This window comes from Acinonyx jubatus, chromosome B3, assembly GCF_027475565.1.
Source record: "Acinonyx jubatus isolate Ajub_Pintada_27869175 chromosome B3, VMU_Ajub_asm_v1.0, whole genome shotgun sequence".
NCBI classification, from domain to species: domain Eukaryota; kingdom Metazoa; phylum Chordata; class Mammalia; order Carnivora; family Felidae; genus Acinonyx; species Acinonyx jubatus.
Window position 1 is genome coordinate 41,085,175 of NC_069386.1, and position 225,888 is coordinate 41,311,062.

The 225,888-nt window shown below is 45.7% G+C and overlaps 1 protein-coding gene and 1 long non-coding RNA gene across 29 annotated transcripts; both read right to left on the bottom strand.

Moving 5' to 3' along the window:
• Nucleotides 1–32,812: 32,812 nt before the first annotated feature.
• On the bottom strand, nucleotides 32,813–60,641 carry TPM1 (tropomyosin 1). Of its 28 annotated transcripts, none has more exons than XM_027067434.2 (10): nucleotides 60,391–60,624; nucleotides 59,468–59,593; nucleotides 59,141–59,266; nucleotides 47,137–47,270; nucleotides 44,933–45,050; nucleotides 43,549–43,619; nucleotides 42,711–42,786; nucleotides 42,205–42,267; nucleotides 41,854–41,923; nucleotides 32,813–33,663 (listed from the first exon to the last, which is right to left on the bottom strand). In XM_027067434.2, the coding sequence occupies exons 1-10, from the start codon at nucleotides 60,502–60,504 to the stop codon at nucleotides 33,581–33,583; spliced, it is 981 nt and encodes a 326-aa protein (XP_026923235.1). In that variant the 5' UTR covers nucleotides 60,505–60,624; the 3' UTR covers nucleotides 32,813–33,580. The 28 variants fall into 28 exon arrangements, with proteins under 28 accessions (XP_026923235.1, XP_026923232.1, XP_026923229.1 ...); XM_053223926.1 differs by lacking the exons at nucleotides 32,813–33,663; nucleotides 42,711–42,786; nucleotides 59,468–59,593 and adding exons at nucleotides 38,752–38,943; nucleotides 40,365–40,443; nucleotides 43,217–43,292 and having other exon boundaries at nucleotides 60,391–60,619; XM_027067424.2 differs by lacking the exons at nucleotides 32,813–33,663; nucleotides 59,468–59,593 and adding exons at nucleotides 38,752–38,943; nucleotides 40,365–40,443 and having other exon boundaries at nucleotides 60,391–60,608.
• A 19,758-nt stretch (nucleotides 60,642–80,399) lies between these two features.
• LOC128315922 (uncharacterized) lies at nucleotides 80,400–209,548 on the bottom strand. Its single transcript, XR_008299131.1, has 5 exons — nucleotides 209,461–209,548; nucleotides 207,575–207,747; nucleotides 97,296–97,407; nucleotides 87,046–87,267; nucleotides 80,400–86,145 (listed from the first exon to the last, which is right to left on the bottom strand). It is a non-coding gene; the product is annotated as an uncharacterized LOC128315922 (long non-coding RNA).
• Between the last annotated feature and the right edge of the window lie 16,340 nt (nucleotides 209,549–225,888).

Consider the following 225,888-nt stretch of genomic DNA (forward strand, 5'->3'; position numbering starts at 1 on the left):
CAGAACAATCTCTGCCTCATTGTTTCAGATTAAATATCTCAGAATCCTCGCCCTTCTCCCTCTTCAAATACAGCATATTTTCTGGTGCAATGAGAATTTGCATAACATTTTTTTTCTCAATATGCTTTTCTATAACAAAGCATTTGGTTGCTTCATTGGGAGAGAATTTCCAAGATTTCAAATGTGAGTGTCTGGTCCTAAGTATCCTGGTGGCACTACTTGGAGGTCCCAGTTAAAGTCACTTGTTAAAGGGAACAGGCGCTTTTGGAACAAACATCCTCTCGGGTTCTGCTATCTAAGGGTCAGAGCCCTGGCCTCCCGGCTCAGCAGAGAGGCAGTGGGGGAGGGGAGAGTGCACCCTGGCATGAACACTGAAGGCTCCCAAACAGGGAACATGGCCAGTGGGCTCCAAACAGGGCCATTACTTTTGTTCAATTACGCATTATGAAAAGGGTAAGAAATGAGGGAAGCAAATTAAAACTCAGTAACTATTGCATCCAACACATAACTAAGGCTCTAAAATCTCATAGTTGAGATCTATGCACAACTGAGCCCTGACTCCTACCAAACCCCATACTTCATCATTAACATCTGTGACTCTCACTGGTACTTGAATCACGGGGGGTTGGGTTGAGGGGTGTGGGATGAGGGTGTTAAAAAACAAATTAATGCCTTTGGTAATGATTTCATTCATTACCACACAATATGTAAGTCATCCCAACTCACTCTATTTGTGGCCTCCGCCTTATCTGATGGCCAATAGGGCAAGCTGTGGCCACTTCTGTTCCGTCATCTGTTCTGCCTGTCCAGGACACTCTTTCCCCCAGTAAGGCACACACATATGTTTCCTATTTGAGCCCAGTCCCTATACCCTCTCTTAGCACTGAAACCTTGTAGTGTTTAAGAACATGTTTAAGAACATGAACACTCACTCACCCCTCTGGTTCTCTCCTTTCTGGCCTCCTCTAATTCTGGCTTCTAGGAACCAGATCTTGGCTCTGACCTGCTTGGTCAGTGCCTACAGTGGCCATTGGGGATTGTGGGGCAGATACTTAGATCCTCATAAGCAATCTATGAAGTAGAAATATTCCCCATTTTACAGCTGGAGAAATTAATGCCCAGAAAGGTTAAGTGATCCAAATAAGACCACCCAGCTCTGGACCTTACTGTTTTTGATTCTATAAGCCAAATAATCTATTATTCTAAGTTTCAGCTGGAAAACAGAAAAAAATTATTAGCCACATATTGGGTGGCAAGCATTAAAGAGATAGAGATGTGAAATTAGTGAAACCAGCATAAATACGGCTGGAGTCATTGGGAATCAACTGAAGAAACTCTGGGCATGAAACATTACCCCAAGTATTTTGTATTAGTCAGCTCTGGCTTTCATAACAGAATATCATAGACTGGGTGGCTTAAACAATAGAAATTTGTTTTTTCACGATTCTGGAGTTGGAAGTCTGAGATCAGGGTGCCAGCAAGGTCAGGATCTGGTGACGACCCTCTTCTTGGCTCAATTACATACATGGTGGACCTCTTGTGTCTCTTCTTATAAAGACACCAATCCCATGGTATCAGATCCTTACTCTTGTGACCTCAGTTAATCTTAATTACAGGCCCTTCCATAAAATACAGTCACACTGGGATTTGAGCCTCAACTTACAAATTTTGGGGGAAATAATTTAGTTCATAGCATGCTCCTAAAGGAATCACTAAATCTTGGAAATAACACACAGTCATTCTTTTCCGGCACATTCCTTCCCCGAAACTCATTGCTCCGCCCAGCCTCCTTTCCTGAGGTAGGGTGGAGGGAGGGGCACCTTTCCGTCTATATTCTACGCTCAGGCTCCAGGAAAGGTTATCCAAACAGACTTTAATTGTTTCTTTTGAAGGTTTTTCCTGCCCTTGGGTTGCTTAGTCACATAAATACATCAGGGATTCCTAGAGAAAGCCCCCAAATTCTAAGAAGCTGGTTTCTACCTGGATTCAATGTTTTGTTCCAAAGTTCACTCAGCCAATCTTTCTATTTTAAGGAAAGGGAAAAACTAAACTGTAGGGCAGATTTTCTTATTTCCAGAGTCATTTTAACCTTTTAGGTAAAAGAGGATGTTAGAAAACAATACCTAGGGTAGGCTTGAAGGACTCATACTAATGACAGTTAAGACTTCCAAAAGCATCCTCCAGGTTACAAAGACAAGCTTCTCTCGGAAAGATCTTAACTTCCCATTTTTCTCCTGAGGCTTTTTCTTATTAAGTTGTTAGAAGCTGTTAGAATCTGGACTCACTGAGAAAATCTTAAGAGGCCCTTGCTGTGATACTTAACCAGAAGTTTAAGTGAAGCTCTAACAGGGCACTCCTGTGAAAGAAAAGTTAGAACATTTTAGTATGTCAGGGACTTCAATCACAATTAGGAAAATCAGTTGGGAAATTTCTAGAACAGGTTGGGAAATCTCTCAGAGACCTATACTATCTGAATGCAGTAAAGGGGTAAGAACCCATAGGAGAGAAGACCCACCCATGGTCCCTCTTTTTCAGAGGATCCACTTCAGCTTCAGCTGGCAGACCAGAGGGTAAATCCCCTCTCTGTCGCTTACCATTTTGTTGCCAAGTTCCGTGTGTGGGTCTCATTTTTCCTGAGCATAAGACTAAGAGGGAGTGCCTCCTTAATTTTGTGTTCTATGTGCTTCCTTAATTTTGAACCTTAAATGCCTCACTCCCCTCACCCTAGTCCCACCCTGGATGATCATATCTGCCTCACAGGGCTTTGTGAAGATGAAATTACGGATTGCATGAAAAGTACCTGGCACAAGGTGTCCATTCACTAACTGCCAGTTTTTTTCTTGTCCTCCTTCTAAAAATATCATTGTAGAAGGGACTATACCCTTACTTATCACCTAAAATCTGACTAATGATAACCAACATTTATTTAGCTCTTAGGCGCCGAGCATTATGCTAGTAATAATAATTTACTGATTACTTTCAAGTGCTTTATATCCCATATTCTAAACTGTCCATTCAATACTCTTATGAGGTAGAGATTATAATCATCTCCAGTTTACAGATGAGGAATCTGAAGTGAGAGAGTAAAAGATTTGTTTAAGGTCAAATCTGTAGGCAAGGGTAGAACTAAGAGTTTGGCTCCAGGGCCAACCCTGAGAACAAAATTAGGGAATGAGACAGTTCTTGAAAGGGGAGAGAGAAGAACGAAAAGAGTGACATGCTTTTTTAAAATCTTCTTTTAGAAATCAAAAATGGCTGCATGCATTCTTCTCCAAGTGAACATCTGTATTAGATAGGTAGGCACACTCTTATTTTGCAGAGGAGCTCAGAGAAGTAAATTTCTTGTCTAGAGGCACCTAAAATTTCTCAGCAGGTGGCCACATGTCCATGTGGGTTTTCCACTGATAACAATGGCATTGTCGGGGTCTGTGGGTTCGTGAATTTTATACCACTCTCAGCCACAAGTCAAGTGCTAATTTTCTGCTCATACTTGTCTTTCTTGGGTCAGGAATTCTTCATAGTGCTGTAGATGCAGGTATGTATTATCTTGGTTTTGTGGCTCTGTACATATTCAATATGTTTTGTATTTATAGCTGTGTAATAGCATAAGGAGTTTATACATAATTCCATGCTAGTATATATGTAAGTAGCATTCAAATAAAATTAGTTTTGGTAAGCCTAGAGGTCTACAAGATATTTCCCTTGCAATGTATGTAACATTGAACCCCAAATAATTCAATGGGGGAGAGGGAGGGGGAGAGAACAGAGAGAGACAGAGAGAGAGAGAATCTTAAGTAAGCATCACTCCCAGTATGCAGCCGGACTCAGCGCTTGATCTCATGATTACAAGATCATGACCTGAACTGAAATCATGAGTCAGACGCTCAACCGACTAAGCCACCCACATGCCCTGACATTAATTTAAAGATGTTTTGCTAAACAAGTGATTTGCTACTAGTAACATGAATGTGATAATGATGCTGATGATGGTAAAAGTTGAGTTTGCTAAAGGACAATTTTGAAAAAAGTTAAAATCATGACTCATGCAAATATAAATAAACATATGTCAAAGATTTTACTGAATTCATCAATTAATGAGGGAAACAGGAAGATGTAAAGACCAGTCTAGAACGTGTTTGAGAAGCTATGTATTTATCAGTAATTTAATAAAAGAATGTTAGGATATAATTTCTAGGTTAGATACAGGACTGGTTAATGTCCCATATGGCAATAAATTACAACACTTGGAGTTCCCTTTTCTACTAAGCAAAAATCATTTGCATCTCTCCTAGGAAAAAAATCTGTAAGCTAACATGTAATTTTTCAAAGTCTGGGAACATTATTTTACTTTATTTTTAGTAATCTCTAGACCCAATGTGGGGCTTGAACATTAGTACAAGGGATCAAGAGTCACATGCTCCGCTGACTAAGCCAGTCAGGTGCCCCTCCGTCTGGGAACTTTATTAAAAACTGAGTCCAATTAAGTACACTACTCTAGTTCAGTGGTTCTCAAATCTGGTCCATGAGACTCCCCCTGCCCAGGTCTGAGAGAAGCTTTTAGGGATCTATGTGTTCAAAATTATTTTCATCATCATCATCATCATCATCATCATCATCATCATCATAACATTATATATCTTTCTCATGGTGTTAACAGTTTCATTGATGGGGCAGGAGAAATGGTGGCTGACACTGCTGTCACTGTCACACAGATCAAGGCAGTGGCAGCGAACTGAACTAGTTGGTGTATTCTTCACCACGCACTCCTAGAGAAAAGAAAGTGTTTCACTTAAGAATGTCCTCATGGGGCGCCTGGGTGACGCAGTCGGTTAAGCGTCCGACTTCAGCCAGGTCACGATCTCGCGGTCTGTGAGTTCGAGCCCCGCGTCAGGCTCTGGGCTGATGGCTCAGAGCCTGGAGCCTGTTTCCGATTCTGTGTTTCCCTCTCTCTCTGCCCCTCCCCCGTTCATGCTCTGTCTCTCTCTGTCCCAAAAATAAATAAACGTTGAAAAAAAAATGTTAAAAAAAGAATGTCCTCAGTGAAGCCATAGAAATTTCTTCTATTAAACCTTGCCCACTGAGTAGAACTCAATTTTAATATTTGGTGTGACAAAACGGGAAGTGTTCATGAAGTATGATCAGTTGCCTTGAGGAGAGAAAGTCATAGAGGTGAACTGTGAGCTGAATTAGTCACTTTTTAATGAAATACCATTTTTACCTAAAAGGATGGTGGACAACTTCTTCTAACTTGGGAGTTTGGCAGACATTTTCTTAAAAATGAGCCAGGTAAGCCTGTCACTTCAAATAAATCCTATAACAGTATTTGTTGCCAATGGTAAATCTTGAGTTTTCAAGTGAAAATTAGAATTTTGGTAGGCTTATATCTGACACCACAAGCTTGACAGCTTTCTAGTACCCTGAGATTCATTGAGACCTTAATGAAGTTGGTATCGTATAATGAAATACGCTGACATTTGGAAGATCTATACAAACATGATGTTAGGAAATTCAAAATGCAACACGAACCAGTGGATTTTAATATAACCAAATATGAAAAGTTCATTGCTATGGTTCCAGATTCTACCTTGCAGTTAATGTTTAAGAAACTACCACTTGTTCAATTTTGATGTATTATCAAAGAAAATGTCCACAACCACCTGAAAGTCTATTAAAATAGTCTTCCCTTTCCAACAAAATATATGTGTGAGGTCATATTTTGTTCACATCTGTCAACCAATATATCAAAATGGGCTAAATACATAAGCAAGTATGAGAATCCAGCTGTCTTCTGTTTAGCCAGACATTAAATGGATTTGCAAAAATGTAAAATAATGCTACTCTTCTCGCTATAATTTTATTTTGCAAGATATATTTTCATTGATAATGTTAGATGTTAATCTATAATGGGGTTTTTATTATCATTTAAAAATAAATTAGTAAACAAATCTCAGTTTTTAATTTCTAATACATAAACATTGATAGATACAACTCATATAAACAAAAGCTTTTGGGGAGCCTGGGTGGCTCAGCAGTTAAGTGTCTGACTCTTGACATTGAGTCAGGTCACGATCTCACAGTTCACGAGTTTGAGCCCACTGTGTTGGGCTCTGCACTGACAGTGTGGAGGTTGCTTGGGATTCTCTGTGTCTCCTGCCCCCTCTCTCTGCTCCTTCCCAGCTTACTTTCTTTCTCTCTCTCAAAATAAATAAACTTAAAAAAAAAAAAGGATTTTTGGGATTCTCAATAATTTTGAAGATTATAAATGGATCCTGAAACCTGAAAGAACATCCTTGGGCAGGCCTTCAGTCCTGTATGCTCTGGAAGGAACGTGTTGCCCACCTTTTTTGGGTATCTTCTCTTGACAGAGTTCTTATGTATTTGGTGTGGCTATACATAACGAGTTGTGTAATAACTTTGCATACCCACCAGTTTTCAGGTTGAACAACTGGGAAAGTTTTCTTTTCTTTTTTTTTAAATTTTAAAAAATGTTTTTATTTTATTTTTGATTGTTTGATTTTTGAGTGAGACAGTGTGCCGGCAGGGGAGGGGCAGAGAGAGAGAGGGAGACACAGAATCCGAAGCAGGCTCAAAATCACCAAGCGTGATATCATGACCTGAGCCGAAGTTGGACATTTAACCGACTGAGCCAATCCAGATGCCGCTGGGAAAGTTTTCTTCATACAATGTTCTGTGATGTCCTTGGCCTCTAGTTGTTTAGATGTTATGTAGATCTCTATTCTTTTCTTCCTCCAGTTATGACAATTCTCATAGCATTTTTTGGCCCCAATACTATCTTACACAGTGCCCATGTAGATACTGAAGTCATGTTATGGTATTCAGTGGCTGTCTAGATGACCCAGAATCTGCAAACATTAGTATTATTTTAAATAGGCATCAAATGACAAGACCTGAAAGTCCTCATGGAGCATTCACAGATGCCTGAAGGTGAGTGTACAGCTCCCGGCTCGAGAAGCCCGAGCCAGTTGAATGAACCTCAGAGACACTGGAAATGCTGCTGTTCTCAGCACCAATTACATAGTTACTTAGCAGTTTCTTAAAAGCTATCTCTAAATGCCATTTGAAGAGTTGTTCTTCTTATTTCTATGCCCCAGAACTCACTTCGAAATGTTTTCCTCTTAGCTTGTTGATTACCCACAGACCAAAAATCTATGTCCAGGTCCACCCTTAGTTCTTCCTCCCAAAGTTCCCATCAGACATGTCATATGCCTTGTCTCCCTCTCACACATGCCTCCTTGTTGTGGGTACAGAGGTCCTGAGTCACCTTCCTTCCACAGCTCCATGCTCTGGCTCCCCCACTTTGCTATGAAGCTCTCCTACAGGCCATTGTGCATATTTCCCAGGCACACTAAGCACTAAGCACAAAATGTGCTACGGGCCATTTTATATGCTCCTATGGGTGTTAACTGCAGAATAGTATTAAACTCTTGTCAGATACTATATTTAAATAATATATTTAATTAAAAACTGGCAATAAGGCAGCAGAGGAAAGGGTCTATATCTGCAGGCAGCCTGACCTAGGATGAAACAAAGCATTCCTAAGCTTTTTGTGTGGAAAAGCAAAGGACTGTCCATAGGTGCTTTGAAGTGACAAAAAATACACTAGTGCCCATTGTGGGCACCTTCAAACATTCTGAAAAATCACTGATTTCTGCCAAATACCGTGGCCTGAAACTGAACATCTGAGCATGGGAGACGATCACCCACGATTCTGCAGTGGGAGAGAGTGAGAACCTTTGGCTTAGTTGTGATCATGTGATGTTTGGCATCACGTACTACTTGTATTGCAAGACATCACTTATTTATCAAGTTAGAATTTATTAGAAATGTTTGCTGGTCCTGCGGAACCCTCACAGAACAAGTTACTCGCAGTCCAAGGTTTTTCTGTATTTAGTTCCCACTCTTCCACTTACTAACTGTGTGAACTGGACAAATCACTTAACCTTCTGAGCCTCGGTGTCCCCAACCACAAAGTGGTAATGATAGGCCATACACTGCCCGTTGTGTGGAGTTTTGATAATGAAGGATGTGAAAGTATTTTGAAAATTGTAAAGTGCTAGTCAAAGGCAAGCTGAAGAACTGATCCATGTCAGCAAAGTCACAGGATATAGAATCAATGCACAGAAATCGGTTGCATTCCTATACACCAATAATGAAGCAACAGAAAGAGAAACCAAGGAATCACTCCCATTTACAGTTGCACCAAAACCCATAAAATACCTAGAAATAAACATAACAAAGAGGTGAAAAATCTATACACTGAAAACTATAGAAAGCTTATGAAAGAAACTGAAGACACACACACACACAAATGGAAAAATATTCCATGCTCCTGGATTGGAAGAACAGTGTTAAAATGTTGATACTACCCAAAGCAATCTACATATTCAATGCAATCCTTATCAAAATAACACCAGCATTCTTCACAGAACTAGAACAAACCATCCTAAAATGTGTACGGAACCAGAAAAGACCCCAAATAGCCAAAGCAATCCTGAAAAAGAAAACCTAGTTTGGAGGCATCACAATTCTGGACTTCAAGATGTATTACAAAGCTGTAATCATCAAGGTAGTATGGTACTGGCACAAAAACAGACACCCAGATCAATGGAACAGAATAGAGAACCTGGAAATGGACCCACAAACATATGGCCAACTAATCTTTGACAAAGCAGGAAAGAATATCCAATGGAATAAAGACAGTCTCTTCAGCAAGTGGTGCTGGGAAAACTGGACAGCGACATGCAGAAGAATGAACCTGGACCACTTTCTTACACCATACACAAAAATAAACTCAAAATGGATGAAAGACCTCAATGTAAGACAGGAAGCCATCAAAATCCTCGAGGAGAAGGCAGGCAAAAACCTCTTTGACCTTGGCTGCAGCAACTTCTTACTCAACACATCTCTGGCAGCAAGAGAAACAAAAGCAAAAACGAACTATTGGGACTTCATCAAAATAAAAACTTCTGCACAGCGAAGGAAACAATCAGCAAAACTAAAAGGCAACTGATGGAATGGGAGAAGATATTTGCAAATGACATATCAGATAAAGGGTTAGTATCCAAAATCTATAGAGAATTTACCAAACTCAACACCCAAAAAACAAATAATCCAGTGAAGAAATGGGCAAAAGACATGAATAGACATTTCTCCAAAGAAGACATCCAGATGGCCACCTAACACATGAAAAAATGCTCAACATCATTCATCATCAGGGAAAATCACAATCAGATACCACCTCACACCTGTCAGAATGGCTAACATGAACAACTCAGGCAACAACAGATGTTGGCGAGGATGCAGAGAAAGAGGATCTCTTTTGCATGCTGGTGGGAATGCAGGCTGGTGCAGCCACTCTGGAAAACAGTATGGAGGTTCCTCAAAAAATTAAAAATAGAACTGCCCTAGGACCCAGCAATTGCACTACTAGGTATTTATCCAAGGAATACAAGTGTGCTGTTTCAAAGGGGTTCATGCACCCCGATGTTTATAGCAGTGCTATCAACAATAGTCAAAGTATGGAAAGAGCCCAAATGTCCATCGACAGATAAATGGATAAAGAAGGTGTGGTATATACAATGTAGTATGACTCGGCAATCAAAAAGAATGAAATCTTGCCATTTGCAACTACGTGGATGGAACTGGAAGGTATTACGCTAAGTGAAATTAGTCAGAGAAAGCATATATCATATGACTTCACTCATATGAGGACTTTAAGACAAAACAGATGAACACAAGGGAAGGTTCAAACATAAGGACAAGACATAAAAGACTCTTAAATACAGAGAACAAACAGAGGGATGCTGGAGGGGTTGTGGGAGGGGGGATGGGCTAAATGGGTAAGGGGCATTAAGGAATCTACTCCTGAAGTCATCGTTGCACTATTTGCTAACTAACTTGGATGTAAATTAAATATTGTAAATAATAAATGTAAATTAAATAATAAACAAATAAAACAAAGGCAAGTTGGTAGTAAGACCAACATTGACATATTTAATAGCCACTTTATGATTCCTCCCATTGAGGCTGGACAAGCATGTCATCTCAGCCCAATTAACATACTGAGGATGTAGGAACACAAGATTCTTAAAGACAGGATTTTTTTTTTTTCCCTGCAAGATGTTTGCTTCTTCTAGTTGCAGTATATCATGTTTGAATGTTGTGGTGCTTGATGAAATTTTTTGGCAACCTGTGACTGATGGAAATGAGAAATCACTTGCCTCTCCAAGTAGATCATAACTGCCTCCTTGTTCCAAAAAGAGGTGCTCTGTAGAGTAAATAGTTTCAACTTAAAAATAGAACATCTGGGGGTGCCTGGGTGGCTCAGTCGGTTAAGCGTCTGACTTCAGCTCAGGTCATGATCTCGAGGTCCGTGAGTTCGAGCCCCACGTCGGGCTCTGTGCTGACCGCTCAGAGCCTGGAGCCTGTTTCAGATTCTGTGTCTCCCTCTCTCTCTGACCCTCCCCCATTCATGCTCTGTCTCTCTCTGTCTCAAAAATAAATAAACGTTAAAAAAAAAAATAGAACATCTGCACCCTGAAAGGCCAGGCTTCTTCTTATAATGTAACCATATTTAAGACAACTTGGAAATAAATAAAAATAATCCAGAATCCTACTATCTGAATACAACTTTTTGTGTATTTGCCCATTACTGTCCAGTTGTCATCCTGAAACACAGATAGCTTAAGATAGCTGTAATTATAATGTACACACCATTTGGTATTCTACCCTTTTTCATTATCATTATAGCAAACATTTGTCCATGTTTCTACATAGCCTCCATGTTTATCACTGTAATGGCAAAATAATATCCCATGAAATTAGTTAATCATAATCCCCTTTGGGTCAGAATTTACATTGTCTCCAGGTTTTTCTTTTGCTACTGTTAATAATGCTGCAATGGAGAGCTTCTTAAACATAGCTTTTTGCCTAATTGAAAAATAAATTCTCACGGGTAGAACTATTTCCTCAAAGGGTATGAAAAATCTTTAGGATTCTTGCAAATATATTTTTATTGCTTTCCAAAAGGATTTCCCTATTTATAATGCCAATAGATGTATTTGATTTCATTGCAAACATTTCAGGATTGAGCAATTTATTATAAAATTTTACCAATTTAAGAGGTATAAAATGCTCTCTTAGAGTTGATTTACTTTTATCAATTAAAAAAAATTTTTAGTTAACATACAGTGCAATATTGGCTTCAAGAGTAGAATTCAGTGATTCATCACTTGCATACAACACCCAGTGCGCATCATAAGTACCCTCCTTAGTACCCATCACCCATCTAGCCCATCTCCCACCCACCTCCTTCCATCAACCTTCAGTTTGTTCTCTATCTTTAAGAGTCTCTTGTGGTTTGCTTCCCTTTTTTTCTCACCTCCCCCATATGTTCATCTGTTTTGTTTCTTAAATTCCACATATGAGTGAAATCACATGGTATTTAAAGGAAAGACAATTTTCAAGGACTGCTTTTTAATTTTTTTAACATTTATTTATTTTTGAGAGACAGAGCACAAACAGGGGAGGTGCAGAGAGAGAGGGAGACACAGAATCAGAAGCAGGCTCCAGGCTCTGAGCTGTCAGCACAGAGCCCGACGCGGAGCATGAACTCATGAACCATGAGATAATGACCTGAGGGGAAGTCAGGCGCTTAACCGACTGAGCCACCTAGGCACCCTTAAAGGACTACTTTTTAGAGGAGAAAATTTGGGTACCAAGAAGAGAAATCCAGGAAGCAGACAGTACCTTTCTTTAACACTTTGCCCACCCCAAGAAGGTGAGAAAATGAGCTGGTTCCCAACCTCTGCTTCAGAGGATGAGACCAGCCGGGCCTGCCCTGGAACCCACATCACATTTGGGCTTCCGGTATGTCATAAAGGAACAGTCCTGCAATAGTTTACATACTTGCTGGAACTCACCAACAGAGGGTTTCAGTTTCCTGGAACTTCAAAACCAGCAAATACAAGTTACAAATATTCCAGGAAGGGATATAGGTTTGGCAATGTGAAAGTTGATTATCACCCAAATACTGGCATCTAGACCTAGTCAGAAGGAATTTTCAGGCAAACAGAATCTGGTGTGATGTTTATTGCTGCTTAGAGGGAGCCAGGCCTCCTAGCTTTGCTACTTGCACAAATTCCCAAGAGAACTTGGGGGTGGCAAAAGCCTACTGTAGTTTTCTCAGTTTCACTTTGCCCATTTGCTAAATGCATTGCCTGAGAGAAGTGCTCTGAAACATGTGAAATGGAATCTTGGAAATAACTCTGACGGTCTCAGACAGAAGTGACAATTTTAATTATGAAAGCTTGCTCCATTAAAGAAAAATCAGATACCTTTTTACTATTTCATATGCTGGCTGAGATATTCTTTTTTTAAGTTTATTTTTATTTATGTTGAGAGAGAAATAGAGAGGAAGTAGTGGAAGGGCAGAAAGTGAAAGAGAGAGAGAGAGAGAGACAGAGAATCTCAAGGAGGTTCCGTGCTGTCAGTGCAGAGCCCAATGAGGGGCTCAAACTCATGAACCATGAGACCTAAGCCGAAACCAAGAGTCAGATGCTTAACGAACTGAGCCACCCAGGTGCCCATCTGGTTCAGATATTCTTCACAAAACACACAAAAAATGACTTGAGCCTTAATTTTGATAAATTCAAAAGCAGTAGCAAAATATAAAGGGGAACACTTTACTAAAAAAAAATTCTTTTAATTGTTAAAAATGTTAAGGTAAGCAGAGGTGATTTCATGCATGTAGAGGTGTTTCCTTTTCCCTGGTTTGCCCTTTACATATTTAATTTTTTTTCTCATCAGGTAGATTATAGAGGGAAAAAAATCTTATTTCACCTTAAAAACAACTGTGTGAAGCAGGTATTGTCTTCATTTTATAGATGAGGACACGGATGCACAGAAGAGCAGGGCCTTGCCTCCGAGGTCACACAGCTCAGAGTGTGCCTCTACTCTCCTATTCGAGCCCTTCTGCTTCAGCTGAGGGTTTGCTCTCCCTGCATTTGAAATTGAGCAAAGGCTGATGTTCTTCTACCCAGGTTATAAAGGAGGTCTGGGAAAGACAGCAATGAAGATCCTGAGAAACTGCACCAAGGTGGGGAGAAGCCCTCGGGTGGAGAATGTGTGAACAGCAGGTGGCAGCAGCGTCCTTGGAGTTGTGGTTATTCTCTGAGTCCTTGGAAAGCAAGGTCAATGCACACCATGGAAGGCATGGATCTAATGCCTGACCTCTGCTCTCTGATCTGTCTCCCGTCCTTCATCCACCTCCTGCTAAGCCAAGCGGACTGTCTGACACCTATTAAGATGTTTCCCTTTCTCTGCAGTGTATCCCTGAGGAACCAGGGGAGGAAGACTGGGGAAAATGACCCAGAAGTCATTTGTAATGGAAAGGCTCCATCCAGATAATTAATGTCATGTACAGTTGTATGATGGCGGCATGTTGCCCTCTCTGATCCTTGACATCCTGTTTGAAAAATGGGGATAATAATGGCCACCTGTCTCACAGGGTCATTGATTGAAGAAATATGATATGTGGAAATCTTTCGAACAGTACAGTGCATACAACACATGCTGCTCATTAGTACTATTCTTTGTAGATGGCTTTCTCATTTGCAAGGGCTTTCGTACCTATCATTCCATTCCATCCTCCCTCCATACTCTGAGATGCAGATATTATGTCCGTTTAACACAGAAGGACTCAGGTTGAGTCAGAGGAAGTAAAAGTTAGCATGAACTTTGAAGTCAGACAGAGGAAGTCAGATTCCTCTGAAGTGTGGGAACACATGCAAGTTAATGAATGCTTCAGAGCCTCGGTTTCTTTGTCTGTATAATGGTGATAATATCATCTACCTTCTGTGTTTGTTATGAGGGTTAAATAAAATAACATATGTGAAGCTCTCTGGTGTAGTTCCTCTTACATAAGGAACACTTAAAATTATTAGAACTATGCCTTAGGGTCAAACATACAGAAGGCACCCCTCACAATCCCACCACCCAGAATTAACTCTGTTATTATTGCGGTGTGTTGTTTTTCCCCTCAGGGCTTATATGTAACATGGCTGAGATCACATCACGTATGGAGATGCAACCTGTCCCTAAGCAAGTGGCAGAGCTGGGCTGGCTCCAGGTCCAAGCTGTCCTGTGTAATCACTGCTCTACACTGCCTCTCTGATGTTAAGGCTTATTACATGGCTTTGGAGAAACTGATGAAAAAATGTTTAAATGTTTTAAGTTTGAAAGTACACACTTAGATTCAAAAGCACGTAAAGAAGCCAGAAGTAGCCAGAACAGTCCTATCATATGATTAAAGGCTAGAATTTTGCCCGGAAAAGTTGTGTTTGATGTGGAAAAAAATTAACGTCTGCATATTTCTGTTTAGCCAACATGTTGTTAAAATATTACTGCTGTGTCGTTACAATTACAATGAATAAATTTGGTAAAACTAATAAAGCAGTCATCTGACAACACTGATTAAACTGACAAGTTGAGTGAATTGATCATTCAACAGATTGAGTTTTGGGGTACACTGACTTTTGGCAAATTGGCTTGCATCTATCGGTCATGGAGTAGTATTGTTGAGTAACGAACATCTGAATGAATGAATGAATGCACTGAGTCTTGCTATAAACGAAATGATCTTCCCTTCTAAAACTCAGTGACTTTTCAGTGCACAGATTCCATACAATCCCTCTCAAAATACCAATGACATTTTTCACAAAACTAGAACAAATAATACTAAAATTTGTATGGAACCACAAAAGATCCTGAACAGCCAAAGCAGTCTTGAGAAAGAAGAACAAAGCTGGAGGTATCACGATCCCAGATTTCAAGATAAACTACAGAGCTGTAGTAATCAAAATAGTACGATACTAGCACAAAAAATAGACACATAGATCAATGGAACAGAGAGACCCCAGAAATAAACCCACGACTGTATAGTCAGTTAATCTATGACAAAGGAGGCAAGAATATACATGGGGAATATACAATGGGGAAAAGACAGTCTTTTCAATAAATGGTGCTGGGGAAAGTGGATACCTACATGCAAAAGAATGAAACTGAGCCATTTTCTAACACCATACACAAAAAACAAACTCAAAATGAATTAGAGACCTAAATATGAGACCTGATACTGTAAAAATCCTAGAAGAGAAGAGAACACAGGGAGTAATTTCTCTGACACTGGCCAGAGCAATTTTTCTAGATATCTCTCCTAAGGCAAAGGAAATAGAAGCTAAAATAAACTATTGGGGCTATATCAAAATCAAAAGCTTTTGCACAGCAAAGGAAATCATCAACAAAGCCAAAAGACGACCTACTGAATGGGAGAAGATATTTGCTAGTGATATTTATGATAAGGAGTTAATATCCAAAATATATAAGGAACTTACACAACTCAGCACACACACACACAGAAAAAAAAAAACAATCCAATGAAAAAGAGCAGAGGACCTGAATAGACATTTTTCCAAAGAAGACATACAGGTGGCCAGTAGACACATGAAAAGATGCTCGACATCACTAATCATCAGGGAAATACAAATCAAAGCCACAATGAGAGATCACTTTACATCAGTTAAAATGCTACAATAAAAAGGCAAGAAATAACATGTTGGCAAAGATGTGGAGAAAAAGGAACCCTTGTGAAAGGTTGGTAGGAACATAAATTGGTACAGTCACTGTGGAAAACAGTATGGAGGTTCTTGAAAAAATTAAAAATAGGAATACCATATGATCCAGTAATTCCATTATTGGGTATTTACCCAGGGAAAACAAAAACAGTAACTTGAAAAGATAATATGCACCCCTATGTTTATTGCAGCATTATTTACAATAGCCAAGACGTGGAAGAGTCCATGAACAGATGAATGGACAGGGAAAATGTGACACACACACACACACACACACACACACACACACACACACAATGTAATATTACACAGCCATACAGAGGATGAGAGCATGCCATCTGAGACAATATGGAGGGACCTAGTGGGTATTATAGAAAGTAAAATAAGTAAGACGGAGAAAGACAAATATCATATGATTCCACTCATAAGTGGAATGTAAAAAAGAAAGCCTAATGAATAAACAAAAAGCAGGATCATAACAAACTAATGGTTCCTAGAGGGTAGGGTTTGGGGGGGTTGGGCCAAATGGGTAAAGGGGAGAGGGAGATACAGGCCTCCATTTACCGAATGACTAAGTCTTGGGAATAAAAGCACAGCATAAGGAATATGGTCAGTGATCTTGTAAAAGTGACGTAATGGGACAGATGGTAGCTATACTTGGGGTGAACATAGCATCATGTATATATTTGTCAAATCACTAGGCTGTACACGTGAAACTAATGTAACATTATGTGTCAACTATTCTCATATTAGAAGAGAGAGAGAGAGAGAGAGAGAGAGAGAGATCAGATTTGTGGTCACCAGAGGTGGAAGAAGGAGAGAGACAATAGGATGGTGGTCAGAAGGTCCAAACTCCCAGTAATTGGATAAGCAAGTACGGGAGACGTAACGTACAAAACGATGACTAGAGCTAACAGTGCTGTATGATGTACAGGAAAGTTGTTAAGAGAATAAAGCCTAAGAGTTCTTGTCACAAGGGGGAAATTTTTTCCTTTCGTCTTTTTTTCTTATTGTATTGATATGAGAAGATGGACACTAGCTGAACCTACTATGGTGATCATTTCACAATACATGTGAATCAAATCAACATGCTATACATGTTAGACTTACACGGTGACGTATGTCAATTATTTCTCAATAAAAGTGGAAAATAAAAAAATAATAAAATGGCACACACACACACACACACACACACACACACACACACACATTCAATGAGTTTAAATGATGTCAGCATTTTAAGAGCCTTGAAAGTTTCCTGAGACAGAAATTCTGGTTCTAGAATCATGTTGTGTGCACTTCTGCTCCAAATCCATGCCGATGGCCTTGGTTGGTTGCTCAGCATCCACCAGTGTTTCCCGGTGGTTCAGGGTAGAAGCCCACACACTGTGGGCTTGGAGTCAGAGGAACCAGGTTCCGACCTCATTCGGCTCACCCAGAGCCAGCCCCAGAACACTGGCCAGCCAGCTCATCCTTGAACTGTTTCCTCATCTGTAAAATGGGCATAGTTCTGAAGCCTGCACCCTTCTCTTGTTCCTGGCATGACTGTCAAAATCAAACGAAATATTTAAATGTTCTCTGGGAGCAGGGAAGTGCTAGGTGGATGTGAGTTCGTTATTGTGAAGCAATTAGACCTCAGGGTCCAAAGTGCACTGGTGTGGTGAGGAAGGGGTAGGATCTTCCTGGGGAAGGAGGGCCTGGCCTGCTCTCTCCTTTGCTCTTTGGCCTTGCCCTTCTGGTCACTGACACCCGGGACAGAGAGACACATAGACCGATTAAACGGCCCCCCACAGGTCACCTGCCTGTGAAGAGCAGACAAACAGCAGCGGCCTCATAACCAGCGCCTCTCCCCTGGACACTTCAGGCTGAGGTTGTCTGTGCAGAGCCACTGCAGGAGGGGTGAGGAGAGCAGCCTGGCCTCTCCCACAGTCACTCCTGGGCCCGCAAGGGCTGCTGATGCCCCCCTGGTCTGGCCTTTCCCTCTCACCACAGCGCTGAAGCCAGCCTGTCAGTGTTCCGAGCTAACGTCCACCGGCCACCTTTGCTGACTCACAGAAAGAAACCTGCAGTCAAGGACACCTCACTGGGGAGGGCCGAGGAAGGGACAGAACACAGCTGGGAGTGCCAAGAGAGCCTGGGAACACCAAAGACAAAAGAATGGTAGTGGGGGGGGTGTGGGGGGAGAAGTCTAGAAAGCACTGTTTTCTTGTCTCCTCCCTTTTCTCAAGTGAAAGAGTGAAAAAGGAGAGGAAGGGCATTCTTCAAAGGGAAAAGCAACCAGGGTCGGGTTTCAGTGCTTGCATGGGTGACAGTACACAGGCACTACCATCAGGAGACCTACCATCGCTCAGTGAGGCTGCGGGCTGGCCGGTTCAGGCCAGAGGCCCTCCAGCAGCTTCTCGCCTCACAGCCAGTCCGGCTGACCTGCGCAGGCCTCTTGCCAGCAGCCAACCAGTAACGTATCACCCACTCATTCTGGTTTACTTTCTCTTTCCTGACTTGTATCAGCCCTAGCATAGGCTCAATGTAGCCGTTCACTATATGTGTAAGGTACTTCTTTCCAAAAAGCGTCACATCCACCATCTGAAAGCTCGTACACTGGAGGTCACAGGGTTTAAAGCACTTCAGTACAGATGGACTGTGAACTGAAAGGTTCTGAGGTTACTCACTGCAGTGATTATCTCGTATCAGCTGGGACCTCCATCTTACCCCTTGGAGATCTGGTTCGACTTGTCCTGAACCCCAGTTCCAAGGCCTGTGACCAGCGTGAGTTTTCGACTATAATAGGCCCCAGGCCCTTTCAATTAATTTTGGAATTCACATTCCACATCATAGCAAACACGTTAGAATAAATCCATATTTCACATTAAATACAAAATGTTTGCTAGGCAAAAAAAAAAAAAAATCAAAATGAGTTTTGTTTTCGAAATTATTTAGCTACTAGTCATTCATTTACTATATGATTATGATATCTAGGCTGTCATCAGACATGCATAGGAAATTTTATAGGGTGAGAATATCAAACCATAGTATTACTTTCAAATACAAAGGATTTATAAATACAAAATTTAAAACTGCAGTTGACATAATTACATGTTTTATAGATGTTTAAATAAAATGCTTTACTTTCAATTTTATACTTTTCTCCTGTGTTTAGACCCGTTTGTTGTTTTTCTCATATGTTTTTATGGGCCTTTGAAGACCGTACATCTCCAGAGGCCCTGTACCAATGGGGGCTGCAGACCAGGCCTTGCGGGAGGTTGCTAAAAGCCTTCTCAAGATTTTGGCCTGCCCCTCACCTCATTTCTAGCATCCTTCTGATTCCTTTCTCCTGTATAGCTGCTCATGCTTTGGTTTCGGCTGGTACCAAAACCGGTCACAAAGCTCCTTCAATGTCTCCTATAAAATACCTCTTGGCATTTTTTGGTATTCGGTATTCACCTCTTGGTGGAATCCTGGATCAGGGCTGGTCACCAGAAAGACTGAGGATAATCTGAAGCTTGGATCGTTCAGCCTCAAAGCCCTTTCTCTGAAGAGGGCAGGGGGCTGGAAATGGAGTTAATAATCAACCATGCCTACATGATGAAGCCTCCATAAAAATGCCTATAATACCAGGTTTGGGGTTTGGGGGACTTCTGTGTTGTTGAACACACCTACATGCTGAGATGGTGCCCTACTCCACCTCCTTCCTCCTCAGGAGCCCTCTGGATCTTGTCTTATGCATCTCCTCCTCTGCCTCTTCACTCATTACTTTTACTATGTCGTTTATCATAAACTGGTAAAACCTAACTCCTTCCCTGATTTCTGTGAGCTATTCTAGCAAATTATTGAAGCCAAGGAGGGGATCATGGGAGCTCTATTTCTAGCCAGTTGGTCAGAAGTACAGGTAACAGCCTAGGAGTTAGGATTGGCACTTTAAGTGGGCTCAGTCTCGCGGGATTGAGCCCTTCACCTATGGGAGCTGATGCCAACTCCAGGTAGATAGTGTCAGAACTGAACTGAATTGTAGGACACCCGGCTAGCGTCAGAGAATTGCCCGAAGTGTGGAAAACCCACACGTCTGGTGTCAGAAGAGTTGCAAGCATGGTAGTGCGTTGATTTGATCATTTTGGACAGATTCAAAGTTTCTTCACATCAGGAAAAGATTGGGGATTCTTTGTGTAAGGGTATTTCACGACATATAACACATTACACTATGAAAACAGGGAGATGGAAAAGTTTACCGAGGCAGGCAGAATGAAAACAAGCCGTTTCCCATTAAGTCTCTTCAGTTCGCATCCTGAAGGTGGAGCTGACTTTTAAACTTGCCCACCAGCAATGCAGAGTGTGGCTGGAAGGCGCCCATGCTGCTACCGCCTGTGGGTTCTCATACGGTACTCGGTGCTCGGCTGTGACACTCTAAGGTAAGAAGGGAGAATGGAGCTTCAAGGCTCATACTGGTGAGACCAACGAAATCCCTCTGGCAAATCCAGGAAAATCTAGAATTCCAGAGGGCCAGGGGGAAATCACAACTTTCAGACTGGGATCAAACTTCATCAACTTTCATAACTGGGAGATGATGTCTAACTTGCAAATCCCTGTGCTGCCAAATGAAGCCAAGTTCACTTTCCTTGAGGTTGACCAACTGCAAAATAGAAGTATGGGGAGAGAGTACATGTGGGGATGTGGGGGCCAGAATAACAATCCCATCTTTTCTGGTAAGCTTGAAGGGGGGGTGGTTGGGAGACGATGAGAGAAATACCCATTCTAGAATTCCTATTCTTGTTTGTTCCTGTCCTGTCCTCCCCACCTCCCTCCTCCCTCCCAACACACACACACACACACACACACACACACACACACACACTCCTTGCAGCATGGAAACCATTTAGCCGCAGACAGATGACTTCCCAGGCATACTGTTGGGAGTACCTGGAGTAAATCACTTCCTTCTCTATCCCCGGGAAAGGTCTCTCTCTTGCTTGAATCATAATTCAAACAGTCCGCCTCCAGTGAGCTGAGACTGAGATAAAGTGCACCAGCACCAAATGCCTGAGCTCCAAGAATTAGGAACAAGACAAGATAAAGAGAAGGTGCCTTTGCGGTAATGCAGTGCCTGCTTCAGACAAACCTGACCATCAAAACTGAGAGAGAACGTTTTCACTTTTCTAAACCTAAATAATTATTTTAAGTAGAAATATAAAAAAATATTTTAAAATATGATTTTATGGGGCACCTGGGTGGCTCAGTTGGTTAAGTGTCCGGCTCTGGATTTTGGCTCAGGTCATGATCTCATGATTCGTGGGATCGAGCCCCGGATCGGGCTTTGCACTGAAAGCACAGAGCCTGCTTGCGATTCTCTCTCTCTCTGCCCCTTCCCTGCTTGCTCTCTCTCAAAAAAATATAAACTTTAAAAATATGATTTTATTTATAAGATTTCTATTTACACAAAACTTTCTAGGAATCTACGTATCACATGAGTGTCATTTCCTCACTAAAATTAGATTATATCTAGTGATTTTTATAAAAACTATTGGAACAAGCTGACTGGATAAGGATAAGAGCCTTCCTTTAGAGCAGACAGGCAGCAAACTTGTCCTGTAAAAAGCCAGATAGTAAATATTTTAGACTTTTGGAACATAAGTCTCTGTTACAACTACTCAACTCCATAGCTGTAGCACAAAAGCGGCCCTAGACATCACATCAATGAAGGGATGTGAGTGTTCCAGTAAAACTATAAACACCGACATGTGAATCTCATATACTTTTCACATATCATGAACTATCATTCTTCCTGTGAATTTTTTTCAGCCATTAAAAAATTTAAAAATCATTCTCAGTTCTCAGGTTGTACAGAAATAGGTGGTGGGTTGAATTTGGCCCATAGGTGATACTATGCCTTGTTTATAAAATTCCCAGGACACAAATATAATGAAGGTAATGTTTTGTTTTTGGTTAATGTAATCTGTTCCCTATGGTTCTGGTATTTTAAAATAAGACAAGTGGTAAGCAAAAAGAAAGTTAAAGGAATAAATTATTAATACAGGAATTTCAAGAAGAAAAGTATTTTCAAGAAGGTTCCTCATTTGACACTTTGTAAAACAAGTATTGACTTTTCCTTCAGACAGGATGGATTTCACCTCTATCAAGTTAAATAGACTTTTATTGACCTCTGTTATATTTCAGATAAAGACAATGAAAAAAACAGTTCCTGCCTTTTGACAAGGGGCAACTGCTAGTAAATAATCAAATAAATAATCAAGTAAATCATCAAGGGGCAACTGCTAGTAAATAATCAAATAAGTCCTTTCTGTTTAGTAATAGTATCCAACCATTCATTGAACAAAGCACGTGTTGAACACCTACTTCGTGCTAGGTCTTGGGTTAGGTGCCAGAAATTCCAAGATAAATAAATTCCAAAGATGTTTATTGCAAGTGACTTTCTTCCTCACTTCACTTAGTTCTTATCTTATTTTCTTGAGGAAAACCAGAGGCAGGAGGCATGGAGGGTCTAGCTGGCTGTCCCAGATGGAGTATCAAAGTGGGAAACCAGAGCGTGACTAGTACCTGCCTTAGCAGGGCTGGGACTAGCGTGAGGTGAGTGAGACCTCGAGGGTATAAAGGTCAAGGCAGCCTCACACTCAAGTGCTGCATGACCTTGAGAATGAGCACCTCCTTACATCTTGCACCCAGGGCCTCTCAGTTGCCTCACCCTAGTCCCGGCTTGTGCTTTAGCTCCCTCAAAGCCCTGCTGTGGTCCTGGGAGGGCTGGAATATAGGCCTTGGTGGGTTTGGGCTACCTCATGTTCACGTCCCCTTCCTAAGATGTCCCAATCTCCTCATGAGGAAATCCTTCTTTTTCAAGGTAGTCTTGTGGAAGCCTCCCCCCGCCACCCCGCGCCCCAGCCTCACCTTCGGGGCCTAGGCTGGTGTGAGGGTCTGAGCATGGTGTGGGCATCGCGTCCTCCCTTCCCGGACTGTGACTTCTGAGCTGAATGAGTTGTTTTCTGTTTTCTTCTCACCACCCACATGACATCTACAGCCTTTCTGAGTGATGCCAATGTCACATTCCAAGCCACACCTCGGAGCCCTGCTGTTCCAACTGTGGTCCACAGACCAGCCGTGCTGGCATCACCTGGAGCTGGTGAGAAATACAGATCCTCTAGCCTGCCCCAGACCACAGTCAGAATCTGCACTTTGACAAGATTCCAGGTGATTCCTGTGCTCATTTAAAAGTGGGAAATCTATTGTATAACTTTCCCCCACCTTCCTCGCCTTGGGTTTCACAGCCACAGGGGCCTGGGAAAGGGCCTTCCTGGGAAGTGCACAGCTTGCTGAAACTCAAGAAGGCTCAGCGCTGGCTCTCCCCTTCCTAGATGGGCTTGCTCTCTGAGGAATCCTCAGCCTAGGGCTCCTTAGACCCACTCATCCGGTCTCCACTGGATGGTTGACACTAAAATAAAAATATAGGCATTGACTTCAGAAAATGGTGACAGTACCACCCTTTGAATCAGCCTCTCTCCAGAGATGCTCCGCCCCTTTAAAAGTTTGGGGTGGTGAGGGGGGCTTTGGTGGCTCAGTTGGTTAAGCGTCCAACTTCGGCTCAGGTCATGATCTCACGGTTCGTGAGTTCGAGCCCCGCATTGGGTTCCGTACTGACAGAGTCTGGAGCCTGCTTTGGATTCTGTGTCTCCCTCTCTCTCTGCCCCTACCCGATCCACACTCTGTCTCTCTCTCAAAAATAAATAAACATTAAAAAAAAGGTTTGGGGTGGTGGGTGCAGGAGACTCAGGAAGCTACTTCAAAGGGTGAAGTTTCCCTATAAGGTCCCTGAGACTGACACAGGATGGTGGATGGTGTTGGTTCTCTTAGAGAAGGGGCCTGCTCTGTCTTCCTTTCAGAATGGGCCAGGGGTGAAGAAAGGGCATTAACAACCCTACTATTTCCTGATAGCCTGCCATGGACCAGGCCTGGACAAATTTGACCTTTCATTCTTTAACACAACCACAAAGGACAGGCTTTCACAGAAGAGGAAAGTGAAATTCACAGAGCCCAAGTAACTTGCCTCAAATTTCCCAGTTGTTAGCTGGGGAGAACTCCAGGGATAGAACAGGTTTTATCAGTGGTGCAGACTCACAAAAACACATGAAACATAACACATAAGATGTAACTGTGGTTGCCATTTGCCCCATGTGGGTAGTGATGACGACTCTGGGTATGGGTGTGTGTGAACGTGCATTGGGGGAAGGTGGGATGGGGTCCTCAGGAGAGTCAAAGGCACAGGTGAGAAGCTTGGAGAGGAACCCAGCTCCTCGTGATGGTGGGCCATGGCATTGGTGAGATACGTAGTTGGCTTCAGATACCGTTCACACATTTATAATTCAAAATAAAATATCACTATAAAATAAGTGGCAATAGACCAAGGATATTCAAATTTTTCCAAAGATGACTGCATCAATGCTTTTTTGGGAGAGATATAAAATATTAAATTCTACCTTTTTTTTCCTTTCTTTTGGGTGCGCTTCTTTTGCTGATGCCCTCAGTGCCCATGCTTATAGGACCCATCTTAACACCAGCTCTGAAGCCAAGAGACACTCGCCCAGCTATTTGGAAGTGGTGGTAACACCCTTCACTTGGAAGACCAGTGGTATGCCTCATTGTTAGGGAGGTGGGGAGGCCGAAAACTTTAGTGAGTCACTGCTCTAAGGATTTTGGAGTACTTGTTCTCCCCATTCCTGGGCTCTGAGTCAAGAATGTAACTGAAGCCCCAGACAATGGAGTGTGAAAGAAAAGATGTTCCCTAGTGTCAGATACCCTAGCCAACCGGACCCAAAAGCACAGAACAGGTGCTTGGCTTTAGTTCCTGGTGCTGGCTGGGTCCCTGCACCCTGCCCCACACCCCACACCTCTCTAGACAAAAGTCACAGTTAAGAAGCATGGGCTCCTGCCTCCTCCAGCGTATCTAGGATCTGCTCCAACTGAGAATAGCCTATTCCTCCTGCCAACCCATTCTTTCAAGGCTAAAGACACAGAAGGCAGGAGCCACAACCCAACAGAGGACACCAAGAAGCAGGACCTTACATGTAGGGATTTCACCAGAGGAGGATGAGAGTACTTTATGGTCTGAAGAAAACTTTCGTGTGGCCTAGGTAACCTTCCAGTGTTCGGGGGAATAAGATCAGCAACGAGGCAAGCTGGGTTTTCACAGTGTTATTGGGAAGTCCCCAGGAAACCAAACCCTGCAGGCAAACCCCCATCATGCTCTGGTGAAGACACAGGAACCGGGTACACAATTTTGGATGCCACGGAAGAGGTGACTCACTGGAAAGCTGGCGATGGTTGGTCATTCCCTTGGTCACTGAGGGTCTACTCAGGCCCTTCTCCTCCTCACTGGAGAGGGGCTGTTTACACTATTTACCAACCCTGGCTTTGAGTCCTGAAGGGACGTGAATCCTTGCCTCCTTGTGATGTCAGAGGGAAGATCCCACTGAACTATCTGGCCCTGTACCATCCTGGTGAACATCAGAGGTGCCTCATAGGTAAGTATGGAAGGGACAAGGGCAGCCTTTTCTTTGAAGCCTGAGGAGAATGGCTATAAGGGCTGACCACAAGGACACAAGACTCAGGTGTATTTAAGAGATACTAATACAACAAAAGAAGTTGTCCATCATGGAGTTTTTTGGTATCAGGCACTGTACTGAAAACTTGACATGCATTATCGTATTTAGTCATCACCTTAATGCAGTTACTGTTAGTGTCACCCCCATTTTGCAGATAGAGACGTTAAGTAGCTTACTCAAAGTCACACAACCCGAGATGGCTTTCAAATTCTGCTCTAACTCCAAAGCCTGAGATTGTAACTGCTGTCCTAGGCTGGGTTCTCTGTAGTGTAGCTTAAGTTAACTTATTGCTGCTGCTACCCTCTGTCACTGTTCATTACCAGTGATGAAGGGTCTTCCTAAAACTGAGGCAAGAATGGCCCTGGACAGGGCCTCTGGGCCCACACACCCATTATTCACTTTTATCAATTCTGGGTCTAGACCGGGGTATAGGAGAGAGGGTAAGTGCTGTAAAAGCACTGCTTAAAATCCAAGTTTCTGTGTTTTTGTTGGTCTGTGGAGATTGGGGAGAAACAGAGATAACATGTAGAGCTGGATTTCTTAAAAACCTCTATTTTAACCAGTTTGGGAAGCGTTTGTTTTGTTTCTTTTTTAAGAACCCAAAGGCTGGAACTCAAATGGGCTGTCTAGTCCTGGCTAGAGCAGGAATCACTACATAGTTAAAAAAACAAACAGCTTAACACACATGCCTGCACTTAAAAAGAAATAGCTTTGTTTGTTGTTGTTTTTTTTAAGTGTCTGTTTCCATGTCCTATGTATGGGAAATATCCTATCACAATGGGATAATGGGAAATATCCAAATCACAATGAATCTCTACCAGTTCTAGTTATGAAAGCAAAAAAAAAAAAAAAAATCAGAAACATTCCAAATGATCAAAAATAGGAGAATAATACATCATGGCACACTAACCAGATGGAAAATCATATTAGTAATATCATAAAGGCTAGGTTAGCAACATAGAAAGATACCTATGCAACATTTTTTGAATAAATAATATAAAGTTTTGAAGAAAAAGCCCTAAATATATACACAGGTAAAACATACGAAAATATTATTTTTAAAAATGGAGGTGAGATTATGAGTGACTTTTCCTTTGCTGATTTTTTCTATAGTTTTAATAACATGTAACAAATGAAAAACTCACAGGGTATACAATTATATTGTGGTTTGGACCTTATGAATACATTTTGGCTTATTTACTTCACAACCTGGTCTCCAAATCCGGCAGAGCTTTTCATTTGAACTTGCAAATTGCTGCATGAAATTTACATATTCCTTTAACTACATAATAAGTATCTATCCCTGTTATACAAATTGGGGCTAATTCTTCAGGTTAGAGTCTTTGTCATCCAAATTTAATTATGCCATATTTATCCATAGTGCTTATCGTTTGGGGGTAGGAACCAAAACTAGAAAAGCAAAAGAAGAGTTCCTATCAATACACAGTGAAACTCAATTTTCTCACATACACCACCTCACTTTTCATCTTTGCATGAAAGCTGGAAAATGAATTATCCGGAGACCCCCAGGGCCCCTAACCTATTAGGAAGGCTGAAGTCTGGCAACCCCAGCAGGTCAGGTTGCTATCTTCTCTAAAGGCCACAAGAAAGAGCACTGGGGAATGGTCCCAGGGGAGAATGGAGTGTTCATGGCATCTCCCATCCATTTGCTTATCCACAAATCAAAGGCTCCCTGCAAATTTCCTTACTGGCATAGAAAGCTGAGTTTATAGTCTCTAAGAGTCTATGCAAAGATTGAGAGATGCTCTAGGATAAAAGCAAAGGTGTGGTAAGACCCCAAAAATGTAATAATTTAAAACGAGTTAAAATAGCCTAAGACAAAGAATAAGAAGGTGGGTAAGAAGGGAGAATTTTTCAGTTAAAATCTGGCAGAACAAAACTACAATGAAAAAAAACTTGGTGGCCTGAGTAAAGAGCAAAACCAAAGCATTTTATAAAGGAGCAGAGGTCTCGTTTCTAAGGTTTGAAAGGTAAGGGTGAATCGGGAACTGCCTGTAGCTGGAGTACTTCTGAGAAAACGATGCAGCACGCCCAGGAGGGCCTTTTCCACCGGTTTCAGGTGGTTAGCAATCTTTCAGGAAGGAGGCATGATGCCTGTGTTTTCAATGCACTCCTATAACATTTACTCTCAATTTTCCATGCAACCAAATCCTACCGTTTTTATTTATTTTTTAATGTTTATTTATTTTTGAGAGAGAGAGAGAGAGAGAGAGAGAGAGAGAGAGAGAGAGAGAGAGAGAGAGAAAGCACGTGTGGGCATGTGGGGGAGGGGCAGAGAGAGAGGGAGGGAGACGAGCAGGTTCTGCACTGACAGGGCTCGAACTCACAAACTGTACAAACCATGACATCATGACCTGAGCTGAAGTTGGATGCTTAATTGAGCCACCCAGGTGCCCATTATTTATTTTTAAATGTTTGTGTGTGTGTGTGTGTGTGTGTGTGTGTGTGTGTGAGAGAGAGAGAGAGAGAGAGAGAGAGAGAGAGAGATCGAATGGGGCTCTATCTCAGGAACTGCGAGACCATGACCTGAGCTGAAATCAAGAGTCGGACACTTAACCAACTGAGCCACCCAGGTGCCCCCATATCCTCCCATTTTTCCAAGTCTGTGCACTTCTTCTGTAGACACTGAGGGCAAGAAGTCTATTTTATGCTTTTTCCTTATCGTCCTACAAACCCCAACCTATATAGTTCCTAAAATAATGTGCATGCTTCTTAGGTGAAAATGGAATTTCTTCGTTCTATAGGCTAAATCATGTATAATTTCCGTATATTCTCTAGATACTAGAGGACAATATGGAAGTCCTTTCTGTGTTTAAGGGAAAGTGAACAAAACAAGAGATTGGAGTAGTAAAAAATTGTAACCGGAGAGGGAAGAGAGATCACAAGCCAGAAACAGACAGAAGCTTTCAAGTATAGAATTAGTAACTGAAGAGATGTTTTGCCTGAACAGTTTTGCCAGGATTTGAGTCTAGAAACACTTCACTGAGGCACATTTTCTTTACGTTTCTTATATTTCTATTCCTAGACAAATTGTTCTTTTTCGTTTTTAATTTCTTGGGAAGGTGCTAAGGCAGACAATTCTGGAGTACTCTGGAAAGGAGTACTTGGTGAAAACAGGAAGAAGACAAATCATGGGAAAGGCAGTCTTCAAGCTGAATAAACCAGTAATTCATCACTTCTCAGCTGGGTTCTGAGAGGTACGACATAGGAGTCCCTATGAAACCATCACCCACCTGAATTAAGAACAAAAATGAAAAACCCTACTGCCCATGTGCTGGCTCACATTTCTAACACACTCTCTGGGCTTTTTAGCACCGGTACTAAACCCTTTTGGGATAGTGACAGGGCTCGCTTCAGATAATGGTGTCCTTGACCACAACATGATTCGAGCAGTTCTTTGGCAAACTGTTTTAGTGTGAAACATGGTTTTCACAGAGCAAGTGGGCATGGGGCAGGGTAGAGTGTGGGGCTGCTGATGCAGAATGTAGTCAGCTGATCAAACCTGGCTCATTGGAAGGCCACAGGGCTATACTATTCTACTGCATGTACCCGAGAGTTTAATATCCGATTTAGGAGTCTAAGAAATAAGAATTCCAGTGGAAAGGCAGCATTGCAAATCCAGAGTACCTCCAGAGTTGAAAACAGATCAGGACTCACCAGGATGCAGTGTGCTTCCTTCTTCCCCCCCGACCACACCCCCCCCCCCCCCAACCCCATGCAACATACACCCAGAGGAACTTTGGCTCAGACAGACCCAGGAGGCCCCTTGGGAGACAGGACCGACAATCCTGCTCTGCAACCCCCCCTGCCCCGCCCACCACACACGGCTTGTTTTGCCATCACCAGCTTTCGTCTGGAGATGTGGATTCCCAAGCGGTCCTGCCCAGCGGCTCCTCAAGAACGAACCAGGGGCAGTATTCCCACTGCTTTCCTACTCACTAGCACATCCAAATGCAGTTTGAGAAGCCAGAAACAAAAAACTGACTTTCAAAGGCCAGTGTTGTTGCTTAAAAAATGAAATCTCAATTTATTGCTTTGAAGCATTTTTTACCGGGGTGCCTGGGTGGCTCAGTCAGTTAAGTGTCCAACTTCGGCTCAGGTCATGGTCTCACAGTTCTTGAGTTCGAGCCCTGCGTGAGGCTCTGTGCTGACAACTCAGAGCCTGAAACCTGCTTCAGATTCTGTGTCTCCCTTTCTGTCTCTCTGCCCCTCCCGTGCTAGCGCTTTGCGTCTCTTTCTCTCAAAAATAAACATCAAAAAAATTAAAAAAAAAATTCTTAACCTTCTGTGCATAGATGGTTAATGACTCTGTAACTGTTACTTGAGCGTTTGTGTCTGGCCATTTGTCCAATCAAGAAACGCATTTTGAATGGCTCTTAGGTGTGAGGTGCTGATTCACTGCAACGAGTGGCCTCCAGGGGAATGGTCCTGGAGGTTTTCACTCCAAAAGGAAAGAAGGTATTTTCCGTTTTCCTAAGGACCCCAAGGAAGGAGGAAAGGGGCTCCAGCTGAGGAGCAGAGATGGGACTGGAGGTGGCGGGAGCATCATCACAATCCACCTTGGTTAGTTCCCAGGCTCACGGGGAAGTGCAGAAGCATGGGAAGGAACAAACCCTCTCCCTTAAGGATGAAGAAACGACTGCTCAAATGGTGAAATTAACCTAGCTCACACAGTGAGCGGTGGGGCGGGTTTCAGAGCTTTGCCCATTTGCTTTCCAGGCCCTGCGGGAGAGCTGAACTCCATGGGATTGAACTCAAGCAGCTGAGCGGCCTTGGCCAAGCCAATGAACCTCTCTAGGCCTCCTTCCGGCTCTGAATCAGCATTGCGGTTAGGGCATCAGCCTTGGCAGGCCCTGATAAGGCTGTGACTTGACTCTTTGTTCTCCACGGCCTTGATAACAGATGGAAATAAAACTCTCACAGGCGGCAGGCACCGGTCTTATCCTCCAGGTCGATGCCCATTTGTCAAAAATTCCGCAAAAGTTGCATTCCTATTAGCGGGCCCTCAACATAGCTTCATTCATTGTTTGACACACAAAATTTACGACATCTGTTGGAGGAACAGAGCTCTGAAAACCCTCAATGTCAAAAAGTATACATAATGGAAGGTACACTTCTTGCACCGCCTGACATCTCGAATATTTTCCCAAAACCTCCTGTCTCCAATTCTGGAAATGATGGCTCCCTGAACACCCCGGGACTTTTTGTTTTGATTGGAGAATTCAGACTTTTTTCCTCCCCCTGTATGTACATCTGACTGCAGATTTTAAAACAAAATCACATCTACAAATAGTGTTGACAAGTTGAAAAAATGGCTAACATGCACTCAAATGTTTGTTCAATTAAAAAGCCTTTTTTTCCCCCCCTGGAGGGGGAAAAAAAAAAATCAGGCCCAAAGTATTAAACTCTGGAGGATACATACCAGCATACTCAAAAATTAGATTTTCTTTCTGCTAAGGACATCTCCAGGAGCAGTAATAAGTAGAGGAATTGTTCTCTTCAATGCCAGCCTCAAAAAGCTCAGACTGTGTCCAGAAAGCAACAGTTTGCACAACTCTCATTGTAACTTTAAACATTTTTGGGAGATGCTTATTTCTTACTTGTAGCCCTTTTTCTGTGGAGAGCCACCTTGCTTTACCTGAACAAGGCACGTTTTCCAACTTCTCATTCTGAAATCCGGGCCTGTTAATGGAATTTAGGGTATGAATCTTGAACTATTTCTCCGTACTTCGTGGTTTTCTAAGCAGTGACCATACTGGCTTCCAGCCTCGGTGTGTCCACACTGAAGAGCCCTCATTTTTCTCCTGACCTCACAGGGGTGGCGTGTTCCGGGATTATCACATTGGAACAGACCCAAGGTGAGTGCCATGTGGAGACAGGGTGTTCCCCCCTATCAGAAAGATCAGGTGATAATTCTTTGAATTGGTGAATAAGTTGAATAATTAATGCCTCATTAATTATTTCAGCCGATCCCTGAAAGCCAGGAAGTTAGGCAGTAAACCACTCACTAGGGGTCGTGTCGGCCAGAGAGCTGACCCCGCATACACCTTCCCCGTATCCTCCTTCCCCAACCGTATTTGCGGCTTCGTCTGTTTCTAGCTACGTCTGGCAGTTGATCTTCTTCTGCCCTAAAGCATCTAAAACAAGTGGAAGAATCCAAACAGGGCTCTGGAGTCACACAGGCCCGAATCTGAAGCCAGGACCCCCTCCTTGTGAGCTATGGGACCGTGTGTAGTTTCATGGACTCTCCAAGCCTCGGGTTTTGTGTAAATAAAGCAGGGACCGATGTGAAGCTGAAGTAACACTCAGAAGGCACGTTAGTACAGGTTCTGGCAAGCGGTATCTTAGAAAGGAATTAGTAACCATCACCATCTGGAGCAAAGTTTAGCGTTGCCCCAGCCTTACCAAGTCCGGTATCAAATCTGCTCTGCGGTGGTCCCTGGAGCACATGTGGCATGACTAGGGCGGCAGCGGCTAATGGTTATCAAGCACGTCCTGCATTCTGTGTTACGTACTTTACTACAAAGGTGACACATTCCAGTCCCATGTAATATCCTAGGAGCTAGGTGAGACTCTCTACTCCACTTGATTGATGAAGAATCTCAGATTTAGGGACTTGACGAGGCTAGGCAGCTAGGAAAGGTCAAGCCAGACCTGGCTCCCAAAGTGAAAGGGTGCTGGGTTCAGGAAAGGCCGCTGGGACTACAGTGAGGCAGAGAGGCCTTCTTGGTCTTGCTGAGGATGGGCAGGGGTGAGCCTAGGGGCGGTGAAGACGAGGGGAATTTGAGACCCAAAGAGTTTCTTTGCCTTACACACCCTTTCTGTGGAGAGAAAATACCTGATCAAAGAACTTGAAAGAAGAGCTACAGATACACTTCATACTTTTCAATGAAAATATAATCTGTCATCCAAATCCGTTTCCGTTTATTTCCATCCTCCCATGTTTGCTTTCCAAGAGAACGTCCTTTTCCGCCCTGCAGCACAAGTTTGGCCAACTAATAGTGTTCGTAATCTTTCGTTTGCTGTGAGTCTTCAGGAGCGACCTGTGATATTTTCAGTTTCCAAGTCCAAAATGACGAAGATGTATTGGAGTTTAGAACTCAAGACAAGTGAGAAAGCAGAAAATCACAAAGACCCTTTACAGCAATATTTTTTCGAGTCACACTGCTGGGGGACAAGGGCACACTTGGTGCATTCACTCACTATGTGCTGGTGTATGTGCCATCGCTAGGGACTTAGCTAAGACTTGAGGAAAACCCCCTGAACCACTACAGTCACTGCAAAAGCCTTTATGTATGTGCAGACATATGACCACATCATGGAGGAAGCCTTTTCTGGATGGGGTCTTTCCTGCTGGGTTCTAACTCTAACAGACCAAAAGGATGCTGCCTCGAGAGCTTCTGGAAGGGTAACACTCAGAATTTGGTTTCCCCCAATCTTTGGGATACTGTTTTACGAAACCATTCATGAGGGAAGGTAGGTCGACCACACCATCTAAAGTTCACCCAGTAAAAACATACAAATGACAGGACCACCAAATTTAGAAAATGTCCTACAATGTGCATTTTATTCCATACCATTATACAATGTTTACATATAGTTATAACTCTTAAGAAAATGATTTTTCTTTACCAATTGTACGTAGTGCCTAAATCTTTCACTTGAACATGGAGAAATGGAGAGTGGAAGTCCACATCGAATGCTATCCTACAAGTTGTAATGAGCCGCAGGTGTGCCAATGAGAAGGCCCTAGAAGTCTTAAAAGAGCAGCGTGCCTTACAAACCCTTGGCGTTAGTGAATTCAGGCATACCGGATCCGCAGTCTCATCTCATAATAAAACTCAAGACAAAATAAATTAGTGTCGGACAGGATTCTAAATTGTACAATATTGAACGAAAGACCACAGTGGGACCTTTTGTTTAAAGTAGCACCAATCCACACCTGATTGCGTTTTCAACATTAACCTTCCTGTTGATACATCGTTGGCACTTTGAGTGGAAATCTTTCTGCTTTAGTGAGGATTCCTAGACTGGCTGAGTATACTGTGTTGCAAAACTCTCTACTAAGTGTGGCAACGTCAACCCGGGAAATGGCACATTTAAGTCATTACGGCCCTGCCATGGGCTCGCCTTGTCTGTGTGTATGTGTGTGTTTTCCCCACCCCCTGACCTAGCTGGTATCTTGTGGATGTTTCTGTGACAGTGTAAAAGTAAATAAAAATGCGTTTAAGGGGTTTCATGGTAAGCGTGGTGTTTCAAAACAACAACAAAACGACATGAAAGAGTGTGGTCGCAGCTAAGGAGGGTTCACATGTTGTTTAACTCCAGTAAAGTCTGATCCAGCATCTGGTGCATACTAAGGTTTTCTTCTTTGGCATGAGCCACTTTCTCTGTGATGGGATTAGAAAATTAAGTCATGAATAGTTGCACTTTGGACACAGAGGCGGTTTGTACATTTAGGCAGGCAAACATCAGTCACAAACAAAGATGAGATGATTAGGACAAGGCATGCTTGTAAGATACTGCTCATTTCCAGACAAGGACCTACAAAGGGAGAAGACATCTCTGACCGAAAGGGACTAGAGGCACAGCAGGTTCTCACAGAGCAGTCAGGGGAACCTCCACCAACAGGCCACTCTGAACAGAGCATGGGTGGGGCTTGGTGAAGGTCCCCCGGCCATATGCCACGGGGACAGCGACGGTGCTTGCAGCACTCAAGTTACTTATGGCAGACATTTCTGAGTTACAGGCAGTTAAAGATCTGGGAGCTGTGTTTAACACAGAAGACAGAGATGATATAAGTAGATATTCTGACAACTTTTAAAATGATTTATTTCTGTTGCTCATTAAAAAAAAATATCCAAGTTTCATGCACACTTCAGTAGGACATTCTCTTACTATTCTTATATTTATTATTAGCATGACATTCTCACCAGATTCCAACAACACCATTAGACGGAATAAAAGCATACCTTTTAGACAATCAGGGACTTCTGACATGAGCTCCTGTTTTCAAAAGCTATTTTGCCCAAGCATAGGTACATTTAATCAAACGCTATACCAGATATTAAGAAGTTAGGAATATGAATATGTAATAGCAATATATATATTATATATTGCATCATATATAATATGTATACGTATATAGTTACACACTCCTTGGCTTTGGCTTTCTAACTTAGGCAGAACTCATACTCTGTGGGAAACAGAAAACAATTTTTGGTCCCCATTCTGTATCAGTTCAAACAAGAACTGCGATTGCTGAATTGATTGTTATAAATATTTGATCCATATACATACACATAACTTTACCATAAAAGCAGTTTTGGGTCTAAAGAGAACTTAATTATTCCAGATTATAAGAGGAAGAAAGACGCAGATGAAGCCAGCCTTTCTGCTAACTCCCTCCATGTACGATTCTGCAGAGAGCAAGTGCTGTCGGCCCTATTAGTTGAAGGCATGGCAATCCTGGACTTCCTGCCCATGGGCTCCATTCCTAGAATTCAGCCCAAGTTCTTTCCCACTTAAGTTTAATCCTCATTCAGGGCCAGCTTTAGTTGGTTAGTTAGGCGGCGGTTTTGCTCAAGTTGCTGGTAGAGTTGATCTGTACAGGTCAGCAAGCAGGTTAGCAGAAGAGAAGAGGCAGAAGGAAGACAGGTTAGCCAGACGTGGTGAAAGAGTTAACAGAGATCCCTCAGGTCACCTGCCGAGCAGCTCACCCTTACGCGGTGGTGGTCGTCTGTCCCGTGCTCAGGAAGGATGGGTGGGAAAGGCCTGATAGACTCAGAACGAGCCAGGATTTCTCTCTTGGTGGCCAGGGAGGGAAAGGGAGTGACAGGGGCAAGAAAGAGAGAGGGGGAATGTTCCTCTTGCAACTTACTAAAACCCCTAGGTGAACGGAGCTGAATGCAGTTCCTGGCAACAGCCTGAGGAGCCAAGGCAGGGGGTCATGGTGGAGATCTTACAGTGAAACTTGAACCCGCCCATTTTGCCCACCTCTTTCTGGAACCCCTTTCACTTGTGCTCCAGGGACTGGCTCTCCTTTCAGGCAGAACCAGGAGGGCGGCCCCCCCCCCCCCGCCCCCCCCCCCCCCCGCTGCCTGTGCACTCAGCTCTTAAAATGCAGAACTAAGCTCCCTGCCGGTCCCCCAATCACCACCATACAGGGTGCACTCTGACCTCTCGTTGTTTTGACACAGGGTGCTACACTACTCAAACAGCACAACAACAAACCCGTGTCTCCACGCACAAGTGACGTAAAATTCATTTGCCGACTTCTTGAAGAGAATGGTGTTCGTGTGTGGCGCGAGATGGAGGCGTACAGCACGGACAAGACCTCAAACATCCACCAGGCCACCGGCACAGCATCAGTTTTACACACTGGCGTCTAATCTGCTCATGCGCTAGGGAGGCCAACTACAGGTGTCAGTCTGTATCTGATGGCCCAGGGGATGCCCCCAAAATGACAAGAACCTGGCATTTACCATGAAAAGTTGGAGGAGATACGACTGGTTCGAATGACAGTGACAACCTGGACCCAGAAATTCTACCGACCGATCTCGAAAAGCTGACAATCCTAACCCCAGGGAGAATGAACCCATCCAGCCTCTGGGAGTGTCGGGAAATTAATCAGTTCTTATGTCAGCTTTCTCTGAGAAGTGACAGAAGATGGGGAAGATGCTAGGTTGCACTATGCTTTCTAGCTTAGAGTGTCTGCTACTTTGTCCTCTTTGCTCATCCTCATTTTCTGGATATTCAAAACCCCGGTCAAATGTCACCTCCTCCAGGTAGCTCCAAACATACACCATCTAGGAGTTTGGGCTCTCTTCACTCCTCTACCTTCCAGCAAAATGGCCAGCTCATCGAGGGCAAAGAACATTTTGGGCTCAGCTCTTCACCACCTCTCCGCTGCCTTCCACAGTGTCCTGCAAAGGACACATGCTTGGGGGTTGCAAATTTAAACCCCACTGGCAATATTACTGCTAATGCAGGGGGGCAATCGCCACGGGCAGGCAGGTTTGGCCAAGCTGGAATAAAAGAACTTTGGAGAAACCCTAGAGAATCCAGAAGGTCAATGTAAATTCAGCTTAAATGACAGCTGTCCCTCCACATCCCCCTCTGGGCCTGCTCCACTTCAGCTGTCATGGAGCTGCCATGCCTGGGTAGACTGGGGGCAGGAACCAGAAGTGGTTTTACATTCGCAAGTATTTTCTGCTCCTGTCCTACCTCCCAGATGTCTGGAGCCTCTAGTGCCCAGACTCAGGAATGCTTTCTGTTTGGTCCAACCAGGTTCTTGAAGCGGCTGCAGCTATGGCCTGACTCTTTGAACTAGAAACCTGGACGCCGGCAATTTCTTGACAGAATCAAGGTGCTATTTCTCCTTTCGTGCACCCCTACCTCCTGGGGCTACTCCAGATTTGCCTTCCCAATGCATCATTTTCCCGTTTCTCCTTGTAGAATGTGCTTACACAAAGTATGAAAGTCTCTGCAAAGTTTCCCCCCCACCCCCAAAACAGATGTGCCTCCAGAATTAACTACACATCTGCTCAGCAGAACTTGGAGACCTGTCATTTTGTCTATAGCAGGGAGTAGGGGCACTCAGAGAAGGGCCCCCTTCTATTACTAGGAAGTTAAAAAAATATATGACAGGAATCACGGTCAAAAGCAGACCCAAGGAGCTTTAGGGGGAAAAATCCACGAAATTATAGGCGGCTTTTTTACACTCTCAAGGGAGAGACACTGACTTCCAGATTCCAAATTTTAAAAAGTCTACTACACCAGTATTAAAATGTTTTAATTTATGGCCCTCTTAAAGAGTATTTTTTCTCTACTCTGATGTCTTTGTGGAGCAATTGACAATGTTTTCAGTTTGTCTACATTTGAGTATAGGGGTATATGTCAACACTCTCAGGCTAACAAAAACAGATCAAGATCACTCACGTTTAAAACACAGGAGAAATAGAGCCAGACTGCTGAGCTGCAGAAATGTTGGGAATTAAGAAACAAAAATCCACATCATTTTAAAGTTCTAATTTTGCAATTTCTTTTAAAATCACTTAACCATTGGCACGCCTGGGTGGCTCAGTTGGTTGGGCCACCAACTTCAGCTAAGGTCATGATCTCTCAGATTTTGAGTTTGAGCCACGTGTTGGCTTTGTGCTGACAGCTCAGGGCCTGGAGCCTGCTTCAGGTTCTGTCTCTCCCCCTCTCTCTACGCCTCCCCTGCTCACGCTCTTTATCTGTCTGAGCATTTTTTAAAAGTCCAGTGAGGAACTAGTGCTTTACCAACTTTTAACATTCATGTTCAGAATGAAAAAAAAAAAAAAGGGTAGCAGCCAAAACTAAGCCTCCTATTTATTATTTATAATAAATAAACGTTAAAAAAAAACTTTAATCACTTAACCATTGTTTTTAAAGTAAAAATAGCGAAGCCTAAATAAAATATAACTGTATTCTGGGGCACCTGGGTGGCTCAGTCAGTTAAGCGTCTCTTGATTTCAGCGCAGGTTATGATCTCACCGTTCGTGAGTCCCAGCCCTGCGCTGGGCTCTGTGCTAACAGCATGGAGCCTGCTTGGGATATTCTCTCTCTCTCTCTGTCTCTCCCCATTCCCCACTCACACTCTCTCAAAATAAATAAACTTAAAAAAAAAAAAAACAACTGTATTCTGAACAATTTCCACTAACTACACTGGCAAAAAAAGAACCAACCCTAATGGTTATACTTTAATAACAACTACAAATGAAAAAAAAAAAACTGCTATTATCACAAAGATTATGTATGCACTACTCCTCCTAAAGAATACAAGAGGTCCTTACGGGCACAAAAATGAATCTTGACTTAAATGTAACCATATGTAGAAAACTTAAGATGTCATCTCGTGATCTAAATGAAGGTGGCTAAGTAATGAATATACTTTTTAAAATCTTTAACTGTTCTTTGTGCTGTAAAGGAGGATCAACAATAATCTCAATAACATCGGCTCCAAGCTCCAGTATGTGAAGTCCCAGCAGTGTGGGACGGCTGTGGAGCCTTCGGCAGAGCCTTGTGTTAGTTAGCTGCAGCCCCACGAACAGGGCCAACTCAGCACTGACACATCTAACTACACCTCTGGCAGAGGAAGGCACGGCTCAAGGCACACCTGCCACTCCAACAAGCAATGTCCCCCGGCGGGTTCTCAGTGAGGACTACACACCAGCACCACCACCATCTCAACAAAACAAAACACCCCACTCTTTAATCTTTGGAAACCAAAACTCTGAGAGGGACCCATGCTTGAGCATTTTTTAAAAGCCCAGGGAGGAACTAGTGCTTTACCAACTTTTAACATTCATGCTCAGAATGAAAAAAAAAAAAGGGTAGCAGCCAAAACTAAGCCTCCTATGTGTGAAGCAGATTTGTAGCTTTATTTACCATTTAGTTTTGTTGAAACTGAAATGTCAATAAATAAGAAGTAAAAAGAATAGCAAACAGAAATAGCTTACACAGTGTTTATTTTACACTGAAATGAGGAGCTTCTGTACAATGGAAAGCAGTGTGCCTGGCTCTCAGGCAGGATGCTAAAAGAATGAGCCAGGTCAGATGGAGAACAGACAAACCGCAGAGCTCAGAGAGGTGGGACAGCCAGCTTGATGAAGGGGTCTCAGGAGAAGTGAAGCAAAGAAACTTATCTGCATGAGGAGAAAAGGTGGGAGAAAAAGAAAAAAAGTGGCACAATGGAAAAAAGGAAAAGCAAACTAACAGATGAGAGCAGCGCTTGAAACCCAGGCAGGAAGCAGACATGCAAAACCCACTGCCAGCCGCACCTGCAGGAGGATGTCCCTCCTCGCCCACCCGTGTCTGGACCCAAGGCCAGCACAGGCCCCTCTGGGTGACGGTCCATCGTCAAGAAGGCCCATGAGTAGAATTCAAAAACAGGTTTTAAGCTAACTCACCTTTCAGAATATTTGAGCATTCTTGATGCCACAAATTTTCCCTATAGAATCACCACATTTTAGCACCAGAAAAGACCTCGAGACAGATGTGCTGATTCACCCCCGCATTTACAAACGAAGGAAGAGAGGATGGAATTCTCTCTGCTTTCCACGGTGACAGTCACGTCTCTAATGGTGATGTGGAAATTCTATAGCCTGTAAGGCAGCAGGCACATGCCACACTCTTTACGCCACCATGTTCGTACACGGGTGGGTCTGAAATTTCCAGCTTATGTGGAATTCAGCGCTATATTATTAGAATGAAGAGAACGCTCTGTGGAACACTCCAAGTTAGAATTTAGAGAGGCAGAAGAAGTGTAACGCTTAGGTTGGGTTAGCAATACGTGGATTAGTTGTGTATGATCGAAGTTCGCATGTGAACAAGGTATCTACTCTCTCACTGCCTCACACAGTTAAAGGTGAGCCATTAACTGCTTAACTCATACTGTGTAATCGGTGTCTTGTATCCCAGTTCTTTGACACCAGCTGTGGTGTTCACTGTGAATATTTCAATGCCTTTTATTTAAACACAGAGAATTAAAGCCTCGGTTATTCAGCAGATGAACCATTTCTCTCCAGAATTCTTACAGGTGAGGAAGAGATCATCTCTCAACCATTCCCTAGGCTGTACTGGATCAATCTCCTCTCAGATCCTCAGTAACCAGACACTTGAGGGTTCCTTAAGTGTACATTTCTTTTACCAAAAATGATCCTATTGTATTTAATCGAATCTCGGGAAACCGATCTTTGATATTTCCGGGGAAGCTCCTGCACCACTGCGTAGCCTTCTAGTTTTACTTGAGCCTAGTTTAATTTCCTAAAAGGGTAGTGCTCAAGCCATTCGTATTTCAGTTCACTGCTTGGTGGGGACAATCTAGCTCAGAGATCATGAAATAAACACATTCTGATGGGAAAATGATGTGTATAGACTGACTTAATCTACTCGGCTCTTCTATTAGTAGAATGTGAGCAGACAATAACTATCCTAGATTATGCAGAGAGAGCAAACAGAAAGGTGTGAAGATGGAGATTCTGGAGGTACAGAAGGCAGCAGTGGTGAGTTTATCATATTAGCGTGAGGGCACGGATGTGAGCAGGCAGGGTGGATCAACATTTACATGGAAGTCATATCGTTGAGAGCGTGGTCCAGCTCCTCGCTGATGGCTTTGTACTTCAGTTTCTGAGCGTACAGCTCGTCTATGACCAGGAAGTGGAAGGCAGAGGTGCAAGGGCATGGAGAGTGATCAAGAGATGGAGGGTGAGCGAGGGTGGCATGGACACCATCCCCACACAGCAGCAAGAAAAGGGCAATGCATGAAGGAAGTGATGCCGCAGCAGGTGGCCAATGCAGGAGGCGTGCGTTTTGTTTTTAAATGAATTGAAACAAAAACAAAAAGAACAAAACCCATTAGAAAATAAAACAAGAAAGACTCAATACGAAAAATCATAACAAACAGGATTGGTTTCTCAGTAAACCATGTTATACCCTGAATACAACCACAGAAGACCGTCTCCTGGGTAGGTAATAGAATAGCTTTCCTTTCTATAGCTATATTTTAATTCCACTGGAGTGGTCAGCCATCTGCAACTCTCAACAGTGGAAAAAATTCCCAAGGGCAGTGTTTTGGAAGAACAATTTGTGACTCTGTAATCCTTATCTGGCTCCGCCTTCAAGCCACTGACTTCCTGACCAAACCAGACCACTGGGATGTCGGTTTCTTAGTGTCCTATGAGCTACTCCTTTGGTCTTTTCACTAAGCTACCCTGTTACTGGCCCACGAGGTTTGAAAAGCGAGGACAGCCACACCTTTATGGTGGGGCTCTTGCCAAGTCTGCAATTTAGTTTTTGTAGTGATGAAGGTTTCACACTTTGCTGCACTTTGGCAGACTATTTTACAACCACCTGTCATTCTCTCTTCTCCACTAGCCTGGATGCTTTTGCCAGCCCCTTCTGCCTTTCTTGTATATTCTATGCATTCTCCTTTCTTTCCTTTTCATAGCTGACCTTGCACGAGCCTCAGAGTTCAACATTTAGGATTTCCGTGAGACAAAGGCAGGTGTTACTAAAACAAAAACCTAAATATCTTAGGAGAGAAAGGCTTGAACATAATCTCAAAAAACAATGTCCTATTACCCCCACCCCCCCTTTCAGAATATAGAGCATTTACCAAGATATTAAGGACTTAAAACCACAAGAACCCAACTGTTACATTGAATTCACACTTGGAAGACGAGTTGTGTCTAAAAACGAATCCATGCCACTCTGACAATTAGGAGGTATCAATAAGCAGAGAATACACTAAGTCATTCTCACCTAACAACAACAAATAAACCTGCCCCACTTCTGCACAGTGTGAAGGAAAGCTGGATGGCATCTGCCCTTACAAAGAGACGTGCCTCATCTGGTGGCTAACAGTCATCTGGAGAGCAGAGGACTCAGGTCCAAGAGTTTAAGAGCCACAGAATGGAAACCCCAAAGGACAGGCAGGAAGAATGTGCAAGAGCAAAGAAGTATATCCAGGAGGATGCACTTGGATTGGCGAAGTGTTCCGCCAGGTCAGTTTTCAACCATAAGGACTAAATTAAAAACAAAACTTAAGATCTTACCTTCTAAGTCATCAATGCTTTTCTCCAATTTAGTTACTGACCTCTCCGCAAACTCAGCCCGAGTCTCAGCCTGTAATGATTCCATTTATTTTAGTCAAAATCGGGAGGTTTTACATTTCTGGGAGCTACAAATACAGGGAAAACTAGAGAATCAAAATCAAGCATAGCACCCATAAAACGGGTCTGAACACTTCAGTCAGTCACTAGCACAGCGCACTAACTCCAACACCACCTTTGAATATTCCTGACTTGGATCACCATACTTTTGAAATGAAGAAGCCCTGACCAGCTTTATACAAATGGACTCATTTAAAATCCAGTTGGCTTCATCTAAAACACTCATAGTATTACCTCCTTCAGCTTGTCAGAAAGGACCTTGATCTCTTCCTCGTATTTGTCTTCCTTCTGCGAGTACTGTAATTAGAAAGAGCATTCCAGATGTCAGGCTACAGCTCACTCTATACTCAGGTCTTCTAATACAAAGAAAGCGCCAGCCCAGCCAACAGATGTTGAGGATCCCTTAGGAGGTAACGGAGCCTCTGGTATCAAATGGCACACTACAATACATTCTCTGTTTTCTTGCCTATTGTTTTACATGGGATAAGAACAAGATAACTTAGCCATGTGGCACTTGGTTTAAATTGAATTGTTATAGACGAGTCACATACTCAACATAAAAGATGTTCTCTATTAAAAATGAGAATCTGTTATCCAATAACCATCAGGAAATCACCTCAAAATCATGCCATTTGCTAAACAATATGCTTTCGTCAGCAGGGCCTCAGAAGAGAAAAAGGATGGGTCTTTCAAGCAGCTCTTAAAAGATGCTTCTCCCCCACACCATGCTCCTGGCCTACCTTCTCAGCCTGAGCCTCCAGTGACTTCAAGTTGTTCGTCACAGTTTTCAATTCTTCTTCAAGCTCGGCACATTTGCTAATGTTTTCGATCAGAGGCAGAAAGGGTGGGAGACAAGCCCAAGGAAGGAGGAGAGAAAAAGGAGAGGGATGGGAAAAAATGAAAACCGAGTCCCAGAGAACAAAGGGCTGCCTTAAAGTAGCCAAATCATCAGGTATTAAGGAACTCAATTGTGCTGAGGACACTGCCTCCTTAAACTTGCACCAGCAGAAAGGCAGGGTGACAAAAATCCAGTAATTTTGGAGTATGATAATTTGGCTTCTTTTTGGCTGCACCAAAGAGCATTTTGAAGGAAAAACAAAGGAGTTTAAAGGACCCAAAGAAAGCACTTAAAGCAAGACAGAAGACAGCAGAGGGTGTCGTTATACCGAACGAACCAGTAGACACTGGAAGCTGAAAGGCGTCTGGGTTGCAGTTAAACCTAAAACCATACATGAGCCATCAGTACCTTATCCTCTGCAGCCATTAATGCTTTCAAGGTCTGATCCATTATTCTTAATTGTTCTTCCAGCTGTCGAACTTGGCTGTTAGTGGACACAGGAAATGCACAAGGCCATTCTCAAAATCAGTGTGCAGGTAAGGCATGCAGTGATACACGCATTCATACAGACACCCCACACAAGTCCTCCGTGTTCCGTGCTCGCAGCTCATCCATGTCAGATGAGCACAGGAGGAGCCTGGAGCTGAAACAGGTCAATGTGCAGCTGCCAGAAGGTCATGCTGTTTAGTCACTGCTCTGTAGCACCCCACACACAGCAGACCGGCACCGGGCCCGCTTACCTTTCTGAGAGCTCAGCCCGCTCCTCCGCACGTTCCAGGTCACTCTCAATGATGACCAGCTTACGGGCCACCTGTAGCAGGACAAACACAACACACACACACACACACATACCATGGGGCCAGCAAGCTTTGAGTATGGGGGCAGGACACGGAGGTGGGTACTGGCCCCACCGGCCCCTAGAAGTTCTTATCGACAAATGAGATGACCCTCTTTCCCGTGGATGGTAGAGAAGCAACTCGCTACCCGGAGGGCCAGGGGAGAGCAGACCAGAGGCTTCTGCTCACAAAGACTCAGAGTCGCTCGTTTGGGGGAGGCAGTCTGATTTTAAGTCTGACTCAGGTGAAGTCCATTTAATTATAGGGCAGCCAGCCCAAGTGTGGAGGAAGGGAGAGAGAGGAAATTCACCATCTTGAAAATAGCAGAATGGTGAGACGAGATGCATCCGATGCTGTGAAGGTGGGGGCTGCCAAAAACCACTGAAAATAATCCTGAGAACTCTATCAATTTAGAGCTCTGTACCTCAACCTCCTCTTTGTGGAGGAGGTTAAAAATGACAACAGGATACCAAGAGAAGCTAACTTGAGATGAGCTGGTAAGATGACTAATGGAGTCAACTCTGTATTTAGCAGAGGAAAGAACCTGAGAGCTTCAAAGGGATCCTTTGAAGCATTTCAAAAGTAGCAGGCATAGTGTAACCTGGAAGTAATAATAGTAATAACGATGGTGGTAAATAACAATAATAGAAAAAAGGTGTGTCAATGCCATTTCAAGACAGCCGTGACACATTAAGATAAAACTAAGGCAACAGTCATGTTAGCTCTGTTATCACAGGAAGTTGTTCTCATGGAGACATGACCAGAAACTGATTCACCTGTGAACCTATCTTGATAACAGGATTCTACCACCTTGAAAAGAGAGGACACATTGAAAAGGGCCTCTTGAATCTACGCGGACTTTAGTGCATGGACTGTGTCCCTATGCTGCCTGAACTGGATCATGTTAGGTGAATCACACCAGGAAGAGCCGCCTGCACGGTGACAGTATGAGAGGTTCTTTCCACAAGTGAGGCCCAACTCTCCTCTCTCCTGGCCAAAGGTCTTTTGTCCTTGCCTGAGGGCTGCACAGCTGGGATATCACAGGGGAAGCTTTGGTCTTTCTCAGTGCTTTCTCAGCCCGGCTTCATGATAAAGACTGGGATGCCTTAGCAGGATCAAATAAGAACTGTTTTCTGGAGACAAAGGGAATCTGCTTCTCAAAACCACCCATTTCCACCAAGGAAGCAGATCGTTTCACTAAAGAACGCGAGGCTGTAAGCACTGCTTCCTGGCCCCCACCAAGGCCAATGCAGGGGAGTCTGTGAGGCTTTGGGCCCCAAGATCTGACCTCTTCATACTTGCGGTCGGCATCTTCAGCAATGTGCTTGGCCTCTTTCAGTTGGATCTCCTGAATTTCCATTTTCTCCTCATCCTTTTGGGCTCGACTTTCAATGACTTTCATGCCTCTGAAAAGGAAGACAAGCAGAAGACCCAAGGTTTAGAGGAGACCTCCGTGAACCCACACTGCGCTGCACTGGTCTGTGAGGCTTGGTGTAACTGGCAGACCAAAATAGAGCACAGGGTAGCTTTTATTTTCCAAACCATGAAGCAAGAGTTTCCAGAGCTGAAGGAAGGAAAAGACATACACTTCTCTGTTTGTTGTGAACGAAACCTCACACTTTCGATACTGGTGAAGCTATCCAGGGATCTAACGTTAAATGAAAGGTACCACGTCAGGATCCTGCTTGAAACTGGGAAGCATGGAAACAGGAAAAGCCAACATGCTTTACTTGCTATATAAATAATGAGATTTCTTCCTAGTTAGAACAAAAACAAATCTGTCTTCGCGTACTTCTTCCTACAAAGAAGGTAGCTGTTCTCACCCCATCAGTCACAAACGTAAACATTAGACCGAACCATGTGACGCTGCTGACACTTGACTATGTCAGACCTACAAAAATGACAACTTCATATGGGTCGACCTAATACTTTAGATGAAAAACTGTGAGTTTTGCCTTTAAGAGAATTCTTACATAATAGAGGTGTTGACAGAGAGATTGATGCCATCGTCCGTGCTGTCTCTGGATCTCACAGTGTTAAGTTTTCGAAAATGTAAATTGTTGTGGGATGTATTACAGTTTTATGGAATAAGTCATCTTAAAATGGGATTCATTAAAAAAATAAAAATAAAATAAAATAAAATAAAATGGGATTCGTTTACCAAAATCTAAGTAAGCAGTTCAGATGATGAAGTACTACAGTGTGTATCAGAAGACTAAAATTCTTGGCTTGTCTATAAATCCGCCGTGAGACTTTGGGCAGGCCACATCAACTTCTGAGCCCTCGTCTTCTCATTTGTAAAAAGAGGGGAGTGGGGTAAGTGATCTCTGAATTCCTTTTTTTCCCTACAAAGTCTAACATTGCCAGATTGCTTTTTACGTTTACTGGCAAGTATATTTTAGGAAGAATCAGCCACAAAACCACTGACATGTGTGCACGGTAAAAGATGATGAGTCATCTTAAGGAATTCCAAAACTCTTGGTTAGGGAAGAAACAATAAGCAGCAGTGAATAAGGAGCTGGAAACTTCAACTTAAATGCTTCTTTAATCTTCAAGGCTGAAATCACTCTTTACCCATGGTGGCAGGGTGCTCACTTCTATCGGAGTGAGTGGACAGAAACTCACTTCTATCGGAGAAGGAGAAATGGAAAGAATGACGGATTGCCTTCACCTGCCCAGGCCACAGCACCGATGCACACTCCCAGTGTTCTGAGCCACCACATTACTCTGTCATGCTTCCAAGCAGGAGAACTCTCCAGTTCAGTCTTTCTTGGAACGCTTCTGTGCAATATGAATACATTAACTTGAGCAGTTGAACAACTTCTAGAATACACGGAGTTGTGCTGGGCTATATGGCCATGGTATTCCTTTACTACCACAAAACTGAATCTTGGAGTAATAATCAGGTGGAGCCAGGTTACAGGGAGTGGGTTCTGAATACACGAGTATCCGACTATATTTACATGTGCACCAGTATCTTACCAACATTACTAAGTCCAAAACAATTTACTTTTGAAGATAATATTTCTGTTTTATCTGTGCTTCCTCTTCCACCAATTTGCTGGGTTACTTGACAACTGATAGTCCATGGTTCATTTATCTGGGCCCAGTCTCCTTGGCTTATTTTAAATAAAGTTTATCTTTTGGAAATGTCTAACTGCTCTGCAGTCAGCAAGAATGAAAGAACCAATAGTCATCCCTAGAATTTCTCATTTAAAGGTCCATCTCCCTCTCTGGACGATGAGCTCTATGAAGGCAGGAATAGGAGCTCTTTCTTCTTTGTAACCTTGGGATTTCAAACAGTGCTTTGTACACAGGGGCTCCACTAACGTTAAAGGAACAAACCTAGTAAAGTTATACCTGGGATCAACTGAGGAGACGATCCCACCAAGGCACTGTAAAATTGTGAAGCCCCAAAGATCAGAGAAGCCCTCCTGTTCCACCCGGAGGAGAGGCCTGTGCAGAAAGGTGGACTGGGAGAGGCACCCTCACCTCTCACTCTCATCTGCTGCCTTCTCGGCCTCCTCCAGCTTCTGCAAAGCTGTTGCCAGTCGCTCCTGGGCACGATCCAACTCTTCCTCAACCAGCTGGATGCGTCTGTTCAGAGAAGCTACATCGGCTTCAGCCTAGGCAGAGACAGTGAAAGGCATTTCAGACTGGGAGAGAAAGTGAGGGCACTGCCTACAGGAAGTGGCTGAGTCAGAAACACCGATTTCTGACAGGAAGCCTGGCCGTGTGGTGAGCTACCTCTAAGTGCATTACACACCCTGGTCAAGTCCAGAGTTCTCGAAGACACTGCTACATTGATTTATATAGTGAACGTCCACACTCGCGTGTGTTAAGTCCACACGCACCATTCTCAGTGGAGAGAGGGACCGTTACCAAGTGCTCTCTCACTTGGTTCCTTTCTTCCACAGAACTCCACAGTGGGTCCCCATGACTGCTAAAGGGGCGCTTCATTACGGCCACCTCACTCACGGGGGCTCAAGCACTGGGCAGAGACAAGACCCACCCAGGCTCCGCCACATAGGACAAGAGCAGTCCAGCCGGAAACCAGACTCAGGAGTCTGCATTCTCCTTCCTCCTGGCTACTTTCTCAAAGGAGTCTTAAAAGGAACTAAAGTATTTAAAAAGTCAGCCGTTCTAAAATATATGCCATACAGACACAACCGCCCCTCCCCCACTCCCGTTTCAGTAACCCCTTTAGGAGAACTCGGTCATATGCTGGAACAGGGCCAAGACAAATTTCCCAAGTGTTCTTGAGATAAGCTTACTGGCATTTCTTGCAAGGTTGTTACAAGAAAAGTTTCAAACTCCTTAGGAGAAAGCAGTACAGATACTATTTTTATTTAGTATCTGTATCTAAATTAGAGATGTTACTTTTTGGGGATGCAATGATTAGCTGCTATCATAAGCACTTTTTACTGTGAGCCTCAGAACACTTGCAAGTCTATGATGATCCGTTACATACACTTGCATTGGTGTTTGTTTCAATATTATGCCTGGAAGTCAAAGAGAGAACTTACTAATCAGGTACCATTTCCTCATCTGCAGCCACTGTGAATGTGTGCTTATCATGGGGTGAGAGAGAAGGTTTTCAGGACACCACTTTAGAGTTTTCTAAAAATTACCATACATACTTAAGGCGTGCCAGTTCTATCCATATTTCTGTGTGCTTTACTCAGTTGGAAGCTTCCTACATGTAAGGAATCATAGTTCTCTGCACAGAAAGAATATGGGCTCAGTAAATGTCTACTGAATAAAATAAGACCGACATAATTTAAACAAAAGCAACTTTCTTAGCTCATGGACTCCTGATGTACACAGTCTGAAAGGCACATGTAGTGAGAGGCTGTGATTATGGCCTTGAATGAAATGAATACGAGAACGTTCAGCTCTTTGCTCCTCTGGATTTGTAAAATTTTAAACGCCAAGTTTTGTCTGGGGAAGAGAAGTTATTAGGGCATCTCCAACCACGGTGAAGGACTCTTTATAAAAAATTCAAATACACTTTTATCTCGACAAAAATTAACTATGTAGTAGTAACAGGCTGACGGAGACAGGGAATAGGAGAAATGGGAAATGACTCTGAGGAGGACAATTTGCATCCACATAGGCCCACAAAGTAAATCCTTAGGGGTGCACAGCTAGTAATGGGTTCTGCTAAGTCTGACCGGCCAATGAGTATGTTTTTTTTCTAGAGGAGGAGAGAGGGTAATAGGGACAATGCATTTCTTACATGAAAGGAACTGTCGTTCTAGCCCTATTTCTTAAAAATTGGAAGGAACTATATACATTAAGGTCAGGTCAGCTTTGTTCACTTTTTTTGTATTTTCCATTTCTAACACAATTCTATTCCTTTTATGAATGGGGCATGGTGGTGGGGGGTTGTCAGGAAACAAGCAACTCCGAAAGCTGAAAACAAAAACGAAGAGCAAAAACAAAAATACCTTAGTAGAATGTCTAGGTCATACACTTGAAAGTATTCCTCACCTTTCGTTATTATTTTGAATATGAAGGCAAGTATCTTCATTACAGGTGCTATGGCCAGAGAAATGTCAACACGATTTTCAAAATGTTTTACACTCTAAGGTTCTGCTCTGTGTTTCACCTGGGCCCCAACCCTGAGGACTTTGTACTCACAGAAAGAACAGGGTTTATGCTCTGAGGAAAGGACCTTCCGGGTGGCAGGGCAGTCTAGGTCCCCAGCTTGTCATGTGGCCAGGGCATGGAGAGTAAGGAGACCATGCCCCCATGCTCATTCCTGCCTCTGTACACAAGATCTCCCTGCCTAAGCGGCCCCCGTCAATCTGTAGCTTCCTTTTTATTGCCCCTCACTCTAACCACTCCTTCCTTTAGCTCTGGACCATGATATGTAAACGTCACTAACTCTTTCCTAGGAGCGTGTCGTAGAACCTTCGACTTCTTGGCACTATATACGGCCTCATACAGGGCCCCCAAGCAACAACTGGGAACGGAGGTCCATTCTAGGAGCCAGGACCGTGCACACAGCAGACCTGTGGCTGGTTCACAAAATGGGGTCTCAACTGTTTATCTGGAAGAGTCTCTAGGCATCATCCAGCAGTTCCCACAACTGGCTGTCAGAATCCCCTAGAAGAGGCGTATTAATAATGCAAACTTCCAGGCCCCATCTCCAGAAATTCTGATTCAGGAGGTCAGAGGGGAGGGCAGACATCTGCAACATAAATACGCAACCTGTTCCATCCCTCCACCTTCCCGGCCCCACCATCCAAAGAAGCTGGCAAATCCTGTGGGAACCACTCTTCCAGCTCTCCTTTCAAAAGAAAGGAGAGAGGGAGCTTTGACCCACAGTGCTGACCCTGCTCGGGCCTACAGACATCAGTGGGAGACAAGACTAAAACCCCAGTTGCCTGGGTCCTCGTGTGTGGGCTCGGCCACTTCTCATGGCCTCCAGGGATCTCACAGCAGCCCTGGAATTGGTGGTTCTTACCTCTTACTTCTCTCTTCCTATGTTAGAGTGGCAAGTCCCCTACAGCCTCTCTCAACACAACTCCCCATGTGACAGAGAGGCTTTGATGACAGGCCTAGGAGAACAATTACTGTACTGCATAGCATCCACTAAACAAGCCCTCTCTGTCCCTTCAGAGATAAGGTATGGTATTCCACTGAAAACTTCACCAAGTAGCACTCATGAGTGACACCTCACAGGTAGACACAGAGTATCTGCCCTCAAGCTGGGAAGCCAACACCCGCTGTCCCTGAGCTTTCACAGCAGCACGGGCAAAGGTGCTTGTAGGCTACAGCTGGGACCTGGGAGCAGTGTCTGGGGTACGTCTATCTGCACGTAAGCTTTCCCTGGGAAAAACCTGGACTCCCACTGGCTTCTCAGGCCGTTCCACACTGGGATGGCCGCAATTTTGTTTCAGTCCCTGCAACTCAAGTTTAAGTCCATAAATTAATTAAGGAAACTTCTTACTCTTATTTTTACTTGTGTGTATATGAGAGAGAGAGAGAGAGAGAGAGGGAGGGAGAGGGAGACAGAGAGAGAGAGAATATGAATGATTGAATGAATATATGTGTGTGTTTTGGATTACGCTCTGTTCAAAAGGCCTCTAGCTCTTACCTTCACTAGCCTTTTATTTCTGGTATGTGTTTTCTAAGTTCTGAAGTTTATTTAGGTATTCTCTAAGGTTCCTTGATCACAGAACCTGGGTAGTCTACTTAAGATTTAACCTGCGGTTACCTCTGCCAGTACAAGTCCCCAGCCACATGAGTATCTGTTATTTAAAAAGCACATATAAACAACAAGGAGTGTGGGAAGGGTCAAGACTCCAGACGCAAATCATTTCCAGGCATGGAAATCACCCTTAGTGCGCTGGGTTGGCTTCTTCTAAAAATGTGTTGATAACTGCTGGTGGAGTCTTTCAGTTTGGGATGCTAGTTTCTTTTACTTCAAAAGTGCTATTGTGTCCCAACATGTAATGAGCTACTCAGAAGAGAGACTGCTATATTAGTAAAGGCTACCAATTATCTTCCTGCAGATCTGTTGTTAAACAGCCAGCAGGCACTTTGCAGTTGGGCCTGGCCTGTCCCTGCACCCAACCCAAAGGTACCAGCTACCTACACGGAAAACAAGGGTAGGCACACCGCTCTCCCAACCTCAACAAGGTACTATACAGAATCAAGGGTAGCAGGGCCACTTCAACATAGCAAACTATTACTCCAAATCAGATTTGACAGCAAACTTTTATGATGCCTACATTTTCATGAAATCCAGATGTTTTGGCCAATATAACTAAATATATATATATACATATATGTGTGTGTGTATGTATGTGTGTGTATATATATATATATATATATATATAGCAATGGTTTTTACTTTAAAAAAGTATTCTAGTTTAAACAGTCAAGAAAATAGTAACTAGGAGAGTAACATTATATCCTAAAAAATGATCCTCTGGAATATGTTTTCAAAGTCCTGCCTGAACCAGAGGGGAACATGGGATGACCAAAGGTCAGGCATTTTTATTTCATGCAAACTGTAGTTATACGGCGAAGGTTTCACCCAACTTGCTGTGTAAGACCAAGTGACTACAGCCAAGTTAAACTTCTGCCCTTATATGGTAAGGAAAGGGGAAAAAACCACTGATGACATTAAGGGGCACTCCCATGGATAATAGATAAACACAACCTCCTCTATCTGTGCCAAGGCCTATAATTTATGAGGCATATTTGTATAATGAGGGAGAGCGGACATGAACAGGGCATTGTAGTGCCCTTGCCTTGCCTACATATGAAGACAGAAATCATGAGTGTATATTCCAGTCATTGCCAGCCTGGGGTTGCCAATGTGAACACAAAGCGCACTCTTTTGAGTTTCCTGGTCTCAGAGCTATTTACCAACTTGAAAGTGGGAGAGGGTAGGGGATTTCTGTTAATTGGTTATTTCCCACGATTTAATAAAATTACTAGTTGAGAACCTACAGGGATACATCTTTAAGTCTCGTTGTTTGCTGGATACCACCCAGAAAGGAGGAAAGACTGGCTCCTTCTTGCTACTCTTTCCTTTGATAATAACAAAAAACACACAAAACCCTAGTGTGTCACAAGACCTAGAGTCAATCATTATATCAAGCAAAGTATCCTCATTCCAACATTTTGAAGGGCCCACACACCTTGGAAAAACAAACCAGTAGGAAATAAGGGATAACCAAGTTTTCCAAGGTAGTGCTAGCCTAAGAGGGCCAATTAACTACAGTACGTCTGAACTTTTCAGAATCAGAATTTAGGGCCAACTCTCCAGTCAAGTATTTCTTGCAGCGGCTCATGATTTTGTCACTAAACCTGTATCCTTGTAGCTAAGAGAAACTGACTGCTAGTTTAACTCACAGCTATGTCTGACAACTACCAAGAGACCACCTTAAATTAACTCCCTCTAAATTACAGTTGCAGAAGTTAGGAACAACTCTCAATCTGCAATGGTCTCTTCTGACTCAGTCCTCAAACTGCTATCTTTAAAGGTTCTGGGGTGCCTGGGTGGCTCAGTCAATTAGGCACCCGACTCTTAATTTCAGCTCAGGTCATGATCTCATGGTTGTGAGATCGAGTTCTTGTGTCACCAGACTCTGCCCCGGGCGTGGAGTCTGCTTAAGATTCTTTCTTTCTCTTTCTCTCCCTCCCTCTCAAAAAAAAAAAAAAAAAAAAAAAAAAAAAAAAAAAAGTTCTGTGTCCAATCAACCTGGATAGAGTGTTTTGAAAATTACTTCCAAAAAATTCAAACTATTTAAACCACTTTAAACACAAAGCTTTGAAAAGAATGAAAGCATCATCTTTAGCCAGCAGGCCCAGGAAGACTACCGTTAGAAAAATGATGTACAAAAGAGAAGACATGTATAAAAGTAACAATATGCCCTTCATAAAATTAATCTTCTGTGTCTAACATCAAACACTAGGACAGGAGTCTATAGAAGGCTCTCCTGCAGAGGACTACATGTTCCCTTTCTGAGGAGGGTGAGGGGAGTTCTATCTACTCACTTCAACCAAACATTTCCTCCAGTCTGCCCACATCCTCTCTCCATCAAATTCCCAAAAGACAAAAAAAATATCGGTTAAAGCATTTATATGCAGTGCTTTGACATGTAGTGAAAAGAGTAGGCCATTTTCAAGACCCTTTGAATAGGTGGTGAACTGAAGGCAAAGGAGCAAAGAACAAAGCCAAGTGCTGTGCAGTTTTAATACCAGCTGACATTTAGCACTTACTCTGTTGTGTCAAACACTGCTGTAGTTTCTTTACACATACTAACTCCTTTGGCCACCTCAACAGGTAGGCATTATTATTATCCACATTTTAGAGTTAGGGATCTGAAAGAACGAGAAGTTATTCTGCCCAGCATCTCACAGGGAGTAAGTAGCAGAAGCCAGAATTCAGATCCTGGCAGTCTGGGTCCAGAGTTCTCATTCTTATCCATCATGTTCTATTAGTTCTAATGGTTCAAGGACAGCTGTTAGCCAGGCAGAGAGAGAACTGGAATCATTTTATTGCCCTGTCAAATTCAGACACATCAATGGGATCTTTGCTGACTTGTTCTCAAGAAAACTGTCTTTCTTATTAATTTCCTGATTCCTGTCTGTATTTTCCGCCAAATTTCCTCTAGTTAGGCCTTCCTCCTAAGAGGACCCATTTGTTTCTATGTATTTTATGCAAAACAGGTATTGAAGTTTCTGCAGCCAGCCATATTGCCATTACAAACACCTAACCGGTAGGATTTACTCAACTCAGAAGAATGGGTCCGTATTAAGCACAGCTGGACACCATATTATGCTTGTCATAAAACTCCCAAGGTGTTTGAGTATCCTGATTTAAAACACACACTCAAAAATCAACAAATAGCAAATGCCTGAGCTACCTCTGAAATCCTGTTCCTGTATGTTGGATACATTTGCCTTAGGAGAAAGGAAGGAAACCAGGTATTACATTCAACATGGGGGAGGGGGAAGCCGGCAAGAGAATACACCCAATGATCGTTGACATGTAGCCAACTCTTCTCAATACTCGGTAACAAAGGAATATCTGTATAAGACCACTAGGGAGGAGAGATGGTTAATACAAAGGGAAAGGTAAGCGGGTCTCATACTATGCATGTCATATGTATGTCAGAGCCCGGCGCTGTCAATGTCTCAACCACCACAAAGAAAACCAATGGTCAACGGGGATGGTGGAGTTTAGCATCCCCCGGCCCTAAAGTCTGGCAGTGCCCCAGACTTTCCCTGTCAGCGCCCCTTTCCAAAGGAACGGATTTCCAAAAGGATTTCCCTCTTCCCTCCCCACCCTTCGAGTAAATAATGCCAGCAGCGCAAAGTGCACATCCCGAGGGACCCGAGACACCCGGGCCGAACGCAAATAACCCCAAAATAGAGCCCTTTCTGGGAAAGCGCTGCTTCCAGAACCTTCTCAACACCACTCCTGCTTCCCCTCGGGGCTTTTACTTTAAACCAGCGAAGATGGAAAGGAAGGGCTGAAAGGAACAGGCAGGGCCCCTCCCTAGAGTCCGACGCCAGCTGCCCCAGGTGCGCCAGGTGCGCCCCTGGAGGCGTGGGGGCAGGGGTAGGTGGGCTCTGGAGGGCCCTGCACCGCTCTGTGGGCCCAACTGGGGCGGAGGCGCCTCTGGGTGGGGGTGGGTGGGCAATGGGTGGGTCCCTTACGGTCTCCCTCAGCTTCCTCTCGTAGTCCAGCTCGCGTTGCAGGCTGCCCGCGCGCTCCTCCGCGGCGTCCGCCTGCTCCTGCAGGCTTCGGATTTTCCTCCGCACCGCCTCCAGCGAGCTGCTCCCGGCCATCGCGCGGGGCGGCGGCAGGCTGGCCGGCGGACTGCGGTGAGAGACCGGCTGCTGCGCTCCAGCCGCCGCTGCCGCAGCCGCACTCCTGAGCGCCCGGCCGCCCCGCCCAGGCCGCGCCGCGCAACGGCGGCGCCCCCAGCGGCCCAGGACCAGCCCGGAAGTGGCGGTCTCCCGGGCGGCGCAGGCGAACCGCAGGCGGGTGCGCGAGCGCCGGGGGCGGGCACAGAGGGCGGGGCGCGCGCCGCGGACCCCGGGAATATGCAACCCGCGTGAGACACTGCGCATGCTCGCGGCACCGGGGCTGTCGGAGGTGGTGGACTCGCTTTGGGACACCTGGAGAGATGGGCCCGGCCGGGAGGGAGGCCAGCGCGCCAGGGATTTTACTGCGATTCCTAGCGCCCCTCCTTGGCTCCGTGGTGACCCCGGGTAACGGACCTGGTTGCTAAGGGCGGTGGTGCCGCCTACTGGCGGCGGGAGTTCGCACTCGGGAGTTCAGAATTCCCAAGCCCAAGAGAGAAGCTGAGTGGAGGAGTTTGGGCCCTGAGTGTGTCCCCAGGACCTTTCCTCGTTATAAAGAACTACATCACACAAGATCCTAATCACAACAACTTTCCTCTTTCACTAAACTCACGAAGTGAAAACCACTAACATATTGCATTAACCTTGATTAAACCTAACATATTGATTAAACCTTTCTAAATGCAGCGTTCCTAGGTAGGTTAGAATCCGGCTCCTAGAATCTCTCCTGGATGTTGGCTTTGGCCAAGTAACTTGACTCTTCTGGGCTTCATCTATAAAAGTGGAATGAATAGCAGTACTTCCCTCATGGGGCTGTGGAGGATTATGAAATAAAACAAAGTGCCTAGCACAACACATTGTACATACTTAACTCAAATGATAGCTTTAGTGAATAAATATGCAGGCACTGCCTTAAGAGTCAGGTGGGGGTCCATCACGGGCTGTGTTCTCAGGGCCACGAACCTCTTTGGGGCTCACTTCCCTTTCCATAAAAACAATCATCTCACGGGTCCCTTATAACTTACAAGCTTCTCTGGTTTTAGATCAGCCTCAGAGATCTTCTGGAATCTGACCAATTCTGGGCTGGACTGAGATGCCTTTAAAAGGCACAGCCATGAAGGCTATAGAACACTATGAGAGCCTTTGGCTACAGCTGGATGAAAACCCAATCTCTGGGAACCGTCCTCTGCCAATTCTCCCATTTGGGCTGCGTTTTTAAATGCCTTCCAAATCTCATGGCTTTCTTCCTCACCTTTCTCACAGGAGGCCCTTCAAGTCAATTCCTGATGTATTTAAGTGTGGGAATAATGAAGAACAAAAACATACTTGACAACCTCGTCCTCCTTCTCCAAAGCCCTAACAGGGAACCTCCTTTGCTTTCCTGATTCATTTTCTATGGACTTTGTCACAGTCTCCGCTGAGACTCTCACAAACCTCAGCATGTGCCCTCACGCCCTGTAGGTGGAGCCTCTCGCTTTGTTTCCACACAGTTCATCTGGTCATGCGGGAGGTTACAACTCCTCCCCCAGAGGAGTCCAGACAGTGGGCTCCAACTTTGAAGGTGGAGGAAGGGGGCGCCAGGGAAACTACTGGACACTTGCAAGTGCTCTAAAGCAGCCAACTAATGACTTAATGTCCTGCTTTTCAAATACCTGGGAAAGACAGTTTTAGGTGAGTTCATGTTAATGCTGATGTCATTATACAAGAGTTTAGGACAGTTCTCAACCTTGGGTGCACATTTAAAAAATACTAATGCATGGGTTCCACTCCCAGAGATTCTGATTTAATTGGCCTGGGGTGCAGTCTGGATTTGGGCTTTTAAAACCTCCCTAGGAGATTCTGTTTACATAAGGTTGAGAATCACTGATTTAGGAAGCAAAGACCTGCAAGGAATAAAGACTCACATGCTGCAAATATCAGATACATCACAATATTGGCGAAGGGGTTGGGGGCCAGAGAAAAAATGGAGCCCTTGATCCCATTCAGCCTCATTTAGGTGGAACACCAAAAGTTTCAAAAGAAAAGCATCAGGATGCTTGCTACCTTGTGAATTACAATCTTTTAAGCTAGGAAGACACTTCTTTTGGAATAAAATTTGTAAAGTATTGGTAAATATGTAGGAAAAGTTTTTAAGTAGTAGGAAAATGTAAAAATGTTTTTAAATTGGTGAGTAATGACAGTGAAATGTCCTAATTCCAAATGTAATATGATTCTACCTCAGGAAGCTGACCTCCTATCTCCCGCTTTCTTTAGTGATATCGGTCTCTTCCTCCTTAACTCTTGATTATTTTCGTTAGGAAATCACTTTAAATATAGCATTTCTTTGCAAATGTTCTTCTTCAACATCCCTACACATTCCAAACAATCTACAATATCTTAAAAGTTCAATGATCAATCTACTATTAAAAAAAAAAAGTACCATATTAGGGACAGTTTTCCAGTAGGAAACCAAAACACAGTTTCAAAAAGCTCCCTCCCTTGCTAACCCCGCCTCCACCAAGGTGGCTTTAAATATCCTCATCCACTTCTGCCCCACTTCATTCCAAAGCTCCCTTAAACAAGACTTTTCAATAAAGACATGATAGCACTACATAGTTACAATAATTATGATCTTTTTTTTTCCCTTTAAGAATTGTAGTCGCTTCTTTCTCCTTCAGTCTTACTAGGCTATTTTCAAATTCTCTGCATTCTTTTCCTTATAAGGAATATCTCTCCTTGATCTATCAGCGGCTCTTTTGAAAAAGCTAAATAAACGTCCTGCTGGAGAATTTGGGGGAGACAGACATCCTCCATGTAGTCTTACACGAAGCAGACATATGATCTACATTATACAAAGCAGACACAGAGTTACATGTGTTTTTTGGCTCTTTTTCTAAAGCCAGGTAGTTTGTAGCTTTAATGTTTTAGCTAAGTCAGTGCTTCTGTGAACCCCGTTTCCAGTAATCTTGATGTTCATTGAAAAAAGAATTTTTTTTTTTTTGGTCGATTCTAAATGTGCTATGTCTGGATTTCCCATTTGCAAAGCATGCTTGGAGATTACATTTTAAGCCTTTCACACCACAAAAAGCCATTACTGGTTTCAAGGCCCAAGACCCTCCAGCAATTTGCATTTTACTCTCATACAAAAAATTCTGCCATTGTGCTTGGTAGTTCAACTTCTGGGCACAGCTTTCCCCGGTGCTCATACATTCTTGGAATTGTTACTAACTTCGCAAGGAATTCTTTCCTAATAGGGCCTCTAGCCTTAATGAGCTTCTACAATGGAATCCAACAGTGTGAAAAGAAGTCGTTCCTTTGGAAATCTAATGCTTGGCTTGACTTATGGAGCAGAAGAGACAAGCTCTTCAGCTAAAAAGATTCCAAAGGGCAATGGACAAAGTGCTGGTAGAGTTTTTGCAGTGTGTGCATCACCCCTGAAACTATGTGGTGGTTGTCAGAAGGCTGACAGGTGGGGGTGGGGCAAGCAGGAGGGGCAGGGGGCAGTTAGCTCACTATACCATATAAAGCACTGAGCTATATATAACTCCCAGGGTACTTTCAGGATCTAGTGCTGTCAGACTGCAGACCCAAGCAAGTATCATCTTCCCAGGCAGATCTTAAGGGCTGGATTAAGGCTTCCCTAGTGAGCAAGGAGGCCTCAAGTGTCTCTGCACCCCAACATCAAGCTCGGCCTTCTAAGTAAAAGTAGCACCATGTCATTCCTTCAATTTAGAGACCAGGCCCTCTGTACCCTGACTAGACTCACCATTGAAAACCAGGCATTCCCACCCACCAGAGGCTGCAAAGGAAAGAAAGTAAACTAGGCATTCTGTTTGCACAAACCTTGGTGATGACACCGCAGAGGTTTTCTGCCACCAGGGAGGCAAGGTTCACCTCCAGCATCCAATTTCAGCCACTCCACTCCCAGCTTCTCACCCACCCACCTCCACCCCCAGGAGTGGGGGAAAGAAGGAGAAAAAGAGAGAGGAGTGGATGAAGTATAAATGAACGTGTGCAATAGAAGTCTGAGGCAGCATCCAGTGCTCTGGGCCATGTCAGGGCTGTGTGCGGGTGTCCAGCAGGAAGAGGTGACCCTCCTCCATTGCCCCTTGGCCATTGTGGTGACCTCAGAGTGGCCACTGGGCAGGAGTTGAGGGAGATACTGTGTGCGTGCACTTACGTCAGTGGCCTTTTTCTCCGCCAGCTCCAACTTCTCCTGGGCATCTTTGAGAGCCTCGGAGTATTTGTCCAGTTCATCTTCGGTGCCCTTGAGTTTCTTTTGCAGCGACACCAGCTCATCTTCCAGCTGGGAGTTGGCCGTGAGGGACGGGGAGGGGTGGGGGTGGGGTGCAGCAGGCAGCGTGATCCCGCGGGGGAGGGGTGTGGGTGCACAGAACCAGAAGGACAGGGACAGCAGAGAGAGAGAGGGAAAGACAGGGAGGGAGAGAGAAAGAGAGAGACAGAGTTAGCCATTCGTGCGCCGTGCTGCGCCGCGCGCCCCGGGTACCTTGGCGGCGGCCTCATCCGCGGCCAGGAGGCTGTCCTCGGCCTTGTGCAGCTCCTCCAGCACCCGGTCCCGCTCGTCCTCCGACGCCCGCAGCAGCTTCTCCTTCGCCGCGATGTCGTCCTCCAGCTGGGGGGCAGCGGCGGGCGGGCGCGGGCGGCCGGCACGGACCGGGTGTTAGACACACACAACACACGAGCGCCTGGTTGGCTGCGGCCCCTCGGCTTGGGGCGCTGCCGACTCGGGGTTCAAGGGTCTCTAAGTAACCTCTTCTCTCCTGAATATGGAACCGCACTGTGGCCCACCCTGCACCCCCACCTCCCGCGGGACGAGAATCCTGCCGAGGTCCCAGCGCGCTCAAGTCCACCACTGGGGGTGCAGAAAAACGCCCCAGTCTCCCTGGCTTTCGGGCCGTACTCTCCATTCTGTTCCATCTTTGTTCTTAGGAAAAAACTTCATGACTCGACCCCCCCCCCCCCGCCCCCACCTCCACCTCCCTGCCCCTTCCCCCCGCTCAGGCTCTACCCCAGTTGAAGGTTTTATTCTTTCCAGTCAAAAGTCCAGAAGAACTTCTAACACTTTCTGGACTCGATTCACCCTAACCTACTCGCCCCCCCACTCCGGTCCAACATTGATCCCCGATCCTGAGAGTCAAGTGTCTCTAGGGGTTGAGAAGACCTCGCGGGCTCTGGGAAGCCGAGGAGGGAAATAAACGTCCCCGGACTAGACCAAAAAGTTAGCGTAAGCCTGAGTCTTGCTCTTCCCCTCCCCCTTCTCAGCTGCGCGTCCCCAGCCTCCCAGGAGTGGCGGGGTGGGGAGTGGCGCCCCTTGTCCTCGGGGTGAGCGGCCGGGAAGGGGTGCCAGGCGCTCAGGGCCCGGGGGCGCCGTGAAGGGCGGGGGGAGCGCAGGGCCGGGGAGGCGCAGACCTGCTTGCTCCTGTCCTCCGCCGCCTTCTTATCGGCCTCCGCCTGCTCCGCTCGATCCAAGGCGTTCTCCTTGTCGAGCTTCAGCATCTGCATCTTCTTCTTGATGGCGTCCATGGTGGCGGCGGCGAGGGGCCCTGGGGCTGCGGCGGGAGCGGAGAGGCGAGTGCGCGGTGGGGCGGCCGAGCCGAAGTGCGAGCGCGGAGCCGCCTGCTGCTCCCAGATATGTACTTTCCCAAGGGGGCGACCGCATTCCTCGAGACAGCCAATACTTTTTTGGAAAAGCTTTTTTCTCCTGCCCCCTTTCCCCCTCTCCTCCCTCCGCCCCCTGCCCCCGCCCCGCTCCTTCCCGCGGGGGCCGCGCGCCCATTCGCTGCCGCCTGCCGGCCTCCCAGTTGACGGTGGATATGACTATATATGGGGACCGGAGCCGCCAAGGCGGCGGCCGGGCGAGGCCGCCCTGTTCCCAAACCTGCGCGCCAGGGAGAGGGCGTCCAGGCCTCGCTGGGGCCGAGCCGGGCCGGGTCCCTGACCTGTGCCCTGTGCCCTCCGCGCCCCCTCCTCCCGGAGCCCGTGCCCTGCCGTCGGGGTCCCGAGCCGGGCCCGCCAGAGCCCCAGGAGGCCGGGGGAGCGTGGGTCAGGTAGTGGGCGCGCGTGGCCCCGGGGAGACGCCAGACCCCGGCGCTCTCAGCATCCCGCCCCGGGGGCCCCCGGAGCAGCGGCCGCGCGGGGCCCGGCCTGCGAGTTCCCCGCACCCGCGCCGGCCCCGTGCTTCCCTGGCGGCTCTCAGCTCGCCAGGTGTTATCTGGACGCTCCCTTTCTCGGAAACTCAACTGGTGCACAGAAAAGGAGAGTTGAGAGGAAGGCCCTGGGGCCGCTCCCGAGACTTCCTGCTGGTGCGGGTCAGGGTGTCTGCGAATCTGTCTTCTGTGTGTCCTTCTTCCCAGGGGAGGGGCAGTCAAAGACTTCAGGGACACAGGACTCAGTTGGCTTAGTTGTGCGTGCGCCTGTGTGCGGTGCTATGGCCAAGGGTAGGAAGGCGTGAGTCGGTGTGTAGGTGGGTGGTTGGGAGTTTAAGCGGAAAGAACATTGAGTTTAGACTCGGGCACCTTGGTCTTGGTTCTCCATCACCAGCAGCTGTGTGACCTTGACAAGTAGCTTCAGTGCTGCAGTTTCCTCATCTTTTCATATCCAGGGTGGGGGAGATGATCCCTGAGGTGCCTCCAGATCTAGCTTTTTGTCATTCTTCTTGCACTGATTTTAGGGTGTCAGCCTCTTTCCATGTTTAGGTGCTCAGACACCAGGTTGCCGACACATGGGCTGAGTGTCATAGTGAAGTCCTTGTACACACAGCCATATCCCTGAGGAGGGACCAGATCCAGCTCTGTAGAGTGATCTCTGCTTGGAGGCAGGAGGATTTCCTCTCCATCTCCTACACCTCCCGGCTCCCAAGGGGGAAAAGCCTGTTTTTTTCAGAGCTTTGGTGGGAGAGGAGGAAAGGGGGCTGCCCCAGGGCCCTGTCTGAGACTGGCTGTGATGGAGTTGGTGAGGGTCTTGTTAACAGTCCCCACGGAGCAATTCACAACCTGTACTACATGGATACCGAATATTCCCCAGACAGTGCCTGAGCAGATTAGGCAGGCCAAACAACTTGTAAGTCCTTCAGAGAATGATCAAGTTCCTCTCCAGGATTTTATCAGGTTTCTTCCACTAGCCCAACTGCCCAGGCAGGAAAAAATACCCTGACCTAATGGTCAGAATGTTAGACCTGTGTACATAGGAGCTGTGTGGCACAAAAATGCACCACAACCCTTAAATCACCATGTGTCAACCCAGCCACTCGAACACAGAAAAGTTCAAGGCCTCTGGGCAATATACAGATGCATGGACCATAAGGAGCTGACTCCCTACCTTGGAGCTCTGCATAGGGGGCAAGAGTCTCAGGAGTCAGACTCTAGGATCCAAAACCGGCCTGGCTACCTTCTTGCAATGTGGCCTTAGCCAGGTTACAATCTCTTTGAGCCTCAGTTTTCTCTTCTGGAAAGTAGGTATAAAAAGTCTTCCTAGGGTTGTTCCAAGGGTGAAAATGAGATAAAGAGTGAAAAGCATTTTTTTTTTCTAGCACATAGCAAAGAGCTCAGTAGATAGTGGCTGCTTGGGTGGCAAAGGGCAAATCATTCCTCCTCTCTTGGCCTCAATGTTCTCATCTGTGAAACTAGGCAACTGAACTAGAGAAACTCCTGGAGAGATCATATATTACTAACTTTTCTCCACTGTGCCTAATATAGCAGAGGAACTTGTTAAAGTTTCCTTAAATGTCCAATGCTACAGACCGTTCATTAAACACCCCATCGGTGAGCAACTGCTACATACTAGGCAGGCACTAAGCTCTGGGATTCCAAAGTGAATCCGGCCTGTCCGTGTCCTCCGGGTGTTCAGCATGAGCAGAGGTTTTAGAATTCAGAGGAGGAAGACCTAGAAGTGACCAGGTCATGGCAGACAGAAAAAACACTTTTCTGGAAAGTGGTGATTTTTAGACTGATTTTAGAGGAAGGGTAGCAGTCAGAGAGGAGGGTATTGGAGGAGCCAAGGGAAGAAAAAGGCATGTTTGATGGTGGTTGGATAGTAGGCTTATTTGGGGGTGAACAGGAGACTGTGACATGAGACTGGAAAGATAGATGGGGGAATATGGGACTTGAATTTCAGGTTCACACATTCAGGTCTTCTCATGTGGGTTGAAGTCATCCAGTTCTGTTACCCTCTCTGCTCCTCCCACCTAGGTCCATATTCAGAGGAGGAAGATTGTGGTGTCCAAGGGTGGAAAAAGAGCTGCATAGAGCCAATTTTTTAAATCCTTTAGTGCGCCATCATTGATCCTACACTGATGGGTTAACGTAGCAGGTCCCTGGGCTCCCTCATTTCCATCTCACCACTGTTGAGCGTTTGTCCCATAAATAGCCTCATGGCCAGACCCCACCTAGCTTGATGGACTGCACCGTCTATGACCTGCCACCAAGGGCTAGGACAAGCGAACATCATGACTTAACTCAAACAACAATTTCTTCCACACTGGACATATCTTCTGGTGGCTGGAGAGGATTAAGAGGTGTGGGCTGGACAGCCATGGGCGTGGGCTGGACAGACAGTGCATACGCCTGTCCCCAGATGATTGGCCATAACTTAAGGACAGATCCATGGGCTAACCAGGGACATAGGTTGCAGCCTGTCAGGCCAAGACGGACTGGGCCACTCAGCTTTTCTCTCACTGCAGTTTGAATGAAGGAACATGGAAAATATGAATCATTAGCTGTGGCTGCTGAAACAAAAGGGGTTTGCAGTCTTGGGCTGAAGACGCCTTGCACGAGGGTGATTAAGGGTATTTATACATATTTTGGCTTTCTCTCCAGTCAGGGCCTTGGTAGGATTGCACATCCCCACTCAATTAAGTTAGTTGTGGTCATTGACTTGCTTTGGCCAAGGAAATGTGAGTGGAAGTGATGTATGGTGGACACTTTAAGAGCATGTGCCTCCTCATGTTCCCTTTTCAAGATTATTGCTGCTCTGTCATTCTAGGTTCCCAAGTGGCTGTGATAAGAGGAGCTCCCCCCTCTCCCAACTAACCCTTGGTGAGCAAGTGCTCAAGTGAGACATAAACCTTTGTTATTTTAGGTCACTGAGATGGAGGCTGTTTTTACTGAAGCATAACTAGCTTCTCTTGACTAATATACTACAATAGGTCATGCATCATCTAAATTTTGAGGAAGCAGAGAAGTCTGGTTATGGAGAAGGAATGGAGTAGACATATCAAGATAAACAGAAGCACCAGTGAGAGAGAGAGACTGGTAGAATATGATCATATTTCAGTTCTGAGTGTCCTTATAATAACTCCCTTTCTTTCCTGGGGTAACATGAGAGAGTCTGTGTTCTTTGAAAGTAAAAAGCTGACCAAATCATGGCGTTGCAGAAGCCTGCACAACACCTTGGCCCTTAGGTTCTCTGTGAACACTAAGAATGTCTGTGGAATTTCCAGATTTCTCCAGTGCTTAGTTTTCAGTCATTTCTCAATCAATGTTTGTTGAATGACTATTCAATGGCTACAGGTAAGCAGGAGAAACAGGACTGGGAAGGGAAGATACCAAAACTAGTCTCCAAAGATTTATTTCTATTGAAAACATGGGCTTGATGGTTTATTTTCTGAAGAATAAATGTAAGTATTGTGACAGGGTAGGACAGACGTCCTTCAAATATATATTGAATGCTTGCAGTATGCAAGGCATTTAACTAGAGTTTATGGGATCACGGATGGTGAATAGGAGACGTGGATCTTTTCCTCCAGGAAAATCTGTATGTTGAGGATAAAACCCTCTCTCTAGGGGTCACTTAATGTGTATTTCCAACAGTGTTACTATCATTGTCCCAGATGCTGTCTGTGCCTCCTATAGCTATGAGGATCACATATCTCAGGTTTTCTAGGAGAGCTCTAGTATTAAAAATACTGTCCCTTTACTCCCACAAGAGCACCCATACCGGCCACACTACATTTCCCAATATTTGGTTAGAAAAGAGACTTAACATAAGCAAAGCTTATGTTACATCAGTGACACCTTTAACAGGAGCACTTACCTGAATATGTACGTGAGGGTTTGTTTGTTTAAAAAACCAAACCAACCGAAAACCTCATTACCTGATAGTCGCACCTTGTTCGACAGCAGTATCTCTACCTGTGTATGGTGACTGCCCCGGAGTCAACAGTGCTGACTCAAGCAATTAAGGGAAAGTGAAGAATCTATAATTAAACCTAGAGACAATTGCTTCTTCCACTGGGTTTTGGAATGCAGCGTGTTATTATGCTCATGGCTCACTGTCTCACGGAACAAGATACAGCATGTTCTCCTCGTACACAAGGGAGTTTTCTTTCTCAAGGGCTTGTGATGCTACCACCAAGGACCCAACGAAAATAGGCTCTGTTTCAAGGAAGGGTTCAGAGCCTTGAGAAAAGTCTTGAGGCTATGTGGATGCCTTCCTCCATTGTTCAGCGACACACGGCTGGTCCCATATTCCGCTGCGAGTCACCCGAGTGTGCTTGCGACCTGGAGGGTTGGCACGGGCAAAATGGTTCTCCCAGTATGAAAAGAGGCATATGGCTTTTCCTGCCTGACAAATCTCTTCTTACGACAGCAGCAGCTACGTATAGGTTTAATCAAGCCTGACTTGTGGAATTTAGCAGCCTCAAGAGTGGCCATAGTCCCTAAGGACGTACGGTTTAAAAAGCACTTTCAAGTTTATTACCTCCTCCTTACAACTTGTGACAGCATCAGGATGAGGACTGTTATTCCCCCTCTAAAGATTAGAATGCCAAGGGCAGTGGCTGGCTCCAGATCACCTAGCTGGGAGGTGGGAGTGCAAAGATAGGAATGTGGATGTCCCAGCTCCCAGCAACGGTGTTCTTTCCATTAACCCTTCTGCAGTCGTGTTTATATTAATATTTGATTTCATATTGAAAAGTAACACATTATAAGGTGAGGAGGAGACAACTCAGGACCACCAGAAGTCATTTATCCATACGAACATGGTGAAAAAGTGACAGTAATGAGGCTGGGACTGAAAGGGTGTCTTACCTTGTACAGGCCATCTCTGTACTACCACCCCGGTTCCTAAACCCCACCGCCCTCGGCTATTGGGATAACCTGGTGAGAAAGCGTGTTTGGACCAATGAGACCTATCTCTGTGTTTATGGCTCAAGATGGGAAAAGAAGGACATCTTCATGAAGAGAGAAAGGCAGGCACATTAATTTTGTTCCTAGTAGCTTCAAGGGAGAGTTTGAGGCAAATGTTAGAAATCTACACCTGCTAAAAAAAAAAAAAAAAAAAAAAAAAAAAAAAGAAATCTACACCTGCTAAAACCGTCGGGTTGGCGAAAGAATGAGCCACCAATCAATCCAGGTAGTATGTTTGGGGGAAAACGAAGACAAGATATGAGGCCAGCATAGCAGCTTCCTCAAGACCCAGACTGTGCAGAAATGAAAGCGTCCACAGACTTTGCAGTCCAGAGACTTGAGCCAGCCTCGGGGGCCACATTTAAGCTTTGGAATGGTTTTAATCATTACTTCCCGGCAAACCCCACATTCTTTTCGCATTGGATGCCACCTGTTCATTTTTATATTTTTATACTTGGTTCTCAAGTTTCCACTGATGTCCTTAACAGGAACATATGTGAAAGTGACCTTTGAAGCCTCCTGAGTGGCAGGCAGAACCCCACTCTTGCTCTGCAGATGTGAAACCTGACACAGAAATGCCCTTGGACGTGGGCTAGCCTGAGCCTCACGCTCGAGCTGACATCTAGCTACCACCCATCCAGGCTCTCGGAGGACCGCTGTGTTCGGCATGTGCAAACCTGGGATTTCTAGAACTTTGTTCCTGCGACTTTGCCAGACCACTGCCAACAGCTCAATTTTCAGTGGCGATTATTTGGGTTGGAGGCCTATGGGTGGGCCCAGGTTACTGAAAATAAGCAGTGGACTTCCTTGTTTTCGTAAAGACCCTTTCTTGGCGGTCTAGCAAAACCCTTCTCCGTCAGCACTTTCTACTGGGACCCTGGCTTCTCCTTAAGAGAGCCCGTTTTCTTGCTTTAATCGAAATTGCTATTTCTCAGTAGAAATGCTTCTTTGAGAGTATTTTCTCCAGAGGACCATTTCCACATCAATGACTGCAGAGGAGGAAAGAGCCAGGCCTTTCCTACTGCTTGAGGTGGAGGAAACTCTGCTCTTTTTCTGAGGTGCTGCCGCTTGAGGAGGGAGCTCCCAGCAGCAGGCAGAGTTCCAGAAGAGGCTGGTTATTTTTAGCATGGCCTTCTTTCCTTCCCAGCACCTGCCATGATCTGTGACCCAAGGGGCTGCTTAAATGCTAGCAAGATGACTGAGGACAAGGCAGCCTGAGCTCATGTCCTAAAATACCACCCAAGGGAGGCTTTTCTTACAGGAGCCATTTCATTTCCAGCTCTGTTCCTTGTTCCTCCCCAAACTGTGGGGCTGCTACAGATGCTAGCTGAGACGTGTGACATCTGCCTTGGGAAGAGGTTGGAGAAAAACCACTGGATCTGTCTATCTAGATGCCAGCCAGCTGAGTTATAATGACTCTATTCCTGGCTCCCAGCTTCCATTTCACCCTCTACTGTTTGTGCTAGATAGAGGGAATACGAGAATCTCAGTCCACATTTCCCTGAAGCAAGATCCTCTTTTGCCGTCCACGAAAATATGCGAAGAGACAAAGTCCAGCTGTTTAGTTCAGATGACAATGGTAGGGATGCAAACCTCTTTCTCAATGCAGATATAATTTATTGAATTCATTAGCCCCTAAAGGTGGTACAAGCTGGAAATAGAAATATGTTCTCAAGGAGCCAGATACCTTTGTGGAGGACAGATGCATCATGGGTCATGAAGGATAAAGGGAATCTCTTAGGAGATGTCTAATCCTGGAGTTTGACATCAGTTCATGTTATCCACCACATTCCTCAGTGCCACTGTCACATGTGAGGTGCTGCGCTGATAAATTCGAGGGCTAGCCCGTGGGGAAGTTCTTCTGTGCATCTGCTGACTTCTCTGGCTCCTCTAAATTCTCCCAAATGCCATGGAAGGGCTATGGGAGTCCTATGACATCAAGAGCTTATTTTCAAAGGAAGTTAACCGGCACTTAAATATGTAAATGGGTCTTGTCCCCCTTAAAGAAGTCAGTTTTAATTTACCTGACTGAAAAAATGTAAGCAGTGAATCATACATATAGTGATACAATTTAGTAAAAAATGATACGTATGCTTTATATATGTCATATATTATGTATATACACACATACACAAACATACAATAATTGGCTAGTGCATATCAATATGATAACTGAATTCATTTCCTCTAAGGAGTTGGGGGGTGGGTGGGTAGGATTGAATATGGTGGTCAAAAGGGAGTATAGCCATATATTTAAGGTTTAATTTTATAACTGGAACATTTTTATGAATTGAATAATTAAAGTGTTAACAATCTCTTATTTCCCCTTTGCTCTTCTTTCAAAATATATTCTTGAGTATATTATGGAAAATTCTGGAGGGTTTATAATCTCTTGAGTCTCCTAGAGGAAGGAATGCTAGCCAAAGCCACACAGCAATTAACAATCAATTAAAACATAAAGTGGTTGATCTCCTTCATGGTACCCGACTGTTTCTAAGTGCCTATTACTTGTCAGGAATAACATTTTTAACTTCGGGTGCCCAGAAGTTAAAAATGAACAACTCAGCATTCTGGCCCTGAAATCTTTTTATTTATTTATTTATTTATTTAATTTATTTATTAAAAAATTTTTTTTCTTTAACGTTTGTTTATTTTTGAGACAGAAAGAGACAGAGCATGAATGGGGGAGGGGGAGAGAGAGAGGGAGACACAGAATCTGAAACAGGCTCCAGGCTCTGAGCGGTTAGCACAGAGCCCTACGCGGGGCTTGAACTCACAAACTGCGAGATCGTGACCTGAGCCGAAGTCGGACGCTTAACCGACTGAGCCACCCAGGCGCCCCTTTTTATTTTTTATTTAAACAATTTTTTTAAATGTTTACTTTTAAGAGAGAGACAGAGCATGAGTGGGGGAGGGGAAGAGAGAGAGAGGGAGTCACAGTATCTGAAACAGTTCCAGGCTCTGAGCTGTCAGCACAGAACCCAACGCAGGGCTCGAAGCCATGAACCACAAGATCATGACCTGAGTTGAAGTTGGATGCTTAACTGACTGAAACACCCAGGTGCCCTGGAGACCTTTTATTTCTAAGTCTCTGCTTATGCAAAGTGAAATTTCAAGCAACTCACTGGAACTGTCTTTAGAGCTATTTGACAAGCCACCCAATAAAATTAGTTTCATTACTCTATCATCTTGCGTTTGGACCCAAAGCAACGTGCCCATGGCTTGATCACATCAAATTTGCCACACCTGGTTCCTGACGACTTGTGAATGTTTCTAACATACAACCTACCTTCAAAGGATAAAGATCTGTCTCACTAGGCAAAGTCAAAAGAATGTGCTACAGAGTCTAAGGGAATAGAAGCTCCAAATGTGGAGCTCAAAAATACTTCTGGAAAAAACTCAAAAGAACATATGCACAATATTGACTATAGTTGCTTCGATGATGGAATTTTGAGACATTTCTGAAATGCTTTCTGTACTTTCCAAAGTTAAAAAATGAATATGAGGGTGCCTGGCTGGCTTAGTCAGTGGAGCATGTGACTGTTGATCTTGGGGTTGTGAATTAGAGCTCCACGTTGAGGGTGGACATGACTTTAAAAAAGAGTAAAAAATGTTTTACTTGTATTATAATGATAAATTAATAAATGTTAAGAAGCTCCTTTAACTCTCAGCAACAATGCTTTATATGTAAATATGAGGCTTCCCCAAGGAACAATTTTGAAAGAGACACTGCTTACAATTCTCAGTTGCCTATTAGGTTACTTGTCATATTCTGCATGTTTCCTATTTCACAATCGTGGGCTATTTGTGTCCTTGTCTTAATGCCTCTCCTAGCAGGAACACTCCTTGAGTACTCTCCCTCTCCTGACAAGCACCCAGCTTCCACTGAGTAATCACACGAGTAATAACAGCAGCAGACTCTCACTGGACCGGGCCTGAACAAGGTTAGGACTTGAACCCATTTCAGACCGCCACAGAATTCCCTTTCTTGACTGCCAGACTGCATCACGCGTCCTAATGTTTGATGGAAATAGGCCCACATCATACGTTTATTGAGTGAACGAATGTCCCATGTGTGAATTAAAAGAGTAGCAGTCACAATATCTTGCAGTTACATAGCATTAACAGCAACAGGAAAGCCCACAGCCAGAATCTTCTCAGCTAAGGAAAGAGAGAAAGCAAAGCTCACCATAGCTTGTTTTCACCTCCACTCACTCTCTGTCAGCCTTGAAGTCTGAGCAAGGATGGTGAGCTCATAGCTGGAAATGATGTACTTTTCCCAGGTGTGCTGTTAGCGGGGAAGCTGTTACTTAACGTCCTTCTCTTCTCTGGGGAAGCTGGCATGGCTTGTGACTTTTTAGTCATCAGCCAAATTCCTCCAAGGCATGAGTGTTGGTGGTGCTCTCTGGGTTCCTCCTTTCCAGGGAACCCATCGTGGGTGTGCTCCTTGGCATGATCACTTTTTCTTGGTGCTTGCTGACCTATTGGGCCTGGGTGCCCTGGTATTGCTAAGGGACAAATAGAAGTCCCGAGAAGTAACCGCCCAGTCACTGAGCACACCTGATCTAGCACAAGGCCAGGCCACACATGAGTCCTCCTGTCCAATCCAACAGTCTAGAGGGTCCAGTTAAGAGGCCAACACAAGCATGTAGGCTGCCATATTTGGGAGTAAAAATGCCTTCTTGGGCTTTGGAGTAATCCAGGCAAGAGTCTGAACGGGGATGAAGGTCCTTCATCTCTTCCCGCCTCACTTTCTTCTGCACACTAGAGATAAAAATACCCACCTCATAAAATTGTTGGGAGAAGCATGATTACAGAACTGCTGCATCTATTGCTTCCCTTCCAACTTTCACATATGGAAAAATGACCAGCAAATTAATGATTTCCTATTTACCCCTTGAAACAAACAAGCTCACTTGTCTTGCTACCAGATGTGCCTTCAGTGTAAACCATTGATGAATGAAACTGAGTATTTACATTTTACATGGAGAAGTCAAGTGTACAAACCTCTGTTTATAACTTTTTGGGGGGCTGGGAAGTATTCTTTAAAAATATAGGTTTTGGGGGCGACTGGGTGGCCCAGTTTGTTGAGCGTCCAATTCTATCTTGGTTCAGGTCATGATCTCATGGTTGGAGAGGTTGAGCCCCACGTTGGGCTCTGTGCTGACAGCATGGAGCCTGTTTGGTATTCTCTCTCTCTCTGCCCCTCCCCCATGTGCTCATGCACTCTCTCTCTCTCAAAATAAACATTTAAAAAATATATAAGTTTTGGAATCAGACCAACCTGATTTTGTCATTTATTTGCTTTCTGACATTAGTCACGTCACTAAAACTTCTCTGTGCCTCAGTTCCCTCATCTGAAAAATGAGGATAAATAGTAATGCTCACTTCATCGGGTTGTTGTGATCATTGAACTATTTAAGGAATGTAAACCACAAGTCCCTGCCACGTAGAAAGTTTCAGTAAGATTGATTTATATAATTGTTCTGAATTTATCAAAAGGCCCAAGGCATGTGAACATATGCTCACACCCATACGTTTGTTTGTTGGTTTGTGTATAAAACGTTAGCCCAAACACAATGTTATTACACCATTTGGGGTTGGTCTCCTAGCAATGAGCCCTTCTCCACCCCGAACTCTTTTCAGAACAAGGCTGCTCTTCTGGGACTTGGCCCTCGGATTCCTAAGCTTTTCCAGGCTGCTTCGGTTAGTTATTTTAACCAGATATCACATGTATGGAAATGCTAGGGAGGTGGATCCTTGAACTCCTACCAGCACTGCATCAGGTAGGCTCTGGGGATGAGTTAAGACCTGACCCTTATTTGTTTTATTTAAAAATTTTTATCGACATGTACCACACATACAGAGCTGTACATACGTCGCAAACATACAGCTCACTGAAGTCTCCCAAACTCAACAGACCTGTGTAGCCAGCACCCAGAATGAGAATCAGAACATTCCTGAAGCCCCTTGTGCCCCTTCTACATACTCTCTAAGGGTAACCACTATTCTGATGAGTCGTTTCCTGTTTTTGAACTGCAGATAAATCTGGCTCCTGATTTTGAGCAGCTCAGGGCCTCTTTGTTTCTTCCCCAGATCGACACTGACTAGGTTTTCACCTGTTTTTGATTATTAATTCAAGTGTCAACAAGCTTTTATTCAGCAGCAACTGCATGCAAGACACTGTGTTAATTAACTAAAGCAATGAGGCAAAAGAAGTTGAAAGTCTCTGGTGAGTGACTTTGGCGATCCTCGTCGCATAGGGCTGCCTCCCTGGAAACAGGTCCAAGTTCCCAATACTCTTCTCTCTTGTCTGCCTTCTGCTCTCTCTTCTATCCATAGAAGTGACCTTGGCAAAGGTCCCCAAAGAAACCCACCAGCGTGTCTGATTTCCAACTCCAGAATTCCAAGAAGAGTATCTGATTGACCTGGCCTGGCCCACTCTTGGTCATATCAACTGTGGCTAGAGGGTTAGGGACACAGGGTGCTGAAGGGCTGTGGACCCCTCCCCCTGAAAAGTGGGGAGGCTGTTGAGGAAGGCAGAGGGACTTGGCTTGGAGGTTCTCAGCAAGGACCGTGGTCCAAACTGGCCCCTTCTAGCTCGATAGTCTCTGATTTCTTTTCCATCTCACATACAGATCCTCGACCCAAAGTCTAAACTGATATATTCACTCTGTGCCAAATTTGTACTGAAGCACTTCGGAGATAACAGTGCTTATGGAGGACTAAGGCCAATGCTCTACGAACTGCCATTTGAGGGGCACTTCTGGCTCTGATGCAGCGGCCAGACATGCAGGATGGCGGCTCTTTCATCTCACACTGAGGATCAGCTGTGGTTTTATAGGCACACGTGCTCTGCAGTCCCTCCTCTGAGGGTGAGGGCACGTTCCGTCGCAGCCAGACCTGGCCTCTAAAAACTAATTTCCTAGACTCAGGGACCACCAACTGTTTATGATGATGATGATTATTACAGAGCATTGGAATTCCTGCCCAGATTCCAAAAATCAGCCTTGTGGACGAGTGTTTGCAAAGGCGTCCTGAATCCTGCACAACCTCGTGGTCTGAGTAAAGAGCATATTGCTGGGTTTGTGGTCCCAGCCCTGCTGATATCATGTGTGGGTCAGAGATGGAGGCAGGGAACTGCTCACTTTGCTTTACGTACGTGAGCCCATTTAATCCTTGCTGCGAATCCCAAAGGGACACACTGTTACTACTACTCATTTTTATGAATTTGCAAATTGAGGCAGAGAGTGGTTAAGCAGGGCACAAGTGAAGCCTCTTATCATTCACAAAATGCTTTTCTCCTTATTATCTCATTTCATCATCAAGAAAACCCATTTTATGGGTGAATTTCTTTTGGCTCAGTTCCCCAATTTTGCACAGGTCATAGGTGGCAGAGGTTGGACACAGATTCAGAGCTCTGACTTCAATCCCCGATAGCAAATCCAGAAAAGACTATAATAAGAAGCAGATGGTGAAGCGTGCCTTCAAACGATGCTGGTGTTTCCGAGACTGGCATGCTAGCATACGGAGGGACGAAACTGAGGAAGGATTGATGGAGAGGTAATATCTCGACTAAGTTCTTGTCAGTGGGGTGCAGTGGACAAGCATAATTTGAAGGGAGGGTTCTCCAGGAGGGATGGACGCGAGCAAGAGCCTGAGAAGGAGAAATAGTGGGAATATTCTCTTTGACAGGTGGGAACACACGGGACAACCTACAGGTGGAGGTCTGTGATCGCTGATTCCCCTGACCCTTTTCCTCATCCTCACTGGGTGCCTGTGGTTAGGGACGGGGTGGGGGCAGGGGTGGCAGTACCCTATTATTTACAAGTGCTGGGGAGATCCAGCAACTTTCTAAAAGAAGGAACAATAAAACTTTTATAGACTATTGCAGAGTCAGTTGCACCATAAGGTAGAGCCAGGTTGTGTGTATATGTGTTGGGAAGTTTGCAGGCCAGGGAGGGTGGGGAGCAAGCTAGCAATGAGTGGGGGTGGCGGAGGGGGGGGTGTAACAGCTCCTCTGGTCCCATGTTAGTTTACACCGCCAGAAGCACGGTTTATGGGAGGACAGGATCCCTTTTCTGAACCTCAGTTTCCTCATCTACAAAACAGGAGGTCATAATACCACTCAGGATCACTGCAAGAAATCAATGAGATGGGCTAAATTGTCTTGTGACATTACTTTCCTTGTTATTTTATACTATTATTAAGCTGAAACTTTCTCACGGGTGCATACCTTCCCAATGAGAAAATCAAAGTCATGGGAGTAGGGGCTATGTCATCTTTTTCTTATAATCTTCAACAGGACCTAACACACAACAAATCGTTTCAACAAATAAAATAGACAAATCCTTAGTGAGGCATATTGACCCATGGGACGAACCAGTCCCTGAGTGTAGTCTTTTTGGAGCCTTACCTTAGTTCCCGAGATTGTAACAAGCCAGATGGCAGCTGAAAAAAGCAAGGTGGAGGGGTGCCTGGGTGGCTCAGTTGTTTTAAGCATCCGACACTTGAATTCTGCTCAGGTGCTGATCGTGAAGCCTACTTAAGATTCTCTCTCCCTCTGCCCTTTTTAGGCACATGTTCTCTCTCCCCCTCCCCTTCCCCTCCCCTCACCCTTCCCCTCCTTCCCACTCTCTCTCTTAAGGAAATGCAAGGTGGATTTCACACAATCTTTCAGTACTCATAGGCAAAGCTGTCTGGAGCCCCTGTTGGGTGCCTGGACATGAATGAGTTCTATTACATTGGATTTCTCCAAAAAAACTAGATTATTTTATTTTTTCAAAGCTTCTTCTTCTTCTTCTTTTTTAAAGTTTATTTATTTATTGAAAGAGAGAGAGAGAGAGGGATGGAGGGAGGGAGGGAGAGAGAGAGAACGAGCAGGGAAGGGGCAGAGAGAGAGGGAGAGAAAGAGAATCCCAAGCAGGCTCTGCACTGTCAGAGCAGAACCCAACCAGGGGCTCGAACTCATGGACCATGAGATCATGACCTGAGCCAAAACCAGGGGTTGGATGCTTAACTGACTGAGCCACTCAGGCATACCAAAAGTAGATTATTTTAGAATCAAGAACATGAAATGTGTTTAGGTGAAGATAAATTAATGATCAAGTTATTGAAAAATGAGGGTTTTGTCCTTCTTGCTGCTGCAGGCTCATCAGCAGAAGAACAGAGGTAATCCTCCCTGAGCCTCATGTGCAGGGCACCAGCCTTCCTGGTTTCGAGTCCTGCACAACTTGCCCTGCGGAATGGGGTGGAGGGCTGGTAATGGACAGCTTTTTGTGCATGTGATTGCAGGAAGGAGAGGAAAAGCATCAGAGCTTTTTTTTCTGTAAAGTCTAGGCCCAGCTAGGAGAAAGGCTTGATTGTCCTAGAGGAGAAGGGATCAGGCTTGGGGCTTGGGTGGGAAAGAGGACAGGAGACCTTCATTCCTGAGGGTGGCAGGAACCCAGGGTGGGCTGGTGGATGCTTAAGGACCATACCTATGGAGCTTTGGCTTCCGTTCCGTGGCTGAGCTTGGTATGGTGGTCATGGGTATGTTTGTGGCGCAGTCCCCACAGGCTTGGACCAGGGATTCTAACTGACCACAACCAGAGAACTTGCTCCTATTTTCTCATGGATCATGAAAACCTCAGGGAAGGGACAAGGGAGCCTCCCCCCCCCCCCCCGCCAATGACCAACATGAGCTTTCACATTGAGGTTAGTTTAATCAGGCATTGGAACCCGATTTGATTTAATTCAGAAACATTTCAGTAGTAACAATTCTTACAGCTCAAGCAAGGAATAAAAAGTTAAGCCAGTTAAGCGAGCAATGGTGAACATCGTGTTGAGAAATTGCTGTAGAAAAACACTCCTGGGACCTGAACATTGTGTGTAGAGGGTGGGATTGGGCAGAGATTGATATGGAAGAGCACAGCATCAATCCACCTACTTTTTGGGTGATAAACTTTTTTTTGGAGAGTTTACTTTTGGGATGAATGCCTGGAAAATGTGTGTCTTTGACATAGTTGAGAAACGAGGAGATGCTTCAAAACCACAGGTAGTTTCTACAGTGTTAGGAGGGAGTTTGCATTTAAGCTTGACATTTCACATTGTGTTATATGTTTGTGGTTTGAGTACCCAGCTTCAGGAGAAAGCAAGGATATTTGGAGAAGTGAGAGCCTTACTTTGCTTGCTCTGTATTTTGTTTCTGTTCATTTATCCCCAGAGCTCCTACGCTAGGTCCTTCTTTGTCAGTGAAGTTTCCTGCTTTGGTCCCCCACCAGACTCTCACAATCTGGTGTCACCACTCGATTTTCAGTGCCACCTATTTTGGGGACATGGTCTATTGCCCCAGAAGCCCAGGGACTACAAAAGGAAAACTGTGAAGGTATGGTTATGGAGAGACAGCTTCTCCTGATTTTGATATGGAAGGACTGTATTTCAGTCCCCTATCCCAAATCAAGATGAATTCAGACTTAGGAGCCAGATATCTTTGAGGTGGGTATGGTGGGAGCTCTACCAGCAGGAAGGCAAGATGGTCTGGCTAAGAAGGTCCAATGCAGGTGAGCAGAGGGAAGGGTGTTCCTTAGGGCAGCTGCTCAAGGGTGTTTTGTCAGGGTGAGGATGAAGAATCTTAGTGGGAGGTGGTCAAAGCCAAAACCAAGGGCACCCTAACAAGTGTCAAATCCCAAAGATGGCTGAGGTGGAAGAGGAGGAGGAGCAGAAGGGTGAGGGGCAGTTAGAGGAAGAAGCTGGGCTGAACAGTCAGGTCCAGATCTGTGAAGGCAGATGGTGTGCTAGCACACCCATGACCCTCAGTGGCTGGCTCATTCCCCAGACGGGAGTGCTGATCGTCAGGGGTCAGAAGCTGAACATTCACCCTAGTTCCTTGAGAATCTATGGAACTCCCCTTCATGCCTATGTGCTTTTCTTAGCCAGTTTGCTGCCTACACTCTGCTCTCTGAATGTTTGGATCCATGTATCTACCTGACCGTCCATCCCAAAGTGACCAGGGAGAAGGGAGCACAGAGAAAGCACAAGAGTCCACTTGGCCGCCAACCAGTAAAATAACAAAAGAACAGTTTTGATGGAGGATCAGAGGTTGAAACAAGCAAGCATTTCAACTTGTGGTTTGCTTTATGTCTCCTTGGCTGTCTCTACTCTGAGGAAAGGGATCTAGAAGTACACACCATCCGGACCCCTCTCCCAAACTGCAGATGAATCTGATGTCTGCCCACTCTTCTCTCTCCACTTCACCTGACAGGAGCCTCTTTAACTGTCTCCTCTGCACACTGTCCTATGTTCTGGGCTTCAGGGCCAAGCTAGATCTTAGACAGGGAGAACGGCAGGGGCCTGGAGCTGCCCTTCTGTGGATACCTACTGAGTCAGCTTGGCAGCTGGTCCTTCGGTAACCTTGCTGCACCCCTCAGCTCTCCCTGGGCCTGAGCTCCAGGTTTGGGCTTCTGACTTGCTTACCCTTTCTACCTTGATTCCCTAAGTCTCTGACATTGGGATCCTCCACCTAGACCCCCTTACCTTACCTCAAAGCCTTGGTCTGAAGTTTTGGCCTGCAGTCTCCATACCCATCCTTTGCCTTTCCTTCAAATTATACTTACCTGATATTTTCCTCCCTCCAGTCCAGATGTTCCAGCCTGGATCCACTTGAATGTTGTGTTCTGACAGGCCACAAGATGTCCACTGGTTACCCCCAAGCTTTCCTTAGGCCAGCCCACCTCTGTGGACTTCCAGGATTACCTGTCACTGAGACCATCCTCAAATACCTGCCATGCCTTGGTGGGTCTGCCTTGGTACTGGCCAACCATCTCTCTTCTGTGACCTATCCCCTGCCCTGTAAGCCATAGTTGTGCTCAGAGGTTCTAAAATCAATAATTCAGCAGCCAACAAATAATTCTTTATGGTACAGGCTACATGGTTGGTGCTATGGGAGTAAGGTTCCTCCAACAAGTAATGATTGAGAGGCAACAAATAGCAATTTATAGTGCTATGAGATCATTTAACCTTTCAGGAGAATTATTTGATGAAGTATTAATTAGATATTGCTACATAACAAGTTATTGCAAAATATAATAAAACAAGAAGAAATACTTACCTGCCACAGTTTTTACGGGTCAGGTATTAAGAAGTGGTCTAGCTGGGCAACTGTGGCTTGGGGCTTCTCATCTGCTTGTCGTTAAGACGTCAGCTGGACAGCAGCTATGTGAAGGCTTGTCTGGTCCTGAAGCGTTCACTTCCAAAGTAAGGCATGCCTGGTGATTTGGTACTGGATTCTGAGAGAGCACCACTTTTATTCCCACAAGCCTCTCCATAGCTTCATAAATGCCCCCATGACATGGTGGCTGGCTTGCTCTGGGGCAACTCAGCTAGAAGACCAAGGATGAAGCAGTAATGTAATTAATGACCTAACCTTGGAAGTCACAGAGTATCACTTCTATACTCCATTGGTCACTTAGGTCAGGGTCAATGTGGTCGGGACGTATTCCATAACAAAGGCAAGGATCCCTGGGAGCATCTTGAAGACTGGCCACATCAAAGAACCATTCAACTTAAAGTCAGAAAGAAAATCAATTTTACATATAGAAAGATAATAATATTTGTTTAATGCTTTACTTTAATGCGGGAATAGTGCCTAGCATATGGTAGGTGCTCAGTAAACATTCGTTGGACGTGTGACTGTTTGAACAATATTCATTGCTTTCAGGAAGTGCTTTGTAGTTTATAAAGTACTATTCCATATCTTATACAATTTGATCCTCACCACTGTGAGGTAGATAGGGCTAGTATTATCAATACTATTTTATAGAAGTATTAATAGTATTATTAATACAATTTTATTTCAGATACATAAAGTATCATCCAATCAGATGGGACACAGTCCCAAATCTGATGCTCTTTCCCCCATGCTCCTCATATACAAAATCAGGATGTGACCCCTGTTCACCAGGCTGTGTTCAGGTGCATGGGCTGTGAGGTAGGTATCTTGAATTAGAGGTGAAATGACCCTTGAGAGGCTGGGCCAAACCCACTTTCTGGTTGACAGGGCGATTTACTATGCAGCTAGTGACACTTAGGCTGGTCACTTGCATGGGCCCTTCCAAGGCAATTCCAAACATTCTGGCAAGTGAAAGCCATCTGTCTGTGACACAAATTCTAGAAGATGGTTGCCCACTCTTAACAACATTCACGGTCGCCCTGACAACACAGCTCCAAGCATGCTGGAAAAGCATCATGGGCTCTCAGAATAAGTGACATGTCCAGCTGATTTCCTCTGTCTCACAGGAGAAATCTCTCTTCCATGGTACCTGAAGCTGTTGATATTTTCAGTGTTTTCCATCAGTTGCCTCTTTTCTTTTGCAGTTTTGTCTCATAGATGGGATACATAAAATATAAAACTAGTTTTCCTTTAGCTAAGTGAGAGAAAATCAGATTAAAAAAATGGATTATGAAATTGATGAAATGGACATAAATCATTCTGATATGAAGAAACAAATTGTAACAATGAAATTTCATGTCAAAGGCACTTATTAAGAAGTACATTTTGAAGATGAATAACAAATAGAGTCTTAGACTTGTGACAATCCCATCTTTAGGGAGGGGCTCATCTGGGTAAAGGGAGGTTACCCCTGAAGATATGTCTTTTTCTCAACCAAGGTCTATGTGGTGCAGCTCCTGATGGTCTTGGCCAAACAGGGGACCCCTGGGAGCCTGGGCTCCTGCAGGCTTATGACCACCCAGCTCCTCCTATGACCTAGGTGACCCAGCCTCTCTTTAATGAGCTAGTTAGGGGTTCTTGGGCATGAGCAAATAAGAAGAAACCCAGAAGAAACGTTCTGTATGTAGTTAAAGTAAATATTTGCTCCCCCTGACTCCCCTATCCTTCTCCAGTTTCAGAAGAATCTTTGTCTCTGGATTAGTCCAGCTGAAGTTATTTTTCTTACCATCTGTAAGGAGGATTTTCCATTTTTTTTCCAGCAAGAAAATAACCCGTGGGCCAAAGGAACTGTGAAAATGTTTAGTCTTCAGACAGGCACGCAGACTCTCGGGGTGGCGGAATCCCTGCAACTCAACTCTGGAGAGTGCCATTATGTCATTTAGGAAATGACCTCTCTTGCTTTTGCTTTGTGCCACCCAGGTGCTCTGAGGGCTTACCTTTAAATCTTGTATTTCGGGGCACCTGGGTGGCTCAGTCAGTTGAGTCCGACTTTGGCTCAGGTCACGATCTCGTAGTTCCTGAGTTTGAGCCCCGCATTGGGCTCTGTGCTGACAGCTCAGAGCCTCGAGCCTGTTTCATGTTCTGTGTCCCCCTCCCTCTTTGCCCCTCCCCCGCTCGTACTCTGTCTCTCTCTCTCAAAAACAAATACACATTAAAAAAAAATAAAGCATGAATTTGTATTAGGGAACTGCATCAGGCCATGCCAATGGATGTTGGGGGGGTACTTGTTGGGGAGGAAGCTGGGATTGTGACTACCAAAGCAGACTGATGAGGACCAGGCTCAGGAGGACAGTGCCTGAAGCTATCTGTTGAGGTAGACCAGGAAGCCAGGTGAATAATTAGGTACCAGGAGACAGTCAGAAGACCAAGGTCAAAGCCAGACAAGAAACTGAGAAGTATATATAGCAGCAACTAAACTGGCTTGCAACTGAGGCCCTTCCTGCCTTAGCCAGAGAGGCTTTTATATTCTTCCTGCTGAACCAGGGCTGATGAGGAGATCACACTGGCCAAGCCCCTGTTTGCTGGTCCAGGAAGGGTCCCATGGGAGATAAGGGAGTGTGGCTGGAGTGGGGAGTGAACCCATCTAATGTTTGCAAGTGACTAAATATTTATGCAAATAAATAAGCAGAGCAATCTACTGAAATTAAAAGAGAAAGTATCAATGATAATAAATTCGTATCAGCTTTAAAAAATCAACATTTAGATAAAAGTTGTTATTTAATCTTTTGAAAATATAATTAAATCTTTAAAAACACTCTTATAAAAATAAAACTGTTTACAATTCTCGCTTTCAGTGTCTGCCTGGGGTCACCACAAAGAATTAGTATCATGCTTCCTGTGTGTTACAGATAGGCCGGCAAATAAACAAACTAAAAGTATCGTGATTTGGTCTCCACTAGAAAATATTCTCTAGCCATCATGCATGACTGTTGTGAACACTGCATTAATTTTTGAGTGCCTTTAGAAAGCACATTAGAACACAGAAGAAATGGACACTCGCACTACTAGGAAAAGATACTTCACTGGGCATGAATCTGTTGTGTTCGAATCAGAGAGGGAGAATACAATAAGTTAATTAATTTGTCTTTACCCGTATGTGTGTCCACTGCTCAAAGCTTGCCCACCCTCTGAAGGGAAGGGTCCATTTCCAAAGCTTCAGCAGCACAACCCACAGGTCATGGCTTTTGGGCACAATTTCCTTTTGATGCACAGACCAAGAGAGGTGGAGAAGTTTCCCTGGGGCCTGAATGGTGTTACTCATGAGAGTGGATGGTTAGGGTTATCGGTTGTGCTGTGCCAGTGCCAAGTTCAGGATCCTGAATGACAGAGGCACTCTTGTGTCCTTTCATACATTAACTTATCCGGTGTTGGTGATGTAGGAGACCCGGTGAAGCAAGGGCTCAGAGACGCGGCCCCTTTTGCCTGGGTCTTGCCCAGATGATTGGATGATTCAGTTAACAGATGCCAGGGTGGGTGAATGATGGCTAAAGATCACACATTCAAAGTAGGAAAGAAACGGAACCATAGGCAAAGAAAGTTTCGGCTTTTCGAGTGTCCTTTTGCGAAGCTTTCCCTAATCCGTCTTCTTCCCTTATAGATGGAATTAATTACCATCCTTTGAACCACACCTGTACCTATTTTTTAATGCTTACAAATGTCACATTGTAATAAGTAATTAAAAAAATATGTTAATATTGGTTTCCTTGGCGAGGCTGAACACGTGGGAATCAAGTTGGTATCTTCATTGTCCCCGTGTTTCCTGTGTGGAGCATGGCGACTGATGTATCATAGGCGTGTGGGCACTAGACTGTGAGTGTGAAGAACTTGTGCTTTAGAGCTAGGCACTCTTGAATCTGAATCCTGGTCTCGCCACTTCAGAAGTTTCTTAACGCCCCTGAGCTTCAGTTTACTCCTCTGAAAATGGGGACAGTGGCATTCCTACCTCCTATGGTTATCCTGAGGCTTACTTACCATGATTATTTATAAAATATTTCGTATGTTAGCTGTGGTAGTCGTGCCCACTATCGATCCAGGCCGAAGCATCTCCTTGTTTAGCCTCACGATGCTGACATGCAAATACACCAGGCAGTGCATACTGGGGCACGCACTTGGAAGGATATTGCAAGGAGGCGTTATCGTTAGGTCCATTTCTAATCTTAAAAGGGACACTGAGTGTGTGGAAAGTCTCCAGGTCTTTGAGCCCACTGGGAAGGAGGGAGGATTAAGGAATCTATCTAAGCTAAAATAGTCCTGGAACAAATGAAATGTAGATCTTCAGTTGTCATTCTCCTCCTGGACGGTGACGCTCTCTGGCAAATATTTCTTGCACTGATGGGGTGGTGGTGATGGCCCTGTCCTGAGGCAGCTCCCGTCAAAGGCTGGGGAGCTGGAGAGCGGGGTGTAACCTGAGACCCCACTACCGCAGGCCTGAAATCTCAGCTGGGATAGCACCAGCTTTCCCCGCAGCAGCAGACTTGCTGGGGCTCAGCTCTGTTTCAGGGATGGTCGTGTCCTGCTGGTCAGGCACAGGACCCATCCTGTCTCTGCAACCTGGAAAAACACACAGGCCATCGAGGGCTGGTGTTCCCATCTGTCAGCTGACTTGCCCTGAGAGATGCCTTGGCCTCCCATTGCTCCACTGACCACAGTATTTACTCTTTGGGGCTCTGGGGGTGGGGAGGGGGTGATATGTGCAGGGCCCGCAGTCTGTGCTCTACTCCCTCAACGGAGTAGCCGCTGAAACATTTCTAAGCCCTGATTCATCTCCAGGCACAATGCCAGGGGACAGGAAGAACGTAAGAAGGCTCCCCGTTCCCAGCAGCTTATACTCTAGTTGGAGAAAGATAATGGGGGGCTGGTCAGCTACAACTGAGGTTTCTTGCCACATCAGGCTGATTCCCTGACCTTGCAGTTGCCCATTTATCTTCAGTGCCCACATAACCAGTATAGGTGGCATCACCCAGTTGCCAGGATTTGGGGTGCGGGGCAGAAGAGAGGGATCGGACTCTTGCTCAGACTGGGTATAAGATTAGAATCAGAGAAGCCTGGGATGAGACTTGCAAATCACTTCTCATGAACACCCTAGGCTCAGGATAATCCTTAGGAAAGGCGACACACCGTGTTACAGCTCCCCTCAGCTCAAAGAAGGGATGGAAGAGGAAAGGGCCGCTGCTCAAATAGAGTATCTCGGAGTGTGGCTTTCCATCCAGGATATGTCTCTAGCAGCCACGGGGTTACATCAGGCAGGGGGCCTGGGCCAAAGTTCTGGTTGACCTGGTACCAGACTGCAAGGACCACCATGGGACATGAAGTAACATGCCCATCTTGGATGCTCTAGGACCTCAGCACAGGCCACAAAGAGTCCCGTTTGCAAAGCATTGCAGATGGGAGCGGGGATGGAGGAGGGTTGTCTCTTGATCATGGTCTGGATCAGTCTCCGGGGGACTTTAGCAAGTTCCTTGTTAGAAGGGTCTGTTCAACTTCACAAGTGGGGCCAGCTTTGAGAGTTCTAAAGGGCAGTTATTATTGAGAGACCAGGCCATTCAAGGTAGTTTGAAAGACCTGTCATCAGATGGGAGCAACTATGCCTCTTTGTGAACCCCTGAAAGGTGTTCATGTAAGGAGGAGCCATAGCCCATGTCCACCATCGTCATCATCATCACCATTGTCATTTGTTATGTAAGAGCAGTCATTGAGCACCAGTGATGTGTCAGGCACAGTGCTAGGTGCTGATCCTCATAGCAATCTCGCGAGCTAACGGTTACTTTCTGCAATTTACGGGGGAAGTAACTCAAGTTCAGAGATGTTAAGTAATTTGTTGGAAATTAACTTGTTGCATTAAAGTGGCAGAGATGTAGTGGCTTTGGCACCAGGTGAACTTCCTCTAAGTATAGCTCATTTAAACAGCAAATGGGTTTATTGGAGAATTAGAGGGTAAATCAAATACTGACAGAAAGACTGAAGAACCAGGCATGAACCTGCCCCTACTAAGACTCACACATGGGAAATTCCTCTGGGAAAGTATTTGGACGCTGGGAAGCCAAAAAAGAACGATAAGGATTTACTACAGACTTCTAGAAATGACAGAACATCAAGGATGGTGGTTTTGGAACCCCACTGAAAATTTGTGGTCAAATGTAGCTAAAACTCATAACCATTGGTACCTGAGCCTTGGTGCCTCAAGACTGAGGGCCTAAGGTCACTTATATAGATTTGAACAGGTGATAGTGTCCCGTCTATTTGCTCCTCCTCACCAAACTTAAGTGGGTAAGCTTTCGTTGTAGTGATCACTCTAGTGTGGTGCTAACCTCAAGACCCACTCACTCCACCCAGCCTTCAAGATGGCCCCCAATGATTCTTGCCTCCTGGTATTGTCCCTCCCACATTGAATCAGGGCTGACCTACATGAACAATAGAATACAGTATATATGACCACGTGTGACTTCCAGAGCTAGGTCATAGAGGCACTATAGCTTCTCCCCCCCACCCCGGTCTCCTGGATAGGCGGCTGTGGGGTAAGCCAGTTGCCATGTTGTGAGGACACTCAAGGAGCCTCATGCCAGCCATGTGAGTTAGCCATTAAGTTTTGAAGCAATTTTCTATACAACAAAAATTAGAGGTGGGAAAGAAAGTACGTAATCTGCCTGAAAGCAATAACCAATTAAGGTACATAGTCTTTCCTGGGGCTAAAAGGGACCTTCCAGCAGGTATGGATGTCTTCTCAATAATAGCTGTGACAGGTACTCAGATTCTCAGCAAACCTTGAGCTCCCTTATCTGTTTTTCCTATGTAGTTGTGTTTGTAACAGATGTCAAATATTTTGGCCTCCTGGTACAAGGTTAAGGCAATCACTGGGGCCCAGGGATGGGCAGTTCAGGAATGGCCTTCCCTCTATGAGTAATGTCCTTCCATCTCTGCAAGCCTGTCAGAGCAAAGACCTTCCAGGATTGTGTTTTCCCTCTGTGTAAACCAGGGATTACACACTATGACCCATGAATCACTCACCAGTTTTTATAAATAAAGCTTTATCAGAGTTTGCCTGTTCATTTGTGTATTGTCTAATGCTGGTTTTGCACTACAATAGCAGAGTTGAATAACTGTAGCAAATATCATATGTGGCCTGCAAAGCCTAAAATACTTTCTCTCTGGCCTTTTAAGGAACACTGTGCTGACTCCTGGTAAAAACAGTCAAAGCATTGTCAGCTAGCACACCTAAGGGCTAGAGGGGCAGCATCATTGTCTAGTCTCTATTCCTGGCTCCACAGCAGACAGAGAGGCACTGTGGCTTCTCTTTACCTTTCTCAAGATGAAGGACTTTCCAGGGTACCTGGGTGGCCCAATTGGTTGAGCGTCCGACTTTGGCTTAGGTCATGATCTCACGGTTTGTGAGTTTGAGCCCTGCATCGGGCTCTGTGCTGACAGTGTGGAGCCTGGAGCCTACTTCAAGTTCTGCATCTCCCTTTCTCTCTCTGCCCTTCCCTTACTCATCCTCTGTCTCTGTCTCTGTCGCTCGCTCTCTCAAAAATAAATAAACGTTAAAAAAAAAAAAAGATGAAGGACTTTCCAAGAGTAGAAATGTCAAGGAGAATCTCACCAAATCCTGATACGTGAGCCAGTTAGAGGTCTGCACACCTGTATTAGTTACCTGTTGCTGTTTAAAAAGTATCCCAAAATGTGATGCCTGAAAACAATAAACAGTTATTATCTCTCACAGTTTCTGTAGGTCAGGAATCTAGGAATGGCTTAGCTCGGTTGTTCTGACAGTTCTAGGTGGTTTCACTGTAAGCCACAAGCATTTTTGCCAGATAACTCATTGGTTGCTGGGCAACTTTCCTGTAAAGGAAAAAAATAACTGGTTGACAGTTTGTTTTGACAGTTTGTTAGTTTCATCTCTGGTGGACAGTTTGGTTTCATTTCCCCGTTGACGCCACTACTCCTGTTTTCACATTATGTAAATCTCCGCCTTTGTAATACTTTATGCAGTGGCACAGAGTTTTGAACTGACATTTCCCATAGAACTTTGGAATGTCAATCAATGGACATGTGACCGTTGCAAGCAAACAAGAGTGTAGAAGGCTGTCCCAAACAATTCAAAACTCGAATACAGACACACATCCTAGTATTTGGAAACTGGTACCTCTCTTAATGAAGAAGGAGATTTTAGCAAGAAATAGAAAGTGTGTGGTGAATAAGGAGGAGGATCAACAACTAAAAAAACAAAAAAGTAACACATTATAAATGAAAGACATTGAAGATAAGGGCTTAGATAAAATCCGTAAAATAAAACCTTTTTTTTTTTTTTTTTTGCACAGATTTGATATAAACCTATATGCATTTTAAATGTATTTAACTATTTTGCGTTTCACAATGAAGCTTTAAAATTTTTGTTGGGACACCTGGGTGGCTCAGTTGGTTGAGCGTCCAACTTTGGCTCAGGTCACAATTTCACTGTTCGTGAGTTTGAGCCCCCCATTGGGCTGGCTCTCTGCTATCATTCGGAGCCCGCTTTGAATCCTTTGTCTCGTTCTCTGCCCCTCCCCTACTCATGCTTTTTTTCTCTCTCTCTCAAAAATAAATACACGTTAAAAAAATTTTGTTATTCATTTTTCATGTTTCATTATGTCCTTTTAACGACTGTCCCTCTTTTATTTTCTGTGATGTAATCTTTTACATTAAAATTGCTTTACGTCTAATTAGTTATGTGGCAAAAATGGTCATAGCCAAGATACTTACGGTGAAAATACCAGACAAGGGCTCTGGCTTGGGGTCTTTGAGGAGGTCAAGATGTTGGGGCTGCAGGACCTGAAGCCTTGACTGGGGCTGGAAGATGTGGTTTCACGGTGGCTCACTCAGATGGCTGCCGAGTCAGTGCTGGTGGTTGACAGGTGGTTTTAGTTCCACTCCACGTGGGCCTTTCCGTAGGTTGAATGTCCCTACAACATGGTAGCTGGCTTCCTTGAGAGAAAGCACACTGTTACTTGTATAACATCCTATTAGCTTCCCACAGGGGGAATACCTAGGCACGAGATTCACCGTGAACTCTGTTGGAGGCTGGATACCACACATCTCACCCCAAATAAGAGTAGTCATACATGGTGGGAAAGGTCCTTTGGATAGAGGAAGAGACAGATGCTCCAAGTGGCCTCTGCAAGGTGGGATGGAGAGAAATGTGGGATGGCACTCAGGAGACTCTGACCTTTTGAGTGTCCTAGGATGGGTCATGTCCCCTGCTGGAGCTGCAGTTTTCTCATCTCTGAATAAGAAAGTCTTTGGAACCCAGGTGACTGTGGCACAGGGGTCAAGTCCCCACCACTTAGCCAGTTCCTCATTTCTGTGGACCTCAATTTTCTCATCCATAAAAGCAAGAGTGAGGATATCACCTCTCTAAGCTTCTGTGGAGAATAAATGAGCCGGGCCATGTAATATGCCTTGCACACAGTAGGTGCCCAATAAATGTTAGCTATTATTATTTGCAGCAGAAATAGCAGTATCACCTCTAGCTTCAAGATCTTTGATTCCACAGTCTGCTGTGAGCCCTGAGAACGAGGGGCTTCTGTATGTTCCCTCCTGTCAGTCCAGACCCCCTTGTGTGTGCCTCTGGGGGCGGCTTCAGGTGGCTGTGCTCAGACCTTGGGGAAGGACAGGGTACCCATTTCCTTTCTCAGCATTTTGTGGTCAAGGCACTTGCACACCTGGTAGAGCTAGCTGCAATTAGAGACCGAGCAATGAGAACAGCCTCAAGTTCAGAGCTGGGGGTCTGTCCTTGGGACATGTGTGAAGCATGAGATCAAAGAGTGGCAGAGACGGGCTGCACCGCAGGACTCATCCAGGCCCTTGTCGGGCCACGCCTCCAGCCTGTGGGGTCACCATCCCTTCTCCCAAGTCTGGTTGAAGCAGAGGTCTGAAGAATACCACCCACTGAGCAAGGCCCATGGAAGCAGCTCTTAGATAATTGCTGGGTCGAGGCTGGCCTGCCCAGACCCACGCTGTGGCCAAGTCATTGCATGAAGCTCTCAGCTTCAAGTCCTCACCCCACTATGAGACCACAGGGATGACATAATCATATCCATCCCCATTCTCCACGGTCTCAGCTGGCAGCCCAGGCCTCTTCCTGTACCCACCGGCTCCCAGACTCCATCCACACACTACTCTGTTCATCTTCTCACTGTCCTCAGTCCCCGTCTTATTCCCCTTTATCCCCTAACTGCTCCGTGACAGCAAATCCTCTGTACCCTCAGTCTTTTTCTGGAATGTTCCCTTCTCTCAGCCTGTTGTCCTCTCAGGTGGGGACTGCCATTCTCATATATACCTTCCTCAGAGTCATGGGATCAGTCTGCAATCTTCCTGGCTCCCCAGGCTATTCCTGCACTCTCTTTCATCTTGTGAAAGTCCCTGCTCCTTTAGAATCACACCATTCAGCTCCCTCCCCTTCCTTGATGTTCTCCAGCCTTCCTGGTCAACCTACTCCATCACCAACCACCTTGGCTCCTGGGCTCCTAGACGCCCTTTCCACCCCAACTCCCTCATAATCCTTGGGCCTTCATCATTCACAAGGATGACTTTTCCAGGTTCCCAGTCTGGACCTCATTGCCAAGACCACTTTCATACCTCAGCTACCCACTCACTTCCCAATACCCAAAAGGGCATAACCTCCCAAATAGCAAACCCAGCACCTCACTCTCTGACCATCATTTCCCATACATACAGAAGCTTACTTCCTCAAGCCTTCCTACAATAATTCTTTGTTTTCATCACAAACCCAGACCTATTGGTCCACTCCTTTCTTGCTATCCATCAGTGTCTTCCTGGCTTCATTTCCCTTCCTTTCTGTCTTAGATTCCATGGTTCTTCACTATCATCACTCCCTTGCACATACCTCTAACTCCCTTGCTCCCCCAGTCCTCCTTGTACTTTACCCAACTTGTAATGATGCTCGGTCTAAGTACAAGGCTCTTCATAGTACGTAGAGCTTTGGAAATTACATGATTTCACTTAGACATTTTGGTGGTCATATACGATGTAGGGCAGGTATTCATGTTTTTGTTTTTACAGAAGAGGAACTAATCCCAAAGAGGTTACGTTTCCAGTGTTGCCCAAAGCTGAGCCCCCCACCTGCACCTCCTGGCCCCAAGTCCACCTCACCTATTGAAAGCAGCCCTTCTAGAATAGATTGGTATTGGGATTCCTGGTGATGGGAGTGTGAGTGGGGGCAGGGCACCCCAGCAGAGGGGACACTGTTCCTTATGGTGGGGATAGGAAAGGGGGTGGTCCAGAGAGGAATGTGGTGTTCCTCACAGGCCCCTTAGAGGCTGAGAAATCCTCTCCTGCAGGCTGCCTTGCAGAGGTGTGCTGGTTGCGAAATGCCAAAACAGATGCCACTGGAAAAGCATACTGTCTGACACAGAATTCCTCCAGCTTCCCGGCCTTCTGCAAATCTCATGTCTTTCCTTGTTGGGGCTCAGGGGGCTGAGGGCTCCGCATCACCCTACACATCAAAGACACCGCCAGGTTTCCCAGCATAGCCCTCAGAGGCTTCTAACCGGCCTCTGACAATAAAATCACTTTTATATAAAAACCGAGACTCAATATTTGGCAGAAAAGGGATTAACAGGATCAGTGGTGCAGGGGATGGCATCATGCTATTTTTGTTGGCACTTCCCCAGCTGAAGTGTGAGGAGTCTGGGCATGGAAGGAGGATATATATTTTTTTCTTTTCAACTGACTTGGCCGCTCTAGGTCTGGAAAATCCAGGGAGCTGGAGGGAGCTGGCACGTCTGGGGGTGACCTTCAGCAAGGTCAGGGCATCTGCTAGCCTGAGGAGATGAGCACATTGGGCCTGCGAGGCTAGAGCAGGAACTACAGAGTCATTCTCCTGGGGCCTCGGGCAATAGCAGAAGAAAGGCTCTCTTTGGGGATCAGGTCCTGAACTCCAAAGGGGACAAAACGTCCCGGTCCAACCAGCAGCAGAGACAGACTGACCTAGAGAAGCATGGTCTGGCCCTGCCACGCACAGACCTCTGCATCTTGGCCACTGGCAATGCCCACAAGGATACGGCAGTGAGGGCCTTAGAGGACACCGCTCCAGTGGGAGCCAAACTTGTTCTGTTTTTTAGGTAAGGAACTCTTGCTTTGAATGAGACACTGAAGGTACCTTCTGCATACAGAGGACCGGAGGAGGAAGTGCTGCTTAGGCCTGGCGCCTCCCCGGCTCCTGAGGCTGCCTCGGAATCTGACACTGGAAGTACAAATTGAAAATCACATCACTCATTAGATGAACACTTACTGAGTGTCTGCCCCATTCCTGGCACTTCTGCAGGCACAGGGGGAACGCTGGTGAGCAAAACCAGGCACAGCCCGCCTGTGGGGCTTACGGGGTAGTGCGAGAGAGAGACATTAATTGAATAATGACACAAGTAAATGTTCACTCCCTCCAATGAAGAAACTGATTTGTGAAGTGCCAGATTCTGAGCTGGGCACTCAAGGCTCTGGGCTACAGAACCTCAAGCTGCCTTTCCAGCATTGTACCACTTTACTCTCCCACCCAACCCAGAGCACCACCCATACCCTTGATGCATTTCCCCGGGTATAACTTGTCTTTTCCAGCCTCCAGATTCCCCTGGGCTGCCTCATTTCCCCTTTCCTACTTTCTTGCCTCCAGCCACCTCCACCACCCCAGGAGAGCCCCGCGACAATACCACAGGTCTGCAAAGTCTCCTTGGATGAAGGGGATCCTGCCAGCATTTCTGCCTGGTCCAGAGGGCAGGGGGTGGGGGGAGTGGCCAGCACTGGTGAAGGAGCAAGGAGCCTGGGCAGAATCCTCATCCTGCTCCTGAGACCTTAGGTGAGTCACCCAACCTCACAGAGATGCCCACGAACTCATCTTGGATTCGTCTGATCTCCTCCGGTGGACACAGTTCCTTTCACAGTAGAAGACAGTGGAAACGCCCTGTCTTCTCCCGGTACCAAGTTCAGTGCCTTGGGCTCATTAGGGGCCAAACATGACATTTGTTCATTGACTAGTACATTTGGTTGTGAGCTCCTGGGTCAGCGTCTCTCATTTGCTTATGTCTGCCTCATGGCTGGTTCTGGTCCAGCGGTTCTGGGTTTTCTTCTCATAAGAAGACTGAAGAAGGCACTTCCTTCGGGAATCTCACTAATACCTTCAAACATATATTGACTACCTACTGCATACCAAGTCTGTGCTAGGAATGACATTTTCTCTTCCCTTCAAAGAGTGTAAGATCTAAGAAAGGAAGCAGACAAGGACAGCAACAATGGTATTGTGTGCTAGGTAGAGTCAGAGATGCTATGCAGACATGGGGGTCCCTCCCACATCCTTCAGAAGGCAGTGTCCAATAATCTACAGGAGTGGGCAGAAGGTTGGGTTATCTGTCTGTCCTCTCAGAGCCTCCCCTGGTATTCGTGTCTCTGCCTCCATGAACCCTGAGTCGTTCCCTGGATGCTTGGGAAGCTAATGGTTCCTCTTCTCTGAGGCCAGTGACTAGATGAATATTCCTTTGCTACTCCATCTAGCTGGGCTTCCTAAAATAGCCACATGAGGCTGAACAGGCATGACCTGAGTTCTGTACTGAAGGGTTCCAAACTTGGAATTATGACATATGGAAAGAAAAGCCAAGTTTCTTGTTAAACTTTCCCTCAAATCTTTTTTAAAAATGTTTATTTATTTTTGAGAGAGAGAGAGAGAGAGAGAGAGAGAGAGAGAGAGAGAGAACAAGCAGGGGAGGGGCAGTGAGAGAGGGAGAGGGAATCCCAAACAGGCTCTGTGATGTCAGCACAGAGCCCGATGTGGGGCTCGATCCCACAGACTATGAGATCATGACCTGAGCCCAAATCAAAAGTTGGATGCTTAACCAACTGAGCTACTCAGGTGCCCCAAGTTTCCCTTGAATCTTAAAGGAAAGGCACTTAAAAATAAGCCTATCACTGACACCCCCTTAAACCTGACCTGGTTTGTCAAACCCTGAATTTCTCCCACACTTTGGCAAGTCCAGGTCTTCAAATCTCCACCCAACACCTTTGGGAATCCTCTCTCCCTCCCCACTAGAAGTTTCTAACTTCCATCTTCTTTTAAAAATTTTTTTAAAGTTTATTTTGAGGGAAAGAGAGAGAAGCAGGGGAGGGACAGAGAAGGGACAGGCAGAATTCGAAGCAGGCTCCATGTGCTGTCAGAGAAGAAGCCCGATGCGGGGCTCCATCCCACAAACCATGAGATCATGACCTGAGCCAAAATCAAGAGTTGGATGTTTAACAGACTGAGCCACCCAGGCGCCCCTAACTTCCATCCTTCTGATACCCCTGCCCTAGGACATTCATTCTGGAGTATTGCCCATTCAGCCATCTTCTCTTCCCCAATCCCTGTCAGGGCCACTCAAGTCCTAGAGACAAACCAGGACCACAGAGGGAGAAGTTCTAAGTCCTGCAGCCCATAGTTGGCAGTGAGTAAGGATCCTTCTCTTTGGGTTTCTTTTTTTCTTTTTAAGTGTTTTTTTTTTCTTTTTTGAGAGAGTGTGAGAGAAATAGAGAGAGAGTGAGAGAGAGCAAGTCGGGGAGGGGCAGAGAGAGAGAGAGAGAAAATCCCAGGCAGGTTCTTTGCTGTCAGCACAGAGTCTGACATGGGGCTCGAACTCACGAATGGTGAGATCACGACCTGAGCTGAAATCAAGCGTCGGAAGCCCCACCAACTGAGCCACCCAGGCGCCCCTCTTTGGATTTCTTTTTAATATTCCCATCAGTGTGAGCCCCATAGGTACGGGTTCTACGATCTAGCAGTGACATTAAATTATGACTATACATTTCTCCCTGACACAACAATTAATTTTGGGAGACAGTGTTGTTTAAACCATGCAAGAAAAATCCAGCTATTCAGTGGTGTGCCGGAGGTAGCCCATCCTGGCTTATAAGAGCTGACTGATACATGTTTAGGAATTTTGCAAGCCGCTTGTTAAGCGTTGCCATTAAGAAGTAGCAAACTGTATAAAATAAGCAAATATATCAAACTGAAGACAAATACTAAAAATTCAGTACTTTCTAATTGTTTTACTCTAGTATCGTCTACGTTCTTGAAGTAACTTCCATCTATTGATTCTGTGCGGCCGACTACCGGATGTGTATTACTGAGTATCATTGTCCAACTCCATGCTTAGTGACATCACACTGGTAGCTTGACCTTGGCCATGGTGGGCATCTTTACACTACGGACACTGGCAAACCTCACAAATCATGGCTCCCCCGCCCGCACCCAGAGCTGGCTGATAAACCTTTAGCAGCTCTTCACTGAGAAACACCATGTTTCTTTAGTGGGCGGGTCATTCTTCCACCTTCCTCATGGTGTCACATCATTTTGCAGGGCAGCACTTGGCTTCTTGCCTGCTCTGCCTGGCGCCTTTTGGAACTAACAGCTCTTTAGGGCAGCTGCCTGAATTACTCAAGGAAGGACTGAGTCACCATCTTGAGGGATGGGAGAGTTGACAGTTCTTCTGGAAATGAGAGGTGTTGAAGGCTTGGTGAGCACAGGCTCCTAGCTCAGCCAGGTGGAGCAGACTTAAGGCAGGTTCGCCTGAGGAAGCAATGCTGGGACTAAGGGGGGCTTCATATTCCTGGAGGGTGTGGGGCTTGCGTGGTGGGCTGGGTGAAGTCAGAGGATAAGCCTGGTGCCTCTCGCTAGAGCATCAGTTTACTCGGTGGTAAGTAATTAAAAATATTGTTTTAACAACCAAACATACATGAAAGTACTATGTAGAAGAGGATAAAATATGGATGAAATTTTTTTAAAGTTTACTTATTTTGAGAAAGAGAGAGAACACGAGCAGGGGAGGGGAAAGAGAGGAGAGACGGGTTCCTAAGCAGGCTTCACGTTCCTTGCTGAGGACGCGGGGCTCGATCTCACGACCATGAGATCATGACCTGAGCCAAAATTAAGACACGCTTAACCAACTGAGCCACACAGATGCCCCTTGGGTGAATTTTTAAAAACAAGAGACTGTAAAGAGATTTTTCCTACATGACAGGTTCAAGGGTATGGCTCCAGACCCCAGGAGCACCTATTCCTTGTCCTCAGACATTAAGTCTTTTGACAGAAAAATTTGAGCACCCCGAAGCTATAGGCCTCTGAGATATCCATAGGAAGGAACTGAACAGAGGCTGGGAGGAAGTGGCTAGGGCATTCTAGAAAGTAGAGTTCAACAGAAAAGAACAAGGGCTTGGATCAAATTCCTTGAGTTTGAATTCTTGCTCCGCTACTTATTAGCTGTGAGATCTCGGGTAGGTTACTCAACTGCTCTGTGCCTGCACTTCCCACGGCTCTCGACTGAGGGTAGTAACAGGACCCATCTAACAGGTTGTTTCAAAGATGAAATCAGATGTGCGTGCAGCGTTTGGAGCCGTGTTAGAACTTGTTCTTTCCAGTCATTTCAAGCAGAAGGAACAGCATGAGCGAAGGCCAAAGCCTGGACAGGCTGCTCCAGCTGGTGAGGGCAGAGTGTACCTATGGTAGAGGGTGAGGTTGAAGCGCTTTCTTGGCTCATGGCTTTCACGGCTCTCCACTCAGCTGACCTCTCTAGTCTTCCCCACACAGGGAGGGGAGGGAGCTTGCCGACCACCAAGATCCGTCTGGTGCCCACAGCCTACGTCTTCTTTCATCTTTTCTCTCTTTTCTTTCTGAATAACAGAACATTCAGGTCCCCACTGTTTAGTGATTTAACATGCTTCTATGGTGCTCACCAGTTAGTTACTTTATGAGTTAGTTTTCCCATCCCCAAACGACAAAGAAAAGTATATATTTGATATGAAAAGTTAAGGGGGAGAGAAAATCCAGTTTTAGAGTTATCTTTTTTTTTTTTTAAACCAATTCATTTTGCTAATTTCATGGCAACGCATGGCACAATACGTGAAAACGGAAAAACTCTATGGTCTGTGGAGTCAGAGCGATCTGGGTTCAAATCCTGACCCAGAAATTATTTACCAGAAGTTATTTCTTCTTTTACCATTAGTTTCCATGTGTCTGAAATGGGCTGCTGATAATAGTACCTGCCTCACAGGGCTGCTGTGAAAATTAAATGGCCTAAGTTATGTCAAATTCTGAGAGGGCAAGGCTACCTTCCCTTTGTCCCTGTGGATCCTGCACAGGAATGAGGCTGAGGGCAGGCTCCTTGCTTGTTGGGCACCATCAGTAAGTTGCTTCCCTTGATCCCAAGTCACAGCCCAGGGAGCTCTGTGCCATCTACCCTGGGGTACTGCATTCTCCTTTGTGGGTCCCCCCACTTGGCCACACATTTACAAATAGCCCCTTTATTCAACTCTCCTCAAATGACCTGCTTAGAGTGTTCAGCTTGCTTCTGATGGGGCCTGGCCAACAAATTTAGCATAGTACTTGGTCCATAGTTAAGTGCTCAACAAATGGAAACAATTATTATTTAAAAAAAATTTTTTTTAAGTTTTTATTTATTTTTGAGACAGAGAGAGACAGAGCACGAGCAGGGGAGGGGCAGAGAGAGAGGGAGATACAGAATCCGAAGCAGGCTCCAGGCTTCGAGCTGTCAGCACAGAGCCTGACATGGGATTCAAACTCACAGACTGTGAGATCGTGCCCTGAGCTGAAGTCGGATGCTTAACCGACTGAGCCGCCCAGGTGCCCCTGGAAGCAATTGTTTACATGCAGAATAGAACACTCTGTGCTCTGGGGTGCCTGGGTGGCTCAGTTGGTTAAGGGTCCAACTCTTGATTTCGGCTAACGTCATGATCGCATGATTCGTGGGTTCAAGGCCTGCATTGGGAGCACAGAGCCTGCTTGGGATTCTTGGCCTCACTCTCTCTCTGCCCCTCCCCAATGCATGTACATGCTCTCTCTCGCTCCGTCTCTCGAAATAAATAAACTTAAAAAAAAAAAAGATAACTCTGTGCCCTATTAAAGGAATGCTTAGCGATATTTATCCACCAACATTCATTGATTCAACAAGTACTGAGCATACATGATTTATGCAGTGTATCTTTCATTTACGATGAAACATCCTGTGGCAGTTGGCAGCACCTTTGGGGGATTAACTTCTTGCCCCTTGGTTTCAGCAGGAGGAGGGAACTCTCTGGCATTTTCCCTCTTAGGCCAACCGTTGAGCAAACTCACCAGTCTCAGGATGATGAACCAGTCGGAGCTCTTACCTGCAACTGGGCAGTAAGTCATTCTTAGGAGAAGTAGGCTCCACTCACCGAGTGCTCTTTGGGAAGGACATGTGCACAGTGGGGTAAGGGGCCTGGTCAAAATGGGCCTTTCTCTGGTCCTAACCTAGATGTAAAGTTGCACATCCAAGGCTTGGAGGATTTCCTAAAGTGAGGGAAGACCCCCTGGATGGGGGTCAGGGCACTGGTTCTGGCCCCTGTTGAGCTGCTACATTTCAGGTCATGCTGCTCTGAAATTTCTAGGAGAGAGTCCTTCCTTGCCTTCAGCCCCCGGTGGCTCCTGGCATTTCTTGACATATGGTAGCATAACTCCGATCTCTGCTTCCAACTCCACAAGGCCTTCTTCCCTGTGTCTTAGCGTGTCCTCCCCTCTTCCTGTAAGGACACTGGTCGTTGGATTTGGCACCCACCCTCATTGAGATCCTTAACTAATTACATGTGCAAAGACCTCATTTCTTTTCTTCTTAAAAATTTTTTAATGTTTATTTTTGAGAGAGAGAGAGAGAGAGAGAGAGAGAGAGCACGAGTGGGAGAGGAGCAGAGAGAGAGGGAGACACAGAATCCGAAGCAGGCTCCAGGCTCCGAGAGAGCCCGATGCGGGGCTCGAACCCACGGACTGTGCCATCTTTCCCTGGGCCGAAGTTGGTGCTTAAACTAATTGAGCCACCCAGGTGCCCCAAGACCTCATTTCTAAATCAGGTCACATTCTGAGGTTCAGGTGGACATGAGTTTTGCAGGGGGACACTATTCAGCCCACTACAGTTGGGGTATAGGTTCTCAATAGTATTTACCCGTCCCAGCCCTTTGGAAGTCAGGGGGTACATAGAATTCCCTTGCCAGGCACCTCTTTCTTTCTGGGACTCCTTCGGTAGAGATTGGGAGAGGCAGGATGTCCTCTGAGCCCTGTGATGGAGAGCCAAGAATTATCTGGGTGGTAAGACCACCAGCGGGACTGTCACTACTCAATACTGTATCACATCCTCCTCTTCTTCCCTCCCCGCTGTCACCACTTGACATGTCTCCGCCCCTCCCCCCCCCCCCCCCCCCCCCAGCTCTTACTTACTGGCCTCTGTTGCAGTCTGTCTGTGCGCTGGCCACCGAGCTAGATACCCCCGTCCCTTCCCTTTCTCCCACTGGTACTATGAAATTAGTAGTGTCACTCTTCCCATCGAAAGTTACAAAATTGGGCACGGAGTGGTGGAACCAGGATCTGAAGCTCACGCTCTTGCCACACACCTGGATGTTTCAGCAGCAGAAACAGGTCCCAGCTCTGGCACAGTTTGACAACACTTGTGTTCAAGGCCAGATTGCAAAACCGTCTGATTGGTTTACAAAACTTCCTTCCGAATCGCCTGTTTTTGTCTCTTCCTCCCTCCCCATGCCTGAAATCCCCGTGGTGGAGTCTGGTACCCTCACGTCTGCCCCGGTCACTTCACTTTCTCAGATCCCTCATTTCCATCAAGGGCATCGTGCCTGGTAACAACACAAAATGCTGCTTTTACTTCACTCTCAGCCCTCCAAGGGTCTCTGCATGTTATTGGCATGTGGGCCTATGGGTGGAAACCAATTTTCCCCACTCGCTTTTCCTTCCTTCACCATTGTCCTAAGGGCACGGCTGGGCTCGGCCTGTTTGACCAGGGTGGGGATTCCTATGCCACTGTCACAGCATCTGTCCTAACAGGGTACTGCTGAACTCTTAGGACATAGTCGTTTTACTTCAACCCAACACACTGAAGACAGACAAACAGAACTGAAACACATATTTTAACCAGGTCCTTAATAACGACATTTACAGAAACATGGATGGTTTGGTATGTCGGTTTTGCCAATACGTGAAAAAAAACTTTGATCGTGCATATCCTAATGTCACCTCCTGTCCTCGGCAGTATGGGAGTGACACTGATGGAGGAGTCCGTGTTCTGCTGCTTAATTGAGGCATCCTCTAAGGATGCTGGGATTTGGGGGGGGGGGACCAAAGTTTGGGGGTTTACACACCGGTATAAGTCTCTTGGCAATTAGTTTGGTAATACGTATCAAGAGGCTTACAACATTTAAACTTACATTTCTAGAAAATAAATCCTGAAATTACTGCCAAAGCAGAGAAAGCTTGATTTATTTCGTAATGCCATTTACAAGTGTTTACAGATTTATAAAAGCCATAGCAAATGTTTGGGCAGTCATCTAGGGTTCCGGTGATTGGGGTAAATAAATCATGGCGTGTCCTTCTTTACGGAATATTAAGTGACTTTTAAAATGATGCTTACTCTGTGCAATTAAATGGAAGAAGCAGGGCATATACACATGGCTATTAAGTACGTGGACGATAATTACTGTGTAAAATATGTATTAGAGAAAGACTTGTGAGAGGTGTTGCTAAATGCTAGCAAAGGTTTTCAGAGAGTAGAACTATAGTTTTTCCATTTTCTCCCTGTTTATTATTTCTAAGTTTTTTTTTAAATTTTTTTAACGTTTATTTATTTTTGAGACCGAGAGAGACAGAGCATGAACGGGGAGGGGCAGAGAGAGAGGGAGACACAGAATCTGAAATGGGCTCCAGGCTCTGAGCGGTCAGCACAGAGCCTGACGCGGGGCTCGAACTCACGGACCATGAGATCATGACCTGGGCCGAAGTCGGACGCTCAACCGACTGAGCCATCCAGGCACCCCTCTAAGTTTTAAAAAGTAAGCTTAAGGGTGGGGGATTAAACCATCGACAAGATCATTTATCTACCCTCTGGGCAGAGTTACTGCCATTGCAGTGATGGCCCCGGGTCTTTCAGTCCTGGCCACAGTCTCCAAAAAAGATGAGGCATAATGGGGTTCAGAGGCCTGTCATGTGGGTGTCTACTGAGGAACACTACAGATGGACAGGGGGTTCCCAGGAAAGGGAGACCCAAACATAGTCACCGAGCGTCCAGGCGCAGCCTGCACACTGTCGCCCTGTCAGTGCTTGAAAACACATTGTCCTTTGAGAGAAATGTCCAGCCTGACATCTCAAATTACTTCTCAGGGCTGGGGGGGGGGGGGGCGGGAGGAAGAGGACAGAGATTCCCCAGGGGTGGGGTGCCTCCTCCTGGATGTCTTCAGGACAGTCCCTTCGGCCATGGAGGTTCTGTGAGGCCCTGGCCAGCAAGCACCATGAGAGCCCTGGGGTAGGCACTGATCTAGGCACTATGGAACCAGGAAACAAGGGTCGAGATGGCGTGAATTCATGAGAACAGAATGACCATCACAACAAAATAGCTTCTCTTTACTGAGTGCCTAAATGCATGTGCCTACACTGATACATGAATTTTATCCTATTTAACACTTATAACCGCCCTGGGGAGAGGTTTACAGCTCCCATTTTTGTGGATGAGGAAACAGACTCAGAGAGGTTTAGGAATCTCTGCAAGGTCACAGAGCTAAGATTCACACTCAGGTCTTGCTGATGCCAACACTTCAACTTTTTCGGTGATGCTCCCTGGCTGTCCGCGGACAGGATCTAATGCTGTTCGTGCCCCTGCCCCCCTGCTTTACCAGGTGTGTTAAAGCACTGGGTAATTGGGGATGTGATAATAAATCAAGCAGTGGCTCCTGCAAGAGACAAGCCACAAGGGCTGCTTCCATTTGCTTAGGTCAAGTTCATCTTAGCCTTCTTTGGGGCTGCCACGGTGCTTAGCCACAGAGAGTGCCAGGATGCACAGGAGGTGCTGAGATGCTGATGTGTACATGTGTGATCTGGTGTGGCCTCACAGACCGGGTTATATAATATGGGTTATATTTTACTAGGCAGTCATGTTGATTACGTTCATATTAATAAGGAAAAGTATCGTTAGGAGCCCTTCTTTCTCCCTGGCTCCCTATCACTCATCAGGTTTCAGCCTGGGGCACATATTTGTGCTTAAAGCATTAACCCCTAAAACAGGATAGCATGAGCCCCTAACACACACACACACACACACACACTCCTTCACGCCATAGCAATTTGCTGAAAATGCTGACTAAATCATATTAACCTAATTGCTAGGTTGAAATAATGGTAATGATGATGATAGTAATAATAAAAGAGGGGCGCCTGGGTGGCTCAGTCTGTTAAGCGGCCGACTTCGGCTCAGGTCATGATCTCGCGGTCCGTGGGTTCGAGCCCCGCGTCGGGCTCTGTGCTGACAGCTCCGAGCTTGGAGCCTGTTTCGGATTCTGTGTCTCCCTCTCTCTGACCCTCCCCCATTCATGCTCTGTCTCTCTCTGTCTCAAAAATAAATAAACGTTAAAAAAAAATTAAAAAAAAATAATAAAAGAATGGCTCTCAAATTATTCTGAGCGATGTTGCAACATCAGCTGCCATACTCATTCTCCAAGAAAGAATTTGCATTTTCGGACTCGGTTCACAACAGGCAAGTGGCTCCCCGGGGAGATAAATGACAGCCCTTAATGAGGTTTTCCCTTGCCCAAAGTGACATCTTACTTCTTTCTCCAAAAGCAGGTGAGTACCAATTTCTAGACAGAATTTGGGCAAATGTCCAAATTTACAGACTTCCAGGAGGCATATTAGAATATGGAATCTGCCAAAAATCCTGGGCTCTCCTTCCAAGTGGTCTCCTTCAGGGTGGCATTGCATTTAGCTGTGAGGGCCGTTACCTGGTAGGAATGTGGCTCTCTGGCTCTCTCTGGCACAGAAATGTTGGGGCCTTCTGTGGAACACTTCTGGAAACCAGAATGGGGGTCTTTGTGGCAGGCAAGCCACCGTCTGAAATGCCCCAGCTAAAGACATAAAGACATAGGTCAGACCTAAAGACATAGGTCAGAGATGAAGACCCTAAGGGACTCTCCACAAATACTTACTGAGTGCCCACCGTGTGTGGCTCTACATAGGGGAAGATGTCTAGGATACAGCCCTTGCTGTCTAGAATGTAATAGCTAGTAAAGGAGAAACACATACACAGATAACTACCTGTGATCAAAACGTGGTCTAGAAAGGTGATGCTTTGGGAGCCAAGGGTAAGCTGAGTCTGTGACAATGACAATGATAATTGAACTGGGTCTTCAAGTATGAAAAAGAATTCACCAGATGAGGGGTGGGATGTGGAGGCAGGTTGGAGGGTAAGCGGGGGAGGAAAGGCCTTTGAGACAGACAGCAAAATGAGCAAAAGCAGGAAGGAGAACAAAGTATTGAGAAATAAGCTTGTCCAGCACTACTCTACCTCTCCTGTTTACCTGCCCTAGTTTTCAGGGCTTCCATCTGCTGCCTTAACCCCTTTGGAATACCCCTGTGCTTTGAAGATGCCCATGGGGGCAATAACCATATTTGTGTTGCTCTATGCTGTATCATATTTTATCATCATTCAGTGATAAAATCTTTTTACTCCATGAGTATTCTTTCCTTCACCCATTATTTAGAAGCATATTTAGAAATTTTCTTAATGCATGGGTTTTGTGTGGAAATGGTTCATTTACTGACTTAGAATTTTATTGCACTGACATCACAGAATGTGACCTGTATAAAAGCAATTCTTTAGTGTCTTTTGATATTTCCTTTGTGGCCTTGGGTACATGATTAATTCCTGTAAGTATGTACTGGAAAAGTTGTTTATTTATGAGACACAAGATGAATAACTGTGGTTAAAATCTTCTATATCCTTTCTATTTTTTTCTGTCTCACTTTCTGGGAGAAGGGATTAAAATCTACCACTATGATTGTGGCTTGTCCATATCTCTTTATAATGTTGTAGGTTTGTGCTTTATGTAGTTTGAGGCTATACTGTAATGTGCATATAGGTTCAGGATAGTTTTTTTTGTCATCTGTTCCCTTTGTCAAAGAACTTCTTTCTTGCCAAGTTTCTGCCTCAAGGCCTATTTTGTTTCAAATTAATATTGCTAAATCAGCCTTTAGTTAGTATTTACCTAGTACATGTCTTCCTAGTATATTAATTCCTTTATTTTGTTTTCAACCCTTTTCTGTCTCTGGTTTTAGATGTGTCTTTTGTGAATAGCTTTTAGATGGATTCCAGGGCCTAGATCAGTGCCTAGAACATAGTAGGCACTCGGTAATTATTTCTTGAGTTAATGAATGGAAAAAATAAAATCTAATCTGAATATTTGCCCTTCAGCAGATGAGTTTAATGTGTTTATATTTGTTATGATTACTAATATATTTGATTGACTTATACCACTTTGTTTTCTAATTATATGGAACTTTATAAATGCTCAACATCACTCATCATCAGGGAAATGCAAATCAAAACCACGGTGAGATACCACCTCACACCCTTCAGAACGGCTAACATTAACAACTCAGGCAACAACAGATGTTGGTGAGGATTTGGAGAAAGAGGGTCTCTTTTGCATTGCTGGTGGGAATGCAAACTGGTGCAGTCACTCTGGGAAACAGTGTGGAGGTTCCTCAAAAAACTAAAAACAGAACTACCCTGCGACCCAGCAATTGCACTACTAGGCATTTATCTATGGGATACAGGTGTGCTGTTTTCAAAGGGCACATGTACCCCAATGTTTACAGCAGTGCTATCGACAATACCCAAAGAATGGAAAGAGCCCAAATGTCTATCGACTGATGAATGGATAAAAAAGATGTGCTGTACACACACACACATGCGCGCACACACACACACACACACACACACACACACACACACACCCCTCAGTGGAATATTACTCAGCAATCAAACAGAATGAAATCTTGCCATTTGCAACTACGTGGATGGAACTAGAGGGTATTATGCTAAGCGAAAATAGTCAGAAAAAGACAAATATCATATGACTTCACTAATATGTGGGATTTAAGATACAAAACAGATGAACATAAGGGAAGGGAAGCAAAAATAATACAAAAACAAGGAGGGGTACAAAGCATAAGAGACTCTTAAATACAGAGAACAAACTGAGGGTTTCTGGAAGAGTTGTGGGTAGGGAGATGGGCTAAATGGGTAAGGGGCATTAAGGAAGACACTTGTTGGGATGAGCACTGGGTGTTATACATAGGGTATGAATCACTAGAATCTACTCCTGAAATCATTATTGCACTATATGCTAACTAACTTAGATATAAATTAAAACATAAATAAGTAAATAAATATAATTTTACAAAAAGAAAGAAATATTCAGTTACGAAAAATAAAACAAGTTAATTAAAAAATGTATCTTTTTCTCTTTCTCTGCTTTATTGCCTTCTGCTAGATTGGTCAAATATACTTTATTTCCCTCTCTTCTAGCCTAAAAGCAATTCCTCTTCTTTTCTTTAGTTCAATAACGGCACAATCACTTTCACTATGTCCTTTGATCAGCACAAAGCCCTGTAAATTCAATGTGAGTATCCCCAATTTGCAGATAGGAAAACTGAGACTCAGAGTTAAAAGTAACCTAAGGGCCCACAGCTAGTGACCAGCAGATCTGGGATTAGAACCAGTTCTGTGTGATCTGGAGGTCATGTATTTTCCACTGTGGGCCACACTGCTAACAAAGGTCAACTTCCGATTGCTGAAAGACAGTTATCACGGACCTTCTTAGTCCCCAGAGTCATACTGTGATCAGCAGACCTTGTTATCTCTGTGTCCTAGTGATAACTCGGAAATGGAAATGAATGGACACAGGCCTGGGTACAGAGAAAGTTGAAAGCTGAGAAGTAAACAGAGCTCTTAAAATTCTCCCAAATGAAATCCTCCTCAAGCTGGATGACTGGATGACAGCTTTTTAAGAAATGATATCTCAGATCTGACCACTTAACTATTTTGGGGGATGCTTTCTCTTTTCCCAGCAGATAGCTGTCCACAGCCAGAGCCCTTCAATAAGCAATAACTGCGGTTCTTTTTTTTGATACATTTTTTTTTAACATAGGAAGAGAGCAGGAGTGGAGGAGGGACAGAGACAGAGAGGGGGGGAAACACAGAATCCAAAGCAGGCTCAGGCTCTGAGTTGTCAGTACAGAGCCCGAAGCGGGGCTTGAACCCACAAACCGTGAGATCATGACCGGAGTCGATGTTGGATGCTTAAAACCGACTGAGCCAACCCGGCGCCCCACAGTAACTACAGTTCTTGCCACTGTCTCTACACACTGCTTTCAAAATACTTGTTCTTTCTTCACACAGGTTGCTCTGCTTTGATTTCCCTCTTCTGGAAGGGGTCTGAGGATGGGGATGGGTGAGAGGCAGAGACATAGGGCCACATAGTCGCCTTTGTAGGAAAGGAAGGACAGAAGCTTCTGAGGCAGTATTAACCTGCATGAGGCTTTGATGATGTCACCCATGGAGGAGGCAGGTGTTATGAGTAAGATTACCCACAATCCCCCTAGCTTCCAGGGTTCCTACTGCAGTAAACAACGCCCAGTGGAATGATAATCCTGGTGTTAAATGTCCCGCTGATTTTGTAGGGGTACAGGTGTATTTTTGGCTGAAAGAATGGCATTCATTTTCAGGATGGGAGTTTGAAAGAATGTGACTAAATTCCTGAGATACCACTAAGGGACCGCAGCCATGCCCGGTAACTGCACCAGCATGGGTGTTTCTCAGTGCAGTTCAGTGTGGGCCAGAGGGCTTTGCTGGGTCCTTCTCAGGATTTCATCTCTATGTGGAGGCACCCGAGGGAGACGGGCTCTTGAGAGGCGTTTTTCAAAGTGCACTAACTGAATTAGAATCACCTGGTGGGGGGAGGGGGCGGGGGGCAGGGGAAGAGACATGCTTGTTAAAATGGTAATTCAGGGCCCCACCCTAAACTTATTGAATTGGAACCTAATAGGGGGCCCCAGGAATCCCCATTTTTAATTAGTGGCCCAGGTGATTTTGGCGCCGAGTCTAAATTGTTCTTTAAGGGTTCTGCAGGTGTCTGAAACTTCCTGCAGGGTAGACAAGCCCATGTGAGGAGGCACATGGGAAGCAGCCAGGAGACCTGAGCCCCAACCTTGCCTTTGGCTGGCTGTGTGCTCTGGAGCAAGTCACTTCACCACCCTGGGCTTCATTTCTTTGCGAAACAAGAGCTTCCAGAGTTTCTTAATGGCGGAGCCAGGCCAGAGTCCCAGACTCAGGTCTGGTGAAGTGAGAGCAGGACTTCCGAAAGGAGATAGAAACTGTAGCAAATTTTGTGGTGTGTATGGTGTGCCAGGCACTGCACAGATGTGCAGATCAAGGCAGCTGAGGTCATTTTCTTTCTGCCATTGCCCTATGAGTTCGGCACTCTCCTCTTCCCATCCTGCAGATTAAGGAATTGAGGCAAAGGAAAGTTAAGGGCACAGAGGCGGTAAGAAGTAAAACCGGGTTCCGAACTCACACTCCAGAGCTCTTGTTCTTAACCCCGAAAATACAGTATCTCTCGCCCATAAAGGTCCTGCTGGCAATCGGAAATGCCAGACACAGCTAAGAGGTTGGATCATCCGGCAAATGTGGCAGATCCCTAAATAGAGGTGACAGGTGGGAAGCTAGGGGAGTGTGTAAGGAGCAGAGCTAGAGCGCCAATAAATACCTGCTGACTTAGCCAACCCAAGGTAACACAGTCCTACCCACTTGGAGAGGATCGTAAATGGGACGCAGATGGCGGAGTTCAAAGTGTCAGGACAGGTGGGTGGGGGAAACCTTGGGGCGGGGGAGCAAAGGTCCACTTGAGAGGCCCCTCCCTGCCTGCCCAGCTCGCTCTGGGGATAATGGGCTGTAAACCATACCCCTTCCTTCATCGAGATCTGCAGACAGAAATAGGTCCCTGCTTTTCCCCAAGCTTTGAAGATCCCTTCAGGAAGTTCTAAACCGACCATGAAACCACACTTCCTTCACCAGAGGACACTTGTCTAGCAGATAACACCAGGGCCTAATTTGGCCTCAGGCAGAGACTGGGTCAGAATTTGACGGTGGGTAAGGCAGGTCACGGCATGACGCGCAGTTACAGGGCTCACCGCCCCCTGCTCCTGCATGGGTGGGGGGTTGGCTTTCCCATGGAAGTGAAGACCCCCCCTCGTCACCGTGTGCTCTCCCTGGCAATGGGGGTGTTCCGCCCCAGCATCAACTCCCTCCTTAGTGATAGAGACTCTCAATGTCTGCGTCTAGTCTGGGCCTTTTTGTGGAGCCCCAGACTGTTATACCCAACGGCCTCCTGGACATCTCAAAATCTCAAACCAAATTCAGGCTGTTTGTCCTGCCCCCTGCCCTCTTTTGCTCTCCTTTTAGAGCCAGTTCACCAAGTCCTTGAAGTCCAGACTCTTGGGGTGAAACTCAGGGATCTCTGGGAGCCAGACCCACCTCCCTGCCCAGCCCATGCCCAGTCCTTTGCATTCTGGCCACACCTGTGCCCTTTGACACCCGGGTGTCTTTCCTCCAACTAGTTTTTTTGTTTTAAATTAGAACATCAGTTTCTTGGTCTGGTAGTCTGATTGCACTTTCTTCCTTCAAGACCTGGCTCAACTCCTTTGAGAAGCCTTCCAAGATTGCAATAACTACCCCCCACCCCCACCCCAGGAGAGTTCCTTTCTCCTTGGAGTTTCCCATGGCCCTTGTTGCATACCATTGGCACACTTTTGTCACTGCATTGTTAATATCTGTTCACATGCCCTTCCCTCTGGACACCAAGCCTCTGAGCTTAGCCATGGAGAGGGCTGTCACAGACACACTTATTCAACTATATTCTCAATGCCGATGAGTGCTCAGGAGATGTGGTTGAATAAATGAATACATGATTCAATAACTAGTTCAGAATTTCTGGGCAAATGGAACCTGTAGTCTTTTAGAACCTCAAGATTTTACCCAAAGCATAAAAAGGTGGTCTAACAAAGCGCAGAAGCCTGGAGAGATTGGCTAGGGGCTGTACAGCCTAGGACCGAAGCTGTGTGATTCTTGATGCGGTGCCAGGCTCCAGCCATGTGTGTGACCGCTCGGCACCCGTGGCCCCTTCCACCCCTGCTGACCTGACCCTGCAACAACTCACCGCCTTCTTGTCTGTGAGCCCAGCACACTCCCTTTGTTCTGGTTCTTCTGGAAACCACCTCCCTCCCCGCTTCACCCACCTCTTCTAGGGAGCTTCTCCTGAGGAAATGGGATGGGAAACACAATATGAGCCTTCCCAAAGCTCCGAATTCAAGCAGTCTCCCGTCCTCGGCACTTCAGGTTAACGGGCAGAGTGAGCACTGGAAAGCACAGGGGAGCCCAGGTGAGCACCTGGTCCCTAAACTCCTCATTAGGATCACTTGGGCTGCTTGTTACACTTATAGGTCACATGCTCCACCCAGGACTTGCTGAATTAGAATCTTCAGGTCAGGAGCCCAATCTCTATTAAAAAAAAAACAACCACTTATATTATATTATATTATATTATATTATATTATATTATATTATATTATATTATATTATATTATATTATATCATATCATATCGTATCATATTGTATTATATTAATTTTAAAGTTTATTTATTTTGACAGAGAGAGAGAGCACAGGTGGGGTAGGGGCAGAGAGAGAGGGAGAGAGAATTCCAAGCAGGTTCCACACTGACACAGTACAGAGCCTGATACAGGGCTCGAACTCACAAACCATAAGATCCTGACCCGAGTCAAAATTAAGAGTTGGACGCCTAACCGACTGAGCCACCCAAGCGCCCCAGAATCTCTATTTTTAACAAGTGCCTTGGCTAGTTTTTTTTTTTTTTTTTAAATCATTAGACAAGTTAGGGAAACACTATATATGGTTTGGATGCCAAACAAGTAAGCTTCTGTGGGATCATTTTGTGAGAATGCTGTGTAATAATCATCCTCACTGTGAAAATTTATTGGGCACATACTATGTGCTTGGCACAATTTTAAGCCTTTTATAGATGTTAATTCATTTGTTCTCTATTACAACCCTGTGAGGTAGGTACTATTATTAACTATTCACAACCAATGGGGCATAGAGAAGTTACTTACCCAAGGTCACCAGCTAGGATGAAAATCTAAATCGGTCTGGATCCTGAGTTTCTGCTCTTAACCCACGACCCACAGAAGATTACCATCACTAGAGCTGGGGCATGCTGTTGCATGCTGTAGACAATGAGTAAATCTTCACTGAAAGGAGAAATTGGAAACAGACCTGATGGGAGCGTTTGCTTCATTAGCCTCTCCACTCAGACACTGCCAGTTCTTTGCCATCAGTAACCTGTTCACTTTTACAGCATCCTGGGGGAGCAGCCCCGGGGTCAGCAGTGCTCTTTTGGTTCTGCAGTTGCAGAAATGAGGCCAAGAAGGTCACAGGCAGATGTCAGTAGACATGCACACCTCTATCTGGCTGATGGCTGGGGAAGTCACTGTCTAATGCTCTACACCTCCAGTCAGGGCTTCATGGATGGGTCCCGGTCCAGCCTATTCCACGGACTTAAGGCTACAGGGATCGAATGCAGCAAATCACTCATGGAAACACATAAATTGGATAACAGTAGTGATAATCAACCTGGGATGATTATTTGGGATGACAGCCTAAAGCTGGCTTCTGGTGCCATAACACCTCACTCTCAGTGGCTTAATCAGATGGCATCAGGTCAGCCGGACTGCCCTGCTGTGGGACCTCAGGTGGATGCCCTCGTCCACCTCATCTCCCGTGCCCTGGTGAGTCCAGATGAATTCTGGAACACATTCCGGTTGCTGCTGGCTGGAGAGAATCGCCCACTCTCAGGGACTTGGGGTAGGGCAGGCTGACCTCTCAAAGGCCCAAACACCAGCAGAGTTTTGAGGGCGTGCACTTCTGTTCCTTCTCTGGATCACTGAGAAAGCAGCTGAGCCATGGTGAGGGGTGGGGAGGATGCTGAGTGGTGGGTCAGTTCCCCAGCAGTGTTGGTAGCTTCTGCTCCAGGCCCCAGCCTCCCTTGGGCTGTGCCCCTGAGCCACTCTGGCCATGGGCAAGAAGCAGGATAGGAGCCTTTCCTCATTCTCCTGACAACTTTGAGGCGGTGAGGGGGGAGAATGGGAGTGGTCTCATCCGTGAGAGCTGGCCTACCTCTGTGCACCCGACATTCAACCCCACAGGCAGCTGCCTCTGTGGTGTGACTGAACAGAGTCCTGGAGGCCCATCGCACTCTGGCTCTTTGCTTTAGCCCACCATTATCGCCACAGAGTCATTCCTTACAAGGCCCCTTCTAAATACTACTTTGGGATCTGAGAGGAAGAAGTTAAGCCTTTAGTGGGGACGAACCCAGGAGCTGTTGGGTAGCTGGGGTGAAGAAGATGTGGGCACTCAGAGAACAGGACCAGGAGAGGGTAATTTCAGGGACAGAGGAGGGGAGGCAAAGGAAAAAGAAGAAACAAAATTAGAACTTCACAACTGTGTCCCCATACCTCCCCAATCTTTCAGTCAGGACTGGTTTGCTACGTTGACTGCATATCAGAATCACGTGGGACACTTTCAAGTGTGCCCATGACTGCCCCCTTCCACCCAAACCCAGATTCTGCCATGGTGAGGGGTGGGGCGGATGGGGCAGGGGTGGGGTGGTCTGGGGCAGGCCTGGCACTAGTATTTTTCATGTGTTCCCAGGTGCTTCCCTCATAAGCCCGGGTGGAACCCCATCCCACTCCCCACTTAAAAAAATTTTTTTTTGTAATGTTTACTTTTGAGAGAGAGAGAGTATGAGTGGGGGAGGAGCAGAGAGAGAATGGGAGACACCGAATCCGAAGCAGGCTCCAGGCTCTGAGCTGTCAGCACAGAGCCCAACGTGGGGCTCGAACCCATGACCTGAGCGGAAGTCGGCCCCTTAACCGACTGAGCCACCCAGGCACCCTGATCCCCATCCCCTTGAGAGCACCTGCAGGCCTCCTGCCTGGGCTGCTGCATCATCTACTCCTATCCTTGCAGCTTCGGTCTATGGAAAAAAACCCGATTTCTTTAGCTCTTTCATGAATTGCTGAGCTAAAGACCGCTTGCTACACAGGGAGAATTTATACCCCTGAAGTACGGTGAATCTAGCCTGTAAGCTCAGGAGGGCAGAAACCACACCTGACTCATTTTCCTGGGACCTCAGCACTTGGTAAGAATGTGTGGTGTCAGTGTTAAAACAGCTACTCATGTTTTCCTGAAATATTTTGAGTTGGGAAAGCTCATTGCTACAGGGGATCCTTAGCTTCCTCAACAGTTCTACGAAGTTTACCTTCAACGTATTGTAAAGATCAAGTGGGGTTGGTATGTGAAAGAGCTTTGGCAAGTCTAATTCAACTGCTGGTTGAATTAGTTGCATTGCTCCCTTGCTCTGCCGCTTGAGCTCCTACTCATCCTTTAAAACCTGGTTCATGTTTTGGCTCCCTCCCTCCCTAACCTCTTTTTTTTCTTTTTCTTTTTCTTTTTTTTTTTCCATCCTCTCCCCACAAACATAAGAGACTCTTAAAAACTGAGAACAAACTGAGGGTTGATGGGGGGTGGGAGGGAGGGGAGGGTGGGTGATGGGTATTGAGGAGGTCACCCGTTGGAATGAGCACTGGGTGTTGTATGGAAACCAATTTGACAATAAATTTCATATTAAAAAAAATAAAAATAAAATCTTAAAAAAAATTAAAAGAATAAACTTAAAAAAAAATAAAAACCTGGTTCAAATGTCACTCCTCTGTGAATTCTTCAGAAGAAGAATTCTGTACTGTACCCATAACTCTACTATGGCACCTACCCCTCTATGTTCAACATGGCGGCCAATGGCTACTAAGCTCTTCCTCTGCCAGGCACTGTGCCAGAGCTTTACTGCAATGATTAGATACTCACTCATCTATCTCATGAGAATCTGAGCTCCTCGAGGGTGGAGGCTTTAAGGTAAACTAGTATATTCCCCATGATGCCTCGAAGGACTTTGCTTCTGGGAACTTCTTCCCGCAACTAAGAGAATGTCAGTGTTTGTGTTTCTTTCTTCTTCTTCTTTTTTAATTTATTGTCAAGTTAGCTAACAAAAAAGTGTATACAGTGTGCTCTTGGTTTCAGGGGTAGATTCCCATGATTCACTGCTTACATACAACACGCAGTGCTCATCCCAACAAGTGCCCTCCTCAATGCCCATCACCCCTTTTTCCCTCTCTCCCACTCTCCACCCCCATCAACCCTCAGTTTGTTCTCTGTATTTAAGACTCTTATGGGTTTGCCTTCCTCTCTGTAACTATTTTTTTTTACCACTCCCTTCCCCCAAGGTCTTCTGTTAAGTTTCTCAAGTTCCACATATGAGTGGAAACATATGATACCTGTCTTTCTCTGACTGACTTATTTCACTTAGCGTAATACCCTCCGGTTCCATCCACGTTGCTGCAAATGGCAGGATTTCATTCTTTCTCACTGCCAAGTAGTATTCCATTGAATATATAAACCACATCTTCTTTATCCATTCATCAGTTGATGGACATTTAGGCTCTTTCCATGATTTGGCTATTGTTGAAAGTGCTACTATAAACAGTGGGGTACATGTGCCCCTATGAATCAGCTCAGTGCTTATGTTTCTGAGTCTTGAGTAACTATTAGGGATTTGAGAAAAATGGGATTTTGGAGTTGGGAGGATAAGAATGAGCAAAGGGCATGGTGAGGGGGAACAGATGGCTTTAGAATGCCAGGGGATGGAGGGAAGGTCACCTGGGCACAACAAGGGCACTTGGAGTTGGAGAGTCAGGCTGCTTGGGATGAGGACATTGCCAGTAGATGGCCAGGGCCATACAGCCTCAGGAACTGGAGAGGACAGAAGAAGATCTACTCAAGCATGGTAGGAAGGTTAAATCAAGATAGCCCCGAGCTGAATCCTGAAGATTCAGGAATTTTTCTGAAGGCTCAGAGTTTTTCAGCATCCTTGAGATCCCAAAGGGACCCGGTGGGTGAGACAGTATCTCAGAACCATGAAACTGAAAGGCATAAACCTAGGTTGGAAGGTGGCTTCAGAAAACAGGGAGTATCTTACTGTGGAGGGTAGCAGCAGTAGGGTATAACTGATTACAAGACTTTTTTTAGAACTTCAGAGAAGGGAGAGGCTCTCTGGTGAAAGCCTCTGATGTGATTCTGAAACCCACACTGACAAAGACAGTATTTTCATGTGCATGCCTCAGGCATGAACTCTGCGAGATGTTAATAGGAATTATGTCAAATAGGACTCCGTGGCCATCATTTTGGGAATGCTGGATTATATAAATTTAAGCACAAATTTCTCTTTTTCTTTTTTAAACTCTAGCTTGTCTCCGAATCTTTAAAATGGGAATGTACCTGGTGAATCTCCAAGAGGAATATGTATTTTCCAAACCAATTTCAACATAGAACTTCCCTTCCTTCCCTCCCTTCCCCTCCCCTCCCCTCCCCTCCCCTCCCTCCCTTCTCCTCCCCTCCCCTCCCCTCCCATCCCCTTTTCCCCTTTCTTTTCTTTTTCCTTTTCTGGTAGCATAACTCATAGCAATGGTATTTCTTAGGACACACTTTGGGACATGCTGCTATAAACTAATCTTACAAATGTGTAGAGTGGTTGTAAGAATCCTAAGCAGTTGTAAGAATCAACTTCAACAGTACATTAAAAAAAATTTTTTTTAACATTTATTTATTTTTGAGAGACAGAAAGAGAGACAGAGCACGACGGGGGGAAGGGCAGAGAGAGAAGGAGACACAGAACCCGAAGCAGGCTTCAGTCTCTGAGCTGTCAGCACAGAGCCTGATGCGAGGCTCGAACCCACAAACTGTGAGATCATGGCCTGGGCTGAAGTCGGATGCTTAACCAATGGAGCCAGCCACCCAGGCGCCCCAAATAGTACATTTAAAAATGTCACCAAGGAAAGGTGGGTTTGATTCTAGAAATGTAAAGATAATTTAGTATTAGGAAATTATGAAGGTAATTTCTAACATCAACAGGTAAAAAAAAAAAATGATAATCTCAACAGATAATGAAAATGCATCTGATAAGTTTCAATATCCATTCCTGATTTAAAGGTCTAAAAACTAAGATTAGAAAAATATCTCCTTAATGGGATAAAAATAATCCATAGTAAATTAAGAGGTCACTGATTTTACTGCTATTGTTTAACATGGTTCTTGATGTCGTACAGTGACTCACAAAACAAAATTATACATATAAAGGAGATAAAATTATCATTATTTGCAGATGGTATAATTATTTTCCTAGGAAAAAGAGGGATTGAAATTGAAAAAGTATTCAGAGTAAGATAAGAGTCAGTCGCAGGATACACTTTCCAAATCAATAATTCAAATTGGAAGCATTTAGAGAAAAAAGGTCCAATTCCCAATTTAAAATAATGAAATAAAAACCTCAACAAGAAGGTATAGGACCCATTTGAAGGAAATCTTTTTACTTGATTAGGAGATATTAAAGAAGATCTGACTAAATAGGTAGGCATACAATATTTCTGGATAGAAATTTGAACATTCCAAAGATGCTGATTTTATCCAATTGACTTATAAATGTAATGAACTTGCAATCCTGCAAAACAATGGGCTTATTTGTGTTTTTTTCCCTTAATGTTTATTTATTTTTGACAGAGAGAGAGAGAGAGAGAGAGAGAGAGAGAGAGAGCACGAGCAGGGGAGGGGCCGAGAGAGGGAGACACAGAATCCGAAGCAGGCTCCAGGCTCTGAGTGGTCAGCACAGAGACGCGGGGCTCGAACTCACAAACCACAAGATTGTGACCGGAGCCGATGTCAGACGCTTAACCAGCTGAGCCACCCAATCGCTCCTGGGCTTATTTGTTTATCACAATGAATCTAAAATTCATTAGGAAAAAGAAATAGTTGGGAATCATTTTTTAAATGCCGAGAAAAAACGATGAGGGAGGATCTCACCCATTAGGGATTAAAGTCTATTATAAAACAATGATAATGTGAGCACTGTGGTAAGGGGTGTTGGCAGGCATAGTAATGAAACCATACAGCCCTCAAACAGACCTTAGCGCGTATGTGTGTGTGTGTGTGTGTACATATATGAATGATATCCACATATACGTGTGCACACATACACGCTAAGAAAAGAACTGAAAGGAAATACATTAAAGAGTTAGTGGAGCTTTCTCTGGCCGGTGGGGTTATGGGTTTTGTACTTCTTCGTATTTTCTGTGCCTTTCGGATTTTCTATGTTGGGCATGTATAATAGACACATTAAACGTTGGGTGTGTGTGCGCATGGGCACGTGTGCGTGCTTAAAGGATGCACTCGCCTCAATATGGCACTCCCCTGGGAAACATTACCCTTTTGCTGCCATACTGATCTCTTCCTGAGCTGCTGTGGCTAAAGAGAGGGTGGTAATGCGAGGGATGGGGGTGGAGTTGAGGATGATGGGGCTTCTGAAGGCGGAAAGGGTGCAGAACAGAGAGGCATCCAGGGCGGTGGGAACGCGCGCCGCCAGCTTCACACACGGTTTTGCCCTGAGCTGGGAATTATGAGGCCAGAAAACACAGAAGGTTCCGAGTTATTTTCCTTGGCAGAGGAGCTTTGCGCTGAGGTTGTAACGCTGCCCGGAGGTTAGGCGATGGTGAGTGGAGAGAGGAGAGATTACCAAGATTGGGTCTGCAAAATGTGCACCCTGTGATTTCAATAAAACCCCAGACTGGTGAGATTTAGGGGGATATTTGTAGAAGCTGGCCCTGAACCCGGGGTGGGGATAGCAGTTGCTGGTGAACCCGTGGGGGCTGCCCCAGCCCCCCTGTCTGAGGAATTGCTCTGGGAAACGGCGGGACGGGAAGGGAGAGACCCTACTGCTTGTTACCATGCCAACTGCTCCAGAGCCTCACCCCTCCATCCGCCAGCTGAGGGGCGGGGCGCTGTGGAAGCAGGTGGAACTGCATTCAGGGCCTGCCTTCTCCGCTGGCTGAGTGACCTTGTGCAAGTCACTTAACCTTTGCCGCCTGTGGTGTCTTCCTCTGTGGCACGGAAATAGCAACCTCTATTTCTCTTTAACAACTCCCTTTGCCCTCGACTGGGACTTTCTGAAACAATAGTTAGCAATTCAAGTTTGGACCAGAGGAGAAGGAATAAAAAGGGAAAGCATAAGTAGCCTTTGAGCAATAGTTCCCTCTGTGAAACCCAAACAGCCTTTGTTTGGGTTTGTTAAGTTATAATTTCTGGAATGGCGTCCTGGAGGTGGTGGCCAGGCAGTCATCTGAGAGTGGCGGTGCGTAAGAAGGAAACCCTAGGGACGCTACTGCAGGTTCAGAGGACGTGGGGCTTTGCTGCCCTTTGGTTAGAGAATCACAGGTTCAGAACTGGAAGAGGTCTCAGTTTAGCAGGAAGGGGCCAGAAGCCAACTAACTAGCACCTCAGGTCGTGCGGCAGATTCTCAAATAAGGGCCCAGCGTAGGGATCTTTGCCTGGCCCACCCTGTCTGACTTTGAATGGGTCTGGAAAAGTCAGTTAAAGGTGCTGGCATCACAATGTGGCTTCTTATTTCTTTCTCTTGGTTGCTTGGGGCTATTCGTTTTAAAAAAAACTCAGGAGAATGTTGAATCTTCCTTGGTTTTCGTTTTCATTTAAAACTCAATTTCAGGGAACTACTGAAGTCAAGATGGCTTCGAGGGATGATTCTTTCAGGATCCTCCATTCTCTAAATATCGAGCAAAGAAAGACTAGAAATGAAAGAAAACCCCAAACACCCAGGAATACTTAGATGCAAGATAAACCTCCCAGGGTACGATACACAATATAAGACACAGACCTACAAGAGGGGGTAGACGAGGCTGGGGCTGCCTGGCTCGGGGTCTGAGAGCCGGCAGGGAACGCTGGCCATTTCAGCTCCTCTTGACATAATGGGGAGTTAAAGGACCCCGATTTGCAGGAGGACTAGCTCCAGTGCGCCATGTGGGACAAGAGAGGGTCAGGGCTCCCTTACGGGTGCAGGGACACTGAAGGAAGGTAGCTCCAGCACCAGAGGCACCTGTGAACCGGAATTCCAAACCAGGAGGCAAAGGGGGCCAGGAAAGATGGTCAACAAAACTGACAGCCAGGGGAAGGTTTTGAAAGAGAAAAAAACCTTGAAAACCCAAGATATTCGAAAAACAAAGAGCAGGCAGATATGAGGCATGACCAGATGGGTATGAAGAAGAGCGAGTTATAAATCCTGTGAATGAAAATACAGGCACGGATGAGAGGGGCAGGGAGAGAGAGAGAGAGAGAGAGAGAGAGAGAGAGAGAATTCCAAGTGGGCTCTGTGCTCTCAGCACAGGGACCAAAGTGGGGCTCGAACCCACAAACTGTGAGATCATGACATGAGCTGAAATCAAGAGTCGGATGCTTAACCGACTGAGCCACCCAGGCGCCGCAGAGTTCACCCTTTCCCGCAGTGCCAGGTTTACAGCTGGGTGTTGCACGCACTATCTCATTTAATGCCCACAACCACCTTCTGGGATAGATGTGGCGATTCATGTTTGCACATGAGGAACCTGGGAGACCAGGCTGGGCAGGCTTGCCTGATGTCTCACGGTCACAAGTGGTGAAGCTGAGTTTCCATCTCAGGCAGAATCTCCAAGTCAAGACAGGGTTCCCAACTCACCAGGAGGCCCAGGACTTTCCTGGTTTTAGCACCGAACATCCCGTGTGTTATGGAGGCCTGCAGTCCTCGGCGAAGTGGGATAATTGGTCACCCTGGGTCAAGGGCATGGACTTTGACGGACTTCAGTCCAAGTTGCATTTCTGCCTTTCCTGTGTGTCCCTGGACAAATTATTTAACCATTCTAAACCTCATCTTTTTTAATCTGAAAAATGGTAACCACAGAGCCAGTGTGTGCATTAAATGGTGATTCATTTAAAGCTCTTAGTCTATGCCTGGCTCCTGGCATGTACCCAGTAAATGTCACCTGTTGTTATTTATATCATTCCTACACAATTTGTTTCCCACTATGAGGCCTCACCGGTGTAGAGTCGGGGCTGCTCCCAGAGGCCTTGAGTGCCAGGATTAAAGGTATGGCCGTCATCCTTTAGGCCAGTGGTTCCAAAACCTGACTGCACATCAGGATCAGCTGGGAGCTCTGTTGCAAACCGATCTTCCCAGGACACAGCCTCTCAAATTCTGATTCAGCTTGCCTGGAGAAGGGTCTGCTACTCTGCAATAAGAAGTCTCTGAAAATTGTTTATATACCGCTGAAACTTTAGAACACATCATAATCAGTGTGTTGGGCAGTTTTGCTGTGTCTGAATGTTTTGAGTTGTGGCAGGCCTTTGCTGCAAGTCAGAACGTCAATGTCGACTCAAGGTTAAGCCCTCTCCTAACCAGGAGCCCATTGTTTGTTTGTTTGTTTTCCTTGAGGCTTCAGCCTGCAGGGGGGTGAAACTATGAAAGTCCTTGTTGAGACCCCCAAGGAGGTCTAACGTGCAGGGCAAGGGCAGGACTCATTTTCCTTCCTCTGAGGGCCCCTGCTTCTCACCCCTGGCGGCTGTCCCAGGCTCCCACCTCTGCTGAGAAAGGCATTCCCTCCCCATGACCTCATCACAAACTGTCCCCTCCTCAGGCCAGAACTTTCCACCACAAATTCTTCATCAACAGCCGCCCCTCCGGCAAACTGAGAGTAGGCTCCCCACAGTACTACAGCGGGCGCTCTCTGAGTCACAAAGGGGACCCTGCTTCGGGGCATGCGTTATCTCCAGAAGCAGTCTGGCTCAGAGCAGGCTTCTTAAATGTTTGCAGATTGCAAAACAGCAAACAATATATTTTTATCTGAAACACCTGTGAGCATTTTCTTAAATTAGCTGAAAAAAAAAAAGGCAAAAGAATTCCAACCCTTCCCCTTGGAACTGACGTAGCCAACAAAAACAAAAAGGAACCCATTAACTCGGACCTTGCTGCAGTGAAGAGATGGCGTCTTACCTTGTTTTACTGAGAACATATGTAACCTCAAATTATTCTCTCATGTCATAAAGTGCATTGTTCGGGGAACAGTTTCTGCTAAATGATAATTTAGGAACATTGCAAAGATGAGAAAAAAATGGGACGTTGGTCTGGGTTTGTCACAGATGGGTTCAATGAATTCTATTTGGGTCCAGGTTCCTCCTCTGTTGATAGGTGGCCGTGTGAGGTCTGGGGTGTGGGGGTGACAAGGATGGGTGTGGATGGGATTAGTTTAGGGCTATGTTGTCCAATGTCATAGCCACTAGCCACACATGGCTATGTAAGTGTTAATTAGGGGCCTCTGGGAGGCTCAGTCCTTTAAGCATCCTGCTCCTGATTTTGGCTCCGGTCATGATCTCACGGGTTTGTGAGTTCGGGCCCCGCGTTGGGCTCTGCACTGATTGTGCAGAGCCTGCTTGGGATTCTCTCTCCCTCCTCTCTCTCTCTCTGCCCCTCCCCTGCTTGTGTAAGTTCTCTCTCTCAAATAAATAAGTGAACTTAAAAAATGTAAATTGGGGTGCCTGGGTGGCTCAGTTGGTTAAGCGTCTGATTTTGGCTCAGGCCATGATCTCACGGTTCGTGGGTTCGAGCCCCGCATCGGGCTCTGTGCTGACAGCTCTGAGCCTGGAGCCTGCTTCAGCTTCTGTGTCTCCCTCTTTCTCTACCCCTCTCCCTCTTGTGCTCTGTCTGTATGTCTGTCTCTCAAAAAAATTTTTTTAATGTAAATTAATTAAACAGAATTAAAAATTCAAATTTCAGTTGCACCAGCCACACTTTAAGGGTTCATAAGCCACGTGTGGCTGGTGGCCACCACGTGGGATGGTGCATATAAAATATTTGCATCAATGCACAAAGCAGTATTTGCAGCAGGGGGCCTAGACTGGAGAGTACAGGTAACCCCCCCCTTTTCTGAAGTTCGAGTCTTGCCACTTCGCTTTCACAAAAGACCTACGTTAGTATCTGTTTTTGAAAGAAACTGAAAGAAATCCAAAGAGGATTTTCACTTTTATGAAAAAAGGCACTCAGCGTTTGTTTTGCAGAGGAGGAGCCAAGAGTGGCATCGCCGAGTTCCTTCCCTGGGTGCTACACTCAGTGTCTCAGCCTCCAGCCGCCATAGCTTTCACCTGTGCCTACGAGCATCTGGGCTTCAGCTTGATTCGTTTTGTGCTTGCGTTAACAAGATGTGTCCTAAGGTATTAGAAAAGCCTAGGAGAGTTATTTTTGGGTCTGGGAATGCTCACCAAATTTTCCATATAAATTAATGCTAATTGCTTCTTTGCTCTACACCATGTCAGCTTGCAAAAGTTTTCATAGGAATGGTCTCCTTCCAGATAGTGGGGGAAACCTGTGATTACGCTCTCCCACTCTTCTCCATAGTGTGCCCATGACAGACATCGCTAATCAATTACTGTGTTCTTTCCTGCTGCCCCCTGGTGTGTCTGCACTATTTTTTTTCGGAGATCCTGGGATATGTGTGTGAGACAAACCACGTACTTCCAGGGAGCAGACCTGAGTTCTTGTCCTTTTTTTGTGCTGTGGACCCCCTTTGGCAGTCTGGGGAAACCTATAGATTCCCTTTTCAGAAAAATGTTTTCAAATGCATAAAACAAAATACTAAGGATTATAAAAGGAACCAATTATGTTGATATTGCTTTCAATACAATTGAAAGAGAATAAATGCTTGATATAATAATAGACCTGCTTCATTACTAATGCATCAGCTAACAAGATCTGCTGGCGGGTAGTTTTTTATAATGCTGTAATTTTACTATAATTTTAAAATAGTGTTGGAAGTAAAAAGCATCTTGAGATTTTCATAATCGCTATAATGACATATAAAAATGAGTATGATCTCTTTGGTGAAAAAAGTCACAGGTACTGCCCAAGTAATTATAGTGTGTTGCTTTCATTCATAATTGAAGGAAGTGCAAAACATTAGTAGTTATTGAAAATAAGGATGCAATCTTTTTCCATCCAAATTCATGGACTCATTCATTTCTACAGACAGATGGCATAGAGTTGCAGGGACCCTGGTGAGGATCCTTGAAGTAAATGATCTGTGAAGTCTCAGATTTGCCATTTTGTGACCACATAAAATACATTTCTCCCGTTTGTTCATCTGCTATGGAACATCAGTGTGCCAAGACTGATCCCCATCCTTTAAGAATGCCCCATGTAGTTGAGAAGACATGGTGTGCGGGGATGGGAAGGTCTGCTGGAATGGGGAGGGCAGAGGGAAGGGAGAATGAAGAAGGGGATGAGAAGAAGTCTCTGCCGTGTCTGTGGTGACAAATGCAAAATGACTGTCACCCTCTGCAGTGGAGATGGGAGGAGAGGGGTTAATCGTCACTGCTGACCACAGAAGACCACAAAGTCATTCCCTCCACAAAGAACTCAAAGTTAATACCATGAACTCAGGGGCGCCTGGGTGGCTCAGTCGGTTGAGCGTCTGACTTCAGCTCAGGTCATGATCTCGCGGTTTGTGAGTTTGAGCCCCACGTCGGGCTCTGTGCCGACGGCTCAGAGCCTGGAGCCTGCTTCGGATTCTATGTCTCCTTCTCCCTCTGCCCCTTCCCCACTTGTGCTCTGTCTCTCCCTATCAAAAATAAATAAAATATAAAAAAAAATAAAAAAAAATACCATGAACTCAGTGTATGAAGCTAGAAAACCAAATGGTCACATCTGGAGTTGACACTCCCTCCTTTCAGTGCCCTCCTCCCAGTGGCCTTTTATGTCATGACCTTTCCGTGCTTTTTGGACAGTTTTATGTCTTTTTCAAAACAAATGGGATGCCCATTAGTGAAAAAGAAGTTTCTACAAACACCAGTGGCAGTGTGGGAATAAATATTTATAGGCTGGGCTCTGAAACCAACATATTCTCATTTTTTATAGAGCCTTGGGCCAGGCCTATGCCAAGTGAAAATTAATTTACCCAAGAATTTCTTTTCAGTTTACAAGAAACACGTGCCTGCCACTTTCTTCTGGGAATCCTGACACATCACAAACTCAGTCAAAGTTATAAAAAATTGGCTGACTGCAGCAGAAATACGCAGATCAAACTTGATTTCCCAATGATCAACATTTCATGATCTTCGAGCCAAGCAGGAAGTACCCCCTCCACAGTTCTCCCTCTGACGGGATGTCTCCCCTGCTAGCCAAGGACAGGCTCTTTATTTCTCTGAAAGGGCCACTCCGAGGTGTTGAGGATGCTTTATTCTTTCCGTTCTTTGTCACTCATTTACTCGTTCGTTCATTCATTCATGCATTCATTCTGCAAACAATCGCTTTGTAGTCATTGTGTTTTCAGCTCAGGATTAGACGTTGAGGGGTTGGGAAGTAACATTGATTGGGTACCTTCTATGTAGCATGCACAGTACAAAGTCTTCTCATCTGTTCTCACATTGCATTCCCACAACCAGCTTGTAATGTAATGTTGGAATTACTGTCTCCAGTCCTAGGTAGGAGGAGCTTAAGGCTCAGAGAAGTAAAGTAATTAACTAGTTAGCTGCGCAGCTATTAACAAGTAATTAACCATTTAAATAGTTCCCTAGAAAGGGGAAAATGTTATCATGTGATTCTGGGGAGTTAAAGTCTAGATGGGGAGACAGTATTGACATAGCTGAGGATAGCTATAGCCAGAACCATAGATAGAGAAATAACTACATTGCAATGCCAGAGAGGGTGATGGTTGGAAATGAGAGAAGAGATAAGAAAAGTCTAGGGATCACTGTAGACTGGGATGGCCAGTAAAGAGGCTGCCATCAAAGGACAGAGAAGACTGGGCTGTGAGGAAGCAGATCAAAGAGGGCAGTATGGGTGGCAGCGTGGTGGTGAGCCAAGGCCAGAACCAGAAATCAAATGCGGTTTGGGAGGTGGGCTGGAGAACGTCATGAAGCTATGGATCCATCAAAGGGAGGATATTCCTTAGCATAATGTCTGCCATGGAGGCAGTACTAAGTAAACACCTGATGAAGGAACAACCAGATGCGTAAGAGTGAACGAGTGAGTGGACAAATACTGTGTGTGGGTGGGAATGAGGCTGGACTGGAGGTGGAGGATTTTGCCTCTCAGGCTGAGGAGTCGCGTGTCCACTCGTGGAAACACACGGGAGTCCCCATTCCCCTCGAATTTGGACTCTGGAGATAGACTTGCTCTGTATAGAAGGGGATCAGGCGATTATCCCTAATTTTTTATTTGTAAAGCATGCCTTAGAGTCAAATATATTAACACCATGAAATAAAAATCCAAGCTAACAAAGAACTCAAGTAGCCAAAAATTTTTTTTAAGTATAATAAGTAAATGGGGCACCTGGGTGGCTCAGTGGTTTGAGCGTCTGACTCTTGATATCAGCTCAGATCATGATCCCAGGGTCAAAGGATCAAGCCCCACATCAGGCTCCATAGTGAGCATGGAGCCTGCTTAAGATTCTCTCTCTCTCTCTCTCTCTCTCTCTCTCTCTCTCTCTCTCTCTGCCCTTCTCCTCTGCTCACGCTCTTTCTCTCTCAAAAAAAAAAATAATAAAATTATAATATGTACAAAAAGCCAAAACATCCTAAGATAGACGAGGGGTAAAGTAAACTGTGGGGCAGTACCAGAGACACGGAGGTGAGCACAGAGCTGGGAGGTGGTGACAGTGAGTGGTACTGGGGAAATGACAGTAGGGATGGTGAAAAGAGAATGGACCTCAGGCCTACAGTAGAGGTAGAATCCACAGGACATGGTGACTGATGGATGTGAGACATGGAAGACAGGGGAGTGTCAAGAATAATTAATGCCTAGGCTCTTAGAGTGGATAAAGGCGCCGTGTGTTGAGATGGGGGAACGCAGGAGGAGTGGATGTGGTGGTGGGGGGGGGGTGGGAAATGAGGAATCTGGCCTTCGATAGCTGAGTGTGAGATCTTAACAAAAAGATATCCACTGTCCAGTGGGTTATATCGGACTGAATCTGAGGAGAGATACCTGAACTAAAGGCATCGATTTAAAAAGCACCAGCTCTCAGCTGCTGAATGAAGGCACAGGAATGGAGGAGGTTGCCCTGGCAACATGTGTAGAGTGAGAAGTGCGTCTAGGGACAGAGGTTTGCGGAACCCCAACATGCAAGGGTGGATAGAAGAATAGGAGCCCAGAACAGAGAGTGATAAGGAACGGTCAGAGAAGTGAGAGAAAACCAGGGAAAATGGCGGCATTAGACGGTGCTAAGCGGTTAGGTAAGAAAGTGACCTGACAGTGTCCATCAGACTTAGCAACAAAAAGGTTATTACCGACTTTGGCAAGGACAATTTCTTTGCAAAAGTGGAGACTGAATCCAGATTAAGTGGTTCGAGGAGCAACTGGGAGGTGAGGAGTTTAGCCAAGTTGTTTAAGAAGTTAGGCGGTGAAGTAGCTAAGAGAGATAGGGTAGCAGCGGAAGCGAACAGAGGAGAAGGAAAGGTTTCATGCCTTCGTGTGTTTGTTTTTCATTAAAAAAAATTTTTTTTAAGTAGGCTTCATGCCTGGCATGGAGCCCAATGAAGGGCTTGAACTCACGACCCTGAGATCAAGACCTGAGCTGAGATCAAGAGGCGGATGCTTAAACAACGGAGTCGCCCAGGTGCCCCAGGAAAGGTTGTGTTAAGATGGGACAGACATAAACACCTTTAAACGCTGTTATGGGGGGAGCCAGTGGACAGGACATAGAAAAGACCTAGAAGGACATATGCCAAAATGTTAGCAGTGGTTATCTGTGGGTAGTGGAATCAAGGGACCTCTGAATGTTCAAAAACAGCCCAAATGATGTTTGACAGAGTGTTGGCATTGTCTGTTTTTATTGCTACAAGATTCTCTAAAATATGTCCGTTTACACATAGCTTCACTGAAATTCACTGAAATTTGCAGAGATTGGATGAAAGGGAATGTCCTACTGCCCATGTTGGTCAGCAGAGGGCTGAGTCTGAAGCATGCATGATGATGAATACCGGTGGTAGCCCTTCCCACGTTGAGTCAGAGCTGCCTGTGTGACCAACAGAATATTGTAAAAGTGACAGTTAAGACCAAAGATAGGTCCTAAAAGGCACTGCCACTTTGGCTGTGGTCTCTTGTATTGTTCGCTCTGGAGGAAGCCAGCCTCTATATTTTAAGGACACTCAAGATGCCTCTTAGAAAGGAGAGGCACATGGAGAGGAGCAGGACCCTGGCCAATATCCGGCACCAACTTGCCAGTCATGGGAGTGAGCCACTCTGGATGTGGTCCCTCCATCCCCAGTCAAGCCTTCAGGGGCAGCCCCAGCTGACACTGGATGGAAACTTCCCGGGAGATTGTGAGCCAGAGCCTCCAGCTGAGCTCTTCCCAAATTCCCGACCCACCGAAATGGTGAGAAATATTCAGTGATTATTGTTTCAAGCTGCTAAATTTTGGGTGACTTGTCACACAACAACAGACAACAAATGTGGGCACCTTGCACACTTTATGGGACCCACTGGAGGCTCCATCCACTCGACAAGGGTCCAGACTTCAAAATGGACGCGCCAATTATGTTACATTTGAATAATGGGCCACATGCTCAGACATCCTTCCTTGTGTGTGGCACAACCTCTCCTACCCCATCCCACACACACATACACACAAATTGATAACACTCGTTGTTTTATAGATGGTATTGAGTACGTTAGTGTATATGATTCAAATACGAGTCAAGTATGTGTGGAGCCTTTCTGATGCCATAGTTTCAGGATGCAATTTTCAAAGGAAGTGAACTTGAACGGTTTCAAACTGCGTAATTAATGACATTCCATTTTCATGACAACTACTAGTTAATCATGCCTGTTAGTGGGAACTTGTAGCTTGTGGGAATCTAGGTCCTCCTCGCTCACATGGGACAGCAAATTGTGTTAGGCTTTCCTATTTTAATAAAATAGCCAGCAGTAGGAGGAAGGGGTGGGGAGGGGGGCTGATGCCCAGAAACCAGCGGACCGCCTGGGAATTCAGCACCTGGGCTTATCAAACCCCCTACAGTCGGCGCTTAGCACTTTCACACCTGTTTTCCCCATGCTGGTGCGGTGCCTGGCACATAATACTGGCTCATTGAAAATTTGTTGAACAAATAGCAGTTGAATACATAGTGGTCCCATCCCTCCCCACTCCCTCCCTGTACTCTTAGAGTTTAGAGTTTGTTTATTTTGAGAGAGCAAACATATGGAAGAGGTGGGAGGGGCAGAGAGGGTGAGAGAGAATCCTCAGCAGGCTCTGGGCTGTCAGTGCAGAGCCCCATGCGGGGCTCGCTCTCACGAACTGTGAGATCACGACCTGAGCTGAAATCAAGTATCAGACGCTTAACCAACTAAGCCACCCAGGTGCCTCCAAGTACTTTTAGAGTTTAATAGAAACCTCAGAGAAGGTTTCAACCCTTTCACCTCTGCAGAGGGGAATGGAAGATAGTGTGTTTTGCACAGGAGTTGAAGCATTTCCCCCAGGCCAGTGTGACAGTAGCAATCTCCCTTTCCCCCTCCTGCCTCTTCATACATCAGGAAAGGGAAACGGACATGGATGGGGCTCCTCCCATAATGGCCTCCCCTGTCTGGGAGCACAGTGCCTGGCACGCAGGGGGCCAGGGATGCAGTCGTTGCCTAAATGAATGAATGGAGCGCCCCTGGGAAAGTAGGTCAACCACAGCCATGGTGGCAGAGACGTGAGGGTGTCTGGAACATCTGAGGAAAGGTCTAGTGAAGAGCTTCCAGGGAGGTCCACTCTCATCCAGCCGGGCCCTCTTGGTTTCAGCGTGTAGCCCGTGGGTCGAATGTGGCTGCTGGGAGATGCTCTGGTTTCCTAAACAAGTGTGGCTAAGTCTCCCTGTGTCCTCTGAAGGGGGGCGAATTTCCCTCAGGGCAGTTAAAGGATTTGTGCCTGGCCCTGGCCACTGTGGTCATTTCCAGAGGGAAACAAAAGTAATTTCCCACCCCCACATCCTGGCCCCTGTAGGGAAGGGGAGCCATTTGCCAAGTCAGACAAAGACATTCCTGGCTCACTCCGGAGCATTCTTTGAGCTCGTCACCTGGACCCGATGACAAGAGTTAGGATTGCCGTTGCAGGGCTCATGTGCCATGGAGCTTTGATGGGTCAAAGCAAGGATCCAGAACATGCAGCACGCCGCCGTGGCCACCCGTGGTTCTTCACCCTCTATGATGATTTGTAGATCAGCCTGGGGAGATGGATGGCTGGAGATTGGCAGGGACAATTGCCCCGGATTTAGGTAAACTGGGGACACCAGGCTGCCTGTTGCTAGAATATTTGTAGTAAGAACACTTGTTTTTGAAACTAGATACCTCATAATAACCAGCTCTTGCCTCTCCATTTATAAACGATGGGGGCAGCTGGTCCCGAGATAGGACAAACACAACACAGGAATTAGAACAACTGTGTGTCCAGACCAACCCAAAGGTTATGGATGAGTTGGCAAAGTCTGTTTCTGGAGCTCTCAGGTGCCCCTTGTGGGGCACATTTTGAGCCCACAGATTCCTTTGGGCTCACTCCCTCCTCTATCAAAATCTCTCACTAAAGGATCTGCTATCAGCCGTGCACACTGTAGTGAGAATTAAAGCCATTAAGCCTTTCTCTGAATGTAGACACATTCAGCCCTGATGAGCCCTACACATGAGCCCTGATGAGTTAAAGTCTCATCTGTGAGAGGTGGTCTACTTTGATTAATCAAAGGCCACAGTGCAAATCTTGTTTAATTTAAAGAAACTCTGATCTTGGCACATTAGAAAAAAATAAGTTAAACAGTTTTCACTCTTTCAAAGAACTTTTAAAATACATTAACTTTTTAGCTTCTTGTAAATTCGGGAAGTAAAGCGGATAATAACTTTTATCTGCATGTTGCAGAGAAGAAACTGAAGCAGAGGGTTTAAATGATGTGCACAAAGTCCAGGATGAATTAATGAGCTGGCATTAGCATAAAGGGAGTCCTGATTCAGGAGAAAGGTCTTTCCAGGGACCTGTGTAGGCCACGTCTCTAGGAGGTGCCAAATGCTTCACATATGACTGTCATTTCATCCCTACATCGGTCCCAAGAGGTGGGGGTGTTGCCCCATTTCATAGATGTAGGCATGGTGGCTCAGAGAAGTGAAGCAACTCCCCCAATTTCTCACAGTCAGCAAGTGGAATCACTGAGATTTCAATCCAGGCCCGCCTGACTCCTAACTGGTGCTTTCTGCTCTTAGTGGGTCATTTAGACTCCCGAGTCCCCTCTCGACATCTGAGCAGAGGGGGATGGGCATGAAACATGAGACTATAGCTCCCAGGCCTTTAGCTCTGGTGGGGACGGTAGATGGGGGAGCTCATGGGCACTTTTCCAAGTCTCTGTGTAATTGCAGGTTTCCCATGGATGTGAAGGTATTCTGAGTCGGCTGGGGGAAAAATGTACCTCTGGCTTTTTGAAGCCACATTTATCATCCTGTAAAGGCAGAAGAGGGCAAAAACAAAATATGGGAACAAGTGCTTTCCTGTGGAGAGAAGGGACTGGTCCCTGCTGTGTTGTTTATTTATACAGGATGGCAGATGGGATTCCTCTCCTACATGCTTTGGGTGAGGGTCTCCGATTCTCTGAATTCCTCCTCTGTGCCGTCACGAGACAGGGAGTGTTGTAAAATCAAGAAAGGCCTTCAGTGTCACCGCCCCACAATCCTCTCCCCGCCTCCATGAGTTAATTAGAAAGGAAAGGTCATGGCCTCTCTAGCAAACCTATTCAGGAATTCATTGAACTAGGGTTTCTCTCAGACCATCTGCGTTCCTCCATCCATTCATAAAATACGTAGTATCCTCTTGTATGAGGTACACATATATTTATATGTATCCATGCGTAATATATATACATACAGGTACATGTTACATACCAATAATAACGACCTGCTATTTGATGATACTAAGCCCACAGGCACGGTTCCAAGAAATTTACAGGTAGTAACTCATCCCATCCTCATACTATCCCTTTGAGGTGGTATTTTATCACTCCCAACTTGCACACTAGGAAAATGAGGCACGGTGAGGTAAAATGCCCTGGCCAAGTCTACCGCTAGGTTGGAACCCGGTCTGCCTGAATGCAACGGAGGGCTCTTACCCATTAGGGAAAACCATCCCCACAAAGACAAGAACGCCCGACTAACAAGTATGGACAAACTCCTGGGGAGTGCGGAGGAGGGTGGGGGGCCATCTGCTTGGGAGAGAAGTTGCCTGGGAGAGAGGCCAGTGGGGAGAGACGTTTCCAGTGAGGAGGTGGCCTGTGAACTGAGAGCTCATCTCAGCCTTGAAAATAAATGCTTCCCTGCCCACACGATCAGCGGTTGCTTCTCAACCTCTCCCTGGAAGTGGAAAAACAACACAGATGGTAGTAGCAATAGTCGTAGTTACAGTAGCAGCAGCAGCAGTGGGAGTAATGACCACGAGGCCGTCTTAATTTACCCAGCATTGTAGCTTTGGAACTGCGAGGAGCCTAATCTTTTAAGGGCAACATCTGTGCTGGCTGGCATCTGTGTCCTGTCATTTAAGCCACTCGGCGATTCTGTGAGGCAGCTCTCACCATTCCTGTCGCGGGTATAAGGAGACTGGGGCTCAGAGGTGTTATTTGCACGCTTCAGTGGCCTGGTTAGGGTGGAGCTGGATTTGAATCCAGGTCTGCACGGCTTCCTCACTTCACCTTGTGACCATTTTAAAGTCTCTCTGAAACATGCTTCAACTCGACCTTCCCCAGTAAACACAGCGCAACACAATTTAGCCTTTTCTTGTTGACTCAAAGCCATCCCTGTGAACACAAGCCATTGTCTGCGGTGTGTGCTCATGCCCCAAGGAAGGACCTAGTAACTGGCTTGAGCCGTCATTGACTTGGCCTGAACCTCTCTGATGTTCCTTACCTCCCCAGAGTTACTTTTAGGGATTATTAAGTTTTATGGGGGAGATGGAGCTTTACAGCCCTATAAATAGCTCTGTCTCTTGTCCCTAGAGTTGTCGTTTTTCAGATTCCCACCTTGTGACCTTCTTTGTTCTCCGTCATCACTTCTCGAAGCCGGGTGCCTGTGGTCCACACATCCAAACCACCATTTCCCCATTTTCTTTGGGGTTTAGGGTGGTACCTAATAAAGATTGCCAAAGGAGACCAAGGACTGTGGTTTGCTTTGCTTTGCTTTGCTTGATGGAACCATCTCTCACTGTACGCTCAATCTTCGGTGAATTATACTGCCTTTAGAGATATCTTGTAGGGGTCATGTTTTCGGTGGGAAATCTAAGAAATGGAGCTGTGGTGCACAACTGGACTGAAGCCAGAGAGAACAGTATGAACAACTGCTGTGTCCTCAGAACGAATTTAGCAGAAACTGGTACTCAGAGCCCAAGCTCAAGCCGCCCTCCCCATCAGACTCCATGGGAAAAAGGGGTAAGAGCTTCCCACTACACGAGGAGTGAGGTTGAAGCCATTCATTTTATTTTATTTTATTTTATTTTATTTTATTTTTTATTTATTTATTTTTCAATATATGAAATTTATTGTCAAATTGGTTTCCATACAACACCCAGTGCTCATCCCAAAAGGTGCCCTCCTCAATACCCATCACCCACCCTCCCCTCCCTCCCACCCCCCATCAACCCTCCGTTTGTTCTCAGTTTTTAAGAGTCTCTTATGCTTTTGAAGCCATTCATTTTAATCTGAAATGCCAGGAGACTAGATACTTGGCATGTGAATTGATTAATTAATTACGAATTAATTATGGATAATATGTTAACTCATGTTACCAAGCGCAAAGAAAACCTAGTGTATGCTTTTTTGGATATACGGATAATATGTTAACATATGGATAATATGTTAACATATGGTTAATATGTTAACTCAGAGTGACTTAGTGTCTCAATGTTCTAAAAGAAACAAAATAAAAAAAGAAACCCATTTTTAACGAGCATCAGTGTCTCATAGAGTGGCCTCAGGGTCCATGAAAGAGATGCCTTTGAGCCGAGGCAGTTATTTTGGAGCTCGTTAAATTTATGGGCTATGATTCCAACCCTGATTCAACCCTATCTTAGGTCACTGTCCCAGTGAAGTCACAAGTGAGTGGCTAGAAGTGTCTGATCACTGTCACATGCTGAAAGCTGACCTCGTAAGAATGGCAAGAAGCTGGTCATTAAAGTGACCTGACTTCAAACCCAAATTCATGGGTTTAAGCAAGTCACTTAACATCTTGAGTTTCTGTTCTCAAATCTGTCAAGCTGTGGAAATGCCACTGTTTCCACCTAGGACAGTGGTTGTTGCGAGGTGTAAACCAGAAAGGTCTTGGGAAGCCCAATCAGGATGTTGATTGGAAGCTTAACCAAGGAGTTGCCTCAGAGCTTATGCACTCAATTCTTCCTTGGGCACAGATCATATTTTAATTCATTTTTTAAAAAAATGTTTATTTGTTTTTGAGAGAGAGAGAGAGAGAGAGAGGGAGAGAGAGAGAGAGAATGAGCAGGGGAGGGGCAGAGAGAGAGGGAGACACAAAGTCCAAAGCAGGCATCACACCCCAGAGACCAGAGATTCAAACACCAGACTCTCGGGCTGTTAAAGAGTCCCTTGGCTATTTCTATTTCCTCAAGTTCCTGCCATGTTTATTGGCTCTCTCCCTTCCTCTTTTCTCTCCTCTGTCCCGCCAAAGTTCTAGTTTATTTCTTATGCTGAGCTGAGCAAATGTTTCTTCTAATTCCTTTCTCCCCAGATAACATTTTCTCCTTCTGTTATGCATTCATTCATTCATTTATTCAACAAGGATTAAGTAATATCCACTGAGAGGCACCATGTCAAGCACTGCTGAGGATACAAAGATGAATTTGACATGGATCCTGAGCCCACACAGCTGATAATCTAGTAGAGGAGATAAGATATATGTTGGATAACTAGAACATAAGGTAGAATGTTCTAAGAAACTGATGCATGTGGGAAGAGAGGCCATGCTACGGGTGACCGGATGAACATGTACAGGAAGGCATAGAGCCCTCTTGAGGGGGAGGAAAAGGTCTGAAGTCTGAGGCAGGGCAACCTGGGTGAAGTTCAATAGTTGGGGACTTAGGGGAGATGAGGGGGTGGCAGGAAGGACCTGAGAACCTGGGGTGCAGCACTCAAAGAAGGGATCAGGGCACAGAAAGTCCTTGGATTGATATTTCTCCCTCCCATTCCCCACCTTCGAACCTTGACTCTCATATCAGGCTGGGCTGGAGCAGGGTGACAGGAAAGTGGGTCCCCGCTTTGGGGCAGCACATCTTGGACCACTTGGACTGGCTGATAATAACACTGTCAAGGCCATCACCCATACTTCCGCGTGTGTACTGTTAGAGGAAGCACTTGCCACAGGACAGAGGCTCCTGTCTATTTGCTGTGTGAATGACTGGAGGGTGAATGGGATGACAGTGACAGGCTTTGGTACCAGATCCCATTTTTCCCAGTGAGAGGACAGAAATATGTGGACTGGGCTGGGGGTTATGAGATCTGGGTTTTAGTTCTGGGTTTAGTCCTCTTTTACTTTCTAGCTTGGTCAGGAGATCACTCACTCATTCACTCATTCATTCATTCACTCACTCATTCACTCAGTTGTTCAATGAACAGAGAAAATATCCACTCTGTGTTTAACTCTAGCAATGAGAGCTGAGTAAGGAGCTCAAGCCTTGTGGGACAGACAGAAACATGCCCAAAGGATGAAATGCTTGCATAAATATTAGGCAATATAATTTTATAAATATTAGAACAGGGAGGTGCTGTGAGATTCCGCACAGGATGCTGTGAGGTCTGACAGGGCAGAATGACTGTCTCAATTTCCCTTTGTCCAGCCTGTCTGGCCAGTCCAATTTAAAACAATATCCTTGGATTGCATTTAACTTATTTATACCCTGTAACACTGGAAAGAGTGGAGTCTGCTTCATTTGAACAAGTATTGCACCAAAGAGTAAGATGTAGGACATATGGGTCACATTTAGTGGGGGAAAAAAAAAAGCATACACTAGGTTTTCTTTGCGCTTGTCCACTTACTAGCCCCCAGGTGAGTTGAGGAGGGGCTCTCACCCTGAAGTGGGAGGAAGCCTCCTGTCTGATTGTCAGGGAGAGGCACGTGGTGGTGTGTTTGGGGGGGGGGGGGTGTTGCTGAGGGTGCAGAAAGCAAGCGGAGCTTTGCTCCCGCGCACTGGATTGAGAAAATAGCATTCACTCCTTATTCTAGAACTGTACGCGGACTCAGCTTGCGTTTTTACTGGGCCCATGTGTCTGTATGATGTCTGTTTGCATAGAGGCAAAGACGGAAGAGACATGCACACAAATGTCATTAACAAGAGCTTCCCGTGGAGTCCATACTATGTAGCAAGTGCTTCATAAATATCACTTCAGTTAATCCTCCTAACAAGCCTGTGTGTTCAGTTTGCTCTCTGTTTCACAGATGAGGAAAATGTAGCCAGTTGCTTGCCTGAGACAGCATGGGAGTAGGTCACGAAACTGGTGTTCACTTGGAGCCTGTGCTGCGGGGACCCTCTCTGTAGCGGTGGAGTACTGAGTGACTTTGAATCTCTGGGTGGTGGGATGTTGGGTGGTTTAAAAGTTTTTTTCGTTGCTTATCCATATTTTCTTAAATGTGTTAAGTAAATAAATATGACCTTTTGTAATAAGGAGAGAGAGAGAGAGCTACTGAAACAACTCTTTCTTCTACCCATTTCTTCAGAACTAATCTAGGTGACTGGCTCAATTCCTCCTGCAACCTTCCTCCCAGCATGCCCCGGGGTGCCTGCTGTGCCTGGCTTTCTGCCAGGAATCGGGAACCAGAGTCCTCATATGGAAGGAGCTCACAGTCTCATGGGGTCTCTTCTGTCACAGTGGTGGTGTCACTTCTACAGATCAGAGTTAGGACCCCTAAAGAATTGTGTCAGTCACGGCAGGTCAAGGTGGAGAAGTAGCCACATTATTAATAACTGAAGTAATGTGGCTACTTCTCCACCTTGACCTGAGAAACTTAACAGAAGTCCGTGGGGGAGGGGAAGAAAAAAAAAAGAGGTTAGAGAGGGAGGGAGCCAAAGCATAAGAGACTCTTAAAAACTGAGAACAAACGGAGGGTTGATGGGGGGTGGGAGAGAGGGGAGGGTGGGTGATGGGTATCGAGGAGGGCACCTTTTGGGATGAGCACTGGGTGTTGTATGGAAACCAATTTGACAATAAATTTCATATTAAAAAAAAATAAATAAAATTTTAAAAATGTGTTTAACATAAGATTTAAAATAGCCAGATTTCAGGGGTAAACATCATTCCTCTTTTGAAAAGTTTTTAAAAAAAATTGTGACCAAGGGGCAAAAAAATTCAGCCAAATTCAGAAGACCAGCCCTGGAGAAAGGAGGTATAAACGAGAATAATTGTAGGCAAAGGCAGGTGTAAGTATGCGGCAACAAAATCTGAAAAGCTAGAAGAAATGGTGAAGCAAAAATAAGCACAACCAGGGGCGCCTGGGTGGCTCAGTCTGTTAAGCGTCTGACTTCAGCTCAGGTCACGATCTCGCGGTCCGTGAGTTCAAGCCCCGCGTCGGGCTCTGGGCTGATGGCTCAGAGCCTGGAGCCTGCTTCCGATTCTGTGTCTCCCTCTCTCTCTGCCCCTCCCCCGTTCATGATCTGTCTCTCTCTGTCCCAAAAATTAAAAAAAAAAAAAAAAATAAGCACAACCAGAGATGAAAATCTTGACTAGACCAGGGCCATAAATTTATATACAAAATCTGATAAATTTAGTATGAAATAAAAAACTAAATAATCTAACTTGTGAATAGAGATACTGACACATCCTTACACGTGGGCATAAACCCTTTGAGTCAAAGTGTATTATTCTTTTAATATAATGCAAATGTTTTACTTAGGTTTATATTTCTATATTCATCAACAACACGATCAGATCAATAGAGGTTGACAAGGCACTTGGTAAAATCCAGAGGCCTTCCCTAATAAAAATCCTAAGAAGAAGAGAAGGAGATAGCTAAATATGATAATTGCTATTTATCAAAACCCAACAGCAAACATTAAAAATGACAATACAATGGGGCACCTGGGTGGCTCAATCAGTTAAGCATCCGACTTTGGCTCAGGTCATGATCTCTTGGTCCGTGAGTTTGAGCCCCACATTGGGCTCTGTGCTGACAGCTAGGAGCCTGGAGTCTTCTTTGGATTCTGTGTCTCCCTCTCCCTCTGCCCCTCCCCTGCTTGCACCCTGTCTCTCTCTCCCTCAAAATAAATAAACAGCAAAAAAAAAAAAAAAAAAAAAAAAAAAAAAAGCAACAACTAAAAAAACAAAAGGGTGATACATTAAAAACACTTCCACTGAAATCAGGAATAAGACAGGGATGTGAACTCACCCTATGATTATTATTATTTTTTAAAAAAGTTTATACTTTTTTTAAAAGTTTTATTTATTTTGAGAGAGAGAGAGACCACAAGTGGGGAAGGGACAGAGAGAGAGGGAGAGAGAGAGAACCCCAAGCAGGCTCTGCACTGCCAGCACGGAGCCCAATGCGGGGCTCGAACTCACGAACCATGAGATCATGACCTGAGCTGAAACCAAGAGTCGGTCGCTCAACCAACTGAGCCACCCAGGAGCCCCTCTCCCTATGACTATTAAGGCTGTTTTGGAGGAGATTCTAATGGGCGTAAGACAAGAAAGTGACACTGGGGAGCACCAAATAATATAGAAGATTGTCAAATCAGTATTTTGCACACCTGAAACTAACACAACACTGTATGTTAATTCTTTTTTTAATTTAAAAAAATTTTTTTTATTTATTTTTGAGAGAGAGAGTGCGCACAAGCACAGAAAAGGCAGAGAGAGAGAGAGGGAAACAGAATCCGAAGCAAGCTCCAGGCTCTGAGCTGCCAGGCTCAACCAACTGAGCCACCCAGGTGCCCCTGTATGTTAATTCTTAAAAAAAAAAAAAAAAAAAAAAGACAAGAAATATACAAAAAAGACTTTAAAAAAGACAAGAAAGTGAAATAATTTGTATACGATTTTGGAAAAAAGAGGCAAAATTGCCCATTTTGCTGATGCTATAATTGCATCTAGAAAACCTAAGTACTCTACAGTTGGGGGGGAAACTAAAATTAATAAGAAAATTTGGCACTCGGTACTTAGATAAATATTTTATTTTGAGATATAGCTTTTTCTATACTAATAGTAGACTGGTCACACATAGAAATGGAAAGTAACTCATTGATAACAGCATCAAAGCTATAATAAACTTAGGAATAAATTTAAAAAGACAGGTATAAGAATTACATGAAGAAAACATAAAATCTTATTAAAAATAAATAAGAGCTGAACAAATGGAATGACATCCTATATTCTTGGATGGAAAACTTAATATAGTAAGAATGTAATACAATTCTAATTAGAATCTCAGTGGCTCATAAGTCTTCTGGAAAACAAGACCAGAGGGCTTTACAAGGTATTAAAACATAGCACAAAGCCTCTGCAATCAAAGCCAACATAGCACTGGCAGAGGAACAGATGGCTAGAACTCTGGAACCAAAAAGAGAGCACCAGAAGAGTCACAGTAATATATGACTGTAATATATGACAGGGATGATATTTTATTTCAGTTGAAAGTGAATGTTTAATAAAAGATGATGACATCACTGGCCATCCGTGTGAAAGAAAATCAAGTTGAATCCTTACTTATACTGCATTTACAAAGAAATTCCAGATCGATTAAAGGCCCAAACGTAAAAAATAAAGCAAAAAAAAAAAAAAAAAAAAAGGAAATCTAGGAAAACATACATGTAATCTAGGGAATAACAATACCTTTTAAAGTAAGCCAATCGTCTGAAAGCTATACATCAAAAGATAGCTATGAAACACTACCTTAAATTTGAAATGAATGTATGATATCGTAAACAAGATCAGAAAGCAAATGTTAAAGTTGGGGTAGGAGGGGGTGTGCATCACCTATGACAGATAAAGGATTAAAACCTCTAATAGAAAATTCTTAGTAGTTCAACAAAGATGCGCATCTCAGTGGACGCAGAAAAAAGCAAATCCAAGTTGATATGAGGACACACTCAGTCTCAGTACTAGTTTAGGAAATGCAAAATAAAGTATCAGTGAGATACTGCTGACGACTAGAATTGAGAGATGGCAGGAGATTTGGCTCACATACTGCCAACAGAGATAGAGATGATTCTAGAAACACATTTTATTTTATTTTATTTTATTTTATTTTATTCTATTCTATTCTATTCTATTCTATTCTATTCTATTCTATTTTATTTACTTTAAAGTGTGTTTATTTTTATTTTGAGGGAGAGGGAGGGGAAGAGAGAGGGAGAGAAGGAGAGAAAGAGAGAGAGAGAGAGAGAGAATGAGAATCCCAAGCAGTCTCCTCAGTGTCAGTGCAGAGACTGATGTGAGGCCTGAACTCAGGAACCGTCAGGTCATGACCTGAGCCGAAATCAAGAGCCAGACCCTTAACCTACTGAGTCACCTAGGCGCCCCTGGCAACACTTTTTATAAGTAAAACCACACATATCTTCTGACCCAGCAATGTCACTGCTGGGTGTGTATCTCACAGAAATAAAAGTATTAGAATGTAAGATTGAGCCATGGGATAATTTTTTTTTTAATTAAAATTTTTTTTTTGTTTTTTAGAGAGCGAGCGAGCAAGTGAGCAAGCTGGGGAGAGGGGTAGAAGGAGAGGGAGAGAATCTTAAGTAGGGCCTGACATGGGGCTTGATCCTATGACCCTGGGATCATGACCTGAGCCGCAATCAAGAGTCAGATGTTCAACCGAATGAGCCACCCAGGTGCCCCTCCGTGGGATAATATGAATCGCAGCCTGCGTTGCAGGTAGCTCCTTTATGTGAATGCTGCCCTTGGAGGGGTGCACAACGTGCTGGCGTTGAATGGAACACGTGTGCTGTGGCCCAATACCAAAAACTGGGCCACAGCCTTTTAGCGGACAGATGGCTGGGTTCCTAGGGGACATACATACCATGGAATATCGAACGGCTATTAAGAAGAGTGTGTTGGATTTCCACTGATTCAAGGGGATTTCCAGGGTGTATCATGAAAAAAGAAAGGCAAGGTGCCGAGAAATGTATCCAGCCCAGTCTCAGTCTTTGTGAAATGAACCACCATGCTCCCTATGCCCTCAGGTTTGAATGAACATGAAGAAAGGCAGTGGAGCGGGCACCCCAAGGAGGGAGAATGGGGACGGAAGCCCAACACAAACCAAACTCAATCAGACCAAATCAAACCGGACCAGACCAGATCAGACCAGACAGAATAACCCAAATCAAATCGAACTAAACCACATCAGACTAAACCGGTCCAGTCCAGACCAGACCAGATTAAAACAGATCAGACCAGACCAAACTAAACTAAACCTTAAACGAAAACCCACTGTCAAAGTGAGTAAACGGTATGCGTGACATCCCTTTTAATATTAGGTGTGTGTTCACCAATAGACGCGTATAATGATGAAGAAAATGATGGTCACTAAATGGTGACAGCTCAGGGTGTGGGATCTCAGGCAATTTTCATTTTCCTTGTACTTTTTGTGTTGTCTGATTAAAAAAAATATATACATATATATACACACATATATATACACACATATATATGTGTGTGTGTGTATATATATAAAGTATGTATAACTTACATAATTAGAAAAAATAAAACTTTTCCATTGTGGAAGACTGATTTTTGAACAAAGGAAAAAGGAAGTGGGAGAAAGAAGCTCTTTATTCTGCAAGTTAGAAATGTGCTCCCCTCAGTGACCCTTCCTGCCTGGGAAGGCACACCCAGAGCCCCCTCTGGGACCACTGACTGCTAAGACCCCAAGAAACCTTGCGCCCACACTATTTCTGGGCTACAACCACATCATGGTGCATCTTCTCGTCAGTTTGGGTTCGGCTCTGGGCCCCTTCCCAGGAATTTTGGAAGAGGGAGAGAGAGAGAGAGAGAGAGAGAGAGAGAGAGAGAGAGAGAGGAAATTTTGCAGGAAGCAGAGGTAGCTCACAGGTCCCCTTCCAGGGTAGGAGAGCAAGCCTCACAACAAGGAAACATAGAAGCAACAAGAAAAGTTTATCGTGGCACAGGGCTGAGTCATACTGATGGTTAAGAAAGATCTGTCCTTACACTGGTGTGAATCCCCAGGCCTTTCTCTCTCCAGCTCCCAAAGTGTCTGGGAGCGTGGGGCTTTCCGGGGAAAGAGAGTATTGAGAAGAGAGTAGGCTCGTGGCCCTATTTTAGTTGCCTAATATGGAAAAACACAAGCCACACTCTCAGCTGAATCTCCATGGCCGGCCGGGCCTCTGGTGGAGTTTTTTAAATAATATCTGCACACCGGCTGTAATTAGGGGCCAAGTACACCCTCAACCCTCCTTCTCCCCATGATGGTTGGCGCTGGAAGGGAAAGGGTCCCAAGGCCGCAGCTCAACATTGCATCTCTGTTTTCATACCGAGTTTGACTTTCTCTGAGTTCTCTTTGTTCTTGGCTCTGTCATCTTTTTTCTCTAGTCTAAGGGCTGAAATGTCAAAACATGGACAAATCACAAAGACAAACACAAGAACTAGGCCCAGGGAATGTCTTTTTAAGTCTTTTTCTTACGTAACCTTTTCAGCTTTGGGGGACATTGACGAAGTCCGTTGCAGGGCCTTGCACTAAATAGTTGCTCAGTAAACACGTATTAAAGTAAGTCTCATGTCTTCCCCCATACTGTGTGTGAGATGCCGCACACGCACCCACTTGCCTCAGTCACGTATCAGCGTAGGCCTGTTTAGCAGATTAACTCACAGAATGGCCCATCTGTTGGAGGAGCTCCCCTTTGATCCTTGTACTCCTTTGGCTCTGATGGAATGAGACAAGGGCAGGTATACTCTAAGGCCTGGGGCGGTGGGTAGGGGGAAGCCGGGAGGGAACGGTATGTCCAAAGATTCCCTGCTACAGAGAAAGGTGGAAGGGAATGAGTCGAGGAAGGGGAAGAAAACCATTCAAGAAAGGCTAGGGACTTCAAAGAGATAGCCAGTGATAGCAGCAACCATGATAATATAATTGCCATTGGGTAAGTGCTTCCTAAGGACTCCAGAGATAAATCATTTCCTCTTGCCCTGCAGAGGATGTTTGTGGGGTGACTTTTTATTTTGCTTTTCAGTCCCCAGGCCCAGGAAGGGATCATGGGGCCAATGCCACACACCCCTAGCCCTGGTTCTGGGCTGTCATGCCTGGGGTGCTGTCTTCCAGTAGGAGATCAGTGTGCTGGGCAACAAGGGAGGGAAGGTCCCTTCCCGCATAACAAGGCAGCTGGCAGGAGCAAGGTTTTAGGGAAGACTTCAGGGAGGGCTGCAGTGGCAGAGGAGTCAAAGTGGGCAGAGCCTGAACCCCTAGCCCTGGGACAAGCCATTTCAACACAGCTCTGAGCCGGCCTGGGGAAATGAGTTCATTGCTGGCTCCCGTCCGCGTCTGAGCAGCCTACAATTAGGGTGCGTTCAGGATACTGCCTGGTTTCCTGCTCTGGGCATTCTTGCCCACCCCTGCCCCCAAACTGCCCCCTAGAAGGGCTGACTGGCCCATAGGCCTACAGAGGGTCAGGTTTACATCCTCCATGAAGCCTTTTGGGCTCCCAAGGGAAAGGCCTGTCCCCCGACCTTCAGATAGATCCCTGTACATCTTGTCTTGGTGACCCAGAGTAAGCTGTTTCTGCACAGGGCTGGCACCCACCCCTTTCCTGGTCTCCATAGCACTTGGCACGATGCCTCCTACATAGGTGGGTCCTCAGAGAAGTTTTCAGAACTGGCTTGGAGGTCAGATAGACTGGGGTGCAACTCCTGCCTCTGCCTCTAATCAGCTGTAGGACTGTGGTCTGAAGGCATCCTCTGAGCCTCAGTTTCCTTATCTGTAAATTGGTGATAAATTTTTTTTGACAGCTGTGAGCATTACATTAAATAATGCATATGAAGTGCTTATAACTCAGTGCCACACATGTACAGGCCGGCCACCGTGTCTGCACACAGGCTCTATTAGTTTGTCTAGTATTGTAATGCAATACCAATAAAACCCTTACCATGTTTTTGCCTGTGCTTGCAGAGTGGTTGCTCACCCTGCTGAAAGCCCTCAATCCAAGTCGTCCATCCATCGCGGTAACCAGGTGGGTACACAAATGCTTGCTGCCTCCTGGAGCCCAGATTTGCCTGGGCCGTTTCCCCTAAAGGCCACCCCAGCCTGCCCCTTGCTGCTTCTGCATCTAGCGAGGGCTGCCTCCCAGATCTGGTTTTGGTGACCAAGGAGGGAGCTCAGAGATAGGCTGGGCTATGGGGACACTGCAGGAAAAAGCCAGTTCGGGGCATGAGCCATTCTGTGGGGGTTGGGTCTGTGTTCACTAGAGACCAATGAAGCATCTGTCACTGACATGCTGCTTCGAGCCCCCGGGAATCAACATTTGTACCTGTATGTGTCTGCCTGCCACGTACAGAGGTTTTGAACGTTTAGGAGAATCGGGAAGGGGGCAGACTGTTAGTGTCTGCTAGATCATCAGTTCGATCACGCTACAAATGTTTCTTGGGCACCTACTACGATCAGGATCATATGCTAGAAGGGGTTGCACAGACACAGACATCTAACAGATGGTCCCTGTCCTCAGGGACAAGAGACGTGTCCAGAGCAGTATAAGGTGAAGAAGTTTGCAGGAGCAGAGGAACACCCAGACCTGGGCAATTTAGGGAAAGTTCCTCAGGGGAGGTGCCCAGGTCTGACTGAATTCTGCATTCTTAGATGGAAGTATTTGAGCAGATATTGGTGGTGGTGGTTGGTGTCGAGAATCTGAAAATAAGCTCCTTTTGGGCTTCGAGAGCTGGGATTCACAAACTTCTTCGATAAAGGGCTAGACAGGAAATCTGATCTTTCTGCTACTTCCTCCTCCTCCTCTTCCTCCTCCTCCTCCTCCTGCTCCTCCTCTTCCTCTTGCCCCTCCTTCCCCCTCCTCTTCCCCCTTGTCCTCCTCCCCCTCTTCCTGCCCCTCCTCTTCCTTCCCCTCCCCTGCCCCCTCTCGTGCTCCTCCTCCTCCTCCTCCCCCTTCCCCTCTCCCTCCTGCTCCCCCTCCCCCTCTCCTCTTCCCCCTCCTCCCCCTCTCCTCTTCCCCCTCCTCCCCCTCTCCTCTTCCCCCTTGTCCTCCTCTTTTTCTTCCTCCCCCTCCTCTTCCTTCCCCTCCCCTGCTCCCCTCCTCCTCCTCCTCTTCCTCCTCCTCTTCCTCTTCTTCCTCCTCTTCCTCCTCCTCTTCCTCTTCTTCCTCCTCTTTCTCCTCCTCTTCCTCCTCCTCTTCTTCCTCCTCCTCTTACTCCTCTTCATCTCCCTTCTCCTCCTCCTCCTCCTCCGCTTCCTCCTCTTCCTCCTCCTCCACCTCCTCCTCCTCCTCCTCCTTTTTATGACCCTTTTAATGTGTAAAATAAAAACCATTCTTAGCTCACAGGCCATACAAACACAGACAAAGGGCTGGATTTGTAGTTGTTTATGAACCACTGTTCTAGAGAATTACCAGAAGCTTGATATCCTTATGAGCAGCAACAATGACTCAGCCCCTGGTTTAGTGTGCAAGCACTAGGCTATGTACTTGACTTACACTGTCATGTAGAATTCTCACAACAACCCTGTGAACTAGGTATTGCTATTATGCCTTTTGTAGGGAAGGAATTGAGGCTCAGAGAGGTTAACTAATTTCTCAAGGGTGCTCAGCTGGGAAGTGCAGAGGCTGGATTTGATTCTAGGTCTGTTTGATTCAAACCCACTCTCAGCCACGGTAGACACCAACCTCAGCAGGCGGAGGCTGGGGTAGGGCTTTCCCCTCTCATGAGTCCAGGGGACAGTCCTGTGACGAAGGGATGGTAAAAATGCAGGAAAAACAGTTCAGAATCAAGAAGAGAGGTTGACAAGAAACACAATCTGGCTTTCCAGTGGCTTCCCTGGACTCTCATGTCCTTTCACATCTGGAAACCTTCATTTGACCATCTTCGAAATGGATGTACAATGGTAATAGCTGTTTCCCTGCCCCCGCCCCCAACTACGAAGAATGCTCATTTTAGGCACTTAAAAAAAGAGTGTTTATTTATATATTTTTAATTTTTTTGATGTTTATTCATTTTTGAGAGACAGAGACAGAGTTTGAGCGGGGGAGGGGCAGAGAGAGAGGGAGACACGGAATCCAAAGCAGGCTACAGGCTTTGTGCTGTCAGCACAGAGCCTGACATGGGGCTCGAACCACAAACCACAAGATGATGACCTGAGCTGAAGTCAGACGCTTCACCGGCTGAGCTACCCGGGTGCTCCTATTTATTTATTTTTTAGAAAGAGAGTGAGAGAGAGCATGAACAAGAGAGGGGCAGAGAGAGGGAGAGAGAAAATCTCAAGCAGGCTCCACAGTGGAGCATAGAGCCTGATGCAGGGCTTGAACTCATGAACTGTGAGAATGTGACCTGAGCCAAAATCAAGAATTGGATGCTTCACTGACTGAGCCACCCAAGTGCCCCCTTTTCAGGCACTTTTAGTACCTCCTGTGGCATTATTTAAATGAGAGTCTGGATTTATTTGTTCATTCAATATATACAAAAGTCCATTCCAACAAAGATCTGATAGGTGTAAAAGGTAGCATTTGATCATTCTTTCCTCAAAAAGAGTGGGGAAACAGCTATCAGCCCTGAGAACACACTGTACAGAATTTCTATTTCATTATTTTCTTTGCTCTTGAACGCACTCAGAGAGGAAATTAAAATGCAGACAAGAAAATAAATACATTTGTTACTTCCTAGAATGAATTACTTTGTAATTTTAAAAAACCCAATAAACTCAAACACACACACTCACACACGTCTCAGGCACAGCATGAAAGAAAGGGGTAATTTCTGGATTGTTTTCCCAGGGGCAGGCCCTGCCTCAGTAGAGACCGACAGGCTCGGCCTGCTGCCCTTCAAGGATAAACAGAGTGTACGAGGTAATGTTTGCGATTTCTTAGCACAGGATCAGGAACCTGGACGTGTTGGCTTTTGCTATTATGTCCATAAATCCACTCAGCCGGAATGAGCCAAAGTCGTGAACAGTCGCATGGGGTGCTTCCATGGAGCACACAGCTGCCTTGGGACCCCGAGTCCTGGCTCCAGAGGTGGAAACAGAGAGCAGGGGCAGGAGGAGCACCAGCAGACTCACACGGGGAGGGAAACTCATTTCTAAAAATGAGAAACAGACCAAGAAACCTGTAACCCATCCAGGACGAGGCTGTTTCTCTCTCAGGCCCGACAAGCCAGCAGTTTAGGGGTTACTTGGGGGAACCCAACTAGAAGTTCTCACAGAATATTTTTGCAGACCCCTTGGGTGGTGCCTGAGACTCTTTCTGGGACCTGAAAGGCCCAGTTTTTAAATTCTTTTTAATGTTTATTTAATTTTGGGATAGAGAGAGAGAGAGAGAATGAGCTGCAGAGGGGCAGAGAGAGAGGGGGGGGAGACACAGAATCTGAAATAGGCTACAAGGCCCCGAGCCCTCACGGAGCTCCGAGAGCGTGGGGACCGATGCGGGCTGGAACCCACCAACAGTGAGATCATGACCTGAACCGAGATGGACGCTTAATTGACTGACCCTTTAAGGTGCCCCTCTTTTCCATTTTTTTATTTTTTTTATTTTTTATTTTAAAAAAAAAAAATTTTTTTTTTCAACGTTTTATTTATTTTTGGGACAGAGAGAGACAGAGCATGAACGGGGGAGGGGCAGAGAGAGAGAGAGGGAGACACAGGATCCAAAGCAGGCTCCAGTCTCTGAGCTGTCAGCACAGAACCGGACGCGGGGCTCCAACTCACGGACCGCGAGATCACGACCTGAGCTGAAGTCAGACACTCAACCAACCCACGAGCTACCCAGGCACCCCAGCCAAGCCGTTTTCATAACAATACCAAGGCTGCTTGGTATTTGCACTGCGGGTACAAAAGCAAACGTGTGTACAAAAACGGTGTAGCCGCTCTTGGCTGCTGTACCCTCACAGGGAAGAAAGAAAGAAAATGCCAGTTACAGTTAGGCGTGTCCTCGATGAAGCAGCAAACTTCTTAATTATATTAAGTCTCAGTCCTTGGGCAGATGTCTTTGCGCTGCTCTGTGTGGTGAAACGGGGTGCACCCGGAAAGCGCTCTCCCGAGGAGAAGCACTCAGGGAACCCTTTGAATCGCAAGGTGAACTGGCCGCTGTTTTATGGAACGCGATTTGTACCGCATAGAATGACGAACATCCGAACTCTGGTTCTCTACCCCTGTATCGGGCAGACAATTTCCTGAAGATGGATGAAGTGGCTTTTCGCTATTGGCCCAAACGGAGGAATAGGCACTGAATTTATCCTCTTACCTAATACGACTTGAAAAACAGAGAAAGCCAGACAAACTATAGGAAACAATGGCCTTCAGGTACTGGGCGATAGGCAGCTCAGGACAGTGACTCTCGGGGAAGGGTCACAAATGAGGTGTTTCGGCTCGCTGGAGGGTTTCCAGGCCACAGTGTGGGGAGGGCTTCCCAATAGAGCCGAACGGAATCTCCTTGAATCGAGAAAAGAGAGCCGAAGATTCAGGGAACGTGTTGTGTGGAGCCCAGGAGAGGAGAGAGCCCCCAGAGAAATGCAGAAGGGCTCTTGAGACTTGAGCGAAGAGCCGAGCTAGCCCAGAAAGCTGTGCGGATCTCCGGCCCCATTAAAAAGATAGAAGACAGTAGCGACGGTAGGTAGGTGAGGTTTCAAGGAGCGCTGGGGTGACTCTGTGTGTTTTTGTCCGTCACCCCTGCACCTCCGACTTCTCAGGGCCTGAATTAACGGACAGGACTGAGGCTCAGGAATGGGGAGGGTCCACTAAGAACGGAGGCCTCTGCCTGCTCCTTACACCCCAAAGCTGTGCAGCAACAGAAGTGTTCTGGAAGTCACTCTGGGTCACGCTCGCTTGGAGCCAGAGGGGGATGGATTTACTAGGAAACTAATGAAGCTTTAGCGGTAAGGGTGCCTTATTGGCAAGTCCCGAGAATGGCCTAGATTGCGTGCTCCCATGTCATGTTTCTGTAAAGGTTATAGCACAATTATTTTATATTATTTTTCTTCAAAGGGACCCCCCCCCCCCCATTATACAAGCCTCAGGGTTCACAAAGTCTAGATCCTCTGGTAAGGAGGTTTCCCACCTAGATCCCCGTCCTAGGGACTTCTGCGTAACCACAGCCCTTTATGTAACACAAAACACCCTGTTGAAAAAACAGTTCACTTTCCCTCATTCGTGTATTCAACAAATGTGCTGAGCGCCTGCCATGTGCCAGCCCTGGGCCAGCTCTCAGATGCAGGGGTGAGCAGAACAGTCATGGTCCCTGTCTCTGTGGAGAACGCAGACTGACGGGGGAGAAGGGTGCGAAGTAATTGCCCAAATAGGGATGGGACTGGACCAGGGGTAGGTACGGTGAAGGGGTGGGGTGGGTGCTGAGAGCGAGCACATTAGGGCTTCCAGACTCTTCTGGAGGGTGATGTCAGGGGGGCTTCCCTGGAGAAGTGATGTTTAAGTGGGACTTCGGACAAGAGCATGAGGTGGCCAGGCATAGGGTGAGTGCTGGGAGGAGAGCTTCCGGGCAGAATAAACACTGTGTGGCAAAGGCTGGGAGGGGTGGAGAGCTGAGTCAGTCTGAGGAGCCCAGGAGGGCCAATGCGGGCGCCGGGACATGGTGGGGGCAGAGGATGAATCTGGGGAGCCAAGCAGGGGGTAGTCCCTCAGGCCACTGCCAACTGGTATTAGGGATTTTGACTTCCCAAGTATTTCTTTCTAGAAAAAATCCAGGGCTGGGACCAGACTGTGTTGGCAGGGTTTCAGCCCAAATAGTAGGCTCCTTTTATGACTCTTTGTAATTCTGCTCGCATCCAAGTCAAAACCGTCTGCATCTGGAAGGCCACCCTCTCCAGGCCAAATTACAGACACCATCCTCCGAGGGACCAATGGCAACGCGCCACCTCCTCCCACAACGCCAGTCCTGCGGCCAAGGCCCAGCCTGCAAGGAGAGTCAGAGCACACGGGGTACAGGGACAGGGTGAGGGCTGACCAGGAGTGGTGGCCACAGAGGTCACCCAGGAAGCCCACATCCAGGAAGCTGCGAGGTGGGGGTGCGGGGGGTCTGCCCCTGCCAGAGATGCTGGCACACAGAGTAAATCGCCCGTAAGCCTCATACTACAACACTGGCTGTGTGTGACTGGACCCACCCCCCGCGAGGTCCCAACTGCCCTTAAGTCATTTCCTAGGACCCCACAAAACCTGCATCAGTTTCCAGGGCCTGGATGGCTCACTCTCAGAGTCACCCCTGAAAGAAATACGTCCTGTGTCGTGCAGTTAGGCTAAAACGTGGCTCCGCGGGATCAGCTTAGGGAACGATGGGTGTGGGAGGGGGTAATGAGATCGGGCACTCAGCGAGCACCTGCCTTTGGGCGGCAGGCACCGTGCGCCTGGGCATCTGTACATGTGTCATCAGTTCAGTCCTCACCTGCACCTGGGAGACGCCCGTGTCCCCGAGCAAGCTGGGGACTCCTGGTCTGAGCTGCAGTTTCCGTTCACAAGCTGTTAGTTACATCCAGAAGTTCCCGGTGGCCCTACATCCGCAGATCACTGAAAAGCAATTCCAGTTGCTTCTGCCGTCTCTCGAAAAGCATCCAGGAGGATCACGTGTCTGTGAAACACAGCACAACGTTGGCCGCTGTGTGCTCACGCCTATCTGCCCCCGCCCCCTCATCGGAGCAGGGCGGCTGGGCCAAGATCTCTCATCGCTCCGCCAAGTCCCCCCAAACCCTCTGGAACTTTCCTCTCACCGTTCCCTCTCCCTGTCAGGATAGTTCTTTCCTTCTGACAGCCGTCAGGGTAGCTTTCCCTGTCCATTCAGTTCTGCAGGCACAGCTCCTACCTCTTTCCAAAGGTCCCTGACCCCAGAGCCACACAGGTAGGGTTTGCGAAGCCTCTGTTGTTTGCGGGGAGGGGGCAGGAGGACGGAGGGGGAGGAAAAGGCCAGGGTCTGGTAGTGCTAGAATCCGCACCTGGCTGGCAGGCCCAAGTACCCTGCTCCCCGGAGTTGGGCTCTGCTGTCCACAGCACACATGCTGGCTGAGTGCGGGCAGGGCAGGGATGCGGCCAGCGGGCAAGGGCGCCAGGTGGCAGCGGGTGCAGCCTTCCCTTCATCAAAGGGTGCAGCCTGGTAGTGGTGTGCCGGAGACAAGTGTCCCTGCCTCTGTGAGGCCTCTGCTGAGAGTCGAGGGGATCAGTCAAGATAACAAAGGGCAGGAAAATGCAGTGGTTCTTTTTCCACTGGGAATGAGAAAAAACACCCAAGTTCTTCCACAGCAGACACACCAGAGAGGGGCAGCCACCGTCTGGAGCGTCTCCCACCCTGCTCCGATTGCCCAGTTCGCCCTCAGCCTGATAACCCCCCAGTGCTTTATTAGTGGCTACGGTTCCATTTCTTTCTTTCACCCTGGCTTGCTTAAAAATACTCCTTGATCTCATCATCAATGTCTGCACATTAGACTTGTCTGGGGAAGTTTCACAAAAAGGGTCCCCCAGTCATGAGACCACTTAAATAAAAACCTCTGGGGTGTGGCTGGGACATCAGTACTTTTCACAAGCTCTGCCAAGGGGTTCTAAGAGAGATCCAGCATTGAGACCGTGAGACCCAGAAGCAGTTAGGACTGGGAGTGTCCTTATCGCGCATCAGGAGTCCAGCCCCTTGAGGCACACGCATGAGCTGGGGGCCCAGGCTCTGGATGTGGGGGCACTGTGCCTGGCTCAGAGAAGCAACTGGCTGTGGCATGGGCAGGAGCTGGAGGGCCTCGCCCCCCAGAAAGCAATGCTGAAGGCAGGGAGAACCTGGCAGCTTTCCCGCCCCCCCCCCCCCCCCAGCCCTTTCTGCCCTTCTTCCACTGCTTCTGGAAGGCCTGAGCGGTGAGAACAAAGCAAAGAGGCCCAACACCCAAATGGGTAGCAGAAGAGGTAGAACTTTCACTATTTGCAGATGACTTGGTACCATATATACAAAACCCAAAGGACTCCACCAAAAAACTACTAGAACTGATAGATCAAGGCAGTAAGGTCGCAGGATACAAAATCAATACACAGAAATGCATTGCGATTCGATACACCAATTGTGAGTTGGCAGAAAGAGAAATTAAGAAAACAATCCCACTTACAACTGCACCCAAAATAATGAAATACCTAGGAATAAACTTAACCAAGGAGGTGAAGGACTATAAACTGAAAACTATAAAACACTGGTGACAGAAATTGAAGATGACACAGACACATGGAAAGATAGTCCATGCTGGGAGAACAAATACTGTTAAATGTCCATATTACCCAAAGCAATCTACACATTTAATGCAATCCCTATCAAAATACCAACAGCATTTTTTCACAGAACTAGAGCAAATAATCCTAAAATTTATGTGGAACCACCAGAGACCCTGAACAGCCAAAGCAACATTGAAAAAAGAAAGAGCAAAACTTGCAATCCCAAATTTCCAGATATACTACAAAGCTATAGTAATCAAAATAGTATGGTACTGTCACAGAAATAGACACATAGATCAATGGAACAGAATACAGAGCTCAGAAATAAACCCACAATTATACGGTCAATTAATCTCTGACAAAGGAGGCAAGAATATGCATTGGAAAAAAGTCTCTTCAATAAATGGTAGTGGAAAAATTAGACAGCCATATGCTAAAGAGTGGAATTAGACCACTTTCTTATGCCATACACAAAAATAAACTCTAGATAGATTCAAGACCTAAATATGAGACCTGAAATCATAAAAATCCTATGACTTCAGCCATAGCAACATTTCCCCCAGATATTGTTTCCCTGGGGTAAGGGAAACAAAAACAAAAATAAACTATTGGGACTACACCAAAATTAAAAGCTTCTGCACAGCAAAAGCCACAGTCAACAAAACAAAAGGATAACCTCCTGAACGGGAGAAGATATTTGCAAATGAAATATCCAATAAGGGGTTAGTAGCTTATACAACTCAACACCAAAAAACCCCAAATAATCCAATTTAGAAATGGGCAGAAGACATAAACAGACATTTCTCCAAAGAAGACGTACAGATGGCAAACAGACATACGAAAAGATGCTCAACATCACTCATCATCAGGGAAATGCAAATCACAACTACAATGAGATATCACCTCACCAGAATGGCTAAAAAAAACACAAAACAAAACAAAACCACAAGAAACAACAAGTGTTGGTGAGGATGTAGAGAAAAAGGAACCCTCCCACACTGTTGGTGGGAATGCAAACTGGTGTGGCCACTGTGGAGAACAATATGGAGGTTCCTTAAAAAAAAAATTAAAAATAGGACTATCCTATGATCCTGTAATCACACTACTGGGTATTTACCCAAAGAATACAAAAACACTAACTTGGAAGGGATACAAGCACCCCTATGTTTATTGCAGCATTATTTACAACAGTCAAATTATGGAAGCAACCTAAGTGTCAATAGATGAATGAAGAAGATGTGAAATCTACCTACCTATCTATCTATCTATCTATCTATCTATCTATCTATCTATCTAGATATAGATAGATATTTTTCTGTCATAAAAAAGAACGAAACCTTGCCATTTGCAGCGACATGGATGGATCTAGACAATATAATGCTAAATAAAATAAATCAGTCAGAGAAAGACAAATACCATATGATTTCATCCATAAGTAGAATTTAAGAAACGAAACAAAGAAAGGGGTGCCTGGGTGGCTCGGTCAGTTAAGCATCTGACGTATGGTTTGGGCCCAGGTCCTGATCTCATGGTTGGTGAGTCTGAGCCCCACACCAGGCTCTGCACTGACAGCATGCAGCCTGCTTGGGATTCTCTCTCTCCCTCTCTCTCCGCCCCTCCCCTGCTCATTCTCTCTCAAAATACATAAACATTAAAAAAAAAAAAAGAAAAAAGAAAACGAAGGAACAAAGAAAAAAGAGACAAACGCAAAAACCAACTCTTAACTTTAGAGAATAAACTGACGGTTATCAGAGGGGAGGTGGGTGGGGGGGGGGGATGGGTGAAACAGGGGAAGGGGATTGAGGGTAGACTTATCACGAAGAGCACTGAGTGATGTAGACAACTGTTGAATCACTATATTGTACACCGGAAACTACTATAACACTGTATGTTAATTATACCGGAATTAAAAACATAAAAAATAAAAACAAGAAACAAAAAAATAAACCCAGAGAGGCTGAGGGCTGAGACTCAGTCACCACATCTCCAACTTTCAGCAGCCCAGAGCTGGGTTCCCAAACCCAAGGGAGTTTTGGCAATTTATTAATCCCTATTAAATAGCCAGTCATTAATCTCAATTAACTTGATTGCTTAATTAAGTAGCGCAAATAAAGAAAAAGAGGAAACCCTCAAAATGAAAATGGCTCCTGGCACACGGACAGGCTGTGTGGCCTCTGCGAACCAGCATCAGGTGGGAGGTCTGAGTTCCGTTTGCCCTTCTGCCGAGACCCATGTCAAGCACAGGCATTCACATTGCTAAGCCAGGGGTTGATGAATGGGCCGTTCCTGTTACCAGGGCTTTTGTTATGGATATGAGCAATTTTCAAAGAATTGGACAAAAATAAAACACAAGTAAATAAATTCAAACTGAAAATCATACCAAAGAGCCTATAATTTCTCTTTGCTACAGATTGCTTTCCAGACTGCTCTGTCATTAGTACTGCATTATGAACACTGATTATAACCAGACAACTATATGATCATAATAGACAATCAATAGTTATTAAATAAATAAAAATGTTTCTAAGATCCTAAGCTAGGGTATCCATGGTTTACTTTGTTGCTGGATATTAATGTGTGTTCACTGTGGGGAGTTTGAAAGATACAGAAAAATGCAGGGAAGTCAACTTGAGATTATCACTATGAACAGTTTAGTATATATATAGCTCTAGTTTTCTTTTTCTATGTACATATACATATTTTTTTATGTTTGAGACAGATACACATACTGTTTTTAATGCTTGTTTATTTTTGAGAGAGACGGACACAGAACAGGGGCAGGGGAGGGGCAGAGAGAGAGGGAGACACAGAATCCGAAGCAGGCTCCAGGCTCTGAGCTGTCAGCACAGAGCCCGATGCGGGGCTCGAACTCACAGACCGTGAGATCAGGACCTGAGCAGAAGTCGGTTGCTTAACTGACGGAGCCATCCGGGTGCCCCCATATACATACTTTCAAAGGTAAAATCTCTGATATGAAAATGAGTAGGGATGGGGCAGGTGGCCTGGAAGACTTTTAGGCCTTTGGAGTAGACGGTTGGTGGCCTGCCAGATCCCTATACCATGGAAGTATGCAACTCCCAGGGGCTGTCAGCGTTGGATGCTGATGGCTCACACTTGCATACTTCTCCTTGACCAAATGGGAGCCACTAACGCCTGGCCGTACAGGGAGGTTCTGCCTTTCTCCCTGCGGCAGCCCATGGCCAATGACCGACTGACGGTGGGGCCAAACCCTGGCTCTCCCGCCTCAGGGTGGAATACCGTCGCGGTATCACTTGCGTTCCAGAGCTGCCCTGAGGATCAGACTGAGGTTAGCATTCTTCTGCACCACCCCTGTGCTTAGTTTCTTCCCTGGTCTCATCCTACACGCTCTTCCAAATTTCTCTAGAGGGCACTTCTACAAGAATTCCTGGCTCAGGCTCTGCTTGGAGAGAACCTGACCTTGACAGCTCCTTTCAGCTCCAGCTCTCTCGGACCAGAGCATGAGTGTAGAGCCTCACTACTCAGAGTGTGGTCCATGGACCGGCAGCCTCAGCATCATCTGGGATCTTGTTAGCACTGCTGAGTCTTGGGCCTCGTGCCAGTCCCAGTGAATCTGCATGTGCAGCTACCAAGCTCCCAACGAGATGTGTACGCACGTTGCAGCCTGAGAAGGCTGTCCTCGATTATTAGCACTGTAAAAGAGAAAGACAGCTCTGGATGGAACACAGTGGGGAGGGTGATTCTTCTGTGGCTAACTTCCACTGGTGCCTGGGAGGTTGGATAACGTGCGAAGCGTGTGCTGGGATTCTAAGTCTTTGAGCTGCGTCCCTGCACACAGGGTGAAGAGTATCTTTTTGAGGAGACCAGAGACCGTAGAAAACACATGAGAAGCTGACAAAAACTGAAGCTCCAGCTGAGCCAGGGAGGGTGAGCAGTTCCTGGATGGGGAGGGCCTGGGTATGTCATGTGCAGTTTCTAATCCCTCCCCTCCCACCCTTTCACAGGGTGAGCCTTGCTCTCTGAGCTTCCTTCACAACATACAGGACATAAGGGGTCTGGACACGTTGATTTCTAAGATGCTCTGCGGATTGCACCCTGTATGGGTCTAAAAAGAAAACAAAAACTGGTCTCTATAACTGCAATTGTAAGCCTCAGGCAAAGATGACAGAGATATTAAATGAGAGAGGCTGTTGCTAGGATAATGGGGCCTACAAGGCAAAATTTGGGGCCTGTGAATGAATCCCATTCCACTGCATCCAAAGTGTTTTAGAGAAGGAAGGAAGGAAGGGAGGGAGGGAGGGAGGGAGGGAGGAAGGAAGGAAGGAAGGAAGGAAGGAAGGAAGGGAGGAAGGAAGGAAGGGAAGGAGGAAGGAAGGAAGGGAGGGAGGGAGGAAGGAAGGAAGGGAGGAAGGAAGGGAGGAAGGAAGGGAGGGAGGAAGGAAGGGAAGGAGGAAGGAAGGAAGGGAGGGAGGGAGGAAGGAAGGAAGGGAAGAACGAAGGAAGGGAGGAAAGGAGGAAGGAAGGAAGGAAGGAAGGAAGGAAGGAAGGAAGGAAGGAAGGGAGGGAGGAAGGGAGGGAGGAAGGAAGGAAAGGAGGAAGGAAGGGAGGGAGGAAGGAAGGAAGGGAGGGAGGAAGGGAGGAAGGGAGGGAGGAAAGAAGGAAGGAAGGGAGGAAAGAAAGAAGGGAGGGAGGGAAGAAGGAAGGAAAGAAGGAAGGGAGGGAGGGAGGGAGGAAGGAAGGAAGGGAGGGAGGAAGGGAGGAAGGGAGGGAGGAAAGAAGGAAGGAAGGGAGGAAAGAAAGAAGGGAGGGAGGGAAGAAGGAAGGAAAGAAGGAAGGGAGGGAGGAAGGAAGGGAGGGAGGAAGGAAGGGAGGGAGGGAGGGAGGGAGGGAGGAAGGAAGGAAAGAACGAGAAATCACAGAGTGGCTACTCTCTGGGAGGTACATACAAGGATCAAGGGAAACAATGGAGTGGGCAGCAATCTCCCAGTTTGTGGAATCAAATGGCATGGACAGAAGGCGCCTGATATCCAAGAAGATTCCATGTCAAGTGAAACTGCCCCCTGCACAGCAGTGTCTCCCAGAGCTTGCATAAAGTATGGAGGTCAGTCACATACCTTGGAGCCACACCTATCTGGTCAAATTCCAGATGCCGAATGAATACGGCTGTTGCTGGAAAAACTTGAGCTGGTGAGGCTGTCTTCATACACCCCTCAGCAACACACCTTCCATTGGAATTTCCCTTCCTTGTCTCAGATGCCCAGGGTTATTTATGCTGCAATGTGGTGCCTGATTAAGGCTAACCCTCTCCAGACATGGCCTCCGTTCCATAATTTTCTCAATGTAAGGTTAGTTTCCTCTTTGTGACATCCAATCTGGGAGCCACTCCTCACATGTGGCTATTTAAAATTTCAATTAATGAAATACAAAAAAATATGATTCCTCAGTCACACTAACCACACTTGCAGTGCTCCCTAGCCATGTGTGGCTAATGGCCGCCATATTGGACAGTGCAGATAAAGAACACTTCCATTATCACAGAAAGTTCTATTGGACAATGCTGCTGTAAACTACTCCTGAGCTTTATTTACTTGGCAACATATCTGACCAGTTACATGAGCAGGTAGGAGTGGGAAGTATTCGGAATGCCTTCCCACTTCTCCCTCCACATGTCTCCTCCGGTGGCAAGTCTGCATATCACTCTGCCTTCAGATACCATCTGCTGTTCTCTGGAGAACATTCGGGCTCTGGGAATCTCTGTACCTCTCCTTCCGGCCCTTCGCCACCACACATAGCCAAGCTGTCTACCATCCACCACTGCTGAAATCCCCCCAACACGGTCCCAGATTGCTTTCAGAGCAGCTGAAAAACAATGCGTGCCTTACGTCTGTTTGGGTTGCTAAAACAAAGTACCACAGACTGGGTAGCTTATGAACGACAGAAATTGCTCACAGTTCTGTGGAGGCTGGAAGTCCAATGTCCGAGTGCCAGCACGGTCGGGTTCTCGTGAGGAACCTCTTCCAGGTTGCTGACTTCCTCGCTTGGCAGAAGGAAGGCAAGTCAGCTCTATGGAGCCTCTTTTATAAGGGCACCAATCCTATTCCTGAGGGATCCATCCTGATCACCTAATTACCTCCCAAAGGCCCCGCCTCCAAATGCCATTGCACTGGGGGTTAGGATGTCAACATATGAATTGCGGGAGGATGCAAACATTTAGACCACTGCAATGGTTACTGCTCATATTAATCATGATAGTGCGATTCTACAAGACCGTGAAGGTTTACACGACGTGGTATCACCTTATACTTGCCGGAATGGCTGGAATAAAAAACACAAGAAATAGCAAGTGTTGGTGAAGATGTGGAGGAAAAGGAACCCTTGTGCACTGTTGGTGGGAATGCACATTAGTGCAGCCACTGTGGAAAGCACTGTGGAGCTTCCTCAAAAAAAATTAAAAATAGAATTATATGACCCAGCAACTCTCACTCGGGGTATTTACTGGCAAAGAAAATACAAACGCTAATTTGAGAAGATATACGCACCCCTATGTTTATTGCAGCACTATTTACAATAGCCAAGATATGGAAGCAACTCAAGTGTTCATCCACAGATGAATGGATAAATAAAATGTGTTACATTCATATAAATATAACAGAATACTATTCAGCCATAAAAAAACAAGAGTGAGATCTTACCATTTGCAACAGCATGGATGGATAATGAGAAGTGAAATATGTCAGTCAGAAAAAGACAAATACACCTATGATTTCACTCGTATGGGGGATTTAAGAAAGACCCAAACGAACAAAGAGACAAACAAAAAAGCAGACTCTTAACCAAAGAGAACAAACGGGTAGTTACCAAAGGGGAGGTGGATGGGGGGACGGGGAAACAAAGGAGGACTGAGCAATGCACAGAACTGTTGAATCACTATGTTGTACACCTGACATCATGTTAATGTAACACCATGTTAATCATACTTAAATGAAACGAGAAAAATAAAATTTAAAACGGCCCTGGGCAGAAGATCCGCCAAACCTTTTCCTGCTTGCCCTTCGTGCATCCAAACCGTGGTTAAGGAGGCGTCAGAGTCTCAGAGTTGAGGGCTAGGGCCACAAGGCACGGTTTCAGTTCCCTGCCTTTCACCTGCCCATGGTGTGCCTCTTTTAGACCCTGTCCAATCCCCCTCAGGTACGGTAGTCATGGTAGGAGTGTTCAATGTCATCAGCTGTGGTACTTGGGGGAATAGGTTTACTCAGCACAATGTGTCCTTAGGCCCAATTACTCCCCAGGCTCCCTCCTGGATGGATGCCTCAGGAGACCCTCAATTCAATACAGATTATTCAAACTATTTTTATTCGGTGACACGTGCTGTCAAGTTTCTTGTTCTGATTTTGTTTGAATGAGTTAAGCTCCTTTCAGGGTCCCCACTTTCCTGAAATGCGGTGGGGGAGAACCTGGTACCGGAGAGACTGTGGACTTCGGACCGAGACAGCCACTGTTGAATCACTGCTTTGCATATGGTGCCACCTTACCTGACAAATGGCCGCAGAAACACCTGCCTCCACGCTGTGGTGAGAGAATGCACGGGAAATTGCCTGCCCAGCCTCTGATCCGTGGCAGGGACTCAGCAAATACGAGCCTCCCTCCTCTTACTCCCCTCCTGCCCAACTCCAGGCAACAGCCCTTTGCACTTCAACCCAAATTCACAGTTTTGAGTTATTTTCTTCTTCCTCCAAAGGCTTTGGATGCAGCGGCTTGCCGTTTCTTCTTTACCCACTGATACTTGGAAAGACGAGGCGCTCTCCATCTGCACTTTTCTTTCCCAGCTGTGCCAATTCGTCTGCAAGCTAGCAACCCTTTATTTTGCGGCTGAGTTTTGTAAGGCACAAGTAGGGGCGGGTACCTCCTGCCCTGGGAAATGGCCCAGGGATGATCGTCTCTGGGGGTTTATCAAAACTGCTGAATTGTGATTCTCTTTGCCAAAGCCCCTTCTACAGGATGTGGAGCAGATGGCGGGGTGGCACAGTCCTAAGCTGGAGACACGCGCTCACAAACGAAGGTGCTCTGATGAATACGCCAGGATGGTGTGCCTAAGTCTCCAAAGAGAGGAGGGACACTCAGTATAGACTGACAGGCTGGTGACAAGCAGGGCCCCCTGCCCACATAGTGCTTGTGGCAGTTCCATATACCGGAGCCCTTGTTAATCAATCAAGGTGTCAATCCAGATGGCCAGTGAGGAAAGGATGGGGCCACAGGTGGAGGGTTGGGTAATGGAGCTGGAACGGCCTTCTCCTGCACATAGTTAATGTATGAGGCGATATTCAATCACCTCCCAGCGCAGCAGTTAGAAGCCGCGGAGAAGCTAACTATGCACCGAATTACCACCCTGAAGACCACCAGAGTCGGGCTGCAGCTGAACGATGGTCCCGGACTGGTTCCCAACCATCCAACCGGCCAGGGAGGATCTCCTAGGGGCTGGATTAAGCAGGCCCACACTCTTCCTTCAAGCAGAAAGAGACGGCTGCAGGCTTCTGTCTTGCGCCGCTGAGCGAGGGCGTCGAGGGATCACTTTCAATCCCATCCCACTTTGAAAAAGGCAGGCCTTTGGGAGGGAAGTCAGCATGGGGGACCAGGCCAGGGCAAGAACGGGAATGAGAGGGGCACTGTCTGGGACCAAGGCTGGGGAGCAGAACCCAGAGGGGGAGCACCCATGTCAGGGACAGCTGCATTTCACCCACAAGTAACTGTGTCACCCAGGGCAGACTGCGGCGGCTGGCTTTGAACAGGGTGGCTGCCTTGGCCACCCTGACTCGAGGCTGTCGATCCACACATCCTGGTCCTCGTGGGGCCCAGCTGACAAGTCCCCGCCAGCCCTGGAGACCTCTACACCCACTTGGGGATGGGGGGGCGGAGCTCTCAGACAGACACAGAATGGCCCATGTTCACAGCGTTCTCCGATTTGGTCTCTGAGGTCAGAGCGAGGAGCGGTTGGGACAGAAGGCACCCTATTCATGGGCAGAAATGGTGTGTGCAAAATTTCAGTGGCGAGGAAAAGCATCACATATGTGGGGAGTTCAGCAAAGCAGGGGCATGTTGAATAGGCATGTTAACGTTCACGTGTTTCAGATGAAGCCCTCATCACCAGCTTCCCCGGATCTGCTCCTGTGCTCAGGCCTCCTCACCTGAGGATGAATAAAGGGACTCCATCCTTCTAGTTACCTCAAGCCAACCCCCCCCCCTTTGTTTTTAAATTAAAAAATTTTTTCTTAATGTTTATTTATTTTTGAAAGAGAGAGAGTGTGTGTGAGTGGGGGAGGGGCAGGGAGCGAAGGAGACACAGAATCCGAAGCAGGCTCCAGGCTCTGAGCTGTCAGCACAGAGCCCGATGCAGGGCTTGAACCCAAGAACCTCAAGATCATGACCTGAGCTGAAGTCGGTCGCTTAACCGACTGAGCCACCCAGGCGCCCCTCAAGGCCAACCTCTTTAAAGTCACCTCCACCCGTCTCAAACCCACATTCAAGGTCTCAGCAAGTCTCGTTTCTCCTCCTTCAGGCACCTCGCCATCGAGGTTTAAACCACCATGCACCATCCCGCGGGGTGCATTCCACTCCATCCTCTGAACTGCATCCCGAGTGACCTTCCAGAACATCACCTCCCTTTTAAAATCCCCTCAGTGGTTCTCTACACCCCACAGGATAGAGCAAAACCTCCTTTACATGGCTTACAATGCCTTTTGGGATATGACCCCTTCTTATTGCCAGGCTCCTCCTCGACAACACTGCCCCCCACATCCGGCCCCCATATATACATACCGTCCAGCCCATTCATTTGTTCATTTTATCAGTGACTCATGTATCAAATATGTGTTGAGGGCTTACTATGTGCTAGATTCTGTTCCAGGTACTGGCAATACAGCAATGAACAAAATAAATTATCTGTCCTGAGAAAGCTTATATGCTTGGGCGCAGAACGCCAAATAGGTAAACAGGCAAATACACAGTATGTCAACGATGATAAGGGCTCTGGAGAAAGGGAGGAGATGGTTGGCAGCGATTTCCAGCGCTCACCTTAATCCAACTGCCCCCTCCTTCCGGGCCAGGACCCAGCAGGGTCTCCCTCTGCCACGCCCTCCTCCCATCGAAGTTAGATGGGGTCACGTGACCAGTTCTGACCAATGGTGTGTGAGCCTTAGTAACGCGTCAGCTTAGCGCTAAAGTGTTTGCGGGCGTGAGGGCTTGCACCACCCACTTCCCCTGCAGCAACAACGAAAGAGGCTTCGTGAGCCAAGGTAAGGAGACTGAGCAAAGGGGGGTCAGGGAACTACGTCATGAACAGGAACGAAATGGTGTAGGCCAGGCTTCTCAGACTTCGAAGCCCACACAAATCCCCCGAGGCTTTTGTAAAAATGCAGACTCAGTAAATCTGGGACCGAGCCCAGAAATTCTGTGGGTCCATAAGGCTCCCAGGTGATGCTGATGCTACTGGGCTGCAGACCATTCTTGGAGAAGCAAGCATGTAGGAGAAGTCAGGGAAGAGGCTTTTCAGAAGGAGAAAGTGGTTGGCCATGGGATTTTGCCCTGCAATGCCAGTCTGTCTCAGCAGGAGCACGGAGTGGGGAGGATTGAGGCTCTTGGATTTAGGAATTCCGGGGCAAGAAGACTGACTGTGCACAGTACCCAGGTTTACCTGGACCGGGTGATGCCATGATCTTTAGTCCCTACTATGGATTCTGAAAGGCAAGCTCTCTCCAGGAGGCCTTCTGGTGGAATGTACTACCTCCTTAGGGCCCCCAAGCAGGGCGGGGTGTCCCCTCTTCCACAGGAACAAGGGCAGGGCTGTCTGAGATGACCTCTAACTGATGCAGCTGGATGGGCATTCCCCAGGCTCTCCCTGTCCTGTGATGCGTCTGCACACATGTCTCAACCACCCCTCTGCGGGATGCGGTCATGTCTGCGGGATGCGGTCATGCTGACGCCCGCCTCAGGGACTCCCTCAGCTGTTGTGAAGAGCATCTGGGACCCCCTTTGGAAGGCCACAGTGTGAATTCCTCTTGCAAGACAACCAACCCCGCTTCTGACAAAGGCCCAGGACAGGGGGTTGGAGGGGATCTCCACTCCCCAGATTCCTCCAGCTCCATCCAAGCTCACATTCCTCAGTAAGTCCCTCAATGCTCTCCCCCATATGACCTTTATTTGCATCTCTTATAACATCCTCCCAGCTGTCTTCCTCCATCCTCTGGCTTTCATCTGCGGCCGTAACAGTCGACACCCCTTTCCCAGAAGACACCTTGAAATCCTGTGCCTCCTTTCTCTACTCCCCTGTGTGGCAACATTTCAAGGCCTGGCTCAGATTCCATCTTCTCAGGAAGCCTTCTCCGATTTCCCTGACAGAGTGAATCTCTCCGGTCTGTAGGAAGCCCCCACCATCCTTTGCGCTTCTGTTTCAGCATTTCCCAGAGGCTGCTTCTGTTAGTTGGCTGGTTACGTGTGTGTGCTGGCCAACCCATTTATGAGCTTCTGGGGGTGGAAGGCTTTGCCATCTTCGTCTCTGTATCTGGGGCTGCCGTGTATGCTTGTGCAGGTTGGACACTGCACAAGAGCCCCCAGCTTGGAGGTGCGAGGTAGTGGGATCTGATGCAGGCTGCACATTGCTCACCAAGCTGTGCTCCCTGGCAAGGGCCTGTATTGGCCCAGAGGAAAAGGTGGGTTTTCTTCTGTTTTATGTAAAGACGCTGTACAGACAAGGAGGGGCCCAGTCTGTACCCTTCTCAACACCTGAGCATTTTGCTTTGCAGGTGACAAGAGCTTCATGAACGTTTGTGGGATCAATGCAGTCCTGTTCTTTGATGTGAGTGCTACATGAGGACTGGATCTAGCTGAACAAATAATTGTGCGTTTCTTTCCCTCAGAGTGAGAACTGTCCATTTTCCTATTTCCACCCTATTTCAATCCAGCCCTTAGTGTTGTCACAACTGCCCGCTCTTTGCCTAGCCCAGAGGGAGGAATCTTATTAACGGGAAATTTCCTTCAGGGGTGTCCTTCAGAGGCCACTTGGACCTCCATGTAGGGAAGCCACAAATGGGAGGGAGGAGGGAGTGAGGGGTAAGCTGGCCTGTCGCGGTCCAAGGGATGGCTGGTTTTGAACGTGTACCTCACTTGGAGAAGCTGTTCCTGAAAAACTGAGACTCCCCAGGTGGACCTTAACCTTTCAGCCTCCTGTCCTTCTTCCTCTGTCTTTGCTCCCCCTTCACTTTCCAGGACCCACATCTCTAGATGTCTTGGCTGGTCACCTTCCTTCTAGAAGTCTCTGCTCTTCTGCCTTCCACACCATGGCATACTCCCGGGCTCTCTGTATCACTTCCCTCTGGCCTCCTTCCTGCTTTCCTCTCCCTCTGCCCACCCCTCGAACGCTGGTGAGCCTCTAGTCCTATACTGTAGGCTTCCCTGCTTGGCCAATGTTGATGTGCCGCCTTGTAGCTTTTCTGTGCATCAACAAAGTACAAGTACACACACACACACACACACACACACACACACACACACACGTTATTTATTTTTAATAAATATGGTATCCTAGTAGGTGTATGGACTGTGCTCTTGATTTCTAATGATAGCACCATCATCTCCTACTAACTGAGGCAGAAGTCTAGAATCCTCCTTGACTCTCCCTATTTCTGTGCTTTCCAATTTAACCTCCTAAATAGTTCTGGAATTGTCCTTCACTATTTTGACTATCTCTGTCCACTCATCACCTCCTACCGGGATTATTACAATCATTTTCTAAAATTGGTCTTCTGTCCCCAGGTTGGCCTCTTTCAAATTAATCCTGCATATCAATGAAATGGTTTTTTGAGATGAAATTTATATCACATAAAAGCCATCATTTTGATCATTTTAAAGTGTACAGTTGTTTCTGGTATGTTTCCAAAGTTATACACCCATCCTCATGATCTAATTCCAGAATATTCGAGCAGTATTTTTGCAATTCTGGTCCTTCACCTATTGGTGGGATGTGAAAAAAATTTAATAGTCTTGGATCATTATGGTTTTTAAAAATTTTTTTTTAATGTTTATTTACTTTTGAGACAGAGAGAGAGAGAGAGAGAGAGATAGAGAGACAGAGCATGAGGGTGGGGCAGAGAGAGGGGGGGACCCAGAATCCAAAGCAGGCTCCAGGCTCCGAGCTGTCAGCACAGAGCCCAACGCAGGGCTCGAACCCACAAACTGCGAGATCATGACCTGAGCCCAAGTCAGACGCTTAACCGACTGAGCCACCCAGGTGCCCCACATTATGTATTTTTTTTAAAACAAAGTAGCCATAGAATAGATCAAATAGAATAGATCATGGAGCATTGTAAAAGGTGAAAAGGGTAACTATTATTTCATGGAACTTTTGTTTCTGTTAGACTTTTTTTAAAGTATATTTGTGTGTATGTAGTATGTGTTTACTGTGGGTCATGTTAAAAAGAGGGGGAAAGGGAAAACCGCCATGAGTCTGTGCTGTCTAGCTAGAGTACGTCCCTCCCCTCGCCTAATGCCTGTTCATGGTTCTCTAGCTCAGTCACTTGTTAACTAAGATATACTCTTTGAGGGGCACTTGGGTGGCTCAGTTGGTTAAGCGACCAATTTATTTCTCCTTAGGTCATGAGCTCACGGTTCGTGGATTCGAGCCCTGCATCGAGCTCTTCACTGGAGGTGCAGAGCCTGCTTGATGTTCGTTCTCTCTCTCTCTCTCTCTCTCTTTCTCTCTGCCTCCTCCCCACTCATGCTGTCTTCCTCTCTCTCAAAATAAATAAATAAACTTAAAAAAAAAAGAAAGAAAGAAATACTCTTGGGGCACCTGGGTGGCTCAGTAGCTTGAGTGTCTGACTTCAGCTCAGGTCACGATGTTCCCGTTCATAGGTTCAAGCCCCGAGTCCAGCTCTATGCTGACAGCTCAGAGCCTGGAGCCTGCCTCCGACTCTGTGTCTCCCTCTCTCTCTCTGCCCCTCCCCTGCTTGCACGCTGTTTCTGTCTCTCAAAAATAAGTAAACATTAAAAATGTTAAAAAAAAAAAAGAACTCTTTGAAAGCATTATGGGCTAGCCACGGCTCTAGGTGCTAGGGACATAGCAATAAAGAAGGTAGATAAAAACCCCTGCCTTGGTCCAGTTTATATTCTAGTTGGAGAGACCTAATAAGTGCTCTGGAAGAACAAAATCAAACAGGGTCAGGGGTTTAGGAGTGTGGAATGAGAGGAGGGTGTGGCAGTTTTGAAAGGAGGGTCAGGGCAGGCTTCACCAAGAAGTAACATTTCAACAAGACTTAGAGGAGGTGAGAGAATGAGCCACATAAGTATCTGGGAGAAGAGTGTTTTGGGCAGAGGAATAGACAGTGCAAAGGTCCTGGGGCAGGAGTTTCCTGGCTTGTTGGAGGGCTCAGGAAGAGCTTGTCAGAGTGTGCAGTGCAGGGCGGAGGCAAGAGAAAACGATGAGGTCAGAGAGTCAGCTGGAAGCCAGGCATGTGGGGCCTGTGGGCCACTATAAGGACCTTGGCTTTTACCGTGGGGAACATGAAGGCCACTGCAGAGCTATGAGCAGAGGAATGACAGGCTCTGGGTCACATTCCAACACGACCATTTACAGGATTCGTGCTCCTTAGGTTGAGGTTCGAGATCCCTTATATTTTGTTCCTGACTACTGTTCTACAGCCATTTCTTGCTACTTCCATCGGCAACAGCAACATGCTCTCATTTTTTTTCTATGTACTGTGATGTCTCCCCATTCTGGGAGTCTCTCCACTGTCCCTCTCCCTGGAAGGTCACTCCTCTTTGGCCTGGCTCATCTCTACTCATCCTTTAGCACCCAGCCCAGATGCTACCCCGTTATAACCCTCTGCCCTTAGGCTGGGTGATGTGCACCCCCCCAACCCTCTAGAACCTTCCACGTATCTCTGTCAGTAGTTTACTTTATAGTACTGTAACTTCTGTGTTAGCTTTCCTGTACATCTCCGATTCCCAGGGGACATGGGCTCTTGCCTTTTGCATCTTGTGACCCCACCATCCATACCTAGAACAGTGGTGCATGTGGTTCAAGGATGCATGAATACACGAATTGCTGTTAATCCACTGTTGCTTATGAGGACTCAGTGAGCTCAAAATCAATGGCTCAAGACCACAAAGTTCAATGCTCCCTGTTCCTTGCTCAGTGTACCTCCTCAACCAACACACTCCTTTCCTGGGTTCTCTGAGGCTTTCCTGGTGGAGGCGGGGGAAGGATGTGATTCCCCATCATCCCTGGAGGAGTTTAATAGATGAGACAAAGTGCTCAGTTGGAGGGGTGCAGGTGGGGAAGGTGCTCCCAGAGGAGGCGGCATACCTAAGGTTACGCTGTGCTCATTGAACTTGGGGGTCCCCTTGCAGTGTTTGGCTCTGTATCGAGATAAGTGCACACTGATACTTCACCACGTCCATTGTATCTCCTCTCAATGGCAGATTCCCTTTCACCCAGGGTGCTTCCTCAATATTAGACCCAGAGAAGGGGGGCCAGCCCAGTGTCCCTGTGGCCCACGGCGCAGACGGGGCTTTGGTATTTTTGAGAGCAAACTTGGGGATTCTCCTCCAACATCTGGGGGAATCCTGCCCCCGGTTACCCTACCAAAGCTCGGAGGTTAGGAAGGGAGAGAATCAGACTCCCCCACTAAGTTCCACTCTCCTGTAGCGAGAAATACTCCCAGACACACACAAGGACCGGACAGTGTTGAAAATGAAATAAAAATTCAACACACCATTTTTCTCCTGATGGAATCGTCAGCTTTCCTTTCTTTCTCTCCTTTCTTCCTACAGGCAACCAGGAATCTAACTTTTCTAGACATACCAGAAAGCCCTTCTTCTAATAATTTTTGCAGCCTAGACATACCGTTCTTCTTCCCAGGTCCATTTCCTTATAAATATTCCAAGGTGAGGCTGCCAGCGGGTGATTTATTTACAAGGGGGTATCATTTCCTGCCGCTGTGAGTGGAGTCCATGCAAATGGCTGACTACAGCTCTCCCCAAACTCAGCCTCCTTATCTATTTTAGATGAGACCAGGGTAATTCAGTCCATCTCTAGTTTCAACTCCAGCTGAGCTAATAGGATTTCTGCTTTATAAATGTGAAGAATATGAAAAAGGGGAAAACTACAGAGACGACAAGCCTAACGAGTGGCTATTCTGATAGCCACCATTACTCATGACATCTGAATGCTGTCACAGCAAGGGCAGACACGCATTGAATGCCACAATGCTGGAGCCTCTCCCAAAGTTTCCCCAGCCAAAAAGGGAACATTACAAAAGGGACAAGGAGAGCCCACCTGCACACTGCCAGGCCAGTCTTACTAAAGCGCTGCTCTGTCCAAAGCCTTCCCAGGCCTCCTCATCCCCTCCCCCATGGTTCTGAACCTTTTGGGGATCGAGGACTCCTTTGAGATTTCCCAGAAGAGTATGCCTATGCCCACGTGTGGACCACTTCTGCCTGGGATCTCAGGAGATACAGTGGAGTGCAAGGCAGCAAATACTGAAGGAGGCCAGAAGGGCGGAAACCTTAGGGGACTGGGGACTTGGCTACACAGAGGAAATGAGAAGTGCTTCTAGATAGGAGACATTCTTGAAGGTGAAGGAGCTGAGATGCAGATGGCTCGCTTGCAGAGGAACAATGAGGGGAAGAAAACTAATGTTTGTCCAACATCTATGTTCTAGTCACTGTGATTTGTTCTAGAGGGACAAAAACAGGTGTGGTCCTTCGCCTGAGGGAACACAGGGTCTAGTGGGGCAGACAGCCAAGACCCAGGGTACCGTTCACAATAATACAAACCAGAAGCATCAGGGAGCAGTGGTCTGAACATAAAAGCCTGGAGGCTGTAGACGGGCTGCACTGGATGGGTGCCAATGCCCCCTGAGAATCCGCATCACCAGGGCAGAGGGTTGGCTGCCCCTTTCCAGTTAGGGGTTGGCTCACAAGGGCCGGGACCGGACCCTTGACTCAAATGGGTGATGCCTCAGTTAGGGCTTTTGGAGATCTTGTGGTTCCAGCTGGTTCCAGCCCCTTTGACCAGACGCAAGGTGGGGTCATATCTTGTTTTCTGGTGTGGTGACTCAGCTAACCAAAATAACTCGTGCTGGCAGGAGCTCTTTCTGCAACTTATGGGCTGAAGATGGGTATCCTGGGAAGGGCAAAAACTGCCAACCAGTGAAATGTGAGGACTCCTCCATCTGACTCAGCCACTAAGAGAGAGAGAGAGAGAGAGGCAGAGACAGAGAGAGAGACAGAGAAAGGGGGAGAGGAAGGGAGTGAGTGGATGCGAGGGATGGTGAGGGAGGAAGAGAGATGCTCTGGAACTAAGTGGGGCTTCCTCTACTGCTGAGGATGACAAGTACCTCAGTTCCTGGCCCAGCAGCTGGGGAAGTCACAGGATGCTGACTTCCACTGAAAACAGCTTCTAGGTCCCAGGACTCAGAATGCCCTCCAAGGCACTGCAAAGCACACCTGCCAGGTGTTACCATCCTCTGAGAATGGATTCCTGTTGGGGCGCCTGTGTGGCTCAGTCAGTTGAGCATCCGACTTAGGTTCAGGTCATGATCTCACGGTTCATGGGTTCGAGCCCCGTGTTGGATTCTGTGCTGACAGCTCAGGACCTGGAGCCTGCTTCGGATTCTGTGTCTCCCTCTCTTTTAGCCCCTCCCCTGTTCTCTCTCTCTCTCTCTCTCTCTCAAAAATAAATAAACATTTAAAAAAAAACCTTAAAAGCAAAAAAGAAAATTGATTCCAGTTGGGTAGCTGCTCCCTTCTTACAGGACCCAGAAACTACCCCTTTAGTTGTCTCCTGTGTGGTCCTGCATGATCTGTTACCAGGGTCCTCTTGTCTTGACCCTCAGGTACAGGGTCTGAACATACACCTGGCTGAATCACTTACCAGGTGCCCTCTCCAAAGACCGCCTCATTCTGTGAATTGGAATCTGACAATGAGGAGGGATGCTACCTATCCTTCTTGCCCACTCACATCCAATCCACCCACTGAGGCTCACTCATTTCATGTCCACTTCTTCCATGTAGCATCAGCAAAGGAAGCTCACACTTCAAAAATGGGTCTGACACTATGCTGGGTGCTAACAACATCATTTCCTTTCAAGTAGACAGCAATCCCAAGACACAGCAATTGTTTAGCAGATGAGAAAGTTGAGTTCAAAGAGCATAGATGATTTGCCCGAGGCCGCACTGTTGGTTAGGGTAGAGCTGGAATTTGGACACCAATGCTTCTGTGGCCTTATGCCCAGTGTCACAGTCACATGTCTCCCTCTCAAAGTCTGACCATGGTGCTGGAAGCCTAGACAATTCTTTTGAAAATGAGGATTATTTTATAGGAATAGCAAATGGGAAGGAAGCCTTCTATCTGATGTGATTGGGACAGGTAGTTGGTTGATTAATAAAAAATTTTGGTTGCTCCGGGAAATCATAAAACAGGACACATATAATCTTATTTTGATGTGAGTCCAAGGCCTCTCTTTTAAAAAAGAGCCCTCGGATGACAATTTTCCCTGTCTGTCTCATATAAGCTCATGATTTCCATGTTCTGTTTTTATAAAGAGAAGAGAAACTTAAGTTACTTGCAAAAGAATGTGAGTGCAGAATCCTTCTATGTTTATACAAAGCTCCTCCTCTGTGTGTGTGTGTATGTTACAGTCATCTTGTCTGCATTTTATTCCGTAAGAATTTTTAGTGACTCACCTTGGTCAAGTTTTCCCAAAGCAACATGTGTGTCATAAAACAGCAATGAGTTTCTTTTGTTCCATACCCCTCTCTTTGGGTTAAGTTGCACAATTAAAATGTCAAGAGTAAGTGGCATAGACAGGTTTGGGAACAAAAATAACTGATTCTTGGTAAACATTTGATAGGAGCAGAGGTACAGGGATGTATCACAGATAAGCTCCTAGCTGGGGGCAGTGGTTGGTGGATTTATGCCAGGGAGTGGGGGCTGCTGAATCTGACCGTTTGGTTAAGAGGCTCTGCACAGGACTTGACAGATCATTGAGGTGAGGATCAAGTGTAGACACCAGGTGTGAAAGGCTTTAGTGAAGTGGCATTCATATACTGCACCCACATGCCCCTCTCCTCCACTCACAAAACCTTCTGTCCTGGGGAACACTAGAGGGCCCCTGACCGGTGGTCAAGAGGCCCAGATCTAATTCCAACTCTGCCACTAACTTCCTCTGTGAGTTTAGACAAAAGGCTTAATCGCCTCACCTAGGTTTTCTTCTCTATCACCCAAGGGATTGGGTGACACTGTCTTGAGAGGCTCTTATCGTTCGTTCTGAACATCTCAGGGCCAGGCTTCTTGTTCACACTTTTCCTTGGGTATCTCTGTCACCCCCAGGGTCATAGCATGCCCCCCAAAGTTTATCAACAGCCTCCCCTGTGTCCTGGGTTGAGCAGGAGACCCACATTTCCTGCTATTGACTTGGATGCCATACAAGCAGGATGAACAGATGAAATTTCTTAGACCTACTAAATCCAAAGGTATATATTCAAACAATAATTAAGACCATGTGGTTCTGAAGCAAACAGACTCTCATATAACACTGTAATATATGATAAAGGCAGTATCACAAAAAAACAGTGGGGAAAGGAAGTAACGTTCAGCGCTGGAAAAGTTGGGTAGCAGTTTGGGAAAAAGTCTTTTAGACTCCTATCTCAAACTATACAGTAAAATATATGTATACCTCAACATAATAAAGGCCATATACGACAAACCCACAGTTACCATCATATTGAATGGTGAAAAGCTCAAATCTCTTCCTCTAACATCAGGAACCAGACAGAGATGCCCACTCTTACCACTTCTATTCTGCAAGGATTGGAAATCCTAGCCACCCCAATGAGGCAAGAAAAAGAAATAAAAAGCATTCAAATTGGAAAGGAAGAAGTAAAACTGTCACTATTTGCAGATGACATGATATTATACATATAGAAAACCCTAAAGACTCCATTAAAAAACTGTTAGAATAAATGAATTCAGTAAAGTTGCAGGATGCCAACTCAGAATACAGAAATCTGTTGTATTTCTATACACTAGTAACAAACTATCAGAAAAAGAAATTAGGAAAACAATTCCATTTACAGTTGTATTAAAAAAGAATAAAGTGCACAGGAATAAATTTAACTGAGGAATAAAAGACCTATACACTGAAAACTATAAGACACTGAGGAAAGAAATTGAAGACAACACAAATAAATGGATATTGCATGCCCGTTGAAGAATTAATATTGTTAAAATGTCCATACTAACCAAAGCAGTCTATAGATTCAATGCAATCCCTGCCAAAATTCTAACGGCATTTTTCATAGAAATAGAACAAATAATCCTAAATTTTGTACAGAATCATAAAAGGCCCTGAATAGCCAAAGCAATCTTAAGCAAGAACAACAAAGCTGGAAGCATTATGTTTCCTGATTTCAGACTATATTACAAAGCTACCGTATCAGCAAAGTATGACATTGGCAAAAAAACAGACACATAGATGAACAGAACAAATAGAAAGCCCCAAAACCTAGAGCTCCCCCACCACCGCCCCTGCAATTGGGCTCACACTGACAATGTGATTGGGATTCCCTCTCTCTGTCCCTTCCACACTGTCACTCCCACTCTCTCTCAAAATAAATAAATAAACTTAAAAAGAAAAAACAAAAGAGAAAGCCCTGAAATAAACCCATGTGTATACAGTCAATTAATTTATGACAAAGGCACCAAGAATGTACAATGAGTGAAAGCCAGTGTCTTCAATACACAATATTGGGGAAACTGAACATCCACATGCAAAACAAAGAAACTGGACCACTGTCTTACAGCATACACAAATTTTGACTCAAAATGGACTAAAGACTTGAATGTAAGACCTGAAACCATAAAACCCTTAGAAGAAAACTTAGTGATAAGTTCCGACATCATCCTGAGTGGTGATTTTTTTTGGATTTGACGCCAAAGGCAAAAGCAACAAAGGCAAAAATAAACAAGTGGGACTACATCAAACTAAAACACGTCTGCACATCAAAGGAAACCATCAACAAAATGAAAAGGCAACCTACTGAATGGGAGAAAACATTTAACATATATCTGATCAATGGTTAATATTCAAAATATATAAGGATACAACTCGTACAACTCAATAGCAGGGGAAAAATAATCTGACTAAAAGAGAGCAGAGAATATGAATAGACATTTTTCCAAAGAAGACATACAGATGGCCAACAGTACATGAAAAGAGCTTCCATATCACTCATCATCAGGGAGATGCAAATGAAAACCACAATGAGGTATCGTCATCTTACGCCGGTCAGAATGGCTAGTATTAAAAAGACAAGAAATGACAAGTGTTGGTAAGGATATGGAGAAAAAGGAGCCCTCATGCTCAGTTGGTGGGAATGTAAACTGGTGTAGCCACCATGGGAAACAGTATGGAGGTTTCTAAAAAAATTACAAATAGAACTATCATGGGATGCAGCAATTCCACTGCTGGGTATTTATGCAAAGAAAATTAACACATTAACTCAAAAAGATATATTACCTCTGTGTTCACTGCAGCATTATTTACAATAGCCAAACTATGGAAACAACCTAAGTTTCTCCAATGGATGAATGAACAAACAAAATGTGGTGTGTATGTATATATATACATATAAGATATTAATATATACACACATATGTAATATATGTTAATATATGTTATATAATTATATATAATATATGTAATGGAATATTATTCAGTCGTAAAAATATAGTGAAATCTCACCATTTGCAACACCAAGGATGGACCTTTGTGGGCATTTGGCTAAATAAAATAAGTCAGACAAACAGAAAGACAAATAGCATTATGATCTCGCTTACATGTGCAACTATCTAAACAACAACAACAGCAATGATAATGACAACCACAAGCTCATAGATACAGAGAACAGATTGGTGGTGGCCAGAGGCAGGGGGAGGAGGGTGGTGAAATGGGTGAAGGGGGTGAAAAGGTACAAACTTCCAGGTATAAAATAAATAAGCTCATGGACTGTAATGTATAACATGGGGACTACCGTTAATGATACCATATTATATATTTGAAGGCTGCTAAGAGAGTAGATACAGAAAATTCTCGTTAGAAGCAAAAACATTCCGTAACTACGTATGGTCCTGAATGTTAACTAGAGATATTGTGGCCATCATTTCACAAAACAGTAGTCTCCTTATCTGCGAGGATATGTTCTAAGACCCCTGGTGGATGCCTGAAACCACAGAGAATACCAAACTCTCTTGAGTTTTTTTTCTATACATATATAGCTATGATACAGTTGAATTTACAAATTAGGCACAGTAAGAGATTAACAGCAATAACTAGTAATAAAATAGAACAATTATGACAATATGCTCTAATGAAAATTCGATGGATGTAATTTCTCTTTTTCAAAATACCTTATTGTACTGTACTCACCCTTGTGATGATGTGAGATGATAAAATGCCTACATGATGAGATGTAGTGAGGTGAATGGTGTGTGCATCACGACACAGCGTTAGGCTACCACTGACCTTCTAATGATACATCAGATGTTCTGGACCACGGTTGACCACAGGTTACTGAAACCATGAGAAGCAAAACCACAGATAATGGGGGGACTACTATATACACAAATATTGAATCACTATGTTGTACACCTGAAACTAATATAATGTATGTCAATTATACCTCAAAAAATAAATGGTGGATTATTCTTTTTTTTTTTTTAAGTTTATTTATTTATTTTGAGAGAGAGCGAGTGAGTGAGCGGGCATGGGGGAGGGGCAGAGAGAGAGAGAGAGAGAGAGGGAGGGAGAGGGAGAGACAGAAGGAGAGAGAGAATCCCAAGCAGGCTCTACACTGTCAGTGCAGGGCTCGATCCTATGAACCATGAGATCATGACCTGACCAGAAATCAGGAGTCAACCAACGGACTGAGCCACCCAGGTGCCCCAGTGATGGATTATTCTTAAATTTAAAACAAATTGCACTAAGGAAAGTTGGGAGAAAATATAACTGAATGTTGTCAAAGCCTCGGATAGAGGTGTCCGTGAAGTCTAGAAGCTACAGATAAATTCACAAAGGAAAAGAACAATAATTTCCATATGTAAAAATAGGCAAGGTATTTGTAAAATAAAGAAATAGGCAAAAAGGGGAAACATTTTCAGCTAAGATAAAACATTAATGGTTAATATATTTATACAGAACTCATACCCATTACTAAGAAAACCCATGAGATTCCAATAAATAAAGGGGCATAAATCATAGGTAAGTTACAACAGAGAAAATTCAACTGGTATGGTAAAAAGCCCAACCCTTCTAGTAGTGAAATGAATGGAAATTACAATAAGGGCGAGATCCACTAACTGAAGCAGAACATGAAAATCCTAGCATGTCTAGTGCTGACGAGGATAGAGGTGAATATCAATCCCAACCCTTTGGAAACTGATTTCACTTCAAGAAATTTTAAAATTATTTTGTTTTTTTTTGGGGGGGGGGCAATTGCTTGAAAGCATCCTAAGAAGATAATGTTCAATATAGATAAAGCTTTTTCTAATGAAGAAGTTCATCACATTTTTTATGGAACACTGTACGTGTTACAGAAGAGGAAAGAGTTAAGTATTATGTGGCACACTGACCCAATAAACTGTTTTGCAGACATTAAGAGAATCAAGACGGCAATGCAACGTGTAACATGGAGAGTATGGTTAATAACATATGGTTAATAACATAAAACAGCTCTGTATGGGGATAGGTGGTAACTAAATTGATTGTAGTAATCACTTTGTAATATATAGAAATGTTGAATGAATGTTGGCCACCTGAAACTAACATAGGATTGCATGCCAACTATATGTCAATAAAATAAAATAATAAAGAACTCTGGAACACTATGAAAAAAAAAAATTCCCAACTGTAGCAAGGGTGGGGCGCCTGGGTGGCTCAGGGCACCTGGGTGGTTCAGTCTGTTAAGCATCCGACTTTGGCCCAGGTCACGAGCTCATGGCTTGTGAGTTCGAGCCCTGCGTCAGGCTCTGTGCTGACAGCTCGGAGCCTGGAGCCTGCTTCGGATTCTTTGTCTCCCTCTCTCTCTGTCCTTCCTTACCCCCCTGCCCCCCCATTCACTTTCTCTCAAAAATAAATAAACACTAAAAAAAACCTGTAATAAGGTAGAATATTAAGTTTACATAGCAATTCAGTGAATCTCTTTGAGCTTCAAGTTTCTTTTTACTTTGTTATTTTAAGTGAAGTACAGTTGACATACAACGTTCTATTAGTTTTAGGTATACAACATAGTGATTTGACGATTCTACACATTATGCAATTGAGCTTCAGGTTTCTTCTTAATGGAATGTGATGGTAATAGTACCTTCCTCCTGAAATGTTGTGAGGACTGAACGAGATGGCCCGTGCTCTGTGTTTAACCTGGCATGAGCCATGGGAAGCCTGCAGTAACTGTTGGCTAATGTTATGTTCATAATTGTCAACTACAGATAATAAATAGCTAGAACGGAGGATGAGAAAATAATAATAGTTCTGTTAGGGGGGTGGGGTTTACAGGCGATCGTTTCCTCTCTTTTCCAGACTTTATATATCGTGGATATGTTTTGTTTATAATCTTATCAATTTTATTGAGGTATAATTTATATGTGATAAAACTTACCCATGTGAAGTATACCATTCAATGATTTTTAAAAATATTTATCTAGTTTTGAGAGAGATAGAGAGTGCACATGCACGAGCAAGCGGGGGAGGGGCAGAGAGAGGGGGACAGACGATCCAAAGTGGGCTCTGTGCTGACAGCTGCAAGCCCGATGCAGGGCTTGAACTCATCAACCCCGAGATCATGACCTGAGCCTAAGTCGGGGCTCAACTGACTGAGCCACCCAGGCAGTCCCATTCAATGATTTTTAATACACTTACAGAATTGTGCGACCATCACCACAATCCATCTCCAGGAAAAGGTCCCTCATGCACCTTTGTAGTCACTCCTCATTTGTACCCCAGCCCCAGGCACCAGCTGCTCTGCTTTTCTGCCTCATAGGTTTCACCTTTTCTGGATATTTCATGTAAATAGAATTGTAGAATATAGGGTCTTTTGAATCTGGTTAATTTAAATTTATAATCTTAGGAGTTAAAAAAAAATAGCTTGCTACAGCTGTTGTAAAACAGAAACAAAGTATGTATTTTCCCTACAAAAGGGAAATAATAATGTGACATGATAGAGTATATCATACGGCATATATAAACGTATCAGACTAATACCTTGTGCACCGTAAGCCTATACAATGTTGTACGTAAACGAAATCTCTCCCTTATTTTTAAATGTTCTATTTATTTATTTTGAGAGGAAGCATGATCAGGGAGGGGCAGAAAGAGAGAGAGAGAGACAGAGAGAGAGACAGAGAATCCCAAGCAGGCTCTGCCCTGCCAGTGCAGAGCCCAACACGGGGCTCAGTCCCACGAACTGTGAGACCACGACCTGAGAAGAAATCAAGAGTTGGACGCTTAACCAACTGGACCACCCAGGAGCCCCTAAATTATCTCTCAGTGAAACAAAACAAGACCAAAAGCAACTCCTGAGTGTGACGGTTCCTTACATTTGACCCAGCCTAGCAGTGTCCACCGGGGTTCTGGCAGGAAACAGACGACCCCTCATAAAGGTCAACGGAAAGGAGTTTAATAAAGGGACTGTTTGCCGAAGGGTTGGTAAAATTAAGGGAACCAACACTGCAGCATCCAAGGCTTCACCAGAGAGATGTTCCCACTTCTAGGCTAAAAGGGAAGGGCAGTGTTACTGGAACCTGGAGAGAGCTGTAGCCACAGAGGACAGGCCAGCAGGTGGGAGCTGTGGCCTGGGAAGGAATGCAGGAGGCCGCCACCATGGCCTGCAGGGAGGGAGCCGGTGGGTGGCAGGAATCAGTATTCCACCCTCACTCTCCGTGTTCCATCTCACCTTCTACTGGGACCCCCCTATTGGCTGAACCCAGCTGGCAGGCAGGAGTGTGAAAGCCCAGGTAACACAGTCCCTGAGGTCAGCTTCCAGGGCAAGAGCAGGGCAGAAAAAGGCCAAGAACGAGCCCTCAGAGGCCACAGAGACAAGCCAGCACACAGCTTTCCTACACGTGTCTCCCTCCCTCTCTACCTTCCTCCAGCACAGGGCTTAATCACAGTGAAGGACTCTGAATGCTTTCCCCAGACCGCAGATGTTCTTTCTGGATTCTGGACCTCTTGGGGCTTCAGGAAGATGGCTTCCCCAATGGGCATTTTATTCTTCCACAGAACATTAGCATATCTCACTGTAAGTATGTGTTGGCATGACCAACTCTGACAGGAAACCATTGCTTCCCTGGAGGGGAATGGCTGTTTTATTCATGGTGCCTGGAAGGGTACCTGCCCCACGGTGGGTGCCACATAAATATTTGCTGGACCAAAGAGAGTCCTCTAATTCTTTTGTGCTTCCCCCCACAGCACCAACCCCAGTGCTGGCAACTGGCTTAGCGGATGGATTCTGGTATCCTGGTGAGAGATGAATAACCTCAAATTTTCAAGTTTCCTTCTGGGACAATTCAAGTCCATTATGGCCTCAGATTTTAGGAATATGCTAATAACCTAATGAAGGCGGGAAGAAAAGGCACGGATGTCTATTTTGTACAGAGGCAAAGTGATTTCCTTGGTTTCGAGCAGCTTAAATTGCTTCATTTTCTCGGTGGCAGCTATCCCACATGAAGTCAGCGTCTCTAACCGTTTTTTCTTGGCCCTGAAAGGAGCTTGTCACCTCTGGTTAGGGAGACATCAACCACCCATGAAACAGACCTGACAGGGTATACATAAGACAAAAGAGTGAAGCGGAACGAACTCAAAGCATGCATATACAGCTAATAGGAACTCTGTCAACAGGACAGAAATTATCAGACATTTTTCCCACTTAGCTGGTTCTCAGACTTCTGCAAAAATCTTCAAAGGAAAGAAAAAGAAACAATAATTTTCAGATTCAGTCATCCTCTCAGCCAAAATAGATGCTTCTATGTGCAGCCTCGAGGCCAGTGGCATTTCCTGACTGACCGTGGCCGTGAACATTCCATTGGGGCATCGACTTCCAAATATTGTCCCTAGCAGGGAGGCTCTAGGCTGACTCCCAGCCTCCCGGCCCCATGGCTCAGAGGATGCTCGGGAAGCCACAAAATTGGGATGAGTGCCACAAGGCAGGACGGAAAAATTTCCAATGCTGGGCCGCAGGGCAGAGTTGTCTGGAAAGTGGAGAAGGGACGAAGTGTGGGAGGACAATTACTAGCTCTGTGGAAAAATACAGAATGAATCCAACGTCACCCAGATAACCCTGCAAATCCCCTTCCAGGAACAGTCCAGAGAGCAGTGTGGAGTAATGAGAAGATGATCCTCTGAGAAGAAGACCCATTTTCAAGTCCTGGCTCTTGTTCTGCCATTTACTGGCTGGGGGACCTGAGGGTTCTTAGGAGTCTATAAAAAATAATTTCCTGTTGGCTCCTTCCGAGGAAGGCAGCAGAACGTAGTGGAAAGGGCATGGCTTTGGAATCCTACAGATTTGAGTTCGAATGTGAGTCTATTATTTACTGGAATGCGCGATACTGCTTTTACGTAGGATTTTTAGCTGGGCACATAGCCACCAAGGTAAACGCTATGTTTCTCAGCCTTCCTCATGGCTGTACATGACCACATGACTAAGTTCCAGGATTGTGAGTGAGAGTAGGTGTTTGGCTTCCTCATCTGCCCAGAAAGGGAAGAAGTATGTCCTGCCCTCCCCCCTTTCCTGTTGTCTAGAAAGCAAACTCGGTGGGCGACTCACTGTGGATCACACAAGTGCCCCAGGTGACTGACGGAAGCAAACACGATTCATTTCTGGAACGATGCAGTGACTCTCCAGGCCTCAATGAATTCCACAAAGTTCCAAGGCACATATACTCACAGTAAAAGGCGAGACACAGACTGAGAAAAAAAAAAATATTTGCAAATCACGCATCTGACAAAGGACTTTGTCTTAGTTTGGGCTGTTATAACAAAGTACCATAGATTGGGTGGCTTATAAACAACTGAAATTTATACTCAAAGTTCTGGAAGCTGGAAATCTAAGATCGGAAAAACAGCATGGTTCGATTCTGGTGACAGCTAGTTTCTTGTATCCTCACATAGTAGAGAGAGGGCTAGAAAGTAGTCTGGAGTCTCTTTTACAAGGGCACTTGTAAATCCCATTCATCAGGACTCTACCCTCATGGCCTTATTACCTCCCAAAGGTCCCACTTACTAATATCATCACATTGGGGGGTTGGGATTTCAACGTATGAATTTTCAGGGGACACAAGCATTCAGTCCACAACAGACGTGTATCTGGAATATACAAAGAACCCTTTCAAGTCACTGATAAGATACACAACCCAATTAAAAAGTGGGCAAAAGGTTTGGACAGACATTTCACCAAAGAAGAGAACCACATAGCAAATGAGCACACGAAAAGTTGTTCAAAATCATTAGGGAAATACAAACTAAAACCACAAATAGCCTACTACCACGGCTATCACCAGAGACAGATAATAACAAATGCTGACAAGTATGTGGAGAAATCAAAATCCTCAAATATTAGGAAGGAAGCTATTTCGGAAAACGATGTGTCAGTCTCCTAAAAACTTAAATTTAACCTATGACCCAGCATTTCCACTCTCAGAGAAATGAAAACATGCGTCCACCCAAAGACTTATGTTCACAGCATCCTTAATCATAACAGCCAAAAGGAGAAACAGGCCATTAGTGGAGGGATACGCCAAATGAATTGCATCCACACAATGGAGAACCAAGTGGAATGCGAAGTGAAGACGCCACACAGAAAAAAACCACATGTTATGTAATTCCATGCATGGGAATTGTCCGTAAAAGGCAAATTGTGGGAGACGGGAAATAGACTAGTGGTTGCCTGGGCCCAAGAGTAGGATAAATGGGTACGAAAGGTCTTATTGGGGTACCATAGAAGTTCTAACACTCAGTTATGGTGATGGTTACAAAACTTGGTAAACTCATTAAAAACCATTGAATTGCATACTTAACATGGGTGAATTTTATGAATGTAAACGATATCTCAATGAAGTGAAAAGATCCAGGTTTGCAGCGGCTGTCAGGCTGCCATGGCTTCTAATGCCTCGCCGAGCTCCGCCCGAAGCACAAGGGTAGGTAAATAAAGAGGTGTCCACGAACGACAGCTCCTATGGAGCAGATCCACCAGACCCTGCGAATGCACCAAGGGTAAAGCCCAGAGGAAGCCACCTGCTACAAAAAGCTACTCGCAAGAGGGCGCCCTCTCCTGGAGGGGTGCCGAAACATCATCGTTACAGGCCTGGTAACTGGCCCTCTGGGAAATTAGCGGTGATCACAAGTCCACTGAACTTCGCACCCACAAACTTCCTTTCCAGCAGCTCGTGCGAGAAATTGCTCAGGGCTTTAAAACAGATCTGTGCTTCCAGAGAGCAGCTATTGGTGCTTTGCAGAAGGCGAGTGAGCCTTTTTGAAGACACCACCTGCATGCTATCCATGCCAAACGTGTAACCATTATGCCCAAAGACATCCAGCTGGCACACTGCATATGTGGAGAACGTGATTAAGATTCCACTAGGATGGGACGCCTGCGTGGCTCAGTTGGTTAAGTGTCTGACTCTTGATTTCTGCTCAGGTCATGATCTCAGGGTTCAGCAGTGTGAGTCCTGCATCTGGCTCTGCACTGACAGTGAGGAGCCTGCTTGGGATTCGCTCTCCCTCTTTCTCTGTCCCTCCCCTGCTTGCTCTCTCTCTCTTTCTCTCTCTCTCTCAAAAATAAAATAAGTAAAGGTTAAAAAAAAATCTACTATGATGGAAAACATTTCATTCTTTAAAAAAAAAAAAAGAGGGGCGCCTGGGTGGCTCAGTCGGTTGAGCGTCCGACTTCAGCTCAGGTCACGATCTCGCGGTCCGTGAGTTCGAGCCCCGCGTCGGGCTCTGGGCTGATGACTCAGAGTCTGGAGCCTGCTTCCGATTCTGTGCCTCCCTCTCTCTCTGCCCCTCCCCCGTTCATGCTCTGTTTCTCTCTTTCTCAAATATAAATAAATGTTAAAAAAAAATTAAAAAAAAAGAAATTCTCTTCTTTTTGTTATTGGTAGTTCTGAATATTACATTTTTCCCCCCCATGGGGTCAAAAGGTACCTAAGTATCTGACTGCGAGCGGGAATCAGGCACTGGCAGTATTTCCATTTTCATTCATGCGTGAATTTTTAATGCAAATTCAGGGACTTAAAGCATTAATGCAAATCAAAATGTTTCTGTGAACACATCTCAGCAATTCAACTTTACAACAACAACAAATAAACCTGTTACATTTTTCTGGACAACGCCAACATTTGGATTTATTTTCTTTTTTTAAATATTTATTTTTGAGAGACAGAGCACAAGTGGGGGAGGGGTAGAGAGAGAAGGAGACCCAGAATCGGAAGCAGGCTCCAGGCTCTGAGCTGTCAGCCCAGAGCCCCATGTGGGGCTCGAACCCGTGAACCACGGGATCATGACCTGAGCTGAAGTCGGTTGCTTAGTCGACAGCCACCCAGGCGCCCCTGGATTTATTTCAAACACAAGTAAATTTCTTATGGATAGCTACTAAATGGTATTTGTAGCATTTTTATCATACAGTAGATTCCATCCATTCACTGTACTTTGTGAGGTATCTTACATGCAAGCACATGTTTCTAATGTTGTCTGTCTTCTGTGCTGTTCCTGTAAGTTTGCTATTAAAATATATCCCACTATAAAAAATAAAGGTTAAAAGACATAGACTTTTATGCACTGAACTTTCTTTTCAGAACAAGAGCAAAAGTCAAATTAAAAATATTTTCAGATAAACAAAAACTAGGAGAGGTGATGAGCAACAGATTTTTTTTATTAAAGGAGTTTTTAGAAGACATATATACATATATATTAATTTTTTAATGTTTATTTATTTTTTTTTTGAGAGACAAAGAGAGACAGAGCATGAGTGGGGAGGGGCAGAGAGAGGGAGACACAGAATCCGAAGCAGGCTCCAGGCTCTGAGCTGTCAGCACAGAGCCCGATGTGGGGCTCGAACCCGTGAACTGTGAGATCGTGATCTGAGCCGAAGTCGGACGCTCAACCAACTGAGCCACCCAGGCACCCTGAAGACATACATTATCAAGAAGAAAAAATATGTGAGAAGGTGGAGGATGCTAAAAGAAATGATAAGCAAATAAACCAGGAAGGGAAAGAAATTTATGTTTTATTTTTTAAGTTTATTTATTTATTTTTGCGATCAAGAGAGAGAGAGAGAGACAGAGACGGAGAACGAGAGCATGCAGGGGAGGGGCAGAGAGAAAGGGAGATAGAGGATCCAAAGTGGGCTCTGCGCTGACAGCAGAGAGCTCAGAGACCGATGTGGGGCTTGAACTCACAAACCGTGACCTGAGCTGAAGGCAAACGCTTAACTGACTGAGCCACCCAGGCACCCCAGGAAAGAAATTTATTAACCTGACCCAAGGCAACTACAAAAGCTCATGGCAAACAGTATACTTAATGGTGAAATGTCAGATGTTGGCTCTTTAGAAACAAATTCAAGCAAGGATGTGTCCCATCGCTACTTCTCTTTAATTTTGTTCAGGCCAGGGGCGCCTGAGTGGCTCCGTCGGTTGGGCGTCCGACTCTGGCTCAGGTCACGATCTCGTGGTCCCTGAGTTCGAGCCCCGCATCGGCTCTGGGCTGACGGCTCAGAGCCTGGAGCCTGTTTCGGATTCTGTGTCTCCCTCTCTCTCTGATCCTCCCCTGCTCATGCTCTGTCTCTCTCTGTCTCAAAAATAGATAAACGTTAATTTTGTTCAGGCCAATTGTAAAACAACCAGAAAAAATAAAAGAAAGAAGGATCAGAAAGGAGGAAGTAAAACCACCCTTATTTGCAGATTGCATGATTATCTTCTCTGAAAACCTAAAAGAATTTATAAACAAATTATTAGCATTAATACGATTTTTAGCAACATTAACAGATAAAAAATCAATACACAAAGTCTAATTATATTTCAACCCACCACCAACAATCAGATTGAAAATGTAATTAAAATGATAAGATTGACAAGAGAAATGAAAGGTACAGAGTAAAGGTTTACTTAGGAGTAAATCTAACCAAACATGTGCAGGCTTTTTATGGAGAAAATTGCAATAATTTCCTAAGAGACATTACAGAAAACTTAGATAAATTAAGAGCTACATCATGTTCTTTGGTAGGGAGATTCACTATTGTAAACATGTCAATTCTCCGCAATGCAGTGCTACTAAAAAGTCCTAACAAGATCATTTGTAAAACTTGAAAAACCTATTCCAGATTTATACTGAAGAGAAAAAGGTCAAGAGTAGCTAAGACACTCTTGAAGAAGAATAAAGTTTTGGGAATCATACTGCCATAGAGCAGGGCATTATTAATATAAAGTAATTAAGACAGAGGGCAGGAGCAGGGATAAATAGACCAATGGAGTAGAAGAGAGAGATAAGAAACAGACTTAAACATACGTGGAAACTTGGATGGGCAATTCAATAAATGATGTTAGGACAATTGGTTATCCATGCGGAGGGAAGGTGTGGACAGAATCCCTACCTCACACTCTGTGCAAAAGGAATTCCATTTTGGATTCCATGTGGATTAAGCACTAAATAATGAAAGACAGATCTATACATGTGATCAAATTGAATAAGAACTACACACACACACAAGTGCCTGTAAAATCTGGTGAAGACTTAAATAGGATGTAGTACAGTTAATGGTATTTACCAGTGTCAGTTTCTAGGTTATTATATTGTACTATAGTTTGATAAGATAGCACCATTGGGGAATGCTGAGGAAAGGGATCACAGACCTCTATGCACTATTTTTTTTTTTATTAAAAATATTTTTTTAGTGTTTATTTTAGACAGAGAGACAGAGTGTGAGCGAGGGATGGGCAGGGAGAGAGAGAGAGACAGACAGAATCTGAAGCAGGCTCCAGGCTCTGAGCTGTCAGCACAGAGCCTGACGCGGGGCTCGAACTCACAAGCCATGAGATCATGACCTGAGCTGAAGTTGGAGGCTTAACCCACTGAGCCACTCAGGAGCCCCAGTATTTTTTTAATTTTAATTTTTTATTTTACAGAGAAAGAGAGAAAGAGAGAGGGAGGGAGGGAGGGGGGGAGAGGGGCAGAGGGGGAGAGAGAGAATCTCAAGCAGACTCTATGCTCAGTGTGGAGCCTGATATGGGGCTCAATGCTATGACTCTGGGATCATGACCCCAGCTGAAACCAAGAGTCGGATGCTCAACCAACTGAGCCACCAGGGCGCCACCATGCACTGTTTTTGCAAATTCCTGTGAGTTTACAATTATTTCAAAATTAAAAGTAATAAAAAAGAGAAAGGAAAAGTTATAAAATGTTTAGAAGACAATATAAAATGTTTACGACCTCGAGGTGGAAGAGAGTTCCTTTAGCCAAGATTGAGAGGCAGAAACCATAAATATAGGTTAATGAATAAGATTACATTGTAGAGTTAGGAAATTCTTCATGAAATGATGCTATACAGAAAATAAAAATGAAGAAAAGACATGTGCCACACATACAATCATCATTAAACGATTCGTATCCAGAATACAAAAATAACTATGAATCACCCAGAAAAAGAAACACAACTCAATAGGAAAATGGGCCAATATATAACAGACATTATTGGAAAAGAAACACAAACAGTCCAAAAGTATATGAAAAAAAATCTCTCCGTCCATTTAGTAATCAGGGATGTGTTAGATAAAATCCCAATGAAATATCATTTTACAGCCAAAAATATGGCAAAAACTAAAAAATGAGACAGTATCAAGTGTGAGTAAGGATGTAGAACAACAGGAACTCGCATACACTGAGGATGAAGGCACAAAGTTGGGACATCCACTGTGGAACAGTGTTTGGAAGGAGCCACTAAAGCCGAACACATGCGTGTCACGTGACCCCACAGTGTGCAGGTAAGCAAGAGTAGGAAAAGACACAAATGTGCATCAGTAGCTGAAGAGATACACCATAGTATATTCATATGATCGAACACTATATAGCAATTAAAAATGAACAAACGAGGGGCGCCTGGGTGGCGCAGTCGGTTAAGCGTCCGACTTCAGCCAGGTCATGATCTCACTGTCCGTGAGTTCGAGCCCCGCGTCAGGCTCTGGGCTGATGGCTCAGAGCCTGGAGCCTGTTTCCGATTCTGTGTCTCCCTCTCTCTCTGCCCCTCCCCCATTCATGCTCTGTCTCTCTCTGTCCCCAAAATAAATAAACGTTGAAAAAAAAAATGAACAAACGCTAAGTCTGCAAAACAAAATGAACGAATCTCACAAACAGCTTGCCTGAAAGAAGCCAGACACTAAGGAATATACAGAGGAGGGCTCCAGACCCAGAACAAATCGAGCTACACTCTTCAGTGATGCATACATAGGAGGTAAAAGCAAAGCAAAGCAAGAAAATGATTGTTCAAAAGGCAGGCGAGCGGTTCCCATGGGGGCGGGGGGGTGGGATGTGCTTTTGATCAGGGGGAAGCAGGCAGACGGCATCCGGGCTATTAGCAAATATTCTCAATCTAGACGTGGGTCATGGTTCTATCAGCACCTACTCTGTAATTATTTGTTAGTTCGTATGGTAGATGGACTTTTCTATACGAATATGACCCGATGAAAGAGGAAAAAGGGTAGAGCATATACCATTCCGCACTTCTTCCGTCAGAGTGTTTATCACCAGGTTACCTTCAAATCCAAGTTACGTGAGAGCAGGAGTCACGTCTAATGTATCCTTGCAGCCTTGCCGAGCACTTGGTAGTTGCTCAACCATTAACTTGCTGCTATTGAAAATTAAGCTCGGGCTTATGAAACAGCATCTGATTTTACAGCCTCGCTTAACATTTTGCCCAGGAGTGACAGGACAGGACTCAAGCAGCAGCCTTACCTGCATGCCGACTCTGTGACTAGCGGAAAGCAGAAGACGGAGCAGAGGCAGAGGACACATCTAGTTGACCCTGCTAGGCCTCGTCTCACCGCCTGTGTTCTATTAGACAACTTGTAGTTGAAAGTTACAAGCTCGGCTGGTCGGCAGCCTCATGACTAAGCAACTCCACTCTCTAGAGCTTTCAACATACCGATCTTTGCTGGGATGGTCTTTGGCAGGAACTGCCAGGGAAATGTTCCTGCGTGGAGCCAGCTCTTGTCTAGAGAGGCACCTCTAGAAACTTCAAACAATGACAACCGCCCCAGGGTTTGGGGTACAGTTTATGGTTCCCTGCTTGTGACCCAACATCAAATTACTGAGCCCAGCTGCCTGGTAGATGACACCAGCTTGTCTCTCCTCCATGGGCTCCAGGGGACACAGAAATGAGGAGGAGAAAGGTCAGACGGTCTTTTGTTGCACAGGCAAATTGTGGCCTAGTGGTTCAGGCAGAAAGCCTCCATTTCCGCCTTCCTGCCTCCACAGGCTTGGAATCAGGTCATTGACTCATTCTGAGTCAAGTTAACCCTAGTCGTGGTTGAGCCATGAGGAAAAGCCCAAGGAAGTTGGGGTTCCCACATGAAACGGTCTGCGTCGAGTCATAGGGATCGTCACTTAGTGTTCAGTTATTCACTCAACAAGCAGGCACTGAGGGCCAACAGTAGGCAGGCCCTGACCCTGATACCAGGGTCAGCGTCCAGCAGGGGAAAGTCATGTCACTGTCTTAGACAAGGTTGATGTAGGTGTTGTTCAGGAAGAAGCAGATACGGTAGAAGTGATAGTCTCAAGATATCACTCAGTTCTAGAGGAGTCTCCTTGAGTTTGGAAAGATGTAGTTTCAGGATCAAGGAAAGGAAGCACCTGACCTGTCATACCACCTGATCTGTCACGGCAAGTGCTAGAGAAGGTGGGGGGATGTAAATGCTTACAACATAAATTCCTGGATGCCTGGGCTAGAAAAAAAGACACAGACATTTGGGGAAAGACCCCCAACTTTTGAAGTTATATCAGGAAGAGCAATTATCCTTTTGGAAGAGCTGTGTCTTAGTACTGTGTTAGAGACAGCAAGCTTGGCTATATGTGTAAATATATATGTTTACACTGCCCCTCTCCAGGGCCCCACAGCATTTACGGAGCTCCCTCTAATGCCCAGACTGTACCTGGGTGACAGGAGACAGGCCGAGCCACTCATCATTGAAACACAATGGGCTCCATGCTGTGATATGACTACATGAGACACCGTGTCCTTTTTCTCAGAACACATGTTTTACCTTGATCACTCATGCCAAAGAATACAAAACGTCCCGTGATCACACAAGAAGCATGTCTGTTGAGTTATAAATGTTGACTCTGAGAGGTGACAGGTGAGTACGGAGCTGTTTATAAGCAGCGTATACATTTCTGACCATTTACATAGTTAACCTTCTTGAATTAAAACCTAGATTTCCCACTCCACGTAACGTGGGGTTTTTTTTGTTTTTGTTTTTGTCTTTTTTTTGAACAGCACATGACAGTGTTTGTGTGAAATCCAGGTATTCCTGACTGTATATTTACTTAACCAAAGAATTTTGTGCCTTCTGGACTCTTATTTGTTTAATTATGGATTTGAACGTGCTAAGAAGTATAAAACTAAACTATGACAGGAGCTTTGAGAAATGGTGGCAGAAATATTAATTAAGCATGAGAGCAGAGAACAGATAGACTGCAAGACAGATCTGAAACTACAGTTGAAGGACCTTCTTTATCTATTGTGAAGAGAGAAAACAACCTTTAAAACTGAGAAGATTGAAATCCTATGGGGCTGATAAAAAAAATAAACGAAATACCAGATACAGAATGTTGAACAAGTGGTAACCAATGCGGGAACATTGTAACGCAGGGTATTCATACTACAATAGTGAGCCCTACGCTGGGGAGTACATTGTGAACGCCTGCTGAAGATTTTGGACGTTAGCCACAGCAGATTTGGAAGCCAGCTGGGTACTGTGAGACCTGGCATTTTATAGGTAATCATGGTGCCATTGTCCTGTGCAGTGAAAGAGCAGGACTGCAGTCAGGGAGGCCAGGTGGGAAAAGAATGCAATTGTCTGGAGAGACGGGATGAGTCTGTGCCAAGGTGGGGGCAGTAGGATGAAGGGAAGAGCCGGTTTGAGAAGCATGTTAGGGACAGAGCTGACACCTTGGTGTCATTCGGGTGATGGAAAAAGAGAGCCAGAGAGAACCACGCGATTCTGGTGAGGGGGAGTCAAGGACACGGAGGTCGCAGGCTGAGGAGCAGGCCTGAGATGGGTTTGGCATTGGTCATGTTGGGGGTCCTTGTGGGAATGTCACAGGGATCACCTGGGGAGAAAGCTTACAGTGGGAATGAGCATTTGAGAGGGCAGAGGAAGACAGTGGAAGACGTGGAGAGATTAGTTAGCCTAGAAAAGCAGGTCTTATCATCTTAGCAATGAAAGCAATCCCCCTTATTGGCAACATGGTCCCAGGTTCGTGGCCTACGTGACTGCTTTTCCCATGATCTCTCTGCATTACTGACCTTTCTGTGTTCTTTCCCACATTGCCCTGGTGTGGATCATGGACTCCTGGTTCTCGAGGGGGAGATCAGCTCTGGGCCTCCTTCCCTGCTCCACACACAGGCCAAACCAGCAGCGATTCTTGGCCTGTAGGGTGAACAGCATGGAAGGATAGGATCCCTGTGCCCCTCAGCTCTCAAGAAATAGCCCCCATCATGGGAATCTGTAATTTTCAATGCCTCAAAGCAGTCAGCTTGGGTTTTTCCCCCCATAAAAGACCTACCCTAAAATGGCGTCTTATGTCTCTCTCTTGTTCAAACCAAAATGCACGTCAAAAGACAGTTTTGCACCGTGCCTGCAGTGTGGCCTCAGAACTCATGACCAGGTTCCTCATGGGAACAGAGCCAGGGTAATGCTCAGAAACCGGTCGACAGAGAACAGTCTTTCCTGGAAGAGCACATTCTTGAGGTCCCAGCCTGTGGCCGGGTGCACAGTGTTCACCGTAAGAACCTGGACAAATGTTTGCAAGTGTCTGTCCTGTGTCAGGTGCTGTGCTACGCCCTGGGGATGGGAAGTGGCCTGGCTGCCATTTTCTGTCTGCTCCAAGCAGAGGTATGGCAGAGATTTGAAGTCTGTACGGGCCGGGGAAGCCCATCTTAGGTAAGTGCCGAGTGGACAGTGAGGGAGGCAAATCCATTACAGAGAAACAAAACAGCAAAAAGAACACCATATGAAAGAAATCTGGTTGTCAGCCTCGCCTCAAACCCCCAATTTCCAAACCTTAAAAATAGGAATGTCTCTGGGAAGATTATTTTTACAGTAATAAGAGTTTGGATTATATTTGAGTTTGAGTAATGACGGATATTAGATATTGCAGTGAAGGAGAAACAATGAAAGGTTAAACAAGAAACTTATCAGATGGAGCCAATGATTTTGTATTTCTTTTAATTTTCCATAAGCTGTGTGTTGAAGCCTCACTTAAAATTGTGGTTTTTTTTATATTATAGAGTAAAAAGTTATTTTTAATTGTTCCTTCTCTGCTATTCTGACATTTAAAAATGATCTTTGTATAAAAACATAACTGAGTAGACTCTTTGGATTATTTGCTCAGGCCTAAGGGAAATCTATCTGTGAGATTTCAAGATTAGCTCTAGGTATCACTACTCAGTTGGCAGAAGCTTATGTGAACAGCAGGTGTAAGAAAATAATTAAACAACTATGAAAACATATATACATAAAAATGATTATTATCATGATAGTGTTTATAATAATGAGAAAATGAAAACACACTAAATGTACAACGAGAGAGAAGTGAACAAATTATCATAGATAGAACTATTCAAAGTAGTTCTGTATTGCTGTTAAAAATGATGGCGTGGGGCACCTGGGTGGCTCAGTCGGTAAGCATCTGACTCTTGGTTTCAGATCAGTTTGAGCCCTGCATCTCGCTCTGCACTGGTAGCTTGGAGCCTGCTTGGGATTCTCTCTCTTTCCCTCTCTCTGCCCCTCCCCCACTTGTGCCGTATCTGTCTCTCTCAAAGTAAACAAGTAAACTTTAAGAAATGATGACATAAGGGCCCCTGGGTGGCTCAGACTCTTGATTTTGGCTCAGCTCGTGATCCCAGGGTCCTGGTATGGAGCCCCACTTAGGGCTCCACGCTATGGTTGAGATTCGCTCTCTCTCTCTCTCTCTCTCTCTCTCTCTCTCTCTCCCTTTGCCCCTCTCCCTGGCTAACATCTTCTCTCTAAAATAAAAAAAATAAATTAATTAATTAAAAAAAAGAGAAAGTTAAAAAAATAATTATGTAAATTATATTTCTGGAGGTTTGGATGAGAGGTTGGGTACACCCATCATACACTTGACTCTCTTTCCCTAGGATACTGGCCAATGGAAAATCACTAGGCAAATGGAATTGAAATATTAGCTTTATTACTACGTAGGCAAACATCAACAGCCCTGAGTGCAGGACTGTCTTGGTCAACTGGCTGGGAGAACAGGTCTTGGAAGTGAATCCAGGGTAGAGCCTCCTTCCCCTGGATAAAGACCCGAGTGCTTGACTATGGGGAGAGCTGGACCCACAGAGCTGGCTCTGTATCCAGACCCCAAGCAAGCTTCCTTCCTGGACTATTGGTCTGTCTCATCTGCCTAATTATGGTTGAAGGGAGAGCGTAAAAGAAGCAGGTGCTGGGCCTTGCCCTGGGTGGGCGGGGGGTGGGTGGTTCACCAACCAGAGACAAGAAGCTAAGAAGAGTCCAGTGAGCCCACCCCATAAGAGCTGAACTTTTAACACTTTAAGCCCTGCCCACTAGCAAAATGTGGCCCAATGTTGGGCCTCACCCAAAGAGCTGTTTCTGCTCATGCGAGTAGGTGAGTATAGAGAGAAAAACCCAGAAGGCTGTGGTCCCTCCAACACTCTCCAAGGAGGCAGAGAAGCTCCCTCCTCCATTTGCTGTGGTAGGAATATGACAAGAAGGAGAACAGTGTCCCGTCTTCCCTGATACATATTAACACGACAAAATACATGATGTGATTATTACATTATTTATATTCTCAAGTATCAACTATAACATTTTTTTTTTTTTTTTTACCATTAGCATTCATTACTTGTACACTGAAAAGAAGTACAAATAAAAAATACATTCGGGGAAACTGGGTGAAGGGTGTGCCAGAATTCTCTTCACTATATTTGCAACTCTTTTGTAACTTTTACATTATGTCAAAATAAAGGTTTAGAATACACTCGCCTTGCGAACACTATCAGATTATGGGGAAAATACTTGAAGTCATAAACACATTCAGGTTTATACATGCTTTCTGTCCTGGCCAAAATGGAGTCGCAGGGACTCACTGTACCCACCAACTTGAAATAACTAAAAAACTGGGTGAAATACATGAAATAATGGTTTTCAAGACGTTGGACAATAGGCACTGAAGGTCAGTGTTCTCTAAGAGCTGGGAAGCCACTGTGGAGGTGAGCCCTATAATTACCCAGCTTGCTACATGGAGTTTCCAGGTGCCCAGGGAGAGGGCACCCAGGGGGAGCCCTGGTGGTCTCTCTGAGTTGAAAAGGTGGAGCAAGGGGGCACCTGGGTGGCTCAGTTGGTTAGGTGTCCGACTTTGGCTCAGGTCATGATCTTACGGTTTGTGAGTTCAAGCCCCGCATCAGGCTTTGTGCTGACAGCTCAAAGCCTGAAGCCTCCTTCAGATTCAGTCTCCATCTCTCTCTGCCCCTCCCTCCCTCGCACTCTCTCTCTCTCAAAATATAAATAAACATTTAAAAAATTGAAAAAAAATATATGGAGCAGGAACTTCAGGGAGGCCAAGGTGACTAGATTCCACAGGGCCGAGGACCAGACAGGAGCAAGCTGCCCAGAGAGAAATTCTAGAGATCTATAGAACAGTCTTCTAAGTAGTGAACTGTGCATTCATACAAACAAACTAGTCATGGCTGGAAAAAGAACCACCCTGAAGGATTAGGAGGAACAATTCTCAGAGGTCACACAGAGATGAAAATAGTACCAATTCCCATAAGCCAGACTGAAAAAGCTCAAAATGCACAAGGTACTGGGCAAAATACACAGGAAAGTTCTGCCTCAGTAGTGGGGAAGAGCTAATTCTAGGTGGACTACTGTTCCCCCGTCACCTAACAAATCATGAAAGACCTAAAAGCACCATGTTGTTGCCAACTAATTCAACTGTGTCCCAGGACAAAGCTTGAGAATATTTATAGGAATACAGGAAGGTCCAGTGCCCAACAATGTCTGGCAGCAAACAAAAAGTTGCTGGGCATGCAAAGAAGTAGGAAAAGAAGAACCACACGGAGGAGGTACGTTGACCGGTCGAGACTGCCCAGAGCTGACACTGAAGGTAGAGTCAGCAGAGAAGGACATTAACTGTTACGATAACGGTTTTCCAGATGTTCAAGAAGCTAGAGGAACATGTCAAGTGCTAGGGTGGAAGACATATTTAAAAAAAAAAAAAGAGGCAAATCAAACTTCTAGAGATGAAAACTGCCAGGTCCAAGGTTGGATTAACTAGACATTGTGGAAGATGGGCTAGTGAACTTGAAGGCAGCAGTAGGAACTATCCAAAATGAACCGATAGAGACTAGACAGAGAGAGAAAAGACCAGGAGAAAACGGGCAGAGCATTGGTGAGCCATGACATAATTTAAAACAGCCTAATTATATGTGTAATAGAAGTCTCTGAAGGAGAATGGGAGGAATCTGGGAAACAGAAAAGATTGCTTGAAGAAATAATGGCCCAAAATGTGCCAAATTTGATAAAAACTGTAAAACCACATGTCCGAGAATCTCAACAAACCACGGGCATGAGAAACATGGAGAAAGTTATGCCAAATAACACCGTAATCACTTCGCTCAAAATCAGGGATAGCGAGAAGCTCTTAAAGGCAACCAGCGGAACAAAAGAAGTCATGGACAGAGGAACAAGGATAAGAATGACAGCAGTTATTTTTCTTTGGAAACAATGTGAGAAGAGAGTGGAACAATGTCTTTTAAGGGTTGAGGGGCGGGGCGGGGGGGGGGGAGCCAAATCTGTCAACCTAGAATTCTATAACTAGCAAAAATATTTTCCAAAACTGAAGGTGACATGAAAACCTTTTCAGATGTACAAACGTTGAAAGAATCCATCACCAGCAGAAGTGCATTATAAACAATGTCAAAGGAAGTTCTTTGGGTAGAAGGGGCAGGACACAAGCTGGAAAGATGGACCTAAGCAAAGGAACAGACAGTTCCAGGAACTTTACCTTCATGGCTAAATAGTAAGATTTTAACATTGTTTAACTCTCTTTAAAAGACATTGGACTGAGTGAAAATCATTGCAATGCAGCGTGGAGTTTATAAAATTTGTAGACGCATGTGCATAACAACAGCACCAAAGCTGGGGTGGGGGGAGAGAAATGGAGCCGTTCTGTTGTGAAGTTCTCAAAGCACCTGTGAGGTAGTGTGATTCTACTTGGAGGAGGACATGGTAAGTGAGGAGGCACCGTGTGCTTTCTGTTGGTACTGTTAGAGAAGGACAGATGGGGTGGGGAACACAGAGGTGAGGACAACCCATGAGGAGAACTCCTGGGAAGGGACCTGGGCAGGATGTGGGTACCACCCCCTGGTTGGGCAGCTCTGCGGGGCCAGGGGACATAGGAAGAGGCCAAAGCCCGCCTTGAACAGCGACAATGTCTAAGATTCAGAACTGAACTGAAGAGAAGCAAAAGGGTTCTTTGTAGAATCCCCTCTTACAGGCTCCGCCTTCAGCCTTCATGTGTATTATCCTGGAACAGAACCAAACCAGCTTCCGTATTCCCAGCAGATGCCATATTGCAGTTGATATTTTTGAGGCCAAATACCATAATGTCATTAGGTGAGACATTCAGATGTGAGACTGAGGAGCTGGAGGGAATAAACACAGTGAAAGGAAGGCATGATTCAAAGACCAAGTTAGAGTCTACGTTGACAAGGCTAGACTGCATGAAATCCATGTAAATCAAGCTTCTAAATATACAGTCAAAGAGCACAAAGAAACCCACATCTGCCTCCTGGGATGCTAGGTCTCTCCACATGTAATAAAGCATCTAGCTGGGAACATTGGGAGAAAGGATTCTCTCCCTTTCACTGACGAAAAATCCAAGGCATGCGGAGTATGATTTGTTCAAGGATACGAGCAAATAATGATAATCGGAATCAGGTCTAAGACTCCGGTTTCTTGACCTCAGTTCAGATCTCTAGCTCTTTTTAAGTTGATGGATCTTTAAAACTTTTAAATGAAGTATAATATATAGGCAGGGAAGTAAACAAACAAAGGATCAGACACTGACCACACCAACATAACTAGAGCCCAGATCAAGAAAGAGAGCCTTCCCAGCCCCAGAAGTCCACTCCTGTCCCCTTCCAGTCACTATCCCCTCAAAGTAACTACTATCCTGACTTCCCAAAGCATGGAATACCTTTGCCTGTTTTTATACTTTCTAGAAATGGAAAAATAATTTTTCTTTTGCTTTTGGTTGTTGTAGTTAAACATTATTTTTGTGAGTTTCATCTATATTATTGCATGCATATTCAGGTAGACTATTCATCGCCAGAGCCGTGTCATATCCCATTATTTCATCAGACAACCATTTATTTATTTCTTCTACCAGATGCCAAGGACCCTGGAGTAGTTTCTAGTGCAAAGCTTTTGTAAAGAACGCTGTCATGAAATTCTTTTAGGTGTCTTTTGATGAATACAAGTACACAGCTCGACTGGATACATATTTAGGACTAGAATCGCTGAGTTTTAGGATATGTGTATGCTAAGCATTAGTGGAGGGGTCCCTGCTTGGCTCAGTTGATTGAGCAACTGACTCTTGATTTCAGCTCAGGCCATGATCTCACAGTTTGTGGGATCGAGCCCTGCATTAGGCTCCATGCTGTCAGCACATGCTTGGGATTCTCTCTCTCTCCCTCTCTCTCTTTTCTGCCCCTCCCCTGCTTGTGTGCACTCTCTCAAAACAAATAAACTTAAAAGAAAAAGGATTAGTAGATAATCTAATTGTCCTATTTGAATTTGGGTGATCAAAATGTAAAAAATCACCTGACTACAAAATTTTGTATTTGTTTGTATCTGGGCATTTGTCTTCTATTGCTGTATAATTGTCTTTGCAGCTACATCATTGAGGAGTGGCTCATGACTTCATCTGCTTTGTATCTCTATGGTGCTGGGGGCTTGGGGCTGGGTACAGAGTACCTGCTACGTGAATTCTTTCTTATTCAAATGTACAAAGAACTGCATAGACACAGTTCTGCTTCCAGGAAAGAATCACTGACTTCAGACACACATGGGAAAGACAAAACAGCTCAAGAGAAAGAATAACTAAGCCAAGACGGGTTTTAAAGTGGACAGCAGAGATCATGGCTCATAAATCTCTCAGTCACAGTACCTAACACAGTGCCTTCCTCATAGGATGTGCTCAATAAATGTTTGCCAAATGAATGGAATCAAGATAGAAATGATCATAAATTGGTTATGTCACGTACAGCTCCAAGGAAAGTACATTTTGATATGGGAAAGCAAATACAGACTGGGTAAACGTTCGGGGGTGGGGGGGTAACGTGCACTAATCTAACCCACAGAAAACATTTCACGTAAGGGACGCAACATAAGTGTTTTATTAATTTTCTGGCCACTTCTCCCAAAGCAGAGAAATCCTGGCTCTCTCTTCCTGATCCCTAACAATGTAAAACTGAAGAGTGGACGAATTTGAGTGACTGAAGGTTGAACTTCATTCCTCAATAACCAGATGCATAGGAGAAGATTTGGAAAATTTCATTAACACCAAAGACAGTGGATGTCTCAAAGAGACCTGACCTCAGAAACTCCAGGTAAGATGTGGGCTGGTGGTAGGGACACAAGACAGTGGGGGCTTGACCCCTGGCCCAGGCTCCAGCTTTTAGGAATAAGGCCAAACTTCTCTGTCTATGCAGCAACAACATTCACAAAGGCAGGCTTAAGTCACAGGGAACAAAGATGAGACGCCAAGGCTTTTCCTGAAAGGGATTTTTTGGAGAAAGGCAAGTCTTCAAAAGAAATCTGAACTTGACAGTGTCTTGAATCCCTCAACACACCCTCAGGCCTAAGCCGAGGGTTACACAGAGAGCAAGTTACACAGATGTGTGCATTTCTGAGGAGGGCAACACAAAGGAAGCGTCTCTCGTCCATTTCCAAGCCAGATAGAACGAAATGTAAACCTCTGTGAGTTATGCTCAGTGGCAAGTTCTGACATCTCACAGGAAATCAAGTTTCTGCCAAGGAAAAGCCAAGAGTTTTTGGTCAGGACCCAAAGGACTTTTTCAAGCTTCTCATTAGCAAGCCAGAGAGTAATATGAGGTTTCTAACCCACTCTGTGAACCGCAGTATCTCCCCTTACTTAACATCAGAAAAACCCAAGACTGCTTTTTAAATGGACAAAGAACTCAGAGTGGCCTGTCACAGCTCTCCTGCAGGAAAGGGGGACAGTGAGCCCTTCCCAGGGCGGCTGCGGTCAGCTGTGCCAAGCCCAGTCCTGTTGGGCCTTACAGAGAAAAGAAAGGGGGTGAGGATGGGGGTGCGGGGAGGGGGGGGTTGGTAGAAAGGAAGAGGAAACTGAACACCTACTCTGTGCTAAGTTTTTTATATAAAGTGTTTCACTTGATCCTCAAAGCCACTCTGCAAGGTAGGTTAATAGTATCCCTATTTTTATGGGCAAAGGAATAAATGCTTGCCTAAAATCACATGGCCAGTCCCCCTTCCCCTAGGCAAGTGGGGTCCCCGCTGCGGGCCTCATGCTCTAGAAGGCTTTGCTTTGGTCTTACTCTGGCCATAATGCTCTCCATGAAGTAAAAAGTTCCAGGGGCAAGAGATGTGTGCCTCCCCCCACAGTGGACGATGCTCCAGGTACCTGGAACCCTGGAATTCTCTGTCCAGATGGCCCCGCCTTCTTTCAAGGACCACAGAGGCCTCTTTCCTGGGTTCATTCTCCTGAGTGGGTGCTGGGATGTTGATGTGTAATCCCAGGCCCAGGGTGACCAAGGAGGTGATGCTGAAAGGGCCGTGTGAGCTAGTTGTCTGCACACATACACATGAGGCTTCTCATGATGCACGACAGCGCTGAGCGTGAGAGGGTGGGAAGAGAAGGGAGGGTCACGTGACAGAGAAGGTAGGAGCTCGAGGCTGGGTCTTCTCATTCTATCACGTCAGAGCAGAATTCCAAGTAGTCTGGGAATTCTCAATCAAAGGTGGTCTTCCAGGTCACTATGAAGGTCTATTTGTCAAGGTTGGAGGAAAAAAAAAATCCTATTTTTAATAGTTTGCTATATGTATATTTTATAACTCTTCAGTACTGAGGTATATGGCCTGGGGCCTTCATTTGGGCCCTTCCCTGGGTCCCGCAAATGTTGGTGGTGGGCTTGCCTATAGTCAATAAAGAGGTGGAGCCCAAACCTAGCTCTGTCGTCTGCCAAGGGTGAATGCTTTGGTGACTGCCCCATGACGCCTGATCCCACAGAGAAGTCAGGGGCAGGAGCAGTGCTAAGTATTTTATGAACATTGTTTAACAGAAATTATTTCTGACCATTTCCCATCACAGGTCCTGAGTTGCTATGCACACACTGCGGGGCCCTTAGAAAGCCAGCCAGTTCTCTGGGTTCAGTTCCCTCCTCTGGGAAATGACATCTGAGGAGTCATTCAGCTTGAAGACATTAGGAGTCTAAAGAATAATACAATTTGTTTCCTCGCTCTACTTGGGGGTTTCAGCAATAGGTCTTTTAGGATCGCGAAGTGCTTTAAAGAATAACAACAGTAAACGATAATATAAAGAACACGATGGTAGGGGAGTAAAATGAACGGATCACCTCAGACACTGAGCACCTGAAAGAGGACTTTGGCAACCGTGGTCTTGAAAGGTCAGGGGGGCCAGAGATGGCAGAAGGGAAAGAGGGTGGTATGTCAGACATCCCTGAATGACGGACAACAGAGGCACAGGAAAGCTTGTGTTGGGACCAGCGGGGCCTGGCCCAGGTGGCAGCCAATCTGTCATGGCTCCCGCCTGTTCCTGGTGTCTCTTGGAGGAAAAGGAGCAGAAGGCATGGTGCAGACCCAGGACAGGCTGAGGGAAGGGAGGGGGCCAGGCCCAGAGTAGGATGAGACCCTGACTGTCTTACTGGGGCACTCGCAGGTGTGGATCCTTCTGTGGTAGGCCCGGGAGCAGTGTTCCTGCCTCTTGACCTCCATCACTCAGTTTTCTTTCTCTCCACGGAGAATCCCACCTTCCTCACCCTGTCCAATTGGCTCTTTCCTATCCATTAGCCTGGAGAGGCAGCTTGGTACTGAGCCTCTCACTAGGGAGTCACATGGTCTGTCACCCCCTACTCTGAGCTGTTGACAATCAGGCCCGGGTGAGATATGACCCACTTCACCAGAGAAGCAGGGCTGAGGGGGGTCTGTGGTCCCACAGGTCTGTGTCTGGCTCCACAGGTGTGCAAGGGAAGGCTGTAGCTTGAAACCTACAGGATGGAAGGGGCCTGGGCTGTAGAGCCAGAGGCTCTGGAGTTGTTTCCTTGCTCCCTTACTGACTGTGTGCCTTTAGGCAAGTTCCCGAATTGTTCTGAGCCTCCATTTTTCGAATCCGTAAGATGGGAATAATAATTTTCTATCCTATAGGGTTGGATAAGAAATATATTCGGTAAGAAAATATATTCAAAGACTTTAAGCTAGGGACTAGTTCAAAATAGGGACTGCTTAAATAATGCAATATTGCCTGTTTCAAGCACAAACTGCAAAAAAAAAAAAAAAAAAATCCCTTCTGTCTCAAGTTCATCTGGAGCAAAACACCATGGCCGCTAGATACATGCTCCTGGTCTTCCAGAGGGTTCTTACATTTCACCATCCATCTTCCTCCACGGAGGGTAAGCATCTACACATTATGCATGGAGGGAAGCCAAACGGACAGTGTATAGGAGGAAGAAAATCAGGATTTGTGTGTTGGGGAGAAACACTTGTGGCTCAGTTAGGCGAGACCCAGCCTCCTGCTGCAACCTCTGCTGTAGCAGCTGAGTCAGACCCGGTGACACAGAGAGATCTGGGTTAGTAGAGCAAAATCTGTAAGACATGCAGGCAAAAACCTGGGTTGTGGTAGAGACGAAGATGCGTTATGTGACATGTTGTGACCTCCAAAATGAATAAGAAATATTGTTACAGTATCTGTGCTCAGCGGGACAGTCTTGGGTAAAGAGGGGTCCAGGGGGTTGGGGTCAGGGTAGGATCACAGTTGCTAGTACAATGAGGTAAGACTAAGGTCACTGGATGTGACTGTGTTGGCTGTCTACTCATAGCTCCAAGTTCCGGTCATGCAGACCCCCGGACCTGTGAATGATGGGTACGGGCTTAACGTAGAGATATTGTGGGTTTGGTTCCAGACCACTGCAATGGAGCAAATATCGCAATAAAGGGAGACCAGTAAAGTTTTTGGTTTCCCTGGGCATATAAAAGCTATGTTTACACTAATTAAGTGTGCAATGGCATTGTGTCTAAAAAGAAAAAAACCCGTACATACCTTAACTTAAAAATACTTTATTGCTAGAAAATGCTAACCACCATCTGAGCTTTCAGCAGGTCATAATCACTGATCACACATCACCATAACAAATATAATAATGATGACAAGGTTTGAAATATTGTGAGAATTACCAACTGACAGGGACATGAAGTGGGAAAGTGCTGTTGGAAAATCATAAATACAGAGAACCAACTTGTGGTTGCCAGCAGGGAAGGGTGGGGGGATGAGCAAAGTAGGTGAAGGGGATTAAGAAGCACAAACTTCCAGTTATAAAGGAAGTAAGTCATGGGGATAAAAATTTCAGCATAGGGAATATAGTCAATAATATTTTAATAACATTATATGGTGACAGATGGTAACTACACTCACGTGGTGAGCATTTCGTAATGTACAGAATTGTCAAATAACTATGTTGCACACCTGAAACTAATATAACATTGTAGGTCAACTATACTCCTATTGAAAGAAAAGAGGGGCGCCTGGCTGGCTCAGTCGGTTGAGCGTCCAACTTTGGCTCAGGTCATGATCTCGTGGTTCGCCAGTTCAAGCCTCACGTTGGGCTCTGTGCCGACAGCTCAGAGCCTAGAGCCCGCTTTGGATTCTGTGTCTCCCTCTTTCTCTGTACCTCCCCGGCTCACACTCGATCTCTCCCTCTCTCTCAAAAATAAACAAACATTAACAAAATTAAAAAAAAAAAGAAAGAAAAGAAAAATGGTACCAAGAGAGTTACTCGACACAAGATTGCCATAAAAGCTCCAGTCTGTAGAGTTCCAGCTGACGATGGTGATGTAGGAAGACTCTGAACTCACCCCCACCATGGGACAAACCTTTTAAAATAGAACAATTTCTCCTGAAAGAGAACTGAGGGCTGACCGAACAGCCACTGAGCAACTAAAGATACCGAGAATGGCAAGAGAACAGCAAGAGAGACAGAAACATGCCACGGTTTAAAAGCGTAACTAGCATATACAGCCATGGTTCTAATCAGCCAGCAAGAGTCACCAGGCTGTTTCCGATTCTGTGTCTCCCTCTCTCTCTGCCCCTCCCCCGTTCATGCTCTGTCTCTCTCTGTCCCAAAAATAAATTAAAAAAACGTTGAAAAAAAAAAAAAAGAGTCACCAGGAACACAAAGCTGCACAGGGGACACCATACACAAGACCACTCCTTCAACTTTAGGAGAAGTAGGCATTTTGCCTACTCTGTGGAAACAAACACAGAAAGTCAAGCAAAATGAGGAGCCAGAGGAATATGCTCCAAAAGAAAGAATGAGGAAAAAAAAAAAAAACTCAGAAAAAGAACTAAATGAAACAGATTAGCAACATGTCTGATAAAGAATTTAAAGTAATGATCATAAAGATACTCAGTGGGCTGGAGTAAAGAGTGGAAGAACTCAGTGAGACCTTCAATAAAGAGATAGAAAATGTTAGAAAGAACCAATCAGAGTTGAAGAATGCAATAACTGAAATAAAAAACACACTAGGAAATCAATAGTGGGTCGGAGGATGCAGAGAAATGCGTTAGTGATCCCGAGGACACAGTAATGGAAAGCACAAGCTGAACAGCAAAAAGAGAAAATAAATTTTTTAAATGAGGATAGATTAAGAGACCTCTTGGACAATATTAAGAGAACAAGCATTCACAGTATATACATAGGGGGAGGAGGGGGAGGAGGGGGAGGAGGAGGAGAGAGAAAAGTGTAGAAACCTTATTTGAAGAAAGATAACTGAAAACTTCCCTAACCTAGGGAAGGAGATAAACATCCAAGTCCAAGAAACACAGAGAGTTCCCAACAAGATGAACCTAAGGAGGGCCACACCACAGCACATTATAATTAAAATGTCAAGGTTAGGGGCACCCGGGTGGCTCAGTCAGTTAAGCGTCTGACTTCGGCTCAAGTCATGATTTCACGGTTCGTGGGTTCGAGCCCCACGTTGGGCTCTATGCTGACAGCTCAGAGCCTGGAGCCTGCTTTGGATTCTGTGACTCCCTCTCTTACTCTGACCCTCCCTTGCTCACACTCTGTCTCTCTCTCTCTCTCTCTCTCTCTCTCAAAAATAAACACTAAAAATTTTTAATTAAAAACGTGTCAAGGTTAAAGATAAAGAGAGACTCTTTTTTTTAGTGTTTTATTTTTTATTATTGAGACAAAGAGAGCACATGTGAGACGGTAAGGGGCAGAGAGAAAGGGGGGACAGAGGATCTGAAGTGGGCTCTGTGCTGACAGCAAAGAGCCTGATGCAGGGCTTGAACTCATGGACTGTAAGATCATGATGACCTGGGCTGAAGTCAGATGCTCAACTGACTGAGTCACCCAGGTGTCCCAAGATAAAGAAAGACTCTTAAAAGCAGCAAGAGAGAAACAAAAAGTTGCACACAAAGGAAAACCTATAAGGCTTTCAGATAATTAAAAAAATTTTTTTTTATTATTTATTTTTGAGAGAGAGAAAGACCGAGTATGAGTTGGGGAGGTGCAGAGAGAGAGGGAGACACAGAATCTGAAGTGGTTTCCAGGCTCTGAGCTGTCAGCACAGAACCCAACGTGGGGCTCAAACCCACAAACCGTGAGATCATGACCTGAGTTGAAGTCAGGCACTTAACCAACTAAGCCACCCAGGCTCCCCAATCAGCTGATTTTTCAGGAGAAACTTTGCAAGCCAGAAGGGAATGGCATGATCTATTCAAAGTGTTGAAAGGAAAAAAAAAAAAAAACAAAATAAAACTATAACCAAGAATACTCTATCCAGCATGGTTATTCAGATTTGAAGAAGTGATAAAGAGTTTCCCAGACAAACAAAAGAGAAAGGAACTTATTAGCACTAAACCAGTCTTAAAAAAATCTTAAAGGGACTTCTTTAAGTGGAAAAAATGGCCATAATTAGACATAAGAAAAATATGAATAATAAGATGTAAAATGTGACAGTATATACACAAAATATATAGAAGAGAGTAAAGAAGGGAAGAGAGGGGAAAAAGAAAAAGAAAGAAGATTTTTTCTTTTTAGAATGTACTTGAACTTAAATGACCATCAAATTAATATGGAATGCTATTTAATTAGGATGCTATATATGAACCTTATAGTAACCACAAACCCAAAACCTATGATAGATACACAAAAAATAAAGAGAAAGAAAGCCAACCAAAACACTATAGACACTCATTGAAAATAAAGAGAGAAAGAGAATAAGGAGTACATTCCTATCAATAATTACTTTAAATATATATGGTTTACATGCTCCAATCAAAAGATATAGTTGTAGAAAGGATGAAAAATCAAGACCCAGCTATATGCACCCCAAAAGACTCATCTCAAACCTAAGGATTACCCTCTTTGTCTCTCAAAAATGAACAAATAAACATTAAAAATATAGAAGAGAATAGAGACTCCAGAAATAAATACACATTTATATGGTCAATTAATCTACAATAAAGGAAGCAGGAATATACAATGGGAAAAAGAAAGGCTTTTCAATAAATGGTGCTGGGAAAACTGAACAGTTACATGCAAAAGAATAAAAGTGGACTGCTCTCTTACACCATACACAAAAATGAACTCAAAATGGATTAAAGACCTAAATATGAAACCTGAAACCATACAAATACTAGAGGAGAACACAGGCAGTAATTTCTCTAACATCAGCCATAGCAACATTTTTCTAGATACGTCTCTTAAGCAAGGGAAACAAAAGCAAAACAAAAACAAAAACAAAAAAAAACCCCAAAAAACAAAAAGCAAAAAACAAAACAAAACAAAAAACCACATTGGGACTAAATCAAAATAAAAAGCGTTTGCACAGCAAAGGAAACCATCAACAAAACGAAAAGAGAATCTACCAAATTGGAGAAGATATTTGCAAATGATGTATCTGATAAGGGGTTAACATCCAAAATATGTAAAAAAAAAAATTATATAACTCAACACCAATAAACAATCTGATTAAAAAATGGGCAGATGACCTGAATAGGCATTTTTCTAAAGAAGACATACAGATGGCCAATAGACACAGGAAAAGATGCTTAGTATCACTAATCACCAGGGAAATCCTAATCAAAACCACAATAAGATATTACCTCACAGATATCAGAACGGCTAAAATCAAAAAGACAAAAAACAAGTGTTGGTGGGGATGTGGAGAAAAAGGAACCCTCGTGCACTGTAGGTGGGAATGTAAATTGGTAGTCACTGTGGAAAACAGTATGGCGCTCCTCAAAAACTAAAAAATAGAAATACCATATGATCTAATAATTCCACTATTGGGTATTTACCTAGGGAAAACAAAAACACTAACTGAAAAGATGAATGCACCTGTATGTTTACTGCAGCATTATTTACAATAGCTAAGACATGGAAACAACCCAAAGGTCCGTTAATAGACAATTGGATAAGGAAAATGTGGGGTGTGTGTGTGTGTCTGTGTGTGTGTTTATGGATATACACACACATGTATATTCATACATAATGGAATATTACACAGCCACAAAAAGGATAAGATCGTACCATTTGAGACCACATGGATGGACCTAGAAGGTATTATGCCAAGTGAAATAAGTCAGACTAAGAAAGACAAATACCATATGATTCCATTCCTAGGTGGAATCTTAAAAAAAAAAAAAAAAGCCAAATGAATAAACAAACAAAAAGCAGAATCAGAACCAATGGCTGCCAGAGGGGAAAGGGTGGGGGCCCGGGCAAATAGGTGAAGGGGAGAGGGATATACAGGCCTCCAGTTATGGAATGAATAACTTGCAGTAATAAAAGCGCAGCATAAGTAATATAGTCAGTGATATTATAATGATAAGGATATGATATTATATTGTAATAGTAATGTAATGGGACAGATAGTACCTACACTTGGGGTGAACACAGCGTCATGTATCTATTTGTCAAATCCCTAAGTTGTCCACCTGAAACTAAGGTAACATTGTGTATCATCTGTGCTAAACAAAACGACGACAAAAACCCTTTCAATCTGTAAAACACGCAGTATCTGCAAAGCACATCAAAGCAAAGAGCAGTAAAACGAGGTATGCCTGTACCGAAGCTGGGCTATGCAGTAGTTCTTGGAGAAGAACTGTGACTGAAATGTGTGCACAGGGGTCTAGAAACAAAAGCGAGAGGGCAGTTGTTTCTGCCTCTCTGTGTGTGTGGCATGGGAGAGATAAATGCCAATAGTTATTCCATCAATACCTCCTGTGAATCTTCATCCTGCACCTCCCTCCTCTTCTTCTTTGGCCAAAGTCCCCCCTTTTTGACAGGGCATCATAATTGCTGGAATGATTCTCAGCCCCGCAATTCTTTGACATGCATAAGACTTGGCAGGCTCACAGGAAAATGAGGTCATTTTACCAAATCCTTGTAATGATTGAAACCTGTGGTTTCTAGGGTGGGCGGCAGGCGGGAGTGGGGGAGGGGAGTGACCAGGGACAGAGGTACAGACAACTGAAGCGTCCAGGCTAGGGAGCTCTCCTCCCTTGGGGAGCTGTGACGGACAGAGGTCTTTCATGCCCGAGAGTGGGTTTCAGGCCCCTGCTAGGAAGCCTTTGCCCCTCTGTGCTGGGGGAATGGCGGGGCCAGCCTGCTTTTCCCAGCTGCTTTGCGCATTACATCTGAACCGGTTTATTTTAGGAAGGAACTCAATTCAGCAGGCCCGATCTGCGATCTGCTGGGGCTCACACATACCTAGGAGTGAACCAGACCAGGCCACCCTTGTCGGGGGGGGGGGGGGGGGGGTGGGTGTTGCGCAATCAAAGTCATCCCCAGTAACATTAGCTGGGGTGACAGCCTTTTGCGTCCTGCCCTGTGGAGTTGCCAATTCACATTCTCGCAGGGCAGCAGATTAACAGCTGTGGCTTCTCTCCCTACCTACAAGCCTGAGATCTGAGGGCCTCCTCCGTCAGGCACGTCTTTGGGAGTTAAGTGTTTTCAACACTACAGAATAGTCCGTGCTTATACGACAAACTGCTTCTTGATTACAAAGAAAGAAAGAAAAATTTCTCCGAGGTTCTAATTCTCCTCTAGGTGAAGCCTTTCTTTCCGGTGCTCTTTTGTTTTTTGTTTTAAATTTTCTTTCCTGTTTACTTTTTTGAGAGAGACAGAGACAGAGAGACTGGGGGGGGGGTGGTGCAGAGAGAGAGAGGGAGAGAGAATCTCAAACAGGCTCCATGTTGTCAGTTCAAAGCCCAACGTGGGTCTTGATCTCACTGAGCAGAAATCAAGAGCCAGATACTTAAGGGACTGAGCCACCCAGGCGTCCCCTTTCTGGTGTTCTTTTTAAATGTCCCCATAAGTCTCTACAGAGGTGCACTGGGAGTGCCAGTGTGGGAGAGAGGAGGGTGTGGGACAATGTGTGGGGTGAGAAGGACAGACAGCCAGTGTCTGATTTCAGCTCTGCCTCTTGGGTCCTTGGCCAGATCATATCATTTCTCTTCTTTAGCTTATCTGTTAACATGGATGGGGTTGATGTCCGCCTTGACCCCTTGGGGTCAAGATAAGTTAAAGGGCACTTTGAAAGTTGAAAGGCGGTAGGATTATTGTTATTCTGCTGCATGGTCAAAGTCAGGTTATTCTGTCTCGTGAACTCTTCTGCTACTTAACATGGTACACATGGAGGGCCCAATAAATTCAACCTACTAGTAATGTGTGTTAAGAACCTATTATGTGCCAGGAATTGTATTAGCCACTGTAATGGCTAAAGTAAAAACGAATATAAAGATGAAGTTTACATGATTTCTATTTTCTTTTTTTTAACTTTATTTATTTTTGAGAAAGAGAGAGACAGAGCGCGAGCAGGGGAAGGGCAGAGAGAAAGGGGGAAACAGAATCCAAAGCAGGCTCCAGGCTCCGAGCTGTCAGCACAGAGCCTGACGCAGGCTCGAACTCACAAACCATGAGATCATGACCTGAGCCGACGTAGGACCCTTAACTGACTGAGCCACCCAGGCACCCCCACATGATTTCTGTTTTCAAGTTTACTGCATTTTAAGTGCCGTGTAAGCACTTATGGGCTGTTTATGTAGGAGTTGACAAACAAAGGACATTTCACTTCCATCGACCTTTGGAATCCAGAGTTGACATGTAAAACCACAAATACACACACACACACACACACGTCCTCACTCCCTTCCCCGTTGTGACTCTGTGTCTGTCTGCAGCTGAGATACCCTGGTGTGGGGCACAGAGGCCCCCTGGGATTGCAGTTAGCAGGACACACAGACAGCGGCCTTGCAGAGAATAGATGGTTCAGTGCTGTCAACACGGGAACCTGTAAGGGCCTTTGAGGTTGTTGGTGTGGCTCACTAGGGGGAGCAGGAAGCCTGGAGACAGTCAGACCCGGGCTGTTGATGACCAGCCCTTCCAGATAGGGATTTTATTGTGTTACCTTCAGCAAGACTGAGCCTCAGATTCTCTGCCTGCAAAGGTTCCCCCACCTCGGAGATCTATCCGAGGAATTAAATGAGACTCTGACAGTGGAGCACTAGACAGAGAAAGCTCCCCTTGTCTACCCGCCCGGGGAATCTTATTCATCTTGTTTAGAAACAGTGGCAGCCCATCATTCATTCATTCTACAAGCATTCGTTGTGTGCCTCCTGTAGGCCAGGCACAGCTGCAGACGTGGAATAGAGCCGTGAGCAAACCGGCAAGGCCCCTGCTCTCCTGACGTTCATCTTCCAGCTTCGGTGCTTCTTTATCATAGGATTCTTCCCAAGGACACAAGGGACTGAAGTCTCATACGGCATGTGGACTTGGCCCTGTTCTTCTGACGTGGCATAGTTGGCATGGCTCTATTTTACAACTTCCTACCTTATTTTAATTGCTGTCTGACATCTGGGAGAGAACTAAGTCATGGTTTAAGTCTTAGTCCGCTCCCAGTGTTTGCTTGCCACGTGAAATGGTCGCTCTCAGGCTTCCCCCAACAGAATGCCCATAGGGGCTCCACAAACAGAAGAGATGTGTGGTCTGGAAAGTTGTCTCACCAGCAGCTGGCAGCACAGGGGAATTAAGTGCACTGCCCTTGGGTCCTTATGGAGCCACGCAGGGAGGTGCCTGGCCACCTGCTTCACCGAGAGCCCAATGGTGGTGCTGTGCCCTGAGCTGGGGCCTGGCCTGGCTGCCAAGGGCTGGGTTTCCATTAGATCCTGCAATGACTTTGCCTGGTGACCTTGGATGGTCCTGGTTCTCTGCACTTCAGTGGCCTCATCCTCCAACGAGACCATCACTGGCTTGACCAACCACAGGATTTTTATGAGGACCAAATAAAAGAACAAGAGGTTTCCTTGAGTCAACACACACACACACACACACACACACACACACACACAAAGACAACATCTAGCAATAACGAAAATGGTATCATTCCAGGACGATCTCATTGTCTGTATGTTAACATCACATTATCCTCTTTCTGCTCATTTTCTCCCTCAAGCATTACTTTTCCCTGGTAAAGAAAATGGAACCTACTGCAGGCTGCAAATCTGTGTCTGGAATTCTGTGTCCAGAAAGTAGCCATTTGCATTTGCAACCATAAAAGCAAGGAGAGTAGAGAGCAACAAAGGAAATACGCGTGGGGAGCGGGAGGAGGCAGAAATGAGGGTTTGCTCCGTGTAGCAGACAAACCACCAGACTTCCTCCTGCAGGAGATGTGAGGCCAGCCAGGCCAGAAGTCAGTCACACATGGCCAGGATGAGTCCCCCTGTTTGCATCCAGCCAGGGAGGCTGGAGGACGGGTGATCGTGCCTTTCTTCATCCAAGGCAGCCACAGGACTACTCTCTCTTCTTACAGGGCCTGACCTCCCACTGGAGCCCAAGGGGCCACCAAGCCAGCCTAGGGTGGGGCAGAGTGGGGGCTCTGTCTTCCTCCAGGGCTCCGAGTGCCCTAAAGAGAGAACTGAACCTATACCATTCAACTCAGTTCAGGCAAGGCCTCCCCTGGTGGGTGCAGGCCTGGAGCCTCCTGCCCTATTCCCTTCCTGCCTCTCCTGTGAGGGGTCCACAGAGTGAGGATCTGTGGTCTGAGCCTGGAACAGCAGCCAGTGCCTCACGGTGGGTGGAAGGGAGCTAACATAATGGAGCGCATCCATTGGGCACCTCATTGTAGGGACAGAAGAGAGTAAAAGTTATGGATCCTGAGATTATTGGGTTCAAATGCTGGCTCTGCTACTCAGCTGCTGTGGAGCTTTGAGCAAATTACTTTACCTCTCTGGGCCTGGATTCCCCATCTGGAAACTTAGGAGGAGCAAGCATTTTGGGGTTTTGGGTTGTGGGCATCTGAAACAGACTCTGGCTCACTTAAACATAGGAAGACTTGGGGGCTGGTGGTAGGTAGCTCACAGAATGAAGGAAACTGTCCCAGAAAGGGGGGCTCAGAAGTTTCAGGCTACCGAGTTACTCAGAGATCCCAGAAGCTAGAACCAATTGAGGTCGCATACAATAAGAGGGTAGATGAGGCCCTCTCAAAAATATAGATCTGGGAGACAGACTTACTGAGCTTTTGGGGTCACATGGCTGCCCTGTGGCTAAGAAAGGATAGGAGACAGCCCCACCCATCTGTACGAGACCAAGACTGTCCCCAGATCAGAGCTGGATGCAGTTCCAGAAGGACATGTGAGCGGCTGCTAGGGCCCAAATACCACAGAAGGGCAGCAAAGCGGACAACGTACCCACTGGCGGGGGTGTTCTGAGGAAGAAGAAAGATAGAGCAGTGCAACACGTAGCACAGCACCCTGTCCTGTCCAAGAGATCACCAAGGTGTAGCTGTCCCAGCTATCAACAACTCTGAAGTACTATCTGCCTTTTCCAGACAGAAAACGGGAACTTGAACTGAAGAGCTGCCCAAGGTTGCCTCAGTGCCAAACGAGACTTCGACCCCAACTTGGCCTCCAGAGCCAGACACACAAACTGCAAAGCCTCACGCAGAATGGAAGCAAGGGACCCCTTTCTCAAAAGGCCAGAAAAAGTACCATTAAGGGGCCCTGAAATATAAACATTTCCCTTTCGACCACTGTCTACTTCTTGACCGTCTTCAGTTTTTTTAATTTGCTATTTAATGTCATTCTAAGTGAAAAATTAAAAAACTAAGGGATCAGTGCTAATTTTACCAGTCTTTACATAGTACAATGCCGGTCTTACAGGCAAATGAAGATACTCAATTTGTATGTGGAATCGCCAAATCACCAACTCGTTCTCAGCATAAGTGGTTGGCTAATACAGGGGAGTAACACGAGTGAGAAAGGAGATGACAGAACTCTCTAGATGTTCCTGCTTCTTAGAACATCACTGGCTCCTTTTTGCATCTGAAGTCGAGTTCTGATTCGATTGGAAAGCATGGCTTCTCGGGGTTTTCAGTGTCATCAACAGAACATGCTTACCTTGCACTCACACTGACTCTCGCTGGGTTCCCAGGCTTTATCCCCCAGAATGCTGTGCTGGTACGGTGGCTGGAATGCTCTATGCATGTGGAACAGCAAGGAACAGCCACACACATACTGCCAGGCTCTCCTCTGCTTGCACATCTCCGCTCAAGAGCACTCCCCGGGCTTCACTTGCAAAACACAAATTGAAAGATAAAATGATTAAGAATGCCAGGACAGTGGCAGCAGATGATTTAACCAAACGGAGGGGTCCTGCCTGCCTCTGACCTTGGCTTTCTAGAGCACATGTACCTCCTCACCCCAAGAGTCAACAAACCCCTTTCTCAGTTGTGTTTGCTTTCTGCTCTTGGAGGGAAACGTTGAGTTCTGGGACTAAGGCTCTAAGAACTGAAGGAAGCTGGGGCTGAGGGGGAACCAAGCAGGTGGAGGAATGTGCACCCAGGAACCTCTCTGCACAGAGAGTGGGGCCACAGGGACTGGGGTACAAGACCAGCGTACGTATTCCCTCGTGGGCCATAGTGTCTGGACCGAGGAGAGTCTGGCCAAAGACAGACCGATGGCTGGCCCTGAATGCTTGTTCTGTGAGTGGAAATTTCAGGTCTATCATTCGCCCACCTTGGCGGAAAGGACAGGCATCCTACAAGTACTCATGTCACTGTCCTCGGGGCCGCAAGTGACCCAGCAAGAGCTCCCCAGGGAATATTAAGCACCCATAGGCTTTGGGCTTGGCCCAGAGCAGAGCTGGGTGCCTTGTTGGTTGGCCCCTCCTCCCCAGAAGCACCTCCCCGAGTTCTGTAGGCTGAGATGCTACATCTCAGAGCATGAGGCCCATGGCTTTGTCAGCTCAGAGCGGCTTGGCCAAAATCCCTCCTGGTGGTCTGGAGACCAGCCCTAGACACTCCTCCCTCTCTTGGCCCCAGCCTCCTTGGGATTTCCAGTGGCAAAAAGACATTCTCCCCCTCCCCACTTGTCTCCATCTTACTGGAGTGCTTCCTGGGAATTTTACTACAAACCCAGCCCCATGCTTTCCAATGAACCACCAACCAGCTGGTCCCTGATGGGGGTGGGAGGGCACAACAGGCAGGGCAAATAGCCATTTCTCCTGTGACCCTAAAGAAGAGAGAGTGAAGAGGAAGGACACGGGCTGGTTTCCTGTTCCAAAGAAGCCAATAAGGACACTGACTTTGTGACTCAGTTTCTTACGTGCAAAATTGAGGAAGTGATGGCTTACTATCCCAGAGGAGAGAAAGTGAGGGATAAAACACGGGGACTAACCTGTAATGGCCATAACACCCTTCCCCATCCCCGGGACTGTCACTGACCATCTACGCGACCTAGTGGGAGCCCTGCACCAGCTTCCATTCCTGCACCTGTTAAGGGGTCCTGTGTCCTGCAGGCTCCTGTGGGCACTGTGGCCATACAGGACACAAAGCGCCACCACAGGCTGCCATAGATGGAGGGATTGCATGGTTGCAATCTTGTAATAAAATGCTTTCAATCTCCCCAAAGGCAGATTTGCCTCCTGTTAAGCAAACAGAATTGGTAGACAATGGCGTTCGTCTTTGCCAGCTTCATTATTTTTACTCGAGAGAAAGAGTCATTGTATGACTCTTTCATTTTACAAACTCTGCCTCAGGGAAACTGCTTGGTCAACAGTCTTCCTTAAGATCTTGTGGGAGCTCTGAGATCGTCCCTCTCAATCCTTGGAGAATCCTTGTCCACCTGGCCAAAAGAGGCCCTCTCCAGCCCTACAGCGAATGGTGGGTGCTCAGGGAGCCCCTGTGTCAGGCGACTTGCCCCCGTGGGGGTTGGAGCAGCTGAGAAGGTGTCATATTTTCAGATGGGACATCCCTCCCCTTCGGGAACATAGAAATACCACATACCTTGCAATTAAAGCCAGGCTCCTACCCTCCTTTCCTTTGGATCTAAAATGGGTGCTTGGGGCTCAGACTAGCCAGCATTCTCCATGGGCTGGACCTGTTGGCCTCAGGCTCCAGGGGCGGGTCTGTGAAGTCCAACAGCTGAAGTGCTGCGTAAATATTTTGAGAGCTCCAACTTGGAGCCATCTGCCGTGAACTCGCCTCCTTGGCTTGGGTCGGAAAGAGAAGAACAAACCCACGCTCATGAGCGCACGCCTACATTTCTCGCCCAGGCCCTGGAAGCAGGTGTGGTGCTGCTGGGCTGCCGGGCTGGACCAGGTGCAGGGCATTGTCTGACTAATAAAGTATTTAAGTGCTGCCTGCCGGACCCCGGCCCTTGGGGCCCGGCAATCTCATTACGCAGCTGTAGGGAATGGAAGTGGTGGCCACGTCTTGAACGCAGGTGACACCAGCATAGCTGGCCACTCCGTTTGGCTAGGTCTGCTCTTATCCCTAAATGAGAAGCAAGAGGAGGCGGCACAGGCTGTGCCTGTATCGTGCCGCACCCCCCCAACCACAACACAGTCACTACTTTTGGTAGTTTCTGGGCTTCAGGGAAAGGGCCCTGGTGTCAGTGAGCTGGAGTCAGGAATGAGTCCAGCATAGCAACCACAGCAGAGGGCAAATCCATCTGGCACCTCTGTGTGATAGTTTCTGGATCATATTCCACCTCCTCCAGGAAGACTTCCTTGACTTCTCTAGACAAGGAGAGTGCTCCTTCTTGGAAAATCACACAGTACGGATAACCTGGACCATAAATGTACCCATGGTGAGGGGCACAGTCCGTCTGGCCTCAAATCTCAGCTCTACCATTAACTAGGTGTGCAGCTTGGGGCAAGTTGTTTGACTTCTCTTTACCTCACTCTTTTGCATAGAATATGAAAATAGGGGGAAATGCCCACTGCATAGAGTTGTGGGCAAGTACAGGACTTAGGTACAATGGTGCTCAGAGGAGTATTGGCCAAGAACAAGCCCTTGACAAGAGGCTGCTATTATGATCATATACTTTTATTGTGGTAAAGTACAAATAACATAAAATTTACCATTTTAACCATGTTTGGAGGGATGGCTCAGTGACATTAACTATGCTCACATTGTGCAACCATCTCCACCATCCATCTCCAGAACTTTTTCATCATCCCACACTGAACCTCTGTCCCATTGAACAATAACTCCCCATTCCCCTTGCCCCAGCCCCTAGTAACTTCTACTTTGTCTCCAAGGATAACTTTTGACTACACAGAATCTGAAGCAGGCTCCAGGCTCTGAGCTGTCAGCACAGAGCCCCACGTGGGGCTTGAACTCAGGAACCTTGAGATCATGACCTGACCCAAAGTCGGACGCTTAACCGACGGAGCCACTCAGGTGTCCCAGCGTCTATTGTATTTTTGTGTGAGAGCCATGGTTTTCACTTTTAAAGGCTATACTTGAACACTTTGAATAACATAAACCAAGACAAGGGAATAGAGGTGGCTGGATCTGGTAGTAGTTTAGACAGGGTGTTTAGAGAAGACATCTCTGAGGGAGTAAAATCTGAGCAGGAACTCGGATGATGAGAAGAAACAGGCACCCTGAGATCTGGGAGAGGAGTCTCCTTGGCAGGAGGAATGGTCAGGAAGGGCCTGGGCTCCTCCTGGGAACTCGAGGGCACCAGTGTGATGGGAGCAGCAGGAAAGAAGAGTGTAGGAGTAGATGAAGTCTGGAAGGTTCCAGGTCAGACCCTGAAGAATCCTGCAGCCATGCCAAGGGATCAGGCCCAGTTTGAAATTGATGTTGAGGAATATGCTCTGTCCTTATAATAAGAAAGTAACCCCAGGACGGGAGTCAAGCTTCCTGGATTATGGGAGCTCTATTCCGCCTTAAGTTTAGCTCAATGAGTCTTACTCATACTGGTTCATCTTGCCCCTTTATCCCAAGATTCGCCAAGCCTGAAGCCAGTTGTTTCTTCCACCAGACCTTTTCCTCAGCCTTGGGTAACAAACTTTAGGGACAGGGAAGGGGGTGCCCTCTGGGCAGGCATGGAGAGGGAGGGGCCATCGCTGGGCTGGCTGGTCAGGAACCGAGTGGGGAGTCCAGTGTCTCCCAAGAAGCTCCCATCAGGACCCAGCAAGATGGCTGTGGCCACCAGCGTGTTGGACTCAGGGGACTTGGCTCTGCTCGAGGATCTCTCTGGTAAAATGCAAGTGATTCCCTCCGTCTCTAAAACCCTCCAGGATTCCCAAAACAGCCCCGACACCACCCTTCAAACATCCCTTCTTGCGTGGAAGTGAGTCTTCATGGCATCTCTACTGAACAGCGCCTTCTAGTGGAACTTTGTGTTCCTGCCATAACCTCTCGGGGGGGAAAGGGATCCCTAGGACCGCCAAGAATTGGGGGCTTTTATGCAGAGACTAAGTCCACTCTAGTCCTTAGAACTTCACTGTTAGCTGCTGAAAGGCACTAGCAGCAATGTGACATCGGGGGCCATGCCTGTCTGGGCCTCAGGGCATCATACCGCCGGGTACACACTAGATATCCCCGTAAGTGCTTTCTTAATGAATGAATGAAAAAACAAAGATAAGTAAGTTGTAGTGTCTGGACTTTAATGAAATCACTATGGGGACTGTTCTGTGTTACTTCAGGGCACTCCCATGACCAGGCGTTAAGTAATGTCCTTTTAATTAAACTCAACCTAACAGATGGCTGTGTATACAGTACAACTAGAATTCTGGAGTCAGACTGCCTGGGTTCAACTCCTGGCTCTGCCGCTCATCAGCTCTGTGACCTCGGGCATGTTACTTAATCTCTCTGTGCTTTCGTTCCCCTACCTGTAAAACAGAGATACCTCATAGTGTTGTCATAAGGGTTAAAATAATTAAAATTTGTAAAGCGCTTAAGAGACTGCTTTGAACATACTTTACGTTATGTCAGTATCTATTAAAGAAATAAGAGAAAACTTTCTCGACATCACAGTGATGTCCAGTAGTGAACTGGCTACCTAATGAGATACTGAGCTGCCCGTAATCAGAGGTATGTATTAACTTTCTTTTTTTAAAATTTTTTTCGATGTTTATTTTTTGAGAGAGTGTGTGTGTGTGAGTGGGGGGGGGGGAGGGGTAGAGAAAGAGGGAGACCCAGAATCTGAAGCAGGCTCCAGGCTCTGAGCTGTCAGCACAGAGCCCGACACAAGTCTCGAACTCACGGACTGCGAGATCATGACATGAGCCGAAGTTGAACGCTCAACCGACTGAGCCACCCGGGAGCCCCACACTTTCTAAGATAATTACTAATTATTCTCTATTGAATACTTAATATTATTTAGCATTAGGCTAGGCATTTTACACTTATTATCCTATTTTATCTTTACCTTAACCCTGTGAGGCAGGCGTTATTTATCACCATCTGACCCAGGAAACAGAGGCTTAGTTGTCCATTCTGAGTCATGCTCAGAATTCCAGGAACACCTGGGTGCCTGAGGTCACGCGAGGCATGGGAACCATGGGGAAAAGGCAGGTGAGTCGTGTGTGGGCTGGAGGGGAGAGCCTCCAGGGCCTGCCAGAGCCCAGGGCTCCATGATAAGGAACGCTTTGTGCTGGGGCTCCAAGGCAGAGTCAGGGCAGTTGGGGCGGGAAGGTGGAGGTGGCTTTTGCAACAGTCAATCAAGCAAGCAAACAAGCAGCCAACCAGCCTACCAAGCCAGAGACATGCTGTATTTGGCAATGAAGGGAAGGGAGGTGTTGGCAGGTGGCTCCGAAGGCCCCAGGTGCAAGGCTACGGTCTGTCATGGAGCCCAGTGCAGCAGGCTAGTGTCTTTGTTGAGAAAGAGCTGGAAAATCCTGAAGGAGGGAACATCAGGTAGATGGGATGGAAGACGCAGGTGGAGGGGTGCTCTCCTTGGAACAGAGGGGACAACCTCCCACTGCAGCTGCAGGATGGAGAAGGTGAATGGAGAGACATAGAGGAAAAGAGGAGAGCCAATGGGATTCTGGCTTGATCTTCACAATAAAAAAGGAGCTGAAGGCAGCATGTTAAGGGGATGAGGGAGTGAGTAAGGGGGCTTAAGGAAGGAAATCAAGGGAGGCAAGAGGTGTTATGAAGTTGCAGGGGCCCCTGCTGGGGAAGGAGGGCAGGAAGCCAGGCCGGGCCAGGGATGCACAGGAAACAACTGTTAGTGTGAGGGCAGAGAGACTTCTAGGCCACACGTGCTGCTGCTCAGCCTCCTGGTTTTCCCATGAGAACCCCAAGTTCTGGGGCTCTGGGAGCTGTCCTATCCACCTAAGAGTTATTCTTTCTCCCCGTCTGGCCTTTGAGAAATTCTCAGGGGCCAGGACGGCCATCTCCCAAGAGCACGGGGAGCCCTCCCCCTCGTCCCAAGGGGTGCCTTCGGATTCATCATTTGGAACATTTTCTCCCCATCTTGTATATCCCATTCCTTCTCCACATCGATTCTATGGAGAACATCAGTGACTGAAGAGGGACACAGCTATGAAGTCCCGGCTGCTTTCTTGACCCATGTCATACCTTGCTTCTAACGCCTTTCCCTCACTTTTCTCCTAGGTCTCTCCATGGGCATTGGATGGGCTCTGTGACTTCATTGCACCCATGGGAAAGCTGACCCTGTCAGGTTGCCTGAGCTGTTGTCTTGATATCAAGGCCAGAAGTGTCTGGTTGTGGTCCGGTCCTCCCCGCTCGGCTCCCCTGTGGGGCCACTGCCATCATTTCCCTGACTGTGGGGTTCCAGGTGGGCACAAGGCAGGGATGGCCAGCGCTTGAAAGGCGTGCCTCCCCGTGCCCAGGTCTGGCCCCGGTGGCAGAGACAACGACCTACCACACCCTGTTTCTCAACACATTGCTTCCGGCAGCATCACAAAACAATTGCAGTTGGAACCCCAGGTGAACCCTTTTTGTCACCCCCAACCGTAGGATGGGTTGTTCCAGCACCGTCTCTCCCCTATTGTCTGCGAAGCGGGATGGCCCCAGGTGAAACTGGGAGGCCGGGAGGTGTGTCCTTGGCTTCTAAGCCCCTGTCCCCGCAGCCCCCTCCAGAGGCTGCTGGGGGAGCAATGGTTCCAACCACAGCCAAGGCTCCACAACTGCCCTCGCCTCTCCGAGGCTCTCCCGGCTGCAAGGAGGTGAGCTCTATTCACCTGTGAATCCGCAGCCACGGGAATAAGGATCAGAATGGAGTGAGGCCCTGTATGTGTAAGACTTTTAAGTTACCATCATATCTCCAACGGAAGGTGGTCTTACCTGTAGTCACCAGAACCAACCTTCCCCGACATTTTAACAGGGGACTTTGGGAACACCACCTTTTAGTCTGATAGGAATAATTTTAATGGTGGGATTCTTCACTTGTATACACAGTTGGGGGCCAGCCAGGCTTGTGGCACTCTTCACGTCCTCCTCATGCTGCAGCAGGACTTATATTTGTCTGGCATTTAACGTCCATAAAGGGCCTGTCGCTTTTCTCTCGAGAGAGCTCCGTTGCTATTTTAAGTGGCTTTGGAGCCACTGCCCTGGGTAGGTTCCGTTACTTTCCTACCTGGTAGACACGGCAAATCCTTTTCTTTCTTCCCCTTTTCATCAAGGGCTCACGATGGGGGGTGGCTAGGTGGGCAGGGGTGACACGGTGGGTGAAAGCACAGTCCTGCCTAGAAATGCCCACATGGGGAGTGTAGCCCATCTCTGCCCCTAGGGCAGGGAGAACACGGCCAAGCCCCAGGGTTATTTTTAATCCCAAAGTTGCAGCGTTAAAGAACAAACAGCTCGGCCCTGGGAGGACCTGCCAAATGAGCGTGGGCCTGGAGGCTTCGAGTGTGGCTGCTTCCCACCCCGGCAGACCCTTCCAGAAACCAGAGCTGGGTCGCATGGCGTATTTTTACACACGCTGACTTGCTGTGCCTTTGGGCACCAACAGGTCCTGTGAGGACGTGTCTACTCATTTACCATGACCTTTAAAGCCAGTCCGGGCCTAACCTGAGCCTACCGTCGCCCGGAGCTGCCCGGCTCTTGTTGCCGGATGCTCCCAGTCTCTCCACCTGCTGCCCTCCTGCCCAGCCCAGCCCAGCCCCAGACTGCGGAGGGCAGCTTGAGAAGTATCCCTTTCTCTTCTTTTTTCCTTTTCCCCCTTCTTTCCTTCCTTTACTCCCCGTAACACCAACAATTCCTTGTAGAGGAATGAGAAAATTGAGATTAACCCCTTATAATTCTCCAGACCCTTCTACTGCGAGTGTGTGAAGATAAGCACTTGTTGATATTTGGTGGATATTTTTCTGACTTTTTTCTATGCATCTTTACACATAAGGCATTTATTTTTTTTCAAAATACGAATTCCACCCGAGGCCTGGCTTGAGGAAACCAGGAGGGCTCCTCATGCAGGAGGAATGCTAATGTCATCTCCCAGCGAAGGCTCCGGGCTCTGTGGAGGGGTTTGTGAGGACGTCATAGGGAAACAGCAGGTGCCTGGCCCTGTAGCCGTGAGTTCTGAGTTCGGTACCAGCGACTTTCTCTCCATCCTCATTTTTCCCAGCGGGAATCATTTTGCCTGTGTCAGGCTTTGTTTCAGGGGTCACCTGATCTGGACCCCCCTCCTCCACCACCCGCCCCACCCCCACCCCATATGCTGGTTAAGAAGACAGGCTCTAGAGTCACAATGCTCGGGTCTAGGTCCTTGCCCTGCCTCTAACTGCGTGAAGTTCGGCAAGTGGCTGCACTTCTTTGTGTCCTGTTTTCTCTTTGGTAAAACAGGAATGAAGATAGGATGCGGGCCCAGTGTGAGAATTCAGGGAGCAAGCACATAGTCGGTGCTCAATAAGCACGAGCTCTTATTCTGCCATTATTATTATTATTATTACTATTATTATTATTTCAACTCTTTAGAACCCCTCCTATGTTTTAGGAACTAGTTGAGCTTCCTGTTGAGCTTCCTGTATTGGGGGTAAATTAACTTACCTTTTTCATACTTCGCTCAGATTGGTGCTCCAGGCAGTTGGGGAAGGAGATGGGGAGTAATTTCAGGCACGTGAAAATCAGGGGATTTGATACATTTGTATTATGGAATCCCTGGAGCTCATTAACACACTGCAAAGATGTTAAAGCCATGTTGCTTGAACCGACACTCTCCCGCACACGCTACTCAGTTGCGGAAGTCAGGTCATGAACGCGTGGCGATTCACCGTGTTATTGGTGCTACTGTTGTGTATGTTTGAAAACTTCCATAATAAAAAGTTTATATATATATATATATATATATATATATATATCCATATTACTGTTTTACTTTCATACTTTCTCTACGTTGTTTTAATATACTTTTTTACAACGTTCAGGAATCAATAAAGCCACTAAAAAATGCCTCCCCCTTGAGACACGCTGGTGTTAACGAAGCCACTGCTGGTCTAGAGTAGGGTCTTCGCTCTGGGCTGGCCACACTCCATTGCACTGATGACGTCCAGAATTCCCAGCTGACAGGTGCTGGGACAAAGAGCAGACACACTCTAGCACCTGGCGCCAGTTGCTTTCCTTCCCGGTGTTGGCTTCCAGCCCCTATTGTGGGTCACACTTGTCCTATCTATGTCAATGCACAGCACTCGGTGTGCCCCATTAAAACTCTGAGAGCAGAAGAGGTGCAAATCAGGACATCCATCCAGAGCAATGCCGGGACTTTGCATCTCAAGGTTAGGGGTCCCTGATACCTGTCCCCTTCCTCTTCCAGGCCAGTCAGCAGGCTGCTCGCCTCTTTCTCTCTGATTTTGTCAACAACATGGATGTCACGTCCTTGTCCCTACATCGAATCAGTTCACCGTGTTTTTTGTGATGATCCAGAGACTTTGGGTAGTTTTGTTGCTACCACCATTGTTGTTAGAAATAGTTACAGCTTCTAATTATTGAGTGATTACTGGCTGCCAGATGCTATGCGTAGGTACCATTGCCTCACTCAACGCACACGACAGCAAATGAGGTAAATAGCGTTATCCCATTTTTCAGATGAAGAAAGTGGAGCTTAAAGCAGGTGAGTGACTCGTCCAGGGTCACAGAACTAATAAATGGAAATTTAAATTTCAGGCTGTCCTATTCCCAAGTTCATGGTCTTAACCCTATGCTAACTAGAGGCTTTTTTTTTTCCATACCCATAAAGAAGAGAGGGGTGTAAAAGAATGGCTAAGTTTCCCTAGGTCTAAAGTTGCGTTGTTGTTGTTGTTGTTGTTGTTATTGTGTGCGTGCATTCTAAACAGAGACTACCGTCATGTGGACACCCTGGCGCGCTGGGCTGTCGTCTTTTATAAACGGGCCCAACCGTGTGTGCGAGAGCGTGTGCGTCCAGATGCGGAGAGGAGGCAGTTCAGAGGTAGCAGGCTGTCCGGTGAGAGATCTCGACTCTGGCCTTCAGCACATGTGGGTTCACCCCAGCTCTGACACTCATCTATTCCCTTGAGCAACCCACCTACCCCCTCTGGGCCGCAGGGTCTTCATCTTCAAGACTGGGGGACAACAAAGCACAGGTCGCCAGCACATTGAGATCACGAGTGGAAAGTGCCCAGCCCTGTGCCTCACCAAAGCAGTTACTGGAAAACAAAAGTGCTCTCCGCATTATTCCCAGTGGCTGATGGGAGTTCCCAGCAGGACCAGGAAGGAGGGAACCTGTTGCTGGGGGACAGGGGAACAGCGGCCGGCTGGCATTGGGCCTGCACACACCCCTGAAGCTCAGCTTCTCTTGTGGAAAATGGCGGTCCTAGCTCCCCTGTGGCTCTGGGGCCTCCCCAGCCCCTTGTTGGTCCACTCAGCCCTCACCCGCCTCCCTTCACCTTCTCCACCCCCACCCCCGGTTCAGCCACGCAGAAGTTCCAGGCTAGTCCTCCCTGCTTTCCCTGCCCACAGCCACTGGCTGGGCTGCTGGTGGTCCGCACATCCCGAGGTGGCTTCCCGGCTGAGAAGTTGGGCCACCTGTCCTGTGACCCACGTTGCTTAGAAAACTAACACTTAACTTGATGTGTCCCTGACCCCCTCTCTGTGCCACGGACACACACGCAGACACACACGCATGGACACCACGAAGATATGCTGACACAGACACAGACATACAGAGATACAGACATACAGACATACAGACACAGAGACATGCAGATACACATACGGCATGTCTGGGAGTCATCAGCCTTAGAGACACACAGACACAGGCACACAGACACACGGACGATGGCACTGGCTGCCTCCCAACCCTTGGGCCCAGCCTTCTGCCCAGGGGCCCCCACTCCTGAGTTCTGCTTCTTTGGTCTAATAAGGGTAGGTGAGAAAGGGTCGTGAGATTCCACAGATGCTTCCCGGTGCCTCCTCCTAAGACTCTTCCAGTAGAATGTTCTCTGGGCAAGTATCCAGGGCTGGCAGCCCCTGGCTGAGTCATACGGATGAGGGTTTTGGGGGCCCCAAGTCGCACTTCTGGCCACGTCCAGATCCCAGCTTTTCAAAAACTCACAGGCAGCCTTCAGAATCAGTGAAGGTTCCCACAAAACTCCATTTGGTGTGGATTTAATCACAGGGTGTTTTTAAAGCTTCATCTGGAGGTAATTTGGAATTTAAATTACTAGGATAGAGGATATTTTTACCAGAAGAAGGGCTTGGAATAGTTATATCCTGTCAATTATCGATCAACCATTTCCAAAGGATTAAAAAAAGTAAGACCTGTTCTACCAAATACGTTAGAAAAATTTCCTTCAGGATTTGGTCATTGTTAGCGTAACTGATAAAAATTGTTCCACGACACTTGGGAATGCGTTCCATGACACATTTCACGAATTTTCTAAATTAAACGAAGTCGTGTTAAGACCCCACCTATGAGGACCTCAGAAAATTCAATCCCAGCCACTTTTCAGGGCCTTCACTCTCCTGTTATGTGGAACCCTGAGAACTTCAGGATTCCAGAAGCTCGAGGAAGGGCATCAGGTTCATTCTGGTCAATGCTGACTTTCTCAATGTCCAAGTCCTGGGGGACCAGCTAAACCCTGATGCTGCTCCCAGCATCCCCCCAAATCAAAGGCCATAGGGGTTGTTCGGTCCCTAACCATCTTCCTCCCCCATCTTAGTCACTAACCAAAACCCTGCCACCTCCAGGGTGCCCCATGGAGCCCAGCACTCAAGCGTCCTGCCAGCCCTCAATGACTTCTGAGGGCTGGCCCTTCCCCAACCTTCTGCATCTCTATGAATTAGTGTTAAGTCTCCAGACCCTTAGAAAATCTAAGAAAGGCCTCTAACTTGCTCCTGGAGCAAGAGAAGCCCAGCCCTACAAAACACCAGGGCCTCTGGAGAGGAAGAGGGGAAAATACCTCACATTCTTTTCCAGTGAGCCTGCAGAAGAAAAACAGACATGGTTAATTTCTCAATCACAGTAGCCCCTGCCTTAGTCAATAATTACCTGATTTACTTAGAAATCCATACTCTTTGGAGAGTAGATAGAGTTGTGGGCCAAAACAAACAAAAATAAAAACAAAAACAGAAGTCCTTCTTGGAATAAAGGTTAACAAATCTCTTGGCTTCTGTAATTTTCAGGGTCTCCAGAATATTCCTGTTTGGACAGAGATGGGCTCAAACCCACACAGAGACCATTTAGTAGCCTGGTTGTGTCATTGTTCCTCTTTGTGGAAAAGTTGTACCCCATGTGAGGACTGATGAGATTGAGGCAAATGGCACTCAAGTAGATGTGAGCTAGCCTCGGGGTACACCCAGGGCCACATCAGGGGACAGAGCTTATGGTTAAGAGAAATGGCTATGGAATCAAAGAGACCAGAGTCTGAGCTCTGGCTCCATGCCTTTTTAGCTGTATGACTTCAGGCAAGTTATTTCACCTTTCTGAGCCTCAATTTCCCCATTTCTGAAACAGAGATGGTAAAGTGCCTCACAGGATGGTGTGAAAGTCAAATGACAGACAGCCAAGATGGTGGCTCTCCTGTGAGGAATACCCTCTGCCCCAAACACACACCAATGATCCATGATACAGAGAGAGAAAGTGAAAATGACACAGCCGCATTCAAAAAACATTATTAACACCTCTGTGGGCAAGCCTTGAGATGTATTCTGAATACCTCATCCCACGGTCCCAAGTGGGATGGGGTCCCATTTGCCTGTGGTGGTGATTAGCTTTCTCTTCATTTTTGTTTTTTCCTTCCCAGACACCTCCTCTGTTCTTATTCCTTGAATCATTTCCTAAAATAAACAAGCTGCAGAGAGCCCCTTATCTCAGACTCTGCTTTGGGGCGGGGGGGTGGGGGGGGGTGGGGAGGGGGGGACGTCAGGTTAAGACAACTGGAAGGAGACAAAAAAAAATGAAGCAAAAAAAAGGGTGGTAAATAGAAAACATGATATGGCAGAAATGAGTTAAAATATATTAGTTGTTGTAGTAAATGTAAACAGATTACCCATCAAAAGACTATTAGGTTATACAAATGAACAAATTTATGTGGTATACCTAAAGCAAAACCACAGAGAAGATTGAAAATCAATGTTGGAAAAAGATATACCCATCCAGTGGAAGCCAGAAATATTGTTATGGGTTGAGTTGTGTGCCCCCAGATAATATGTTTAAGTCCTAACCGCCACTACCTCAGAATGTGACCTTATTTGGAGAGAGTCATTGCAGATGTAATTAGCAAAGATGAGGTCAGACTGGAGTAGGGTGGACCCTTAATCCAATGTGACTCGTGTCCTTATAACAAGGGAAGAGACACACAGACACATGGGAAGATAGCCACATGGCAGTGGAGGCAGAGACTGGAGTTACAGTGCCGGCCAAAGAATGCTGAGAACTACCAGAAGCTGGAAGAGACAAGGAAGGATTCTCGCTTACAGGATTTGGAGGGACCACAGCCCTCTCAACACCTTGATTTCCGACATTTTGTCCCCAGACCCGTGAGAGAGTTAATTTCTGCTGGTTTAAGCCACCCAGTTTGTGGAATTTGTTATGGCGGCTCCAGGAAACCAATATACGTGTCTAGCAATATTTATATGAGACCAAATAAAATGTAAGAGCAAAGCATTACTAGGAATATACAAAGATAATACATAATTATAAAAGCTACATCCCATTAGGAATATATAACAAGTGTGAATTTGTATGCACTTAACATGAGTAAATTACAAAGAGAAGTTGATTAATTCATATTTATAGTAAAATATTTTTGATATACTTTTATCAGGACTTGATAGATCAAGCAACCAAAAAAGATGTAAGATATGAAGAGCCAATTTAGTAAACTTGATCCAGTATAAATGTATGGAAGCCTTCATTTGAATAGAGAACACATACCCTTTTCAAGCAAGTTGACTATTTTAGCAAAGGAAGACTCAACAAATTTTAAATAATTTATAGTGTACAAATTATAATTTCTATCCACAATGCTAGTAAGTTAGAAACAACATACCCCTAAATGTATTTTGGATTAAAGAGAAAGTCTTAATAAAAGTTATGAAATACTTAGACATGGAAGGACTAAATAACAAGACTTGTGAGGTACAGATAAAACAGCACCTAGAGGTAAATGTATAGCCTTAAAACACCTTACTGGAAAAACAAGAATGAAAATAAATAAATTAACATTTCAATGTAAGATGCTGGAAAAAGAAAATAAACAAGATACTGCATTTAAGATTCTTTGCATGATGTATGCCACACAAATAAGTACTCAATAGAAGGTACTTGACAAAGAGAAATTGTACTTGTTATTATTGTACCCATAACCTTCCAATTAAAAGAGCTTTTCTTTCCAGGATTATGTAAAAATTCTGTAAGCAATATGGGCTATTGTGATTTATAATAAGAAACATATATTTGGTCTTCATGCCTGTTCCTGGCACAGAGCTCCTAAAACCCTTGGGATTTCCTGTGATGAGAGCCAGAAAGGTGTCTTTTGTTATGCTAATGAGAGACTTTTGGAAAGTCTCTAGATATTCTAAGGATGGGGGATGGTTGCCTGGGTAACCAAGCCTGTGATTGGAGAGTTAGAACTTTCAGTCCCACCACTGACCTTGGGAGGAAAGAGAGGCTGGAGATTGAGTTCAATCGCCCCAATTGCCAATGATTTAATGAACCATGCCTGTGTACTGACGTTTCCATAAAAACCCAAAAGGATGGAGTTCTGAGAGCTTCAGGGTTGATGAACACATGGAGATTTAGAACAGTGGCATACTCAGACAGCACAGAAGCTGATCTTCCTACCCTGTACCTTGTCCTGTGTATTTCTTCCATCTGGCTGTTTCTGAATTATATTCTTAAAAAAAATTTTTTTTAATGTTTTGTTTATTTTTGAGAGAGAGTGTGAGCAGGGAAGGGACAGAGAGAGAAGGGGACAGAAGATCTGAAGCACGCTATGCACCGAGAGCAGCAAGCCTGATGTGGGGCTCGAACTCACAAACTGCAAGATCATGACTTGAGCCAAAGTCGGGATACTCAGCCTACTGAGCCACAGAGGTGCCCCTGAATTGTATTCTTGTTATAATAAATTGGGAACCTAGTAAGTGAAATGTTCCTCTGAGTTCTGTGAGCCACTCTAGCAAATTAAATGCACCCAAAGAGGGGGTCATGGGAACCTCTGAGCTATAGCCAGTCAGAGGCACAGGTGATAATCTGGATTTGCAATTGGTGTCTGAAGTCGAGGAGGGGCCAGTCTTGTAGGACTGAACCCCTACCTCACTTGTGGCGTCTGATGCTATCTCCCAGTAGATGGAGTCAGCATTGAGTTGAATTGTAGGACACCCGGCTGGTGTCACAGAATTGGTTGGGGGAGGGGGGAGCCCACATCCAAGTTGTTGTCAGAATCTTAAAACTATGGCATGCCAAGCAGAGATATTTCTGTGCCTGAAGTATCACTTTTTCCAAAAGTACTGTTGATATACCACTTCCCTAAAATCATCCTTCAGAAAAGAGCGAGTGGCCTTAGGTAAGCTCTCAGTTACAGGGTTTTCTCTTAATGATTGTATTTTTGAATAACAAAATACTATCTGGAGAATATATACGAAGTCCTCAAAGGAACTCAGTCAATGTTATTTTTAGATTGGTACGGATTCACCGACAGAATTTGGTTAAAGAGGAAGCAAAGAAATGAATAGAAAAGTACTAATTTCCCCTGGGGCAAGGACTTCACAGATTCGAGCACCGGGTATCCGTGCAAACTTTTTAAAGATCATTGATCACAATGGGACTGTGAGTGGTTTTGTTATAGAGATCGTATATATACTCGTACTGGAAGCTTAGAAAGTTTGTTTTACACTGGGTTGTGTAAGTGGGTACTCATGACTCAGAGTAAATTTCCAGTGACAAGAAACATGAATTCACAAAGTGCTTTCTCTTTTTTTGTTTAATGCTTATTTACTTTTGAGAGAGGAAGAGTGGGAGAAAGGGGGCTCTGTGCTGACAGCAGAGAGCCCGATGTGCGGCTCGAACTCATGACCCGTGAGAACCAAGAGTTGGACACCCAACCGACTAAGCCACTCAGGTGCCCCCAAAGTGCCTGATTGCAAACAATGTAGCGAGTAAAGGTGATGGGTTCTTGGAAACTGTGGTAAGGACTCAGAAAGTAGCTCTAGTGTTGAAGACATGATGCTGAAGATGAGCCTGCAGAGTTAAAACAAAACTGTTTCATGAAATCCAAGAGAGGAAAAAAGCAATCTGTTATTTTATGTGACCTGGGGTTTTAAAATTTGTTGTACATAAGTTAAACATCATCAGTAGTACTTGACTTATCCATCTGTAGTCTTAAGTCTGTATATTCAAGTTGGCCCCCAAGTTCTTGTTCAGTCTTTCATTTAGAAAAAGAAAAAACAATGAAGCCTAGTATTCAGGGTTGACTTCTCTTTTACTCAGGCATATGGATTAATCTGGAAAAGGTAAGAGGGTGAAGAAGGTCCTTGACCTTCCTGGACAGACAAGCCAGCTCACCCGTGCAGAAACTAACAGACTACACAGCGTCTTTGGATGGGCCTGCTCTTAGGTCCCAGGAGCCTGAGTGCATTAGGGCCATGAAGCAGTTTAGGACCCATTGCCTTCACTGACCAGTGAGCAGTTAATTACCTCCTTCTTTCCAAGAAGTGTTTCTAAGGTCTACAGACTGAATGTGTCCCCTCCCCCATCTCCATTCAGTCGGTGAAGCCCTACCCCCCAGTGTGATGGTAGGGGGTGGGGGTCTTCAGGAGGTAATTTGGTTTAGGTGATGTCATGAGGGTGAGCTTTGCCATGATGAGGTCAGTGCCCTTAGAAGAAGAGGAAGAAGGACGCCTGGGTGGCTCAGTCGGTTGAGCGTCCGACATCAGCTCAGGTCACGATCTCATGGTTCATGAGTTCGAACCTCACATTGGGCTCTGTGCTAATAGCTCAGAGCCCGGAGCCTGCTTCGGATTCTGTGTCTCCCTCTCTGTCTGCCCCTCCCCCACTTCCACTCTGTCTCTCTCAAAAATAAATAAACATTAAGAAAAATTAAAGAAAAAAAAAACCAAAAAAACATTATAAAAAAGAAGAGGAAGAGACCAGAGCCCTTCTCTTTCTGCCATGTGAGGCTACAATGAAAATGTGGCAATCCGCAGGAAGAGAGCTGTCACAAGGAAGCAGACCTGGCAGCACCTTGATCTTGGATTTCTGAGCCTTCGGAACTGGGAGAAATAAATGACTATTGTTGAAGCCACCTAGGTTATGGCAGTTTGTAATAGCAGCCCAGCCCATGCACAGGATGCCAGGCAGCTCTCAGGCACTGGTTCTTGGGAGGGGCTGGCCTGTCATCAGAGTGAAGTCAGCCCCTGTGTGACATCTTGTCTTTGCCATTTATCTCCCCACACCTTTTGGGGTAGGCAGTGTATGTTCTGCTGCCCCCTTTAGATGAGCAGGGAAACGACACAGCCCCAAGTTATGGCAGGAAACGAGATCTTGCTCACCGATGAGGGAGGGAAACTAACGGGAGGGGATGCATGGTTCTCCGGGCCTCACTGCCCCCTCTCTCCGTAAACCTGCTTCTCTGTCGGGTAAAGGAACGAAATTCGGCACAATCCACCCTCCTGCCTGATACGCAACAGCAACTGCACCCTTTCGGCAGCCAGGTCACCAACCTCACTGCACAGAGCATCCATCCACACCACACATATTCCTTGAGCGCCCACTACAAACTAGGTGCTATGCTTGCTGCCAGGGATGCCCTGAAGAACGAGACAGACGCAAGTCGTTGCTGAAAGCCAGGATTGAGCCTGCCCTTGTCGCCGGACCCACTTTGCTGTGCAGAATGGGCCGGGTATGCAGTGAAGAATGAAATGAACTTTCCTGTCTGGCTTCCCCTGCAGAGCAGGAACAGCACTGATTTCCTCTGTCAGCGGCTTCGGAAGACAAAGCTTAGCAGGGCAGAGAACCATCCCTAAAACCATGGGTTGGAAAGGTGCACAGTGCCA

What these genes read in the sequence shown, in the direction of transcription:
- TPM1 (XM_027067434.2), bottom strand. Translation starts at nt 60,504, where the DNA reads ATGGACGCCATCAAGAAGAAGATGCAGATGCTGAAGCTCGACAAGGAG. An exon ending in CGGAGGACAGGAGCAAGCAG is followed by an intron (nt 59,594 to 60,390) that starts GTCTGCGCCTCC and finishes GCTGCCCCCCAG; the next exon opens with CTGGAGGACGACATCGCGGC. An exon ending in CGGGCTGAGCTCTCAGAAAG is followed by an intron (nt 42,787 to 43,548) that starts GTAAGCGGGCCC and finishes CGAAAACATTAG; the next exon opens with CAAATGTGCCGAGCTTGAAG.